The sequence below is a fragment of the Ambystoma mexicanum genome, chromosome 4p, assembly GCF_040938575.1.
Source record: "Ambystoma mexicanum isolate Mex_15411 chromosome 4p, UKY_AmexF1_1, whole genome shotgun sequence".
NCBI lineage: Eukaryota > Metazoa > Chordata > Amphibia > Caudata > Ambystomatidae > Ambystoma > Ambystoma mexicanum.
In genome coordinates, this window is record NC_090927.1 from 597,183,504 (window position 1) to 597,471,861 (window position 288,358).

The 288,358-nt window shown below is 46.3% G+C and overlaps 1 protein-coding gene across 1 annotated transcript; it reads left to right on the top strand.

Annotated features, from left to right (window-relative positions):
• The first annotated feature begins 21,506 nt into the window (after positions 1-21,506).
• On the top strand, positions 21,507-184,227 carry GFRAL (GDNF family receptor alpha like). The gene is made up of 6 exons (XM_069605194.1): positions 21,507-21,594; positions 78,354-78,619; positions 88,187-88,247; positions 116,785-116,845; positions 162,389-162,636; positions 184,103-184,227. Exons 1-6 carry the CDS (start codon positions 21,507-21,509, stop codon positions 184,225-184,227), a joined length of 849 nt encoding a protein of 282 aa, XP_069461295.1.
• The last annotated feature ends 104,131 nt before the right edge of the window (positions 184,228-288,358 follow it).

Here is a 288,358-nt window from a genome sequence, read left to right on the forward strand (position 1 = left end):
AAAAAGGAAGGGCAGAGTGCTGGCAGTGCTTTTGGAGGAAGAACAAATTAGGATTAGGAGGAGGGGGAAGAGGAGGTGACATAGCATTTGACAGAGAGATTGGGGTTGGAGATGAGGAAGGCATAGAGGAAGGAGGAGGATATAATAGTATTGAGTTGGCCATTGATGATGGCGGGAAGGACAAAAGGAAGGGGACATAGAAAAGGAAACAACTGAAAAGAGATAGAGAGGAAATCAGACAGAGACTGGGGAAGGCAATTGTGACTCTGTTGTGGCAGGGCATTACCTTTGCTCACAACTTTCCAGTAGTCCTAGTGCAGATCCTGGCTTCTGTAACAAAGCAGATCTAAGTGAAAGGGGCACATGGAAACAAATCAGGCGGTGATGAGGTACCTGAGCATAAAAGGAAGAAAGAAAGCACAGCAACCCTAGACCCAAGTTACCCTTATTGAATGTGTATCATCAAATCAGGGCAACACAACACTGACCACAATCTGATATCTATTCTAGTGAATTTGTACTTAATATCAGTCAGATGCTCACCTTGCTTGATTGTGTTTTCCCTGGAGCTATGCATTGCTATTCTGATATGTATCCCCCTTTTGCTGATACCACTACCTATTGATCTATTTCCCCACCTCTGTATTTTGTATTATAAACTGAAGTTAAACCCCACTTTGCAGTCTCAAGGTTTGTGAGAAATGCTTTTAGCAGTGGAAACACTGGAACCTGACCCTGGAGCTTCCAAAAAGGACCTTGTGCTAAAAGTGTTCCTAATGTCTGGCAGGGCAAACATTTTCTACATTGCCATTCTGGAGACAACTGGGTTTGACCTCTACATCATTGGAGACATGTTGGTACCAGAGAGAGAGCTAGAGTTTTTGTGTCCATTGGCCTGAAGGGATAGGTGCCCCAGGGAACTTATGGCAAGATCGCACCAAAATATGGATTATTGGAAAGTTATGGCATTACCTTTTTCGGTAGGGGTAGTGCACTGGATTTATCAAAATGGTTCTCTGCATTATGCATTCAACTTCTTCCTGCACTATTTTTTATTTTTTTGTATTTCTATTTGGTTAAAGGAACTTCAACCTTTACAAAACACATGCATCAAAACCTCAAATTCTTTAGATTCAATAAAATCACATATGTCATCGAATTCTTACTTTCCAATCACATCAAGAAAAGAGAAAGAGAGAGAAAGAAGAAAAAATAACAATTGTGGAAAGAATTCTAAAACATAGTTTACCAATGCTACTAAATAGGATAGAAATGCAGATCAAGGCTTTAAATATTTTGACAACATTTGTTAAAAACAGAACTAGTAGTGGCTGTAGCGAGTACGAGGTAAGCGTAACCTGGTTTGTACCTCATGAAGGCAATCTCCCGGGTATAGAATATCCTACAAGAGGTATTAAAACCGGTCTCTGCAATTGTGCCCAACATGATCTTTTACAGGCTCTGGACAATTAGTTGCTCGACAGTTCTTTAGAATTGCCCGATTTAAGTAATCATCCATGGAAAGTTTATCAACTATGTCTCGCAGGAATATGGTATCTAGATATGCTGTCAAGGCAAGGGTCATTTTGCTGTTTCCACCTCTATATATGTATTTCCACCAGTCTTTCACACTTCATGTTGGTCCGGCTAGTATTAAATCTCCCAGATGTTTTGACCTCTGATGTTTGAGCTCAGGATAGACCAATATCAAATGTTGAAGGGTTTCAATTGGCGCTCTGCAGAGTCTATATTTGCTGGTGCCATCTAGACTTTACCTCTCGCGTGCAGTATCTGGTTGGTTGGCAATAGGTTTAGCCTGAAGTGTAAGAACAGCTCTCAATGTTCCGAGCAAGGGAATTTGTTCAATTATATCGGTGTATTTACAGCTCTTATGTCTCGATTTAGCTCAGTGTGGAGCTTCTATTGGGATTTCTCCAGTTCAGTCTCTACCCAGTCCTAGTGTCATAATTTCCATTTTGCTGCAACCGGGTTTGTTTTCAGTGTTTCCAATTCCATATTTGCTCTAGCCAGAATTGCTTGACTGTCATGATGCCTACCCCCGGGGACCCAGATCAAGTCCAGCAGCCCCGGAAGCAGGCATCAAGTTATTCCAAGCAAGCCCAACAACCCCTGCTAGGGGCTATTTGGGTGCAGTCCTGGCGTCTATGGCGCCAGGCTCATATGGAGAGTCAGTCCTGGCGCAATAGGCGCGAGTCTCATAGATTTAAACTTACCTGATGCAGACCATGCTGCAAACTTACGAGATGCAGACCATGCTGCAAGAGCTCCAAGCCAAAAGAGGCTTGGAAGGGACTACTTTACGTAGGGACTATTTTTTACTCGGGAGGGGCTGGGGAGGAATACTTACCTGGGACTACTTTGGAGGCTATTTAAACCACGCCCGAAGAGCAGCACACGCTTCGCGTTATTCTGCATCCAGCAGCGTAACGCTCACCGTGCCTGCAAGTCTGCATCCAGTCTTCTGCCACGCCCGCCTCAAGTCTGGAGCTCCTAGAAAAAGGGAGAAAGAAAGAGAAAAGGTTAGAACAAGAGCAATACCTTTGATCCTTACCTGAATTCCCAATCCACCGCGCCTTCGAGCTGGAAGAAAGAAGTTATTTTATGCGCACCGCCTCGCCTGCTGCAGCGCCGCGCTGAACTCACCGGCCTTCGCAGCAGCTTCACATTCCACCGCATCCTTCTGCATGTTCCCGCCGCACTCCGGCACCTAAGGGGAAACAAAAGGACAGCAAGGTGAAACAAAAGGACAAACAAGGGGAAACCTCCTCTCCACAATAGACTTACCTGATTTTAGAGCCGGAGGCATTATTCCCCGAGACTTCATACATTCTCTCAGCGCCTGATTAAGGGAGAAAACAACAGGTTACATACTGACATTATTTTATTGAACTGTGTTGGATAATACAAATCCTTACCTGAATATTACCGGTTGCCACGAGGAACTCTTCGCTAAGGTCAAGCTGCAACCTGCAAGGAATCAGACAAGAGTGAAAGTCAGACATTTGAACTATTACGAACGACATACTTACGGCGTCTTGCTGGAAATCTCAGAGTCAATATTGTTCTGGAACTCACCAATTTCTTCGAGCCAGTGAAGCAACTGATTATCTACGCGCCCCTGCGCTCAACGCAGGATGGAGAGCTCATCTTTCCAAACCATCACGTAAGACTATACGAGGGGACATCAAAGGTGATCAGTGGGGAGAACAGCGGGAGTGGGGGGGGTTAACGCTCAACTCCATCGGCAGTTAATTCCCTTTCTCCATTTGCAGAAGAACATTCCTACGGGCCAAGCAAATGAAGCTGGATGGGCAAGCCCAGTCCGTCATCTCGTCACTATACATCACATTGGTGGAGACAGCAGCTGTCCAGTTCAGATCAACGCCCCTGTGGGAGCCAGGTGAGCATAATATTGACAGTGTTGGAGCCATTGTGTGTAGACCCCATCTCTTTGATTAGTCTCATTATGAGTAAATATGTAGAATTGAACAGGTGAGGCATTGGTAATGCATTTTTGGTAAAGCGACCGGGTCTTCCTAGCGACCTTGGTGAAGAGTGAGGATAGTCCCAGCTTGTATTTTATTAAGCTAATGGGCACACATACCAGTAAAGTTTGGATTTTCCACCAAAATATCCCTTGCAGGATTGCCCATTCTTTCCAGTGGAAGCTAAGAGCAGTTTTGGTACTTTACACAAGGATTGGAACAACCATCTGTCTATACATTTTTATAGTTGGTCTAAAATAACATTTTCCATTTCATCTATGTATTACCTTTCCTTGGGATGCTAGAATCCTCATACTTGATCTTAATTCTTCAGTGCGATGATTGTCTCATATTCTTTGTTTCATGTCTACTCCACGTTATTGCATGTTACATACTTGTGCAATTGGTGTTTTTCCCAGATACCAAGTCAATGTTTTTTATTCTTCTTTGTCCACCATATCTTTCTAAGATCATTATTCCCAATTTTGGGACATTCATTCTTAATCCTTTTCTTTCAGTGTATACATTGAGTATGTTCAGTTTTCTCTGCATGCCAATCGGTGTCTGGTCTATAATGACAAGATCGTCTGCATACAGTATCCAGCTCACAGTTTTACCATTTATTTTGGGTGGAATAGCATTGATTTCATTTAATGTCACTTCCATGTAGGATACAAACAATTTAAATAATTCAGCCGCTAATGGTCATCCTTGCTTCAAGTCATGAAAGGTAGGTTTTTGCTAAGTAAGCCTTTGCTGTTTAATCTTATTTTGATCAAGGTATTTGAGTACAGGGCTTTTATGGGCCCAGGATGTGATTTGGACATTCCCATCTGCACATTTTTTCCCATAGGAGGTCACGATCTATGCTGTCCAAAGCCTGAGCTAGCTCGATCTATGCAGTGTATATTTGTGAACTTGTTTTGAGGGATCTTATCTTGAGGAAGTTCAGTATGAACAGATTTAGGCTGCATCCAACGCCTTTGACAAACCTGCTTGTCTTTTGTCAAAATACCCTGAGCTAAGTGCCCAATCCTTAAGTCTCAGAAGGATGGTCGAAACAAATATGTTTCTCAGAATGTCCCGTAACGCAATTGGTTGATAATTCTTGGGGTCCGGTCTTAGGACTTTCTTGAAGATAGATATCACTACTGCTGTATACCACGGTTACAGTATTTTCCTTTTCCAGGCAATGTCATCTACTACCACCATGGAGAAGTATGCCCAGTCTTCAATAGCGTCATGCAGTATGGATTTTGATAGGCCCTCTTGCCCAGGAGCTCATGAATTACTTGCTTCAATGATTAGCATGATAATCTCTTGCCTGTCGAAAGCCAACTTCCTCTACCTTGTGGCGGTTGGGTTTCCTCCGAAACACCAATTGTTGATTGTCCGAATAATGTGCTGATGAATTGTACCAAAGCTTCTTCTTCAACAGCGCTGTGTAGAGTGCTCTTTGATTCCCGTCTAAATTATTTAGCACTGACGGCAGAGATCTGGCGTTTTTTGGTGCAATGTTTTTTAACAATATATTCTGCATCAGGCCTGGGTGTGACCTCTCCTGAAAAAGCCTTCATTAGATCCGGCCCAGCCTAACAACTACCGGCCCATAACTACCGTCCTGTTTCTTCTTAAAATACTGGACAACCGGCCCACAATCAGATCCAACTTCATTTGGAGAATAATCATATCCTAGGAAAAAGACAGTCAGATTTCCGCAAAGGGCACGGCACTGAAACTGCCCTACTAGATCTAAAAAAATCAAATTACTCAAATCCTAGACAAAGGAAAGACAGCTCTTCTCCTCAGACTTGTCGGCGGCATTTGACCTGGTCGACCATAAAACACTCACCACTCACCTCACCCAAGCAGCATACTTCTCCAGTCAGGCGACTTCTTGGATCTCCTCCTTCCTAGAAGGAAGAGCAATGAAACTTTTCTCAATTATAGCAAATGCAGCACCTCCCACCATTCACTGTGGTGTCCCACAGGGATCCTGTACTGCACCTATGCTTTACAATCTCTTTCCTAAGCCTCTTTTTGATAAGCTGAATGCACTTGAGATCGCATATACTAACTATGCGGATGACACACAAGTCCTCCTTCCACTAACAGGCTCATACGAGCAAGATGCGGCCACTCTTAGCCAAATCTACTCCACCATCCAGGCCTGGATGGCGGAAAACGGTCTATGCCTCAATGGAGATAAAACGGAGATCCTCATCCTGGGGCAAAAAAACACTCTAAACAAACTAGACAACCTCTACTCCAATTTTAACATTGAGAACTCCATCATCCCTGTCCTCACTGCTGTCAAAAGTCTTGGGGTTTACATTGATGCCATGCTCTCCATGAATAAGCAAATCAATGCTATAGCCCCCGTGTCTTCCCTGAGCACCAAACTCATCAATGCCATTAAACCATTCCTAACTAAGTCCAACTGCCTTTCAATAGCCAGAGCCACCATTGGTGCCAAGCTGGATTATTGCAAAGCCCTCTTAGCAGGCACCTCCACTAAAAACCTAAACAGACTCCAAATCACCCAAAACAACGCGCTTAGAGCAGCACTCAGCATCCCAAGAAGAGACCACATCTCGCAAGTCAGACAGTCTGTCCATTGGCTTCCAATCAAAGACTGAATTAATTTCAAAATCCTCACCACAGCACACAAATGCATCAACTATACGGCACCCTCCTATCTATCAGAAACCCTCAACAGAACCACCTCAGCCAGACCTACTACAACACGCTACACCAACCAACTCATCATCCCACACATCAGCAGGGCTAAAATAGGAAGGCTAGGCTTCCCGTACATAGCACCTAAGCTCTGGAACTCACTCCCTACCACTCTCCGAGCTGAAACTTCGCTCCCTGCCTTCCGGAGAAACCTGAAAACAGTACTCTTCAACTAAATCGCACCCATCATATCTACACATCAACATCACACCCTTCTCCACCCTCCTATTCGTTTATTGTATTTTGTAAAACATGGTGAATAATGTATGTATATAATCCAAAAAGAGACATTTTTTGATCATCATGTACATATTCTGCTACTGCAACTAAGCTATGCTCACCTAGGTAACAAGCGCCACAATGCCTAAGGGCTTATGTGCGCTATACAAATGTGAACAAATAAATACATCATTTTGAGTGATACTCCATTTGTGGTTCCGCAGCCAGTTTTTATATTTCTGTTTGTGTTTTCGGATGTGATGTTGCAGTTCATGTCCTTGTTGTGATTTTAGATTACTTAGACCTTTATTCAGTTCTCATTTCTTTCCTGTAATCTCATTGTTGTATCTATGTCTTGATTTGAATTGTGAGTTTAGCCCTGAGACAATTGTAGTTTGAAAATCCCTTAGGAATGGCAGGTAGTTGGGATGCAATATGCTGTCATTTGTGACTTTGTGATACATCCTGGGTAGCAGCCGGATGTTGTGTGGTTTCATTTTCAGAATGATCTACATGGTTTTACTTCGATCGGTTTATTTCAAATTGCATTTTTTTCCATGATTCACATATGCAAACTCTGTTTCAGCAAATCGTGATTTCCATCTGTGGCTCTGGTTATTTTTAGTGATTTTGTCAGTTGATGCACGTTACTAGACACAAAGAAGCAGTCCAGAGTTGACACTTGGGATCCTCTACTCCATATCGGGCGGCTAGAATATCTCCTGCAGTTTGACTATTTAAAATATTCAGGTTGCGTTCTGTAATTTCTTTCATCCATGTGTCTACTATTGATGGATTTCTGTCTTCAGCATGTGTTGACCTAATATCAGGTTGGTGCTTAAAACAGTTCATGTTTAAAATCACCACACAAGACCAATATGGCATAGCGGTGCTCAATTCTGCAGTTATCTACTAATAACATAATTTTTCTGACAAAGCATTCAGCTTCCATGCCACAGGGTTCCAGTAAAGATTTAGAATTGTAATCGCTGTGTTGAAATGGTCTTTCAGTGTTTCTTTCTCCAGTACCATCGGTTGCATAAAATGATTTGGATTTCGATTTTTAACAATTTTAAAGCTGTGCCCTGCTTTTATCATTGTTATTAGGCCAGAAGATGGTTTTACTTTGTAGGGTTTATCAAGAGGGAGTATTGTTCTACAAGTGGTGCAGAGGTCATTCATGTTTCTTGGAGACAAAGGATGTCAATTAATTTTAGGCTTGCACATTCTTTGTTAAAGAGATTTTTAAAGCACAGTGTATTCCAACTTCCGATTAAAAGTGAACTGTGGTGATTGGTTCCTAGTGCTATTGTTTAGGGCTGGAGTTTTTGCATTTGGATAGTCAGTCCCAATTCATCTCAGTGAACTTTGCATTTTCTTCTCTGAGAATATACTTATTTCCCTTTTACTTGCATTCGTATTATTGAAGGTTATCTTCATTAGAGACAGGGTAGACTCACAAGGAACTTTGAGCTCCGAATAAAGTGGACTGTCTTCTTCAATACTCTTGTGGAGGTGTCAATGTTTCCATGGTCATTTGTGTTGTCTGCTCGTTGGCTCTTTTGAACTTTGATGACTTGCAGTCTTGTTCTTTTATGTCATAGTCCAATGGCCAAAGCATTTCAGCTTCTTCAAGAAGCAAGGCTCTCATGATTCTTGATTCGATGCGAAGCGCAAACCAATTGGCCAGGAATTGGAAACTCCACTGCTGCAATGTTCGGAGACTCAAGACTGTGCAATTGTGGTATGAGCTTGAACAGTCTGAAGATGTTTGAGCGATTAAGCATCAGACCATCATTTAGCGGGCACAGCTGTTCCAGGTAGACACATGTTTTTTTGCTAGTGTATAAAGTTCCAGGATCACTTTTATTTTGGTCATTATTTCCTGTGTTTCTGAATTCTAGTACAGATTTATGATCTACATGATCTGGTTGTTTTTTTTTGTACAAGACTTCAAAATCATGTTTATTTAAAATACTTGGTACCTCATATATTACATGGATGAAATGCGTTTTACATTGTACAGAGTTCATATTTAACCAACCCGCTACTTTACTAGAATGATTGTGAAACTGCTCCAGATGACAATGTAGACTTCTTTATTCATATATCTACTAAGGTCCAGGTCATATAAACAAAGTTTATCATTTCCATAAATAATGAAAATCCCATAAAAAAGTGACTAGCTTTGGACACTTAGCCTGCAGTGTCCTGTAGACCAACTCGGTTGGTCAAGAGGAAATCACTGTATGGAGCATCAGTGCATTGAAAAATACTGTTCGAAAATAGTACTTATGATGAAGTGTTATTTCAAAGGCAGTACTGCTGGAGGATTCACAAGGGCAACACTTGTTTGATGATTGTAGGTTTTAGAATTGGTTGAGAGGCTGCAATATTTGTCAATGAAGGTAAGTCCCAATGAGTATTTGTTAGACGTGGATTCCTGTTAATAAGATCATCTGAAATTTGAGTTTTATCACTTTCTTGGTTACACATCTTTTTCTTACGCCTTTCTACTAAGGTCAAAAAGCGGATGTTCTCGATAAATTCAATAGATGTGTCTGTTTTCTTGTTTTCTGCTGATAATTGGTTACTTTGCAACGCCACAACAGGTGAGGTGATTATAGTTGCTGCGGGGAGCATTAGGCGTATCATTTCACCATTGTTAGGTCCTTCTTCATAGAACAAGATTTCTTCTACGTCGCTGGTGGGCTGGTCTGTTTTCTTAGAGAATTCTCTTTCGGTGTTTCCAGCCTTGTAAATGCTGTTCTCAATAGGTTTTTTGTGGTTGCTCTCCATGAATTTACTTTTTTCTTGGGGCTTACTTTTCAATAAGTTGATTTCTTTTTCTATAAGAGCAGTTTTTAAATTTTAAATGAAAACTCTGGCTCCACCTGTTTTGGTCACCTGCTTTGCTGTCATATTTTCTGTTTTTTTTTGTTTGGGGACGAGCACTGTTTGTTGCCATCTGTGACCTTTTTCTACGTGAGTAGAACATCTAGTAGTTAGCCTCATTGTTGTCACATTCTATTATTGACATTTCAGTGCTTAGTTCAGTGTTTGCCATTGGTGGGAATATAGTTACTGGGCTTATGTTGGTCGCAATGGTTGATGCGACTTGTGATTCATTTCTTGCCACAGCAAGCATTGACTCCAAAATGGTAGTGGATGTATCTTGATCTTTAGGCTGGTCTCTACACCCCATGTCAGACACAGAAGGTTTTAGTTCTGTGTTGATAACCAATGAGGTTGTTTTTATTCTCAGATGAATATGGGGTGAGTCGGGCGATCTGCTATAATCCGTTGTACTGCATATTTCTTGAATCTTACCTGAATGGAAATTTGGATTGGTTGTAGGCATGACTGTTTGAGGGTTAGAATTTGTTTCGATTGTGACTACGGGGTCGGGGTGAACTCTTTTTACTGTTTCTTTGCCCCATTTCAGTATCTCCTTGGCTACATCAAGCTGGATTTGTTTGTTCACCCTAATGTCTCTCATGTGGTAGCTTAACAATTTTTGCAGCAGGATTTCAGATTCTATTTCCCTGTCGTGTCTTTGTTTTAGAGTAGTTATGCATGCCTCTATGTGGATCATCTTGGTATGAGTCATAGCAAGTAATGTTGCCTGATCTTTAAAGCTTTCGTGGATTGATTCATATAGCTTCAGGAACTGAGCCATCTCAATTGTTAAAGCAGACATTAGATTGCATTGCGTTTCCAAGGGATTAGGTTTTTCCGACACTCCTACCCTCAAACTTTGGTGGCGATGTGTCTGATTACATCTTTTCTGTGACCACGTTAGGGTATTTTGCAAACTTTTACTGGGGCTTGTGGATTCAGGAGAGGAATCAGAAGAATCAGAGTCACTTGTGTATCCTGTATTTATTTTGGTAGTTGTTATGCGATGTTGGGTTTGGTCTACCCCACAATTTAGTGAACGTTCTGATGTTCTTGTGGCTAGGATCTTGTTTTTTGCCACTAGTGGGGTGAAACTAGGCATTTTAACTGGCAGGTTATATAGCACATTTAAACATCCAGAGAATGTGTGAGATGAGTTTGAGCAACACAATACGTCACGGGTATAAACAGCAAAAGGCATGCATCTTAATTGGGATGCAGATTTCCATAACGTTAATGCTGGTTCTGACATTTGGATATTAAGTGTTTTCTGGGTATGGTGCTCTTGCTCAAGGGGGATGTTTGAATCACCTTGTATAATGCACATAGAAATTGCCCCAAGTTAACTGAGGAGTTATCTCTGGAGTTATGGTCTTGCTTTGTGTCATTTTCGTCGTCATCTGACTTGGCTTGTGTTGATTCTGCGCGGGTGTGCCCTATAGCAGGCTTAATGGTCTGAATATTCTTGTCAATTGAGCGGTCTGCGCTGTCAGACGTGTTCTCCACCCATATTTCTGCTAGGGCTAGCTTTCTTTTACTTTCTTTCCTTTACACAGGTGTTATTGGTAGACTCTGTTTGCTTGTGGGCATTGCCGCCAAGTTCACCTCATCTGCGTCTCTCACATCGATGCTGATGGAAACAGAAACTGCACACACAACCAACTCTCCAGCGGTGGCCCTGCGGCTCCTCCCTCCAGCAGGCCAGGCGATAGACAGGACTCTGCCGATTGCTGCTCTGGGCCCCATGGCCCGTTTGAACTACTGGCCCTTAGACAACTCCATGCCCCGCTCAGCTCTGCAGGGGAAAAACAGGTATAGTGTCAGCACAGCCAAAGGGGGGCAATTGAGGGGCACTTAATGTGTCTTCCCTTGAGAGAAGTTGTGTGTTTGCGTCTTCAATGTCAGTAGTGTCAATAATGACTTATCTTACAGTATGGAGTGGCAACTGTGTCAATACTTCATTATAGGATGACAGACATGATCTTGTTGCTTGACTGACTGTGTCTGAGGTTTAGCGCTTGCCTGCGGGACCGCTAAGTGCAGGCCAGGTTGCTTGTCTCATGTGATTCGCTGTGTTTGGTGAGGTGCTAAGCACCACAAGCACCACGAACAGCAAAAACAGCCACTCTCTCACCACTCCGTGCTGCTCCATGGGGTGGAAGCTGTTTTAAGATTGCTGCCCCTCCTCCAAAAATGAGCAGTGTACAAAGACTGCACAGTACAGTATATCCAGCACAGACAGCCACTCTCTTGCCACTCCTTGACTATACAGAAGGGCGTATTATTCCCTAATGTAGCCGTGGACTTATTTATTTTCTGGAGCTCAAAGGCATGTTGGAATTGTCCATATCTGAACAAGGTGTTGATGGATAGATGTTGGTTAGACTCACCCTAAGGAAGGGTGATCATCATTTCAGTCTACATAGGGAGAATTAGAAGCTTCCCCCAATTTTGCCGCTGCCTAATGAAATGGACCTTCTTAACACAGTGACCTTTGGCAAGGGTTCCTTCTAAAATAATGAACAGATAAACAGGGCTGCTTCTTTTTGGAAAACCGAGTGTTGCTGTACTGAGAAGAGAATAATGTAAAGTGGGATGTAACCATGTGGAGCCAATTGAAAGAACCCACCCATTTCCAGCCCATTGTATTTAACATGGCACACTGCCATCTAAGAGCAGGACACTAGGGAAGTGTTAAAACCCAACAATATGTGTTGACTGGATTTTATTTGCCAGGGATATACGATCAGCTCTGTCATGAAATGAAACTTGCATTGTCTGCCAAGGGAATCCAGAATAGACATGGGCTGAGAACCCCTTCTACTTCACTCAATTATTGAAGATATGTCTGGATAGCATAAGGTCATTAGGCCTCTTTTCTATAGGGAACCATTATATCCTGATGACTATGAATGAAGCAACCCTCTCCCCAGTGGTCTAGTTGCTGATCAATAATACTGCACAACAGATTCTCAAAATGCTGGTACATGTGTCTATTCATTGGAAAAGGAGATGCTTAACTACCAGGGATCTACCTTTCTGTCTAAATACAATGGGGAGGTCATAACAATGCTTACATATTTAGACCCCAGTGGATTAGCTTACTACAATGATTCAAGCAGACATTAAATAAACATTTAAATGAAGTGCTTCCACAAGATAGGAAGAATTAGGATAACATATAACCATGGAGCTGTTTTTCCAGCCCGAAAGAGTCCTCAAGCCTCAGTTGGATTATCACCATTTGAGTTGCTCTATAACTGACTGTCCCATGTCATGCTGGAAATGCATATGGGAGACAGGATTACATAAGACAAACATGATGTTGAACACTGTTAAGTTTTTTCAACAAGCTTGAGAAGGGATGACTCCTGTCCATAGGTTGGTGCATCAATATATCAAGCAGGCTCTAGATAAATACATAGAAGAATACAGTACTGCAAGAATCCCAGTTTGCAGAAGTTATAGGTACCAGTGCTACTTATTTCTTCCAAGAACAAACTGTTCACCCAGTGGCATGGGTGAGACCATACAGGATATCTGATCTATTATGTTCGGCAGCTAGATTAGTAGATTGGTAAAAAACATTATATATTGCATAAAGCAATTCAACCAGGGGATTCTACTGTGAGCACCATGCACTTTATTTGTGAATTTGTACATGAATGGGCTTGCTGGACTCACATATACATTGATTCAGTCCATGACACAAGTGTATGCAACTCTCTGGCCTTATGTGATCTATCTAATGCCCAGTGCACTACATACCCTTTATCCATCACTAGGCACAGGCACTTTAACTGCAGATTTGAACACTTAGTGCTCCAGAATTTGGCATATTTATTTAGCTCTAGTGACTCCTTCTAGGATTGGGCCCGATTCAAAAATCAGAATACTGCACAATTTGAACAATGGTGGACCACGAGCATCAATTGGCATAAACTATATATAGCCAAACCGAATTTCCTACAATATGCACCTTAGTATCTAACTCGAACATCCTCACAAGGACAGTCTTATTTTATTACATTTTAATCAGTACTTCAATGCATGTCCCAACACTACATTGTTCTGTAATTCCAAAGCACTATGCACTTTAAATTGCTAAAATTGCACACTAAGTGAGAAATTGACACAACCAACCGAGTACCATCCAAGCACAATTGGTCTCCCTCTCTAACAGGCACGTAGCCAGCAATCCAGCAATCCCATGTCCCTTGCAGCATACACCAACAAAATGTTTACAAATGGCCGAATGCTGTCACAAAAACTTTAACTATTGCCTACTTGGCAAGCTTTCTTGACTGTGGAAACAGTAAAGGGACTTGTATTTCCTTTACTATAGAGAATGTCTGACTGTCTGTTTAAGAATACCACCAGAGTAACCGTGTGAATCTATATGTGAGCAAGTTGCCAGTGGGCTACGAAATGTGTAATATCTTTCTATCCTGTGGCCCGAAAAACCTGGAATTGGTCCATGAAAACTTTCTCTGGCTGATGGAGGTTCGATTCTTTGCCAAATTGTGGACTTCTACAAGTGCAATCCCCTAGTGCATAAATTCATGCTGCTGTCTCTTCCCGTATTTACACGCCAAGGTAACTGGCATTTGGACTGCACCGGCTTTTACCTTGATGCTCGCGGAGAAGCAAGTTTGTCTACAGCTTCCCGGATCAGCTCCCAGCGAGGAAACAACACTGACAGAAAGCCTGAGACGCATGGAAGATAGAGGAATGCCACACGCCGTAGACAAGGATTTCCCGGACTTTCATTGGAGGGTGAAATGGGCTTCCGACATACCAGTAAGTGGTGTTGCCCCTTTCCCATGTGTGTTTCAGCTTTGCTGCCCTCACAGTGAATTTAGCAAGCATATTGCAAATTGGCAAACATGCTATATGGAGTCCCACATGTCTACATTTTTTTCTTTTGAAACATAATGATACTGCCAGCCAGTGGCCACCAGTGCCATTCTTCTCAGATACAATGGCGATACAGTGTGAAAAAGAAAAGGCACGAGAAGAAAAAGTTCCAATAGGCAACAACAAGACTGTTTAAGTCAAGGAATTAGATGAACTACAAAAGAAAGAAATAGGAAAATGGTGGGAAGAACATTCCCTGCAGAATTATATAGATGTGGGCAGGGTTCCATTTGATTTATGGATCCTCATCCCTCCCTCTTTCGATGAACAAAATCCAGAAATGCTACGGGAGTCGGGCGATTCAAGTAACACATGCTCAGTGAATTTTCGGAAAATGTTAATAAAATATGCACCCATTGACAGACAAAAGATCAAAAAGGATCGAAGAAGTAACTGAATTGCTGTCCCACATCTCATCTAGCGAAGAGGGATGCAAATTTAAACTAAACATAGAAGAAAGTCTAAAAAGTTTCGAGGACGACATGAAACTCAGAAAACAACAAAAGTTCCTCAGATGCAAGGAAGACTACGAAAGAGGCAGAGTGCATACCTTCGCTAGCAGCTTCTACTCATTAAGAAAAACCACAATGTCTGAAAATGCCACCAGCCATAATATAACTGAATGTTCCAGCAAAGTTGCAATGACCTCAGACGCCAGCAACAGCGAAAATGAACCATTTCCCGGACAAATTATTTTTTTTAGAAGAAATAGGCCATTAGGGATGGATGGCAGAAACAGCAGCAAAAAGAACCCAGGCAGAGGAAGAGGCCAAGGCAGAATGTCAGGAAAAGGAAAACAAGAAGGTGAAATAAGTTTGTATACCGAAAACAAATGTATTGTAAATCTTTCCACTCACATACATACAGGAGACCAAAAGAACATTCTTGAATATGGCTTCAATTTCAGCCCAATGGCTTCTTTCAACTATGCAGCAACTAGAATCGATTTCGATCAAAACATTTTTAAAATCAGGCTAAAAATGTTTGAACCCTTTGGTCCTTTTAATTAAGGTAAGACATCATACGATGGATGGGATGGAGAACAGCTCTCACACCAAATAAGAAGAACGACTCAGAAAGTTGGCCAAATGTCTGATTTATTCTCAATTGTCTAAAACAGGGAGTACAACGGACTTCAACGGATGTCGCACAGCATGATCTCAATACATTTCATTAAAAAAATATTACTTTTATAGCATAAACTCGTCATACGTGATGTCACACTATGTGGCAAACTACAAAAACGTACGTGGGATTGTGATTGTGCTAAGGGGAGTATAGTCTCTATAGGGGATTGTATTGTGATTGAGTCTCTATAGTCAGGTGGGCAACTCATGCCCTCCCTTAGTGCAAATCATCTTCGACAGTAATTAGAAACACAGTATATCATTGGCCAGGGGTGTTGCTAGGTCTGGAAAAGACCCGGGGCTACGCTGATGTCGGAACTGTCGGGACTGGGGGCTAGCTAGCCTTTTGGTTGTAGCTCCTGAGCTTTTATCCGGGGCTACAACCAAAAGACCAGGGGCTATAGCCCCCTTAGCCCCCGCCCTAGCAACGCCTCTGTCATTGGCTCTCACACTATAAGGCCCTGGGTTATATGGCCCTCTCCAATTGGTTGGCACACTTCTACCCTTCTGGAGCATTCGATTCTCTAGCAGCACGTTTGCTGGTACATCAGGTGTTGGTGGGTGGACTTGACCGTACCGCCACACCCAATTAGCCCATCGTCTCTCATCACTCATGCCGTCTGCTTTTCAGATTGTCTTTGAACTTGGCCTTGTAGTAGCTTTTCTTCTCTGGGAACATAAGGGAGTGTGAGCACATTCTTATCAAGGTTCAGGCTTGCAAGGTTCAGGAGTCCACATCTGTTTCCATCTTGGACTCACGTGACAGGAGACCGTGACTCGGCCTATTTTATAGCAAAAAAACTTAAGAAGATACAGTGATGAGGCAGTGGGTGCGTCAGGGGGTGAATCAGGCAGTGGAGGAGTACTTGTTGGCCAGCCAGGACTTGGTTGAGGCTCTGAAGGTCAAAAAGGAAGGTTCAGGTCTAAGTTTCACAGGTAAGGGGTTCGATAGTTTGGCTGCTAGAACCGGGAAACTGGAGCCGCCTGCTTTTTTTAGTGAGAATTTGGGGATGGATATGCAATGAGAGTATAACGTTCTCGTTGGTTCGGCTGAAACATGTTTGCAAAATGTATCTGCCAGGTATTTAGGGGCTCATTAGAGAGGCACTTGTGGACGATGACCAGAGATCTGAGTGTGATTCGGTCACGTACTGGGAGCCAGTGGGCATCTCGTCTAAAGCTAGAGATGTGAGAGTGTCGCAAGATGCTCAGGGCCGCTCTGAGGGCATAATTTTGAAGCACCTGCAATTTGTTCAGGTTGCGTTCTGAGGTGCCAAGGAAGAGAGTATTGCAGTAGTCGATTTTTGAGAGTACTTGTGTCTAGCTAGGTTTATGCAACTAGAAAGGGAGAGGAAGGCCTTGCGGGAATTAATGAGCTTATTTGTGTAGGCCGTGGAGGAGGCTGCAGTGTTTACTTGTTTTTTAAGTGAGAGTGTGGAGTCAAGGTAGACTCCTAGGGTTTTGATTTCTTTGGCTACTGTAATTAGGTTACCATCTATGTTGATAGATGTGTAACGGGGTCTGTTACTGGTATTACACATGTCGCAATTTCCGGTTTCCAACATGTAGGTTGAATAGGCTGACCACTCCTTTGCCAATCTCCACATCTTGGTATTCTTTCTTGAAAAAGTGCCTCTTTGGAGTCCAGTCCTTTATTACTCCCTTCAAGGATCCTGCTGATTTTAGATGTTCATCAACGCTCCAGGTCATACGGCTGCATTGTCCATTTGGATTACAGTAGATCCATCATCCCACGTACTTCCTGTGATTTCTTGGATGCAGGAACTTTGTTCCCTCTGGTGCTAAAATGCTGGCCTCCATATATTTTCTGCTTTCTTCATCTCTCAACTCCTTCTTACACTGTATGATTATTATCCTGATCACACAGAATCCAAACATCGCCATCACCAGTATTGCTCCCAGGAAGACATTCGCCATCCATTGTGGAACCCATGAGAAGCAAACAAGCCGACATCTGCAATATCTTCCATCTTGTCTTCCATCTTATTGTGCAGCTTCATTAGCAATGTTAGGGCCGCTGTCTAGTTCCCATTCTCTTCATTGTGAGAAGGTATGAACGTGCAACATGATGGCCTGATTTTGGTGCAAACACCTCCATCCATTGATGTGATCATATCAAGGACATATCTGTTCAGGTGGGCATGAGCCTTATGGCCCTCACTTCCTCCTTGATCACATTTGATCCTTTTATGGTAGTGTTGATTGTCTGCAGGAGCTCCCATCTGGTAATCTGTAACCATTTTGCAATGGCCATCGTCTGAATCCCTGGCATGAAGATAGTTGTGAAGATCGAGGCAGTCTTGCTGTACAGCCTATGCTCATACGGAATAGCATTGAAGGCTTCCATTGAGTTAGCAGAGAAATCATTCTCCCACCTTGTTCGGTTAAGGAATTCAAGTGATCTTGTCCTCCTCAAATGATATGATATCATATGACATGATATGATATGGCATTTATAACACACCTATACACAAGTGTTTCAAGGCGTGACAATGGGCATCTGTTTTTGGAAATTCCCCCATGTTCAGGTCACTCTTTGGAATCACTAAGTGCATGGGCAAGCACTAAGGAACATGTTCCTCCCCAATCCTTGGGTAACGTCATGTAGGCTCTGGACTCACAGGCCCAATATAGATCCATCAGGATGGCTGTCTCCGCTCCCATACTGGAGACATCAACTATAGCCTTGCAACCTATGTTATCTCCACATGTCTTTTTCCTTTTAGTTCGAAGCACAATGTCACATTCATCAGTGGAATTGCAAACATTGGGCCTGATTCATCTTCTACCCAGTGAACATCTGGGGGTGTTCGGCCCATGACTTCAAACACTCATCATTCACCTTTTGTACTTCTCACACGTATTCTCTTTTTAATAGATGAGCTGCACAGTACATCAATCCTTCTTCCCATCCTTTCTGGTCTTTACTTGTCCATAGACTAGCATCTGAGGTCCCTCCCAGCATCCAGGCATCCACGCTATCCATGCTTTATTAGGACAGTCCATTCTCTTCATCTCTGGTATGACTACTTCATCCTGTCCTGCCCTAGGGAACGTGATCATGTTGCTCTTCCATGCTCTTCCATGCAGGCTCCTTTTCCACCTCTGTAGTCTTGATATAATCATCCTGGAATGGGAACAACCATTTTGATCTCCATCGTACAGTGGCCCAATGTATTTGGAACTGTCCTCGTGTCATACATACTGCAAGGTGGACAAGACATCTGGCATCGTACTCTGGTCTTCTCTGGAAATGAAAGTTTGGGTAGCACTCCTGGCATATGGTTCAAGAGAGCAGACGCAACAACTCTCCTTAGATGTACACTCTCCCACCTTTTTCATGTGTGATACCACATCTTATTACCCAGGTGTGCTGTACTGTCTAAATATGTGCCAATCCCATTATCATCTTACTCTGCATTTCTCCTGTGCCTTCCCCTTAAAATGTTAGTAGATCATGGGAACAACTGTAAAGTAGCTCTGCTCTGGGCAGAAACACTCGAGACCTTGACTGCTTGTCAATGGGCAAATCAACAGTAGTTTCTAGAGTGGGGAGAATCAAGGGAACGCCTGCCTTGCTTGGACCAATAACATAACTGCAGTCAATTGCTTTGCCTAGTACCAGCTCCTCCACTGCCCTCCCCATCTCTCCCTTTCCCCATTCTGATGCCCACCTAAAATGTGCCCTCATCAACTCTCGATCCCTACCAGCACATGCACTAGGTGTACATGAACTGGTCACCAGGAACACGCTTGACCTCCTTTTCATGGTTAACAGATTCATCTGGACCAGCCCTTACCCTAGCCATACCCACTGGGTACATTATTTACAGACAGGACCGCTCCTCTCACAGAGGTGGTGGGATAGCCGTCATCGCTAAAGAATCCCTATCAATTAGGACTATTCAGAGGGACCTTGATCAGAGCTCTGATTACCTTTTACTCAACCTTAAGCTCTCGGAAAATTGCACCTTTACCTTCCGCCTCATCTACCGACCACCTGGCCCTTCCAGTGACTTCCAATATGCTCTCACCCACTCCCTCTCAGACAACTTAAAAAATGCATCCAAAATCCTGCTCCTGGTAGACCTTAATCTAGGCCTCAATGACCCTAAAGACCCACAAGCTAAAACTCTCAATAAAGCACTCTGCACCTTAGGGTTCTTGCAAGCCATCTCCAGCCCTACTCACCAAAGGCCGCACCCTAGACTGGGTTGCCCACCATAACTGCTCACTCAGCCACCCTGTGATCACCCCACTGCCCTGGTCTGATCACAATTGTATTATGTTCAGCATCATCACCTCCAGAGGTCCTCAACCACCCACTATCCCTCTTCCAGCAGCCCTCTCCGGCAGCTCAAAACTGCTCACACACGACAACCTGTCCCAGCAATTTAGGGTACCCGCTCTCCTACCTACTTTCTCTGATGACCCTTATATTCTTGCCAACGACTTCAAGAAGGTCATCACCCAGGCCATTGACTTGGTGGCACCTCTCACCCTTAAAAAAGCCCAAAGATCTAAGCATTCCAATGCTTGGTTCACCCAGGATCTCTTACAATTGCGTGGCAAAAAAAGGGCTGCTCTCACTACCTGGATTAACAACTCCACGGAGGACACCAGAATTGCCTTCAAATCTATCTCTAAACAATATAAAATCACCATCACCAATGCCAAGGCCACCTCTTACAATACTAGGATAGTCAATGCCAAACCTGGAAATAGAGAAATATTTGCCATACTCAGAGAACTTGAGACCCCCACATCCCCTCCTTCACCGATTGTGAAGGATGAAGCATGGTGCAACTCCATTCAGTCCACCATGTTAAACAAATTGGAAACCCTACAAGCCAAAATCCTTGCCCACCAACAAGAGCTCACCAATTGATCCCCAGCAGTCAAGGCAACCATTCACCCATAGCTAATCCCAACCACTCCCCTGACTTCAAGGAAATGTGTGAAACAGAGGTCATCGCACTTCTCCAATCCATAAAACCCTCCAATTGCAAAGGACTGTGCCCCCTCCCTAGCCCCTATCATCACGGCATTCATTAATGCCTCATTTCACTCTGGCTATGTCCCAGTGGGACTAAAGGAAGCGTGGGTTTGTCCGCTCCTTAAAAAGCCCTCCCTTGACCCTTCCATCCTAGGTAATTACAGGCCCATCACCACCGTCCCCTTCCTACAAACAATTCTGGATAACGCAGCTTACCTGCAAATACAGAAATTCCTAGAGGACAATCACCTCGTAAGACATAGGCAATCATCATTCAGACCACTTCATGGGACCGAAACAGCCCTCCTTTATCTCAAAAACCAAACTGACGATCTCAGAGACGTAGGCAAACCTGCGCTCATTCTGCTTTTAAACCTGTCAGCTGCCTTTGATCTGGTCGAGCACAAAACCTTATGCCAGCACCTCTTGTCAGTAGCCAGCTTCTCTGACAGGGCGTGTAAATGGATTGACTCATTTATAAAGGACAGAGCAATGAAGGTCTTCTCTGACTCATCTAGCGCTGACCCCAGCACCATCAAATGCGGGGTACCACAAGGCTCTTGCACTTCCCCCACCCTCTACAACCTCGTCACAAAGCCATTGTTCAAAATCCTGGACTCCTTGGGCATCTCATATACGAACTATGCAGATGACACCCAGATAATCATCCCCCTCTCGGGTGACTACCTGTCCAACCAGAACACTCTGAACTCCATATACACAACAATCCAATCCTGGATGGCAGAAAACTGGTTATGTCTCAACTGTGAGAAAACCAAGCTCCCGCTGGTTGGTTGCCCCTCCACCCTAGCAAACTGGACAGCCATTATTCTTCCTTTACCATTGTCAACATCCCTATCACTGTGTCACCCTCCATCAAAACATTAGGTATCTACCTGGAACCTGACCTGATCATGAAAAGGCAAGTTAAACCCATAGCCTCCACATCCGCTTACCACTCTAAACTCTTCAACTCAGCCAGACCTATCCTGTCCCAGCAAAATTGCCTCACTATCGGCAGGGCCATAATTGGATTCAGGCTTGATTACTGTAACGCGTTGTTCATTGGCACTTCTGCCAAGAATGTCTCCAAACTTCAAATTGTTCAAAACAACGCGCTCAGAGCCACCACTGGTCTTGCGCCTAGAGAACACATCTCAGAACTCAGAAGGTAGGTCCAGTGGCTTCCAGTTAAGAAAAGGATCACATTTAAAGCTTCAAAGCTCTGGCCCTGACTCATAAGTGCCTCCATGACCTGCCCCCCCATACTTGGCATGCAGGATCACCAAACCCACCAAACCCACCACCCTCAGCCTTCCAGACCTTCCAGAACTCCCTACTCCAACCTCCTATCTGTTCCCAGAACATGTAAAGCCCAGGCTGGTGGCTCCAGCTTCCCAACGGTTGCCCCCACACTCTGGAACTCCCTACCACCTCACATCAGGCTCATTGAATCCCACTCAGCCTTTCGCAAAGCCATCAAAACAAACCTTTGTCAAGTGGCACAGCGAGTAGAGCGCCCGCTTTGACACCCGTGCAGAGCCTGTTAACGCAGGTTCGAATCCCGGCGGGGCCAAACTCAGCCTTTCATCCTTCCGAGGTCGATAAATGAGCACCACACACCGTGGGTAATAATAAGCAGCGCTCAGATACCTGAGGGTTTGTAGCGCTATATAAAAGCCTAATTATTATTATTATTATTATTATTATTAACCTCTTTGTCTGACCGTATAGACATGTATTCTGTGATACTATGTAAACATTGGGCCTCATTACGAGTTTGGTGGTAGCCATGCCGCTTTGTCTACCCCCAAACCGGGTACCGGGTCCGGGTTCCAGAAATAGGGAATTACCGGGCCATGCCGACGTTGGCGGGCCCGGTAATTCCCATTCTCAGGACCAGGACCCGGTACATCCCCATTCCCATTTGAGCCCCCATAGGGCTCAATGGGAATGGGGAGGATGCCAACAATGGACCAGTTAATGACGGGCCCATTGTTAGCATCCTGGTCTGCTAGCGGGTCCCGCTAAGGACGCCTGGTCTGACCAGTCATCCTTAGCGGGACCCGCTAGCAGACCTTGTAATGAGGCGGTAGAGTGATAACAGCGCCAGCAGCTCTACCGGCGCCGTTATCACTCTACCGCCTGGGTCGTAATGAGGCCCATTGACTCTGAAATGTAAACAAGTCTTTCTTTGGGCGGCTTTTTTGTAACCCTTAATCAAGCCTTCATAAGCTTTGATACAGCACCTCGATGCTTGTGGGCTGTAGTGCACTCTACAAATCCAAAATAAATAAAAATAAATAAATAAAGAGTGTGAACCAGAAGAAACAGGAAGGCAAAGATAGACACTGCACATGCATATATTATAAATCAGAATATTAACCTACACTATTTATGGCATTCTGGAATCTCCCGGGCTTGCTCATTCTCTGAAGTCGTACCATTTTCAAGATTCCTCAATTATGATACACCCTTTTAAGGAGGAAAAGACACTATTAGGCAATTGTAGTATATGTGGTAACTGCAGTAACTCTTCTATGATTGCTATAAGCAGTCTCCTTATTATAGGACCGTTTTTAGGATCTTATAAAAATGTCTGGATATCTGCATTTCTTCTAACAAGTGCAGGATAAGCTTGAAGAATAAATACAAAAATAGCAAGCACAATACGATGCACATTACTCCTGGGATAACCAAAAACTCAGTCAAAAAATGATTCAGTAAGAAGAATCAGGATATTGCTCTGGCTTTCAATTATCGAAACCACATTCGAAATCCAGTTCAGGCATAGTTATGATGTATCAAAAACTTTCTAAAGTTCATTTTCAAAGTATTCTGTGGCTCAAGAAACTAATTTGCATGCCTGCTAAAATATCTATAAAGAGTGTCCAGTGAGAAACACAGTCCAAATGCAAATTTGCATTTATTAGTTAATCTGTTGGTTTATCATCCTTCTTCCTTGTCATCAATCGAGTCTGCACACGCTGAAATTCTCCTCCTTGTCTTGATTCTGGATCGATCGTTGAGGCTGCCACAGTCTCACTGGTGTAGGTGAATCCAAGCTCGTCTGTCTTGAACTTTCACTGCTGAGGGAGTAATGTCCTCCTTAACATAGGGTCCAATAAATCGTGGCTCATGCCACTTCTAGTAAAGTTACGGATCAGCACTGTATCTCCAGAAAATAGTTTTGGTGCTGATAACAATTCAGAAATTCCGGTTGCTGAATGGTTTTCATCTGTGTTCTGAGACCGATCCCTCTGACGCTTGAGTTGTTCTGAAATGACAGAGAAACTAGCGGTCATACATGTCAAATATTCATTTAATTCATTTCCTAACATTTTCTCGGTGCTCTGGGCAACACTTCTACTCCTCGATGGAGGAGTTAAAGGTATTCTTATTTGTCTTCCTGTCACTAGCTCGTGGGGTGTGAGGTGATGGTGAGACCTGGGCTTATTACTTAGGGCATATAAAGCATGAGGTAGGCAATATAGCCATCCCTTTTTCAATGTCAATTTAAGCTTGGTGACTCTTTCCTTTAGAAGGCTGTTGATTCTCTCAAATATCCTGTTCGCTTGCGGGTGATAAGCAGAAGAAAACCAGTGCATAATGTTCAACAATAATCCTATTTGTTTAACAAAATATGCCCCATTGTCGGATCTAAGCACCTCACATACTCCCCATTTTGGAAAGACTTCACATACTAAAAACGTCACTGCAAAAGTGGCATCAGGCTGTGTACAAGGACCTGCTTCGATGCACCTGGAGAAGGGACACACCACCACTATCAGATACCTGTATCCATTACATACTTGCAGCATGTCAACATTATCGATATGTAAATGCTGAAAAGGACCATTCGGTCAAGGAATTCCTACTCTAATTGTTCACAGTGTGTGCCCAGCGGTAAATTTTTGACATACAATGCAGTTTACTACACAAAATGCAACATATTCTAACAAATTTGGCACAAACCATTCTTCTGCATTTGTTGCAGTGAGGCTTTCCCTAGTTACTTGTGCAGGGTAGTGCAGCTGTTCAAGCGCTACGTTTAACAATGCTGCCGGCATCAATGGCTTTCCAGTACTGTCTTGTCGCCATAATGCTTCTGTGGGAGATAGAGAACACCCCCTTTGCTTCCATAATTCCTGCTCTTCCTGTGGGGAACTGCTTTGAACCTCCATCAACTGGGCTCTTGGCAAATGATTAAATCCTTCATTCACTACCATCATTGTAACTACCTTCTGCTTAACATCTGGAGTATCTAAACTTGAAATATCTGGTGAACATGCAACGCTTGTGGCCTCTGCGTCTCCGGCTTTGTTCCAGCAAGAAATAAAGTCAGTTTGCTTAGTATGCGCTGCGCATTTAACTATCACTATGGCTACTGGGAGCTGTAGTGGCTTAATAAATCTGTACAATAATGATGCGTGCTGCACTGGAGTGCTGTCTGCCGGGAGGTAGCCCCTCCTTTTCCAGCATGCTAGCCTTGCATGTACGGTTGACATTGCATAGACGGAGTCACTGTACACTGTCACTTCTTGCCCTTCATGTTTTTGAGCATGAAAATAACAGCTACCAATTCTGCCGCTTGCTCTGAAAAGTGAGTTACAACCTCAAATTCACTGTTTGCTCTCTGCCTCACTACAGCTGTGTCAGAATGCCTTTCTCCACTTGTTTGATCCATTTTTGAAGAACCATCAATAAAAAGACCCGTCCCTCCTGACAGTGCATTTTCTTTTATGTGCTTTATATCGTCATAAAACTGTCCATAGTTTGCGCAGTCATGCACATGCTCACCCTCTGCCACTGGCTCGGTTACAAAGGTGGCAGGATTCACTATTTTACATCTGACAATATTAATCACTGGATTTGATATGATTACTTCATATACAGAAGCTCTCTGAGATGTCTATGTACCCTTAGATTTCTCCAAAATGGCTAACAAAGCATGCTCCACAAAAAGCGTCATGGAACAACCCATCACAATACTTGTAGATTTGTCAATTGAGAATGAACCGGCTGCCAAAATGCCCTTTCATAACCGGGTCTAAAAACCCACTGTAATATGCCAGAGTTGTGTACCTTTATGTAGTCCTCTGTGTAAGAACTGCTGTCATAACTGTCCCATTTGTATGTCAAAATAAGGAAAACCCCTCAGCATAATTGGGGATTCCTAAAACAGGAGCTGTACAAATCGCTTTCTTCAATTCTTCAAATCCTCCCTTCATTTCATAGTCCACTCTATTTTCTCTTTATTCACCTGTAATTTCATTAAAGCCTGCAAAGGAGGTCTTGCCTATGAACTATAGTCAAACACCCATGCTCTTAAAAAATGGCATAATCCCCAAAATTGTTGCATCTGCTTCGCCTTGTGCAGTTTTGCAGATTTCATGATCGCTTCAGGTCTTTCAGGGGTTACCTTCTTTCCCTCATGTGAGATCCACTGGCCTATGTAAAATACTTTGTCTTGACAATGCTGTAGCTTCTCTTTGTCTACCTTGTATCCGTTGTCTGCTAGAATACTCATTCATTGAATCGAGTCTAGTCTACACTCATCTTCTTTTGTGCTACAAATCAAAATGTCATCTACGTACTGTATGACAGTGCTTTTCATATAAATATTTCCTAGATCCAGCTGCAGAACTCTATTAAAGATTGATGGGTACTCACAGTACCCTTAAGGCAGCCACATGTGTTTCAGGCAGATATGACGGAATGAAAACGAAGTCAAGTCTTGTGAGTCTTTGTGCAATGGGATTGAAACAAATACATTCTTCCAATCAATTACTGTGAATCATCGCTGGATTAAGAACTAAAGGAAACTCTGCCTCTACAATCTGGTTAATCCGTCTCATCTCTTGTATGAATCTCCACAACCCTCCCTTCAATTTCTTCACAGGGTACACCGCAGTATTGCACTATGGCTCTGATGGTACCACAATACCTTGCTCCATCAATCTCAAAAATGCCCTCATCTGCCACTCGAGACATTGGGTATTGTCTTACTCGAGGTAGAATTGCTCCTGGTTTCACCTTTATTTTAACCTCCCCTACTCTAATAGGCCTACATCATAAGGGCCTGCAGTCCATAAAACGCTTGCCATGTTCTCCAAATCTTTGTAAATAAATGAGGTAGAATTGCTCATGGTTTTACCTTTATTTTAACCTCCCCTACTCCTTTTAATAGGCCTCCATCATAAGGGCCTGTAGTCTATAAAACGCTTGACACTTTCTCCAAATCTTCTTAAATAAAATGCTGGACACTGCTGCATTATCGCCATGCGCTGTGGGATCTCCCTTTTCTCTATTCTGATCCAATATGTAATGCTCATAAAGAACACCACTTCATCATCTGATGGATCATCTCTAAACATGTCGTTGTCAGTGATGTCAGTCAATCTACACCCTTCACCAATGGAAATCACTGTTCTCCATGGCCTACCCTCATCATCTGTTCCTTCGAGCATTGCCATTTCCCCTCGTACTTTGGCTGCATCTAATTCTAGGGGGATAGTCTGTCCCCCCTCTTCGTCCATAGGTACCTGTGGTCGAAACAAAAATTCACCAGGTATCCTCATAGTCCTCCCCACCAGATTAGGTAGCCATGTTAAGAGAATGCTCAACCAATAAAGGAAAACCTCTGGCTCTATCGGCACACCTTGCAGAGCCATTTGCCCTGTAAATGCCAATATAAACTCACCCATATTCATATAGTGTATCCCCGGAGTGGAGCACACTATACCTTTGTCTGTAAAAGAAATTGGGCCTTATTACGTGGTTGGAGGTAGCCTTGCCGGTAAAACCGGCAGGGCTACCTCCAAACTCGTGAAAAAATCTGTCACCCGGCAATGAGGAATTACCGGGGTATTCCGACTTTGCCGGACCCAGTAATTCCTCCATTACAACGGTGCTGGTGCATCCGACTTGCTGTGCTCATGAATGCTGCTCTGCCTGCCAGGTCAGACCTGGCGGGCTGACAGGCACCCGTGAGCAGAGGTCGTATTATGGCGGTACAGTATCAACAGTGCCGGTAGCGCTACCGGCGCCGTTGTCAACATACTGCCATACTTATAATGAGGTCCATTGTCATGTTAAGTTGTGTCATTAAGTCTCTTCTCAAAATATTAACTGGTGTCTGCCATGAATACACCAATGGAACACACATTTCACACTCTCCTATAGATACTGGTAATTCATCAGTAAAAGGAACTTGAAGTGTAGCTCCAGAGAATCCTTGAGCTTTATGGCATTTCCAGACATTGAATATTTTCCCTCTCATATACATGAATGAGTTGCACCACTGTTTACTAAAAATTGAAAAATATGTGCCTGCTATCATCACATCAACCCTTGGTTCCTCTTGGGGGTCTGGTGTCACAGATAGTACTAAACATATCAAGTCACCCAGTGAGCTGTCCTGTTGTGGATACATGCATACCCCTGTACCTGTGATAGGATTCTGTCCCACCACAGTGACAATCCCTAGCATAGGTGTCAGTATTCGTCCTGTGTTTATGTTGTGCTGTTCTTACGCTCACCTGGTATCCACAGGGGTGCCACACGATACTGGATGGAGGTCAAAGCGCTATCCCGAACCCCTCTCTGCTTGGTTATGTGTCAGACGTTGGGTAGTGCCTATAACAGGAGAATTGACGGTTAAGATACTGATTCAGTGATGAGTGGACTCCCACCTCCCTCTGGTCCAAATCCCCTCCCTTGGGGTTATTGCTCACCTTAGTTTTTTGTGCGTTGAACTCTCCGTCCTGTTTCTCTGTGCAGGGGCGCGTGGTTGGTGCGGGCGTTCCGTAGACCTAGTTGCTTCACTGGTCTGTGTGCCCTTATATCGGGTCCAGACCGGCTGTGACTCCGACTCTGCTTGCTGTCTTCCAGGTGAGTTATAATGTCTTTTCAGTTTTTATTCTCTTTCTTTTCCGCCGTTTCGTCTGTCTTCTCGGCGTCTTGCTCCACTACGCTGTTCCCTAACAATGTCCCTTTTTGTTTTCACATGGATGGTTGCGATTTGGGAGTTGCCGCACCAATGGCGAAGACCACAGTGAGTTATTGATTCACGGAGCACTGCACTGTTTATTGGTGTTAATTGCTAACCTGTGTTCTCCTCTCTTCTTTGTACAGGTTGCGGTGATGTTCCGGAGCGATGAGCGATCGAAGCGCTGCTTGCCCAGGTAAGTGCTTTGTTAATGCTGCCCTTGTTCCTTCTCCCTTGCAGGTTGTGGTGAAACCTGGAGATGGGCGAGGTAAGAGCAGCGCAGGGTGCTGCCAGGACTCGCTGCTTGCCCAGATAAGTATTGTTATTAATGCTGTCCTTGTTTCTTTACCTTTGCAGGTTGCGGCGAACTCCGGAGATGGGCGAGGTAAGCGAAGCACAGGATGGATTCAAGGCTGGTTATTTCACAGGTAAGTGTTCTTGCTTGCTAATGCTGTTCTTGTTCTTTACCTTTGCAGGTTATTAATGGAATCTGGATTTAGGGCTTCAGGATCGGGCCGCCGGAGAAGCAGATGAGCAGGAGCTGGACACGGTGAGCGTTACGCTGCAGGAGTGCAGAATAACTCGAAGCATTTTCTGCTGTTTGGGTGTGGTTTAAATAGCCCAGGTAAAGTAATTCCAGGCCAAGTAGTTCCAGGCCCAGCCACACCCAAAACACTAGACCGCATGGCTTGGTTCTAAAGAACTGAGCTGTGTAAAAGGCCTCCATGTTGGGTTAAGGTCCAAAACTGATATTGCTTTATTCCTGATAATGAGCCTGGCACCAAAGACACCAGGACTGACTCCATGTATGTTTCTGATGGAGTTTTAAGGCCCTTGGGGCCAGTGTGAAGGGCTTTAGCCCCATTGCTGCCAGGGAGCTGTTATATCTGAGGTGGTCAGGGGCATTGATCATGACAGCTGTTTCTGCATGGGGCGTGCTGCGACTTCTCTTGTGGTGGACTTAATAGTGCTTGCTGTGATTGCTGAGGTTGCTGAGCCTGTTGCACTTGTGGCGCTTGTGCCTGATACACTGTCTGATCTTGGGTGAATCCTTCCCTAGCTTGTGGGCTATATGCTTCAGGATAAGCTGTCCCCCATCTTGAGAATTGGCTATTTTGCACATATCCTTGACTTCCGCATGCGCACGCATTGTACCCTGTCATCCCACATATCCAACATTTAGGTGGACACCAGCTGACTAGACCCCCTTGATGGAACCCTCCTTGCGCATTCTGAATCTCATTCGGAGCATTCTAAAACCCATTGTGTTCTGAAATCCACCCCTCCACTGAGTGAGATTGTAAAAGATAAAGATGGTGTGAGGAAATAGTTTGATTAGATTTCCCATGTCTTGTTTCATCATTAAAGTAAGGGACACTCCTTGTACATTCCCCAAATCATTGCCTCCACATTGAATTAGTATAACAAATGGGTGTTAACTGGGGCTAGAGGCAGCAACAGGGAATTTCGAGTACTGAAACTGCATAAAATAAATTATAATAGATATTGGGCCTCAGTACGAGGCTGGCGGTAGTCGTGCCTGTAGTACAGGCACAGCTGCAGCCAGTATTCATTTTTTCCGGTGCCTAGAAAAGAGCAATTACCGGGTCATTACAATCTTGCCGGACCAGTAATTGCCCTTTTCTGGGCGCCAGAAAAAATTCTTCCCCATTCCCATTGAGCCACATAGGCTCAATGGGAATGGGGAAGGTGGTAGCACCGGTACCATTAATAATGGTACCGGTGCTTACATCATGTTCTGCTCACGGGTGCCGGTACCGTCACCAGGTCAGACCTGGTGGCTGCAAAGACACCTGCAAGCAGAACTCATAGTTTGCCAGTATGGTAACAATGGTACCGGCAAGCTAACTGGTACCATTGTTACTTTACCGGCAAACTCGTAATGAGGCCCATTGTGATATATTTTTGCAGTCTGTGTTCAATTTTATCTATTTTTGTAGTGTAAAAGGTGGCCCTTAATAGGGGCGTTTTGGGGGATGGAAAGAGGGGTGGAATAGAAGAGGAAAATACATAATGATGAAACATATAACAAAGGGATTTAAAATAAAATCCAACATGTATTTGTTTCAATATTTTCTTTCTAAAAAGGGGGGGTGGAATTGGCAGTTAAAAAAAATACTAAACATGGCAGGTAATCTGATGTTCAGCGATTAACTTCAGCCATTGCTCAATTGTGGCATCTCCCTTGACTTCCCATTCGCAGCATCCTTTACACATGATTTGCATCCTGGAAAGGTCAGGTGTCGGTAACAGAGGAGTCAGTATAGTGGATATCTCTGCTGATGAAGAGGCTTCATTTCCAGTTGGCGTTGATGATGCAGTGGTGGATGGAGGTTCTGCAGGTGGTGCTTCATCTATGCAAGGAGTGGGCCCCAAGCATTTTTCTTTTGTGATGTACATGGGCTTTACAATATTCAACATCAACATCGTCCCAGTGGACTTGCACCAGATTTTTTCAAAGCTGTTACTTACCCTATCTATATATATCACATGATGTGTCTGGACCCTAAGGAAAATAGTGTGAGTACAACATATACAAATTTGAGCATATACAGGGAAAGTACAGTAATAAAAAAACATCAAAACTATCAGAAAGTGCTGATAACTCTACTGATTATTTGAATGCACAAAAAGGATTGCTGTCTTGCAAGGTTGTGTCTTCCCCTATGTATATGTTTCATATGATATGACTGGACCATAAGGGAATTATTGTAAGAACACACTTGAAGGATAAGTCTACACATATAGTACATTTACAATTTTTAGTTCCTGGACTGTTACTGAAGAAAATCATGTGGCCTAGATATGTCAGGAAAGGAAAAAAGGGGGTGTCAGACATGTGATGTCATCAGTGATGTCATCAATGACATTTGTGATGTCATCTTTGATGTCCTGGGTGTTAGACTTAACAGTGCACGGTGGTGGCGCGAGTTATGGTTGCTTAGCTTACCATAACTGGCGAATTTCAAGGGTTTTTCGGTTTTACTTGGAACCATAATGTCCCTTTAACAAAGTTTTTTCACTGAATTTCATTGGTTTCTATTAGTGCAACTTTACCATAACGTCCCTTTAACAAAGTTTTTTCATTGATTTTCATAGGTTTTTATAAGTGCAACTTAACCATAACGTCCCTTTAACAAAGTTTTTTCATTGAATTTCATAGTTTTTTATTAGTGCAACGTAACCATAACGTCCTTTTCAATGGATGAAGACCACTAGCATCCTAGGTTCTCAAAGTGGGAACCCGGGGTGGTAAAAAAAAGATTTTTCTTCCCAAACCGGAACGCCTGCGGCATCCCGGTGTAGGAAGGAAAATCTTTTACCAAGATGGACACCATGGAAAGGGAAGGCGGGGTGTATAAAGAGAACACAACAGGGCATGGGTAGGGGGGACCAGGAAGGAGACACGGGACATGAGAGGGGGGGCAACAGCAGGGAGACACAGGGCATGAGCAGGGGGTGGGGGACACGAGGGGGGGTAGGGGGTAACAGAAAAGAGACATGGGGCATGAGCGGGAGATGGGGGCAACAGGAGGGAGACACGGGCATGACCGGGGGGTGGGGAGCAACAGGAGAGAGACACGGGGCATGACCGGGGGGTGGGGGGCAACAGCAGGGAGACACGGGGCATGAACGGGGGGTGGGGGCAACACGAGGGAGACACAGCGCATGAGAGGGGGGTGGGGGGTAACAGGAGAGAGACACGGGGCATGAGCGGGGGGTGGGGGCAACACGAGGGAGACACAGCGCATGAGAGGGGGGTGAGGGGTAACAGGAGAGAGACACGGGGCATGAGCGGGGGTGGGGGCAACAGCAGGGAGACACAGGGCATGAGTGGGGAGTGGGGGTAACAGGAGAGAGACACGGGGCTTGAACGGGGGTGGGGGGAACAGGAGGGAGACACGGGGCATGAGCAGGGAGTGGGGGGCAACAGCAGGGAGACACGGGGCATGAGCGGGGGTGTGGGGCAACAGCAGGGAGACACGGGGCATGAGCGGGGGGTGGGAGGAACACGAGGGAGACACGGGGCATGAGCGGGGGGTGGGGGAAACAGCAGGGAGACACGGGGCATGAGCGGGGGGTGGGGGGAACACGAGGGAGACACGGGCCATGAGAGAGGGGTGGGGGGTAACAGGAGAGAGACACAGGGCATGAGCGGGCGGTGGGGGGCAACAGCAGGGAGACACGGGCATGACCGGGGGGTGGGGGGTCAACAGGAGAGAGACACGGGGCATGAGAGGGGGTTGGGGGAACACAAGGGAGACACAGGGCATGAGTGGTGGGTGGGAGGCAACAGCAGGGAGACACAGGGCATGAGCAGAGGGTGGGGGGCAACAGCAGGGAGACACAGGGAATGACAGGGGGGTTGGGGTTAACAGAAAAGAGACACTGGGCATGAGCGGGGGGTGGGGGCAACAGGAGAGAGACACGGGGCATGAGCAGGGTGTGGGGGGTAACAGGAGAGAGACACGGGGCATGAGCAGGGGGTGGGGGGCAACAGGAGATAGACATGGGGCATGAGCCGGGGGTGGGGGGTAACAGGAGAGAGACATGGGGCATGAGCGGGGGGTGGGGGGCAACAGCAGGGAGACACGGGGCATGACGGGGGGTGGGGGCAACAGGAGAGAGACACGGGGTATGACCGGGGGTGGGGGGCAACAGGAGAGAGACACGGGGCATAAGAGGGGGTGGGGGGTAACAGGAGAGATACACGGGTCATGAGCAGGGGGCAACAGCAGGGAGACACGGGACATGAGCGTGGGTTGGGGGGTAACAGGAGAGAGACACGGGGCATGAGCGGGGGTTGGGGCAACAGCAGGGAGACACTGGGCATGACTGGGGGTGGGGGGCAACAGGAGAGAGACACGGGGCATGAGAGGGTGGTGGGGGTAACAGGAGAGAGACACGGGGCATGAGAGGGGGCTGGGGGTAACAGGAGAGAGACACAGTGCATGAGCGGGGGGTGGGGGCAACAGCAGGGAGACACAGGGAATGAGCGGGTGGTGGGGGGCAACAGCATGGAGACACGGTGCATGACCGGGGGGTGGGGGGCAACAGCAGGGAGACACGGGGCTTGAGCGGGGGGTAACAGTAGAGAGACACGGGACATGAGCGGGGGTGGGGGCAACAGCAGGGAGACACGTGCATGACCAGGGGGTGGGGGAAACAGCAGGGAGACACGGGGCATGAGCAGGGGGTGGAGGGCAACAGCAGGGAGACACGGGGCATGACCGGGGGGTGGGGGGCAATATGAGAGAGACACGGGGAATGAGCAGGGGGTGGGGGGCAACAGGAGAGAGACACGGGGCATGAGCAGGGGGTGGGGTGCAACAGCAGGGAGACACGGGGCATGAGCGGGGGGTGGGGGCAACACGAGGGAGAAACAGCGCATGAGAGGGGGGTGGGGGGTAACAGGAGAGAGACACGGGGCATGAGCGGGGGGTGGGGGCAACACGAGGGAGACACAGCGCATGAGAGGGGGATGGGGGGTAACAGGAGAGAGACACGGGGCATGAGCGGGGGTGGGGGGCAACAGCAGGGAGACACAGGGCATGAGTGGGGAGTGGGGGTAACAGGAGAGAGACACGGGGCTTGAACGGGGGTGGGGGGAACAGGAGGGAGACACGGGGCATGAGCGGGGAGTGGGGGGCAACAGCAGGGAGACACGGGGCAAAAGCGGTGGGTGTGGGGGAACAGGGGAGACACGGGCATGAGCGGGGGTGGGGGGTAACAGGAGAGAGACACGGGGCATGAGCGGGGGGTGAGGGGCAACAGGAGGGAGACATGGGGCATGAGCGTGGGTTAAGGGGCAACAGCAGGGAGACACGGGGCATAAGCGGGGTCGGGGGGAACATGAGGGAGACATGGGGCATGAGCAGGGGGTGGGGGTAACAGAGAGAGACACAGGGCATGAGCGGGGGCAACAGCAGGGAGACACAGAGCATGAGCGGGGGTGGGGGGCAACAGCAGGGAGACACAGGGCATGAGCGGGGGTGTGGGGCAACAGCAGGGAGACACGGGGCATGAGCGGGGGGTGGGAGGAACACGAGGGAGACACGGGGCATGAGCGGGGGGTGGGGGGCAACAGCAGGGAGACACGGGGCATGACCAGGGGGTGGGGGGAAACAGCAGGGAGACACGGGGCATGAGCGGGGGGTGGGGGGAACACGAGGGAGACACGGGCCATGAGAGAGGGGTGGGGGGTAACAGGAGAGAGACACAGGGCATGAGCGGGCGGTGGGGGGCAACAGCAGAGAGACACGGGGCATGACCGGGGGGTGGGGGGGCAACAGGAGAGAGACACGGTGCATGAGAGGGGGTTGGGGGAACACAAGGGAGAAACGGGGCATGAGTGGTGGGTGGGAGGCAACAGCAGGGAGACACAGGGCATGAGCAGAGGGTGGGGGGCAAAAGCAGGGAAACACAGGGAATGACAGGGGGGTTGGGGTTAACAGAAAAGAGACACTGGGCATGAGCGGGGGGTGGGGGCAACAGGAGAGAGACACCGGGCATGAGCAGGGGGTGGGGGGTAACAGTAGAGAGACACGGGGCATGAGCGGGGGGTGGGGGGCAACAGGAGATAGACATGGGGCATGAGCCGGGGGTGGGGGGTAACAGGAGAGAGACATGGGGCATGAGGGGGGGTGGGGGGCAACAGCAGGGAGACACGGGGCATGACGGGGGGTGGGGGCAACAGGAGAGAGACACGGGGCATAAGAGGGGGTGGGGGGTAACAGGAGAGATACACGGGTCATGAGCAGGGGGCAACAGCAGGGAGACACGGGACATGAGCGTAGGTTGGGGGTAACAGGAGAGAGACACGGGGCATGAGCGGGGGTTGGGGGCAACAGCAGGGATACACTGGACATGACCTGAGGTGGGGGGCAACAGGAGAGAGACACGGGGCATGAGAGGGTGGTGGGGGTAACAGGAGAGGGACACGGGGCATGAGAGGGGGCTGGGGGTAACAGGAGAGAGACACAGTGCATGAGCGGGGGGTGGGGGCAACAGCAGGGAGACACGGGGAATGAGCGGGTGGTGGGGGGCAACAGCAGGGAGACACGGTGCATGACCGGGGGGTGGGGGGCAACAGCAGGGAGACACGGGGCTTGAGCGGGGGGTAACAGTAGAGAGACACGGGGCATGATCGGGGGTGGGGGCAACAGCAGGGAGACACGGGCATGACCAGGGGTTGGGGGAAACAGCAGGGAGACACAGGGCATGAGCAGGGGGTGGAGGGCAACAGCAGGGAGACACGGGGCATGACCGGGGGGTGGGGGGCAATATGAGAGAGACACAGGGCATGAACAGGGGGTGGGGGGCAACAGCAGGGAGACACGGGGCATGACCGGGGGGTGGGGGGTAACAAGAGAGATACACAGGGGATGAGCGGGGTTGGGGGGCAACAGCAGGGAGACACGGGGCATGACTGGGGGTGGGGGGTAACAGGAGACAAGGGGCATGAGCGGGGGTTGGGGGGCAACAGCAGGGGGACACGGGCATGACCAGGGGGTTGGGGCAACAGCAGAGAGACAAAGGGCATGAGAGGGGGGTGGGGGGCAACAGCAGGGAGACACGGGGCATGAGCGGGGGGTGGGGGGAACACGAGGAAGACACGGGGCATGAGCGGAGGGTGGGTTTAAAAGGAGGGAGACACGGGGCATGAGCGGGGCGTGGGGGCAACAGCAGGGGGACACGGGGCATGAGAGGGGGGTAACAGGAGAGAGACACGGGGCATGCGCGGGGGTGGGGGGCAACAGCCGGGAGACACGGGGCATGAGAGGGGGGGTGGGGGGCAACAAGAGGGAGACACGGGGCATGAGAGGGGGTGGGGGTAACAGGAGAGAGACATGGGGCATGAGCGGAGGGTGGGGGGAACAGGAGGGAGACACGGGGCATGAGCGGGGGGTGGGGGAACAGGGGAGACACAGGGCATGAGCGGGGGTGGGGGGCAACAGCAGGGAGACACAGGGCATGAGAGGGGGTGGGGGTAACAGGAGAGAGACATGGGGCTTGAACGGGGGTGGGGGGAACAGGAGGGAGACATGGGGCATGAGCGGGGAGTGGGGGGCAACAGCAGGGAGACACGGGGCAAGAGCGGTGGGTGGGGGGGAACAGGGGAGACACGGGCATGAGCGGGGGTGGGGGGTAACAGGAGAGAGACACGGGGCATGAGCGGGGGGTGGGGGGCAACAGGAGGGAGACTTGGGGCATGAGCGTGGGTTAAGGGGCAACAGCAGGGAGACACGGGGCATGAGCGGGGGTGGGGGGAACATGAGGGAGACATGGGGCATGAGCAGGGGGTGGGGGTAACAGAGAGAGACACAGGGCATGAGCGGGGGGCAACAGCAGGGAGACACAGGGCATGAGCGGGGGTGGGGGGCAACAGCAGGGAGACACAGGGCATGAGCGGGGGTGTGGGGCAACAGCAGGGAGACACGGGGCATGAGCGGGGGGTGGGAGGAACACGAGGGAGACACGGGCCATGAGATAGGGGTGGGGGCAACAGCAGGGAGACACGGGGCATGACCGGGGGGTGGGGGGGCAACAGGAGAGAGACACGGGGCATGAGAGGGGGTTGGGGGAACACAAGGGAGAAACGGGGCATGAGTGGTGGGTGGGAGGCAACAGCAGGGAGACACAGGGAATGAGCAGAGGGTGGGGGGCAACAGCAGGGAGACACGGGGAATGACAGGGGGGGTGGGGTTAACAGAAAAGAGACACTGGGCATGAGCGGGGGGTGGGGGCAACAGGAGAGAGACACGGGGCATGAGCAGGGGGTGGGGGGTAACAGTAGAGAGACACGGGGCAAGAGCGGGGGTTGGGGGGCAACAGGAGATAGACATGGGGCATGAGCCGGGGGTGGGGGGTAACAGGAGAGAGACATGGGGCATGAGGGGGTGGGTGGGGGGCAACAGCAGGGAGACACGGGGCATGACGGGGGGGTGGGGGCAACAGGAGAGAGACACGGGGCATGACCGGGGGTGCGGGGCAACAGGAGAGAGACACGGGGCATAAGAGGGGGTGGGGGGTAACAGGAGAGATACACGGGTCATGAGCAGGGGGCAACAGCAGGGAGACACGGGACATGAGCGTGGGTTGGGGGGTAACAGGAGAGAGACACGGGGCATGAGCGGGGGTTGGGGGCAACAGCAGGGAGACACTGGGCATGACCGGGGGTGGGGGGCAACAGGAGAGAGACACGGGGCATGAGAGGGTGGTGGGGGTAACAGGAGAGAGACACGGGGCATGAGAGGGGGCTGGGGGTAACAGGAGAGAAACACAGTGCATGAGCGGGGGGTGGGGGCAACAGCAGGGAGACACGGGGAATGAGCGGGTGGTGGGGGGCAACAGCAGGGAGACACGGGGCTTGAGCGGGGGGTAACAGTAGAGAGACACGGGGCATGAGCGGGGGTGGGGGCAACAGCAGGGAGACACGGGCATGACCAGGGGGTGGGGGAAACAGCAGGGAGACACAGGGCATGAGCAGGGGGTGGAGGGCAACAGCAGGGAGACACGGGCATGACCAGGGGTGGGGGGCAATATGAGAGAGACACGGGGCATGAGCAGGGGGTGGGGGGCAACAGCAGGGAGACACGGGGCATGACCGGGGGGTGGGGGGTAACCAGAGAGAGACAAAGGGGATGAGCGGGGTTGGGGGGCAACAGCAGGGAGACACGGGGCATGACTGGGGGTGGGGGGTAAAAGGAGACACGGGACATGAGCGGGGGTTGGGGGGCAACAGCAGGGGGACACGGGCATGACCGGGGGGTTGGGGCAACAGCAGAGAGACACAGGGCATGAGAGGGGGTGGGGGGCAACAGCAGGGAGACACGGGGCATGAGCGGGGGGTGGGGGGAACACGAGGAAGACACGGGGCATGAGCGGAGGGTGGGTTTAAAAGGAGGGAGACACGGGGCATGAGCGGGGCGTGGGGGCAACAGCAGGGGGACACGGGGCATGAGAGGGGGGTAACAGGAGAGAGACACGTGGCATGCGCGGGGGTTGGGGGCAACAGCAGGGGGACACGGGCATGACCGGGGGGTTGGGGCAACAGCAGAGAGACACAGGGCATGAGAGGGGGGTGGGGGGCAACAGCAGGGAGACACGGGGCATGAGCGGGGGGTGGGGGGATCACGAGGAAGACACGGGGCATGAGCGGAGGGTGGGTTTAAAAGGAGGGAGACACGGGGCATGAGCGGGGCGTGGGGGCAACAGCAGGGGGACACGGGGCATGAGAGGGGGGTAACAGGAGAGAGACACGGGGCATGCGCGGGGGTGGGGGGCAACAGCAGGGAGAAACGGGGCATGAGAGGGGGGTGGGGGGCAACAAGAGGGAGACATGGGGCATGAGAGGGGGTGGGGGTAACAGGAGAGAGACATGGGGCATGAGCGGAGGGTGGGGGAACAGGAGGGAGACACGGGGCATGAGTGGGGGGTGGGGGAACAGGGGAGACACGGGGCATGAGCGGGGATGGGGGGCAACAGCAGGGAGACACAGGGCATGAGAGGGGGTGGGGGTAACAGGAGAGAGACATGGGGCTTGAACGGGGGTGGGGGGAACAGGAGGGAGACATGAGGCATGAGCGGGGAGTGGGGGGCAACAGCAGGGAGACACGGGGCAAGAGCGGTGGGTGGGGGGGAACAGGGGAGACACGGGCATGAGCGGGGGTGGGGGGTAACAGGAGAGAGACACGGGGCATGAGCGGGGGGTGGGGGGCAACAGGAGGGAGACTTGGGTCATGAGCGTGGGTTAAGGGGCAACAGCAGGGAGACACGGGGCATGAGCGGGGGTGGGGGGAACATGAGGGAGACATGGGGCATGAGCAGGGGGTGGGGGTAACAGAGAGAGACACAGGGCATGAGCGGGGGGCAACAGCAGGGAGACACAGGGCATGAGCGGGGGTGGGGGGCAACAGCAGGGAGACACAGGGCATGAGCGGGGGTGTGGGGCAACAGCAGGGAGACACGGGGCATGAGCGGGGGGTGGGAGGAACACGAGGGAGACACGGGCCATGAGATAGGGGTGGGGGGTAACAGGAGAGAGACACAGGGCATGAGCGGGCGGTGGGGGGCAACAGCAGGGAGACACGGGGCATGACCGGGGGGTGGGGGGGCAACAGGAGAGAGACACGGGGCATGAGAGGGGGTTGGGGGAACACAAGGGAGAAACATGGCATGAGTGGTGGGTGGGAGGCAACAGCAGGGAGACACAGGGCATGAGCAGAGGGTGGGGGGCAACAGCAGGGAGACACGGGGAATGACAGGGGGGTTGGGGTTAACAGAAAAGAGACACTGGGCATGAGCGGGGGGTGGGGGCAACAGGAGAGAGACACGGGGCATGAGCAGGGGGTGGGGGGTAACAGTAGAGAGACACGGGGCATGAGCGGGGGGTGGGGGGCAACAGGAGATAGACATGGGGCATGAGCCGGGGGTGGGGGGTAACAGGAGAGAGACATGGGGCATGAGGGGGTGTGGGGGGCAACAGCAGGGAGACACGGGGCATGACGGGGGGGTGGGGGCAACAGGAGAGAGACACGGGGCATGACCGGGGGTGGGGGGCAACAGGAGAGAGACACGGGGCATAAGAGGGTGTGGGGGGTAACAGGAGAGATACACGGGTCATGAGCAGGGGGCAACAGCAGGGAGACACGGGACATGAGCGTGGGTTGGGGGGTAACAGGAGAGAGACACGGGGCATGAGCGGGGGTTGGGGGCAACAGCAGGGAGACACTGGGCATGACCGGGGGTGGGGGGCAACAGGAGAGAGACACGGGGCATGAGAGGGTGGTGGGGGTAACAGGAGAGAGACACGGGGCATGAGAGGGGGCTGGGGGTAACAGGAGAGAGACACAGTGCATGAGCGGGGGGTGGGGGCAACAGCAGGGAGACACGGGGAATGAGCGGGTGGTGGGGGGCAACAGCAGGGAGACACGGTGCATGACCGGGGGGTGGGGGCAACAGCAGGGAGACACGGGGCTTGAGCGGGGGGTAACAGTAGAGAGACACGGGGCATGAGCGGGGTGGGGGCAACAGCAGGGAGACACGGGCATGACCAGGGGGTGGGGGAAACAGCAGGGAGACACAGGGCATGAGCAGGGGGTGGAGGGCAACAGCAGGGAGACACGGGGCATGACCAGGGGTGGGGGGCAATATGAGAGAGACACGGGGCATGAGCAGGGGGTGGGGGGCAACAGCAGGGAGACACGGGGCATGACCGGGGGGTGGGGGGTAACAAGAGAGAGACACAGGGGATGAGCGGGGTTGGGGGGCAACAGCAGGGAGACACGGGGCATGACTGGGGGTGGGGGGTAAAAGGAGACACGGGGCATGAGCGGGGGTTGGGGGGCAACAGCAGGGGGACACGGGCATGACCGGGGGGTTGGGGCAACAGCAGAGAGACACAGGGCATGAGAGGGGGGTGGGAGGCAACAGCAGGGAGACACGGGGCATGAGCGTGGGGTGGGGGGAACATGAGGAAGACAGGGGGCATGAGCGGAGGGTGGGTTTAAAAGGAGGGAGACACGGGGCATGAGCGTGGCGTGGGGGCAACAGCAGGGGGACACGGGTCATGAGAGGGGGGTAACAGGAGAGAGACACGGGGCATGCGCGGGGGTGGGGGGCAACAGCTGGGAGGCACAGGGCATGAGCGGGGGGTGGGGGAACAGGGGAGACACGGGGCTTGAGCGGGGGTGGGGGGCAACAGCAGGGAGACACAGGGCATGAGTGGGGGGTGGGGGTAACAGGAGAGAGACATGGGGCTTGAACGGGGGTGGGGGGAACAGGAGGGAGACATGGGGCATGAGCGGGGAGTGGGGGGCAACAGCAGGGAGACACGGGGCAAGAGCGGTGGGTGGGGGGGAACAGGGGAGACACAGGCATGAGTGGGGGTGGGGGGTAACAGGAGAGAGACACGGGGCATGAGCGGGGGGTGGGGGGCAACAGGAGGGAGACTTGGGGCATGAGCGTGGGTTAAGGGGCAACAGCAGGGAGACACGGGGCATGAGCGGGGGTGGGGGGAACATGAGGGAGACATGGGGCATGAGCAGGGGGTGGGGGTAACAGAGAGAGACACAGGGCATGAGCGGGGGGCAACAGCAGGGAGACACAGGGCATGAGCGGGGGTGGGGGGCAACAGCAGGGAGACACAGGGCATTTGCGGGGGTGTGGGGCAACAGCAGGGAGACACGGGGCATGAGCGGGGGGTGGGAGGAACACGAGAGAGACACAGGGCATGAGCGGGCGTTGGGGGGCAACAGCAGGGAGACACGGGGCATGACCAGGGGGTGGGGGGAAACAGCAGGGAGACACGGGGCATGAGCGGGGGGTGGGGGGAACACGAGGGAGACACGGGCCATGAGAGAGGGGTGGGGGGTAACAGGAGAGAGACACAGGGCATGAGCGGGCGGTGGGGGGCAACAGCAGGGAGACACGGGGCATGACCGGGGGGTGGGGGGGCAACAGGAGAGAGACACGGGGCATGAGAGGGGGTTGGGGGAACTCGAGGGAGACACGGGGCATGAGTGGTGGGTGGGAGGCAACAACAGGGAGACACAGGGCATGAGCAGAGGGTGGGGGGCAACAGGAGAGAGACATGGGGCATGAGCGGGGGGTGGGGGCAACAACAGGGAGACACGGGGCATGACGGGGGGTGGGGGCAACAGGAGAGAGACACGGGGCATGACCGGGGGTGGGGGGCAACAGGAGAGAGACACGGGGCATAAGAGGGGGTGGGGGTAACAGGAGAGATACACGTGTCATGAGCAGGGGGCAACAGCAGGGAGACACGGGACTAGAGCGGGGGTTGGGGGGTAACAGGAGAGAGACACGGGCATGAGCAGGGGTTGGGGCAACAGCAGGGAGACACGGGGCATGACCGGGGGTGGGGGGCAACAGGAGAGAGAGACGGGGCATGAGAGGGTGGTGGGGGTAACAGTAGAGAGACACGGGGCATGAGAGGGGGCTGGGGGTAACAGGAGAGAGACACAGTGCATGAGCGGGGGGTGCGGCAACAGCAGGGAGACACGGGGAATGAGCGGGTGGTGGGGGGCAACAGCAGGGAGACATGGTGCAGGACCGGGGGGTGGGGGGCAACAGCAGGGAGACACGGGGCTTGAGCGGGGGGTAACAGTAGAGAGACACGGGGCATGAGCGGGGGTGGGGGCAACAGCAGGGAGACACGGGCATGACCAGGGGGTGGGGGAAACAGCAGGGAGACACGGGGCATGAGCAGGGGGTGGAGGGCAACAGCAGGGAGACACAGGGCATGACCGGGGGGTGGGGGGCAATATGAGAGAGACACGGGGCATGAGCAGGGGGTGGGGGGCAACAGCAGGGAGACACGGGGCATGACAGGGGGTGGGGGGTAACAGGAGAGAGACACAGGGGATGAGCGGGGGTTGGGGGCAACAGCAGGGAGACACGGGCATGACCGGGTGGTTGGGGCAACAGGAGAGAGACACAGGGCATGAGAGGGGGGTGGGGGGTAACAGTAGAGAGACACGGGGCATGAGCGGGGGGTGGGGGGCAACAGGAGATAGACATGGGGCATGAGCCGGGGGTGGGGGGTAACAGGAGAGAGACATGGGGCATGAGGGGGGGTGGGGGGCAACAGCAGGGAGACACGGGGCATGACGGGGGGGTGGGGGCAACAGGAGAGAGACACGGGGCATGACCGGGGGTGGGGGGCAACAGGAGAGAGACACGGGGCATAAGAGGGGGTGGGGGGTAACAGGAGAGATACACGGGTCATGAGCAGGGGGCAACAGCAGGGAGACACGGGACATGAGCGTGGGTTGGGGGGTAACAGGAGAGAGACACGGGGCATGAGCGGGGGTTGGGGGCAACAGCAGGGAGACACTGGGCATGACCGGGGGTGGGGGGCAACAGGAGAGAGACACGGGGCATGAGAGGGTGGTGGGGGTAACAGGAGAGAGACACGGGGCATGAGAGGGGGCTGGGGGTAACAGGAGAGAGACACAGTGCATGAGCGGGGGGTGGGGGCAACAGCAGGGAGACACGGGGAATGAGCGGGTGGTGGGGGGCAACAGCAGGGAGACACGGTGCATGACCGGGGGGTGGGGGGCAACAGCAGGGAGACACGGGGCTTGAGCGGGGGGTAACAGTAGAGAGACACGGGGCATGAGCGGGGTGGGGGCAACAGCAGGGAGACACGGGCATGACCAGGGGGTGGGGGAAACAGCAGGGAGACACAGGGCATGAGCAGGGGGTGGAGGGCAACAGCAGGGAGACACGGGGCATGACCAGGGGTGGGGGGCAATATGAGAGAGACACGGGGCATGAGCAGGGGGTGGGGGGCAACAGCAGGGAGACACGGGGCATGACCGGGGGGTGGGGGGTAACAAGAGAGAGACACAGGGGATGAGCGGGGTTGGGGGGCAACAGCAGGGAGACACGGGGCATGACTGGGGGTGGGGGGTAAAAGGAGACACGGGGCATGAGCGGGGGTTGGGGGGCAACAGCAGGGGGACACGGGCATGACCGGGGGGTTGGGGCAACAGCAGAGAGACACAGGGCATGAGAGGGGGGTGGGAGGCAACAGCAGGGAGACACGGGGCATGAGCGTGGGGTGGGGGGAACATGAGGAAGACAGGGGGCATGAGCGGAGGGTGGGTTTAAAAGGAGGGAGACACGGGGCATGAGCGTGGCGTGGGGGCAACAGCAGGGGGACACGGGTCATGAGAGGGGGGTAACAGGAGAGAGACACGGGGCATGCGCTGGGGTGGGGGGCAACAGCTGGGAGACACGGGGCATGAGCGGGGGGTGGGGGAACAGGGGAGACACGGGGCTTGAGCGGGGGTGGGGGGAACAGGAGGGAGACATGGGGCATGAGCAGGGAGTGGGGGGCAACAGCAGGGAGACACGGGGCAAGAGCGGTGGGTGGGGGGGAACAGGGGAGACACAGGCATGAGTGGGGGTGGGGGGTAACAGGAGAGAGACACGGGGAATGAGCGGGGGGTGGGGGGCAACAGGAGGGAGACTTGGGGCATGAGCGTGGGTTAAGGGGCAACAGCAGGGAGACACGGGGCATGAGCGGGGGTGGGGGGAACATGAGGGAGACATGGGGCATGAGCAGGGGGTGGGGGTAACAGAGAGAGACACAGGGCATGAGCGGGGGGCAACAGCAGGGAGACACAGGGCATGAGCGGGGGTGGGGGGCAACAGCAGGGAGACACAGGGCATTTGCGGGGGTGTGGGGCAACAGCAGGGAGACACGGGGCATGAGCGGGGGGTGGGAGGAACACGAGAGAGACACAGGGCATGAGCGGGCGTTGGGGGGCAACAGCAGGGAGACACGGGGCATGACCAGGGGGTGGGGGGAAACAGCAGGGAGACACGGGGCATGAGCGGGGGGTGGGGGGAACACGAGGGAGACACGGGCCATGAGAGAGGGGTGGGGGGTAACAGGAGAGAGACACAGGGCATGAGCGGGCGGTGGAGGGCAACAGCAGGGAGACACGGGGCATGACCGGGGGGTGGGGGGGCAGCAGGAGAGAGACACGGGGCATGAGAGGGGGTTGGGGGAACTCGAGGGAGACACGGGGCATGAGTGGTGGGTGGGAGGCAACAGCAGGGAGACACAGGGCATGAGCAGAGGGTGGGGGGCAACAGGAGAGAGACATGGGGCATGAGCGGGGGGTGGGGGGCAACAACAGGGAGACACGGGGCATGACGGGGGGGTGGGGGCAACAGGAGAGAGACACGGGGCATGACCGGGGGTGGGGGGCAACAGGAGAGAGACACGGGGCATAAGAGGGGGTGGGGGGTAACAGGAGAGATACACGTGTCATGAGCAGGGGGCAACAGCAGGGAGACACGGGACTAGAGCGGGGGTTGGGGGGTAACAGGAGAGAGACACGGGGCATGAGCAGGGGTTGGGGCAACAGCAGGGAGACACGGGGCATGACCGGGGGTGGGGGGCAACAGGAGAGAGAGACGGGGCATGAGAGGGTGGTGGGGGTAACAGTAGAGAGACACGGGGCATGAGAGGGGGCTGGGGGGTAACAGGAGAGAGACACAGTGCATGAGCGGGGGGTGCGGCAACAGCAGGGAGACACGGGGAATGAGCGGGTGGTGGGGGGCAACAGCAGGGAGACATGGTGCAGGACCGGGGGGTGGGGGGCAACAGCAGGGAGACACGGGGCTTGAGCGGGGGGTAACAGTAGAGAGACACAGGGCATGAGCGGGGGTGGGGGCAACAGCAGGGAGACACGGGCATGACCAGGGGGTGGGGGAAACAGCAGGGAGACACGGGGCATGAGCAGGGGGTGGAGGGCAACAGCAGGGAGACACAGGGCATGACCGGGGGGTGGGGGGCAATATGAGAGAGACACGGGGCATGAGCAGGGGGTGGGGGGCAACAGCAGGGAGACACGGGGCATGACAGGGGGTGGGGGGTAACAGGAGAGAGACACAGGGGATGAGCGGGGGTTGGGGGCAACAGCAGGGAGACACGGGCATGACCGGGTGGTTGGGGCAACAGGAGAGAGACACAGGGCATGAGAGGGGGGTGGGGGGCAACAGCAGGGAGACACGGGGCATGAGCGGGGGGTGGGGGGAACACGAGGAAGACACGAGGCATGAGCGGAGGGTGGGGTTAAAAGGAGGGAGACACGGGGCATGAGCGGGGGGTGGGGGCAACAGCAGGGGGACACGGGGCATGAGAGGGGGATAACAGGAGAGAGACACGGGGCATGCACGGGGGGTGGGGGGTAACATGAGGGAAACACGGGGCATGAAAGGGGGGTGGGGGCAACAAGAGGGAGACACGGGGCATGAGAGGGGGGTGGGGGTAACAGGAGAGAGACATGGGGCATGAGCGGGGGGTGGGGGGGAACAGGGGAGACACGGGCATGAGCGGGGCTGGGGGGGTAACAGGAGAGAGACACGGGGCATGAGCGGGGGGTGGGGGGCAACAGGAGGGAGACATGGGGCATGAGAGGGGGTTGGGGGGCAACAGCAGGGAGACACGGGGCATGAGCGGGGGTGGGGGGGACATGAGGGAGACATGGGGCATGAGCAGGGGGTGGGGGTAACAGAGAGAGACACAGGGCATGAGCGGGGGGTGGGGGGCAACAGCAGGGAGACACGGGGCATGAGCGGGGGGTGGGGGGAACACGAGGAAGACACGGGCCATGAGAGGGGGGTGGGGGGTAACAGCAGAGGGACACAGGGCATGACCGGGGGTTGGGGGGCAACAGCAGGGAGACACGGGGCATGACCGGGGAGTGGGGGGAAACAGGAGAGAGACACGGGGCATGTGAGGGGGTTGGGGGAACACGAGGGAGACACGGGGCATGAGTGGTGAGTGGGGGGCAACAGCAGGGAGACACGGGGCAGGAGCGGGTGGTGGAGGGAACACGAAGGAGACATGGGGCATGAGCAGAGGGTGGGGGTAACAGGAGAGAGACACGGGGCATGAGCGGGGGGTGGGGGGCAACAGCAGGGAGACACGGGGCATGAGCGGGGGTTGGGGGGCAATAGCAGGGAGACACGGGGCATGACCGGGGAGTAGGGGGCAACATCAGGGAGTCATGGGGCATGAGCGGGGGGTGGGGACAACAGCAGGGAGCCACGGGGCATGAACGGGGGGTGGGTGACAACAGGAGAGAGACAAGGGGCATGAAATTGGGGTGGGGGTAACAGGAGAGAGACACGGGGCATGAGAGGGGGTGGGAGATAACAGGAGAGAGACACGGGGCATGAGAGGCGGGTGGGGGGTAACAGGTGAGAGACACGAGGCATGAGCTGGGGGTGGGGGGCAACAGCAGGGAGACACGGGGCATGAGCGGAGGGTGGGGGGCAACAGCAGGGAGACACGGGGAATGACAGGGGGGTGAGGGGTAACAGAAGAGAGACATGGGGCATGAGCGGGGGGTGGGGGCAACAGGAGAGAGACACGGGGCAAGAGCGGGGGGTGGGGGTAACAGGAGAGAGACACGGGGCATGAGCGAGGGGTGGGGGCAACAGGAGATGGACATGGGGCATGAGCGGGGGGTGGGGGTAACAGGAGAGAGACACGGGGCATGAGCAGGGGGTGGGGGGCAACAGCAGGGAGACACGGGGCATGACGGGGGTGGGGGCAACAGGAGAGAGACACGGGGCATGAGCGGGGGTGGGGGGCAACAGCAGGGAGACACAGGGCATGACGGGGGTTGGGGGCAACAGCAGGGAGACACGGGGCATGAGCGGGTGGTGAGGGGCAACAGCAGGGAGAAACGGGGCATGACCGGGGGTGGGGGGAACAGGAGAGAGACATGGGGCATGAGCGGGGGCTGGGGGGCAACAGCAGGGAGACACGGGGCATGACGGGGGGGTGGGGGCAACAGGAGAGAGACACGGGGCATGACCGGGGGATGGGGGCAACAGGAGAGAGACACGGTGGATGAGAGGGGGTGGGGGGTAACAGGAGAGATACACGGAGCATGAGCGGGGGGTGGCGGGCAGCAGCAGGGAGACACGGGGCATGAGCGGTAGGTGGGGTTAACAGGAGTGAGACATGGGGCATGAGCGGGTGTTGGGGGGCAAGAGCAAGGAAACACGGCGCTTGACCGGGAGGTGGGGGCAACAGGAGAGAGACGCGGGGCATGAGAGGGGGGTGGGGGGTAACAGGAGAGAGACACAGTGCATGAGCGGGGGGTAGGGGCAACAGCAGGGAGACACGGGGCTAGAGCGGGTGGTGGGGGGCAAAAGCAGGGAGATACGGGGCATGACCGGGGGGTGGGGGGCAACAGCAGGGAGACACGGGGCATGAGCGGGTGGTGGGGGGTAACAGGAGAGAGACACGGGGCATGAGCGGGGGTGGGGGTAACAGCAGGGAGACACGGGGCATGAGCAGGGGGTGGGGGGAAACAACAGGGAGACACGGGGCATGAACAGGGGGTGGGGGACAACAGCAGGGGGACACGGGGCATGACCGGGGGGGCAATATGAGAGAGACACAGGGCATGAGCGGGGGGTGGGGGGCAACAGCAGGGAGACACGGGGCTTGACCGGGGGGTGGGGGGCAACAGGAGAGAGACACAGAGCATGAGAGGGGAGTGGGGGTTAACAGGAGAGAGACACAGGGCAGGAGCGGGGGTGGGGGGCAACAGCAGGGAGACACAGGGCATGACCGGGGGTGGGGGGTAACAGGAGACACGGGGCATGAGCGGGGGTTGGGGGGCAACGAGGGGGAGACACGGGGCATGAGAGGGGTGTGGGGGTAACAGGAGAGAGACACGGGGCATGAACAGGGGGTGGGGGGAACAGGAGGGAGACACGGGGCATGAGCGGGGGGTGGGGGAACAGGGGAGACACGGGGCATGAGCGGGGGGTGGGTTTCAACAGCAGGGAGACACAGGGCATGAGTGTGGGTTGGGGGGTAACAGGGGAGAGACACGAAGCTTGAACGGGGGGTGGGGGGAACAGGAGGGAGACACTGGGCATGAGGGGGGAGTGGAGGGCAACAGCAGGGAGACACGGGGCATGAGCGGGGGGTGGGGGGGAACAGGGGAGACACAGGCATGAGCGGGGGTAGGGGGTAACAGGAGAGAGACACGGGGCATGAGCGGGGGGTGGGGGGCAACAGGAGGGAGACATGGGGCATGAGCGGGGGTTGAGGGGCAACAGCAGGGAGACACTGGGCATGAGCGGGGGTGGGGGGAACATGAGGGAGACATGGGGCATGAGCAGGGGTGGGGGTAACAGAGAGAGACACAGGGCATGAGCGGGGGGTGGGGGGCAACAGCAGGGAGACACCGGGCATGAGCGGGGGTGGGGGGCAACAGCAGGGAGACACAGGGCATGAGCGGGGGTGGGGGGCAACAGCAGGGAGACACGGGGCATGAGCGGGGGGTGGGTGGGGCAACAGCAGGGAGACACGGGGCATGAGCGGGGGGTCGGGGGAAACAGCAGGGAGACACGGGGCATGAGCAGGGGGGTGGGGGAACACGAGGGCGACACGGGCCATGAGAGGGGGGTGGGGGTAACAGGAGAGAGACACAGGGCATGAGAGGGGGTGGGGGGCAACAGCAGGGAGACACGGGGCATGACCGGGGGGCAACAGGAGAGAGACACGGGGCATGAGAGGGGTTTGGAGGGAACACGAGGGGAACACGGGGCTTGAGTGGTGGGTGGGGGGCAACAGAAGGGAGACACGGGGCAGGAGCGGGGGTTGGGAGAACATGAAGGAGACACGGGGCATGAGCGGAGGGTGGGGGTAACAGGAGAGAGACACGGGGCATGAGCGGGGCGTGGGGGCAACAGCAGTGAGACACGGGGCATGAGCGGGGGTTGGGGGGCAACAGCAGGGAGACACGGGGCATGACCGGGGAGTAGGGGGCAACAGCAGGGAGACATGGGGCATGAGCGTGGGGTGGGGGTAACAGGGGAGATACACGGGGCATGAGCGGGGGGGTGGAGGACAACAGGAGAGAGACAAGGTGCATGAAAGGGGGTGGGGGTAACAGGAGAGAGACACGGGGCATGAGAGGGGGTGGGGGGTAACAGGAGAGAGACACAGGGCATGAGAGGTGGGTGGGGGGGTTACAGGAGAGAGACAAGAGGCATGAGGGGAGGGTGGGGGGCAACAGCAGGGAGACACAGGGAATGACAGGGGGGTGGGGGTAACATAAGAGAGACACAGGGCATGAGCGGGGGGTGGGGGCAACAGGAGAGAGACACGGGGCATGAGCGGGGGGTGGGGGATAACAGGAGAGAGACACGGGGCATGAGCGGGGGTGGGGGGCAACAGGAGATGGACATGGGGCATGAGCGGGGGGTGGGGGGTAACAGGAGAGAGACATGGGGCATGAGCGGGGGGTGGGGGCAACAGCAGTGAGACACGGGGCATGACGGGGGGTGGGGGCAAGAGGAGAGAGACACAGGGCATGAGCGGGGGTGGAGGCAACAGCAGGGAGACACAGGGTATGACGGGGGGTGGGGGCAACAGCAAGGAGACACGGGGCATGAGCGGGGGGTGAGGGGCAAGAGCAGGGAGACACGGGGCATGACCGGGGGTAGGGGGAACAGGAGAGAGACATGGGGCATGAGCGGGGGTGGGGGGCAACAGCAGGGAGACACGGGGCATGACGGGGGTGGGGGCAACAGGAGAGCGACACGGGGCATGACCGGGGGGTGGGGGGACACAGGAGAGAGACACGGGGCATGAGAGGGGGTGGGGGGTAACAGGAGAGATACACGGGGCATGAGCGGGGGTGTGGGGCAACAGCAGGGAGACACGGGGCATGAGCGGGGGGTGGGGAGGTAACAGGAGAGAGACACGGGGCATGAGCATGTGTTGGGGGGCAACAGCAGGGAGACAGAGGGCATGAGAGGGTGGTGGGGGTAACAGGAGAGAGACACGTGGCATGAGAGGGGGGTGGGGGGTAACAGGAGAGAGACACGGTGCATGAGCGGGGGGTGGGGGCAACAGCAGGGAGACACGGGGCATGAGCGGGTGGTGGGGGGCAAAAGCAGGGAGATACAGGGCATGACCGGGGGGTGGGTGGCAACAGCAGGGAGACACGGGGCATGAGCGGGTGGTGGGGGGTAACAGGAGAGAGACACGGGGCATGAGCGGGGGTGGGGGCAACAGCAGGGAGACACAGTGCATGACCAGGGGGTGGGGGGAAACAGCAGGGAGACGCGGGGCATGAGCAGGGGGTGGGGGCAATATCAGAGAGACACGGGGCATGAGCGGGGGGTGGGGGGCAACAGCAGGGAGACACGGGGCTTGACCGGGGGGTAGGGGGCAATAGGAGAGAGACACGGAGCATGAGAGGGGAGTGGGGGTTAACAGGAGAGAGACACAGGGCATGAGCGGGGGTGGGGGGCAACAGCAGGGAGACACAGGCATGACCGGGGGTGGGTGTAACAGGACCCACGGGGCATGAGCAGGGGTTGGGGGGCAACAGCAGGGAGACACGGGGCATGACCGGGGGGTGGGGGGCAACAGGAGAGAGACACGGGGCATGAGAGGGGGTGAGGGCAACAGCAGGGAGACACAGGGCATGAGCGGGGGGTGGGGGGAACACGAGGAAGACACAGGGCATGAGCGGGGGGTGGGGATAACAGGAGGGAGACACGGGGCATGAGCGGGGGTGGAGGGCAACAGCAGGGGGACACGGGGCATGAGAGGGGGGGTAACAGGAGAGAGACACAGGGCATGAGTGGTTGTGGGGGGCAACAGCAGGGAGACACGGGGCATGAGCGGGGGGTGGGAGTAAAACAAGGGAAACATGGGGCATGAGAGGGGGGTGGGGGGTAACAAGAGGGAGACACGGGGCATGAGAGGGGGGTGGGGGGTAACAGGAGAGAGACATTGAGCATGAGCGGGGGGTGGGTAGAACAGGACGGAGACACGGGACATGAGCGGGGGGTGGGGGGAACACTGGGAGACACGGGGAATGAGCAGGGGTGGGGGGCAACAGCAGGGAGACACGGGGCATGACCGGGGGGTGGGGGGCAATATGAGAGAGACACAGGGCATGAGCGGGGGGTGGGGGCAACAGCAGGGAGACACGGGGAATGACCGGGGGTGGGGGGCAACAGGAGAGAGACACGGAGCATGAGAGGGGGGTGGGGGGTAACAGGAGAGAGACACAGGGCATGAGCAGGGGGTGGGGGGCAACAGCAGGGAGACACGGGGCATGACCGGGGGTGGGGGGTAACAGGAGACACGGGGCATGAGCGGGGGTTGGGGGGCAACAGCAGGGAGACACGGGGCATGACCGGGGGGTGGGGGGCAACAGGAGAGAGACACGGGGCATGAGCGGGGGGTGGGGGGAACACGAGGAAGACACGGGGCATGAGCGGGGGGTGGGGGTAACAGGAGGGAGACAGGGGGCATGAGCGGAGGGTGGGGGGCAACAGCATGGGGACACGAGGCATGAGAGGGGGTAACACGAGAGAGACACGGGGCATGAGCGGGGGTGGGGGCAACAGCAGGGAGACACGGGGCATAAGTGGGGGGTGGGGGGTAACACGAGTTAAACACGGGGCATGAGAGGGGGGTGGGGACAACAAGAGGGAGACATGGGGCATGAGAGGGGGGTGGGAAGTAACAGGAGAGAGACACGGGCATGATCGGGGGGTGGGGGAACAGGAGGGAGACACGGGGCATGAGCGGGGGGTGGGGGGGAACACGAGGGAGACACGGGGCATGAGCGGGCGGTGGTGGGAACAGGGGAGACACGGGCATGAGCGGGGGTGGGGGGCAACAGCAGGGAGACACGGGGCATGACGGAGGGTGGGGCAACAGGAGAGAGACATGGGGCATGAGCGGGGGTGGGGGGCAACAGCAGGGAGACACAGGGCATGCCGGGGGGTGGGGGCAACAGCAGGGAGACACAGGGCATGAGCGGGGGGTGGGGGGCAACAGCAGGGAGACACGGGGCATGACCGGGGGGGGTGGGGGGCAACAGGAGAGAGACACGGGGCATGAGAGGGTGGTGGGGGTAACAGGAGAGAGACGCGGGGCATGAGAGGGGGTGGGGGTAACAGGAGAGAGACACGGTGCATGAGCGGGGGTTGGGGGCAACAGCACGGAGACACGGGGCATGAAGGGTGGTGGGGGACAACAGCAGGGAGACACGGGGCATGACCGGGGAGTGGGGGGCAACAGCAGGGAGACACAGGGCATGAGCAGGGGGTGGGGGGAAAAGGCAGGGAGATAAAGGGCATGACCGGGGGGTGGGGGGCAACAGCAGGGAGACACAGGGCATGAGCGGGTGGTGGGGGGTAACAGGAGAGAGACACGGGGCATGAGCGGGGGTGGGGGCAACAGCAGGGAGACACGGGGCATGACCAGGGGGTGGGGGGAAACAGCAGGGAGACGCGGGGCATGAGCAGGGGGTGGGGGGCAACAGCAGGGAGACACGGGGCATGACCGGGGTTGGGGGCAATATGAGAGAGACAAGGGGCATGAGCAGGGGGTGGGGGGCAACAGCAGGGAGACACGGGGCTTGACCGGGGGGTAGGGGGCAACAGGAGAGAGACACGGAGCATGAGAGGGGAGTGGGGGTTAACTGGAGAGAGACACAGGGCATGAGCGGGGCTGGGGGGCAACAGCAGGGAGACACAGGGCATGACCGGGGGTGGGGGGTAACAGGAGACACGGGGCATGAGCGGGGGTTTGGGGGCAACAGCAGGGAGACACGGGGCATGACCGGGGGGTGGGGGGCAACAGGAGAGAGACACGGGGCATGAGAGGGGGGTAGGGGGCAACAGCAGGGATACACGGGGCATAAGCGGGGGGTGGGGGGAACACGAGGAAGACACGGGGCATGAGCGGGGGTGGGGGTAACAGGCGGGAGACACGGGGCATGAGTGGGGGTGAAGGGAACAGCAGGGGGACATGGGGCATGAGAGGGGGGGTAACAGGAGAGAGACACGGGGCATGAGCGGGGTTGGGGGGCAACAGCAGGGAGACACGGGGCATGAGCGTGGGGTGGGGGTAACACAAGGGAAACACGGGGCATGAGAGGGTGGTGGGGTAACAAGAGGGAGACACGGGGCATGAGAGGGGTTGGGGGTAACAGGAGTGAGACATGGGGCATGAGCGGGGGGTCGGGGGAACAGGAGGGAGACACGGGGCATGAGCGGGGGGTGGGGGGAAACACGAGGGAGGCACAGGGCATGAGCGGGGGGTGGGGGGAACAGGGGAGACACGGGGCATGAGCGGGGGGTGGGGGAACAGGGGAGACACGGGGCATGAGCAGGGGGTGGGGGGGCAACAGCAGGGAGACACGGGGCATGAGCAGGGGTGGGGGTAACAGGAGAGAGACATGGGGCATGAACGGGTGGTCGGGGGAACAGGAGGGAGACACGGGGCATGAGCGGGGAGTGGGGGGGAACACGAGGGAGACACGGGGCATGAGCGGGGGGTGGGGCGAACAGGGGAGACACGGGCATGAGCGGGGGTGAGGAGAACAGGGGAGACACGGGGCATGAGAGGGGGGTGGGGGGCAGCAGCAGGGAGACACGGGGCATGACGGGGGGTGGGGGCAACAGTAGAGAGACACGGGGCATGAGCGGGGGGTGGGGGGCAACAGCAGGGAGACACAGGGCATGACGGGGTGGGGTAACAGCAGGGAGACACGGGGCATGAGCAGGGGTGAGGGGCAACAGCAGGGAGACACGGTGCATGACTGGGAGTGGGGGGAACAGGAGAGAGACATGGGGCATGAGCGGGGGGTGGGGGGCAACAGCAGGGAGACATGGGGCATGACCGGGGGGGTGGGGGGCAACAGGAGAGAGACATGGGGCATGAGAGGGTGGTGGGCGTAACAGGAGAGAGACGCGGGGCATGAGAGGGGGTGGGGGTAACACGAGAGAGACACGGTGCATGAGTGGGGGTTGGGGGCAACAGCAGGGAGACACGGGGCATGAGCGGGTGGTGGGGGGCAACAGCAGGGAGACACGGGGCATGACCGGAGGGTGAGGGGCAACAGCAGGGAGACACAGGGCATGAGCCGGGGTGGGGGGTAACAGGAGAGAGACACGGGGCATGAGCGGGGGTGGGGGCAACAGTAGGGAGACACGGGGCATGACCAGTGACCAGGGGGTGGGGGGAAACAGCAGGGAGACACGGGGAATGAGCAGGGGGTGGGGGGCAACAGCAGGGAGACACGGGGCATGACCGGGGGGTGGGGGTCAATATGAGAGAGACACGGGGCATGAGCGGGGGTGGGGGCAACAGCAGGGAGACACAGGGAATGACCGGGGGTGGGGGGCAACAGGAGAGAGACACGGAGCATGAGAGGGTGGTGGGGGGTAACAGGAGAGAGACACAGGGCATGAGCGGGGGGTGGGGGGCAACAGCAGGGAGACACGGGGCATGACCGGGGGTGGGGGGTAACAGGAGACACAGGGCATGAGCGGGGGTTGGGCGACAACAGCAGGGAGACACGGGGCATTACCGGGGGTGGGGGGCAACAGGAGAGAGACACGGGGCATGATCGGGGGGTGGGGGGAACACGAGGAAGACACAGGACATGAGCGGGGGGTGGGGGTAACAGGAGGGAGACACGGGGCATGAGCAGGGGTTGGGGGCAACAGCAGGGGGACACGGGACATGAGAGGGGGGCAACAGGAGAGAGACACGGGGCATGAGCGGGGGTGGGGGGCAACAGCAGGGAGACACGGGGCATGAGCGGGGGGTGGGGGGTAACACGAGGGAAACACGGGGCATGAGAGGGGGTGGGGGCAACAAGAGGGAGACATGGGGCATGAGAGGGGGGTGGGGGGAACAGGAGGGAGACACGGGGCATGAGAAGGGGGTGGGGGGAACACGAGGGAGACACAGGGCATGAGCGGGGGGTGGGGGGAACAGGGGAGATACGGGGCATGAGCGGGGTGTGGGGGAACAGGGGAGACACGGGGCATGACCAGGGGGGTGGGGGGCAACAGGAGAGAGACACGGGGCATGAGAGGGTGGTTGGGGTAACAGGAGAGAGACGCGGGGCATGAGAGGGGGTGGGGGTAACAGGAGAGAGACACGGTGCATGAGCGGGGGGTGGGGGGAACACTAGGGAGACACGGGGCATGAGCGGGAGGTGGGGGGAACAGGGGAGACATGGGCATGAGCGGGGGTGGGGGGAACAAGAGAGAGACACAGGCATGAGCGTGGTGGGGGTACAGGAGGGAGACACGGGTAATGAGCGGGGTGTGGGGGAAACAAGAGAGAGACACGGGCATGAGCGGGGGTGGGGGGGTACAGAAGGGAGACACGGGTAATGAGCGGGGGTGGGGGGAAACAAGAGAGAGACATGGGCATGAGTGGGGGTGGGGGGAAACAAGAGAGAGACACGGCATGAGCGGGGTGGGGGTACAGGAGTGAGACACGGGTAATGAGCGGGGGGTGGGGGGAAAGGGCTATCCGCTCCTCGGTCCTCCGCAGGCCACCGCGTACCGATGGCGTGTCTCCTGCAGGTCTGCAGCAGCCTGGGATGTTCAGGAAGTGTAATCCACATGAACCTCACACAGCCTCATTGGAGGCCCCACTGTCCTCTGATCTTATCAGCATTGGAATTTTCGCTTGTTACATTGTGATAATCACTTGTCAAGTCTGAAGTCACCGCAGAGGTTGCCACAGATGCCAATATACGAACAATAAACTAAGATGGTGGGCGTCTCTGAAAATACAACGCACTGCACGCTTTACTGCAGCCAATGGGAGAGCATGTCAGATGTCTGCGGACATCACGCAAGTCGCTTGACCAATCCCCGTCCTGTCCGCGGAGCGAACAGAGAAGTGTGTCCGCAAAGCGGACACAGATATCACTACATTTTTTCACTTACATTTTTGTCTTTTTTTTAAAAAAACTACTGGACGGATTTACACCAAATAAAAAACCACGCTTTCGGGACCAAGCTGCCGCTCCTGCTGCAAATCTGGTGTAAATCCGTCCAGCGGTTTGGGCTGTAGGCGTGAGCAAAGTTTTTTCCCATTATGTCTATGGGAAAAAAAAAAGTTTTGGGACCCCCCCTATAACTTTGCCCCCCCTGGACCAAACCTCACCAAACTTTGCAAAATTCAGATTGGGCCATATACTTTTTTTGCAAAGTTTGGTGAGGATTCGTCCAGGGGGAGAGAAGTTATAAGCCGCCCAAAAAGTGCTCTTCCTATGGAAACAGCAACTTAACCATAACTACATGGCCACTAGAGTGGCCATGTAATATATATACATATATATATACCATTTCAACTCATTGACAAAATGTGGAACAATGCTGATAAAATGTTGCATGCAGCCAACCCCAAAAACAGAAGAAGAGATAGTCTCTGGTACAATCCCATAGTGATTATAGTGATTAGAGGCATTCCAGAAGTAAGATTTTCAAGATTTTATGGATCACTTCTCTTATGTAATCATGGACACACCAGGAAGAATGAAAGGATACTTTCACCGCTTGGGAGTATGGTCTCTCTGTATCCATGTGGAAAGCCTGAAGCCCAACAGAAACAGATCCAAAATGAAGTACAGAAATTATTGATCTATGGCCTATTGAATTCTGCCTTAGCCTGTTATCTTCTCAAGTTGTGACAATCCTAATCCTACTTTGAACTTCTGTATTGGCTTCCAGAAGATTAGTGTGATCTCAGAATGTTATGTCTACTCAATGCCCAAGATAGATTAGTTGAAATAGGAGATTAGTTCATTCTGTTATATCTCCATATATATAGTCATTAATGACTATTGGTAAGGACCCCTTGCAACAGTGGGCATGGATAAGATATCTTCCTATATACCTGAGAGTATCTTCTCTACCATTTACCATGCCACCCTTGGTTTTCAAGGAGCCCAAATGCATTCCAGTGTCTCATGGACTCCCTCCTGTTGGAGTTTGTGGGGCCTGTATTGATGACATAATCATCCACAGCATGATAGGATAGGATATTTTTTTATATTGTGCCTATACACAAGTGTTTCAAGGCATGACAAGGTAAGGGAGGGCAACAAGAGTGAACAAGACAACAATCTTACTACGCCCAGTGACATTGAGATTGTGCAGGTGCAGGGCAGAGGGAAGGGGAGAAGTGCTACGGTACAGGGGGGAATAATGGTAAGACATAGGATCAAACATTGAAAAGCAGGAAGTGTGGCCAGCAGATGGCAGTGCAAGGGTTAAGGGTAGAAAAGCAGGTGATAGATAAGTGCTAGTATGGGGGGGTTGAAAGGTTTCAGATACAGCCCCAAGTGCAGGATTGCCAGAGGGCAGTTCAGGTGTTCAACTGGGAAGGCCGGAGTCTGCGCTCATGGTACAGAGGATAGCCAGGTAACCAGTGCAGTACCAAACAGGAGATCAGCCGGTTAGCGTAAGATGGATGGCAGAAGCAAAGAGCAAAGTCTTGTGCTGCTTCCTGAACCGGAGATGGTTTTGCTCAAGTTTCAGAGAGGCAGGGATGCTGTCCCAGAGTGAGGCACCAGCCGAAGAGACAGTTCTGCCCCAACACGTTGCTTGGATAAGCAACTGACCCTCAAGGAGTTGGAGGTGGAGGAGCAAAGTGCTCGAGTAGGAAGATACTTCAGAAGAGAAAGTTGAAGATTTTTTGGTCCCAGGCCCCAGTAGGCCTTGTGGACAATGCAAAGGTTCTTGAACTTGATCCTTACAGCCACTGGGAGCCAATGGAGAGATTTCAGTGCTGGAGAGATACGATCCCTGGGCCTAACGCCAAAGACTCTGGATGAGTTGCAGAGGATGGAGAGTAGAGGCAGGCAGATTTAAAAAGAGGCTGTTACAGTAGTCAAGCTTGGAGAGAACCAGAAATCTAGATACAGAGAACTTCTGGGGGAAGGAGAGGAAAAGAAGAATACCTCTGGGAAGGTGCAGTTGGTATTTCGAATTCTTAGAGATGTCAGAAATGTGAGGAAAGAATGAGAGAGAGCATTTAAAGATAAAGCTGAGGTTCTTAGCCTCAGAGGTGGGAGCAGGAGCAGGGCCAAGGGAGGACAGCCAGATAGTGGCAGGAAAGAGAGGTGCAGGTGTGCTAATGAGGACATCTCTGTCTTGCTTGCATTCATGCAGAGATCATTGGTGGGACACGACTCCTGGATTGCAGTCAGACAATCCGGGATGAGAGAGGGAGAAGAAGTGGCAGAGGGGAGCCTGAAGGTGAGCTGGGTGTCATCCGCATAGCATTGGAAATTGGAGCAGAGAGCAGCAATGCAGTGTACGATAGGTGCCAGGTATGATTGAACAACCAGGGAGAAAGGTTAGACCCCTGGGGAACACCACAGGTGGAGAGAGAGGGGAAGAAGGACCCAAGTTGGACCTGGGAGGGTCGGCCCGAGAGTAAAGAAGTAAGCCAGGACAGAGCCTGATCAGTGATGCCCAGATTATCATGGAGCCGGTTGATCAGGATGGCATGGTTGACAGTAGAAAAGAGATCAAGTAGGATGAGGACAGAGGGAAGATTTAGAATCAAGGTTAGCGAGCAGGTCTTCACGGATGTTCAAGAGGGCAGTTTCTGTGCTTCTGGCTGCTCTGAAGCCAGACTGATGGTCATGGAGACAACCAACAAATTCGGTCTGAAGATTAAGCTGGGAGATCGTCAGCTTTTCCAGGAGTTTGCCCAGGAGGGGAGTGATAGAGATTGGATGGTAAAGGTTAGCGAGCAGGTCTTTACAGATGTTCAAGAGGGCAGTTTCTGTGCTTCTGGCTGCTCTGAAGCCAGACTGATGGTCATGGAGACAACCAACAGATTCAGTCTGAAGATTAAGCTGGGAGATCGTCAGCTTTTCCAGGAGTTTGCCCAGTAAGGGAGCGATAGAGATTGGACGGTAGTTAGCCAGAAGGGTGGGGTCAGCTGATGGTTTCTTGAGAAGAGGACGCACAAGAGAGTGCTTCAGGGCTGAGAGGAAGGTCCCGGAAGTGAAAGAATAGTTGCAGAAGTCAGCCCGGGCTGTGGAGAGAGTGTCAATGTGGTCGGTGATGGTTTTGGAAGAGCAGGGAAGAACCTGTTTTGAAGTGGTTTTCATAGATTGGACTTGTCTTGAAACCGTGGTCATGGAAGATTATGTAAAATATCTAGGTGGATTAGCAAAGATTCTAAGGAAAGCAGGTATACTGGCAATGCAGGAAATATTCTTCTAGATTAACCCATGATCAAGTACCTAGGATTTTGCGTTGGTAATGGGCTTGACCAACATAAGCAGGAATGGTGGATGATCTCCAGAAGACCCCTTTGCCAGAAACCAAGACAGAATCATTAGTATTAGTATTTATGTATTAGTATGTTAGCACTTAATGCATTTATACAATACACAACTGTAAATCCCAGACTTCACAAAACATGCATATTAACATTGTGATTGTCTCTGTTGTTGATAAATAAGTGCATGGAAACATTGATGTGCTGAGGAGACACAATAACAAGTGAAGTGATTCTTATCACCCCTACCTCCAGAGCCCTCCCTCCACACCCAGGAGAGTGTCCAGTACCACCTGAGTAGGGGCTTTGTTAGTAATAGAGGTAGGGAAACACATCACTGCGCATCAGCAAAGAGAGTAAGCAACATCCCCCTTCAGTGGGTGACTACTCTCATTCATCAGTTCAGGAGAGGCTTACTAATGTCACTTTATTCTGTATTAATACCTTCCAGTAACCCTTTGTGTCTGTATTGAAGATATCAAACAAATATTTCATTTCAATATACAATACGTTTAAATAGATGCCCCACAAATCATGCTCATATTCAAAATGCTTTTGACAAATGTATCAGTAATGAACACTCAATGAATGCTTCTTACACTCTCATTTATAATGTTTGTTTCTAATTATGAAAAATAATTATTAAGGAAACATTTCTACCATTATGATCACTACACACAACACACTTAAAATTCAAAAAGTAATTAATGAATAAGCAACAATCATTGGCCCTCATTACGACCCTGGCGGAAAGGGGTTTACGCCGGCGTAACCCATGGCGTACCTCTCCGCCCGACTACGAGATCCCGTAGCGCCATGTTGATTTTTACGCCTGCTTTTTGCAAGCGGAAAAATCCATGGCGCTATGGGACTTGTCGTTAATTACGCCACCGTAAATTACAGTGGCGTAATTAACGCCTTCCCCACTCCCATTATACCCTATGGGGCAAAAATGGGAATGGGGAAGGGTAAATGGGGATTGGGGACTTACCGCCCCGCCATGGTCGGAATGGGGCGGTAAGTCCGCCAACCCCCATGGCGGAGTTGGCAGCTCTGCGCCATGGACCATGGTGCAAATTGCACCATGGTTCTCCGCCAGGGTCGTAATGAGGCCCATTGTCATTGTCTCTATGTCTACTCCAGACCAAGACTAGTCAACCTTCTCCGAGATATCATAACCACCTTGAAAACCACTACCTGACTCAACAGATCTCGCTATGCGCACTCATCAAATATTTCTAGCAATCTTTATAGAAGCACCTTCCGTTTCAATACCTCAATACCTTTATCAATTCCATATCAATGATGGGTAAAACCTCTCATACTTACGATCTGTAGGAAGTAGGGAGATCAGGGCTGGAAAAGACTGGATGCCTGGAGCGGTCTGCACAATCCAAGGAAAATGTCCCAAAATATCAAAAACCATCTATCTAATCACCATGGTCTCTTTATCAAAGAGCAGGAAAAATTTGAAAACATGCTTCAGAAAGAGTCAATGTCAATTGGGATCAAACATGGTGCCAGCATCAGCCAATCTAGAATAGTATCTCTTCATATGTGTTGAGATGTTTGCCTTGGATGGGAATGTAAGAATATTTCCCATAAAGCACAGTCAATAATAATAGTTCTGTTCATAATCCAATAGCCAGAGTCCTTTTGGGCTCAAATGCCTCATAAAAGCCAGAAATCTAATTTAGTGGCTTTAAAAAGTAAGTAAGAGAAATTGAGGGACTTGGCCTCCTCCCTTCTGCATAGAAGATAATGGCCCTAGTGATTCTCCCTCTGAGTTGTCCTTCCAGCTTTCTCTCTGCCTCCTGTCTTCATCTGCCAACTCCCATCTGGTCAATGCACAACTAATCTCTTGCCCTGTCTTCCGAAGTTAGCCCTTTACAGTTCTACGAGCATAAGATGTCAACTCCTCTTATTAGCATAATAGCTAAAAGAAGCAAACCGCTGTTTCGACCATCGGCTCAAAAAGCTGTCCAGCTCACTAACCCAGTATCAGTGTTCAGCATGTTTTTAGAGAAGTAAAAAGCTTGTTTAGGTTGAGAGCAAGCCCAATTCAGACGGCTGAAACCTTTCACCGCCATATCGCCCAGCAGCTACAAGCTTTGCAGGAAGTTCTGAAGTTTTTGCAGTTCTTTCAGCTATTGCTATTTCCATTTTATTCACTATAACCAAGGCACTTGGAACAGAGAAAGTCAGGAATAGTCAGTGACTTGCTTCACGCGATGTACCCGCAAGTAACATAAAAAATATAAGATGATAAGGTCTGGCATGAAGCCCGGGAATCCAAACCCAATGTTATTTTCTGCATTTAATCATGAATCCTACGTATTGCTTTCATATTTCAAATGCATTACATTAGGTGCCCATGTTAATGACTAAATGGTTGGGAATTACTCTCAGACAGTACACCCTAAGCATGGTTAAACCTAGAAATACATATTAAAAAAGGTAGAACGGGTCAACAAATTATGAGCAGTTACATTTAAATACAAAGTCAATTTAAAGGAAATATGAAACAATGCTTATTTTTTGCCACAACATAGTCAAATAGTATATAAAGGGGAGGTCCTTGCCCTTTAGAAACCTCTGCAATACATTGACACTAAAATTAAGACTGGTGTAGTTAATACCACTGGAAAGCATCACCAAATTTCATTGGTTCTGTAAGCTTTCACATGACAGCATTAAATGTTTGACGTTCTCCAGGACCAAGTTCCCACAAACTCTACAGTACCAGTTGTGCTGTTGGGTACCTTCCCTGTCTCCCCTGATTTCCATTGCATTAACCCTATTGAATGTTATCCTCAGGTGTTCTTTGACAACATAATTCACTGTGAATTCTTAATTGTAAAGTGGTGTAACATAAGGATAGCTGTAATATTCAGAACTCAAATAATAGCAGTCCAGATTGGGTCTGATTTGGTCCCGTCCTGAATCATAGATTCTATACATGAGGGCAGTTTTGAATCACTAATAGGAGGTGTTACACACATTTGCCTCAAGGTGGGTATTCACAAAATAATGTTCTTTGTTGAGAAGCCCGACAGTAGTGTTGCTCGGATGCCCAAGGAGCTATTTGCCTTAGAGGGCTACACAATGCAATAGTAGGCGGGAGTAGCATGAGTGAGTTGCCACGAAAGGATGATACATGGTAATTTCAGCAGTATAAGAATGCTAATGAGCGCAGGTTCTGCATAAAGGGGCCCAACAGGAAGATTAGGGCAACAACCTGTGAACCTTCTTAGATAGAATCCTTCAGGTTTCTAAATACTTGCAAGATGTTTGTGTCTCCATACTTCTGCTCCAAGTAAGATGGCTAAGAGAATTTTGACTTTATACACGTCAACAACAGATCCGAGAGAATAGCCACCATTTTCTTTCCAAAAGCCAAGATGTTGGGGGCCTTTAATCTTAGCTTTCTCAATTGGGCTTTCCAAGTAAGCTTGTTGTCAAAGGTGATGCCTGAGTAAGCATATTGTGTACTATGTCCGAATGCTGAGTGCCTTAGTGTCATCAATATTACTTAATCACTTTTTTGCACCCTAGTAAGAACTTGCTCATATTTTTTGTTGTAGCGGTAATGATGAGGCTGTTATTATGCAGGCTATCTGGCTGTAATTTTAGGCCAGCTGCCAAGTCGGGGGGATACTTTGATATATGCTAATGGGGCAGAAGGATCTGAGAGGTACAAATTGAAAAGTGCAAGGGCAAATATACAGCCCTGTTTCATTCCAATGTGAGTATCTAATTGATCAGTAAGGTCTCCCTTATGTGACAACCTAATGCTAACACTGTTCTCAGTCCTCACTATACAGCAGTTATCAGAGCAGTTTGTGGAGGACCATCTCAAAGGCTGAGCTATAGTCCACAAACACTATGTACAAAGGATGATTTCATACGTGCCAAGAAAATTCAATCATGGAGACTAGAGCTAACATGTTTACATATGTGTCATGCCCCTTACGGAAGCCTTTCAGTTTCATAGAAATGATGCTAAACTCCATGGACCATTTGGTCCATACCCGTAGAAGGACTATAGAAATATTTTGCCCAGGAAATGAAGCATGGCGAGAATCCTGTAGTTTTTCTGGTTGGTGCTCAACTCCTTCTTGTAAACAGGTAGGATAATACTCTCCTGCCAGGATTTGGGCAACCGTACTACAGTAACTTACTACAGAAAACAACGCATGTAAGAGATGTCCCCACCAATTTAGATTCAGCTTCATCAACTCATTGCATATCCCATTTGGCACTGACACAAAAGCATTTTTTATGGTAGTAGTTCTTCTGGCTTTAATGTATAGATCCATCAGTTGGACAGCAAGGTGAAATTGCCTAAGACGATCAGCAGTCCACCTATCAGTTCTCCAACATGCTTAACGCAGTCTTCTCTAGAGACACAGTTGACCGCCATGAGGCAGAATTCAGGTGGGTTCACAAGTCTCCAAAAAGCCTGCATGTTATTGGTTCTAGTTAATATAATTAGCTCTCACCACTGAGACAGAGTATTCTTTTTACAATGCAATGTCAGCCAGTGAGTATAATGGACCCGTCAAATTTTTATTGCCGAAAGTGTTCGGCACTGGTCACAGTCGACTGGCCAATCAACCTAAGGTCATAACGTAATTTCCTTTTATCATCCCTTATCTCTTGGTAACAATATTCGTTGTGTTTAGTATTGCTCCAACATTTAGAGGAATGTTCATTATTGTGACCCACACAGAGTGTAGAGTTAATAACAGCAGTTATTTCAGTATACTTTACCAGGAATGTTAGGAGGTGGTCCTTTAGTGTGTTATCTACAGCTCTGTCAAGCGACAGCCCCCTTTGAAGCCAACCATGTATGTGAGTCAACTGTAAAGTATCAAGATTGAATTTCCATGAGCTACCTGCTCGCTCATTGCAAATTATGAGCTATCCATTTTAGCCTATTGCTACCTTGATTGATTCCCAGTAAACCAGATTTATCAGACAGAGGAATATTAATTCTAATATCGAAATAGGCAGCAATCTGGTAATAGTCACTCTCTTCTCTAATAATAATTGTTATTGTGAATGTACCTGGATTGTTGCTTCGGAAGCAGCCATTTAACATACACAAGCCAGAGGAACACAGTAGCTTCAACCACACAATCCCACGACTAGCATGCATGGTTTGTTTTAAGATTGGATTTCCATAGGATTATGTTTAGTCAAGACATTTGGAATTTTTGCATTCAAGTCTCCACCCAAAACAATCAAGTGTGAGTCTGCACATGGAGCCGGAAGGTTAGTGACGCTGGATAATAGATCTTTATTAACTTTGCATCCAGGAAGATCTTACATATGAATTAATTCCATTTGCACTGTCGTGGTGTTAACCCTCGAATCTTCATATTGTGGTGGCTTACACTTTATAATTCCTGCAAGCAGGTTCTTTCCCCCTATAATGGCCAATTTCTGGACAGTATTCCTACCTATTCCTACCATCAATCATGATTTTTCAGTGACTCAAGTTTCCTGTAATGAGAGCAAATTAAATTCATGGGAACAAGTAATGAGACCTTGGTCAAAGAAATATGAGAACTCACGAGTATTCCAGGAAAGCATTTTAAAGTGATGGCTCGGGACGATTTGTATTGTTAACTGGAAAGAAAGAGGATAGCCATAGCCAGTTGCTGATGCTCTTCCTCACCGAAGACCCCGTTCTCGTAAATAGCCTGGTTGAAAAACAGGACTCTTCTAGCACCAGTCGAATTTTACATAATGATAAAGTTAGCTGTAGGGTCTTCGAGGGAGGCAACATCTTCAAATACTGGCCTCTCATTATAAGGCCTCTTTTGAGTATGGAAGTCTGGGCAATATTATTGCTTGGAACACCAGTGTGCCTATTGTTTGCTGTTGGGTTCGAAAAAAACAATCATAGCCCAGACGCCCAAACTCTGCGTCATACCTCAGACGCTCAAACTCTGCGTCATACCTCAGACGCCCAAACTCCAAACTCTGCGTCATACCTCATAATAAAGTCAATAATATCTTCAGCATAAAAATGAATGTGTGAGCTTGTAAATCTCCTATTTTCCAATAACTCGACGAGATCAATGTCAGAAGAAGTTAAGGCGCAAAGGGGCATGATTCAGTGAAATACACTCATAATGGTGGAGCGATTTAGAAAGCAGTCATCACTGTGGGGGGAGATTCTTTGAATAAGGTATTTTTGCTCTCCTCTCCCCTTTTGTTGTTCTACGCTTTCTTTAGATTATTATTAATTGGGATCCCTCTAAGGCATGTGCATGTGTGCCTGCCTAGTTTAGCAAAGCACACATATATTTTCCTCCTCCTCAAGAATTCATAAGGCACAAGCCAAAGCAGTTATCTGACATTTGCCTTCTCATTTATTTACTCAAAATTATACTAAGGAGTCTTTGTATTCTGGTGCAGCCTATTTACATTACCCTACTATGCAGATGTGACCTTGACATCCTCAAAATTGAATATGAAAATCTGCTTCCATCTAAAAAAGATAAGCTATGCCTGCACACATTAACCAAATAACCTTCCTGCTCCACCCATGACTCTTATACTTGACTCGACAATGCTTATACCTTTCTAACTCCCCGCAAGAAACACATTTAGCTATTACATGGCAACCTTGAATCTCCCTACCATGGCTCACTGAAAGGTTATATGGCTTGTTTCTACATCCACTTGTTTAATGTTTTTCGTAATATGACTAACGCGCAAGCACCAGACGTTCTGTAACTCATGGTGTCTTAGAAAAGTGGCATCCACATTGTAACCCACATGTCAGCTCAAATATTGGTTACTGACTGTAAGTAAGCAGGCTATTTCATTTGCCCCTAAGGATTTTGAGCAGGCAAAGGCCATACTCAGCCTCTCCTACTTTAGCATTGGTAATATTACTCTAAGAGGGAAAACAACATGCAATAATGTTTACCTGGCCTGCAAGGAACAATGGGTATGGAATATGCCTGGGACCACTTGCATCTAGCATTATGGCAACCGATAGACAGCTACAATTTATTGTCACATAACATGCATTTAGGTATTTGGGAGTTTCATTGGGCATAAACATTAGCAAATGCTGTGTTAAATCTCTGCTATGCTCCCCCCTACACATGCCCAATGGTTAAAAGCGGTTACTTGGGCCTCTGATTCCGAGGAAATGTGGTCCCGCATGCAACCTACCCATTCCAGGCCCAGGGACATCTGGCTTAGATTTCGCTCCTACTTGTCCGACCTTGACATGACTCCGGTCACTTCTCCTCCACCTGCTTCACCTCACTAGTCTGCGAGCACTTCCCATATTACTTTGGTCGGCCTCCCCTCCCCACATGTCGTTTGTAAACTCTGCTTTTCAAATCATTTAATGTGTAATCTCCGCATGACTGTATCGTGATATGTAATGTCAAGTTGTACCTGCTGGGCGCTGTTTCGCCTGTTGTTCTGCTGCCACGCTGCCTAATAAAAAGAGTTTAAAAAAAAAAAAATCTCTGCTATGCAAAAATGATTTCCCTGAGCACTTGTATAATCCCGCCTAACAATATTAGGGCTGGGGATGTTGCAAACAATCTTGTTTTCACTGCAAAATACCTGTGTGTGTATAGATTCATGACATTTTAATAAACTGACCAAAATATCATGCTGAGGCTTTACATTGTCTTGCTTGACAAGTATTGTGGGTGTGCAACTACCCCCTTGAGTTTTTTACTGCTTTAATTCCTCACTTTTTATGCAGCCCTGTCTACTAGGGTTGTTGATGATATGATAGAATGAGAAATGCCAACTGAAGAAAAAAAAAAGTTATTTGAACGAAAATGACTTTTGTTTTTTCCTCCTGTGGACATTGCCGGCAAACTGCTCCCTACACCCCCTTACTTAACTTTTGGCGGCACATCTTGCAGGGTCTCTTTTTTTTCTTTCTTTAAAAACAGTATTCTCTCGGGAGCGGGTGCCATCCCTGCAAACCCCATAGCCATTATAGTGAACAAGGATGACACTCTCACAAACCCTGCAACCCCTGCTCTCCTTCTTCACTATAATTACACTGAATGGGAGGTTTGTTCGGAGTTTTCGTACAGCCAAAATTCGATCAAATCTCCCATTCAGTTTTTTTAAATTGAACATTTGTAAAGATTCCGCCTACTAGTATTGGAGGCTAACAAAAGAACATGGGGAATGGCTATAGAGGGTTGTCGAGAAAGGCACAGGGGAACACTCCTTGGGGTGAAGGAAGAGAAAATCAGCAACTTTTACAACCTAAGTCAGACGTTTTGGCCTAACTGTGAAGGAAATGTGCTTGCTATTTGCTCTCCTTAAATGATATGAAACTCTAGTAACAATATAGGAAACTGCACATTCTTCTTCTTCTATGCTTAGCTGCTGACGGCGTTTCTATATAAGCATATGTCCAGTGTTTAGTGCCTTTAGCATCCCTAATTATCTTGTACAACTGATGACAGTAAATTCAATTGCAGAAGAGGGGTACCTAGTTACAGGGCAAGGTACTCCATTTGTTTTACTTCTGGGTATTGCTGCTATTCACCTAACAGGCCTATGATAGTATTCTACTGCCTACTTAGAATCACATGATTTTCCAGGGAGTAAAGAAGTAATTAGCTTTGTCAATAGAGATTCTTAATGCTTATTAAAATATGTTCTTTGCCCTTGAATACCTTGAATAGTTTCTTCCTAGGTCCCTGCTGGCAACTGATTTGAAAATATCAGTGGAATTTTGTGAGCAGTAGCAGCAGGTTTGCTCTTATGTGTTTCTTGTTTCCCATTTGTTGTTAAGCTTATTTTACTCAATATTTTTGGGCACATTTTCTTGTTTTAGGGAATAGAAATATGTGGTATGTATGCCTCTATAGCTTAACACATTGTTTTGAGCAAACATCGTCACTGCTCTGTTTACGGGACAATGTGATGTTGATGATAAGCAGTGCCACCGGAATTCCTATTATACTTTGTAGTGCAGTTCATCTGATGCAATTATCCTCCTGACACAACCTATGAACGGCATGTTCTCCTGGCACCTAAATTACTTAATGAAAGTGGCACAGGAGCTATAATTTGTATGTTTTCTGGCGCACTCCTTTTAGTTGCCCTTATTATACCTGCCAAAATAATGCACCATGTCTGAATGATTGCCAGTCACATGAGTTATGATAAGCAATATTTGTTTTTTGTATTACACATGAGTGTATTTTTTCCAATGGCATTACACACATTCTGCATTTTCTCTGAGCATTGTTAACAAATGAATAGCCACAACTTAACCAACTGCTTATACTGAGAATACAATCATGTTTTCTGTGCACAGGTATTTTCTTTTTTCTTTACATAGGCATCATCTTCTAAGGACTGTGGCAGATCTTCAAGTATTGAACTGGTTGATGAGTTCTCTTTATAATCACATATCAAGTATGTTAGTAGTTGAATGGTTGGGGAATGTTAAACTATGAATGTTCACAACGTGGTTTACCTTGTTAGTGCGCACATAAGCCAACCATTTTCACACTTAGAGAAAAATAATTAGAGGGGACATTGATTGCAACCTTTTTAAACAATACATCAAGCACTGTGTGCACCGAGGTGCTTCCACTGATGTTGGACACATTACTTCAAATTCAGATGGGCCAATAGTTAGTGGTTGTGTCAGTTTGGACTCTGTGTCAGGCAATGACTGTTAAACACTCTGACTTGAAGTTATTATCGTAGTACCTTCCTCTTCTGTAAAGAGCAACTCTATGCCTTCATAATAGAGAGATTTTACAAACAGCTCCGGTGATAGAGTGGAGGAGGCTTCCACTACTTACACCTGCCTGGTTTTGTCGATATCCTTAGTTGGTAAGTAAAGTCACTTATGGGGGATACATGTGTCCTATTTCCTATGATGCAAGAGGCCTACAGTTAGAATTAAAAGGAATATTAGTTGTGTTCATGATCATTGGCTCCATTGTTGCCTGGGTCAAGACCTCTTACTGTTCATTGTAAAAACTTTCCTATTATAATTCTTAGGTTCAGAATTGTGATCACTGCGAGCCGTGCTAGGCAAATCAACCATAGATGAGGAAGGTACTAATGTATTGGACCCTTTTGATTTTGTATGAGTGCGGCTGTTCTTTTGTTTGAAGTGCTTCTTGCGTCCTTTATTGATTTTTGTTTTTAGTATTACGAGTATTGTCACATTGTCCCGTACAATATTCATATACAGAAGTTACCCCTTTCTCCTTACCGGCAAGTGATTTGTTCACTTAATTTCCATTTCCAGAAGCGACAAGATTGCTAGTGTGAATAATTGCCAAATTGAAATCACTAGTAGCTCGCGTTGAGCTACTGACTTCTCAGACATTTGGCATCAAATCTGTCAAGTCCTCAAAATCTGTGATAGATTCAGATAGCGTTGTTGAAACATTAGTAATAGGACGTATAGGAGGAAGCCGTCAAAGATAGTGTTTAATAATAGGGTATGACCCGTAGTGGTCCTATATAATTCCTCGCAAAGGCGTACCAAGGAAGTAAGAAGATAATCAAGGGAATGCAATTGTGCATTAGGAACAATACCACTTTTAGTAAGAGTCGAGCTGTGAGTGTTGGCTTCCATAGCTTCAGTGCCTAGGAAAGAAAAAGTGGAGTTCTGAACAGGAGAAGTGGAGTGGCCAATATGCTCATCCACGAGCAATTCATGTCCACAAACTGAATAGCCTCCAGGGTAAGTTATTGTTTTGTGCCGTTGATTGCTAATGCAACAGTGTGGTCTGGAGACATGTCTGCAGCAGGTTTACTTGTGATGCATGCCCCAGTAGAAGCAGATAGTACAGCCAAGGTAGGTAGGTTGTCATCGATAATGATCACATTTTATATTGCACTGACCATGTGAGACAGGTTGATGGTTGCAGTGACTTGAGTTGTTAAAGATTTTAAGCAAGAGTCCTCCTGCATCGGCACACTCAGGCTAGACAAACAATTTGCAGGGTAGGGAGAAATGACTTAGGCAGCAGTAACCAAGTCAATGATCATGCTGCTTGAACAAGCCAATGAGGTGGGCCAGGTGGCAATAAGATTAAAACAGGCAAAATTGGTTGTGGTGGGAAAGAAATTAGTTATTTTTTCTCCCATCAAGCCTAATGAAACATTACAATTTCTAGTGTTTTTTTAGTTTGGATAACCTCAAAGTTCTGGGTTCAACGCTTGAGACTTCTTCCACAGTATTGGAAGGAGATATTTAAAAACTTACTGGGCCTCATTACGACCCTGGCGGAACGGGTTAAACGGCGCCGTAAAAGCTGCCGGCGCCATTCAACCCGTTCCGCCACATTACAAGGTCCCCTCGCGGGACACAGTAAGCACGCCTGGGAAAACCAGGCGTGCTTACCGGGTCCCGCGAGGGGAAGAGGGAGCAAACAACGGGCCATCTCGTAATGGCCCGTTGTTTGCTCCCTCTCCCATTCCCATTCAGTCCTATGGGGGCTGAAATGGGAATGGGGAAGGACCGTGTCCGGGTCCTTGGAGGGAGGAATTACCGGGCCATCCGAACTCGGAATGGCCCGGTAAATCCTCATTCCGAGGACCCGGACACGGATGCGATTTCGGCGGCAGCCATGCCGCCAATAGCGGCATGGCTACTGCCGAACTCGTAATGAGGGCCACTGTGTTTAGACCGGGTAAAAGAGGATGCTTCGGAAGCCAGTTTGAGCTTCCAGGATTGTCAAATCTAGTGTTGAGATTAGACTTCAAAGAAACCGTGTGGTCTGCCATCCTGCCATTTTATGGTGTGAGGGTGACATGCTTTTCACGCTTCATGCTAATGAGTGCATCACTGTTGCGCCGCTGATGTGCAACTTTAGCACTGTCTACATGTTTTTATATGCAATGGGTGGCTACAAAGGCTCCTTTCCCACAGTCACTACCTATAGGGTTGTGGATATGGGAGTATGCAGCTCTCAGAACAGCGAGAACCCAACAATGGAGGGCAAGTGCCACTTCAGCAGTGCAGGAGTGTTTTTATCTGCAGTGGGCAATTCCAAGGGCTTCTGCCCCACAGTCACGACCAGGAGGGTTGTTTACATGGTTTGTTTGTTTGTTTGTTGGTTTATTTATTTCTAATGTGCACCACGCCCAAAGGTAACAGGGCACAGCAGTAAGAATATGCAAAGCTTATAGAGTAACAAACATTTCACAGTACAATGCGGTATATTTACAGGTAGATTTATAAAGGCAAAATAGTGATACAAATGTACAATATGCAATTTATAAGCGAGTTAGGTTATGCATTTCACTGGGTTACAATATAGGATAAGGCAGCCCAAATGAGGCAGATGGCGCTCGTAAGGCTAGTGTTCAGTAGTACAGAGCAGGTTGATATACTTTTTTCTGAAGTGTGGGTAGGGTGGGTCTTCTCTGAACTCAGGAGGCAAGGAGTTCCAAAGTTTGGCCGCTTTCACAGGAAAGCTGTGTCCGCCAATCTTGGTGAGTCTAAATCTTGGAACCACAAGGCAGTTGGCATTATTAGCTCTCGTTGGTCTAGTGGAGGTTGTTCTAATCAGTCTGACTGTTAGGTAGCTAGGGGCCGTGTTATTTAGGGCTTTGTGGGTCAAGGAGACCATTTTTAGCTGTATTTTATTGTGGGTAGAAAGCCATTTCTGTTGACGTCTGATGGGGGAAATGTGTACTCTTTTATTTATGCCTAGTGCAGCTCTTAAGGTGTTATTTTGAAGAGTTTGTAACCTCTGGATAAGGGCTTTATTATCACTGCTGTAAGAGCATTGCAGTAATCCAACCTAGAGAGTATGAGTGCTCTAGCCAGAATCATGCAGCTGTTATTTGAGAGGTATGGCTTACCGGCTCTAATGAGCTTGCAAGTGTAAGCCGTGGTGGAGGCCAAAGATTTTTCTTGTTTGTCAAAGGACATAGTTGAATCGAGGTAAACTCCAAGGGTTTTTACCTCCTTAGATACCCTAATGATGTTTTCATCGATGGTGAATGAGGAGTATTCATGACCTAGTTTAAAGAGGTTGGTGTGTGTACCCAAGATTATCAGCTCTGTCTTATCATCGTTCAGGCATAGGACATGGTTGGCCATCCATGCCTGAATGATGAGATGTACCCTATTCATCAATGCCGAGTCCTTGCCATGATCCCCGGAAAGAGGGAAGAGAATCTGTGTATCATCTGCATAATTAGTATAGGTGATGCCCAGAAGGTCCAGATCATCGAACAAGGGTTTGGTGAATATGTTATAAAGTGTGGGGGAGACACAGGAACCCTGTGATACACCACACTGGATGGGGGTAGGATCCGCTGCTGCCGATTGGGAGAACGCCCGCATGGTCCTTTCGCTCAGGAATTATTCTATCCATCTGATAGCATCTGTGGAGAAGTGAGCTGCTGAATCTAGGTGTCTGCATATGACCTTGTGATCCACTAGGTCAAATGCAGCTGAGAGATCTAGAAGTAGGATAAGGATAGTCTTCCCTTTATCTCTCAGCTCATCAATCTGTGTTTTTAAGTCAATCGGGCCGTTTCCGTCCCATGTAGTGGGCGAAAACCAGATTGTCTAGCTCCCAGGAGTTTGTGCAGTTCCAAGTATTTTTGTATCTGGGTGTAGGCTACTTTATCAAGTATTTTAAGTAGAAATGGTACCATTGTAATGGGACGGTAGTTAGTGGGAATGATCAGGTCAAGAGTTTGCTTTTTTGAAAGTGGAAGTGCCCAGGATTGTTTAAGGTTGGCGGGAATGGTGCCAGCAGCAAAGGAGGCATTCATCAATTCGGAAATGAATGGTGACAGATCTCTAACGGCATCTTTTATAATTTGAGCAGGACAAATGTCACCTTTGCAATTGGATGGTTTACGAGATAGAATAGTTTTCTCTACTTCTAGGATCGTGGTTTTGGTAAAACTGAATCTAGAGGTCTGTGCGGTGGGTGTATCGCTAGACGGAAGGGTGTTTGCAGACAATTGTGAATTTACAGTGTCTTTTTTTAGTTCTATTTTATTTTGGAAAGTATTTATTTTATTAGCTAGTGCATGTTGAATGTCTGAACACCAGGTCTTGTTTTTGATACATATGTCAGGTATGGGAATTGGTGACTCTAGTTCTTTTAGTATAGTGAACAATTCCTTCATATTTGAGTTTGATTTGGCAACGCGTTCATTATAGGAATTCCGTTTTGCCAGACAAACTTCTTTTTTGTGATGCAAAGAAATGGTAGTTAGCTTGCCTTTGTTCTCAATGGAGGGGCATAGTCTCCAAGCAGTTTTGCATTTCCTTTTCATATTGCGTAGGTCCTTTAATTGTGGGGTAAACCACTTGTTTAAGTGAGCTTTTGGTTTACTTGCTCTATGTTTGAGTGGGGCAATTTTATCCAGTGTGGTGAGCATGATTTTATTGTATTCATCGACCATGGCACTAGGGTCTGAATTATTGGACAGTGCGTTTAAAGTCGGGAGAATAGCTGGGATCACATTGTTTACTGTGATATTCTTTTTATTTCTGGTTAGGCATGGTGGCACTAATTGCGGGGCTATGGGTAATGGTCTAGTGGTAGATAATGTGAAGGACACGAGTGAGTGGTCTGTCCACAGTTGTGGCGTGATAGAAGTAATGGTGGCTGTACAGTTATGATAAGCTACCCAATCCAAGGTTCTTCCTTTAGTGTGGGTAGGTTTACTAACTTTTTGAGACAGTCCTAATGTAGTGAGGATATTGGCTATTTCTAAGGCATGCTTATCCGCTGGATCATTAAAGCCAAGATTAAAGTCACCAAGTAGTAGCAATTGAGTGGTGGTTTTGAGGTTGTTTGCTAGTATACTGTAAATATCCTTTTCAAAGGTTCCCAGAGGGCCAGGAGGTCTGTACAGTAGATGGATGGTAAGTGACAAGGAGTTGTTTAGGGGAGTTTAACAGTAAGGATTTCACATGATTGCAGTTTGTGGGGGGGCTATTCTCAGTGATAGGCTCGCTCTGGATATAATGGTGATTCCCCCACCTCGGGTTCCGTCTCTGTCTTGCCTAGAAATCGTGTAACCTTCTGGGATGGCTAGCATGAGCGAAGGTCCTGCGGCATTGTGTAGCCAGGACTCCGTTATGGCCAGGAAGTCTAAATTTTCATTGGTTATTAAGTCGGCAATATCCATAGCATGGGCAACAAGGGATCTCGCATTTAGGAGTGCTCCTTTAAGGGGTTGTGCTTCCGTTTTGGCAGTATCCAAGTGCTATGATGGTGAGTTGGGGGATATTTAGTTTGGTCTTGTGATTTGTATCCTGATTGCTGTTGGAGCAAGGGGCAAGTGCAGAGGTATACTGGTTGGTATTAGTATACTTCATGATAATGGGATAGTTAGTTTTCTTGTTTTGTAGGTGGTAGTAATATAGTGAGTGGTTCATGTAGTTTGGTGAGTCTAGCACAGAGTTTGGAATTTCAGTTGTTAATGGTGCAAGGGAGGGTAGCATAGGCTCCAAGGCCTGGGGTATAGAGAGATTTAGGTTGGTCAAAGCTAAGGATATTTACTGCCATGTTTGTCTGGCTGGGTGAGAGTAGCTCAAGCTCAGTTGGAAGGACTCCATTGCAATATTCTCTAGTGATGGTGAGGAGTGTGGTGGCCATCATTATACAATAAAGAAACATGTTTTGCAAGAGGTAGGGTATATACCTGTAGGTATTGAATGGTAAAAGGTGAAGCGCACAATTTGATCACAATCAGGAGTCCCAGGCAATACGAGGGAGGCAATTGTCAGCTAGGGCCCATGTGTCAGTTCAAGTGGGTCGCAAGGCATAATTGAATGGGGCACATAACTCGGAGCGCCAGGGATCGAGGCGCAGCGGAGGCCGGCAAGATCAGTACAGTGTGAGAAAATTAAAAGTACATGTAAATTGTGAATAAGAGCATTATGCTAGGCACTGATGAACACGGTGCATCCGGTCAGCACACAAGTACATATAGTATAAGGATGCATAAAGTCATTTACTTGATGCTAATGTTTCAGGAAATATAATAAAATATTCAGAGCGTAGTGCAAGGGTGTAATATGCTCACCATTCAACTGTCAAGGAGAAATGCATCACAGTGTGTCAGAGAGCACAACGTTAAAGTTAAGTTGAACTATAGGACATACTCAGTTATATAAGCAGACCAGGTACAGTATATACATTTCCACATACACCATGCGTGTGAACAGACTAGTGGGCACGGAGGCGAGTCTAACTCAGGATATTCCACTTACAAGCCGAGGTAGATGCACAGGCACAAGTATATGGCGGCAGAATGTATACAGGCCCTGCGTGTAGGTCAGATATACATTATGGAATTGTTGCTATGCATACACTCGTGTTATAGGGAGACGGTATGGCAATTCGGATAGGCTGTCTAGTATGATCATACGGTGGTTGGTATAATACATTGGGCTCACATTTACTGAATGAATTAATAGGCTTGAACAAATATGTACGAGCAATACAGCACAATCAAAGCAATCCGGTGGTGGCAATGTTAGTTCAATTGGAATATATTTTACGAGCGAGTATAACAGTGCGTTAATAGTGATGCCCAGGCGCCATATGCACATGGTAGTTTGCAGATCTCAGAACTGCGAGAATCCAACAAGTGAGGAGGAGTTGGAATCATTATTGTTTCTGGGGCTTGTTGAATACTATCAAAGATCATTCTGAATTGGCAAACTATTGCTGGACCTCTGACTGCCCAGTTAAAGGCCAGACAACCTAATCAGCTGACATTAAGGCATTACAGAAACTGAAGATCCCCTAGGCCATCCTATCTTTCGGATGACATATATTCTGCATCCATTCATCCAGCGCCTCAACGCCCGCGGGCAGTGTGAGCGCTTTAAAAATGCAAATTAATAAATAAATACATAAGACTAAAGCCTTCCAAATAGTGCTAGGGCTATAGGGGACCTGCGGCGTAATGCCTCCATAATGACAAAGGAAGTATGGGCGGGATACACCAGAGTCTATGCCCATCACCTGCCTGCTTGGATTAACGAATCCGGTAACCCCACAAAAACCCTCACCACAAAATCCATGAGTGATAAGAGGGGTTGGAATTCCCAAACAGCAAGCTAAGTGGAAGTTGATGCAGGGAACAAGCTCCAGAGAGCATGATCTGGGGGAAGGAACAGCATACATACTTGGCACGCAGAGAGGGGTAAGAGATGTTTGGCAATCGAAGTAGCAGAGAAACCAGGAGTCCCCCAGCAAATCCCTGTGGATCTGTGTTGGTGTCCAGAGACAAGCAAGACTGGGACACGTGTCTCCAATGTGCAGCCCATTCATTACTGCTCAAATCAGCAGTGCCGCGGGACTGCAGCATACACTTACTGCAACACATTGTCCAACTGAGCAGAGGAGGTACAAGAACCATATGCTCCGGTTGCTATTTTTGCCTCAGATTTTCCTCGTGAAGCCCTGAGTGCTCCAAACTTTCCGGTGGGCTCGTTATAAAGATGGAAGTTTCAAGACCCAGGTGTGGGAGACAGAAAGCCTCCACATACCAAAATTCGATATGCCATCCTCGAAATGTGCAGAAACAGATATAACAGATGCAACATCACAGAAACAGGTGTGATTCGTGGTCGTAGGTCCAGCAAAAGGTTTGGCCATCCTCAAAATGCACGTCCACTCTCCTCTCTTCCCCATACCACCCACTCTCCTTTCGTTCTTCTATCCCATGTATTGCTTGATCGATCTTTCTTTCTTTCTTTCTTTCTTTCTTTCTTTCTTTCTTTCTTTCTTTCTTTCTTTCTTTCTTTCTTTCTTTCTTTCTTCCTTTCTTTCTCCCTTCCTTCTTTCCTTCCTTAGAAACATGGTAAGATATGGAATGCAGGCAGACAAGGTACACAATATTCACAAACAATATTGTTTAATGGTTTCAAACAAAAAGGACGACTTTGTATGTAACATCTCGGGGTTCTTATATTATTCGATTCCGTCCAAAGATACAAAGGCAAGTATTATTGGAACGAGTAATGATGTGGGAAAGAGTAATGTCCTTCTGATCCAGAGCGAAGCCAGGATTTCCAGGAGCATTTGAACGATGGAGCAAGGTTTGTTGTTCAATGTCATTATAACATATACCTATAATTGACATCAGAGGAGATAGGAATGTTCTGCCCTTGTCCGTGCATTGTTGTGTATTCCAGGACCGTAGAAGCCCTTTTATAACACAGCATCTAATTTCTCGTTGCAGAATTACTTTTCACATGTATATTTTTTCTAACTTTTTTTTTTAGCGGACACAAGTGTCAGATCCTGTTTTGAAGTAGCCAAAATGTGCCTTTCGGATTCTGTCTGCAACAGAAAGTTGGCTCCTCAACTCGCCGACTGTTCAACCAGAGTAAAACACGCCTGCAATCGCCCACAATGCCAGGCATCTATACGCTCTTTCTATGAACAGATGCCTTTCAATGTGGCACAACTATTCGCTTTCTGTGAATGCCACCATTCCGACAGTCCATGCCAAGACGCCAAGAAGGCCATTCACAGCGAACCGTGTGCAGTACACAGGAATCCAAACCAATCCTGCCTTTTAAATATTCAAAGATGTGATGCGGACCACACATGCAGGTTTGTTCACACACGTTTGCCTTATGTTTTAACGTTACGTTCTGTATGTTCAATTATCACTTACTTGTCAATGGATTGCATGAGTTTTGTGCAGTATTTCAAAGTCGTGTTTCATTCGTTTTATTTATGTCTGAAAAGGTGTGTCTCTTTCTCCTTTAACAGAGAGAGTTTCTGTTGAGGTAGGCATGATTACACAGAACGGTCTACCTCATAGAGATGAGGCAAATCATGCAAACGTGTGAACCACATGCATGTCTATGCCTACCCACTCTCCTTAGAAAAAAGCGAACATGAGTATGTACTCAGTAACAGGTCTTCTTGCATCGCCACCCCTCGGTGGTTACTGCTGAAAACTATCATTATGAAAAAAGGGTAAATGACCGGTGCGGTGCAGGAGTGCAAGGCTAAGTAGTGGCTAAACTGCCTAATCAGCCCCCAAACATAAACAAACCAAAAGGGAACCCAATTATAAAGGAAAAACAGGCACGGCTAAGAGATATGCCACCTTTCACCGTGTGTGGAAACATTGGAGGCGGGAAGGCTAACTCTCAGAAGGGGTGTGAATGTGAGAAAGTAACTACACAAAATAAAATAATGTCCAATCATGGTTCTATAAAAATATATAATTTAATTAAACAAATCATTCATGCAAATAATATTAAAAGCACTATAAAAAAGAGAGAAGATGCAGAACAGACATAATTAATAATCTGAGGAGGCCAGAGCCATCCTGACCCCGTTACCTTTGGTGCTGGGGTGAAAGAAGTGACCGGAGGCGTGATGTTGTGGTTGGCAATACGATGCTGTGGTTTTTATTGCAAACAGTGATATCTTAAAACAATTGGGTATGTTTATTTATACAAACAAACACAATGGGCCTCATTACAACTCAGGCGGTAAGGGGTTTACGGCGCCGTAAACGGCGCCGACCCTTACCGCTTGAGTACGAGGTCCCTTAGCGCCATGGAGATCTTAACGGCTGCTTTTTGCAGCCGTTAAGATCCATGGCGCTAAGGGACCATGGAGTTAATTACGCCACCGTAATTTACGGTGGCGTAATTAACGCCTTCCCCACTCCCATTATGCCCTATGGGGCAAACATGGGAATGGGGAAGGGTAAATGGGGATTGGGGACTTACCGCCCCGCCAAACTCGGAATGGGGCGGTAAGTCCGCCAACCACCATGGCGTAAACATAGTTTACGCCATGGTGGTAAAGGTACGACCCAGGCGGTAACTTACCGCCTGGGTCGTAATGAGGCCCAATGATAAACAACTGTTATCCCTTGGGCACCAGGCCAGTGGCCTCTACCTGGCCCGGTTCCGTCAACTTCTTCCCACGACTTCGTGGGCCCCGTTCGTTGCCCTGTTTTCCCTCTCTTCTTCTTTCTGTTAGGGTGGGTGGGTTTTGGGAAAAGAAGATAAGAGAAGAGAAATGTTCAGCATACTTCCCAACATGCTAGAAACCTGAAATTTGCCATGTGGCTAGGTTACATGATGTAGACAATGGAAAAAGTATAAAATCTAAATATTTGTACTTTTCTTTTTTAAGTGTTTTTTTTTTACAAAGTCTGCAAATATTGGATATCTGTGTGTGTCTGTTAAAAATGTTCAGCATACTTCCCAATATGCTACAAACCTGAAATCTGAGATGTGGGTAGGTTCCATGGTGTGCACAATCTAAAAAGTATAAAATATACATTTTTTGGGGGGGCTCTGTTGTACTTGCAGAAGATGGGCGCTTGAGTGAGAGCTCCAGACTGAGGAAACTCCTGAACTCTGAAATCTGCGGTGGTGCGACAAATTCCCTGGGGAAGAGAATATTTTTTGACTGCTGGTGCCCTTCCACAGCAACTGCCGTGATATTGTGCAAAGAGGGCTTGCCGCAGCGTAGATGTTGCTGCTTTCAAAAAGACTGGGAGTCCCCCTCGCGCTGATCCGCTCCTCGCCTGCAAAAGGGGCGAGCCCCTGTGGGCGTGTGTGCCATGGAGGTGGAGGCCTGCCGGTGGGAGGGGTGTCTCACTTGGCTGGCCGGCTTGCCTTGCTGCTGTGGTGTGGTAAGAGAGTGGCGTCTGCAGCTCGGCGTGGTACCCGGCTGGCTGACGGACACATGCATACATAGCCTGGTGCCACATCTGATACAGCCCGTGGGTTGAGAGTGGACACTGGAGCACGTGGAGCTGCCTGTGCAACCCAGTATGTGCCTCACAACGGCTCTCCTGTCACCGCCATAAGTGGCGAGTCCTCTTGACTTGTGGGTCCGAGGTGGCCCGAGATGAGGAACTGTGGCCTAATCCCCAGCATCCCCGTGGTGGAGAGCGGTGGCCTGAACTTGTGAGGTCTGGCGGGCACTGGCGCTGACCGTGCCCCATCGCAGTGAGTACATAATGCACCAGAACTCCCTCTCAACTGTATGAACTTTGCTTGGCCCCACCTGGGTGAGGGGGCGCCGTGGGTCCCTGTTCGCCGTGACTGCTGAAGCACTGCTTCCTGCCTTCTCCCGCCCGACTGTAGCAGGGCACGACTGGTCGGGTTGCGGTGCGGGGTGCTCCTGGTCCGTGCTACAGACCAGATACACGAGCCGCCAGACCCACACATGTGCGCAGCTCTCCCTTGCATCTGTCGCCTACCAAGAGGCCCACTGCAGATTGTACCGGCACCCAGTTCCTTGATATGCTTCGTCACTTAGTGCATCCCCTGAGGGCCATCATATGTGGGGGAACACAACCCATTCAGCTAACGGAGGAATTAGCCCGAGTGGAAGCCAATGTTGGTACTGCTCCGATCAGTAGCCCACCTTCCTCCACCAGAACTTGATATTGCTGAAGCTTCCTCCCAGGACTCACTCCACGCCCTATGACATCTAGTCCATATCTAACTGCCCTTCTCCATTACCACGTGGGCCCTTCTCCCAAAGACTACTTGGTCCTTGGAACAGGTTTGAGTACTGGACTATATATGGAGTGTACAAGCACACCTTTCAGCTTTAATCAGGGGCTTAATATTCCTGGGTCAGTTCAACCTTGTGTACATACCTGCTAAATATGCCCTCAATAAGCGATTGTTGCTATTACCACACAGCCAGCAGACATTGAACTCCTGGAGTCTACCCTACTAACCCCTTACTGTACTGTCACCTGGGATCTAGCCCACGCATTGCTTGTTCATCAAACAAGGGACCCCACTGCCAATCCCGTCCCGATATCTGCCAGCAACTGGAAGTGGATAGCCGCACCCCTGATGGATACTTGCTGTCGGTGAACCACCTGACCCAGTGAAGCCGCAACCGCACCGGGTGCACCGCACAGCTTGCCTCGAGTGGCGGCTGCTGCGACCATGACACAAGGAGCTCACAAAAAGCAGAGCTCCATCAATATATTTGCGAAAGCACCACCAAAGCCGTCAGAGCTCGCGCATGAGGCTGATCCTGCCACGTCAATGCCTCCGGAGTCCACTGAATCTCAGAAAATGCTGAAGGGATTTAAAGCCCTATACTGTAAACTAGATGTCATGAATGGGACCATATCATCAATTAAAGCCACATTGAAAAAAACGATAACCGAGTTGCGGAGGTGGAAACCAGATTTGGAGTAGCTGAGGATTACATTGCCGCCCTTTGAGTGGAGCTGACCACGCTCTCTAGACTGGTTCTGGATGTCAGCAAGAAAAATGAAGACCTTGAATCGCGCTCTAGACAAACAACCTCTGCATTATCGGGGTCCCGGAGTATAAGATAGATGGCCCTATGGAACACTATATCGAACACACTCTGCTCATGCTACTGGATTCTCCGAAACTCTTCCCACAATACGCAATAGAGAGAGCCCACCGAGCCCTGATGGCAAAACCTAAGCATGGTGCGCCTCCTCGTCCCATCATTACAAGAGTTTTGAAATACTGCGATAGAGACTCGCTCTTTCGGGCGGCGAGAGCCAAGGAGGAACTCTTTCTTGGCTCCTCCAGGATCCACTTATATCCTGACTTCTCTGTGTCTGTCCGGCAGGAGCGCAAGACTTTCCTGCCTGCCAAGAAGAGGCTGTGAGACCTGGGGGTCAAATGCTGGATGCTCTATCCGTCCAAACTAAGGATTGAACACTCGAATCAAGTCTACTTTTTCACCATTCCTGAAGAAGCCTCCAAATGTATCGACAAACATTTCCCATGATGACCACACACACCATGGCAGCCAAGCTCATGATGCTTCGTCAATATCCCTGTATCAATTCCTGTTGTATACCGGAGCATGTTAGTAGGAGCCCTCATGATTCACGGTCTACTCCGGTCCAACTGGTCCTTGTTCAATGTCACAAATTTGTCATCTTCACTCATCATATATCTTCTTCACACTGGTCTTGCCTGCACCTTTCTCAGTTTTGGGGGTAGGTTTGCTTGACATTGTCTGACATTCTGGATTGCATGATCGCTCGAGTCCTCTGGTGTGTCTTTTTCACGAATTCCCTGAACTGGGTCGCAACACCAAGAAAATAGCAGGACTATGTATGTTGTTGGCTGTTCGTTGTATTCTGTTTTGCTGGCTCAGTCCGGGAGTCCCCACATATACTCAGTGGCTTTGAGCTGTGACTTGGGCTTCGGATATGGAGGCGGCTTGGTCGACCCAGCAACAACTGGTATCACGGCCCAGGAATATCTGGGCTGCATTCCATTACTATGTTTCCTCTATGTCAGCAGAAACCGATACTGATTCCGATGATCCCACCTCTCTAATCCAAATAACTGCTTAAAGGATGTGTCACGATTGTTGCTACATCATGTGAACTTTGCATACTGCGTTTCCTGCTGGTCTCCTAATACTCTGTTTATGTTACACTTACACTGTGTATGATGAATGTATTTCAGTTTACTATTTGCAACCCACTCGCTCTCTTGTTGTAATGTCAAGCATAATAAACTAAGTTTAAAAACAATTTGTATATATATATATATATATGTATATATATACATTTTTCAATTAATTATTTTAAGCAGTCTGCAATGCTTGAATATGTGGGTGTGTGTGTGTGTCTGTTCAAAATGTTAAGCCTACTTCCCAACATACTACAAACCTGTAATTTGACACGTGGGTAGATTCAATGGTGTAGACCATGTAAAACATATAAAATATAAATGTTTCTGTTTTTTAAGTGATCTGCAATGTTTATGCCTAACATATGGCTCTTTGTGCCATAGTGCTGCCGTAGTTCTATATTGAGTGTTCCTAAAGTTCAGCAGTTCATGATAACTTCAGCAGTTCATTGTTCCTAAACTTTCCACAATATCAGCATTCTAGCTGACGTTCGCAGCACTCACTTTTGAAGTCATGCAGGTGACACAATACAGTGCTTCTGTAGTGATGCGGGTGACAGCAAATGGTGTATGTCTCTTCAATAGTGTCTGCAATGGCGTTGTTCGTCACATCGTGACAAATCTCTCATGATAATTACAGAAACTTAATTTCCCACAGAAATTGATGAATGTATGCCATGTCAACAGTATGAAGCTTACATGCTTTATTCGTACACGTACAGGTACGGCACTTCAAGTACATGGTTCAGCCCTGCACATAAAGCACTTGTGTTAAGGTTACTACTGCCTTGGCTGTCAATTGGGACACCAATATTATTGCTGCGCAATCTAAACGCTCCAACTCAAAGTAGCTGGAACCAATTGACAAGATTTATGCTTTTCTCATGGTCAGCTTAATGTGGCTTGATCCAGAGTCAGAAATAAAGACACATTTGTTCACACTAGCTCCTACAGGAAATACTAGCAATATTCTCTACAAAGGCACTTGATAAACATAAACAATAAACTTTAAACTACGACTGAAGTAGGAATTACCGTGCGAGGCACGGATACATCTGCTACTACTTCCATAATTGTAAATACATTATTATAAATGTATTGTTTCTCTCTGTTGCTAATTTACATTTCTGTCCACAATCTCAAACCTAAAGTAATATTATTAATAATACACATTGTTGAATAAGTAGTACATGAAACACCAGCACTTTTCATCAATATAGTCAATTCAATGTATACAACTTAAATGTGTTTATGTAGACCTATATTTTTTAAGCATTTGTATATATTTATATACATTGAAAAATATGCTTATGCACACATTTTTTTTAAAACATCAAATTAAATTATGTAAACAGAATATTCCACTGCTGACTGAAAGTTTTACACATGAGTGGAATGGATTATAGTATTTAAGTAAAACATTACAAATCACAGTTCCTCTCTTTCCACATGTCACTACCCAAATAAAAACAAAGCTAAACATTCTAAAATACCAGTATAAACTGCATAATTCCAGCCACCTCTTAACGTTGGGATGTCTGGGGTCTACACTCGTCTGGCAATCCTGAGGGTCTACGTGGCTAGGTGCCGCTGACTGCTGCTACCTGATGCCCTTTTAATAAGTCCACAAGCAAAAGACAATGTGGCATGGACCCGTTTACATATTCAGTTGATGTCACTCCTGGCGGCCTAATGTTCACAAATGCACGATGAGCCCGTATAGAGTGACCACATAGTCTGCGATCAGTACTGTCTGTTCGTGAACACATAAAGGTTATTTTTCTCAATTCCTATCAACTTTAATGTGCAATTGTTCCCCTGTAGGTGATACACTCATGTCTAACTGTTCTTTCCACTTTGTTCAACTTGTCCTGCTTTTTTCTCACCAATCGACGTCCTTGGATAGGTAATGGCTCCAAAGACAGTGAACACCCAGGGGACATCCCCATATCTTCTACCCATCTTCAGGGAGATTCTTCGCCAGAATGGTACCATACCTCTCTAGGACCTTCAGGAGATATGGGAACTGTGATGGGAGCAGTACCCCCATGGGCCACCACCACCCACAATAAAACACAAAGGAGGGGATAACTATGGTGCAGTAGACAATGAGCCATAGGATAAAGAGGAGGCTGATGATGAGGCATAAGAAGTTCCTAAAAAGTCCTGCAGCCGTAAGGAATCATAGGTGTGGTGTTTTTATTCTTACTTTTGAAAATGTGCCAAATGTTCATGTTGCCTGAGTGTGCTGCACTGAGTGTGGATTCACACTTAGTCACAGAAAACAAGGGCAGTAATTATTGTATGGCTTCCATGACCTGTCACACCTGCACATTTCATGTGGATGCCTAAGGCTTTTCCATTAAAGGGACATCTAGCAACTTCTTCTACCTCATCATCTTCTACCTCTGTCCACAGTAGGAACAGCTCAGTTGGTCAGATGATTTCTCCTGTAACAGGAGACATTTCATCCATACTGCCACAAAGGACAACTGTCATATGTATATACTCTGAACTGCTAATTTCCTGTTTGGAGCAATACCAGAGTGTATATTAGGCCCCGGTGAAGTCACATAAGAAGGACTGCCCCGCCCAAAGGTTTTTGTGCCCCAGTTCCCCTCCTCCATCTTATTGTCAAATGGTATAAAAATTCAATCTATCTCACTATATACCCATCTTAAACATGTCCCCAAACTGGGTGATCAAACGGCAAGAAATTGTTTTATTGACAATATGAATTCAAAACATTGTATACACTTTAAGAATGGTGTCTTAAAAGTACCACATGGAAAATTCTTAGTATCTTTCCTCTCAAAAACAGATGTGTGGCACTCTGAATACTACCAAAAATAACTATTTATGTGATCTGTAAAATGTATTTTCCTTTAGAAAAACGTTCACTGCATTATTTTCAATGTTGCCATTTCCAAAAGATGCAAAACCAACATCCCAAACAAATGCACAGATAACTTTATTAACATTACGCTTGGCTTTCTCAAATCATGGATTGTAGATATTTTCCACAATTGTCTATGATTAATTTGGGAAAAGATACATTTAGTTTGTGGGAAAAGAGCCATCAAAGCTCTGAATGTATCTTTCATAGCAAAGACATTTCAGCAAAATGCCTTAAACTATTATCTCCACTCCACAATTAATAATAATCATCTCTGTGTGTTTTCATGTCACCATGCACAGCAACAACTTGATTCCACTTTATTTCCTGAACTCCATATCAAGTCACTTTGCAAACAACCTGTACACCCATGAATCACCACTGGCCAAGCAGTCTTCTTGTGGAGCTGCAGATTTACAGCAATGCTCAAAATGAAAAGTAGCACTTACTGTCTTTTCCTATCAAGTTCAACTCCCTCTCGACAAACGGAAAACCTGATCGGCTGTGTCTCCCATTGTCCGTAGACACGTGTGTCTGTCAGTGAGCACTGAAGTCCTTTTTTCAAAGCATGATGTGAAAAATGCATAGCAAAGTGCCCGGAAGGGAAGTGTGATCTATCTGTGAGTATCCACATGTGTCTGTGGACATCAAGCAAGGGCATATTCCTTCATCTCTGTTCACTCATATCTCTGCAAAACAATTCAAGAAATCACAGTGCCATCCATCAAACACATCCGGTAACCCTCCATTTCAGCTTCTCATATTAGCTGAATGTCTCAGATGTATTATTCAAATCTGTGAGTTAATTTGTGCTGTGAATAAGAGCTTCCTCTATCACTAGCTACCTTTTACATTGTTTACAGTTAAACACTTTCAGAACCTACAGCCATCAACATCCAAGAAGACATCCTGAAGGTATGTTTTATTAAACAGTTTTCAAAGCTTATCAGCTATGTTGAAACATGACAATAGATACATGTAAATATGTACAATGTACTAACATTGATCAGTTTTACTGTGAGCAACCTTAATCTCCTCCAATTTAAAAACTTTACATTTCAATACAACAATGTCTTAATTCTAAAAATAATAGCCCATTAGCAAATAAATAATATTTTCTAGTGCATTTAAAACGGATTTTCTTCTAATTGCATACTGCCTTTATTTGCAAATACTTGCACTAATACACCACAGTTCAGACTGCATGTTTTGTCATGTGCTACCACATATGGCAGTTGCACTTGTTGCATCATTTGAAAACAGCTCAATTAACAACATACAATGCTACCATTACACCTATTTTTCATATTTGCACTGACAGATAATCAACAATGGCCCTCAAACTATACCATCTTAATTTTCATTTTCAAACAATAATCCACTGTACATTCTAAAAACTGTTCTTGATTCACATACATTGACATTATTCATAATGTAAACTACCAATATGAATATACAAATAAGTATATTTAAGACATTAATCCTGCCTTTGAAAACAACAATAGAATACTAACAGTAGCATGTCAAACCTGCGACTGCTACAGGTAACAGAATATGGAAACAGTCAAAGTTATACTTTGCACATCCCACTACATCTATTCCCACCATGAGCAGAAAACCCATGTGATTTCTATACATGACAAATAACATTTCATTTGAACATCAGCCGGTGCATTGTTATGTGCAGGAATGTCTCCTCAGAGGAAACAGCAAATTTAAAATAGGAATATATAACATGCTTTTACAATAAAGGTGTCATTTTCACAAATGTAATAACATCTTCTCTTTTTCATTTCTACAGCATCTAGACTTACAAACAAAGCTTGATTTTGAAAAAGAATATGTGCTGCATTTCACAGAAAGTAAGTATATTCATGTGGTGTGTATTACAATGCAATCTCTATAGAATACATCCACTTTCACTTATGAAGCCACCATTCAACTAACAACTCCACTTCATCTCTCACTGCTGATTAAACACACACATTCCCTCAAAAGGCATCTCACGGACTAGCTACACAATGTATCTTCTATCTATATTCCTTCACTTATGTTTCAGTCTACATTTTGCTTACACCGTCTTTGTGATATCATACCTAACCAATTTATTACACTCTTTACCACCCTTACTGGAAACACTAGCCAGTCAGCCAATCAGCTTACTGCAAACCTCACCTAAACCTACCGATCACCCATCCAGCTGCTTGGTCCTAGCATTCTAGCAATCCATGTCTATCCCCACACAAAACCACCACCTGCCATTTCTCTATCCACCTCCAACCATCCACACCACAATCACCCTTGCCAATTTCCCTATTGGGAAGATAAAGGTACCCTAAATGGTACTATTCACCAATGCCACCATGAAATACAAGTTATAGCTCTGAGCAAAGTGAAAGACTTAACGCTAGGCCCCAGGACCACTACCCAGGACCACCAAAAGTTGGTGAAGTCCACAAGCCACGTGATTATTCCTAATATCACCCCATATTTATGTTCCATGCTCTGGACAGCTGTTTATTTGAATAAAGATCAGGTCAAACACTCAATGTGACTTGTTCTGTCAAACAAATACATTACAAGAGCACCATTGAAATGGAACTTGTCACTCTATTTCCATTGCGGCCCAAGTCAGAGGGGGGGTGTTAAAAATGCACGGATAGAAGAGAATAGATTTTGAAAAGAAGAGGGAAAAAAATTGAAGATACTACGTGGCTGAGAGCAGCTGTCAGTTTGCTGATAATAAAAGTTAGATTCAGTCCATAATCTGAACAAGCTAATTGTTTGCTGCTCCCACTACAGGTGCAAATAACAGACATGACAGTGTTTGGCCATGTATAATAACCATTAAATGAAACACAACCATATGTAAAACAGGAATTGCAAGATGCCAACTACTATTGCGACTTTCTAAAAGAAAACTCAGCCTTTACACTCAATCTTTTCTTTTCTCGGAAACTTTGTGTTAAGGGGTGTTTTATCCAATATATAATTGTACAAATATTACTTAATATCCTGTAAATGTCATGTAGCCCCAAATATAATAAATGCCTATCCCTCACAGTATTTTATTCCTATTTAATCACAAGGCCCCACAATGAAGCGTTACCACTCAGATAATGGGCCAGCAGACAACTTGCACACTCAGGTAAATCAACAGCATTAGCAGAGGGCACAGACAAATTACCTCATCAGTAATGCCGCCCCACCAGCAAACTTATACCTATTACCATCTGTGATGAATTGAGGGATTTCATACATGTTTCTGAAGGGGGAGCTCACCCCAGAGTCTAGAGAGGTGAGCCCACTCAGCAACACCTTCCCTAGAGGTCGAGGCAAGTGGGAACTCACAAGGAGAGATTCCCTTTTATGGGACAAGGGATCCCATTCCCATGAGGAATCCCTGATGCCATCAAGGTGATAGCCAACATGGATTTGTCTAACATTACGGAACATTAACACGTCCATAAAGATGAAGCAAACTCATGTTATCCACAGCAGAGAACTAAGACAATCCCTTTAAATTAGTCCCTCCAATTGACTGTGTTGAGGATGCTGAAAAGGGATGATATGACAAGAAACAGAAGAGAGAGATGACAAGAAATGTTAAGAAGCCGGACAACTGAGAGAACCTGGAAAAGTCCCCTGTGCGTAGCAGAGCGGAAGGAGGCATAGCTCTTGCAGAACGCAGAGCCAGCATAAACCAGTCAAGCTCTGATGCAGAGCCAAATATGCTGGGAGAAAGGTGCATGAGAATGGGAGAAATCACAGGATTGACTAGAGAGATCAGTGGTGGCATGACCACAAACCAACAGTCTGCTTGCAGAACAACGATGATACCACTGATGGGAGAGAAACACTCCCAAACCAAAATACAGGAGAAGTTCAATTTGAAAGATGAAAACAAAATGCATGTGAACCAGAAGGCATGACTAATGAGCCATCCAAGAGGATGCAGAAAGAGAGTCCACAAACTTACCAGTACCAGTGACATTAACCCCCGGAAGAGAAGCTAATGAGAAATGTATTGGAAATAAGTTGAGAAATGAGAACCATGTTCATGAAAGGCAGAGCTATATGTAATAATCAAGTGGGAGAGGAGTAGAGCTGAAAACATGTTACCTTGAGCAAGGGATAAGTCAACCCAAGTCCCAAAGACGAAAAGGAAAGAGAATATCATAAATAAAGACATTTGAAAAAAACACCCCAGGAGACCAAGTAGTCAAGAATCATATATCAAACATCACTCAGGGACGACAGGCTAGAACCTGACAAGAAAGAGAGAAGGAACGTATACAAAAGTAATATTGGTAAATATAATAATAAGGGGAGAGGAAGGTTGTTACTTCCCTAGAAGAGTTACAGAATTTAATCCAGAAGATAACAAGAGACTATTTGTGTATGGTCTATTGAGTGGAACAAAAGAACATAGAAAACCCTGTGAAACAACACAGCAACCAGGAGAATGGAGCCTTTCTCCTGTCCTTAGTAAGTTACATTAGTGGTAGGGTCAGATAAGTCAGATTTGCACAGTGGACATTTACACTGACTCACACTACAAAGAAAAAAAATGGGCACTAGAAAACATAAATATGTTGACTACTAGTAGTCCCATATCTATTTTAGGGGAAACGTAAAAGAGATGGGGCTAGGTAGAACATTATGAGAGAAACACACACACGCATTCAAGCACAAAAGAATGGGAGACTGCCCAATAAACGAATGCACTTAATTACTGTAGGAATACCTTGGTTTCGATTAGTGGAGCTGTGAACTCACATAACAATAGCAACATACAGAACAAAATATAACACAGATGAATAAATAATAATGTGTCATATAAACCAAAAATAGCAAAGGGTAAATGCTTATAATTTATCCTAGAACAAATGTATGAAATCGAGAACATGCTTTATTTTCACAACTTGTTAATGCCAAATGCCAGGGTAAAGACATCCCTCAAACCAAAATGCAAAAGAGGTGGTGTATGTTATTTTTCTTTCTATTTTAGTTTTGCTACAGCTGTTCGAACAAATTAATCTTATGTTTAACAAACTTAATTTTATTAAGTGAGCTTTTAAAGCTCACATTATCTACAACTCCTCCCCAGTTTAGTTTAGTGATTACAGACTAGTACAGGGACAAGGGTTGGGTGCCTATAGGCCCTGATCCATCATGGTAAGGTTAGGTCTTCCCACACCTTACCTGTCACGGATTTCCCAGGTCATCTGTGAGTGTTTGTAAAACATCTGCTCAGTTCTGCCAGCAAGCAGTGCTAAGTAGTTAAAGGTCCACTTCTACCCACTATTCAAGGTGCAGAAAAGGCAACCAATACCAAATAGTATAGTCCTTGTTCCAAAGTTCGGAATTAAAAGCATTAGCATAACATCTTTCCAAGTATTATTAAAGACAAAAAACCCTCATGCTTTAATGCACTTCAATAAAATATTCTTTCTTTTTGCCAGCAGATACAAAAAATGTCAAACAAACCCCAAGTATGAAGAAAACAAAGAAAACATCAACATGCAAATTCAACATGAGAGTGTCATACAATCACCCTCTATTAAATCAAGTAACCACCAAAATAGGTGTCATTCCTCCACCTCCATCAAAATGGAATGCAACAAACATCTAAAACACTTTCAACAGACAATCAGCCCCAACTCACACAACAGACATGGAAAACATATCTTCCAATATCAATGTGGTCCAGATGTCACCAATGTCTTAAAAGAATCTGACAGGCCATATTCTTCACTTGTCAATTATCAAAGAAAACTTGTTTTAGAAGCAATAAGTGAATGCACATTCAAATTAAAAAGGGAACTATTTGCACAAGTCTTCAACAAAATGAAAACATTAACAAACATTCTTAGAAAACTAGAATCAGATCTAACAAACATGCACACTTACAATGTAGATAACCTCTGCAACGATTAGGGGGGTGACAGGTATCATAGTACTAGCATAGAACCATACTACAATCAAGAAGCCGACAAGCAAGAACAAAACAATTGCAATAGAGACATGCGGGACACACTATCCGATAGTCAAAGGAATTCATTAATTCAAAATCCTTCCTAGAGAAATATTGTCCAGACACTACATACATTCTAAAAATTGTCCTGCAGCACAATCTGCAATGTGCAGACACAGTTGTCAAAATCTGTACAATTTCTAATTCTAAAATAAATAATTCAATTCTAAAATAAATAACACATAAAAGGAATAGACAAATGCAGAAAGAAAACTTTTCAGAACAATGACTCCTGTCCAGTTTGTATCCATAATGGATTACATGGACATTCTTTAGTTTGCATTTCAGGAACATCCTGAGAAAGCCGCTTCCATCATATAAAAAAATTAGCAGCACACCACTCTATGATGTGCACGCTTGTAAAATGTGAGTAAATGACTTCTGCTGGAGTACAATTATGAGTAGTGGCTAAACCACCTACACAGCCCTGACACTTCCACAAAACACGAGTAATCCCAATCAGAAAGGGGAAGCAGGCACATGTAAGATAAATACCTCTTTCACCTTTTGTGCTAATGAGGGCAGGCTATACTCTTAAGAGAGGTATGGAAGTGAAAACGTTATTATCCAAACAGCAAAGTACAACAGTCAAAAATAAAGGAATGTCCAATCAGGGTTCTATACATACATATACTTCAATTAAACATGCTGTGTGCAAAAATAACTAAATAGAAAAAAACACGACATAAAAGCATGCCCTGTGGAAAGAACACAGCAGCCGTAGGTCCAAGGACCAATCCAGACTTGTACAGCCTAGGTTTAGGCTCGTGAAGTTTGGTGGATCCTGTTTTGATGTGCAAGGGCCGATGGCCTGGAATGTTCTCCCTATTGCTCTCAGAAACGTTGAAATTTAAATGAGTTCAAGAAGAGGATGGAAGACCCACCTATTCAACCTCCCTCTTGACTGAGCTCCCACCATGGACTCCTCCGGATAACCTGTCCTCTTTATGCATTCCTCCTTGTCTGTTCCAGGTGCGCCTTGAGGCCCATGGGCATGCATCGCATTATACAAGTTTCAATAAATAAACAAATAAAGCATGTGCAAAAGTTTGAAAGATGCAGCCCTCTGCATAATGAAACGGAATGAAAGGCAATCAATAACCAACATGTTTGTAAAGTGATATGTCTTGTAAGAAAAAATGGATTAAAAGTGACCTGACCATTCTGTAGGGCCCAAAGATGGGCCAGTGGGGCAATTAGGAGTCATAATATCTTCTCATTGTTCTTAGCGGTTCATCAGTGTCGAACCAGGCATCTTGGCACAGTGCAAGGGTTTCAAACCGGGCTCAAATGCTGCATTAATGGTAGTCCAGACTGGCAGCAAGTGTCAAGTTGGGGTCAAGCTAAAGTTCCATGTGATTAAAAGCAACGTTTGAAGAATGCCTATCATGCAGGCAACATGATGGTGACTGGATGCACAGGTTGGGATGAGGCGATTCAATGCAGTGTTCAGGGATTGCTGTTCAATGAGAACACCAGGGGCATTTTGAGTTCTTACTTGATCAGAGACGAAGATGCTGACAGTTCAAAAAGGCAGCTCAAAAAAAGGTCAGGTGCAGCGATGAGCTTTTTTCCTTATTCAAGCTGAGGCAATGACATGCTCAGCAGGTTGACATATGCAACCCCCTGGTGTGAGGCTGCTCCTTTTGTGTATGGTGTGCCTTGTTATTGCTGTTTCTCAGAATAGCTCCCGCTGCGGGGCTGTCTTGCTGGAGAGAGATGTTACCTGACCTTGCAAAGGATCAAAGGATAGACACAGTCATTCAGTTGCTGGTACTGATGGCTGGCAGGGACAGGCTTTCTGACAGAATGCCTTCCCAGCTCTCCAGGGTTCAGACGCAGACAAATGTATGCTATGAATCAGATTTGTCTCTTAATAATGATGTGAACCCTTCACGACCATATAAAACAGGGTCTTGTGGATATCTTCAGATTATACTGCGCCCAAGTGAGGGGTCCATCATAATCACATGAAATCTGGAACAGAGATGAACACTACATGCAACTTCTGCACTGCAGTGACTTGGCTTTCACAGCAGCTGTCAGCAGATGTCACACAGGGCACCTGTGACCTCTGAACCCGATCTCTGCCAATGGAGAGCAGAACCTACAGATCAGGAGATTGAAGCAGCAGGGCACAGGTGTTTGTTATGTCAGTGAGCTTATGATAGGTGTCTGCTTAACAAGCTACCCTTTCTGAGATGTAATTACCAGAATTATTGTATTCATTCTTAATAATAAAAATGCCAATGCTTTGTCAGCCTTTGCAGATGGCAATTCGTCACGTGCATAGACTGCACAATGCTCAAAGTTGAGCTGTAGAATTACACATAAGTGAAACAGTGCTAACTGGCAGCACAGCAAACATGTAACATACAAAACATTTATTATATTAATGAAGTTGAACAAGAAAACACATCTAACTCATAAAATAGTAACCAACAGTTTCTAACCCAGAAACATTTTTTTCTACACCTATAGGAAAGAAATATAAACATTTCAAAATACCTCTGTTGGAATACCAGACAAAGTATATTTCTGTTGCCAAAGACATTTTTTTCAAAGTACAAAAACAGACAGTGAACAATCAGAATGGTTTAATTTGCCCTTGTATCTAACAACATAAACTTAATATGCTATGACAAATCCCTTATTATTGTGCACATCAAATCTAAAAATGTAATTAAAGGTCAGATTAATGTTTGCCTCTGTATGTTTGTCCGATGTCGACTGTTATCAATGATAGAGGGAGCGGTTGCCTTCGGATAAATAGTGGTCCTACTATAAACTCTGGCCTCTTCAGCATGACAGAGAAACACCACAGAGAGTATTTCACCATAATCATCTACACTATAACCCAGAATGCTGAAAGCACAATAAAAAGGCCCCTGCATTAGCATGTGTAGGTCTCAGGAAGGGCAGCCCAGATGCTCGGGGTGCTTCTTCTGGAGCAACCAGTATATATCGCAGAGCTCTCTGCAGCTGCGAGGCACAGAGTTCGGGAGGAGGCTCTGGGTATGGTTCCACCATCAGAAATAAATTAAACTCAACAGGCTCTTGCTGTTTTGCAAGCATTCAGGTGCTCCTTCAGGCCGAACCTGGAGACAACACACATACCGCCAGAGAACACACAAAGCTGGTTGGACTCCAATGCATGCACCATGGAGGGGCTGGCTGTCAGTCTGAGAATCAGTGCTTGGGAGTGTGTGCGGCAGTACTGAAGCTGCAGCCAAACCATAAACCATGCTGCAAAAGCACACTGGTCATTGCCTGCTCCACTCATGACTCCAACTCTTACACTGGCTTGATAGGTGATTAAAGGCCCACAGAGAGCGTGTTTAACACCAATTAACCTGCTATGTGCCTCATGTCATCATAGACTAACCCTTGTGATTATTATGTTGAAGTAACAGTCAAGGTCTCCGGTCAACCTCCAGAGGCTGGACGTTGAAAGTCCCTGCAAACCTGGACTTGGGCTTGTGTACATAGGTCCTCATTACGAGGTGGGCGATAAGGCATTACCGGCACCAGTAAGGGGACCGGTGCCAATAATCCCTTACCGCCCTACTACGAGTTCCCTTTGCAGGTCCTTCCTTAACGCCTGTTTTTTTCAGGCGTTAAGGACGGGACCCTCAAAGGGACTCTAGAGCCAATAACGGTACCACAATTTGCGGTACCATTATTAGCGCCTTCCCCATTCCCATTGAGCCCTATGGGGGCTCAAATGGGAATAGGGAATGGCCCTGGTGAATGGGGAATTACCGGTCCCGCCAACCTTGGAATGGACCGGTAATTGCTCCATTCACCAGGGCAGAGTCGGAACGAGTTTGGAGGCAGCCATGGCTCTAATAGCGCCATGGCTACGTCCAACCTCGTAATGAGGTCCATAGTCTCTTAAACTAGTATTGCAATAATATGGTTGATACTAAACAAATGTTATCTCAAGCAGTCAAATTAGAAATATTTCCACTTCCAAATGCTCTACATCAGCTCAAGCAATTACATAACAAAGTTGCCAAATTGTCTGCATCAGAATTACTTGGAGGCATTTGTGGCAACATTGTATATTTACCAATAGACTGCAAAGAAAACATTGAAACTCTTAGAGTAGGACATCCAGTGAATTCATCTTTAATTGTATTGATAAATGCTGTACCAATAAAAGCCACAGCACATTGGCAAAACATATTTGACTTAAAGTAAAAAAAACTTCTATTGTATCTCAAAGAGCACAATGAAAATTACAAAAACATAAGCATAGACACAATATAAATTACACAACAAAAATATATGAAGACACACAACAAACTGGTCATATGAATGTGTTGATCCTAACTAAATAAAAATAACCTATCATGTCATGTCATGTCTATCTGTTGTTGGGGTGATCTCCCGGGGGCCGGCAGAGCCGTCCGCGGACATCCGGGCTGGGGAGGCCCCAACTCCTCCCGCGTTATGAAAGGAGTATGACACACACACACAAGGAGCAAGGCTATTACTGCTGTTTATTAGAGTAACGGCAGGGATACGCTCAGACCGTATACATCCAGTGAGGCTCTCGTCGTTAGTGGGGCTCGCAGGCCCTTTTTGCAGCAGTATGACGCGCTACTTGCCTCACCTAGGAAAAATCATCACAAAACCTATCGCCACTTTGTGTTGGTTCCCCGAGTGGTAGGGTTAGTATACATCCCCTATAGGAAGAGATATTAGTGGACGAGAACGGGTCAGGTGGTACACTTGGGCTGTTCCTAACAGTTGCTACATTGAAATTTTTACAAGGGGACCCTTGGTGATTGGCTAGGAGTAATGGCATCAGTGATGAGCCCCTTGTATTCTGATTGGTACTCCCGTGAGCCCCCAAGCCTGGGACCACTGCTGTTCCCAGCTCGCGGTGCACCTGACATTAACAACAATGTGTAACTATGTGGTTGTGCGGACAATGGACAGGTCTGCTTAGGGGCTGGCGAGCAGGTCTTTCCCATCGCTGTAGGTGTCCAACTTGTTGCTTCGTTGTTGCAGATTATGTCCCAGACGTGGGACCCTAGCGGTTCTCTGTCTCGTAGGTTTGGCACCTTGTCAGTTCGGCTTGGTCACGTGGGGGGAGACCGTAGCTGGAGTAGAATTATGAGCATTAGTTTTTGTATTCTGTCTCTGAGGGCTTGGCACCTGCAGATATAACCTTGGCCCTGGGCGCACAGCATGCGGTTTGCAACATCGTGGCCTTGGCTGCGGGGCTCTCGTTGGGGGCTTGTTCTGCATGGTCAGCTCTTGTGTTTCGTTCGGGGAGGATTTTCATTTATGAGGCTCCTGCCTGAGGATTTTTGCTCTGTGGCCTAGTTGGGCCTAGTTCATGGGTGGCGGTACAGAATCCATATTACGGGGGTCGCGGGGTGACGAAGCATCATACGCAACATTAGGTATACATGGTAGCGTCCTCATAAAGACAGGTAGCGAGAAAGCATCAGCAAGCATATACACAAGCTCTTCAGGCGTCTTGCGTTTCTGCGGTGCTGTAGAAGCCCTATGTGAAAAATAACAACGATGCATGTCCGTGGATATGTCAGTCCGCTACGTCATAGCACTGAGTATGTTCTTCGTGTGGGTTGGTGTGTGAGTGACCAGTGTGCATGGTGGCACATGTGTTCTTGTCTGTTGGCTATGTCGTCATGGCATCTCTAACGATGTGGATACTTGTGGCTGTTGTTTTAGTCGAGCTAATCCATGTTGCAGGCGTCAGCTTGAGCATGGCGTGCTGGTGGGCATACCCCTTCTATGTGTATGTTTTTGAACCAGGGTATTTTGTCATCTGGCAAGCACACAAACTCCTCTCGAGGGGGGTGTCTGGGCCACGATCCCCTAGGCCATGGTCTGGATGAAATTGGAGGGAGGGTGTTATCCCATTCTCCCACTTCACTGTATACCATGCTTGACCACTACAAAATCCATGCCCTACATTCAAAGGGCACCCTAGAAGATGCTTTTGAAACATACCAAATGCATCATGCAAAAGGCTCTCCAATGAAGGTATGAGAAAAAGTTTGGAAGCATGTTGTTTTCCAGTACTGTAACCTATGAGAAGTGGAGGAAGACATGATGGCAGACCTTTGAAAATCAGTGCATCAGATTATCATTCTCTCAGAAAGTACTCTGAAGATCCAAGAAACTGACAACACATTCACTATATTTTCCATCTTCAATATGAATGTGATTTTGCTCACACTAAAAACTGGAACCCACTTTATTAATATCTCAGCTAGTGTACTGCTTCACAAGATAAAGTACAGAGATGAAATGTTGGAGCCAAGTACTACTAATATGTTGGAAACATGTTGGGCACAAAAGAATACTGGTTGTGACATTATGCTGATGTTTTCTGTATGCTAATAAACCTAGGTCGCTCGACATGGTTTGTAACACTCAGTTGTGCAGAATATGCATGGGATGATTTAAATGCCTTCCTACGGACTGCAAATTGTAATACAGAAGGAACAGACTTAAAAATCACAGGAGAACTGTGTTCACTAGATCCAGAAAATGTTTCAAGTCTCTTCCACCATTGCTTAAGTGCCATCCTACAAATTCATCTGTAGCAACAATTGTCTTACACTGGACAGATAACACACTAGTTTTGGAGCAAAAATACCTGTCTCAAGGAGTATCACATATGCACATTCTTTTGTGGAAATGTGCCCATGACTGTGAATGTATTGAAAAATGTATTAACTGCAACATCCCTACAGAATGAATTAGCATTCACCATAGCATTCACCACAGTAGTCATAATATAGGATATGGGTTTCACAACAAAGTCCACTTTGGCTACTCAAAAACCATGATTACCTGCAAATCTACAGAACATCTACTTAACAGACCTTCAATCAAAATGCACCCATTGCATTATACCTCAAATGTACATTAAGTGTAATGCTACAGTTAGAATAGGCAAGGGGGTAACTAACTACTTCAAAAATAAATTACTCTACAAAATCAGCAGAGCAGCACATTATTCAATAAAGTGAAAACGCATTAACTTGGATTATAGAAGTTATTCCAAAATAAATGACATTTAGAATAACTACTTTAACTACACCACACATTTAGAATAACTACTTTAACTACACCACAAAAGACATAACTACCATTACAATCCACCTTGATTTTATCCATGACCCAATGATTAGAAATATGTTAATACAAAAGCAATGTCCTACACAGAAATGCTGTACACCACAAGGTAGATAAGATGTACTGTCTGTGGGGGTATGACAACAAGATCATGTTTGCAATATTTCCAAATGTTCTACAACCAAGCATCTTTATTCTTTTTACATGCTTGCTGAAACATTGTATTTTACCATGCTCTCATTATCAGTGCAAGACAACACTGAGACTGCAACTTGGAGATTAACACAGACACCAATCACTACTTCATTAGTGACATAACAAAGTGAGCCTTAAACCCAAGAACTTCATGTGTGTGCTCTTAGTCAGTACCATTTAACACTAGACATAGCAATTGAAAATCTACAAAAATACCAAACAATGCATTACCATTGTCAAAGAAAAGTAGACCATGCCCCAGACCTACTTTTCAAATGTCTTACAGCCTTCAGCAACTTTACCCTAGCCCTCCTTACAAGACAAACTGTGCAATAACTGAGCCAGGGAAAGGCAGATCCTAGGACTGACCTGCAACCACTCCTGAGCCCACTTTTCACTAGTGATGATTATAACAAAGCCCATAGCATTAACAAAGCCACAACAAATAGGCCCACTGTACTTCACAGCTTCCACATGAGTATCTACACGTCCATATCCCGCTCTCTGCTTCCTGAAGATAATCTGTACATATTAACCAAAACCAGGGAATGGCTAATAGTATCTATATATTACCTACACAGCCACCACCCTAGTACGAGTCACAAAGACACATTTTCTTTCGAAGTAGGCGTTTGAAGTAGACTGGCAGTAGCAGACAGACAGCTTCTCTGTACCACACTCACATTAATGCACCTTCTAATATAGTGCCAAATGATGAGTTATCAGCAGCCAGACGCCATCTCAGCTTTCTGGACCACCTAAAGATCACATGTTTTTGTGCCTGAGACAAATGTAATATTGTGTTCTGAAGCCCTCAAACCTTCTGTGCACATAAATAAAATAAGCACAGGAAATGTGTTGTATAACTACTGTTGTCTGTAGCTGTCCACAGATATAACAGACAGTGCTGAAACAGCATCGGGAAATGCATTTTTTTGCCCTTCACTACTGGTATGCCACCAGATCCTCACAATTCCTCACTTCCCAGAGTTTTGGTTTCATATATAAAACAACTACAAGGTAGTATTTGGAAAGTCTCCAAGCACACCGTAGCCTGTTAACAACTCAGCGAGCCCACAAACACTGCAGAACAAATAACTGTTTGTTTGCCCTTACTAACATGTATTCCTTGCCTTCCTACGCACCTCTCAACCCACCTCTCACCTCTCCAGGAATTCGTTCATGTGTAACACATGTGAATGTTTCTATTTTAAACGTTTTCCTGCCATAGTGTGGCCAGCTCTGGTCACGAATCCAACATGTGCCCATTTACAAAATGTTTTACGTTCCTCGCGTTTCTCAATTGACTAATCAGTGCCTTTTCACGGTATCCTAAAATGTTTTGCAGCTCCCTGATTATTCCAGACACTTCCCGTTTCGGTGTTCGTTGACCAGATTGAGATAGCACTATTTTGTTACCTATTTTGTGCCCGTTTTTAAAAAGTCTGCCGAATGGATTAACACCAAATGTGCCAAAGTATGCTTTCAGTACCAGCTGTTGCTCTTCACACAATTTTGGTGCAAATCCATAAAGCAGTTTGGCCTGTAGGTGTTGCAGACATTTTCTTTTCATTCAAGTGAATTCAGACCCACTCTATGACTTTGTCCCCTCAACGAAACTGCAACAAACTTTCAAAATGTACTGAATGATTTTTTTGGGGAACGTTTCGTTCGGATTCGTTAAATGGCTCCTAAGTTATAATGCAACCAAAACGGGCTCTTCTTATGGGAAAGCCTACTTAACCATAACTGCAGGGTTGGTATCACCAACTCTGTAATAAAAAAAACACATGTGAATGATAACTTTACAACAATTGAAGGCACCATTCGTGGATTTGTGATTTCAGAATACCTATTCTCCTTAGGTTCTCTCTACTATTGTAGACATACCACCAATATTCCCTTATATTTTCCTTCTTGCCTCTTTCAAACCTTTTCTCTTCTAATATTTCCTTCACCATATGTTCTCTACTGTCAGCCTTCTTTCTAAGTCACCTTATCCAGGTGTCCTACACTTTCTAATGTTTTGCTTATCACTTTCATCCCTTCAACTCATTTTACTTTTTCTCCAAACCTACTCTCTTAAAAAATAGCTATTAATAAGTTTGAAGGTAACATTTGAAACTGTTCAAAGTTTCCACATCGTCTTCCCCTCTCCTCTGCCATTCTAACATCTTCCCTCACTTCCCTCTCTACTTGCATCTTGCCTTATACAGTGATGATGAGAGGAACTCTCGCCTCTATATATGCCTCTTACGTTGACCATGCAGTTTCTGACTTTTTGTGCACTTTTACATCCTTTGAACAACATTATCTGGCACACACATTTGCACCATCCCACACCTCTGCTTAGCCCTGGATCACCTCCAAAGCCCCTCAATACAGATACACATCTTGACCTACAACAGTGGAGCAAATCACAGACTCCCTCGATACTCGTAACCTAATCTTGAGTACTACTCACCAGCCGCAAGCATACATTTTGGGCATAGACAAACATTGACATCTATATTCATTCTCTTGAAAGCCAAGGAAAGACAGCAACCTGCACCTGATTGGAATTTACCAATCTAACTTGACCCATCCTCCAGGTCCATCACATTTATAGGTCACAAGTCAACTCCAAGATTCAAACTTAAGAACATTTGGAATCTCACTGCTAGGACTTCCGGCAAACATATCTCATCTCACACCAATCACCCCACCATAGTCCAAGAACTCTCTCAAAGCTCCCACCATTCCTGTACTTCAAGAACCGGCTATCAGTAACTCTGACACTGAAGAACATTATTCAACACTAGCTGAACTTCAGCAGACTAAGAGACATATTTCTTGTATGCATTTCTTCCAGTAACTCTGCAACTAAACATGTTTCCTAAACTCAAAGATAATGTATTTCTTTTTGGCATGATAATGACCTGATTAAACTCTGTTAGAGATTGTTTGATAAAGATGTATGTCAAAGGCTGTTAGTGTGTGAGTAGATAGATTCATCACTAGTAGTTCATTTGTTGGGGCTGACCCCTCCCTCTGCTCCTGGTTATCCTCTGGGGGTTCTGGCCTTGACCTCCTTATCGTCGGTTCCCTCTGCTGCGTTGGTATAAAAAAGGTTTTCTACCTTGGTCATGTCCTCTCGGATTGGTCCAGTCTTAGAATTGCACATGTCTATCTCTGGACTGGTTTCTGTTCCGTGATTGGCTCCGATCATTACCTCCCGAAGTACTGGGTCTAACGTTATCTTCATCACTCCTACTCGAGAAGCTCCATGCAGATGGTGTGTTCCTTTTTGTGTTCCTTCTGGGAATGAGCCACCTTTTTGGCTGGCTAGGGCCTGTGTTGTTTTTTACATCCTCATAATAACTGTCCAATATATATGGATAGGTCTTGCGTGAACACTGTAATATATTTTTGCAATTTTGCAATTTTCCTGTTAAATTTTTATAATTTTGTCCAAATCTTCAAGCTTTTTCTTATAGATGTCCAAAATGGATTTGGATTTCAAATTGTCAATTTTTTGTTCTATTTCAGTCATGAGTTTCATGTATTCAGTCTTGGCTGTGTTGATTATGAGGATAAACCAATCCTGTGTACATTTATTAGCTACGTAGTTCCAATGTTTTCTAAATTGTAACTGATCTAGAAAGATGAGGGGTTCGATCCGTATGATGAGCCCATCTGGTGCTGTTTGTGCCCGTAAGTATTCAGTCATCAGTATCACATGCATTTATTTCTGTGTATATTCGTTTTTCCTCAGTCCTTCTATCCCATTCCATTCATCCCCACCTGTGGGTACTGCAGACATGGGGGTTATCCCAATTAAAGATTGTACTGGCAGGATTTGAATTGTTACCATAAACAGACTGACCTAGTGTGTATTTTAATACTGCTTATTATGTCACACACTGTGTTCACCATGCAGTGTGTTTGACGTTCTTTTAGGCGGGAGGCTGTCCCAGAATTTGAATCTTGCCATTAGATGAAGATGAGGATTGTGTTTTTTTCCATTCCTTATCTGCTATTAGATAAGGGTCACATCAGCACAACCGAGAATTAGAGGGCACTTAGGTAGTTGTAGTTAGAGCGTCATCCTATCCTTCTGTCTTCTGTTAATGCAACATGCAAGCTGGGGCACCTCCTGTTGTGTTACATAATGGTTCTTTCATTAGGATCAAATTTGGAATAGTGTGATAGTTGTTGCAATTGTTAATGAAGTCCTGGTGTATTTTTCCCCTTTTGTGATAAAGTACTATCTGTCGGGACAAACCCTGCTTACTTAGCCTATATGCATCCTTTTGTGATTTTTGATAAAGATGTAAACCATCCAGAAATTAAGTGTTTATCAAATAGTCTGTTAACCAACCAATGTCCATCTATTATGTTTAGCTTATCACACAATAGCTTAATTGTGGACATTACCATTAACACAACATATGTGTGCCAATCTGATATGAATCTTCCTACAACTTTAGACATGTGAGGCTAGAGGTGGATAAAAACCTTTCCCAGCCCCATCCAGAATTTTGACTGGTGACAAACAAGGACATTCTAATTCATTCTCTTGCAATGGAAGGAAAAACAGCAACATACACCTAAGTGGAACTTACCACTCTAACTTAACCCATCCTGCATGCCTCTCACTTTGTAGGTCAAAAATTAACTGACAGAATCAAACATTTGAAATCTCACTGCTAGGCCTTCTGGCAAAATTATCCCACCTCACACCATTCATCCCACCATAGTCATTTGTTAATATCAATTTCATTGATGAATTCCTGTCTGCCGATAACAGTCGAGGAGTACTGGACCTCCCCCCATATCAACCTATGTTTTCTTATGTTCACCCTCATTGTCCATTCTAGTTCACGATTATTATATCCACAATGCAAGCGCCTCCTAATGAACCCTGTTGGACAGCTTTTTTCCCAAATTGGTTCATACAGAGCATGCTCAGCTAAGTATTTGTAATTCCATATGGGATATACAAAAATATCTAAAATGTAATATAAAAGAAAAACCTTAAGGGAAATGGGCATGCCCAACTTGTTTTAGTTCAAGGGTAATGTCGACGTACAATTTAATGTGCTTTGTTATTCATCTGTTTATTTGTTTATTTACCATCATTTTCCCAGTCACCCTTCCCATGAAAACATGTTCTGTTGTATACTAAATAATTTAAAATATCAGTAACAGGGCTCAAAATTGAGGGGAGCTGGGAGCTATTTAGCTCCTGCTTGTAGCCTAAAGGAGCCTTGTTAACTTGACACCAACATCACCAGGAGCTACTTTTGGCTCCACAGACCAAATGATGCAGAACAAACAACACCTATGTGAACTTAACTTTGTCTAAATCACACAATCAGAATTAGGACACATCTATATGAAATTTAAAGCTTAAGGGGTCATAAATATTGGACATAGTGTTATGTTTGCATCGTATGCAAAAGCTACATTTGTAGAATGCTATGTACTACCATCTCATCCGGCTGAGTTAGTTCCTGGTCACAGTTAAATGCTGGATATCGGACCCAATGTTGCCACATGTTTGGTTGATGACATTTATTAACATAAAACAGGTTGGGAAAATGTATTTCTGACCCTGCTCTAAGAGGAATTTTCCGACCTAAAATAAAAAAACAGAGCATCTGTCTGTGTCAGGATGTCAAAATCAAAACTGTCAGTGTATCCAAACGTTCTATCCTGATCCTCACACTACAAACCAAATTATAAGGTGAAAAGGGTTTTTAACCTGGTGATTACAACAAATGTTCATAAAGGAACAATAGAACAGCTCCAACATAAAAGTTCTCCAAGATAAAAAGAACCTTGGTTCCAGAGGGTGGTTCCCTTCCTCTGGATTCTTCAACACTATGCCAACGATTCTCTTGCTTGGCCCACAAAAATCCTGTTAGTGACAAAGCTACTCAGCCTTGTAGTACCTTCTTTCAGAAAGTTCCTTATTTTTTTTTAACAAACACAATCCTTTCTTGGGATTTCCTGTAGATTTGCAACTGACTGCTATACTCCCGTGCCATAACTTCTCCTGCACTTGTAGCTACCTGGTTTATTGGCCAGCCAGGACTTCTTATATTCATAGGTAAGATATGGCCAGGCTGCTGATGCATTTTCACATTTTAGTAGTATTTCTTTTGATTTCCTTTCAGCATGCTTATGTGCATGGAGGGTGACTGGACATCACATTGCTGAAAGTTTCGGTTTTAATTTTGTTCTGTTTGTTTTGCGATCTCCTTGTAACATCGTTTGGCGGCTGCACTGTACCTGGCTTCCTTGTTCAGACATGCTCTTGCGGTCTGTTTTCCCTCCCTACTCAATGAAGTGGGATGTCTTTGGCATTGTTTGCTCTTTAGCAGACTGGTTCTCCCTCACCTAGAATACCATAAGGTATGGCCGGGTTGGCTGCTGCATTTTCACATTTTAGATGTATTTCTTTTGATTTCCTTTCAGCACGCTTATGTGCACAGTGGGTGACTGGACACTTCATTGTTGAAAGTTTCTATGTTAATTTTGTTCTGTTTGTTTTATGATCTCCTTGTAACACTGCTTGCCAGCTGAAAGTTGCCTGGCTTCCTTGTTCAGACATGCTCTTGCAGTCTGTTTTCCCTTCCTATTCACTGGAGTGGTAGGGCTTTGGCTACTGAGATAAAGGATGTGCATACAAAACGGAGACGTTTACCAGAGGGGTACAACAGATGAGGGCCTTGTGCACCAAAGTTGTGCCTAAGTCAAGACCATCTATGCACGTCTGTGCACAGTCCGGGTTATGTAGGGGATCTATGGCTTCCATTACTACTCCGAATTTGGCTGGATCTATTTCCTGGGCTGAACTTTAAGGTTTAGCTCCAGTGGACACTATTCTCCCACCTGATTTTAACAATCGAATATCCCCTCAGGAAAAAAGGAACAGTTGTTTGAACTGCTTTGTCTTGAATGCATGCTCATTGGTAGCTCCTGCTCAATACTGCCAAGAGCTTATTGAGGATCACCAACCTGATCTTGTATGATGAGATGTTATGCCTGGATCATGCTTCCCTCCATCATGGAGAGTGAATTGCTGTAATGTTTATGAATACTTTTAAAGTCACTGCCATTCAAACTAACTATTCCTTGAAAATGGAAGGTCTTTTAATTTGTATTCCAGTCTCTACCATGACTACTGTATTTTTTCTCTTAGTTTACCACCCTCCAGGTTATGGCCATGTGTTTCTTAATGAGTTTCCTGCATTTGTAGCTGATCTTTGGCTGAAATATTATAATCTCATCATTGTTGGTGACTTTAATCTTCCGATGAATAAGCCCAATGGACACCTAGTATCCCACCTTCTGTCAACGATGTTGGATCTTGGGCTTTCTCATCGGGTCACGTATCCAACACATCAATTAGGTAATACACTTGACTTTATTTATGCCCCGAAAGCCCTTATTTCCACACTTCCTGTTATTTGCTCTGAACATATGGTAGTGTTTTTTTCAGTACTTTTGGAGGTTTCTTTTCCATCCATTCAAAGACAGTTAATTTGGAAATGTTGCTGGCACTCTATCTCCCACCAGGGTCTTAGCTCTCAGATTACCAGTCATTGACCAGCGACCAATGATTGCACCTTGACTACTCTGTCCCTTGCATTTAACTCTCTGGCTGATACTCTTGTTCCTTCTAAGCAGTGCCTACTGAGAAAATGCTGGTCTGAACCCTGGTGCACGGATGAACTTAAAGTCCTTAAGCTTTTGCATAGACAGGCAGAGGGGAAATGGAGGACTGGCTATCAACTAGCCGATAAAGTACTCTTCCGCCTTGCCAGTGTTAATTTCCCAAAAAAGCTGTACTGTCCACAACATTTATTTCTTCAGTAAAAAAGTTGAGCGCAATATTAATCAACCCAAAGCTCTATTTCAGGTGGTCCAATCTCTGGCCTCACAATCCAAGTCTCCATCCAGCTTTACTCCTTCACAGGAGCTCTGAGACTCTTTGTCCAAATTCTTTGAAGAAAAGATCATTGCTATTCAGAACAACATTGGTATGACCTGCTCTCCTTCCATGCCGTCAGACTCTTCTCTTACTGAGATGAGACCCAGTGCCGAAGATATACTGTGTGCTATTAATGGGTTAAAATTTGTGTCACTGCTTGACCCAATCCTGCTCTCTATTTTGAAAGATGTGTCGGGTGAGATTGTCCCGTGGCTGGCTAGCGCAGTGAATGACTCGGCCTCTTCTGGCATCATTCCTAATGATAAACACACTCTTGTAATTCCCCTTCCAAAAAAAACTCCTTTGACCCTGTGGATCATGGTTCTTTCTAATTTCTGTCCCATTTAATTGCTCCAGTTTCTTATGACATTATTAGAATCCTTGATTTCTCCTCTTCTGAGTTCATTCCTTGAATCCTCTTTCTTTTTCGACTCCTTTCAGTCGTGCTTCCACACAGGCCGAGGCACTGAATCTGTCCTGGTATCAGTAGTTGATGATTTAATGCACTTAGTAGGCTAGGGCAGGGCGTGAGCCCTGATTTTATTAGACCTATTGGTTGCATTTGATACCTTGGACCATCTCACCTTGGTCTCTCGGCACTCATCTGCTGGCTTATCTGGTTAGGTACTTGGCTGGTTTACTTCCTTTTTGGCGGGACATTCACAGTCCATCTCCTTACCACCTTTCCATTCTAAACCAGTGCCTCTGTTACGCGGGGTCCCAGAGAGCTCTGCGTTGTGCCCTAAACTGTTCAACATTTATATCCAGCCTCATCATGGCATCATCCACTCACATGGCTCTCAATGGTACTCCTATGCCGACAACACACAGGTTATTCTGCGGCTTGATCTGTCACAGCCTGATGTGGCTGTTCTGCCTAGGGATTGACTGGAGGCGGTGGGTGGATGGATGGAATTGGAATTGGCTGAAGTTGAGCAGAGAGAAAACCGAGGTACTGGTTGTTGGCTCTGCTCATCGTTCCTTCTTCTGGACTTCAGATTTCTGGCCTGATAGCTTGGGCCCCATTCCTCTGCCAGCCTCCTCGTCAAGGACTTAGACAGTAAAATCTGGCCTCATTATCTATGTCTGAATAGACGGCATATACTTGTCAAAAGGGACATTTCAAGCTTAGGACCCTTCGTAAGGCCCTTCCCTACATTCCTACTAAATTCCACACTCTTGTGGTCTTTTCTTTGGTGATAAGTGGAATCGACTATTGCACCACGCTCTACCTTGCTCTACCTTGCTCTACAGATTTATTTACTCCATCGGCTCCAGTTGTTTCAGAACATGGCAGCTAGAGCAGTGCTGCATCTCTCCTTTGGTTCCCACATGACCCCTATCCTTCGCCAGCGTCACTTGCTTCCAGTCGAGAAGCGTGTGCTGTTAAGTCTTTGTGCATTGAGAAAAAAAACTTTTACAAACAAGGGGTAGAATATGTTAAGATGAAATTCTGTTTTTATGTTCCCCCTAGAACACTGCCCTCTCAATCTACCTTGACTATCCAAATTCCAATGATAAAGTTCTCCCGTCTCCGTAGTTGAGCTTTTTCAGTGGCTGCGGCACAGGCATGGCATTCTCTCCCATTGTGCCTCTGTGCCACAGAGGCCCATTTGTCTGTTTGCCGTGCCTTGAAATCCTTTCTTTTTTAGTCCCCTGGCTCTGTCAGTCTGACTGCGTACTTCTTAGGGTATAGCACCAAGATGATTTCGGGCAACCATTGTTAACATAACATAACATAACATAACATAACATAACATAACATAACATAACATAGGTAACAGTTCATTTCTTTACATCCACAATTGCATATGCCTTTTTTGGCTTTGCATTTCTGGTTTTTCAACCTTTGCTCTGGGTTTACCCCATATCTGCATTCCATACACTCATATATGGCTTGGGTTTGTGTTTGCAATATTCCTTCTTGCAAACAATCTCCTTAATGTCTCTGTTTCTGTGGTTTTAAAGTTTACAAACTGTGGTTGGCTCTTTGTGGAGTCTTCGGTCCCATTTGCGCTTATGCAACACAGTTTAGCCACCTGCTTTCCACTCTGGACTGCTTCCACGTTGTTTCGGTTCTGCTTGTGGTTTCACTTCAGCACACCTGCCTTCCTTCAGGTCCCTGTAGGTGAAACATTGCTTTCTCCAGTTGGCAAATGCCCAGGAATCTTCCCTCGGTTCCTGGAGTGTCTTTGCTGGCAAGCCCCTTGGCTCTGCCACACCAGTCTTTGCTGTTAGTGTCCACATGCCTCGCAGAAAGGTACGACCATTTCTCCCAAACAGTAGCCTCTTAGAGGTTGTTTTTTCCATCTTTAAATGTCTCACGCACATGTGCATACTGAAAACAACTAGAACGCTCATTGAGCTTTAAGCTCCATCGGCATATCATAATCATAATCATTCCCCTCTTCCTCCTCATCCCAGTACTTGGGTTTTTGTGGGAAATGGAGTCCACTGACGTTAACTGATGCAGATTACTTGGGGAAATCCCTTTCAATGGTTCCATTTGATAAGCCAGTTCTATATGGAGGGGAATTAGAACTGGAAAATGTATTCTTGGAGCGTTCACATTTTAGACCAGGGATGGACGTTTGGCTTAAAGGGTTTTTGGAAAAGGTTTCTCTATTTTCCCTAAAGGGGAGTATAGATTGATGGCAGTAGGCCATTAGAGTATTGCGTATCAAGGTTTTTTTTCATGGGCAAATGGGGGATGCCGTGCTGCATCCAATGAAGCCATGACATATCACCAGAGGCTCCCTTCTCCAATATGATCCTCCCTCATATAGCCAACCCCAGGGTCAGGATTAGGTAGCAGTTGTCATCCTCGCACCACATGGGAGGACTGGGGAAACCGTGATGACTTCATTGGATTCATAGCAATATCCAGGAGCAGCTCTTATCTTTTACTTATCCCATCTTAATTACGACCCAAGCAGTAATGTGATTTATTTTACTCTTTACTCGGCACACATGAAGAAGTCATTCCAATATGAAATTGACTTTGTAACAAAAAAACAAAGAATGCAAAAGATAGTGAAACAAGGCATATTTAATACAAAATAACAGAATTGCAGCAACACCCACCATAACAAATCTGAAAATAATAAAAGGGGACATTGACCATCTCAAGAGAAAAAATGACAACACAATTATATGAAGACAAAAACAGATATGTGTATAAAAATAAACACAGATGTGTACCAAGCAAAAAGACTACCATCATTGAATGTATGGAAATGATTAACCTTGCTTGCAATATTTGCTGTTTTTTCTTTCAATCAATAAAATATAAAAAATAACATGATTTACTATGTTTTTGCTTGGTATACAGCTGTCTTCAAACTTTATGTTATATACTATAAATATAAGTGTTCTAAGACACTGTAATTAAATCCCAAGGCAAACGAATATCAAGCAGGAATAATGAATTTCAGACTTAAACTGGACTGTGACTCCAGTGCCCATTTTACCAAAGCGCCCTTCCACCATAATTAATCTTTATAGACAGAGAAAACGTATTGTCCAAGACATTTCTTGTAAGTTGGGCAAGGGTCTTTATCCCATGAGAAAATTACCCCACCAAGGTCTGAAAGGCTATTTGAACGTATTACTTGGTGCTCTTTTAGAACCCCCAAGATGCTCCTAAAATTCCTTTACTTCAAGAACTGGCTATCTGTAACTCTGACACATCATTCAACACTAGCTGACCTTCAACAAACTAAGAACATGCATTTCTTCCAGTAGCACTGCTGGTAAAAATGTTTGCTAAACTCCAAGAAAACGCATGGCTTTTTGGCATGGCAAGGCCCTCATTTAACTCTGTTAGAGGTTGTTTGATAAAGAAGTAAACTATCCAGAAAGCAAAGTGTTTATCAAATAGTCTTTGACTCAACCAATGTCCATCTATTATTTGCATCTTATCACACAGCGCCTTAATTGTGTCCATTTCCATAAACACAACACATTTGTGCAAACCTGATATGAATCTCCTTAGAGCAATTTGAGGCTAGGGGCATATACAAACTTGTGCTGGCCAAACCCTTTCATTACTATTTGGTAGGCAAATGCACTTCCCCTTTTATAGGTCAAGCAACACACATTCTCTTTCACATCTAAACAGCTATTTTTTGCTTTCTATCCATTCTTGCTCGAAAATTAACTCCTTTTCATTTGCATGAAAGAAGTGACCTGCAATTACACCCACCTTTGTAGATAAGGAACATTGGTATACCATACCATCTAAAAGAGGGCACATATCCTCCCCTTCACACAATTACCATATATTGCCTTATAGTATTTTATTTATTTGTTAACTACTATGGAGGTTCTGAAAAGAACAATTGGTTCATGGAGTTAACACCGTTTAACAACTTTTTTATTTTTGTTATTTTTATTTTCCAGTGAAAATGTCTTGAAAAGCGATCAAATATCAACTTGCAAAAAAAGAAAAAAAAGGAAAACTAAGTGAAATGTTGACCATGCTCTGTCGATTTCTGCTCCATTGCCTCAAAGCTACTTGTGTTAATTGCAACAGGCTGAAAGCAAGTACAGAACATTGATCGAGACTCCAATGGAGACTGGCAGAGGTGCACAGAAGCCACTGCAGGGACTGCAGAAGAGGATATCCCATCATCAGTGGACTGTGATGACTTGCAGGACTCGGGTTACCACTTACATAGCGGCAGAAGATGTGGAAGCATTAGGGGATGCATTGCCCCGGATTCCATGTCCAAATGTTTATCAGAATGACTGCTCCACCTGCCCCAGTGACACCAAATTTGATGGTTCACAAAAGGCATGGTCTCAAGAATCTGGATCCATTGCAAACTCCAAGCACATCACCTTCCTGCAAAAGGAACACTTCACCATGTCAACTTGAGAGTGGGGAACAATCTTAGGAACCTTGTAGTAGTAGCATCAGAAAGATGGTGTGCACTACTTCCTGAGGTGCAGGCCGGGCCATCCACTCCACCCCCTCAGCTTCCTCTTTATCACCTTCAGATTCCCTAGATATAATATCCACATGCCCCCACCCCCCTTATCTTCAGTCTCAGTCTGCACCTCAGGCTCGCTATGCTCCACATCCAGAAAAACTTAAGTATGAAATACATAAGAAAAATCAACTTTAAAAAAAAATGACAGCTACAGTCCCAAAACAATTATTGAAAAAAGTCACAAAATAAAATAATTCAAAATATGTAGCTTGGGAGGAAGTCTTGCAACACTCCTCAATCTCTCAAAAGCAATAGCTCATCACCAACTTCACAGTTCCGTAATTTTTAGAGATCAAGATTTACAGCAAGAAATGTAACCATAATTGTGAAAGCACAGCACTACTCCAGCAGTGGGTTTGACAAGTACTTTATTAGTGTTGTACAAGTCATAAACCAGAGACCCCCAACCCTCTCCACAACATCAATCAACTGACAGTCCTCAAAGAATAACATTCCATATGACATGGAATAACATTCCATATGAATCTTACAATGATGTCATGGCATTCTCCTCACTCAGCATTCTACTAACATTATATACGGTCTCAGTGTAAGCTGAGACATTATCATAACACACCCCCTCCCTTATCAAAAATAAAACTATATACATGGATACTTAAAATGTGTAAGCAAACAATTTGCAAAAAGAACTGGAGCATAGTAATGACATAACAGTGAACTAACAGTGAACCTACGTTATTTTCTCACCTCGCGATAAATTCCACACTTGTCCACTCTCCAATTTCACAGCACCATCAAAAACCTGAGCCACCTTAACTGGACCTGAATACAGTGGATCCCCCTTTCTTGCTATGACAGCTTTTCTTATCTTGATCATGTCTCCTACTTCAACATTCGTTTTCCTCCTGGGAAATTTCTTGTTGGTTTTCTGAACTCACTTAGTTTTCCGCTCGTCCACCCTTTTTTTTACTTCTTCCACAACCTTGTCTGTCTCTCTCGCCCGGCCCAACCAAGCTGGTGACAGTACTGTGTTGCCCTTCCGCCCTCTCATCAACTCAAACGGACTGACTCCCGTTTCAGTGTTGGGAGCCATTCTCAAAGCATACATGTGTTCTTTTACAGTCACTTTCCTGTCCAGACCCATAGCACTGCCTCTCCTGATACCCTCCATAATGTAACGGTTGACCCTCTCAATCATGCCGTTGGCCTGAGGATAATACAACACAGTTTTTTTGTGTTTAATACCACACCTGTACATGTATTCTTGAAAAATGCTTCCCGTGAATTGTGGGCCATTATCCGTCAACATACTTCTAGGTAAATCTTCCCTCTCAAACACTTCTTCCAGGAATGCCACTATGGACAGTCCTGTGACATCCCTCATTATCTTAAACTCCGTCCACCTCGAAAACATGTCCACCAGTGCAACAATAAAGTTATCTCTGCCCCTGCCCATATCTACGGGTCCTAAAATATCCTTTGCCAAATCCTGCCAAACACCTTTGGGACTCTCAATACCCTTCATTGGCTGTGCAACTGCAGATATGTTCTTCCCTGACTTGGTACAATCAATACAACCACCAATTACCCTCTCAACCTAACGGTCTAGTCCCGGGACCAGTAATCAGCCTTGATCACCTCCTTAGTCTTATACGTACCAATATGTCCTTGGTGTGCCATGTCAATGAGCTTTCTCCTCAGACAACTCGGCACAACTAACTTGTCCCACCGATATACCAAACCACCCTTCACGGATAGTTCAAACCTCACCTCCCAGAAGGCCCTTTCATCACTAGATAACAACCTCTTTTCAGGCCAATTGCCTCTAATGAATGACATTATGCGTTTCCACATATCGTTCACAGCAAACGCATTGATCCATTCCTCTTTGTGAATTACACCTTCACAAGTGGTAAATACCATAGCCTCAATTTCATCATGTCCCTCGATACCATGTTCATCTTCGACTCTTAAACTTGAAGCATGATCAGCTTGTATGTTGTCCTTCCCGGGAACAACTTCTATGCTAAACTTGTGACATTGCAGTCTCGTCACCCAACATGCAACCCTTCTTGACACTTTGTCCAGTCCCTTACTTTCAAATATGGCCTTCAATGGCTTGTGATCTGTTCTCAATACAAAATCTTGGCCCCACACAAAGTTTTTTAACTTTTCAATTCCCCAATGACACGCTAATGCCTCTTTTTCCAAAACAGAGTAATTGAGTTCAGCTGTCCTCAACATTCGCGAGGCATGTAACACCACCATCTCCAATCCATCCCTTCCAACCTGAGACATCACCACCCCAATTCCACTTTCATTCGCATCTACCGCTAGAATCGTCCTTTTTTTAGTGTCGTACATAGCCAAAGGTTTAGCCATGTCAATGTTGGCCTTATTTTCTTGAAATTCTCTTTCACATTCCAGACTCCAATCAAACTCTACACCTTTTCTCAAAAGTGCCCTCAGTGCAGTAACTTTGTCGGCATAATTCTCTATGAAGCGATGATAGAATTCTATTGTCCCCAAGAATGAGCGTAGTTCTGCCTTATTCCTGGGGGATTGCATTTTCTTTATACCGTCAACTAGCTCTCTTTTTGGTTGGTCCTCAGATATTTGATGGCCTACATATTCCACTACCCGAGTGGAATTCTCACCTCTCAAAGTAATGCCACGGGCCCTACATATCTCCAACACAGTTTCCACTTTTTTCTTTAGATCTTCTTCTGTATTACCACAGATCAATACATCATCCTGGAAACACCACACATTGGTAATAGCTTTGAATAACCCATCCATCACCTTTTGGAAAACAGAAGATGCTGAGATTAAACCAAATGGCATGCGTCTAAACTGGTAAATACCATCATACGTAATGAACGCTGTCAGTTTGCGTGACTCCACATCTAGATTAATCTGGTGATAGGCACTCGCCATATCTAATTTAGCAAAATATTTAGCATTTCTGATCCTGCTTAACAGCTCCCCCATGTTGGGTAGAGGGTGTCGGTCTGCTACCACACAACGATTTAATTCTCTCAGGTCAATGCATACCCTCAACTCTCCACTTGGCTTCTAACCACAACTACCGGGGAGATCCATTCTACAGCCTTAGCTGGCTCGATGATACCTGCTTTCATCAATTTCTCCAACTCTACAGTCACTGCATTGCGCATGGATAGCGGTAATGGTCTAAGTTTAGCCGCTACCGGTTTGCTACCATCCTTTAAAGTTATTTTATGAACCATACCTTTGAGGCAACCCACACCGTTATTGAAAACATCGGGATATTCAGCAATCAAACTGTTGGGAATCACATCCAGATCATCACGCACCGATTCCTTGCCCACATTTAAAACGTGTTCTTCAATATTAGGGTCTAATTTGATGCATAGACCCCTTTGTTCCTTCCATCCCAATAACGTCTCACCATTCTTTGTGACATACAATTTGCCACATGTAACTCTGTCTTTAAACTTAAACCTTGCCATACAACATCCCAACACCTCAATTCTGCTACCATTATATCCACCTGGTGTCTTGTCTGACGGACTCAATTCATTCATCCTTCAACCAACCACATTTTCATATACCGCTTTCGACATAAAGGTAATTTTAGAGCATGAATCAGCAAGCATTTTAACCTGACACCCATTCACCTCAACCCATGCCGAGGGGTGCTCGCACTCATCCATCTCTTTACATTGAACCATATTCACTGTCACAATTTCACTATCAGAGACTTCACATTCCTCTGATGATGGTCCATCAACTTCTTCAATTAACATCGTACTTCTCCCTGCACCAATATTATAATTAGAACAGCAAATCTCAAAATGCCCCCATCTTTTACAAATGGTACATTTAGTCTTCCTTCCTGGACATATCGGTGATGAAGATAGATGGCGGGAACTCCCGCACCGAAAGCATAGACGTTCATCCTTCTTTTTCCCAAATTTCTGTACAACCTCCATTTGGGACAATCTATTGGATATCTGGGATGCATTGCCATTTTTCCCTTGGACCACATCCCCAGATTTTGGGTTTTTCCCTTTCTGCCTTCTCTGTGTTCTGGTCACATCCCTTTTTCTGTCATTCACTTTCAGAACTTCAACTTGTTGCTCGACTTTGGTACCTTTCGTCCCCAATTTTGCAACACACTGTAAGGTATGTTCAATTCTTTTCGCTATGGCAACAACCTCATCCAGACAGGGATCATCCTTTAGCCAAACTTCCTCCCTAATCTTGTCATTAGAGCAATGCAACATGAACTGATCTCTAATGTGTTCATCCAGGCTCTCCCCAAATTTACAGTTCAGAGATAAATGCCGTAAGGCAGTGACATAGTCTTCTACTGATTCACCATCATGTTGTGATCTCATCCCAAAATGATATTGTTCCAAAACAGTACTTATCTTCAATTCGAAATGTTTATCCAGTTTAGCTAGTGCGAGATCAAAATCATTCATGCCTTCCTCAGCATCCAATTCACTAACATTAGGTAACGTTTCAAAAATCCTCTGCCCTTCGTATCCCAACAAGTGCATGAGCATAGACACCTTTCTTTCTACGGACATGCCGTTCCCACATGTGGCTTTCACATAGTGAAGAAAGCCCTTCTTCCAGGGTCCCCATTTGATCCTTGGTGGACCAGGCGATGGCAAGAACATCTGTGGGCCCGGAATCCTAGACAAGGCCATAAGTGCGCAATATAGTCCCTTAAGGTACCCACAACTTTAGTAGCACCCAACCAAAATTTAGTAGTACTCCTCAGGCAAGCAGCCTCCCAACGTCAATGGTGCTGCAAGCCGGCTGAGAGACATCCCCAAGGTCAATGTATTGCATGTGATGACGCCTAACCTTTGTTGGCCACTGTTTCACTCCAATGCAATGATGGTCTCTCACCTTTGTTGCTCGCTCCGGTAGGTCGCTCAATCTGCAGTGTCCCCCTGCTTGTAGAAGCAACCCACGCTTCGCTCGCTCTGCGTGCTACAGCAGACAAGCTTTCGCGCTTGGGCACAGCAGCGGGTGGGCACCGCAGCGGGTAGCCTGCGCAATGCAGCAAGCGGATTCTCCGTCCTCAGTGCTGCCAGGACGTGCGTGTCTTCCACACACGTGACGTGACGGCGTTGGGTCCTTTCCTCCAGATACGCCGCGCGAGCCCTCCCAAATGAGCGTACCCTGGGCTCGCGTCGGCTCCACTGGCTGCCTCGTACCAAGGAAGTGCCGCCAGAGGGTCCAGCAGCACGGGGGGGTGCGGAGTGCTGGCCCCGCCGATTTCCCTCAGAGCAGGCGGCCCCTGGCAGCTTCCTCCACAGGTGGAGAGATACTCCTGATCGCCGCTCCCGTTCACCTGCAGCAGCTTAGCAGAGGCAGGCCAAAGGTGCGTTTCTCCGGATACAGGGCTTTGTAGGGAGGGACGGGACAGCTCCTCCTCACAGCGGCGCCTGGTTGGGGGTCTTGGATCCTCAACGCTGCTTTCAATGTCGGGTCGATCAGCAGGCATCCATGTGCTGATATCCCACCCTCGTCGCCATATGTGAAAGCACAGCACTACTCCAGCAGTGGGTTTGACAAGTACTTTATTAGTGTTGTACAAGTCATAAGCCAGAGACCCTCAACCCTCTCCACATTATCAATCAACTGACAGTCCTCAAAGAATAACATTCCATATGACATGGAATAACATTCCATATGAATCTTACAATGATGTCATGGCATTCTCCTCACTCAGCATTCTACTAACATTATATACAGTCTCAGTGTAAACTGAGAGATCATCATAACAATCATATTTCGTTTCGATAAAAGCATGTGTGCATGAACCAATCCCTATTACTCAAACCTACGCTTATAGGCCAATATATTACAGACATGTGTGCAGATTGTTCTTTGTAACTACTCGACTGTAACAAAGAAAGAATGTAATTAATATCTCCCTTTCATTCTCCTTACACATTGCCTTCACCATAAAAACAGTACTTTCATGTTTTCTGTTATATCTGGATTATATGTGTTGAGATTGAGCTCTTCAAGAAAAACGTGCTGCAAAGATTGAGATCATGTTAAACGAGTCTCCAATGGAAAAGAAGAGTACAAAAACCCTTGGAACAGTTCTCAACTCTGTGACACACTTTACTTTGACTCCCAATAACACAATTGTAAACAGTTCAGCACTCGCTAGTATGTGCTGTAACATTTGCTGTAACATAAAGCTGTAACATTTTATTCTGAATAAATTGCATTGTAAACGGTTACTGTATGTGGAATACAGAATAATACTGATGATGAGGGCCTGGAGCAGGTTCCCTGGAGCAGCCCTGGGAGATCACTGTCCGTGCCCGCTGTGTCTCTCATGACAGTTGGCAAGCACTTCCCGGAGCATCGCTGCAGGGGATTTTGGGAGCCTGTCTGGCTCCAGTGAGTCTGGTTGTGTTTGTACCGACCCTCCTTGGGGCTTGTGGCATGCCTGGAATGTGCACACAGCCCTGTCCAGCTCGGCTGATGGCACAGGTGTAGATGAGAGAATCTTCGAGCAAAGGACCTTGGAACATTCATAATGTGGTGACCATCTTGCCACACATGCTGTTTTAATACAGTGTTGATCAAGGCAGACATCTTGGAATGGTGTTGAGCCCCTTGGTGTGGACCAACTTGCACTGGTATAGTTCCATGTGTCATTGTAAACTGTGTTGGCTTGTTGGTACACATTAAGCTGACTTGGCAATTAAGAAAGGGACAGGGCAGTGAGTGGAGGAAGGGCAAACCTACCACGTCCTATGTTGTTTTAACAGTTACCAGGTGAGTCTCCTATAAAGTGGGTAATTTGGAAAGATCGCTTTCCTCTCTACATACATGCTGTGTATGGAGCAACAATAAGCAGATAACAGGAAGGATTCAATACTTTATCACTATCTGGATCTAAAGGGTCAAACAGTGTAAAAAACTTTTCTGGAATTGCCTGAGGCAGACAGAGGGGACTTGAATGCCTCTGTGGTGAATCTAAAGAAGTTGGATAACACTACATAGTAAAGGAGAATAAGATTCTAGCGCAGTATCATTCACTAACAGTGACCAAAAGGTGAATGAGTGCATAAAAGAATGTGATACTGTTCTCAGGGGGCTGGAAACAAAACGTCAGTTTCAAGACTGCAAAGAGGACCATCTGCGAGATCAGTTGATGATCAAATGCAATAATCAAAAGATTTGAGAGGCTTTGTGGGGCAGGGTGACAAAACTCTGGCTAAAACGAGCAATTGAGGTTGCAAGGATTGTGGAGCACTTGGAGATATGCACAAAGAGGTTGGTTGTGGATCGACATCCAGCATTGCATTTTAATGTGAATGTCTTGGATTGTACGGAAAAGTCTAAGGGAATGAAGGAGGTGCCCAGATCACTGGTGAAGAAGAAAAGTGATCAGAAGGCAAGGTTGGAAGGTAGACAGGACTTCAAAAAAGAAATATTATCGCTGCCGGAGTGCTGACCATCTTGCAAGTGATAAGGAGTGGTTTGCCTTTCACGTTGTGTGTCGAGATTATGACTGGAAGTGGCATCTTGCTAGATGCTGTAAGAATTGGTCAAGTGGAGCTGGCACAGTTCACAAAGTAATATCATCACTGAGTGAACCAGGAGCAAGATCGAGAGATGAGGAGGAAGAAAAAGTGAATGTGGCCAATGCTGTTGACTTGTGTCCAAGACGGATGAAGCAACATTCCATGATCAGTATGAATGGGGTTGGGGTTAAGATGTTAATTGACAGTGGGACTGACTACAGGTTGTTGAGTGCAGACATATGGAAGGATAAGTTGGACTGCTGTGTATTGCAGCAGAGCGATGCTGTTTTGCATGCATATGGAGAAGTGCAAATAGACATATTGGGAGAATTTGAGGTTATGTTGGGATTTAAGAATAAAACAGCAATTTGCTTTCATGGGAGTCACAGGCATCTCTGGGGATACAATTGGATCCTGATGATGCAGATAGATCAAGTTTTCACTGTGGAGTGTGTGCCAAATGAAGGAGTGGTAGAACAGGATATTCGATTATGGTATGCTGAGGATATTAGATTATGTTATCGTGAGATATTTTCAGAAAATACAGGATGTCTCAAAGGGTGTGTGCACAGAATCAAGTTCAGGAGCGATGCAGTGCCGGGTAGAGCAAAGGATAAAATGGTACCAGTGGCACTGAGGATGAAATAAAGGAGGAGGTGAGACGATTGGAGAGTGAAGCGATAATAGAAGAGGCAGAGGCTGCACATTTTGGGTGTATCCCATTGTGGTGTGAGGAAAAGAAGTGGAGTGGTATGGTTGTGTGTGAATTTGAGGGCATTGAACGAGAATGCGGTTCCAGATAGGTTCCCATTGCATAGGATCAATGATTTGATATCTGTAGCATCGTGGGCGGCATTGTTCTTGCTACTGGACTTAAAATCGGCATAAATTGAAATGCCATGCCAGCTAGGTAACTTTGATAAACCCTGTTTGGGTTATACATGTATAAGAGGATGCCCTTTGGTCTTATTTCAGCTTCAAGCATTTCCCAAAGGGTGATGGACATGTTTTTGTGAGGATTGGTTGGAATACACTGCTACCAAGAGGACATTTCGGTGTTGGGGAAAAATATTGAGGAACATGAGAGGAGACAGAAAGCGGTACTGGGGATTGCTTGCGGAACAGGTATGACTATGTCGATTGAGAAGTACAAGTTGCAGAAGAAAAAGGGGGAAGGGTTAGGCCCAAATTTGATGAGGCAGTAAAAAAAATTAAAGTATAAAGCTGATCGAAAGCTGTTGGTGGCTATATTCAGCAATTGGGGGCTTGCTGGTGTGTCTAGAAGGATCATGAGATGGATAACAACCATGGGGGATCATTTTAAGAGTGAGCACATTGATGGTGTTGTGGCATAATGTGATCATATGCCTGCATTAGGCCGATTCTGTATGCCCAGGTATAATCGTCTTACCTGTTGCATGCATCACATGCTGCAGCCCAGGTCTGGCAGTGTTTCAGCTATTGCACAGCCACCTGCCGTCACACTTCTGTTTTCCCGCCTACTTCTCTTTTCTATATCATTACCTTATTTGGTATAACAGTTGGTGTTATGTTCTTTTCCATAGAAGTGGCATGCTAGCTGACCTTATGTTACACAAGGGTAGCAGGCTTACTGATGTCCGGACTCCAGCTGGTGCAAGCATCCGCTGCTATTATGCAAACCTGTCTAGGTAGTACCCAAGGGCGCCACCAAGGGGTGTCCAGGGGGGCCATGGCCACCCTAGAAAAATGCAGTTCCCCCATCGGCCACACTGCAAAAAAGCAAGCAAAAAAAAAAAACAATAACATGCCCAGTTCAGTGTGAAAAAAAAGTACTTTTTGTTGCGTTATTGCTGCAGGCCCCGGTCCACCGCCCGCCATGGTCTGGTGATGTTGGGCTATAAGAAGCAAGACATGCCAATTGAGGTAATTCCACTGGTTCTTGCATTCCTCGTTGGTACTGAGGTGGTTGAAGATGGTACTGCAATGACTTTGCCCCAATAGGCTTCTCAGTTGTAGGTGCAGCGTCAATGAGGTTCAGGCTCAGAAGGTAGCCAAACATCTCTGATCCTTCTTTGCCATCTCGTCCACAAGTGCCTCAACTTTCGTTTATAAATGCTTACTAAGTGCCAATCTTGTGTGTTATCACCCCGAATGGATTTACGTGCGGACTGGTTACTGCACTAGTCCAATTTTGAATGCATTGTGTTTTTCAAAGGGGCTGTTGCACCACTTCCGGTTTCTCGTACACACAGTTATGGTATTTTCTCATGCAGTAAACATGTTTGTTCATTACTGCATGAGGTTTGCTGATGTCTGCATGCAGAAAAGTACATACTGTATTTTACGATGCAGCATATAGAAATGTCAATTTCTGCATGTTGACCAGTAAGGGAATAATCACGCAGAGACCATCAGAGCTACACACAGTAAATTACACAGACTTCATACATGTACTCATGCAGTATTTATAATATGCAGTAATCCCAAAATACCACAGGCCTCCTTGATCAGGCGTTCAGTACAAACAGGTCCCAAAGACTGCTTGTTTGCACCTTTAACACATGAGTAAATGGTGTGCACAGTTATTTTTAAAATAATTTTTATACAATCACAAGACTGAGACAATATATGCTTAAATAGTCACAACCTGCTGAAGGGTCCAGCCATCACTTCGAAATAACATTTATGGATGAGATTTCCCTAGTCACAGTGTAATCCGAATGCATGTCAGGAACAGGTACATTATGTGGCTTCCAGTGGCAAATCATTTAGAGGGAAGAACTGATATTATCAAATGTCATTTCAATGACATTGGGTCGACAGTGCATGTTGCACTGCTCTAGCAAAACAATGAATTTCCTTTCCATCGTCCGGATTAAATATTAAAAGGGACTGATATCCTCTGTATTTATCAGTAACGAGTACATGAGGAAATATAAAATACACAATGGAAGTGAACGGCCGTCCGTTAAAGTTTTGTCTTATGATTTTTGTATGCCATGGCATATTTATGCCTTGCTTGTCTTTGTCACATACATCTTCTGCAGGTTAGAAAATATGTGTGTCCAGAAAGTCACACATGACTCTCCAGCGCTCATTATCAGTTTGGGAGATTAATGGGTGAAATATGAACATGCTGCAATGCCACGGCCTTAACGTTGGGCCCCAGAGCCATTACTGCCCGGGAAGCTCTTGGGCCTGGTGATTATTGCTATTAGTACCCAAGGCCTAAAAAGCAGGAGGGTTGGCTGATAGCAATGTAACAAATACTCACCCAACATGGCCACTACGGAAATGGAAGAGGGCCTCTGAGTGGCACCATGAAACTGGCAGGTATGTGGGAGGGGTGAGCAATAGCAGATGGGTGGTGTGTAGGGGAAAATGTTTGGGGGGGCTTGTAAGCGGGTGCGAAGATGGCGGGACAGTTGTCAGAAGTTCACACCTTGCCCCAAACCCTGACTAAGATCATTATATGCTGCCTGGTTTTGGAGCAACCTGATGGGCTGCAACACCCACCTAGTGGAAAGTGCTTAGCAAGGGGTACAACAATACAAAAGGTAGTGCAGCCAGCAGGTGGCAAGTGCAGGTTTTGAGCGTAGACAAGGAGTGTCTGGTAAGTGCAGGTAAGGGGACTGTAGGGTAACAAATACTGACCCAAGTGCAGGTGTTGCCAGGGGCAGTGCGGGTGAGTGGCTGGGTGGGCATGGACCTGGGCCCAAAAACAATGGGAAAACCAGGTGCATTGTGCCAAAGCAGACAGATCAGCAGAGGCAAGGGGAGTGAAGGTAGAAGCAAAGAGGAAGGTCTTGAGGTGTTTCTGGAACTGGAGATGGTTCTCCTCAAGTTTCAGAGTGGCAGGGAGGCTGTTCCAGATGGAGGCCCCTGCTAAGGAAAGAGATCTGCCATCAACTCGTTGCTTGGAGAAGCGACAAACCCTGAAGGAGTTGGAGGTGGAGGAGCGAGGAGCTTGAGTGGGAAGGTATTTACGGAGGGGAAGTTGAAGGTATTTTGGACCCAGGCCGCAGAAATTTAGTTATGTGTTTGTTTTGGTGTGCCACCCCAAGATTTCATGTGGCCTCATCAGGCCACCCCTATAAAAGATTTCTGAGGGTGCCACTGGTAGTACCCACATAGAGTCGGGCCAATTTTGCTTTCATATTAGTGATGTCTCCATATCAGCTGCTCCTTTTGTATGATGAGTAGAGATACTTCTGACAATTCTGTGCGACTTGTTCTGAATGCTCTCTCCAAATCTGAGTTGCCATTTGTGAACATGTTTATCTTCTGCATCATAAGAATTTGTTTATCTATCAGCCCAGGCTTGTCATGTATTATTCCTTGTGTGTCCTAAAAGCAATTCTTTTATTCGTCATGACCACATCAATGGTAAAAAGAATGTGGTGGCTGATAACCTGTCTGGGAGCATGGATGGGACATGGGATTGTGAAGCAAAGGAGGAAAAGCGTATGAGTGATGATGAACATGGCAAGGTTTTTTTTAAATACAATGATGGTTCATGAGGGAAAAAGGGCAGAGCGTTGTGAACAGGATGACATGTATAAGAAGGTTGTCAAGTTCATAAGTGGGGGTTGGCTTAGGGATGAGATGAGTGGTGACTTCAAAGAATTTCATACAGTGAACAATGAGTTGGGCATGGAAGAGGATATAGAGAAGATGTTAAAGACTCTGAGGATTGTGGCACATGTGCTTAGGTGTTGTGCACTAGGACTCCCCCTATGCATGTTCCGCATGCATCTGGAGTGGTTTGGGATTTTGTACCAGCGGATATTATGGGACTGCTGGCAGTGAGGGAAGCTCAAGGGAATTATGTGTTGGTGTTGGTGGATGTCTTGTCAAAGTGGCCAATGGTGTGTGTGATGAGAGAGAACAGTACAGGGAAGATAATTCAATTTCTGGAGGTGGTTTTCTGGAGAGAAGGATTTCCCAAAAAGATCATTACTGATAATGGACAGTAGTTTCTGAGTTTTCAATTTGAGGCATTTTTGTCTTCCTCCTCCCAAAGGTAATGAGGTGGTAGAAAGGTTCAATAGAACTGTAATGGATGTTTTGAGAATTTTAACTGTCACAGGAGGAGATTTGGTGCATGCACTGATGGAGAGGGTGTTACAATAAAGGTTGGCACTCCATTACATAACCAGGGTGTCCCTGTTTGAGAGTCTGAGAAGAAGGAAACCTAATGCCAGGTTGTGCCCTGGGTAGTTGAATAGAGCAAGGTTGGGGAGAGTGGATAATGAGAATGAGAGTGAAAAAAGGGGTAGTGGCAAAGGAAAGGTATAGTAAGTTGAATTGTGTGAAGGATGTTCCCATGGTAGCAGAGACAGTAATTAAGGTGAAGTTGAGACAGAGTGTGGTGTAAGATATGTTGAGATTTACCAGTGCTATGGTAGTGGAGGAAGATTTGGGGACTGCAGTGAGGTAGGAGAATAGAGAGGTGTGGAGTAAAAGTGCCACTGTGATAAGGTTGGAGACTATGAGTCAAGACTATGGAGTATCAAAAGAGAATGCCGTGAGCAGAGAAGGATTCCAACCTGGAGCACAGGTTGGTTGAACACAGAATGTTAGTATTTGAAAGAGGAGGGTTGGATGAGGTGGGGAGATGGGAGATAGAGAGCTTAGGCTGCTGTAATGATTTATTCTAAATAAAAGTGCATTGAGAACTATCACCATGTGTGGAGTACATCATAATAATATTTACAAGTATTTACTATTTTCCTTCACTGCTCAATCGGGATTGAACTCTTACATCTCAATCTTAGGGAAAACGTTATGTGGAAATTTAAATGTACACTATTCCCAGACCTTAAACCTTCACAAATACCATATGCATTCCCTGCAAACATGCTCCTCAGCTTCAAACCAATCTTTCTTTGCTCCCTTTTATCATTTTTAGGCCAATTTCAAAAAGCAATCTCAAGTTTTGATCTTGCTAATTGATATCCTCAATTTTGCATGTTTTCTGAAATGAAAGGCTTTGGCTCCAACAATGCATCATAGCAGATATATGAGTATGTATTTTAAAAACTACAGGACGGATTTACATTAAACCAAAAAAAGGAATATCTGTGACACATTGTGCCCAACTTGTTTCTTGTTTGGCGCAAATACAACCAGAGGTTTCGTGTGACACACATTCAAAGGAAGCACCTTTTACTCTATGGGTAGATCAATAAGAGAAGTCTAAAAACGAGTTTCTCTTTGCTTGTTAACTTTTGAACCTTTTGATGAATTTTTCAAAATAGTTTCCAGTTTGAAGGGGCCCAAATCAGACATTGTTTTTGGAAAGCTTAAGCCAGATACATCCAGCGAATCTTGTGACTTACAAAGGCAACATTCAATTAGGGGAGCAAGGCAAGTCCTTCAAACTAAAGAGTACTGTACTCTATAAATATACAAAATTACATTAACAGATGGAACTGGTGGGAGTGGTGTGGGTCAGTACGAAGGATAGGGCATGGGGCTGACGAAGCACCTTCTTTAGAAAATAAACAAAGTATTTAAACTTTATTTAACCATGTTTTAGCTCACTGCACCCTTCACAGAAAAGAAATATCCATTTGCATATCAGTCTGGTCCCATCCAAAAGGGCAGTCCAGCACTAAAATGCTTGGCAATTCTCCTTTGATCAAGTGTATCATCAGTAACCAGAGACATGTGTTTCGGCCTTGTTGAGCCTCCTCAGTGAGGTAAAGCTGAGCCTCTCTATATAACAATGAGCAAGGGGTCCACGTCTGGATTACTCTGGGTTCTTACAAATTAAACAAGTGTGTGGGAGCCCCTCTACTGAGAATAAACATGGCTCAATTACCCTATTCTATAGAATTCCTTCCACTCAGGAGGGTCTACAACCACGTGTTAACTCACTGCAGCCTTCACAGAGAAGAAATGCCCATTTGCATATCAGTCTTATCCCACCCAAAAGGGCAGCCTTGCAATGAAATGCTAGCCAATTCTCCTCTGATCAAGAGTACTATCTGCAGCCCCAGACATGTGTGTCGGCCTTGTTGGGCCTCCTCAGTGAGGTGAAACCGAGTCTCTCCAAAGCCCAGGGTAATCCAGGTGTGGACCCCTTGTTCACTGTGCTCAGAGTGGCACAGCTTCACCTAACTGATGAGGCCCAACTATGCTGAATCACATGTCTGGGGTTGCTGTTGGTACTATTGTTCAGAGGAGAATTGCCTGGCATTTCGGTGCTGGACTGGCCAATTCGGTCAAATCAGACTCATATGCAAATAGATGTTTCTCCTCTGTGAAAGGACACTGAGCCAAAACATGACTGTAGGCCCTCGTGAGTGGGCACCTACCCATACAACAGGTTATTTGGCCATGTTCATTCTCGGTAGAGGGACTCCCAAACCTTTTTGTGTATTTTAGGAGTTTCATCCTAAATTACCCATGGTAATCCAGACATCGACCCCTTGCCTACTGTGCTTAGAAAGGCACAGTTTCCCCTCACTGATAAGCCCAGACTGGGCTGAAACATGTGTGTCTGGGGTTGTCGTTGCTTTTCTTGTTCAGAAGAGAATTACCTAGCATTTCACTGCTGGACTGACGAAGTGGATGGGACCAGACGGATATGCAAATGGATATTTCTCGGCAGTGAAAAGTGCAGTGAGATTAAACATGGTTGTAGATCCTCCTGAGTGTGCACCTTCCCATAGAACATGTTATTTGGCCATGTTCCTTCTCAGTAGTGGCACTCCCAGATCTATTTGTGTACAATATTCTTTGATCAATCAAAATCGGACTATCTAGTAAAAGGTGCTTCTCTGGATCAGCACTTACCATTCAAAATCTACAACACCATGCTTCTTTATCCAGCTTTCCCTGAATACCCTGTATTTATTTGGTCAGCAATATATTCAGAAGCAATCTAAGAAATGTATTTCTGTATATTGCACTTGGAAATGTACCCAGATATTTTGGAAGGCAGTTCAAAGGTTATATTTCATCTTAAAAATATGCAAAAGCTTTATATTTCCTACATTGCGTCTGAGTGGGCAGCCAGAAAATAATACAAAGCATGTTCTTAGCCTTGCCAGGATTGCCAATAAATATTTCCAGGCGTATACTTGCCTATCCCATAATTTTGAAAGCAATCCTTTCCACACAAAGACAAAGCACACTTGAAGTCAGCACACACAATCTCTTTCAACCACAGAAACAAAGAATTGGATTGAGCCAATACACATGTTCTCAAAAGAGCCAGTGCTTTCCAATTACCCAAAGATTTCAGTGAAAGCAACCTCAATTCAAAGTGCCCCAATTGGATTCGAGTGTTTGTAGAAGATGGAGCACTCATTTCCAAAAGATGCCCTCAATAAGACTCCAGGTCAAGTAAAATAGATTTAGCTTGGCCTCTGCTGCATAAACCATGGGGGGAACCACTTTTTGTTTGTAAAATATCAAAACCGGGCATATGGAGTAGTTACCAAACTTCTGATTCAGGGCCCACCTTAGGGCTGCTAAGGCCTCTGCTTTCTGTTAGGGGTGCACTACATTAGGTTTGTCTTTAGGGCTGTTATTCACACAAATAGCCAAGTATCTATATTCATCCACTGAGGCCACTGAGGAACTACATAAACACCAGATAAAATCAATCTTTTTGTACATTCTACCCAGTCTCAGGCTCAATATGTTGGATTTTGCAACATTTTATCTTTATTCTGTTAGTACTAACATATATTTCTAAGGCTGCGAGTTGTCTTCTTAAACGTACCTGTGTCTGGTCCAACAGGACCAGATCATCAGCATAGTGCAACATTTAACCAATGCAGGAATGCATGTGCTTGTTCCAGAGTCTGTCTCAAATCCGAAAAAAAGAGGTTAAATAAAGCAGGGGCAAAAATACACCCTGGCTTTAAACCTCGATAGGTTGGGATGGATCTTGTTAGTTTCTTGTTAGTTTCCCAGACTGATTTAATCGAACATGAACAGCAATGTGGGCATAAAATTCCCGTATAATCTTGCGGAGATGCCCTGGGCAGCCCCATGATATTAGCTTTTTCCATAGAAGCTGTCTATCGATACAATCAAAGGCCAACTTGAAGCTTATAAAAGCCAAATAAATCAGTATGATTGTGTAGAAACTTTTTTTCAAGAGGCCAAGAATGAAAGCATTTAAAGATGTGTCCAGCCGCTTAACAAAACCTGAGTGGTTTGGGTCACAGCAGATACTAGCCTTCACCCACTGATTCAACTCTGCCAGTAATAACATTACAGAACATTTTCCAGGCGGATCCAGAAGTGCAATCAGACAGTAGTTCTTAGGCAATGTCTGATCACCCTTGTTGAAGATCAGGATGATAATTCACCACTTCCACAAGGCCAGAATCTTCCTATTTCTTAGTGCCTGGTAGTATAGTGTGACCAGCACATTAGCTCAACTCTCGGGGTGAGTCTTATACACAAAATTTGAAAGCCTGTCCGCTGCAGGGTTTAGGATTTACTACTTTTTTCAATCCAATTATGTCCCATTTGTCGAATGACAACCTCCAACCCTTGTCGAAGACATCCTGCACAGCAGTTTTAAATGGCCGAGTATCTTCAAATAATTTTGAAGAATAGTCATCCCAGGATTCCTCTGATACTGAGTTTGCCTACAAGACTATCTGCAAGATGCGATCACATTTGATACGTTCCCAGATCTGGGAGGCAGTCTTAGGAGCCACAGCTGCCAGCACACATTCATCGTTTCTTGGCATCATTATACTTCGAATAACATGCAGACTGTTTTTATATTTAAGCTTTAGCTTCTTAGAAATTAGACTACACACTAAGGGGTCTAAGCAAGAAAGCTTCCTGAGTTCTGCCCTCAGATTTCTTTTTTGTTTCTGGATAATCATATGAAAGGTGTGCTTATGCATAAAGTGTGTGTTTTTAAATGCCATTTGCTTTAGTGGAAATACATTCAGCCCTTTCACATATACTCCTGCTGGAAATATCACACTGTTTCTTAGTCTCCCAAAAGCATCTAGTATACAGGAATTCAAATTGCTCTATAATGCTTTATATTGTAGGATTATGTGTGCCCACAACCCTTCTTCTTTATCTGGGCTAGTTTTAGTCTTTCTGTGGTCCTGTATCCGAAGACTCACATTGGGCTCACAATAGTCTTGATGACACCAGATCATACCGCGTCCTACTGTCTGGTCCTGCCTAGCACCAACCAGGCCCACCAGAACCTCTCTATCATACTAGGTATCTGTTGGTCTTCTGTCCTCTTTATCCCTGTCTGTGCCTGATGTTGCTGTGTCAGGTTTATTTTATCCACCTGATGTTATTTTCTCAGTCTCCTCTGTACCACATGTGTTGCATTGTAACCTCCTCCTTACAGGGTTCTCTCATTACCATCTTGATTTTCTGTCTTGCCCCTGATGGTACTTGCTCCGTACCACTACTGGTCCATGGTTTAGCCACATACGCCTTCTCCAGGGATCTTACCACCTCCTCATGCACTACAGCTATCTTCTCCTCCTTACATCGTCCTTATGTTTTTCTTCTAATCCCTTCATTTTCACCTCCTCCTCCCCTGTTATTTTTGCTGTCAGTTGTTACCAATCTCCCTTCTCTTTATCACCTCCTTCTGTCCAATGTCACTCTTTGAGGTCAATGCTTCCTACTTGGTCTTCTTTAACCCACCACCTCTTTCATATTACCACTTAGCCTAGATCCCCAAAGCTCTTAACAACTCTTCCTGCTTTCAACTGCTGCCTCTTCTTCATTCTCATCTGTCTCTCCCATCTCTGTGTTGCCCACTGTTCTCAAATCTGCAGACGTCTCCAAACATAATCTGAATGCCTGTACAAACCACACTGGCTGACTGGATCCGGGACTTTCTGTAGTGGGTTCCTGGCACTAGGATGGTACTTCTATTGAGGGTCTGAACCTGTGACTGCTAAATTCATGAGGGCTGTGTTTGGCTATCCTGCCTGAGTGCACCTTAGGCTGCTTTGTGTTTTAATGAGCTTGTCCAAGTCTATGATTGGTATGTCTGACATTTTGGGTTTTAATCTTTCTCCCTATACTCTCCTTTATGTGCATTGTGCTGTGCAGAGCTCTGCAGTTTTTCTAGTGTGTGATTTTGAGACTTGAAACCTTAAGATGTGGGACTACTTTGTCCCAATGAACATTCAGCAAATTAGCAATATTGTATAGACAATGACAGAATCTCTTGCTTGGAAACAATGCCACTGAAGCTCTTCACCCACACTGAGCGTTCAGTAAGTCAGGAACTCACAGAATTACATCCGCAGTTCAATGTCATGAACTCCTAGAGAAGAGCATTTGATCATGGTACAAAAGCTGTAACAATGTCTGAATATGGTCTATCATCAACGAGTACAGATAAACATTTTTCCATAAAGGACGATTCCTTTTACATTGTTATAAGTTTGTGTCTACCGAAAGCGATTAAGGGTAGAGCACTGGAATAGCTAGATCACTGTTCTGATCATGGTACTTTTGAGGATTGATCCTGCTGATGGCTGTTGGGTTCTTAGGAGACAGTCCTCTTCTGTCTCAAATATTAATAGGAAATGGGTTTGTAAGAACCACATGCCTTCAGGTACTGGATATTAGATATTTTGACCAATTGAGTTGCGTAAATACAGCCAAAAGAATGAGAAGTCTTGCCACTTCGGTTGGGTTCAAGTGATAGTTTATTAACATACAAAGTGCTGACACGAGTTTCGACCCAACAAGAGTCTTTATCAAGGCTGTAATGGTTGAAACATGGTGCAGTGTATATTGTTTCATTGTGCATAGGAAAACATGAGAAGTTATGGTGAATGATGACCAATGTTCCATTGTGGTGGAAACATTGGTGTTCCATAGGGCATGTAAGTGAAGGTGATGTGTGGTAGGCATAGTGGTTAATACAGTCACAATGATTATATAGTTTGCACTTAGTCATTGCATAATATACAGTTGCTATATCAAGCACAGTGAGACAGAAAATGCACCAAAGGGAGAAGAAGAAGGAAAAACAAACAAAAGAACTGCAGAGGGCGAAGAGTTAGTAGTATCATGCAACAATACATGATAGGGTATAGGGTTGCTTGAGGCCCTTCTAGAAAGGGGCTTTGTATTGTATCCTACCGGGTTGTATGATGTTCTAAGCATGTAAAGTTGGGTACGGAGCTCCAGATTGGAGGTGCTGCTGTTAGCAAGCAGTTGGAGAAGAAGACTGAAGTATATATTTGTCAGAGGGTCCTTTTTGGCCCAATTTAGGGTTTCTTTAAAATTATATTAAACTTGCATAAATGGTGTGGAAAGAGTGGTTAAAGGCACAGTCTAAATGAGGTTCAAGGTGGGGCCTCTGACAAATATATACTTCAGTCTTCTTCTCCCACAGCTTGCTAATCAGCAGAACCACCAATCTGGAGCTCCTCATACAACTCAAATGCTTAGAACCTCATATAATCAGGTAAGATTTTTAGATAAAATGATGTGCCATTGGCATATGAATGATAAAGGTATCCAAATAAAGAAAATAAAGTCATCAAGGGTGGAATAAAATATTAAATAGGAGCGGGAGCAGCTGTGACCCTTGAGGAAAATTGCAGTGCATATAGATGTTATTGGACAGGAGCGAGCAAAAGAAATGTAGGGCTGTCCCCGGCAGGCCATCCAAAGTATTTAATCTTGACAAAAGGTTCTCATGATTGACTGTTTCAAACACCAGCAAGATGGCTAACATCACTGAAAGTGACATGTACCGTGGGCTTGTCCAGCAGCAGAGCGATGCGGATGTGAGCCTTTGGAGCTACTGAGACCGCTGCATTAATCCCGGGAAAAAAGCCTGTCATCCATGCCAGAGCTGGACATAAAATAGACCTATGGCAAGATGAACGCCTGCAGCTCAAAGTGGTGAGATATCATCATTAACAGTGGAAAGCTGCGACCAAACACAGACACAGAACTGTCCCTACGAGTAGCGGGAGAGAGGAAATCAAAATGGCAGCATGCTACGCGCAACGGTCGTAAGCCCATTGGCAGAGAGTAAGCCTACGTGATGCGACTGGGAATACAGGTCCAGATCGGAAAGCCGGCACCATACGAGGGGTGAGCACCGTATACATATAAGCTGCGAAGCGTGTGTGGAGGTGAGACAGCATCTGATGGGATGCTTCATCCTGTTTCGGCATGACACTAATGAAGATGAAGGAGGCCGTATCTGCTCCCGCAAAGGTGGTGCGACTCAAGGAAGGTCTGGGTGCTGCCGCGGGAGGTGAACGGCAGACCTGACCCACAGTAAACTTTGAGTAAATCCACTCCTGAGGAACCGCATCACTGAAACACCTGTGGCGCAGTGCCTGGGTCGAGCTGCGTAGAGGTTTGACTGAGACCTCTCACAGGAAACCTAGGCGCATATATTAATTCTGCCGAGCGGTGCTGGCATACGAAGTGGAACAGTCTTGAAAATTCCTGTTCCTGGGTAGAACTATACTGAGGAGCGGAACAAGAGCAATTTATGTATACTCCCGGCCCGACACCCAGCTGTGCCTCAAGCAACTCGTCTATTATAGTGCATGCAACGAGGTGTCGGCAAAGCTAACAACAATGAGGGATTCACTGGCCAGTGCGCGGAGATGTAAGTGTGCAGTAAGTGTGCTGCATGACCTCCTGAGGGACAAGTGATCCTACGGCCCTCGGACTAGAGAAGAGTGACACAGAAGGAACTATCTCCTGTGTTGGGAGGATGTCATTGTTTCTCGCTCCCCTGTCGGTCACGGCGGGGAGACTGCTGTGCCTGCAGCTGACCTGCGGTGTGGAACGAGGTGGCGTGGCAATAGAGGACAGATCCCAATTGCACTCAGAAAGGAATACTCCTGTTGGCAGTGATGAAAGGGAGATCTGTTGTTGATCCCAGCAATGGGCACTGAACTAAACAAAGTCTGCCACCCCTGAGACACCGCTTCAGTGCAGCGGAGGCGTGCACATACACACTGACCCTACTGAAGCATGCCCGAACCACGCGATTCTCCCAATGGAACATTAAAGCCGGGCTGGCGACACAAGGTAAGAGTACATGAAACGTCTGTCCTGGAACAGGCATGTGATAGCAAAAGCCCAGTAGGGAGACCTGTCTTGACAAAATGTCGTGAGGCAGATGCAGGGACATACCTGGAGGTGCCACAAAACTGTAGCTCAGCACGGTGGTAACCACACAGATCTATCCACCGTGACCTCCTTGCTACCGCTGACCTGGCCACCCTAACACTGCATATGTATACAAACAAATCCTGAAAGGAACAAAGCAGCTTGCTCACAATCCCCAAACCAATTACTGTAGGACGGAGCACACAAGAAGCTACCACATATCGCAACACAGGTACACGCCACGGCCGAAAATCTGTCACTAACTTCACTATAGTCGGTGGTCCATGGCCACAGGAGTCGCGCACTAACACTGATCTGCCTGAGCTTTGTGAGAAGACGGATTAACAACTGAACCTAACTCTTCCAACTTGGATAGGTCATAGTGATATTTAAAAGTGCAGCATACGTCGATCTCCAGTATCCCTAGAGGGAATGGCAGCAATGACCCCCTGAGTTCATCGAGAACTGCTGACCCCTAACACTGGTGGGTTTATTCGTCCTGTTGCTGCTGACTGGGTGAAACACAAGTCGAAATCATCGAAGCAGACCCCCGCAGACAAAAGGATAACAAACAATCAAACATCCCCCAATAACGCCCAACCACAGAATAAGCAGCAAAGTGTTGGCCAGTGTCACCCAGAACTAGCATGGGCAAAGATAGAGCTAAGAAATCAGGTACCCAGAGGAAAATTGACCAATTTACCAAACCCTCGCCAAGCACACTGTTAGAACAAAACCAACCCGAAACAATGGCAGAGTTGGAGAGTACATTATCTCTGAAAGACGTTACGGCTGCAATAGCAGATTCACATGCCTCTATGGGGCAAAAAATGGATTAGTATGGACATCTTGCTCCTGCACTACGACCTGCAGAAACTAACGTCCCGTACCGGGGAGGCGGAACAACGCATCTCTGGCACAGAAGATGGGCTGAGACACATGGAACAACAGCTAAATAGGGTCACAACATGCCTGAAAGTGATGGAGGGGGGAGTTGACGAAGGAGAGGGCAGGTCGAGACGAAACGATGTCCGGATCTTCGGGCTGCCAGAACAAACAGAGGAACCAAACATGGAACTTTTCCTGGAATAATGGCTCGCAGATATGTTCGAATCAAAGGGATTCTCTAAGTTCTTCTCAATAGAAAGAGCTCATCCTGTGCCTACTGGACGCCCGGTACCTGGTGCCCCATCACGCACTGTGATAACAACATTTCTGAATTACAGGGACCGAGATGCATTACTTCAAATGGCACGCACAAAAGGCATGATAACCTTCAATGGTTCTAAAATCTCATTCTTTCCAGACTACACCAGGGAGGTGCAAAAAGCAAGGCAGTCGTTCCATCAACTTAAAAAACAGCTACACTCCCTGAATGTAAAATATGGCCTGGTGTTTCCAGCACAATGGAAGATCTACCACAAGGATATGACAGTCCACTTTACGAATCCAAAGGAAACTTGGCAGTGGGCAGAACAGCACATTGAAGGGGACTGGAGGACAACACAGAACAATGGACACGAAAACCCTAGAGCACGGCCGGATCGTGGCCCCCCTGTTGGACTGCCACTGGGACAAGAGTGGGCTCTACCACCACAAGTGGTGGGAGACTGATGTACGACATGTTGCCGAACAGTGCGATCTAACCGCCTGTGACTCAATGGAGTAAATAGTGTTTCACATGAAAGAGCATGTAAAGAAGCAAATGGCATGGATGAATACAAAAAGGACGGCCGGCTTGAACGGAAGTTACCCCCGGCCCCACTGGGATTTGTTGTGGGTGTTGTAAGTGTTTTTTGGTTTCAGCCAGGAGTAGGTTTTGGTTATCTCTAGGCTGATGTTCGGGCGACAGATACTTCAAAATGGGGCGAAGTATGAGCTGGTGAGAGGTGGGGTATAAAAAAGTTGGTTTAATTTTTTTTTAAAGATGTTAATACTAAGTTGGAACAGAGTGTGGGATATGACTGGTCAGACAGGGATCCATGTACTTCCTCACAGAGGTCCTCCTAAATTTGCAACATGTCAAAATTGCACAACCACAATGTCATTTACACAACATGACAGAGCACACCCCCGAACCTAGTATGCACAGACTGAGCTTGCCTGCTAATAAAGACCGTACGATCAAATTCCTGACCTGGAATGTTAATGGGCTAGACAATAGTCTCAAAAGAAGGTTAGTCACACAATTCTTGAACAAACATACACTAGATATAGTATTTCTTACCGAAACCCATTTAGCAGGTACAACCTGTAATATATTTAAGTGTACCAATTACTGCACTGCACTACATGCTGTTTCACTATGGGCTCGCAAGGTGTTCTCATATTAATTCATAAAGTGCTACCTTTCACCCTTTCCAAGGTGACTCAAGACACAGAAGGCAGATTTGTATATGCCATAGTAGCACTATGGAACCAGACAAGTGCTTTACTAGCAATCTATCCCCCCCCCACGTTGCTGGCAGCATTAGTAGATGATATCACGCCATTGATTGCTAATGACACATCGGATATGTTAGTCCTAGGGGGCGACTTTAATGAAGTAATGAACGTAGAGTTAGATTGTGCACACTTACGAGGGAGAAACCCTAGAATTCATACTAAACTCACTACCTTCACTGCTGCAATGGGACTGAGAGATGTATGGCGAGACCTGCAGCCGGATGTTAAAGAATACTCATACCACTCTGGGGTTCACGCCTTGTTATCTAGGCTGGACTACTTCTTTCTCCCGGCGACGATCATCCATAAGGCAATAGTAGTGAAACTCCTACTAAGAGGTATATCGGACCACTCCCCCCTATTAATGGAGATGGAGACATTGAGACCACTCCCTCCCATGTCATGGTGCCTTAATAGCTACTATCTGGGGTTCCTGGAGGTTATAGAACACATACAAACTGCTACCAAGTCATATTTTGAGTTGAACAAGGGGGTCACTGAATAGCCCTGGATGTTCTGGGAGGCGTATAAGCCAGTGCTCCATGGGGAATTTTCTCCTGGACCACGGCTACAAAAAAGGAAAATGCAGAGAAATTGGTTGCAGCTGAATTAAAAGTTAAACAGATGGAAGAGGCCCATCTAAACCAAGATCGACCCAAAACACATAGATCGCTTGTCATGGCACAAAAACACCTGCAGAATATAGCACTGGATAATGCCAAACAAGCTCACAGAGCAATGAGAGCCAGAATTTATGAAACCGGGGATAATGCAAGCAAAATGCTGGCTTAGCTAGAACGCAGGGATGTGGGACAGAGCCAGGTGTGGATGAATAAACCAGCAAATGCGAACCCGCTCTGAACAGATAAAGATATTGCTGAAGGCTTTGCAACCTACTGTACTGAGCTATATGGCTTCCCAACGGCCCTGTAGAAACCTCCATACTGGATAGGATAACCCTACCATCCTTGAGTGCTGAACAAAAATCCCTTTTGGAAAAAGACATTATGGAAGCCAAACTGATTATAGCAATGTCACAACTCCAATCGGGTAAAACCCCAGGCCCAAACCGCTTCCCGATCGAAACTTGGAAGAACATAGGCCCAAGTGAACTGGCCCTACACTTGCCTAAATATGTATAGACACTCGAAGAAACAAGGCCAACTACCGGCTGATGTAAGAAAGGCCATCATAATAGTAATTCACAAATCAGATAAACACCTGGAGCAGTCTAGCTCGTATAGACCGATCTCCCTTATAAATAGCGAAATAAAGCTCTTAGCCAAGATATTAGCCATTAGACTGCAAGGGGTCATAGCATCATTAGTGCATCCAGACCAATGTGGGTTTGTGCCAAATAGATCAACACACATGAATATACATAGACTGCATCTAGCACTTGAAAGAACGCAGGAATCCCGGGACTCCCTAGCACTATTGGCAATAGATTTTGAAAAAGCCTTTGATTCAGTGTACTGGGAGGCACTCTGGGAAATAATGCGCCGGATGGGATTTGGCGTGGAGTTCATGGGCTGGGTGCAACTGCTTTACAGCTCCCGGAAGCGGAAACCAGGGTCAATGGTTGGCCATCCAAACCTTTCAATCTGGGCAAGGGAACAATGCAGGGCTGCCCCCTGTCGGCGTTGCTCTTTGCACTAGCGATAAATCCCTTAGCGAGATTATTGAGAGAATCACAGACCTGGAAGGGTTTCCAGGGGTTGGCAGAATGGGAGGACAAGGTCTCCCTGTATGCAGATGATTTAGTGGTCTACCTACAGGACCCAATCAACCCCTGTCCCATAGTAACAGATCTCCTACAACAATATGGATCCTTTAGTGGTCTAAAGGTGAACTGGACCAAATATGTACTATTTCCAGTTAAAAGGATGGGAAATGTAATTCCAGAGAACTGCCCGTATAAAATTGAGGGAACCCATTTTCGATACCTAGGCATACTGATCACCAAGAATCTGAATGAATATGTAGCTAGGCACCTGCACCCGATCATGGAAAGATTTAAGGGGGATGTCCACCACTGGACTTCCTTGCCGTTGACCCTTTTGGGAAGAGCAGCATTATTCAAAATGGTGGCACTGCCCTGATTCTATATGTTCTACAGAACACCCCACTTCATGTCCCATCGGATGTGTTCCGCAAAATCGACTGTATACTTCGAAAGCTTTTATGGGGAGGTGGACAGCTGAGAATAGCGCTCAGTACGCTCCAGAGATCGATCTGGGAAGGGGGTATTGGGCTGCCTCGCCCACAAACTTATTATTGTGCGAGTCAGATGGCAGTAGTGAACAATATGCTACACGGGGACCAATCACTCCCACGTGTAAGGGCCGAGATAGACATGAGACAAAAGCCACCCCCATTAGAAGGGCTCTACCAAAAAACAGGCGTTGTATCCCCTCATAAAATAGCAGCGCAAACTACACTGATTTGGGCGGAAGTACACAGGTTCATAGGTTGGGACAAGGAAGTAACTGCAGTGCAACCATTATGGAAGAATGGGAACTTATCTGAGGTGGGCAAGTTACCGAGATGGCCGAGCTGGGTAGCCAAAGGAATAACAAAAGTGGGTGATGTGATTGAAGAAGGGAAAGTAGTACCTTATGAGAACCTGCGGGAGAAATTCGGCCTTCCTGAAACTGAAAGGTATTGTCACACACAGTTAATACATGCTCTACAAAAACATCTTCCAGTCATATCTAACATGCCAGAATGCACCCTGATGGAGAGAAACATTGTATTAGAAGGAATTAACACAGAATCACCTCTACTATGTATAGTGTAATGACCTCCTTTGCTACGCCAGAGTTGTTGGGTCTGAAGTCCAAATAGGAGAGGGATGTGAGGAATATCTTGCCAGAGGATTGGGTCACGGCCCTGATGTCTCCATGTGAAAGGGCCATCTCATCCAGGCTCCGACTTATCCAGTTTAAGATACTACACAGAGTGTACTATCCGAGAGTGGCGCTCTATCACTGGGGCAAAAGTACAGATCCCAATTGTTTACGATGTCGAAATGGGGAGGGAACCTTTTTCCACATTTTATGGGAATGTCCACTTATCCAACAGTGCTGGCAACAGTGCTGCAATTTGCTTACTAGAGTCATGGGATGTGAAGTACCTAGAGAACCTAAATTGTTGTTACTGGGAATGGAAGGTGAAAGTGAGATGACACGGTATGAAAAAGCGTTCTTTTCAACCACAACCGTCCCGATCAAGAGGAACATAGCAAAATTATGGGGTTCTGATGTGGTACTGCAAGTTAAACAATGGATTGCAGATGTAAACATTTGTATAGTTGTGGAACAGAGGGTGTATAGGGCCAGAGGCTGTCCCGGGAAAGCCAGGAAGATCTACCAAAAAATGGGAAGATGCCAGTAATTTGCGATACTGCCGAATCTGATTAATGTAAAAACCAGAGTGTAGTGATGTTGCGGATGAGAACGTATGTATAGTAGGTACTGAGCAGACGGCATGGATCCAATGACTTCTTGTAGAATTGTTGTTTTCATTGTTTGACTCCTTCAGAGTCTTTTGTTGTAATGTATATCATAAAGCCAATAAAATGTGTTACAAAAAAAAAAGAAAGTGACATGTACCCCTTTTCAGCATTGGCCAAGAGTTCAGCCCAAACTATATTTAGCAGGCTTCAGTCAATTTATGGGGCGTACCCCTGACTGGAAAATATCCATGGCCTTGGACATTTTTCAAAATATTTTGCAAATGTATAGTAACTACTTTCTCCAGACATTTGACCATCCAAGACATTCAAGCGATAAGCAATAGTTTATTTATTTACTAGTGTGAAAGCCCATGTAGATAGGCCAAAGTGCATAAAGAATGACATTTCCAGAGTGCTGATATATATGATGTTGTATATTTTAATGAAATGTATGTCAGTAGAAAATAAAAATTATTTATGTTTTCAAAATGAAGATTTGAAAATATAAAGAGTAAAGTGGACATGAAATCATAATAAAAAGTAAATGAAAGTAAAATAAAGATTAAAAAGTACATGAAGAATTTTATTGATATAATACATGGCAAAAAATATTACAATAAATAATTGCATACTATATAAGCAAATTAACTGACAACACCTATATATTTATTTAAAGTATATTTCTTTGAAAAGTATGTTTTTGTAAAAATGCTTGGAGCCGTATCTTAATTTTGAAATCAGATGTACGAATTCGAGACATTGTAACATAAACATGTCTCTCAGGAGTGCCTTTGTTGTGCATTCCTGTGTCCCTTTTTATTAGTGTTTATTCAGTATGTTGTGATCTTCCCCCATATAAAAGAAAGAAAATACTTCTTTGTGTCTCCCATTTTGCCTTTAAATAATAAAATAGCCAAAACACATTTCTGCCCCTGGTTCTATCGTAAATATACAAGAAAAAAATGGATTTCCCTTTTCCAGCTCCACAGCATGTTTGTTGTTATGGTGGTTGCTTCTCCCCTCTTGATGTTTTGCCTGTATTGTTGTGTTATGCAGTGTTGTTTGTTTAGCAGTGAGTTGGCTTGTTTTCAGGGCGATTTCATACTTTTAAGCTCGTGTAGTAGTTTCGGTTTCTCTCTGTTCTTCTGGAGTGTTTGCTGATTCGCCCTTGATGTTACTGTGACACTGAGCGTGTAAGAAGGTAAGATGAATGGATGAGTGGGAGGAGGAAAAGGGGTAGGAAGAGAGGGGGAGGATTTGCATTTCGCCCTCCATTGGGACAAGGATTCCCCTATGCTGGTTAATGAGGGGAGGAATCTCGTGCTGTTTAATGGTGCCATTAAACAGCACTCAATTAGTTCACTCAATTAGCTATGCAGCATCACTGATCATCCAAAGAAAAGGCCAGGACCACTGGAGGAGGCCCTGAACACAGAGAATAGGGAGTCATGACTTCCTATTGAAGCTCCCCTGGAGGCAGGTGAGGCAGTGGAGGCAGTACCTCTTGTGGATGTCTTGCCCCCTTTGGAGGCAAGTTTGATGGATGACGAGAAGGGGATGTTTCTCCTGTAGGAGGAAGAAGCAGCGGCCTCAAACACGCAGTTGGAGGAGAAAGTGAAAGCTGTTTGGGACAGGACATTGAGGAGGAAATGGTCTCAATTGATCAGGATGTGGGTATCTTGAAGAAGTGATGGGCCCATCAGCAGGTGCCTCACTGGGAGGACCAGATTAATAAGCAGCTAATGATTTACTCACCTGACACTGAGAAGGAGAGAGAGAGGAGTGGGATGAGGAGGTGTTATAGAAGGAGCCATGCCCTACGCCTTCTCAAGTGGAGGAGTCAAAGAAGTCCACAGAGGTGTCCTATTGAACGATAGTCTCTGCCCTCCCCCACACAGCCCATGTGGTTCGGGGTGTTGGAGAATCTGCACTGCAATTGGGGAAAATATCATTGGTGCAGAAGAGGAAGGCCTCCTTTATTGTGGAATGCTGATGGGAAAGTGGAAGCAGTGACAGAAATGCAAGGGCAAAGGCTGCACCCTGTCCTAGAGATTAGAAAACACAGTTCTCAAAGGTATGGGAACTTACGTGCCCTGCACACTATCTAAGGCCTATATAAGCCAAGCAATTCTTTAAAAAGTATACATATATGTTTCCATAGAGATAAGTATGAAGTACATGCTTATTTGACAATTGTCCATGGAAGAAATTCTTCTTTGCATCACATTGTGTTGTTATGAAACAGACAAGCTTCAATATAAAAAAAAAACAACGTGTTTCAAGTAATAATGCTCTTCTTCAGGGGTATATTTTTTAATAAGTTCTGAAAATAATCAGAGAAAACTGATATCAGTAACTAATTGTAAAAATGATTGAGATATCACAGTGATTGTGTATAACATATACAATATCACACAGGCTGATTTACCATAGACTTCATAAGTCACCTCATATTTGTGTAGTTCCAATTGGAATCCTGTATGTGGGTGTAAAATCAATTTCCAATTCTTCGATATTTCATCAGGAAACGTCGATGAGGGTCTATAAAGAAAAGAGCATCCCATCTGTGGTTACTCTCCAAAAGAACACAATGCCTGTAGGTATGCTGCTACATGAAAGCAAGTGTGGTTCTCACCAATGTATGAGTCTTCTAGTCTCAGTCTTCTAGTCTGGTCTAGAGATGACATCCATGAGAACCATGTTCACTGGTGTTATAAAGAGATTCCCCTAGAAAGTGGTGGCTCCACTGAGTCCACTAATAACCCACTTCCACCACACTACGTACCCGGTATGTTTGAAAAGTAAGTCCGACTATGTCCACAGGTTAGTATACAGCACAGTCTTATTGTGCATGCCATGCCAAACCCACCACTTCCACTTAGTCTCTCCAATCAGAGTCAAGGGCACTGGAAAATGCAAGGCCCATATTGAAGGTACCACCTGAATTAGACGATATGAGTCGTAACCACTGCCAGCAACCACGTTTTTTAGAGATCCCTTGCGCTTGTAATGAAGCATTCTGGCATGTATTGACACTATTTCACGGAGAGGGTTATGCAGATGTACCATACTTACCACCTGTAGGTCTCTGTGCAAGGGCTAAGAAATTAGCCACTTATAGAGGTGGAACTGCCCACACAGAGCACATTCCCACAAATGAGGGAGGCATAGGTGCGTGGTTGAGCTTCAGAACGTTATTGGTTGGTGATACCTGTGCGTGAGCTCGAGGACTTTAGTGGTAGATAGTATGGTAGTGGGTGGCATAGCAGAGTTCTGAGCCAAATCCAACAGAATTTAGTTAATGGCTGCACTTTGGGAGCATGTTAACTTTAAGGAGTGGCTGCCCCCTATGATGGAGCCTGGAGAAATTCAGAAAGTGGTGCTTGCGATCATCACCATAGCAGGATTCACAAAACATCACTAGCACAATAGGCAAATTAGGCAAATGCATATGTAAGTCAGAGACTGGCCAGGGCCACTCAGTGTCTAATACATGTATCTCCTTCAGAGACAGACATTCCATGAAACAACCTGGTACCACTTTTTGATTTCTTACATGTGCAGGGTAAGACATCATTGTCAACATCTGAGGTTCTGTCTTGACTATGGCTGTATGTTTTTTCCATATTCTTCCTCAAAGAAGTTACTATTATGTTTTTACAAATGCCAATTCTTCAACATGCAGCAATGTGGGGCTTCTCCTGTGGTTAAATACAATAGCCCTTGCTGCACTACAACCTCTCTCAGACTTCACAATTGTTGTAGTTCACCATTATGCCTTCTCCTGGGGGTGGTGTCTAACAAATAGACTTCAACCATCTATGTGGCTGAAGGTCTGCTGTGCGTTACTGTTGATCATCCACAAGTGTTCAAGATAGCCGGTTGACTGAGAACAGTGCCCCAACACACTTCTTCCCTTTTGGCAGTTCCTGTGCTGCTCTCAAAGCTTACATTAGGTGTCATTGACATCCTGCTCATTGGTATTGTGAATCTTAAGCTTGATGTTTGTGGCTGTAGATCAAAAATATTTTGTGCTGTTTTTGTTCTTACCACTGCATGTCTTCCTTGTCCTATTGCTATTGATGGCGCTGCGGCAAAGTATGTTTGCTCAGGTGCAGAGTGCATCCTCTTTGTTATGTTTGCTGAGAGTCATCCTCCCAACACATGCAGATGAAGAGGAGCCAATTTTACTTTGAGATGTGGATCTATAAAGGAAAGCAGCAGATACTCAGTGATGCCTTTAAATACAACTCTGTGTGAACTGCGATGCACAACTGAATGCAGACCTATAACCAAAGACACTATATCAGCTTCCCCTTCCAAGGCATTAGCCATTGTCATGTTGGTTGGTGGCCCTCACAAAGGTCAACCAAAGGTAGAACTTAACAATGGATGCTTGGTGATAGCTAACATACCTAATGGCCTTCTTAAAAGGTCATAGGGCGAACAAGACATTTGACAACAGCTACTGCTGACACATTGTCACAAAACCCCATCTGGTTGTGTTGAAAGTTGCAGTAATCTGTGTATGCATTTTACTGCTCACATATCCTGTTCAACAGAGTTCAAATGTGTGGCCACTAAGGGCTTCATGTTTGGCAGTCAAACATGCAGTTGTGGCAGAAGAATGTTAGTATGGTAAGCTCAGCCGAAATATGGCCTGATCTTCTTGGCCAGAGTGATAATTTCTTTCACAAGCTGATAACTGCTCATAAAGCTTTTGACTGCACGGTGAAGTCCGAAACAGTGTACCTGCATTGTCTTGCCACTTTATGTGTCAGCCATTGATATATGTCAGCTGCAACAAAGCCCACATAACACTTACAAGGATACAGCTACTGTGCACACTCCACCTTCACTTTCTAACAGAAGTCAAGTTCCCTGTAGCGTCTGTCCTGAAACCCATGCATTCAGAATGTTTAATGAGGTTGATTTGCATACACCTTGTTCCACCTAGCATTGCTCCATGATTCCTCTTCACTGGTTGAGGAATGAAATTCCACCCAGTGTGTCTGACAGCCATTTAATCAGTGTACTGTCCACTCATTCACATGTTCATGGTGATGGGGTTTTTTTGTTCCATGGGCTGCTGTAGTAATTACCCCAATGCAGACAAAACCACATCATGACATTCCTATACCAAACATGCCCCAGAAGTGATTGACTTTACTATGTGCTGCATGATGCAAAGAGTTTCCACAACAAGGTTGAGCAAGAATTATATTGCCAGCATTATAGTCAGGTTAGAATTAAACAAACCCTGCCTATCCCCTAATTCTTTTGGATTTTTGGGGGTAGAGAGTGGAGTGCTACACTCTAGGAATAGCACAGCAGCAGTATTTTAAGTTGTGTAAGTGGATGTATGCTGCATGTTTGATGGTATGGGGGATGCAGCTCATAAGGTTGTACTTCTTCCCATGCCTGTGCATGGTGCCACACCATAAGTGGCCACAGCATATGAGGCACATAGATGGGGAACACATGTTTTCCCTGTCTTCCTTTTGGCACATGGTTTTCCTGGCAGTCTGAAAAAGAGGACATATTCTGTAATTGTGCATTCTGTCTTAGGTACTGCCTCACAATTGGTTTTCATTGTGGGATAAGAACCCACAGACACACAGGGCCTCATTCCGAGTATGGAGGTAATCATGGCGCTATTTGCGCCATAACTACCTCCCATACCGGTACCGAGTCCGCCCTGGTTCAATGGAGACTTACCGGTCCATTCCGACCTTGGAGGGACCGGTAAGGCCCCATTGAAAAAGGCAATCCCCATTCGTATTTGAGCCCCAATGGGGAGGGAGCTAATAACGGTACCGCAATTTGCGGTACTGTTATTTGCTCCCTGGTCCCTATGTAGCTCCCGCTAAGGGCGCCTGGTAAAACCAGGCGCCCATAGCGGACCCGCTAAGGGACTTCGGAATAGGGATTACTGGCACTTATGTCCTTAACGGTGCCCGGTATCCCTTTGCGTCCACCTCGTAATGAGGCCCACAGTCTCATGGACTGGGCTCATCTGGCCTTAATGGTGCTGGTGGTGGTGGAGATATGGGTGCCACATAATGATGCAATGTTCTTTCTGATCTGTTAGAATAATGCCGTTTCTCAAACAGACTTTACACAGGTGGGGGTATAACTTCCATTACTTCTATAGCATAAACAACTTTGGTGTCTTTACTCTCCTTTTCATCAGTATCAATGCGTTCAAGTAGAAATGTATGCCTCCATCTTGACTCTCATACATCATAACCATTGTCTTCATCATTATTCATGTGGTTGTCACCATCATTATTATTGCCTGACATCAGTGTTCGGGATGGAGGAGATAGAGACCTGATATTTTCAATTTTCTATCACTGTTCAAGTATACACTGGACCTCATTACGAGGTTGGAGGAAGCCTTCCCGGTTTTACCAGCAAGGCTACCTCTAAACTCGCATCCATGTCCGACACCCGCAAATGGGCAATTACCGGGCTATTCTGGCCCAGTTGGACCTGGTAATTGCCCTTTCATGGGTGCCGGGCCCGGTACATTCCCATACCCATTTGAGCCCCATAGGGCTCAATGGGAATGGGGTGGGTGGTAGCACCGGTATCGTTAATAATGATACCGGTGCTACCATCATGTTCATGTTCTGCTCGCAGGTGCTGGTCCGGCCACCAGGTCAGACCTGGTGGCTGCAAGGGCACCCGCGAGCAGAACTCCTAGTATGGCGGTACGGTAGCAATGGTACCAGTAGCAATACCGGCGGGGTAGTTGCCTTACTGCCGTACTTGTAATGAGGCCCAGTGTAATGTATTTGACTGATCTTCAGTAGATACGATTTGAACCCCTACCCCTTCAGCCCTTTGAATGTGGAAGAAATTGAATGTGCAACCTTCCCTGTTGGTCTCAATGGATGTTCATCATCATAGAGTTATACCAGTGCATGTCATGTTATTGGTGCATGCACTTCAGTGTGACCTGTGATGGGATCAGATCTGGAACCTGAGATGGATGATACCTTAAATTGACCACATGCAATTATGGTATTACCAGTGCAAACTGCAAGGGTTGATATAGATGTGGAAAAAATGCACGCAGCATGTATTCTTCTGATTCTGGCTCATTTGTGGGCTCTGTGTATGCTGTTCCAATGTATTGTTGACTCACTGACTGGTTTATCACTCACTTCCCAAAATCTGGATGCTTCCTCCCACCAAAATCATGCAAAAGCAACACCCCCAAAAGGTTCCAAATGTGAAGCATGTGGGATGTTTTTACCCATGCATCCGAGCCCTACCACAAAAACTGTGCAGTACTGGCATTGAAAACATCATGATGGCCAGAGCTTCCCAGAAAATGCCCAGGGAAATGCATGAAGAATAGGCTGCCACCCATTTTTTGCCGATGTTATGGGCACAGAAGTGCACTGCCTAAAACCACCATTGGACTACCCACACAGTAGCCTGAAACCAGCGGGAATGGCAATGCTGATTGCCAAAAGCAACCTAGAACTGTGGGGAATTCATTTCTTAAATCCCAAAAATGGTTGCATTACCAGTACTCACCACTATCAGAGATGAGTGGTGAGTACTGGTTTTAAAACAACACCAGACATTTGTGTAAAACTGATTAAATGAACCCAAAGCAGGCCAAAGAAAGACTTACTAAGAGGTGGATACAATGTAAAGTTATATTCTGAAGTGACTTGAAGGTTTATAACAAGACTGGCTGAGCTCTGCAGGTCTGCAGCGGCTTAAACTGAAACTGGATTTAAAATTACCAAAAATCAAATTGTGTAAATAAACTGAGGGACAGACTTGTGACTGCCACATAGTTTGTCACTGTTAAAATGTCATAGTTTTGAACTTAGAATCAGCATTCTAGCTGCATATGTAAAAATTGTCTTGACTTAAACTGGGGAACAAAAAGTGACATTTTATCTGAAACCTGGCTTAATGAAACTGAATTTTGCCCACCAGCTACCCCCGACAGGAGTTGAGACTTGAACAACAGCTGTGTTCCCAGGCCTAGCTGCCTTTTGCTGCTCCCACCAAAAGGGATATGACACTTATCTGATTGAATTACCTGGGCTCTGTAGGAAATTGAACAAAGCCCTGTCCTGACTCAGGCAAATGTTTTATTGGGGGGGTCGTAAAAGTGGCTTCCTCCTGGAAGGAAAGGGGAGGAGCACTGCCTGTGAGAGCAAGCTGGCTTGGCAGAACTGGAAAAACCAGAAATTCAACCTTGTGCTGGGGGGAAACCACACCCCTTTGGGGCCAGAACATTAATCTAAAAAGATGGATCATTCATAGAGCGGACTTGTGAAAATTTTATAAGTGATATCATTATTCTTGTGATTTTTCTGTGCACATTTGAAGACGTGGTAGGACCCGGTGGTATGATCAGGGGGGTTTTAGCGGAAAAGAGGATATTACTCTAAATGTATGTATGTTAAAAATCTGACACTCCACCACCTAATGCCCACACACCATGGGCACATCTGTGTAAATGCGGGGAAAAATCCAATATTGGTAACCCGACCAAAAAGTGAAATATGTTGCCATTTTTTAACCCGAGCTCCTAGAAATGACAGAATTGGAACAGGGGCTACCATCAGTAAATGCATGATGTGTGTATGCAATGCCAAACAACTGTCTATCGGGGAAGTATGTATTTTGATCAAATATAAATTTGTGGGCAAACTGACCAGGGGAGGATCCTCTGACCCATAAAACCTACAGCATCACTCTGACTCACAGTTCCTTCCCCAATCATGGGAGAGGGGAGAATTGGGCCAATGACAAGTTGAAAGAGGGGCTGGCTAGTGATGCTGCACACACACCCACTTTCAAAACACATAAAAGCAGACAGTCAGGACAGATAGAGACATTCTATTCCATCTGCTACGGGACGCTCTGCCGGGAAAATCCATACTTTACCTCCATCAACCTCCAGAGAGCCAACATAGAGACTTCAATCTATCCACCTTCAGAGACCAAGACTTTACTTCAGAATTTGTAGCAGAGAGGTCAACTACAAGCTAAATCCCTCTTTAGCAGGCCTCAAATCATTGCAACTATTCACAGCCAGGCGAGCTGTTTGAATTCTTTGCAAGAACTCTTACCATTTGCCAGAAAGCAGTGTCGTATCCAGAGAGAGACCAGCTGAACCGGAGACCGCTGTATCCGGACCCACAGACCTGATCAGATCCAGAGTGACCCAGACCGCTGTTAGCAGAACCAGAGAGCTGACCCAGATCACTGTGAAGTGCCGAGACCAGACCGGAGTCCAGTCCAAAACCTGACCAGATCCGTGGCGAGGCCTATTTCTAAATATATTGTGAGTACCTAGCAGAACTGTGCAGAACCAATCTCTTAGTTAAAATAATATAATTCAATCTATTTTAATCTAACCAGAACTGCCTCCTAGAAGTTGTCACCTGTCATTTGCAAAGCTGTCACCTGTCATTTTCTATCTGGAAGCTGTAACCTGTCGCTTTGAACTTTTAAAATTTCAAATCCAAAAAACTACCTGTATTTAATCGTCCGTATCTCTGGAACCGTTTAGGCTAGGAACTTGGTTTAACTTTCCTCTGAACGCTTAGAATCTCAACTTTTCAACAAGCCTAGAACCGACTTCCTACTCCTCATACTTTTGTAATCACGATTCTCGCACTCGCAAATTTTACCGCAATTAGCGATTTGGTTAAAAATCCAGCCACGTGTGAAAACAGCAGCTTTCTTGCTTTCCTTGCTAAAAATTCGTTTGCCTCTTAAGAACCATCCCTGAATCATTGCTAGAGTGAGCCTGGACTAATATTAACTAGATACCACTCACCTGAACCTCTAGAGGGAATTAAAAGCATTTTAGCATATTTTTCACTTCATTGCCAGTACATATAAAAGCATTTTGGGCCTGTGTTTCAAACTTCTGTAGTCTAAGCTTGCTGGGGTGAACTGAATTACATTTGATTGCATTTCTGAGAACTGTGTGCTTCCATTTCCTTGCATTGCATAAAGGGGGGAGTGGATTGCCAGAGAAAAGTGATTACATTGTTTTGTTGAAATCATATTGAGTATTTCTGTACTGCAATTTCATTCCACCTTGCATCCATTTGAAACCATAAAAGTATTGTTGCTATCTTATCCAACCTATAACCACTCATCATTGATTATAAAGAAGTGTGCTAGTGCCGGACTATCCATTATTGATTACTGCTCAGATTAAGTGTGATATTCAATTATTAATTTATTATAAAGTGTGATATATATATATATTGTTTAAATTATCAAATAAACCTTTTAAACTTGCAAAACAGAACTACTTCTTGGCTCAGTGGGGTCAGGGGGATTCCAAGAGAGGGGTGTTATATAGGGGTAGTCATCCAGAACGCATGAACTGGACGTAAAGATATATCAATAAGGGTTTCCATTCAGTATCCCAGACTAGGCATTGACTTAGCTGTAGTGTTGAATTGAATCCTCTTACAAGCAAAGGTGACAATGGTAGTCACAATAACCACTTTTACTTCTAATCAAGGAGAAATCAGAGTGACCCACTTCATGTTAGTCTTGACTGCCTGTCTGTCCATCCATGTTTGATGGAAGCTAGAAGACCCCACATTCTTTCCCCTTTGCCACCAATCTAGAGAAGCAAATGCTATACAGAAGTGGTCACATACCTTGCACTACAATTAATCACCACAGACAGTTCACACATTAACCACTCTATTCAAATTCCACACTTGACCTTTCTCTGTGCAGATTTTGAATGTTCACTCATTTTCAATACCTGCACAGGATTGTAATACAAATGAAGACCGGCAGGCACAATTCTAGACTTCCCCGCTTTAATATAGTCCTCAACTTTCAGTTAAATTGTTTATCCATACACTTTCTTTTCTTTGCCTGAAACACATGTTCCTTTGTGCGCACAGTACCCAGAAAGGTAGCTGTTTGTCATCATATCCGCAAACCCATATCTTCCCAAGCCATAATTATCATACCTTGGTATTTGATCTCTTCTGCCTCAACACTTCAATGGGAGGGATTACAATACCCTAATGGGGTGAAAATTGCATCATTACTATTCTGCACTTTTTTCAGTTTCCTTATCCTCTCCTCCTGCAATGCTCACAGTCTCCATGATAATCCTAATCACTCACTCGACCACACTATTTGACTCAGGATGATATAAGGATAATTCCATATGCAAGGTTCCATTTCCCTTTAAGAACCCATCAAAAATGTTGCTTATATATTGTGGCCCATTGTCAGTAAGAATGCACCCGGGGGGCCATTCCTGCCCAAATCGATCCCTCAACCATTTCACTGTTTTGTTCACCTACTTTTTTTTAGCACAATCCATTTTCAATAATGGTCCACCAAATATGCTATGAGACACACACCCTTGTGCCTGATACTAATGTGAACTAAAATGTCCATAGACAATTTTTCCCATTCCTCCGAAACAAATGAGATCAGTGTTATAGTTAAGTGTTATAGTATAGTTTAGTGTTTTATATGACTTCATTGACTCTTGGCACCCCAGACAGGTCCTGCATTGTCACACTCTGATGCACTCTATTCCTGGCCACCAATAATCAGTCTGCAGGACTTTATTCTTGGGGATTTGTTCAATATGTCCCTCATGTGCCAGATTCATTTGGCAGATCCTACCACCCTTGGGGGCAACTGCTCTTCCTCCTCAATATATGAGTCCTTCCTCTACACTTAATTGGCCACGGGCGTGCCAGTACTGCCAAAGCAAATCAATGTTTTCTCGTATCTAACTGCCCAAGTGTTCTGCTCAGTGCATCTTTTCTTTTATTTCCCAAATGATTCTTCATACCATGAGTCCTAGACATGTTCTACTCTTCTACAGAGCAATTTACTCCAATCTGCTACTTTGACAGTAAAGTGTGGTATTAATTTCTGGTAAAGTTTAACCATTACAGGAGGGCCCTGTTACCTCCTTGTTTTTTGGTGTCTGATGACAGTAACTAGATCCTCTTTTACTCAGACCCCATACACATGGATGCAATACCAGAGGTAATCCATTGCTGGGGCCCGAAACACACATTTCCCCTTTTGCACCATTAACCTCCACTCCTGGAGGATATCTAGCACTTTTTTCAACACTTCATTATGCTCCACTTTTGATCGCCCACATATTAATATATCTTCATATACACATTGCACTGCGCTGCAGTGCCCAAACAAGCACTGCCTCATTTTCTAAAACACTGCAGAAGCTAATGGCAGTCCAAATGGGATATACTGAAAGCATGTAAATCACACTTTGTAAAAGGCCAATGCTAGATCCAACCTAGTGATATTGATACTTCGGAGTGTCGACATAAGATTTGTAATATTAGCCAATGGATGCATTCCACCATGATGCATTTGTTTAGCTCACATAAGCCTACATTTGGCGTTACCACCCTGTAAACTCTAAGCACTTTTACTTGTAATCAAGGTGCCTTTAGAGCACCCTATTCCATCACAAGCCTGTCTGTCAATCTGTCTCTCTTGAAGACCATATTCTACCACATTATTTCCCCTTGCCCAACATTCTAGAGCAGCCCATTCTATACACAAGTCACCTCACTGCCCTCAAGGAGTCTCTGCTCATCCTGTTCCTCCTCCCAGGGGTCAGCTAAAGAAGCCGGTCTCATCCACTCAGTCCAAGAGACAGACAATGGCTGGTCTATCAACACACACATCCAAAATCTCTGCTGTTACCGCTCCCCAGAATCACACAAACTTGACTATCCAACAATCTGTCCTTATGGATTCCTGGCCATTCCTGTTCCTCCATCTAGGTGTCACTAAGTGGCAGTTGTTTGGTCCCCAGAGCTGTCACACAAAATTAATACATATGTGCGCTTGTCTTTTGAAGTCCCCAAGCTGCTCTTCCTCACTTGGCTTCCACACCTGTTCATTAAAATCCATGCCAAAGCCATAGCTTACCACTGTGTCCTGCTGTCTCGGCAGCATGAGATGCAAGCACTGAACAGATTCAGAGGTCACATGTGCCCTTTTTGACAGCTGTTTGACATCCAAGTCACTACATAGCAGAGGCTGCATTTAAGTCTACACCCCTGTTCCTAAAAAATCTTAATTATGATAAACAACACAGCTGGTAGCAGAAAAATCTGAAATCCATTCCTATTTCAGTATGGGGGTTGATTGTTTACATAGCATTCCAGGGTCATCCCTGTGAGCTCAGACAGCTATGGGAGGCTATGTGGATTTTTGGCACCTGCTTGTCTGCATTCCAGTGAAAACGGTAACAGGTCAGGATGCATGCATCTATTGGCTCTCTGTAAGGAGAGTTAATGGCTTCCTTGCCAGGCATATGATCTCTCATCTGTAAAAATTCCGTGAGCATGGCTTCAAAGAGTCAAGTTCTTATGAAAGGCCTGTCTTGCGCTATCAGAAAAGTTACCTGGGAGCCTTTAAACCTGTTGGCTGGGAAGAGGTTTGAGTTTGGACAGCGAGGGAGGACAGTGGGCTTCAGAACACATCCTTCTGTCTTACTTTTCTTTGGAATTTTTACTCCTTCCTGTCCACATCAATTCCTGCAGAACAAGGCTCTCTGGTTATGTCATCAGAAGGCAGGGACACTTGTCAAAAGGACATGTAGTGGACCCTTTAAATCAGGCTTGCTTTCCTCCAATCCCACATGACATCTTACCTATAAAACAGAAGAGCTCCGACTCCTTTTTTTGACCCATCCAGGACATAAGGAAGAATTAATTGGTTTGAAAGCAAGTTGCCCTATTCTAAGCACTTCTCACAGGTATCAGAAGCAGCACACGCGTAGAGGGGATCGGAGCCCCATTTTTAAAATTACAATCAATGACCAATGGAACACAAACGTTAATTAGGAATTATTCTAGAAGGCAATTGCATCAAAGGAACAACAAAGTCACTAATTTACTAACTCACTGGAATTTCTAAGTCACAATTTTACCTTTGACTCATTGTACGTGTGGGAATAACCTGAATAAGAAAATACTGTTGAATAAAACTTATTTACCAAAAAAAAAACTTGTACTGATTCATCTTTTGATACCTGTGAGAAGCGCTTATAAAAGGGGAACTTGCTTTCAAACTATCTGCTCCTTCACACCTTTGCACCTATCTGATCTGGATGTTCCATGGCCGAGGAGATGGGATTACCCTCCTCACTCACCTGCGCTCAAAGAATAGAATGTGCTTGTCCCCAGTGCCAGAATAAATATGTAACTATATGCCTGCCAATACTATGTGAAGCCACCTTGCCACATACGCCTACCTCTATCACTCTAACCCATGCCTATTTACAAACACACCCACCCAACTGGATGCCTGCCCTCCAACCAGCCTATCTGCCCGCCCCCAACCTCACACCTGTTGCCCTACCAAGCAACACAACCTACCCCAAACTTGCACAAACTACCTACCACTCGTCTGTCAATCCATACACCCACCTCACTTAAAGAATTCGCCCTGTGAATGCCCATGACCTTAAACGACCCTGTGCCTGTGACAACCCCACCTCATGCATGCACTCCCATCCATACTACTCCATGCCTGCCTCTTACACCACACCTTTCTAACACTCCACACCTGCCTAACCACCTATCCTTCCCAATTCCTGCCTACTCATTCACCCATGCCTGTCTACATCCAGCTTTCCCACACATATGTGTGCCTACTCTTCCATATGACTGCCCACTTACACTACCCCTACTGCCAAACCACCACCCAACCTGAATGATGCCTGCCTACCTATATACCCACCTTATATCATGCCAGCTGATCCACCCATCCCACAACATACATGCAGGTCTAGATGCCACAATTCACGACCTAGCCAATTCAATTCCTCAGGCCCACCCATACACCCACCCTACTGCGAACCAACCTGCCAACCCATTCACTTCTTCATCCCCATGCCTCACTGTTCAACTACACTTATTCACCCCTCAGTAACCACCCACTATATCACACATTTGTCTAATCGCATACCCTACCCCACATCTGACTTCTAACTTCAGACCTATCCTATAACATACATGCCTAAAACCACCCACCCTACTTCACGCCTGTCCATCCCTATACCTGTACTTTTTTTTAAACATTTCTATTGCTTGTATTTTGTGTCTGCAAACACGATCTAGCAGACATGTTTGGAATTACTGGATTTGTAGGGCCTACGTTTTTACTGCATGTAAAATTCAATAAACAACTACAAACTCCAAAACTATTGGCTTTGTTTTTCTATGTCCTCTTTCTTCACCTTTTGCGAATAAACTCAATGGAATGCGGGAAGCATTATTGGATAGAGGTGTTTATTTTTTTTATTTAAAATGTAGTTATGGATAAACGTTGACACATTTAAGAGGTGTCTGGTCGCAGTTTTTAACTTGGTTATGGGATGTATAGAAATGGAGAAGATTGTTTGCACATATACTTCTGGAGGTTAACATTCTATTAGATTGAGGGTACTGCGTCGGTCTGATTCTTCTATAATTTTCTCAAATATTTTAAAGGATTTTGGTATTTATGGATTTGTTTGCATAAAGCTTTATGTGCTTTTGTCCTCATATTCATGGATGTCATTTAGGTGTTGCCAGGGTTCGCAACTGTGACCCCCTGAGGTCTCCCTTGTTACCCCTGTGGTCTACCTTGCTACCCCTTTTATTTTTTTGTTTTTTACATTGAGGCTCATGGGCTCTGGCCAGAAGCACGTGGCTGTTTGTTTCTGGAGTGGCTGGTTTTCGGATATCTATAGCCGGCAAAATAGCTCAGTGGGTTGAGCGCTGGCTGCTGCAATGTGTGTGTGACCTGCAGGTTGCAGGTTCGACTCTCAGCAAGGTCAACTCAGCCTTTCATCCTGCCGAGGTTGATAAATGAGTACCAACACAGGTTGGGTGATATTGTATGTACATTTGTTCTATCTGAAGCGCTTAAGCGCAAGTGCTATATAATAATAAAACATTATCGTTTGGCCATGGACGTCTGCTTGCAGTGACAGTGATTTGGTAATTTTGGGCCTATACAAACTGATATTACCCAGACATATGGTGATCCATTCTTGTAGGAAATGCATATCACTTTACAGTGTTATCGTAACCATATTTTTTGTAGTGTACTCAGAAACAATATGATATGATATGATCTGATATAATGATATGATATGATATGATATCGCATTCATAACGCACCTATACACACAAGTGTTTCAAGGCGTGACAAGGCAAGGGAGGGGGAACAGAGCGAAGACAGACACCGATCCTACTAGGCCAGGTTTCATTCAGATCGCGCAAGTGCATGAGAAGGGGAAGGAAGAGAAGTGCGGGGGGACAGGGGGAGAGGACAGTGCAGTGCATGGGATAAGAAAATAAATAACATTAAGTAAAAGTATGGCCAGCAGGTGGCAAGTGCAAGGGTAAGTGCAAACATCAGGTGTCAAGTTCTTGTGGTGGGACAGTAGGGATACAGAAGACAGTCCCCAGGTGCGGGGGTTTCCAGGGAGGCAGAACAGGAGTGTGACTGGTGGGGGAGGGAACCTGGGCCCGAGATTAGAGGGTGGCCAAGTAACCAGTGCAGTTTCAGTGTCAGCCAGGAAGTCAGCAAGGGAGAGAAGGAGAAAAAGCAGAAGCAAAGAGAAAGGTTTTGAGGTGCTTCTGTAACCGAATATGATTTTCCTCAAGTTTCAGGGAGGATGTTCCAAAGGGAGACCCCAGCCGAAGAAAGAGATCTACTACCAACTCGTTGTTTGGAGAAGCGACTGACCCTGAGGTAGTTTGAGGCAGATGAGCGAAGAGCTTAAGAAGGAAGGTATTTAGGAAGAGAGAGTTGAAGGTGTTGAGGCCCCAGGCCCCAGAAGGCCTTGTGGATGATGCAGAGGGTTTTGAACTTAATCCTTGCAGCCACTGGGAGCCAGTGCAGAGATTTCAGTGCTTGAGGGATACAATCCCTGGGCTTCGCAGACCTGTTCTGGATAAGTTGCAGAGGGCGGAGAGTAGAAGCAGGCAGATTTAGAAAGAGGCTGTTGCAATAGTCCAGCCTAGAGAGAACCAAAGCTATGGAGACAGTGAGCTTCTGGGGGAAGTAGAGGAAAGGAAGAAAACCCCTGAGGAGGTGCAGCTGGTAGTGTGACTTCTTAGTGATGCCACTTGCTACTTTGTCGTGGGGTTAAAGGTTGTGTTCCATCGCTTCCTGTGATGTCACTTTGGGGTAGCGGTAAATTACACAACTTCCTGTAATGTCACCAGAGATCAAGGGTCATGTGATGTCACTTCGCTACGCCTGGCATTTTGGTGAAATGACACCCCTGCTAATATCTAAGCTTTTCTAACAAAGAAATACTAGTGTTAAGCAGAATTACATGCAGTGCCGTTTGGGAATATTACACACAATTAAGATTACAGGTGTAAGCACAATCTCACCTTTAGTATAAATCTGTACTGCACAGTTTTGTGGTATGATATGGCATTTATAACGTGCCTATACACAAGTGTTTCAAGGTGCGACACAGCAAGGGAGGGGAACAAAGGGAGGACAGACAACTGAGGTACTTGGCTGAACCAAGTTTGTCCACCAGTTCATCTGTCCTGGGTAAAGGATGGGCATCAGTCTTTGTGACTGCATTAAGAGCTCTATAGTCCACACAGAATCTCAACTCTTTGGATCCTGTCTTTGGCACTAGTACCACTGGACTGCACCATGGACTGGTAGATGGCTCTATTACCCCGAGATCAAGCATCTTGTTGACCTCTTCTTTATGTGGGTTCTTACATGATCTGACATCCTGTAACCCCTGCTTTTAACAGGTAAACAATCACCAGTGACAATATCATGCTGGCACCAAGGGGTCAAGCCTGCTGATAGTGAAAACAGGGAGGCAAACTGATTCAACAGAAACGTGCACTGCTCCTGTTGTTCCAGTGTAAGATTAGAAGATAGATTGACTCCTTCTATCTTCTCATCTAAAGGCTGTCCTCTGAGTAGGTCAGGTAGAGGTTCACTCTCCTCCTCCTCTCGAGCAGAAGCTAGAAGCAACGCTCCTACTTCTGGTATTGAGACATAAGCTTTTAGATGGTTGGTGTGAAAGACTCTGGGAGCCTCCTCAGGATTGCCTAAGTCCACCAGATAGTTGACCTCTCCATGTTTTCCCACAACCTTGAAAGGTCCTATCCATTTGTGATGTAAGGCCCTCTGCGTTGTAGGTACCATAACTAAAACTCAAGCTAGTCTTGAATAAACTCAACCATGTTGGCATTCTGGTCATGCCAATGCTTCAGCAGAGCCTGTCCAGCTTTTAAGTTATCCAGTGCCTCTGCCATCATGTGTGACATTCTCCTCCGGAGACCTATCACATAGTCAGTGACTCTCACTGGCTTGGGGGAAGGAGCACTCTCCAAACCCTCCTTAATTAGGGCCAAGTGACCTCTAACTATGTGGCCATAGAGAAACTCAAAGAGACGAAATCCAACTTCCTCCTGAGGGACTTCTCTATAAGCAAATAGAAGACATGGCAGTAGCCGGTCCCACTTTCTTCTAAGGAGTTCCTCTAAAGCACCTATCATGCTCTTCATTGTATGGTTAAACCTCTCTACCAACTCATCTGTCTGGGGATGGTAGGCAGTTGAGAACTTGTAAATCACTCCACAGTTGTTCCACATGGCCTGCATGTAGTGGACATAAAATTGGATCCCCTGTCAGAGATGACTTCCTTAGGAAAATCTACCCTGGTAAAAACACCATGTAGGGCCTTAGCAACAGCCTGAGCTGTAACAGTCCTCATAGGTATAGCTTCAGGGTACCTAGTACCATGGTCTACTACAACAAGGATAAACCATGTTGCCTGAAGTGGTTGGAGGGTCTAAGGGACCACCAATGTTGATTCCTACCCTCTCAAAAGGGACTCCCACCTTTGGGAGAGGCACCAAGGGTGCCACATTCTTGGCTCCACTCTTGCGAGATGTCTGACAAGTGTGACAGCTCCTACAGAATTTATGTACATCAGAACCCAACTTAGGCCAGTAGAAAGAAAGAGAAAGCCTTTTGTTAGTCTTCTTGAACTCAAGTGTCCAGCCAAAGGAATATCGTGGGTTAACTGTAGAAACAGGTGTCTAGTCTCTAGTGGCACTACAAGTCTCCTGTAGTCCCCTGGGATAGACTCAGTTGGTTCACTGTAGAAGAGGCCACCCCCCCAGTAGAACCTATGCTTCCCTGGCTCTTGCCCTTCCAGTTGGGAAGCTGCCTGTTGGTGAAAGTCTTCAAGAGTAGGACACTCTGTTTGACCTATGTGGAAGTCTGCCCTATAGGGGCCACTTTCTGCCAGTAAAGACTGCAGCCCAGGATGGTCTGTAGGATCCAGATCTCCAACAGGGGTAAGGTCTTCTTTCAGCTCTGAATCTTCAGCAGCTGATTCAACCAGTCCTGGTTGTTGCTCACACTCAGCTCCAGCTGGTGGAGGAGACACAGGTGTGACTTTGGACAGTCCTCACAGGGATGTCCTGGTAGGTAGCACAGGAGTGCTTGCTTACTTTTTCTTGGAGTTTTTAGGTTTCCCTTTTTCTCGTTTTCCTTTGAAATAGCAGTCAGTAATTACTGTGGACTTGGGGTTATAGTTTCCTCTATAATGTCCACTAGAGATCCTTTTAAGGTACTCTCTCTGGCCTTCCTTGTCTTCTCCTGTTTCCATTTGCTGGGAGGCTTGATACAACTCCAAGAGTTTTTACGTCATTCCCCAACAGGACTCTCCCAGGTACTTCACTCTGCACACTAACAGGTATCTTGATAGTCATGTCATTGTACTGGATGAGAGCTGGTAACTGTGGAAGCATTTGGACAGAGCCCCCAGCAATCTTAGTGAGGTATTTGGGTGCCTTAGCAATATCCTCTACCTTGAAAAAAGATTAATCCACTACAGTAATGGTGGCCCCAATGTCTCTGATGGCAGGGGTCTCCTGACCATTCAAAAGTACACTGCCTTTGTAATATTCTTTGGTATTGTATGGGATGGGATTATAGACATCTAAGTTCTGTTGTTCCCACAGATCCAGGGACACTAAAGAAACACTGGCTGAGACTTTCATGGGTTCCTCAGTCAGCAGGTGGAAGGTTCCACTTGCCATTTGTACTTCTTCCTCTGGGGAGAAGGCTAAGGAGACATTGTGGTTCCCTGAAGGTTTACCCTTACATCTGGGTTCCCATTTCACATGGTCATTTGACCCACAAGCAAAACATTTCCCAAATGTTTTAATAAATGGGGGTTTGGTCTGACCTCCCTCTGGTATAGTACCAGAGGTTTCACTAGCCTGATTCGGTTTCCCAGGTGGTTTACCCTTCTTATGTTTTTGGCCCTCATTTGCTAACTTCTTGTGATCAATTTCCTTGGAAGCAGCAAAGTGATGCCTGGGTTCCGGAGAGCAGGCATCATAGATATACTCTAACATGAACAGATTTCTCATACCTTCATAAGTGTTAACTCGTTAACCCTTAACCCAACCATCTAGGTTTTTCAAACATTCACATACCCTGGTAGCCCAAGGGGTACCATCATGCTTTTTGAGGGTTCTAAACCTCTTAAGATACTGGGAAGGAGTTTTCCCAAACCTAGATATCAAAGCTAGTTTCACATTTCCATACTCCATCCTGTCAATTTCCCCCACCTCCATTACAGCATCAGCTGCAACCTGAGGTAGCCTAGACAAAAGCCAAAGAATCAGCTGATTCCCTGCAATTTCCTGAATCCCATAGTTATATTCAAAAGCAGCCATCCAATCCAAAATATCAAGCTTAACCTCATAGATACTTACTGTATCTTTGGACATGCAACGCCTCTCAGGACTGGAAGACCTAGAAGACTCTGGGAGAGAACCATTCACAAGAGACAATCTCTTCATTTCAAGAGCATGTTGAAATTCCATTTCCCTTAGTTTAAATTCATGTTTACTTTCAGTTTGTGTTTGGATCCTTTTGAACTCTAACTCAAGTCTCATCTTCTCAAGAGAGACAAACTCTGAACTCAGTACTGGACCTAGTAGGGTCCCTGTGGCTAAAGGCTGAGTCCTAAGAGCAGGTAGAGATGCAGTAGGGCCTACATCTTGAGACTCCTCTGCCTCTTCTAACTCATCAATAACATTTGAGTTGGACTCTGAAACATTGTTATCCTCATCATCATTTTCCACATTTTCTACAGAAGTAGGTGTAGCAGACCTATTTCTTAGACTTTGAAATTCCAACAATCTTTCTATCAATTAATTATTTTTGCCTCTAACAACTAGGAATTAAAAAAGGGAGATTACATTCATTTTAAAAAGTTTTTCACTGAATTAATTCCTTTCGTCGTCTCTCCGACCTTGAGGCAGACTGTGGAAAGTAACCGAAAAGGCATCCGTGAATAGTTGGAACTCTTTTTAATACTCTTTTTTTTGCCAACTGTCACAATTATTCTGTTCAAAGAGGTCTTTGGCGTATAACCCAACCATAGCTTGATAATGGTCGGTCTATATAATGACCATTCTAACCTGTTATCGCCAGCGGTATTGAAAAAATGGGCACTTACAACATACTTGCATAATTATGGTGTTTCAGTGTGTGGCCCATTTTTTACTGCAGTATGATCCATGTGGACATTTTGTTAAAACGTGACCTCTGGGCCAAACATGTGACCTCAATGGCCTCGATAAGTATAGCGTTTCCTTCTTTCAAAACAGAGGATCAACATTAATTTAAATCAATGTCATGGAAGTTACTGGTCACACTGCTATTTCAGTTGTATATATGTTTAATACGTGTTTACTCTAACGGGACTGTGCTTTGTGATAGTTACTCTGTTTTCTTGCGATACAAATTGCATTAGCAAAATGTTGCTGTTGTTGTTTCACATCATTTCACTGCTGTCAGATTCACCAAGTATGTGCACATGAGAAAGTTGGGCACACAGATTGCGTGACGTTTTTCCACCTACTTCACTCAAAATATGTAATATTGCTTTGAAGTGTTGCGCAAGTAGAAAATGTAGACTCACCCACATCGCAGTCCCTTTTTTTCCTATTAGTCTTAATTATTCAGAATCATGTTGAAGCTCTGGAAGTTATGATAACAGTAAAACACGAATGCTAGTATTGATTATTACGTTACTATTATTCTTTATTCCAGGGAAAGGTATGAAACTTTTAAGTCAAAATGCTGGGGACGTGTATCCATTTGCCACGGTGATGAAAACTGTTTCTTTGAAGTCGATAAAGGCCACCACTCTTGCACTGCGGATGATGAGTGCAGAGCTGCTTACATTAAGACACTTGGAACAATTCTTCAAGAACAATGCACTTGCTCTGATGTAACAGCAAGTAAAGAGGCTAGGTGCCAATATTTCCATCACATACTGCAGCGCAAGTCCTGCTTCGGTAAGACTTTTCTCCTATAATGGAGCAATGCACTCCTGAACACTATCAGCGCATATGTACTTTATATGTTGTTTTCTATGAGTTTACTAAGAAATAGCAATCCCTAACCAGAAATGAATGTTGCATTTACATTTATATTCAGGTCTTGTAGAGTATGATCGTCTTTAGGTTTGGCTATTGGGTGGTGCTGTGACAGCTGCCTATAAACCAAAACTGTTGGCAAGGGAAGTGTAGGAATACGAGGAGGGGAACACAGCATTTGGCTGCTGTTAGGCTATTTTACCCACCCATTGATTGCACATGTCATGCTAGTCTGTATGGTTAGTTCCACTCTCTAATTGCGCTTCCCCGCCAAAAATCCATACCCCATACATTTATTTGAGCTCACTCTGTGCGTTTAAGGGGATACCAACGGTTTTCTAAGCACTCTTCATAAAGTTAGTAGCTTAATTGTAGATGACCATACTGTAATAAAACTGTCTTAGGAAAGTGTGCCTGCAGTCACTTGACTGATAAAAAAAACTATGTATTTCTTTGCATATGTTTCATGTCCTAAATTCCTGTTAGTTTTAGCACTTGTAAAGACATTAGATAAGCATTTCCCGGGCACTGCCATAAAATGCACAGATAGCACCAACATGTCTCTGCCTCGAAAACACCTATCCAATGCCCACACAAAAGCTCAAACTGTTGGTGTGGCCAATGTCTGTTTATTACAGTGCTTGGCAATGTATTCCATCTCATAAAGAATTCATATTTTCTTTTATGTGGGATAAGGAGGCATTTTAGTTTGCTTCAAAAGAATTTGTGCATGCTAAACTTTCTTGGTGATTGCTCTGGCAGTGCAAAATGACTCTAATGTTGGAGACACTGATTCGGACGTACTGTGAAGATAATGCATTTTGAGGGAATGCAGGTTCATCAAAGGGAGTGTTTTCAGACAAGGGGATGTGTGGGCATTTGTGTTTTGTATCAGCTATAGACCCAAAGACAGTGGTCAAAGTGGGCGGGAGCGGTGGGGAGCGGTGCTCCTTTACCTCTTTTAATTAAGTTTTACAGTTCCAATACTTTGATTTTAAAAAGAAACCTTTCCGGAATGGTTTCGTTTTAAAATAAAAGTGTAGGAAGAAGTTGAAACTTTCACTTTCAGTGCATTGCAATGAGCGTTCCCCTAAACAGCAGGAGCATGTGTTTTGGGGTTTGTATTGTGCGTGGGAGGGTGTGTGGCAATGGGCTTTGTGGGGAGCGGTGCAGGCCAGTAGGGAACATAGCTCCACTACTTCTTTTCGTATACTTCAACCACTGGCCAAAGATCAATTCCCTAAAGTGAACTGAGAACTTGCAGAGTGCTTTGATAAAGAACAAGATAGGCACCATTTACAACCTTATGGGCCTCAATATGAGTTTGCCGGTCCGGAAACAATGGTGCCGGTGAGCTCACCGGCACCCGTGTTTCCGGATCACCAAACTCAGAGTTTGCCTACCGTGGCCACTGTGCCTGACAGGTCTGACCCTGCCGGGCGCAGTGGCCATGGTAGGCAGACCCATCACGGAAGCACCGGCACCGTTAGCAATGGTGCCGGTGCTTCTGTGTCCCCATTCCCATAGAGTCCTTTGGGACCCTATGGGAAGGGGACTTACAATTTACCAGTGCCTGACTTCGCAGGCCGCGAGCTGGTGGCACAAGGAAGTCAGGCACTGGTAAATTATTATGAGTCCGGCAGCAAACCGCCGGTGCACCGGCAGGGTTAATGCCAGACTCGTAATGAAGCCCTATGTCTCCTGTTGGATTGTGCAATTGCTTGTTGTCATGATGAAAAGAGTGCCCTGTGAAATGTAAGGTGCAAGTAACTGTTTGTACATTTAAGAACATTTTTGGAACCTTTCTAAAGGGGTAATTCATAGATTTCAGCTCAGAGGCACTGCACGCGAGCAGCGCAGAGAGGGAGCGTGCGCCAGCCGTGTGCGCTAAACAGCATTCTGGCGCACTGCATATTCATGGAATTTCCAAGTCATTTTGTGCGCTGGCACAGAGAACATCCCGCTGCACCAGTTACGCCCCCAAGAACGCCCCTTGAGCAAGGAAAAGGCATTGAAATCCCCAATGCAGAGCAAAGGGCCGCGCTAACCCTGCACCAGCTTATAGGGCCGGTACATTGTAATCGCGTGAAAATACTTTGCGTATCCCGCTCACGGCAGCCAAAAGCGTGAAAATGTACTGGCGCACCCCTCGAAATACGCGTACCCAGCTCGCGCCAGGTAAATTGCATAGAAAAAGCACCCCCCTGTGGCGTGGACTGCCTGTGGGGCATGCCCAGGGTGGATTGCCTCCCTGTGGGACATGGGGATGGGGAGTCGGCTGCCTGTGGGGCATGCCCATGGAGGATGGGTGCCTGCGTGTAATTCGGTGGTGCGTGGGAAGTTTCACACGCTATAGGCCTTGGCCGAGTGGGGAACGTGTATTTCGGGGGTGCGCAGGAAGTTTCACACGTGATTCTCCAGGTGACAGCGGGGTACGTATATTTCGGGGGTGCGCGTGAAGTGTAACACGCGATAGGCCTCGGCCGAGTGGGGTATGTGTATTTCTGGGGTGCGCAGGAAGTTGTACACGCGATAGGCCTTGGGCGAGCGGGGTACATGTATTTCGGGGGTGTGCGGGAAGTTTCACATGCAATACTCCAGGCGAGAGTGTGGTACGTGTATTCTGAGGGGTGCGCGTGGAGTTTTACATGCGATTTCGCTGGTGCGAGCGGGGTATGTGTATTCTGAGGGGTGCGCAGGGAGTTTTACATGCGATTTCTCTAGCGCGAGAGTGGTACGTGTATTCTGAGGGGTGTGCAGGGAGTTTTACATGCGATTTCGCTGGCGCACAGGGTACGTGTATTCTGAGAGGTGTGCGGGCAGTTTTACACACGATTTCGCTAGCGCGAGAGGGGTATGTGTATTTTGAGGGGTGCGTGGGGAGTTTTACACGCGATTTTGCTGGCGCGAGCAGGTTACGTGTATTCTGAGGGGTGCGCGGGAGTTTTACATGCGATTTTTCTAGCGCAAGAGCGGTACGTGTATTCTGAGGGGTGTGCGGGGAATTTTACATGCGATTTCGCTGGTGCGAGCGGGGTACGTGTATTATGAGGGGTGCACAGGGAGTTTTACAGGCGATTTGGCAGTGTGGGTCCTCCCGGGTGTGCCTCCCTCCCCAGGCCCTACAGGCAGCCCACACCACAGGGCACTACCCTACACCTCTGCCATGCCCTGCAGTAAGCCCACACCACAGGGCACTACCCAACACCCCTGGCCATGCTCTGCAGGCAGCCCATTCACCCGGGCATGCCCCGCAGGCAATCCATCCACCCCGGGTATGCCCTGCAGGCAGCCCATCCACACTGGGCATGCCCCGCAGGCAGCCCTTCCACCCTGAGCATGCCCCGCAGGCAGCCCATCCGCCCTGGGCATGCCCCGCAGGCAGCCCATCCACCCCAGGCATGCCCCGCAGGCAGCCCATCCACCCTAAGCACGCCTTGCAGTCAGCCCAAATGCACCATGCACTTGTGATTCCCAACACATGTCCCACCCACCATTGATGGCGACCAGCCAGCAGGCCCAACACATGTCCCCCTGCACCCCCACCCACCCAGCAGTGATGGCCACCTGACAGCAGGCCCCGACTCATGTCCCCCTGCAACCCCACCCACCCAGCAGTGATGGCCACCTGCCAGCAGTACCCGACTCATGTCCCCCTGCACCCCTACCCACTAAGCAATGACAGCACCTGCCAGCAGGCCCCGACTCATGTCCCCCTGGTCCCCCACCCACCCAGCAGTGACAGGCACCTGCCAGCAGGCCCCGACTCATGTCCCAACAAACAACATGTCCTAAAAAAACAGACCTATGTCCCTAAAGCCAACCCTAATCCCCCTTGCACACCAGTCTTGCACACCAGTCTAAGCATGCAACCATCCACAGAACCCACTCCCAAATTACCCATGCTATGATAGTCTAAATGAACCACCATGCCCATGCAGGAATGCAGAATGGAGCCACACAGTGGCAACACATGACTGAGGAAATGTGAAATGAGACATGCACAAAACCAATGACCGAACACAACACCAGTTTAGAAGTTAGAAAAAATGTATTACAAACATAATGAACTGACTTGGAGGAATTCAATGTACAATGACAGATTTAGAAAAACAAAATTGTAAATGCAATGAAGTAAAAAAAAGCTAAATCATGTACAACAAAAAAGTGGTCCATTGCCAATGTCCATAATAAAAACATTATCCAAATAAAAAAAAACATTGATCCATGGAAATATAGAAAAAGAAAGTATGTACAAGTCTGCAACTATATACAATGGAAGTCCTATGAAGAAAAAACTATATACACGAAGTGGAGCAAAGTCCATTAACTCCAAAATAAAAATAAATTCAAAGGAAACCTAAGACTAATGAACTATATACAATGGCGGCGGGCAAGTCCTACGGCTCACTCTGTGATGTTCCGGGCCAGGGCATCATCAAACTCCACGTCGATCTCCCGGAGGTGGGCCTCTTCCCTGTCCTCGAGGTCTCGCAGGGATGCAGTCATGGCCTGTTCCAAATCCCTGCAAGTTGCCTCGAGGCACTCAGCCTGCCTCAATGCCCTGCGCATGGAGTTCTCCGCCCTGACCATAGTGAGCGTGCCTCCTCCGCCCGCCGCCACTCCGCATCTATCCGCTGGCCCAACCGCTGCCACACGGAAGACACTCCCATTCCAGGGTCCTCCTGCCCTCCGTCCGATGCCTGCCCCTCTGATGTTGATGGCCCCGAGCCATGATGCCTCCCACACTTAGCATGCCGCTACCTCCGGCCCAACTGCCTCTGCCAGCACAACGGTATCCGGGCTGATGGAATCCACCGGCGCCGTTGTGCACGTGCCCTGCCCGATCATGCCGGTACATCCTCCATCTGCTGGGGTCCAGTTGCTGGGGTGTCCACCCCTGCTGGACCTCCGACTCCCGACTGTGGCAGGGATGGGATCTCCACCAAGCTGGCTGTGTTGGTCTGGGCAGGTCCACAGGGGTCCCTGGTGGCATCTGGGCCAGAAGACGGCATGGAGAATGACTGGCGCATAGTCTGCACAGAGGAGGAGAGGGCTGCCGGAGTGCCCGACACATGTAGGAAACCCCTGACCAGGGCCCCTCCCAACTGGTCCACGTTGGCACGCAGCTCTTCATGAAGATGTGCATTGTCCCCCCAGGAAGCACGCACGTCATTATGAATGTCACGTGTGCACAACGCAACACCAATCAGGACGGACTCCATACCGTCACAGGTCTGGGGCATCCCTGCTGGTGCATGGTGGTGCAGTCACAGTGTCAGGGACAGTGACATGCACAGGCCCCTCCATGGCGACCTATGCTACCTCCTGCCCCTGGACTGCACCACTTGCACCAATGGTACCACCCCCACCAGGCCCTATGTGCGGCTCAGTAGCGGCCTCCTCCTCCTCTGTGCACACCACCAACCTGGTCGCAAGCCCCTGTGGGGGCTCACCCGCCCCTTCCGCTGCAGCCGTAGTGGCAGACACGGCACCAGTCCCCTCACTCCCGGATGATGGTAATTCCTGGAGGGTGACTGGGCCTTGCGTTGCTGGCCGGTGGAGGCATCCCCACCGATTTGCTCCACAGAGCCGTCTCCGCCCTCTTCTTCACTCGCCGCTGTGTAGAGGGAGACATATAACACAAGCATCAGGGTACTGTACAATAGTCCCCTAGACAGGAAGCAATAGCACATGAGTGGCACTGTCAAATGTCACTTCCATCATGTCCCTCCAAAACACATGGGTCAGTGCAGGCAACACACATGCAGGAACCGGCATGGCACATGCAACAATAATTTGCATCCATGTCCACTGCACCGTAGAAACATCCAATGGTGGCTGAACCTCACATGCATCATGGGACATGCTGATCACATGCACACACATCACCAGAGGGTCATGCATCTGGCCCTGTATGCCCAGAGACACAGTGGATACAAGGATGAGTAGGCTGTATCAGTGATTCAACACATCGTCATGGACATGTGTCATGCATCCATGGCACACACACTACTCTGGCACACGGACATGTACATCGTGCATGTCCATGACAGCAGCACACATCTCTGACACCCCAAACATGTCAAAGTACAGGCACAGGCATGCATACATGTGTGCATTCCGCATGCTGCTCAGCATGATGCATTGTAACACATACACCATCCATGTGGGTCACGCCTGACTAGACTCACATGCAGCACCATCATTTCCCTGCACATACACATCCATACATGACCCATGTCACACATGCAGCCTAGTAGCTAACTACCACCATGCTTCAACATGCACTGTTTCATGGGCACTTACCCTCGACTCCAGACGGGTCTGCATCCTGAGGATCTGGTGGTGAGGCACTGCGCTAATGCGCTCCAGGACCCTCATCTTCTGGGTGGTAAGCGGGACCCGGCACCCCACTGTATCCGCTGCCTCCAAGTAGCGCTAGGCCTTCTTGAGGGTCCTGGACTTGTCCTCCCAGTGCTTCAGGACGTGTTTGATGTCACTGGGTGCCATCCCCGCCGCATTGATGGCACCACTATGTCCTTCCAGATCCTCTCCCGTCCTTCCTTGTCGGCGCGTGATGGTGTGAAGAGGGCATCATAATGCCCCAGAACTTGCTCCACCAGGATACCAACTTCCTTTTCACTGAAGCTGGTAGCCCTCTGCCTCTGTGGTGCTGGGTTGCCACTGGTGCCGGAAGGTGTTGTGTCAGACATGGCAACCCCGAGGCAGGTGTGGGTGGGCACTGGGTCCTGGGGCTGGGCTGTGGAGTGATGGAACACCAGTCGGGAGTCTTCTGTTCCAGCAGGGGTTGTCACAGCAACTGGACCCCGGCAGATGGCAGATGTGCAGGCACCAAATGGCAGGGCACAGTGGCAGCAGGCAGGCAGGCAGCAGCAGGTGGCTCGTAGGAGGCTGCTCAGGGCTCTGGGGGGCAGTACTTCGGCTTTCTGGGCAGTAGCGTGGTCTTCTGTGTGTTGTCGTGTGGCCAGCTTGATACGGAGTGATTTGGCACATGAAAAAACTGCACGTCAGCGTGTAATTCAAGGAAAGGCCCTTAGCGCGTAAGCGCGTATGTGACGTTACACGCACAGCGTTTCCCTGGCACGGGTTAAGGGTCCCACGTGAGTTTCCATCGCTCTGTATGTGCTTTTTGTGGAAAGCGGTGCGTGTGTTTTCCAGGCGTTGGGGTTCACACGCGATTACTTCACAGTGGGTGGGTAATGGCTACACATACTTCTTCTACACGCAAGGCAGACGGTGAGTTGCAAATGCTATTTTTCCCACTGCGGGTGTCTCTGCTTTTTGCGTACCCCTTTTTTTTCCATACTAGCCTGCGTGTTGATCACATACGTATTTTTTGGGTTCCTGGCTGCCACAGCGTACTGTGTGCGTTTTTTTACACGCACGTGGGCTACTGGGGTTGCTTATCTCTTTTTTTTGCTTTTATGGGATGCCTGTGCATTGCGTGACACGTCATTTCTCCTAGGGGCCCACAGAAGGGGACATTTATCGTAGCTGTATATACGTGTTTGTTGTTTTTGCACACTTTTGTAATGCACAGGGATGCTACCGCCTGCCTTTGTGTGGTGGATGTGTTTGGGCCTGTGCGTGTCGTTGCCCGTGCGCAGGTTTCCCCTATTCAATTCCATGAATATGTGTTGTTAGTGCGCGTGTGGGCATTGCGAATATTTACCTCCCGTACTTCACCCGGAACGCCCACATGTTCACGCATTGTTCCCCATTCCGCGTGTTACACCCCGTGTTACGCCCACTTTTCTTGTGTTCGATACAAGTTGTGCGCTTTCCCTGTGCACGTCGCACATAGCGTTTGGTGACGTGTGCGCCCGCGTGCGCCACCCACGGATTTGGCGCACATCCCAGATTTACACGTGTAGTGTATTCCATGAATGAACGAACGGCTGTGTGCGCGCCTTTAACACGCGTGCGCTGCGATTTTCACACTTGCGCTCCCCTGTTCGGCGCACATTTATTCCATGAATTACTCTGCATATGTAAAAGTTCAAAGGGTTTGATATAAAAACACACATGCAATGTGTGTATATATTCAACTATTGCCTGATCAGTATGTATGAACATGTAGAATGGTTCACATGTGAAGGGTGTGTTTTTCCTTCCAAAAGAATTTAGCAGGCTTCAAAACAATGGATTCAGAGTTATGAAAATACAAGAAAAATTTCAGGATTTCACCACAGTGCTATAGTTCTAATATTGTTGGAAGAAGATGTACTTGTGTATCATAAAAATAAAAATTGAAGTTCCATTACATTTTTCCATGCAGTCCCCTTCACTCTAAATAACACTGTATTTTTATCTGACTTGAAATGAGACATAGAAATAATTGAATTGGTACCTACTCCTGCATGTAGCTGGAGTTGACCTAGAATCCAGCTCACTCGAGCAGCCCCAACCACATGAGGTCTGGATTCATAGTGTTCAAACTACTTCCAAACCCAAGCCACTTAAAACACTCACAGATGTTTGCCAAAGGACAAAAGGTAACGTGAAATGTCTGTGGGATTTTCTGACCCACTAGGCTCTGCCCTGCAACATCACTGTGTGCTGCTTTCATCAGAAACAATAGAATGGCCGCCAAAATGCCCTATGGACTAAAAATCTCTGAGAAGTGCACAGGGAAACCAGAAAAATAGGCTGCCAATCCATTTTGCCTATGTCAGTGGTAAAACAGGAGACCACACTGCCAAAACCTGTCATTGGGCTGCCCATAGAGTGAAATGGAATTACCTGAAAAGGCAGTGCCCAGGAAAACCCAGAAGTGCTTTAAAATCTGTTTTTACTTGGCTGTTGAAATTGCAAAATCATGTTCCCCAAACAGTAGAGAAGATCAAACATTCTTGTGGGTGTTCACCATCACCTTAATTAAGGAATCCCCATAAGCAGAATGTCAGGAGAAGCACCTTTCATCACAAAAATATCCCCGTTCAAAAGGTGCTTGCCTGGAAAAACCTGTCAGAATATGGGCGGAGTACCTGTGCCTGTGTCAGAGCTTTCATTTACTGATACTGTAGTTTAAACTTGTACATTAAGATCAAATTGTGAAAAAGAAGAGACTTGCCATCAAAAGCAATATAGGTTGCTACAAATCAATCTCTATTTTTGAACAAGACTGGAATTAAGAGATCGGTGTGGATATTTGTTGAAAATGTAAGATTTAGTTTAGCAAAAGACAATTTTAAACCAAATGTTTTCAAGTGAACTGAGGCCACACAGGTCTTCAAAGGCACATTCCACAGTTTGCTCCAACAAAGGGTGCCTTCCTTTTGCTCTCTGCCCAGGAACTATCATTTAGATGCTAATGAAAGAAGGAGGGGATTTTGCTCTGCTTCTCTGAGGAGAGACAATAGGCTTCCTGTACTGAAAGGGAATGCAAATTCAGGTGTCAACAGAAACCAACTGCCAGCAGGAAGAGAGCCCGGGACTGCTCTGGGCCCAGCAAACCATGGAGGCGGGACCAGACAGATTTGTGTATCTGAAACTGTAGAACATATCTTTTTGAAAAAGACTCATAGAGAACTTTGCAAACCTTGTAAAAATCTGTAATTTATAGGTTGTTAATATGAAAATGCTGCTCACAGTTTGAGACTACTCTGAACTCTGTGCGATGTTCAGAGACAGGACTACTGAAGTGTTGATGTTGTAGCAATTGTGATAATGCTAGGAATATAAAATTTCACAGGATTATTTCCAGATGCCATGCGCATGTATGGAGAAACATGTGGACAGATCTGACACTGGGTACCCAACCAAAAGCGCGAAAAACTGTCAGAACCCAGATCCAAGACTCCAGAACTCTGAAAGTAGAAGGCCCAATTCCAAAGCTGAACCCTTCTCAGCTTGACCCTTAAAATCTTGAAACCTGATTTTAACCCCAGACTTTCAAGGGGAACACCACCAAACGAACAGCCTGGCCGTGCTGTTTCTGCTTTCTTGCCAAGAAGTCTTGCTAGAACCCAGAGATCCAAACCAGTAGAGCAGAGCTGTATCCTGATAGCTGCAACCCAGAACCAACCCGTCAGATCCAGTCCAGAGGCCGTTACGAGTAAAGAGTGCTGTGCTGAGTGCAGAATCTGGGTGCCTGAATCCTGTCCGGTGGGCTAGCAGAATTCCAGTCCAGACCCCTTTGACCAGATCCTGACGGGCCTATTCCAAAACCATAGTTGTGAGCATCTATTGCATAGAATTGTCCATAGCCAATCTCTTATCCTTAAGTAAAGCAATCCAAAACCATTCTATCATATCCAGAACTGCATTGTAGAACCTTTATTGTTTTTCTGAATCTTTCCCTCATCCATATAGTCCTTTGTTAATTGTAGTGGTAAATTCATTTTTGCATTAATATATTTGCTGAAGAAAGGCAAGCCTCTCGGCAGGAAGAAACCATCCAGGGGTGTCAGTGGATCGGTGGCTGTGCTCCCGTGTAGCTTCTGGCTTCATAAATTCCCTAGTGTAAAGAAATTCCTGTTTGTAATTTCAAAAGTGCATCTTTCATTTGAAAATCTTGACTCTTTCTGAGAAAAATCGACCTCTACTAAAACCTATGTAACTTCCATACCGTACATGGTAGAAGCGAAATTTAAGTGTCAAATTGAAGCTAACATCCAGAGCGAACCCAAAACTGCATTCCAATTTCTTGTACTTTTTCTGTAATCGCGTTTCTCGCACACTGAAAAGTTTGCCTTGAATTTGCATTTGGCTCAATTTCATCACATGTAAAACAGCTATTATTTGCATCTGACCTCAGAATTCAGTTTTTAATCTGCTAGTTATCCAATCATCATTGCTAGTGCTCACCTGAAACTATCCAAAGCGGCTCCTACTAGTTTTGAATCCCATTTAGAGAATTAAATCAATTTTTCAGTGTTTTTCCCATTCATTACAGGCCACATTTGAAGGCATTTGACCTGTTTTGAAATCATCCCTGTTTCTCTCTATGCTTGCTGGGGGAACTGGGAGTGAAACTTTATTGGTTGAGATTGTATATTCCTGAAACCTGTGTTCTCTCGTTCCATCTCTATATTGCATATTAGGGGGGATTGAGTAGTATCAGGGGGAAAGAGTGACATTGCATTTGATTGAAACCATATCAAGTATTATTTTATGCTGCATTGTTTTCCCATCCATATCAAGTATTATTCCATGCTGCATTATTTTTCTTATCCATACTCATTCTGATTAAACAGATTGTTGTGATATCACCCATTGTGATCATTGTATAAATATTAATAGTGTGATATATATATTGTTCAAATTCATAAAAGTGTGATATATATTGTGCATATTCATAAAATAAACCTTTTAACTTTGAAAAACAGCCTGCTTCCTGGTTCAGTGAGACCGGGGGGTTCAAAGAGGGGGGCATGATATAAGGGTATATCATTCAGAAATAAAAGAACTTATAGACAAAAACACATAATTAAGGGTTCCAACTGTGCATCACACGCTAGGCATTGACTTAGGTGGTGTGCCGGGTTGAAATCACTTACATGTCACATACAGCAAATCCAGGCCCCTCGCAAAATCTATGTATTAAAATTTGTGGGATCTCTTGAACATGGAAAAATGAACTAGCATAGATTTGTAGTAGCACCAAGAAGGAGAACGTGCCCAGGAGATTTCAACAGTTTCCTCTGTTGGCCGGAGTCATAATTCCTTCACTTGCAATCTAACTCAATAGTAAAGTAACATGTGTTACATTTTAACCCCAACATTTAATAATTTGAAAATGTGTTGTCCCATCATGGGAAGTTCTACCAACTTGAAACAAATGTTATTGGTAAAAATAATAATTGTAACTTAGATAAAAATCACCTGGTGCATAGCGAGAAGAAAGTAGGGAAAATAATGTAAACATCATATATTGACATTCAGAATCACTAATTATGATATTTATTTCATTAAACTCACACATTCACATTCAACAACGTTACACCAAGTTTAGGAGTGACAAAACTTCCCTCTTGTCCAGTCATGGTATTTGGAGGGAAGAATCACTCCATTCAAGTCACAAGATGAAGGGAGGAGCTGAAGATTATAAAATAGCTTTCTCACAGGTAGATCTCTTTTTATATTTGACGATCAATATTGAAGAATGTTCTTGGACACAACTGGAAGGAGATGGCTGGTGGGTGGCAACCATCTGGATGACTAGTTTCCAGGAAGTCTGGGGAAAGGAACTTAAGCCCTTTGAGAGAGAGATGATATGCCCTTATCAGACATTCGTTTCCAGACAGCCCGCTGAAAAGTGTCTTTTGGCTATGCAGCAAATCCAGATTGTTTGTCCAAGCTGATTCTACAAAGAATTATAAGTCATATTTAAAATATAAGTATAGAAAAACCAATATAACTCCAAATTGCCCATAGTGGTGTCCATGGTAAAATACCAGGAATAAAAGTGGTTGGGAGGAAACTGAATGCTAATCAAACAGGGAAACAGGTGCAGTATTAACGAAAATAACATGTATCAGGCCGGGAGGATAGCTCAGGGGCAACAAGTTTGCCTTGGAAGCAAGGCAACACAGAGCAACACAAGTTTACATCCTGGTCCCTCCCTTAGAGAAAGGTTTCCGACATTAAGTGTGTTATAACTGATTAATTGATTTAATTCATTAATGTGTCTTCTATAAGAAATATGAGTATAAGGTGAGATGCAATTTTTTATTTATTTATTTTTTTACCCCTGCTGTTAAGGTGAGATGTTATTGACTTTAGACCCCATGACTTTTTGTATTGAGTGGCACAATTTAAAAAGGATATGGAACTTGATGTATTATTTTTTACAGAAACCTGGTTCACGGACAGATTGCAGACAGTTTTCCACCATTTAGTCTCCGAGAATTATTTTCTACAGGCCATTAATTGCATGTGTTAGCTAGGGGGTGGGATTGCAATTATTTGTAGATCCTCTCTTTATGTCTCCCTTTGGAGGCCTTAGACTGGCCCGATGACTCTGAGTTGGGGCACTTAACTATCATGCTCTCCCCTTCACAATCAGTGAAAGTTATACTGGGCTACAGAGAGAAGCTAGATATATATTTATCAAAAATCTAGGGGGCTTATGTGGTTGATCCGATAGGCGACATGTATTGCAATAAGTTGCCAGAGAGGAACACAGTGAGTATGCAACACACGAGTGGGGTAGACAAAAGAAGAGCTGCTCATTTTGGACCACCATGATGCGCAACCATATAGAACAGAAGCATGGCCTCAGTAGTACTGAAAACAGGCAATTTTCCATTGACACTCACCACACCATCCAGCAGTAGGGAAGGCAGTGAGAATACACCTGTTTTGCCAGATTAGCATCAGGCAGATACATTGAACACTACAGCAGGATTGGACACCATGGAGGTGTTTGTGGTATGTCACCACCATACCCTCTTGTAGGTGATTGAATGAACATTGGGTGAGTAGGTGGAAAACAAAAAAACAAATTAAGTGTCTAAGAGAGACCTAAAAGAAAACCCGGACAGAATCAAACAGAAAATCGAAGATTTTGACTGGATCAGCATGATAGAGAAAGCAGTAGAAAACAAACTTCTATTCCACCTTCCTCCATCGAATTACGCCGACAAATTCCCAGATAAAAGGAAAAGAATCCTGTTTATGAAAGCAAGACTAAACGTACTCCTAACTCGAGAAAGTCTAAGAATCCGAGGCGTTGTACGCAATCAGGGCTGTCGGCTATGCAAAAAAACGGAGGTGTTGGAAACTCTAAAACATCTGATTATATACTGCCCCAGTACGAAACAAAACAGATCTACCTACCTTCTACCTCTGATCTCGAATCCATGGATGCTCCAAGAAGATGATCTATGGAATAGACTGATATCCAGAGAAACCACCAGATGGACGGTGGCAATGGCAAACCTAATCGAACTGGCTTTCCGACAGATCAATGAAGCATCATCCACTCCCTTACCATCTAGAGGCCTCCACGGATCCGGCATTCCTGTGAAAACCAGGCGAACGCGGATCAGTGCAGATGAGTAGGCAGATCTGTAGGAAGCCTTTTCTATGTTACCTGATAGCAGGACGTTTGAACTGAAACAAAAACTTTGATAAAATTCAGGTATTCCCTGAATATATGAGAGTAAATAAAAAAAATAAAAAAATTAAGTGACTGTCCTCAAATCTTTTAGGATGATCCCCAAATATTTGGGAGTTGCTTGCCAGGTGTGCAAAATATCTGTTACTGGCTCTCCAGATGCTACTTAGTTGTACCACTGTCCGTATAGTTGAAATAGGAGTGTAAACTAGGAGCCGGAATGCAAAGGGATTTGATTCACCAATTTCACTGACGACACACAGTGCGTCAGCCCCTTGTCAGTCTCTCACACTGAAGATGAAGAAAACCTGAACAAAGCCTATTCTAGCATTGAAAATTGGATGGTCTTGAACGGACTGGCACTTAACAGGTCCAAGACCGAACTGCTGATTGTTGGCACACAGTCCTCTTTATCCAAATTGGGCTCAGCCTATGAGGGTTTTGAATTGAGGGATGTGACGATTATCCCATTAAAGAAAGTTTTAGGAGTCATTTTTTGATTAGCATCTCTCCATGAAGGTCCAGGTAGGGAGACTGGTTTTGGCTGCTTCCTATTACCTCAAATTATTTGCTCACCTGTGTCCTCTCATTTCACAGGCTAATGCGCAGATTTCAGCTAGAGCTATCATGGGTTCCAAATAAGATTACTGTGCCAGTCTTTTGATAGGTCTTAGTAAAGTGGAAACCAATAGACTGCAAGTCATACAAAATGGGGACGTGCGGGCCATTATGGCCCTATCCAGATGTGACAACGTCACGGAGGCCAGAAGAGCCCTGCCTTGGCTGCCAGGGAGGCGAAAAATTCATTTCCGCCTCCTCATGATCACATTTAAGCAGAGGCGTTGCTGTGGGGGGGGGGTTTAGGGGGCTATAGCCCCGAGTCTTTTGGTTGATGACCCGGATAGAAGCTCAGGTGCTACAACCAAAAGACTAGCTAGCCCTGAGTCCCACCAGTCTCGACATTAGCTTAGCCCCTGATCTTTTCCAGACCTAGCAACACCCCTGCATTTAAGTGTACCCTGGGCACCATGCCATGCTACTTGAATTATCTCATTGTAAAGAAGACTGCAAACAGAGATCTTAGATCCAATAACCTTAATTTTCAATTGATCCCCAGATGCAGATCTAAGAAGATTGAAAAGGGAGCCTTCTCAGTGGCTGCCGCGAGGGCTTGGAATGAACTCCCACCCAATCTGAGGTTACAGACTAAGCTCAAGCCTTTTAAGAAAAATTGAAAACTTGGCTGTTTGCATAAGTCTCTCATCTAGCATTTCCTAGCATCCCATCTCCAACATATCGGCTCTGTTGCTGGGGCTTTCCCGCTTTGTTGTTTGTCAGCACCCTCATGCCTCCTGGTCCATTGTTGCGCTATACAAATAATTAAAGAAAAGTAAAATGATAAGAAAGGAGTCAAGGGGCCTCATTACAACTTTGGAGGTAGCCATGGCTTCTTCCAAAATCGTGTCCGGGTCCGGGTTGCCTGAATGGCGAATTACCGGGCCATTCTGAGTATGGAGGACCCTGTAATTCCTCCTTCAGGGAACCCGGGGCCAGTCCTTCCCCATTCCCATTTGAGCCCATTGAGCCCTTATAGGGCTCAATGGGAATGGGGAGGGAGCTAACAACGGGCCCACTCATAATGGGCCTGTTGTTAGCTCCCTGGTTCCCTCGCGGGACCCGCTGTGGACGTCTGGATAAACCAGACGTCCACAGCGGGTCCCGCGAGGGAACCTCGTAAATGTGCGGAGTGGGTTTAACTGCGCCGGCATCATTACCGGCGCCGTTAAACCCATGCTGCCCATCTTATAATGAGGCCCCAGGAGTTAGTTTCTAGTGAAATAAGCAAGTTAGGAATATAATTAAGTTAATGGAACAAATGTTTACACACATAGGGCCTCATTACACGGAAGGCGGTAATGGTTAACGGCCACCGTTAATGGTAACGGTGACCGTTAACCATTACCGCCTTACTACGAGGTCCCTTAGCGGGTTGGTGCTTTAACGCCTGCTTTTTGTAGGCGTTAAAAACCAACCCGCTAAGGGACCTCGGAGCAAATTGCGTTGCCGTAATTAGCGCCTTCCCCATTCCCATAGAGCCCTATGGGGCAGAAATGGGAATGAGGAAGGGCAATGGCGGAAGGGGGATTTACCGCCCCTCCAACCTTGGAATGGGGCGGTAAATCCCCTTTCCGCCAAGGCGGTGCCGGTATTTTACCGGCATGAGCCATGGCGCTAATAGCGCCATGGCTCACCGCCTTCCGTGTAATGAGGCCCATAGTTGTGATCTGCACACTTCAGATGCTGGGGTATGGTCATAAAACCATTAGATGGCTTACATTGAATGAATAATGCTTCATGTACATCACTGCTGTATCTGCAACATGCAAAGAAACTGCTTGCAAGGAATGCTTTGCTTGCCTTCTTTTGTCTTCTGTCATGGAGAGAAGAAATCCAAATGGGTATTTGACACGGTGGACATGTATGAAAAACACATCAATCCACCATTGAAGTCAATGCCAATATTTCTTACGCAGAATTAAGTAGAAACCAATAATGGAATACACTGAAAAGGATGTCAGTTAATGCTATACAACAGACTAGTTAGACCATGTAGGTTTTAAATGTCCTACTGTGTTAGTCATTACATTTGTCACCTTGTTGTTATTAATGTCCTGGGGATGGTGGTGTGTTTTCTAAAGCAACTGAATTGATAATTGCAGTTCAGAAAGACAAATGAAAGCAATTAATGCCGTTTTCAGAATATTTAACTGCACCACAGCAAATTGTTATCTTTAAAACTCACGTCCTTTTGTTTCAAGTTGTTGTGAAGGACTGAAGGACATAGCAGTATTGGCATAAATGCTCTAAAGCTTTTGCATAACAGCAGCAGCAATTTCAGGGGCGGCAGTACAGACTAGTTGTGAATTGTTCACAGGCCACAACCAGAGGTGAGAGTGCTGCATACAATGATTTTTTTCATCTGTAACCTCGTATGTTTCTGTCTCACAATTTCTTTGTGACCAGCTCCAACTCTTCTTTTTTGAATAGATCATAATATGTGCATTCCTTAATCACCCTTCATTCCTCTGTGACTGTTTTCCACACTCTCCCTCCTTACAATGTGGTTTGGTTAATTTCTTCACATTGTTCCTAGTGCAAGTTTGGATTTTATGCACCAATTCTGGTTCGCCTACAGACACATGTCCCAGTAACAATCGTAAACTCTGCTCTTCGGCAGCGTGTTCTCAATATCCTTAGGCATGTAATCTATGCCTTTCTACATGTAGAGCTCATGTGGGTTTAAATATACCAATGACCCCTTAAGTGCTAAGGGTGAGTATGCTCTTCCTGAATTCCCATAAAAAAATCAATGCATACCCTGATGCCTCCTGCAGTGAAGTGGTTAAAGAAATCTGCCCTGGACCATTCTGCCCAGGCTCACCTCTGCTCTATCCCTCTACTGCCTGCACCAGCGGAGAGGTTTACATCTTATTTGACCAGTAAACTTCAGATATTTGTGGAAGAACACGCTCTGTGGCATCATTTGAATGCTAGATAGAACCTGATTTGAACACCTGAATCAGTTGTGATAACTGCTTAGGCTAAAGTTAAACTTCTTTTGGTATGATGGTTGGTATTTGTTGCTCTTGCTTCAACCTTTCAACCTTTAGGCCATTCTATCCTTATCACTCATCTCCACTCCTTCATAGTTGTTGGTAATGTTCAGAGCTGACTTTGAACGTTTCTTTTTGAAATAAAAAAGGGTTTTATCTTTCTTTGTTCGGCTCCGACTTTCTCTCAATCTCATGCGGTGCACCTCAATGTTCTTTCCTAGCTCTTACTTAATCAATATTTTAGTTCTTTGCCCAACTGCATGTAGTTTTTTGGGCTTGGTCTTCAACACATGTACTGCTAAAACTCTTTTCTACCCCACGTGGATGAAGGGCTGGGTGAAGTCATGTCTAATTTTCAACGTGTATGTCAGCACATCGGATGAGTGTAAACAGTCAAAATCTTACATCCATTGTATAGAAAACGTCCACACGTGGGTCTTCCTGCTGAGGAAAGAAACCCAGCCCTTCTACAGTCTTCTGGCAATTGAGGTGTTGTTGCTTTGGCTGCCACACACCACTGATAGTGTGCATTTTCAGATCTGGGAGGCCTGCACAAACATGGAGAAGTGGATATGCCCTTCCTGTCTATCCCGGCAATGGTGTAATTATCCTGCTCGGTCTCTTTCTCTCGATCACTGGTTGTGGGAGTCTCAACTTACACCAGTCTCCACCTTTATCTTGGTCATCGTCATCATCATTATCTTAAGACTCAACAGTGGATGTCGGTGAAGACGAATGAAAAGGGATACACTGCACAACCTGCACTGTCAGCTAATACGATCGGTACCTCTGTTCCGCCTTCTGCTCCATCAGCAGTGGGCTGAACCTCCCTGCATGCCTTCCTCTCCAACTTGCACTCTTTACAAATTGTGGACATGTTGGCACTCAAATTGCCATTATCTGGAGCAAAAATGAGATGTCAAGTTGCGGAATTAATTACAGCCACTGGTTTGTTTCCTGCAAATCCTACTAGTACTTGCTCTGGTTGTTAAATGTCACTGGCATCCACTGAATGTCTTCTCATCAGGCCTAACAATAGTTAATAGAGATGTTCTGTGCAACTAGTACATGGCATGGCCAGACAAAGAATGTAATGTTGTCCTGCATAGCAAGAAATATGAGATATTTTCTCTGCTACTTTCATTTTTTAATATGGCAATTAAATGACATGACAAACAGTATGAAGAGTGAATACACTACGTTGCCTCAGAAATATGATACACCAATGTTTGCAGCTTACAAGCTTACAATTTTCTGATTTGTTCTGGCCAATAAAAGACAGTGCTGTCACTTGCAGCAAACATGAAACTGTCTACCAGGAGTTATAAAACATGTTCCCTGCAGAAAGCATTTGGTATGGCAACCACAAAAGACAAAAAATGATTTTACCAAAACTGAAATATCCCCCATGCCTATTGTGGAATGGTTCGAAAATAAAGCACACTCAGTTTTAGAATTTGAATAGGATGTCTTCCTACCAAGAATTATAAAACATTGTTCTCTGCAACAAGTTCTTGCATTAACTACAAATGGAAGGAACAGACAAATACAGCCACTGGAAATAATCCTCTGCTGCTTTCAAAGACTTACCAGGATTTTGATATGATATTTATTATTTTTTCTTTATATGATATGATATTGTATTTATATTGTGCCTATACACAGGTGTTTCCATGCGCGACGAGGCAGGGGACGATCTTACTAGGACCCGTGGCATTGAGATCGCGCAAGTGCAGAGGAGAGGAGTGCATGTAAGGGAGTGCATGTAAGGGAACTGTAGGATCACAGGTACAGCCCCATGTGCAGGGTTGCCGGGGAGGCAGTGAGGTTGTGCAACTGGTAGGGCAGGGGCCTGGGCCTGTGCTACAGAAGGGTACCCAGGTAACCAGTGCAGTATCAGACAAGAGATCAGCAGGGAGAGGAAGAGAGAAGGGCAGAGAAAAGAGGAAAGTCTTGAGCTGCTTCCGGAACCGGAGATGGTTCTGCTCAAGTTTCAGAGAGGCAGGGAGGCTGTTCCAGAGGGAGGCACCAGCGAAGAGAGAGATCTGCCCCCAGCTTGTTGCTTGGAAAATCGACTGACCCTCAAGAAGTTGAAGGAGGAGGAGCAAGGAGCTTGAGTAGGAAGATACTAAAGTTGAGAAAGCTGGAGATATTTTGGTCCCTGGCCCCAGAAGGCCTTGTGGACAATGCAAAGGGTCTTGAACTTGATTCTTGCAGCCAATGGGAGCCAATCTAGAGATTTCAGTGCTGGAGAGATACGATCTCTGGGCTTGAGGCCAAGGACAAGACTCACAGTCCTGTTCTGGATGAGTTGCAGAGGACGCAGATTAGAGGGGGGAAGATTAAGAAAAAGACTGTTACAGTAGTCAAGCCTAGAGAGAACCAGAGCTTTAGAGACAGTGAGCTTCTGGGGGAAGGAGAGGAAATGGAGACTACCTCTGAGGAGGTGCAGTTGGTAGTTTTACTTTTTAGAGATGTCAGAGAGTGAGGAGAGAAGGAGAGTGTGGAGTCAAATATCACACCGAGGTTCTTAGTCTCACATGTGGGAGCAGGAAAAGGGCCAAGGGAGGCTAACCAGAGAGTGGAGGGAAAGAGGGGTGCAGGTGTGCAGATGAGGAGGATCTCCGTCTTGCTGGCATTCATGAATATATCATTGCCGTCGCACGACTCTTGAATAGCACACGGACAATCCGGAATGAGAGAAGGAGAAGAGGCGGCAGAGGGGAGATTGAAGGTGAGCTGGGTGTCATCAGCATAGCACTGGAAGTGTGAGCAGAGCGCCGCAATGCAAAGCGTGAGAGGACCAGGTATTGGTTGAACAACCATGGAGATAGGTTAGACCCCTGGTGAACTCGGTTGGAGAGAACGATAAAGGAGAGGAAGGACCCAAGTATGATCTTTGTGGGTCAATCAGAGAGGAAAGATGTCAGCCAGGCCAGAGCCTGATCAGTGATACCCAGGTTATTGCAGAGCTGGTTGAGCAGGATGGCATGGTTGACTGTGTTAAAGACAGAGAAGAAATCAAGTAGGATGAGGACAGAAGGGAGATTAGGATCAAGGTTAGAGAGAAGGCCTTCACGGATGTTCAGGAGAGCAGTTTCTGTACTCCTGTACAGTCTCTAGCTGCTCTGAAGCCAGACTGATGGTCATGGAGACAGCCAATAGATTCAGTGTGAAGATTAAACTTAGATTAAGTACCAATTAAGTACCGAAAGTACCACTTAGCCCCAAATCTCTGCTGCAACCTACAGATTTTGGATTTCTATCCGTGCGAGGACTCTTAATCTGGATTCACTCACCCATAAGGCTGCAGGAACTGGCCTACATTGTTTGGCACGTTGTGGGAAGGAGTGCCTACATAAACGTGCTCGTGCGCGCACCGTGCGCGCGTACCCAAGCAAAGTACCGAAAGTACCGCTTAGCCGATTTGCCATGCTTTGGGGCTGATAGTGGTATGAGCGGTGCATCTCAGATTAGTATTCATTAATATTTAAATATCTGATTTCTTGAGTATGACGAACACGCTACCATCAGGCATGCCTGCAATGAGCTTTTTGGCAAAACTGTTTGATTCTGCAGGCAGCTTGGTGACTCCGGCTCCTGCACTGGATAACAGATCAGGTAAAACTTGTGCGCAACAACCGCGCTTGCTGGGAAGCATGTTGACATACTTTCCTTCTGCCAGGAAATATCTCTGACTTCAACACCAGTCACGGCAGTATGGACGCCAACGTCGTTGACTTCTTTGTGTACGGCACAAAAAACATCTACGGGACAAAATTGCACGGAGTCAACTGTGCCGGGTCCTAATGGCCTCCCTAGATGTGTGTTACAACCCTTGATTAGGTTATCTTCATCTCGCGTAAGTGAGACTTTAGCTGTTGTGCCAGAATCTGTATGTGAACCAAATGTATCCTTGTCTGATACCATTTTACTATGCACCGCCTAATTTAAATGTGACAGAGTCGCCTGGTAAGAGCTTGGCCGACCCTGCTGTTATTAATATTGATTTAAATGATTCTGTATTTTCTTCGCAAACTTTGCATGTTAATCTGTCTGCGTCACCTAATTTACATTTAAGTACTACAACCTCCTCTGTGGAACTGTCTTTTGTGGTTCCTACCCCACGTAAACTTCCACAAACAATAATTACTGAAGAGACTACGCATGGAGAACCTGCTAATGGCTTATTAGAGATAGCCTTAAACACAGTGAATTTGGCCATTCATTCTTTGATGAAAGATTTCGAGTCATTGGATTTGAAACTCTCTCATAAGAATGATAAAATTGCACAGATTCTAAATTGGCAACAAAATGTTGGCAAAAATAATTGGAACTTTGGATCAGATTTGCAGTCTAGGGAAAGTGTGGCTATACCAACTAATAATGTAGCCTCGCAAGTCTCATTTCAAGAATGGGAAAGTCATACAAAGGAAAAGTCCAGTACTTCCTTATTTTGCGGAAACCATAACGATTATAACGGATGATGTCCCAAAAGAGGTGGCGCAAAAGAAAAATGTAATTTCCCCTGTGTGTTCGAATCTGCCCCTAGTTAAACCTTTGTATTCACTTTTTACAGGTGAAACACCACAGATCGATTCAGTTAAAACATGTAAAAAAGTAACATTTGTATTAGATAAAAAATCCAAAAACGTAAAAACCACGAAAAGTACTGCCACTTCACAAACTAAACAATTTATTAAAGCCATACAATTACCTTGTCTGGGAGCCTTGACAAAAGCGCAAGCAATTATGAGGAAATACCAACATCAGGCGGCCCAAAGAAAAATTAGCAGTCTACCAACAAAGGTGGTTCCCAAACCATCACATGACCCAATTGATGATTTGATATTCAGCAACTAATAACAACTATACTGCAGGTTCTGAAGAATAATCCAGTCCCAGTATCTCAACTGACCACTGAGCTGCTACCATCAGCTAAATTAAACAGGGAAAACATTGTAAAAGAGAAACAACCAGCAATGCATTGTTTAATAATTCAGTGTTGGACCGGCCACTCAATATACCCTAAACCGGAAATCAATTTTGGAAATCTTTTAAGAAATTCCAGCGTTAGATGACATTAACTCTCATTATATTGAACAAGTGGAGTTTTTGGAAAATGGTGTTAGAACATCTGTTAGACTGTGGATAAATTCGAGAGTAATTGTGAATATGATTTGGGCTGTGAAGGCACAATTACTTGACTTGGGCTTTCTTTTGATGGGAAACACATTAAACTCCCCAGATGCAGGGATCTCTGCAGTAAACTCACAGAATAATTCCACAAAGTGCCCTCCAAACAAAGGCCCATCTTAAATAACATCTGCTTGTGCATCCACAAAGCGGGCCAAAAATAGCTAACTGAAAAAAGATCTGAGGTGCTCTCACTAATTAGCTGGAAATCACGGGGTTTTAGACATTTGTTAAACAATCCATCCGAGTTAATTATGCATGATATAGTCATGTTACAAGAATCATGGCTCACAGTACTACCGTTATGGAATAATTTTGATCTTTATTTAGTTCCAGCAATTAAGGCGATTCGAGGCAGGCCAATGTCAGGTTTACTCTTAGCAGTAAAGCAAAGTTTGCATATGCAAACTGAATTCGGGGTCGCCCCGAATCCCTTTATGCAGATGATGAGGAAAAAATGGCTATTATAAATATTTATTGGAAGCCGGATGGTATCTCTGAGGATCATTTTCTTACCGATCTGACAGAATTACTAGACCTCGTTTCAAAAGAGCAAGAAAGCCACCATATTATAATAGCAGCAGATTTTAATTTACATTGTTTTGAGGGAAAACAGTTTCACCATCAAAGTCACGTGCTAAAGTGTCTGAGATTAGTCAAAGCCAGAAATCTGTTTGTAGTGAATGGCTCACTCCCCTCTGATATACCACCAAGATCGACCTGGCAGAGGAGGGGGAAGTGTTAGGATGATAGATTATATTTATGTTGACAGCTGGTTTATGTCACAAATTACCTATTTTATGGTAATTTTGACAGTGCTGAGTGATCATAGTATGCTGTCAATGAAGTGGTGTTCCCAAAGCTATGTGAAAATAATTAGTCCTGATTCTCTTCCTTCAATGATTGGTTCAAATTCAGCTCGTAAGAGGTTGTATTGGACAAACAATTCTCTGAAAGATTTTACGGACTTTTTTGTTTTACAAACGACTAGTGCAAATGCTCATGGGGATTTAATATCAACAACTTTTGTGGATACAATGCAGTTATTTCAACCTAACTCTAGATGGCAGAAAACAAAGCAGAAGCCATCATTCCATATTTTCAGTAGCGAAGTTAACCTAAAGAAAACACAAGTGCGGCAAGAAAAGTGGCAAGCTTTAAAATTACCCTTTGATCAGAGAATTATGGCTTTAAGAAATATTAAGACCAAGTATAAAAACTGGTTGAGAGCTAGAAAATCGAAGATCTATCATAATGATGGTGATAGTATGCTGCGTAGCTTAGCTCAAAAGAATATGTCACAGACCTGGTCAATTATTAATCACTCTGTTGCAGGGAATCAGGTGGCCATTCAGTCAAATTGTATTAAGGAGCAAACTTGGGTTGAGTATTTTACAAAAATATACACGAAACCTGAAGTTGGTGAGTCTGATCCTAATGTGATGGAGAAATTTTACTTAAATTTCGATCGAGATGACATTTTATATTTTATAAATAAATGCAGTAACTCTCGTGCACCGGGCCCGGATGGGCTTACAAATTTAGCACTAAAGAAACATCCTGAACTGTGGACTGACATATTATTTGCCATGTTTGAAAAAATAAATCAGATGCAAGCTATACCAGAAACTTGGAAATGTTCAATTACCATTCCAATTTACAAAAAGGGGGATCGTACAAATCCAGTAAACTATTGACCGATTTCCTTACTAGATGCCCCAAGCAAGATTTTTGCTGGTATTATTCTTCGTGAATGTAATAATTGGTCAGCAAGGCTCTGCAGACGAGATCCATTTCAGTCAGGTTTCGTAGTCGGACTTGGGACAACCCCAAATATGCTGACCATAAATGTATTAAAGTCACAAAGTATCACAAATAATCATCCCTTGTATATGGCAAATGTGGATTTTAAAATGGCCTTTGATTCTATAGATCGACAAATTCTGTATGTGAAACTTGTTCAGTATGGCTGCCCTTCCTCATTAGTTGCACTAATACAACATCTGCATTTAGATACTCATATGCAAGTACGTCTAAATACAGAAGGCCTGTTATCTGCCTCTATTAAAACGAATAGGGGCTTGAAACAAGGGTGTATTTTGGCCTCCACTTTATTCATCTTTTTTATACTAGACATGGGCCAAGCATTTCTGACTGTGTCAGCTGATGCTCCAAAAATTGGCAACCAACGAATTTCTTGGCTATTATATGCGGATGATTTGCTCCTTCTCTCACGCACGCCGGTAGGGCTACAAAATCTAATTACTGCTTTGGCTGAATACACTGATTTGAACAATCTAACAGTGAATCAAGAAAAGACACAGATCATGATATGTAAACCAAAAACTAAAAGATGTTTTACTAAGTATAAGTGGCATTTGCAGCACTTTCAGTTACAAATTGTCTCAGAATATAGGTATTTGGGGATGTGGGTACAAAATACTTTGAATTACTCAAATCATCTGAGTTATCTCGACTGTAAACTGTCTGCATTAATTTCGCAAGCAAACATTTTGAATGATAAATATGGTAAATTTTCTTATTAACATATAATGATCTTTTATGAACAGAACGTTATTCCTGTCCTGGTATATGGTATGGAAATTATGTCTGGTAGACATGGCATACTTTAGAAGCTTGCTTCTGGAAAAAGGTATTGTATCTACCAATCTATGCCCATTTTACGTTTTGAGTTGGGGCTGATCCCTCTGTCAACAACTGTGATGTGGAAAAAATGTGGTTTCTTTCGAAAATGTTTTCTGGGACTGCAAATGAACAATATTTTAGCTGTAGTAGCCCAATACATGATTAATTCATCTCATCCATTTCCTTTGAAGTGGAGACAAGAGGTTTTAAACGCCTTGTCTGATGCTGGAGTCTCTTTACAGGTATTATTAGAGAATCCAACACGAGCCGAATTAAAGCTATATCAATATAGCTGGATTGTGAATAGCGAGAATTGTTTATTGTATAAAGATTTCTCATCAGCTCTGTTTGGGTTTAAGAGATTTCGATATATGACAGATTATTTAGCAAAATGGCCCTCAGCTTACATCAGAAGGAAATATCTGATATTTAGATTAAATCTGTGGCCTACAAATGACATCTTGGCGAGGAGATTTAAGATATCCAAAGAACTAAATGTTTGTCGTTTTTGTAAAGATGGTGCTCAAAGAGAGACCCTAGAACATATCAGAGTTTCTTGTCCTAAATTAGCTGTCCAAAGGACCGTTTTTTTTGCTAAGCAGCTATGTATTTTTAAGCCATCTGGTTTGGAGGAAATTTGGCAGCTAATTTTTTCTAATACAAAGTTTGCAGTGAGGAAAGTGCATTTTTTAGATTATGTTCTTCCAGATAACCTTGTTTTGAATAAGTAATGAATGAGATCTCTGAAACTTTGGATAATGGGGTAGTAAATAGGAATGAAATTTGATTATTCTGTTGTGTAAATTATTTTTAATGTTTTTAATGTTTTAATGTATGTGAATATATTTTATGTCAAGTTTATTTGTTTTAAACAACTATGTAAATGATTTGAATTTGAAAGGTTGATAAAATTAACCAAACAAATAAATAATAAAACAAAAAAAATATTAAGCTGGGAGATGGCCAGCTTTTCCAGAAGTTTACCCAGGAAAGGAGTGATAGGGAAGGGGTGTTAATTAGACAGAAGGGAGGGGTTGGCTGAGGGTTTCTTGAGAAGAGGGTGCCCAAGAGAGTGCTTCAGAGAGGAGGGGAAGGTTCAAGAGGTGAAAGAATGGTTGCAGAAGTCAGCCTAGGCTGGAGCAAGGTTGTCATTGTTGCCCTTGATGGCTTTTGAAGAACAGGGAGGTTTCCTGTTTTGATGAGGTTTTCAGAGATCAGACTTGTCTAGAAACATCGTTAGGGGAGAAGAGAGGAAAGACAGAGAAGGGAGGGGGTGGCCGCAGGTTGTCCGGTGGAAGAGGCGAGACTGGAGAGGGAAGTGGGAGAAACTGAGAGGTGGGACAGGATGTCCAGGGTTTTAGAGATGATGTGAAAAGTCAGGGCCGTTCAGAGGGCATGGGAGGGGACCGGAGTTGTTAAGCTGAATTGTTTAGCTGAATTGTTAGATGCCGAAGAAACATGGGTTTGCATGTGAACTCTCTTCTTGGTGAGGACAGAGAGTCAGTATTTCCTTTGGAACAGATGGGAGGACAGTTTGTCAGAGGATGTACAAGATGCAAGATGCCACCCATTTCTTCTCAGCCACCCTACACTTGCGTTTTAAGGGTGACGAGATGGGAGTCATACCAGGAATTGCACTTGGCTTTAGGCTACATGCGGATCCGCATGACAGGGGCAAGTACATCAAGAGTATTGGAGATATCCAAGTGGAGAATGGAAAGGGATGTGTCATGGTGTGAGTCAACCAGAGGTGCAGGAGGAGGAGAGAAAGAGGCAGCAAAAGCCTCAACTGACACACGCTTCATGTGTTGAATGACTGAGAAGGTGGGAGGCAGTCTGGTGGTAGCTTAGCCTGATGGGTAGAGAGAGGAAGATGAGAGGAGAGGAGAAAGTGGTCACTCCAGGAAAGAGGAGTGGTGGGAAGGTTAGAGAGAGGGAGGTCTGAGGAGATCAGAGCATCACAAGCATGCCCTGCAGAGTGAGTCATGCCAGAGGGAAGGACAGAGAGAGAGAGAGAGAGAGAGAGAGAGAGAGAGAGAGAGAGAGAAAGAGAGAGTCGTAAATGTTGCAAAAGATTCCTGTGGCGGGCAGGAAGCATCCCAATGGATGTTGAAATCTATAAGGAGGAGGAGTTCAGCAGTTTATGCCAGGAGAGAGGGGGAAGGGGGAGATCTATCCAGGTGGCCGGTAGACAGTAGCCATTGTGAGAGAGTGTCCAGGGAGTGAGAAAGCCTACAGAAAGCCTACAGACCACGTATTCAAAGGGGCAGTAGGCCTGCATGGGTATGATTGTGGCAGAAATCCACTCCGGGAAGATCAAGGCTACACCCGCATTGGAAAATTTGGATCTGGGTGCAGCGAGGATATTGTGGCCTTTAGGATGAAAGGCACAGCGAGCAAGGGGTCTGTGTCTGGATTACCCTGGGTAACGTAGGGTGAAACCACAAATCCCTAAATATATATGCACAAGGTATAGGAGCCCTTCTATCAAGACCAAGCATGGCCAAATAACAGTTTGTCCTAAGTTAACCAGGGTAATCCAGACATGAACCCCTTGCTCACTGTGCTTGGAGAAGGCCGATACACGTGTCTCAGGTTGCTCTTAGTACTCTTGTTTAGAGGAGAATTGCATAGCATTTCGGTGGTGGACTGCCCAATTGGGTGGGACCAGACTGATATGAAAATGGATATTTTCTCCGTGTTTGTTCTCGGTAGAGTGGCTCCCAGACCTTGTGCATATATCTTATTTCAATGCCCTACATTTCCCTCAACGAAATGCTGTTTTAATTTTCTGTCTAATTTAATTTAATTCAATTTGGTACCAATCCACCAAATTATACTTGATTATTCCAAAAATGTAGCCTTTACCCTCAATGGCTTTGTCAACTTCTGCCCTTGTCCTCTGCCTAACAAGACTAATCCTAAAGTCAAACCATGTGAGTTGTATTTATTTATACTATTTTAGTGTGAACCTCCCAAATCACTTTACAGGAACAGTTAATAAAGCATGGAACAATGTCAAAAATGCACCATGCTTCACTTATGTCCAACATTTTTTATCGAGGCTTACTTGTAGCACAATAATACAGATGTGCATATTCGCTCATGCTGTAATTTCTAACATCACATTTTCATTGTTTTCTCTGCCGTATTTGTCAACCAAAACAATGACGTCTGCCACTATTCATCTGCTTCCCACTCATTGGCTCAGATACAAATGATTCAAAAGCAGAGCTTTACAGGACCCGGTATAAACTCGAAAATACTGTACCTCCCCATTTAGACTTCCATTTGAGAATGAGGAGATTTATCCATCTGTGAAGATGAACATTCTTGATGCATCTTACTCTTTTGACTCATCTTAAGCCGTAGGATAACTCCCCATCTCCCTCATCCCGGTTACATCAGGTTTTCCAAACTACAACGGTCAATCAGCCATTGAGATCTACTACCAGTAAATAGTGTGCAACTAACTGGTGGGGTTCAACTTCAAAGTTTTGTGTAGGATAATTCCCAGCAAATATTGAGAACTAATTGAAGGAACATTTCTCCTGTGCTGGGTGCTGCCTTCCAGCTCCACACTGAATGTAGGCCTGCAAGGCTTTCAAACATTGCTTCTCCACCTTTGCCTGCACTTTCATGAATTATGGTTTTTGATTTTGTGCACATTTGTTTATTTTCATTCCGGGGCGCGACATGGCCCATTTAACTGCAGAATTATTTTCGTTGCTTTCACTGGTCACCGCTGTGTTTATCCTGCATCTGCACCGTGAATTGGAAGATTTCTTTGTTGCACAGTGCCTTGGATGATTTCTGTTCCATTGTTTACCTGAAACTTGCCTACTTCCTAGATGCCTTCTCCTTCTGTGAGCCCTGCAGCCTGGCCCCTTGTTATTGGGCACTGACTTCCTATTTAACCCAATCAGGGTCACTGGGAGGTTTGGAACCGGAACCAGCAGCTAAGGCCCACAACAAAGGCCCCTGCCTGCTCCTGCCCGCTACCAGAACGCTGCATGGAGATATTATTGCACCCCTGCACTTGAAGTTCCATGATGCTGCTAAGCCATTTTTCCAAGAAATCTGGACTACCATAACATTCAGACCTCCTTAACTATGGGTTAGTTCCCTCCTTCTGGACATACTCCTACCCTCTTTTGACTCCCACCTTCCTCCTCCGCTTGTCTCCCATGCTTACATCCTTGATTACATGTCATTTTGCACACATTGGTAGCATCTGATCAGGTGTTTTTTCCCTATATAGATGTGTTTTGCATTTAGCTTGTGTTTCTGCATTTAGCTTAATTTCAAATCAAGCTGTTTTTTGCATTTAACTTGTCTTTCTGCATTTAGCTTAATTTCAAATCTAGCTGTGTTTTGCAAACTTGCTGTGCCATTGGCTGGTATTAGGTGCTTTTTTCTGTCTACTGGCCCAGTGACAGGACCGTACTACTTGTTCTACTCTTACCCGCTGTCTGTCCCACCACTCCCTCCCGCTTTCTCTCCACCGCTCCCTTGGTGCTTTCTGTTTCTCCAATCTTCTCCAACTGTTTCTCCATTGACTATCCTTCCCTTCTCAATAAATCAGGTAGGAAGAATTTCAAAAACGATATCTTGGCCTCCAACCCTGGTATCCCTATCGCTGACACCTATTCCAGCACTTCCTCTGGACAGACCCTCACTGACATCCTCTTTGTCGTTCTTTTGCCAGATCTATGGACTCTTCATATGATAAATGTGCTATGTCCTCTCTCCTCCTCTCCCACTAATAGTGGCACCCACTGGGAAGCACTCATGGCCCCCTTCAACTCCTCTAAGGCCATCATTAATGTCGACTTAAATGGCACCGTCATGGTCCAAGGCCCTCAGGCCAATCTCCTATTCTTTGATAGGTGTGTCTTTCGCCTCATTAATTTCCTTTCATTTCCTGCTTTCCCCTCTCTCCCTTCTCCTGCTTCCCTGTCTCCCCCCTACACCCTCCTAGCTACCTTGCCCTCTCTTCCCTCCTCTTCACCCCCCTCAGGCTCTTTTACCTCCGCAGGGCATACCTCTGATTTTTAACCCTCCTCGGAAGGCCTTTAAGGCTGGCAACCTTCTTCATCTGGCCACTCTCAATTCTCGCTCCGCTGTCAAACACTCCCCTGACATATGCCGCCTCCTTGCAGAACTCAACCTATATGTCCTTAGTCTCACTGAGAATTGGTTCATGGCCAGCTCTGTCACGAGATTTGACATTCTCCTCCCTGATGGCTATAAAATCCTCTCTGCACCCAGATCCCGCCGTCCAGATGGGGTGTAGCCCTGATCTTCTCTAAGTGGATTCCTGCATCTATAATTCTCACACAGACCTACTCCTCTTGTGAATGCCTTGTCTGCAGGCTTTCTCTCTCTCCCGGCCTCTCTCTTACAGTGGCCTTGTGGTCAGATCACCTCTTTCCTCTCTGAATGGGCGGACCTCTCCTCTTCCATCTGGGCCTCAACCACTCAACTCCTCCTTCTGGGTGACCTTCACATTAATATAGATTCTCCCTCTTCCTTTTCTGTACTCTTTCTTGACCACTGCGATTCACGCTCCCTTTCTATCCTCCCTGCTTGCCCGACTCACTCTGCAGGGCACACGCTTGAGGCCTTGATCTCCTCTGACCTCTCCCTCTCCATCCCTCTCACCACCCCTCTCTCCTGGAGTGATCACTCCCTCCTCTCCTCCCATCTCGCACTCACTACCTCCCCCATTCCAAGACTACCACAACACTGCCACCTACCTTCTCGGACATCCAGCCGATGAAACATGTTTCAGTTGAGACTTTTGCTGCCACCTTCTCTCCCCCCCTTCCTCCTCCGGCAGACTCACATCCTGACACAGCCCTTTCCAAGCTCTACTCTTCTATTTCCGATCCTCTTGATGCTCCTGCCCCTGTCATGAGGATCCGTTTGAAGCCCAAAGCCAAGTGTAATTCTTGGTATGACTCTGACCTAGCTACCCTTAAATGAAAGTGCAGGGGGGCTCAAAGGAAATGGAGGGATTCTTGTTCGTCCTCTGACAAACTGGCCTGCCGCCTGCTCCAAAGCCAATACCGACTCTCTGTCCTTACTAAGAAGAGAGTCCACATCCAAGCCTGTGTCTCTGCGGCATCTAACAACTCGGCCAAACTCTTCAAAATCTGCAAAGAGCTGGCCAACCCTGCTGCAGTCTCTACCTCTCCTGTCACCTCTAAACCCCTTTGCACAGCCCTTGCCTCTTACTTCATCTCTAAATCCCAGGACATCCTGTCCACCTTCTCATCCCCTCCCCCTCTTCATCCTTCACCTTCTGCAAACTCTGGCCATCCTCCAGCCGCCCCCACCCTCTTTCTCTTCATTTTCTCTTTTCTCGCTTGACGAGGTTTCAAGACAAGTCTGATCTATGAAAGTCTTGTCAAAACAGGTTCTTCCCTGTTCCTCCAAAATCATCAAGGACCACATTGACACCCTTGCTCCTGCCCTTGCCGATTTCTGCAACCTCTCCTTCACCTCGGGAGTCTTCTCCTCTCCTCTGAAACACTCTCTTGTGCACCCCCTTCTCAAGAAACCCACTGCCGACTCTTCTTGTCCCGCAAACTATCGCCCGATCTCCATCACACCTTTTCTTGCCAAACGTGGCCATCTCGCAGCTTATCCTCCACTCCGATTCTGTAGGTTGTCTCCATGATCATCAATCTGGCTTTAGAGCTGCCAGAAGCATGGAAACTGCTCTCCTGAACATTTGTGAAGACCTACTCTACAACCTTGACTCTATCATCCCTTTTGTCCTCATCCTACTTGATCTCTCTTCTGCCTTTGATGCGGTCAACCATGCCATCCTGCTCAACCGACTTCATGACAACCTGGGTACCACTGATCAGGCTCTGGCCTAGCTGACTTCTTTCCTCTCTGATCAACCCTCGCAGGCCCAATGTGGGCCCTTCCTTTCCTCTATCTCCGCTCTACCTGCAGTGTTACCCAGGGGTCTAACCTCTCTCCCTGGCTTTTCAACCAATACCTGGAAACTCTTGCCGATTGCCTTGCCTCTTTCTGCTCCAATTTTCAGTGCTATGCGGATGACACTCAACTCATTTTCAGGTTTACCTCAGCCAATTCTTCTCCTTTTCTCATCCCTGATTGCCTGTCTGCCATTCAGGAGTGGTTTACCACCAACAATCTCTGCCTTAATGCCAGTAAGACAGATATCTTCCTCATCAGTACACCTTCACCCCCCATTCTGTCACTCTCAGGCTGGCCTCCCTTGGCTCTCTTCCTACGCCCAATTGCGAGGCTAAGAACATCGGGGTCATCTTTGACTCCACGCTTTCCTTTTTTGCCTACATCTCTGATATCTCTAAAATGCCAAACTTCCTACTGCACATCCTCAGAGGTATTCTGCCTTTCCTCTTCTTCCCCCAGAAGCTCACTGTATCTCCAGCCCTGGTTCTCTCCAGGCCGGATTACTGCAACAGCCTCCTTCTAAATCTACCAGGCCCAACGTGGGCCCTTCCTTTCCTCTATCTCCGCTCTACATGCAGTGTTACCCAGGGGTCTAACCTCTCTCCCTGGCTTTTCAACCAATACCTGGAAACTCTTGCCGATTGCCTTGCCTCTTTCTGCTCCAATTTTCAGTGCTATGCGGATGACACTCAACTCATTTTCAGGTTTACCTCGGCCAATTCTTCTCCTTTTCTCATCTCTGATTGCCTGTCTGCCATTCAGGAGTGGTTTACCACCAACAAACTCTGCCTTAATGCCATTAAGACAGATATCTTCCTCATCAGTACACCTTCACCCCCCTTTCTGTCACTCTCAGGCTGGCCTCCCTTGGCCCTCTTCCTACACCCAATTGCGAGGCTAAGAACATCGGGTCATCTTTGACTCCACTCTTTCCTTTTTTGCCTACATCTCTGATATCTCTAAAATGCCAAACATCCTACTACACATCCTCAGAGGTATTCTGCCTTTCCTCTTCTTCCCCCAGAAGCTCACTGTATCTCGAGCCCTGGTTCTCTCCAGGCCGGATTACTGCAACAGCCTCTTTCTAAATCTACCTGCTTCTACTCTCCGCCCTTTGCAACTTATCCAGAACAGGACTGCAAGACTTGTGCTGGGCCTCAAGCCCTGGGATCGTATCTCTCCAGCCTTGAAATCTCTTCATTCTCCCTGTGGCTGCAAGGATTACATTCAAGAACCTTTGCTTTGTCCACACCCATGCCTCCTGGCAACCCTTGCACTTCGGAGTCTGTATCTCCCCCTCCTTTTCTCTGCACTTATCAAAACCCTTGGTATGTACCTTTTATCCTAGCACTTGCCACTTGTTGGCTGTACTAGCATTTGTTGTTTGTTGTTGTTTTTCATTCTTATGCTCAGTACTTTCCACTTTCCTCCTTCTCCCCTGCACTTTCCCTCTACCCTCTCCCCCGCAGTTGCATGTTCTCAATGCACTGGGCCTAGAAAGATCACTGTTTTTGTTCTCACTTGATCCCGGCCCTTTGCCTTGTTGCGCTCTGAAACAGTTGTGTATGGGCGCAATAAAAATAAAATATCAATATCAATATCAATAACACATATGTTACTCTTTGGGCCTGCCTCTGCACCCCGAATCACCTAGTTTTCTATGGACCAACATTTTCCAGCTAATTCAAAGACAGTGGACTCCTTAATGTACCTTGCCAACATGTTTTGTATCAGCGTAACTGTGGCCATCAATCACTCTACACAAGCCTACATCAAAACTATAGAGAGACACGAGGAAAATAAAGGTGGAGAGTGTCGTCCTGGAATAAACAAACTAGACTAATAAAAAGACCCAAACTACACTGCACTGTTTGTGTGGCTTAGATCTACAACAGAACATTTGAGGGAATTAATATATATATATATCCTTATACATGTGTAATAAAAATGTATAATGACCCTCAAGAGAGAACAAAGGTTCATAGAAATATTTTATTAACAAACAATATTAAAAACACGTATAAAACTATATATGCATTCTTCATCGAAATAGAACAATATTCATTAATATCGCAAAGTGACTTTTGCAACCTGTTATGTCTAGTACTGGACCCTTTATGCATGTCCTAGGTGAGTGGTGATGTCAGTATGGAATGTCAGCATGGAACACTGTGTGCCTGAGAAGAATGTTGTGTGGTTGGAGTTCTGACCCAGGCAGTTGATGAAGATGTAGCCTGGATGTTGGGAGCCAGTGGGCTTTCCATAAGATCTTCCTAGCTCCTTTGATGTAACCTGATGTAACCTGATTTGATGATGCAGTTCTGATGAGCAATAAACTACATGAACCTACCTACAGAGCAAGCATATCCTTATAACTTACTTTACAATATTGGCGACCAGTAGGTCTCAGATATGGACCCATGGATGATACATGAAGAGGAACAGGTACCTGTAAATACATCTGAAAGTGAGATATGATAGTAACTACTGTGGGGGTGCAGTAATGGAGCTTGATGACTGCAAAGAGGAAGAGGGAGAACCATTGCCGCCTAGAGATGAGTCCCACCACCAAGGGCGATGTGATGTTGATGGAGTGAGAGGATAGAGGATTTACCAAGGAGAGTGGTCCTGCAGAATGGTCCTGCAAGTTACTGTGAGAGTGATCCTGCAGAATGGTCCTGCAAGTAACTCGGACTGTTAGCTCCCCAGCTCGTTCCTTGGAAAAAATCCTACATATGGAAATGGAGTTGCAAGACTGCCCCAGGGACTGGACTGTTTTTGTCCTGCTATGCATTGGTTGTGAGCACCTACATTGGAGAGAGCACTGGAGGCTCTGTTGTTGAGTGAAGCTCTTGGACTCTGGTGTGACATGCAAGACAGGATTGGGTGCCCGCTAACTGTTGCGGCATTTGGGATCGTACAGTTGCATCCCCTCCAGTGCCTCCAGTCACAATGGTGATGTCATAGGGCCAGTGTGGGGGTTGATGGAGATGGAACCAGACCTCAGCAGCATTCCATGGTCTTTGGTCGCATACATTGTTGTGGATTAAACGGGATCATCAGAGTAATGAACCTTACTGCATAGAGGAAGAGTAACAAACCATCCATCATAGGTCCAATGTGCGAAGATGAGCTCATGCCGATGGATGTTTAGTCCGGAGAGGGATTTGAATAACAGCAAGCATATACATGAGTGCAGCATGCAGGAGAATGTTCCCGCAACATATTGACAGATAGCACTTCTCTGTGAGGACATCGCATCAGATGTCAGGTGTTAACTCTGAGCCATCGGCCCTAGGCAGACTGATTGTCCGAGAGGACTCCTATGGACATTGGTATTATAAGAATACCCGAAGAGGGAGTTGGCTTCGAAAACTGCATTGATGGTGCGCCATGTTCCAGTGCCAACTCAAACTGGTCCAAGCTATTTGAACAGCTCTCTGATGGGTAGATGGTAACTCTGCATTTACAAGGTTCCACCCCAATGGCTTTGTTGTGCTGATGCTAAAGGGCACTGGTGATGTAATTTGCTGGGCTTTTATCAATTGCACAACGTTATGCTCTGGAAGTTCTATGAAGAGAGCACATTAATATTGATATGTTTAGAGAAGTGTTTGTGTCCCTGTTCACGAAGGTATTAGATATTTGATGATCAGTGCACTTTTCATGGGCTGTAGGCCCAAGCTGCAGGATGGGGATGTAAATCTAAGTGCAGCATTTTAATTACATGATGCTCTGCAAGGTTTCCAGAGTGGTGAATTCTGGAAAGTGAGGTTCCCAAAATGAGTGAGGTAATGGGGATGTAAATATGGTATGTGAATACCCAGCTGATACAACAGTTGTTGACTATAGATGCATATTCCTATCTGTGCATGTGGATGGATGTATGTTTTAGAATCAACTTTTGAGGATTTTGAGGAACCTTCCGGTTAGCGGCTGCAAGGAGGCAGCATTTGGACATTTAATTAGATGTAGTGGTACAGTTCCGTTTGTAATTCAGATGTATGTTACTGTGCTAGCAGTGTGTTATATGTGAGGGTAGAGTTAAGCTTTGAGGAATTGCAGGAGAAATTACATCAGAGACTTTCATTTATTGACAGGAAACTGTGTATACATCACAATCCATCAATTTGATGCACGTGCTGAGAACAGCGGTGAGTGGGTGTTTGGTGGTATGCACTTGGTGGTGTACACTACCAATTCTCATTGAGTGAGAGCGGTTTAGAGAAGTGCAGTGGGGAAGTTTTGAACTATGCAATCCTGAGTTGATAGCATTATTGCAGCCATGTGTGGTGTGCTGTTGAATGTTTGGAGTTGCACACTGATGAGTGAAGATATCATGTTTATATTAGGCACTTCAAAGTTAACAGCAAAGTTGTTGTTATGTGTGGTGTGTTGTTGGAGTGTGGTTCGCCAAGTGGGATTGTGTTGCATTTTTAAGTGTGTGAAGTGGCTGGGTATTTGCACTTGAAGGAGATGTGCACAAGTTGGCGAAGATGTTTTACCTGGTTAACGTATGGCGTTATGGTTAAGATACCAGTTGTACACTGATGTCAAAGGAAAACTCAGTGGTTATAGTGACAATTGGGTAGGTAAATAATGCTTTCTACATGCTAGCTTGAGATTTGTCTTGCTTTCGTTGGGGACGCCCACTGGCCAACCTGCATGGTATGGATTTTAAGGTGCTTTATGACTTTTGGAGGTTTGAAGTTTCAAGTCATGAGTTTGTTTTTTCAAAGTTCTTTCTTTGGACATTATGGTCAACCACGTCACTCCCATTATTTGGGTACTGTGTGGGCGGTTCGATCACCTGTGACTCTTCTTACATTCTACCGATGGGAGTTTTGGTTGGTAGTTGATTCTTTCTTTTTGATGGGTCTTATGTTGCCTGACCAGCATATTAAGACTGGTTGTAGAAGAGTGTGCGCGGTGTGGCAGTAGTTCCAACATGGCTGCTCTCATCTGGCTAAATCCATGTGTGTGTGAGCAATTGTGTGAGCCGCGAGTTTTGTGTCTGGTGAGTGAGTTGGAGATAGTCATCGCCTCTGTAAGTTAGGTCAATATTTCGATGGCACAGAAGGGCCAGTGTGCCAGCCCATTGAGGGGAAAGGTAGTGCTCCAGAATGGCAACCTGGAGGTCCATTGGTGGCAGAGATGGAAAGAAGGTGCTTTGTTTGTTACTGGTGGTGCAGGAAGCTGTTTGGTAGCACATGGAGGGGCAGGTTAGTGTTCAAGGGTGGCAGCCTAGGTTTTCCTTTGTGGCAAAAATGGACAGGAGGAGTCATGATATTTATAGACAGTTTGGTGTGTATAGGTGTGGTGTTGCCTTCTGTAGCAAGTTAGTTACACCTGGTTGGGTGCCTGTATTTCTGGGTAAGAAAATATTCAGTCTTAAAGGTGGTGTGAGATTTGGTTGAATGGTGCTTATTTTTCTGCATTTCATATGGTAAATGGAAGGAGGTGTATTATGTCTGGTCCTGGTCCCTGTATGCATGTCCTAGGTGAGAGGCAATGTCAGTATGGAATATCACTGTGGAAGCCTGTGTGCCAGAGAAGAATGTTGTGTGGTTGGAGTTCAGACCCAGGCAGTTGATTAAAATATAGCATGGTTGGTGAGAGCCAGTGGGCTTTCCATAAGATCTTCCTAGCTCCTTTGATGTAACCTGATTTAACCTGATTTGATGTTGTAGTTCTGGTGAGCAATAAACTACAGGAACTGTAGGGTATTTTGTGTAGATTTGGTGCCTGGTGGTATTTTCTTACTGCCAAAAATAATGGTAATTTGGCAATGACTACTCCTTGCATTTAGATTGGGTTTGATTTTATATTGGTATACATTTTGTTGGTGGTATTTTGGTGAGCATAATTTCTTTGTTTTATTTGGGGCCCCAACATACAAAACCCCCTTCTTTTGTTTAGACTGTTCGTGTGATCTCTAGAGGCCTCGGACTTACATTATTCAGAAACACCACATTTTCATATAGAGTGCCACCTATGGCTGTTATCACTGATTTATCTACACCAGTGAACTATGTTTCCATAAAGTATTCACAATAACATGTGGTATCATCACTAATTTATTTACATTAGTGAGATTATGTTTTCATAGGCTCTTTTTGCTGATTCATGTACGCTCAGCAAGAACTATTGTATTATATTCCACTCAGAAATCACACACACATACATGAGTGGAATCACGCACACAGCTGTTTATAAATGCTAAGTCTTACTTTTAGACAAATTATTCTTTTTGTTGTTTCATCTGTATGGGAAAAATGACAAATGCACTACCTCAAAATCTTCCCCATATCACAAGTGCTATTCCAGATGCACTAAGAAAAGAGAAAGACAAAAACACATTACACGTCTGCCTTCACGTATTTTTGTGTTTTATAAACAGTTGCATTCCAGAACACCATCTTACCCTTGTTTTCTTTTACAGAAATAAACAGAAAAATGTACAGCAGCAGAACGAGATTCACTTTGCATCATCTGTAGCAAAGAGAAAAAGGAAAACATGCAGCAAAAGAACAATATTCATTTTGCAATATTATAAAGTGTCAATTAAACACAGGGGATTCCTTTTTTTCTACTCTGCCTGCCTGATATATATTAGGTCATTCGTAGAACAGTCACAATAATCTCCATTCACTTTGATAATTACCAGTTATCTGTAGTTCTCTCACACGCGATATCTCCCTTGGCTCGTGGCCTCTGATGAATGGGCCCGGGGTTTTCTTTTTAAAGCGCACAGAGAGAACATGCAGTTCCATCTGCAATCTGCAGTTCTCAAGCCGGTGCCAAGTGACCAGGAACCCCCAGTCTCTGAAGGTCAACAGTACAGCTGGAATGACTCCTCCACAAAAGTGAACTAACTATAATTCTGTCAGAGCTCGTCCAGCAAAGCTCTGTTGCTTATGCAGCCTGTCTTCAGAAATACTTCCCTCCAATCATATTAACAGAAAGTGGATTAGGTTGCCACCCCTGTTTCACAAACAATGGGATCTTCATACTGTAATAACTGTTTATGTTTCTGTTTCCTGCTGCCTTTCCGTCCTTCACATTTCAGTGCAGCCCGAGAAAATCAGAGAAAAATGCACGTTTATAAATGACTCTCAGAGCACATCTCTTCTGCCTCTCTTTCCACATGGAGAACACATTATAATGTTAATGTGTTAGAACTATTGTTAGTATTGGTTAATTAAGTCAGTCAATTATATAGCTAATGTGTTCTCCTATGAATGAGGCATTTCAAGTGAGAGAAGAGAAAAAAACAATTCTATTATGCTTTTAAATCTGTAACCTGTCTTCATTTGCATATCCATTTGTTACGCTGGCAACATCGGGCTGGCTATATGTGTGCCACATTATAGCAATAATGTGATCCCATGCAGTGGCGCTGCACTCCAAAATACAATAATTTATACTAGAACCTACCTACAGAGCAAGTGTATCCTTATAAATTACTTTACAATACAACCCAGGAAAGTGACATGTGCAATATAATTTCACAAGTTTGGACAATATTATATATCTAATAAACAAAAGAAAAAGAGCCTCAGCTCAAAAGTGTCTGATATCTAACACACAATAACCAAATTAATTATAGACAAGTCTCGGTTAAAAAAAATAACGTCGAAGTGTAGAGGTTTTAATATACCAGGAAACTACTGTAATGTAGTTCACTCTAACATTCAATGTATAATTAATATGTCTATCCTATAGTTAAAGTACAACACTGCCCAGCATTCATAAAAAGGACTCTCAAGGATCGGCAGGTTCTTAGTAACATGCGGTAGAGATGAAGTCTTTACTTCTGATGTTAGTGTTCACCTACAAACAGTGCAGAAACAGCAACTTTCAGTGCTGTTATATATATGAAAACATTAAATAACAAGGGACAACTCAAAACATGAAATAATATGAGGAGTGCTTATCACTTGAAGCTTGACTTTTCCATAGTGGTAGGTGAAGCGTCTAATCATTAGACGAATATCTGCAATTATTTACATTAATGTCACTAGTGTATTAACATATTCCTGCACATTCAAAAACACCTGAACTTTCTAGCCAAACATATTCAATTTAAGTATTTCATATGTCACTTGCTGGAGCTCACAGGAAGTGGCATTAGCTCATAAATGTTATGTCAAGACATAAATATTAGGGGTTAATTTTCAAGAATCCTTGCTCAGGAATATACTTCTGCAAAAGAACTAAATAAACAATGGTAGAAGGTTGAGGGCAAGACAAAACAGTGACATATTGGTCAAGATTAGAGTAGATATATTGGTAGCCACCAGATACAGGATCAAAATCTGTCACTGGTGCTGGTACAACCAGTGTTCTAAATGTAATGTACATACTAGCAAAGTTTGCTCTGTGTTCACGTGCAAAGTGTAGGCGAAGAAGTGTTATTAGTGACTCCATCAAGTAGTTCGGTATACACAATGCCTCTGTGAGCTAGTGAAAAAACATAGGGGAGCTTTAAAGTGTCATGTTAGGTGTTGCATTAAGATAACTAAATGTTGTAGCGTGATGTTAGAGCTGCTCATCAATTGTAAGTTAAATAATAGGCGCTTGCATTCATGGGAGCAGTTTTTGCATTCGAACACTGAGGAAAAGTACAATTAGGATGCAGCAGTAAGAACTAAAGTAAATATGAACAAGCTGCGGATCACGTGATGGCTATATAAACCTGGTCAGTGGTATTGACAACTCAGCGGACATCTTGAAGCAATTGCCCAAGGACTGATACCTATTTATAAAACTCACTGACATATTTTAAATATCATGGTGTTGAGGCTTATGACATAGCGTGGTTAGATTATAGTAAGAATCACACCTTTGTTAAAGTAAAGTAACGTAGAGGCTTATAAGTAAATGTGACCCTACTATTCTGCATTAATATGATAGCTGTGCAAATGACCGTATAATGCGCTGGTCGTGTGCCAGTGCAATAAATCTAAGAAATATATGTCATAGAAAACATTTATGTACATAACGAGAATTCTTACACTCTCAATAATAGACATGTGCCCATAGTCATGCAACTGAATTAAGTTCTTATGGATGCTGAACTTATGTCAATAGGGAGTAAATGGTGAATCCCACAGAAGTCTGAAAAACCTTGGGTTCAGCAGGATGATCACATTACAAAAAGTACGACACAGATGTTAATACTCTAAGAGGCTCAACATTGCACAATGTCATTAGATTAGTGTGCACTAATAAGCTCTCTAGGTAGTCATCATGTGTGAAGCTAAGCTACATGGTGGATACCTTTGAAGACTGGCATATAGTTGGTCGGCGGAATAACCACAAGTAATGAAATTACTATGCCTCAGTATGTTCTATGCTGTACAATCGTATTATTAGGTTAAATACCTAGAAATACTTGAGGCATTAGTACAATACAGTATTGCTTACACCTTATTTGGGTGCAACACAAGTAGACCAAGATCAAACTCTTAACCAGTCGATGTTCTGGTTAAGTCCAATCTTGATCCTATTTGTCAAAAATATATCATGCTGTTCCCTCTTGTACAATTTCTTTTTGTCATGGGCAGGGCAGCCACTCAAAGGGATCTTTCATAAAATAGTCCACTTAAGTGATTAACTGGTATGATCAATTGCTAAGGAGCTACGTGGAGCATCAACTACAGCTTTTCTGATGCAGCTCCTATGGTCAAAAATGTGTATTTTGATTTTACTTTCCATCTTGACTACAATTAACTTACCACATGGACAACAGATGGCATATACAACCATACTACAGTTAGTGAGCAATTCTGAATCAACATTTTCTCAAGGCCTATGTGTAGATCTTTAGTTCTACTGATCTGAGCATAGCAGCTACATTGGCCGCAATGCGGCCTGTAGGTTTTGTTACTCCCCAGGTCTCAGTGATACTTGGTTGTGTCTCACTAGGTATATATATCCTTTTTAGTTACTAGATCTTTCAAATGTGTACCTCTCTTGAAAGCATGTAGAGGACGACTCAATGGCATTTTACTGCCTACTAAAATATGGCAGTTATTCTTAATGATATAGTTAATCTTGTTAGACATATTATTGAAGGTGCTGACAAATACAATATTGTCATTTTTGTCCATTTTCTTTTTATATTCCAGAATAGCTTCTCGATGATTATTGGTTGCTGGCCTACAAGATCGTTTAAAAATAGTTTTAGGGTAACTTCTTGTTCTAAATGTAGTACTCAGATCATTGTCTTCTGAGTCAAAAGCTGATTTAGTTGAGTTGTTACGTTTAAGTTTTAGACATTGACCTAAAGAAAAATTCTCCCTGGTGTGATGTGGGTGGCAACTGGAAAACTTTAATAATGAGTTCCTGTCAGTAGGTTTGTGAAAATGCTTAATGTTTAAGGACTTATTAAGATGATCAACCCAAATAAGGACATTGAGAAAATTAATTTCTGATGCACTGTGGGTGGCGGTAAAATCCAAGAACCTATCTTGCTCATTCAGCCGGCCCAAAAAATATGCTTCAAAGGAGGTTACATCACTGTTCCATGTAACCAAAATGTTGTTGACGTAACGCTTCTACAATTGGATATAACAGACATGTGTATTATTAACAGAGAGAATTTTTTTGCACTTTTTAAGACACAAAATGTAGGTCAGTGACCGTAGGTGCTACAGCTGAACTCATGGCAGTGCCATGAGTTTGTCGAAACAGCTTGTTGTTAAATGACAAATAATCTTCAGACAATGCCATTTCTGAACACCAGAGAATAAAACTGTTACGAGTGGTTCCATTAATGCTTCTGGTTAATAACAGTTATTCAATCACTTCTAAAGTAGCTAACTGTGGGATGCGAAGTGAAACAATATCTATTCCCACTAGTAACTGGCTGTTCATATCAAACGGATACTCTTAAATTAACTTGATGACCTCTGTAGTGTCCTGCAAGAAAGAGGTCATCTCTTTCACATAAGGTTTTAAATTAAAGTCTTCACATTTCGATAGTGGTTCTAGTACTGAACGGATACTGGAGACAAAAGGGCACCCTACTGCATTTGATATGGATTTATCTATTTCAGTTAATACATACAATTTGGGAATACTCAGACTTTTGGCTTTCCAAAACTCACTCTCTTGTCTAGAGACCCATCCGCGTTTGTAAGCCTTATCTACTTTAGTCTCAATAAACGTATGTAAATCGGAAGTAGGATCCTCGTGTATCTCTTCAGAAAATGCAGCATTGTAAAGTTGACGTGCACATTCATCAACAGGTCGTAATGGCTTTACGTTCATTTCTTGACACATTTTGAAACATTTTCTGAAACACTTTCTGTTGATGTTGAGATTGATCTTTAAATTCAAGTAGTTTGAGATTGTGCATGATTCTGTCTTCAAAGACAACACTCTGGAGTGTGACCTGCCATAGTGGGCATCATGTGGAGAGGTTGTGTAAACTACTCTGATTCTCTTGTGTTTCATTAGGATTGTCAGCAAAGTATTGCTTTAGATATATTTTTCTAAACAATTGATGAATCTCTGCTCACATCTTAAACGTGTCAGTAGTAGGTGTAAACTCTAAGCCCTTGCTAAGGATGGAGATTTCATCACACCTGTGTGTATAGGCTGGAAAATTCACCAGTAAGTCTGATGGCTCTTTGTGTGTCGAGGCTCGTAGTCCCAATTGTCTCTCATGGAGCCTTGGGCCAAACCAGGTTGTTGGTGTTGTTGAGTAACACCTCTACGTCCTTGATTATTACGATTCGGAATTCTCAGGTTACAAAAATGACCTCTACCCCTTGAAAGGTAACGCCCTTGGTTCCTGATGTCATTCTGGATTGCTACATCACTTGTACTTTCTTCATCTGAACCCGCACAGCTATATGATGTATTACCAAAACTATTTTCTTATTTAGCTGTTTTTGAGGCAAATTTTGGTTTTCAAAGGCTTTCTCATGTGAGAAATTTGAAAGGTCTTTTTTCATACGCTGATTTCATTTGCGCTTTGCAAAATCTTTGAATTCGTCTATCTCCTTAATTATCTCTTAAAGTCTTTTTTTAAACATGTGCAAGGGAACTTGTTTTTCAATGTCTTCTTCTGTAGATGCTAAATCTGTGTTGATTTTATCAGACATTTCCTTTGCTGTGTCGATGATCAAGATCACCCAGTCAAACCACATTTGTTAGCAATGTAGCGCCATTGGATTACCAGATTTGCGTAGGCACATTGAGAACTATGAGTCCTTGGGGGAGAGTGCTATTCCGGAGATACTCCATTATGATGGAACCATGTAATTCCGTTCCTAGTAATCATTTTCATAATTGTAATACCAGTTACACAAAAGTGAAAGGAGTGAAGTAACACCAAGGGCCATTGCGCAAACACAAATAAACAAGGCCTTTAGGACATAAGCATTCTAATTGTAGGTGATCATCTATTGGAAGCAGCATATCCACTTCCATGGGCATGGTTACGTAACATGCTGCGCAGTCTTTCCACATGGAGTGAAGTAACCATGCCCATTTTGTACATATAACTCAAAAAGACATTTCAGGATTATAAATGTGCTGGAAAGACTGGCCATCCAAATGTGATTCTGCCTGTTTTGTGGCACAGGGACCTTGCCCATGACTCAAAGCAAATATGCAAAGTGTGTTGTATCCTCCAGAGAAGAGAAATATATACGACATAAGATATCACAGGAGTGTTCTACAGAACACAAAACACATTCATTTGGAAGACAGTGCCTACACATATTTAATTTTGCATTTTGATCTCTGTGTTGTTTTTTATTCTGCACACCTGGATTGCTATGCAACCTCCTACCCCTAGTCCTGACTGTACCATCTGGCTCCAGCCTCCATAAATGCCCTGTGCCTTTCCCCCTTCCAATAGTGCATCCTGCCGTGACACCATCAGAAAACCAAAATACCTTCTCTCCCTGCTCTCCCTGCTACTTTGGCAAAAATATCTGGACTTCTCTTTGAAAAATCAGCGTACCTTTATTATTGCACTACATCATTGTGCATCCACCATATCGATGTACTAGAAGACATGTGAAGACACTAGTCCTAGCACACTGAAGGGAAATACTGCCTGCTGGTGGTGGCTCCCCACTATCACCTTTGGAGCTGAAAGCCTCATAATCACCAACAGGGCAAGCAATGAGGTAACTTTAGGAACCAAGGCTGGAAGTGAAGGATGATAGCTAAGACACATACATAACAATCACTATGGATGCCAATTGTTTCATGTGCCAGTGGAAACACCAATAGTCTGGGCATTTTATCCCATTATATATTGGGATAATATAGACGCAGATAAGGTTAGACCATTTTTTGATGACGTAAATCAGGTAGTCGCCTCGTCAGAACCGAATGTGTTATTGATGTTTTGTGATAAACTCTCCAAGAAGGTTGAGCAGGGGGGCTCTTTGAAGAAAAGGAAAAGCAGAGCAAAGCAGAAGGAAAGGTTCTCCAGTACATTCACCAATGAAAAACAGAAAGTAAGGGAGGTCGAGAGAATCTGGCCAAAAAAAATAGAATATAAACAGGCCCTCTTCTCATATAAAATAAAATGATCAGGAAAGTAAAGAAGAGTTATTACTCCAATCAGATGTTTTCAAGTCCTAATATAACCCAGGACATTTTTAAAGTGCAGAATTAAATAGATGGGCAGGGGACCATCAAGAAGCTCTAGATGCCCTCTCAACATTTCTGTGAAGAACTGTGAGTTCTTCTTGATAAAATATATAAGATCCGAGAGGAATTGCAGGAATTAGATTTTGAGTCGCAGCTTCAGGATAAGTTGGAGGGATCATGGGCTTTCCTATGGTTCACGGTTTATTTACAGCTTTTTCTCATATTAACCAAGCACACCTTTTTCGAGGTGATGACAAAATGCAGACCCTTAGGTTCTATCTATGATCCCTGTCCAACAAGGATTTCAAAAGCAGTGAGTGAGTGATTGCGCAGGAACTGTGTCAAGTCATCACTAGCTTCTTTGAGTCCAGCACAGTTCGAGCTGCTATGACTCCTTGTTGAAAAAAATATCTTTAAACCTCTCCTGCTCTGCACACTATAGACCCATTCCACTAATGTCTTATTTTAGCAAGATAATGGAAAGTCTTGCTGCAGAATAACTACAATCACACACAGAGTTACTGGGATGGCTAAATATGGCTCAGGCAGGTTTTAGACCTGGCTATAGTACAAAATTGGTAGTTCTGGCATTAATAGGTGACTTCAGATAGGCAGTTGATCAGGGTGCTCTGGGGTACTCATTCTAGTGTACTTATCGGCAGCTTTTGACACAGTGGATCATGATATCCTTCTGTCAGATGAAGTCGTTTTGGGATGAGAGATAGTGTCCTCCGGTGGCTTGCCTCTATTTTATCTGACAGATCTGACAGATCACAGGTGGTGGTCATTCCACCTTAGGAATCTAGTGTACAATCTGTACTTGGGACCGCTGGTGCATATAATTAAGAGTCATTTTTTACATTTATGTCTATAATACTCAGCACATTTTTTCAGCTTAACCAGGACATGGAGCTTGCTGGTAATAAGTTGAAATCATGTGTGGAGCAGGTCAGTATTTGGATGCATCAAAACAGGCTCAACTTTAATGTTCAGACGATTGAGTTGCTGGCATGTTCAGCATATGCACAAGGCTGATTAAGTTAAAGTCTCAGAGGAAGGGGCAAAAAAGGAGGGTGCAGGAATTCCTTCTGCACCCCCCCCATATGGGTGCTATCCTTTATCACCACCCCCAGAAGGGTATACAGATCATGAGTTTGAACCTCCATTTTTTGCAGTAGTCACTCGAGTGGTTGCGAGAGAGACACAACTAATGCCTCCAACAGCTACGATTCTTAGAAAATGGGATATTTATTTATTTATTGTTGCTTATAGTTCAAAAGAACTCCTACAACAGTACAAATATAATTAAATTAAACAATCATCATCAATAATACATTAAACATTAAACATCAACAATAACAATCCATTTAAATATTAAATCGAGAAAGTACTTCACATTCTATATTACAAGTTACTCATTCAAACATGAGTCAATTTGGCATCAACAATTCTCATAAATTCAAGTGACCGCTATCATTCATGTATTTGCAATGAATACAATCAGTAGATACCAATGTAATGACCCGGCCAATTCCCATTCATGTGGAAACCGAATAAAGGGCAACTATTATGGATACTCTTATAAATCAGTAGCAGTTTTAATTACATGCATAGCCATACACCATAAACAATAAAAATCAATGATATGTATAGGTGATTCCTGCAAGATGAACATAATTATGAAGACTACTCATATATTCAAAATGATCTCCCCAATCTTTCTGTCGTGATTTATATTTATAAGCCCTTTTAATGGATTTATATCTGCCACATGTTGAACGATCTAATGACCAATTGAGAGCAGCATAAGAATTCATACATAGTACGTCATACTTTTCCCGATCATTGCTTCTTTTTGAAATCAAAGAAATTGGGCTTCATTACGATACTGGTGGTAGCCATGCCGGTAAAAATGGCATAGCTGCCGCTGGTATAATTTTTTTCCGCCACCCGCGAATGAGCAATTACCGGGCCATTATGGCCTTGCCTGACCCGGTAATGGCCATTTGCGGGCATGGGAAAAAATGCGCCCGATTCCCATTGAGCCCTGTAGGCTCAATGGGAATGGGGAGGTCAGATGCACCGGCACCATTCTGAATGGTGCGGGTGCATCTGACATGCTCTGCTCGCGGGTGTCGTTACGGCCGCCAGGCCAGACCTGGCGGGTGGGAAGGCACCTGCGAGCTGAATTCGTAGTTTGCCGGTCCAGTAACAACGGTACCGGTAGATTACTGGTTCCATTGTTACCGGACTGGAAAACTTATAATGAGGCCCAATCTTCCCCATAACACTAAGCATTTGGCTAACTGGATGACACAGTGCTTTTAGGAGGTGCAAGTCTCTCTGGTATTGAACAATTGCCCTTATCAACGCAAGACCGAGTTCCATTTGAATATATTTCATGGGACACGAGGGCGGGAGGCAACATATTGTTCTCCAAAAAAATCCTTAAACTTTATCAAGCCAGGTCAAGTTTTCAAGAGAAAGGGATTCAAGGCCGTAAACCAGCACTGCTATAAACCATTGGGTGTATAGTAGCATAATACCTTTCAAAGTTTACCCAGCATATTGGGAAGCATAATTACATACTAGCATAGTGATATGTCTAGCATGTTGGACTTTTCTCTCAATTTATGGTAAATAGCCAGGTTTAATGACCATCTCTACTCCAAGATATTTATAAGAGCTTGTATAGTCTATTATTCCCCAGCTTATACACTTAATAGGCCTGTGCACTTTCTTCGAAGTGACCAGTATGGTCTTGGTCTTTTTTAAATTGATTGTCATACAATGTTCACTAGAAAACCGGCCCAGTTCTTCCAATATAGCTTTCATACCCTTGATCGTATGATCAATTATCACAAGGTCATCAGCATACAATAACGCTGAGACCTTGGTACTTATGAATCTAACAGGGGAATGGGGGTGTTTTTAATGGCGCCTAATCAATTCGGCAGTATACAAATTAAAGAGTAGTGTCTTCAGTAGACAGCCTTGCTTGACTCCCTTATTGATTTTTATTGGGCTGGTTAATCTTCCATCATTATCAAGTCGGACTCATACGGTATTCTTTTGATGAAGTTTAATTAGTCTTTCCAGTAACCATGTGGGACACCCATATGTAGATAAAATCTCCCATTGTTTAGTACGGTTGACTCTGTCAAAAGCAGAGCTAAAGTCAACATATGTGACATAAACAGATGGCTTACAATGCTGTTTAGCCCTGGTCATGATTGCATCAAGGAGTCTGATATTGAATAAAGTACTGGACCCAGTTTGAAATCCAGCCTAAAAAGGATAGAGTAACTTGTTATCATCAGTCCAGCTTTGCAGATGACTCAAGACTATGGCTTTAAATATCTTACTCATAGAATCACGTAATGAAATAGTCCTATAGTTAACAGGCATAGATCTTGAGCCATCTTTGTATACAGGGATCACAATTGAGGATGTCCATGACTTAGGTATCCTTTTTTCAAGACACATCTTTTTTATAAAGTATCATCAGCACCAAAGACCAGTTTATGGGATTGTATTTAATAACAACCGAGGCCAGGCCATTTGGGCCAGGAGCCCTCCAGTTGGAAAGCTTAACTCTGATGTTGATTATATCGCTTCTACTGAATTTTAATGGCCCGGCTTCTGAAGTATGAACCATTGTTTCTTCGATTTGTTTATCATACATGGTTTCTGAAAGATAATTAGCCCATATCTGTTCCCTAATTGCATTCAAGGGTTGGGCCAAACCATTGCCTCTTACTTTATTTAGTATGTTCCATATGGATTTACTATCACCTTTTTGAATGGTTCCAATTTATTTTTTCCACTTCCCATTTATCTTTTCAAAAGGATTCCTCGTATACCAGCCCAAAAACGTATTATTCAGAACTTTTCTTTGGGTGACATATTCGGACCACACAATGGATAACTGTTTTAATTGCCAGAGTTCACTGTGGTGTAAACACCTTCTGATCACAATCTCTCTGTCATAAGAAGACTCATGAATTTTGCCTGGTACAATAATGGGGGTACCACTATCAGAGGCCACTTGGCTAGTCCATTTACTAATCAAAGTCTCGATTTCGAGATTCTGGAGTGCAAGCAACAGAGGCAGCAGCATAATCCTGAAGCTCCTGGCCCTTTCTTTTTGTGGATTATGAAAGATAATGAACTCAACAAAAAAGAAGATTTACATTGCTCAAAACCCCATCCCTAAGAAGCCTAAATCACCACTGAGATGGCAGAAGTACCTAGTCCACAGGACTCCATCCTTTTGAAGGTGGCACAAGATCCAGGTAAAGTAGCACAAGATGTAGGAGATGTCTCTATGAAAGTTTACCAGATTGATGGTCGAGTTTCTGCTCTAGAAAATGGGAATACTTCTATGTCTTCCGAAATATCAGGCAGATACAGGGCATACAAAAGCCTAAGGGATGACTTCCACAAAGGGACTGTGAAGACTATGGAGATTGATTTTAAGATTAGAAGTAAGAATTTGCTAATTGTGGGTGTTGAAGAGTCAACAGAGGAGGATTTGGTTCAAACTGTGACTGAAGTGTTAAAGACTACCTACAAATGTGATCATGTTACCTCTGTAGACATAGACGTTTACAGAGTGGGTAGGACATTGGGACCCAAAGCAAGACAGATCCTGGTCTCCTTCATGAATACTAGAAGCGAAGAGAACATACTGAGGGCTGCTAGGAGTAAGGAAGCTGCATGTTTCAAAGGCAACAGAGTCTCTATCTACCCAGACTACCCCAAGGGGGTATTGGAGGTCAGGAAGTCCTTTAAGGGGTCCAAGGACTTGGCAAGGTCTCTAGGCGTGAAGGCTTTTTTAAACAGGATGAACCTGCTAACAATGGTGTTTCCTGATGGTGAAAAGACAACATCAGATCCTACTGAAGCTGTGAAATGGCTGAACACACTGAAGAATTCCTCTAATTCAATGGATTGATTACCTATTCAATACCAACGTCATCCCTGATGGTAAGGTTTGTTACTTTATATTTATGCCCCTTCAAGATATTAAATCTACATGTTTTCATACATTAAAATGGCGCCTGATCAACATAACAGTTGAACAAATTCATGATTCGAAAAATGCTCACCGTCATTATTTTCGTCTGTGCTTCATTCCGAGCGAGGACTTAATAGATAGAGGAAAGGGACAAGCACTTTGGGCATGCATGTGTGAGAGACATCAGCTGATTTTGCCCGAGTTTGCGTTTCCTCTCACCGTTATTTGATCTGATGTGCTTGGTGTTGCCTGGTGTTGCGTGGCCCGGGTGGGGGCCCTGGTGCCCTCCCAACGATGATTTCCCACCTGGGGGAAGCTCTGGGTTGAGATCGATGTCGGCTTGCTTCCGGGTCACATGATGCCGAGGGTCCACTGGAGCAGGCTGTTCCTCGCAAGGGACTGGAGGTAATGAAACATAACTTAAATCTTCAACACTGAGTTATATTCGGAGCTCATGGTAAGGGAAATGGGGATAGACTCTTCTGATGGGGCCAAGGTGCAGGTCTGAAGTGACTGCAACGGTACTGAAATGCATTGGAGACAGCTGTGTGTCAGAGTCTGTAATGACATTGTGTATGTACTGCTGCTTACTGTTTTTCTGGAAATCAAAGCAGACTGCAGATTAGCTGCTCCATAAGAGAATGGCCCATACCCACTAAATTGAACGGCTGGATCAACATAGTCATGGCCAAGTGGCCTGGCAAAGAGGGCATGGAGAAGGACGCCATATGCAAGCTTGTTTGACAGGCTTTTGCTCTCTGTCATTGCCAGGCAATCTTACATGATCTCGCCCATGATTCTTATCTCTCCACTGAGCTGATAATGTGTTTCACCAGCCCCTCTTGGCTGGTTCTGTGATAATCGTCCTTTACTCCCCCTTTGTGGTACTTCAAGGTTCCTCGGAAGACTGAGACATTCATATATATGCTGGGTCCCATGTTGTGAAGAGGGAATGGAGAGGCAATTAATGCTGTATTATTGAGATGTTTATAAAGTGCCCCCCCTCACAAAGGGCATGTTGATCTCAGATATGGTAATCATGACATTTAATTCTGTGAGAAATTGGGCGTGACTCTAATAGCAGTAACTCTACGGTGAGAAAGGTTTTTCCTTGAGATGTCACCTGTTTTATATTTTGTGTTGATTTTTTTTTTTATGAGGTTGCTTTTGAGTGGGGTGATGGCTGAGAGTTGGTGTGTGGATCGCTTTACTATTCCCCAGGGTGCACATAATCCCTGGATCACATGCACTTCATACATATTTGTTATGGTCAGTTACAGACCTCTGTGGCAATATGGACAATATAGACACATACATGGCTGCACAATGGGTTCTTTCCAATGGATGTGCAGTGTACTTGCACTGATGCCTGCTGAGAGATATTGAAAGTGGTGTTGTTACCAGCCCCTCTAACCATATGTGTATCTGTTACAGTCCTCTAAAAGATTGTGTGGTGCCATCTGTCCCTACACAGTTGGCTCTATCCGTGAGTACACTGTCTGCCTACTTGTCGAGTTAATGGAGTGGGTTGAATTGCTGTCAACAACTTGTAGGAATAAGATTACACAGACGCTCAGTCATGGGTGATTCGTTGCTACATCGCGAAAGTATTATTATTGATATTATTTGATCTGTGTATGGTGGTATCTGGTGTATTGTGGTATCTGATAGTTTATGACTGGAAGTCCAGGTCACAGTGGACTAAGTTGGGATCTAGGTGTGCAATGTGAATAGATAGTAGTGAATGCACCTGTTTGTCTATCTTGGAAGCTTGATAGGAATATATGGTCAATGATTAAGAACCCACAAATAGACTTTAGATAATTTAAATTAATATTGCCGGATGAGAGTGTCTAAATAGTTACCCTTTATTTCATTTGTTGATTGAGATACAATTGGATGATTCTTAGATATGAGCAAATACTGTCTGCAGTGCCCCAAATAGGTTGATAGTAATAGATGGTATTTGTATTTGTATTTATTTTATTTGTAACACGCGACAGGCCCGGGGGCATCCAGGCACGAAAATTTAGTAGGCATGTTTACATAAATTCCACAATTTATACAATAACAATAATAGAGCATAGATTTACAGTATAGTACATAAGTGATCGGAATGGGTGGTTATCATATGAACACAATAGGCGAGGAAAAAATTATAGGAGGCAGATAGCTCATGTGATTGCAGCAAGCGGAGGCTTCCTCAGATTTGAGCTAAAAGCAAAGATTTGGTTTTCAATTTGAAAGAATTGAATGGAGGCTTGGTCCTGATATTGGATATGAGAGTGTTCCATAACTTAGTGGCCAGAACAGGGAAGCTTACACCCCCAGCTTTTTGGAGTTTGAATCTTGGCAGGGATAGGCAATGTATCTGGGCAGTTCTTTGGGGTCCAGAGGAAGTGTGCAGGGAAAGGCGGTTGGAAAGGTAGAGGAAGGCCAGGTTTGTCAAGCATTTATGGGTGAGGGCAAGTGTTTTTAGTGCAATTCTTTGTTTCACAGGGAGCCAACGAAGGTATTCCTGATATCAGATATGTGTTGGTTTCTTGGATGATATGTGGTATGTGGTGATTTTTCAGGATATAGTCCATTTGAAATACTAAATAGTCTGTCGGTTTGTTTGAGGTCCGTTATGGTATTCCTAATGAACATAGTTTCTATGACTATTACAATGGCTTATGTGGAACTGTAATATGGCATAATAATTATATTGTGTACTTTATATAATGTGATGTCATATAGTATCTATAGTTTCTTATTTGGGTATGTTGATTTAATGACTGAAGATTTGGTTGAGTCAGTTTGGGAGATAGTATGTGTTCAGAGATCTATGAACACTATAATTTCTGGAATCTCGAACAGCGAAGCTCTACGGTGGATCCAGTCTTGCCAATATTTGACCAACACATTTTTTGTGCCTACCTTTAATGGAATGGAATTGTGCTGACTTTTTTGAGCATTTCTATTTGTGGCTGAGGGGTTATCGATGAATGGGTCAGCACAGGGGTTTCTGAATATATGTAGATATTTTGTTTTAGATAAGTGAGGTGGGGTGACATTGGTTCTTAATGAATGGTTTTTACTATAGGTTAGGGATTGTTTACTTACTGAATGTTTCTCAATGAATTAGAGTTCACTTAATTTTAGGGGAGGTGTCCAGGGTGCCGGACATCTTGGTATGAGGTATACAAGTTCATATTTTATGCTGTTCCTTGTGTTTTGCATCTACATTGGGGTTGGAGGGGTGGGGTTCACATCTAACTACTCTATAGAGGATCCAAGGTCAAGTTTTGCGAGGTTACAAAGTTGGGAACTAGTGCTGAGTCTGACGTGCAGAATGAATAGACATTTATGAGTGGTCACTTGGAATGTGAATGGCATGAACAATGTGTAAAAAAGAAAGAAAGTCATGTCTTATTTAAATGATCTCAAGGGCAATGTGTGTCTTCTTCAGGAGGCACATCTCATTAAGGAGGAGCTTGATGGTCTGAAAGAAGGATGGGTTGGAAGAGTGTATGGGTCCATGTTTAGCTCAAGATCTAGTGGTGTGGCGATCTTGATTAGGAAAAATGCCCCTATTAAAGATATAGAAGAAATTAATGAAAGTGAAGGTAGATTTGTTGCCATTCTCACAAATATTCAAGGCACGGAAGTAATTTTCTGTAATGTATATGCGCCTACAGTAGATGATGGGTCTTTTTTCAGGAAGGTTGCTCAAATTGTTCAAGATCTAGGATCACGGAACATTGTATTGGGTGGAGATTTTAATACGGTCTGGACCAGGGTATAGATAGGTCTGGTTCTAGATGTGGCAGACGTACTGACATGCACTTCAGAGCTCTGAAAGGTCTTTTGGAGGAATGCAATTTGCAGGATGGATGGAGGATGGAAAATCCAGGGGCCAGAGAATATACCTTCTATACAGGGGCGCATATGACATATTCGAGGTTAGACATGTTACTAACGTCAGGAAGAATTTCCGAAAACTACTTAACAAACAAAATTGGAAATATAATATTGACGGATCATGCCCATGTTATCATGGATATGAAACTGGACTTTTCTTTGAACAAAAATTATACTAAAATAGACTATTTTGTAAAAGAAAATTGCACATGGGAAGTCAGACCTGGCATTGTTTGGGAAGCATTCAAGTGTACGGTACGTGGTATGCTCATCAGTTTGGCAAATGTTTTGAAGAAAAGATCTGGCAGAAGATTTCTGGAATTGGAGTCAAATATTAAATATATCACAGGGGATTTGATGTTTAGTCCAGCAAACTCAGTTTTGATTAAAAAAACTTAAACATTTGAGACTGGAATTGAAAAATTTAATTTAATATAGAGCAGATAGGATGTTCTTTCAGCAGAGATGTGCATACTTTTGAGAAGGGGGAACAATGTGATCGATGGCCCGCTTTTAGACTGAGGAAAAGAGAGTCAGAAAGAACAATGACTTCCATCCGAGGGCAGGATAACCTAATCACTTTCATACCAAAGAAATTAATAAGGTTTTTCAGACTTTTTACACAGATCTATACAAAAATAAAACATATATTTCTATGGATGATGGTGGTTTCCTGGAAGGATTGCCACTTCCTAAGATCACGGAGATGGAATCAGATACTTTAGATGAAGAGAGCAATTGGAAAACTAAATACGGGAAGATCTCCTGGACCAAATAGACTACCAGTTGAATTTTACAAATGGTTCCCCAATCCTGCACTGACTCTCTTGTTGAACATGTTTAGATCTTCCCATTCAGAGGGTTTACTCCCCCTACAACACAGGACGCTATGTTATCAGTGTTCTTGAAAAAAGGAAAAGATGAGACTTTAGCTTCAAGTTACAGACCAATTTGTCTACTCAATGCTGATAACAAAATATTGGCCAACATACTTGCTTTAAGACTATAAAATCTGTTGCCAAAATTGGTTCACCCTGATCAATCAGGTTTTGTAAAGGAGAGAAGTACCTCCAGTAACATCAGAAAACTGTCACGTACCATTTCTGTGGCAACTGAGTCAAAAGAGGACTCTGCGGTCCTTTCTTTAGATGCCGAAAATGCCTTTGACAGGGTAAATTGGCAATTCCTGTTCAGGGTTCTGGAGAAAATGGGAATTGGTTCTAATAACATTTCTAGGCTAAAACTGCTCTATTCCAAACCAACGCTGATGTGAATACCAATGGTGTAAGATCTAAAATGTTTGAATTAGAGAGAGGTACGAGACATGGATGTCCCTTATCCCCGTTGCTTTTTGTCATTAGCATAGAACCACTAGCGGTATCATTAAGGTTGGAAAGGGGTCTGGAGGGTGTGAGTTGTTGGGGCATGCAACCAAAGGTGTGGCTGTATGCCGATGATTTGTTGTTAGTTCTTAAGAATCTTAGGCGTTCGATACTCTCTCTTATGGATATTTTGTCAACGTTTAATCGATTCTCAGGCTATAAGGTAAATTGGGCCAAGTCAGAGGTTCTACACTTGGTACCGTTCTGTGATAAGAAATTCGTAACACAATGGGGAATTAAATGGTGTACAAGAAAGTTGCTGTATTTGGCCGTGTGGATTTTGCCGAATATTAGTGATTTTGTAAAAGAAAACATGAATATGGTTTGTACTACGTACACATTGGATTTTGAGAGATTGAGCGTACTGCATTTGTCCTTATTGGGGAAAGTTGGTCTCCACGCCTAGAATTAATTACGTGCTTAGCATTATTCCAATGGATATTGGAAAGAATTATTGGCTGGAATTGAATAGACTTAGTCAAAGTTTTTTATGGGATCAGAAGCCACCAAGGCTAAAGATATGTATACAACAGTTAGCCCTGGAAAAAGGTGGTTTGGGTTTACCTAATCGTAGGGCATAACATTTGGCTTTTAGGTCACAAACCTTAATGGAATTTATTAAGCCAAATGCTAATGAATGGGTGTGTGCAGAGAGTAGTCATTTTGGTCCTTTGCTACCTAGGGCTTTATTAACGACTGTACAGAAACAACGGGGTGTTAATGACTCCTTGACTAAATGTCTATTTAATTCCTGGACGAGTCTGAATAACTGTTTGGGATATAATGCCTTGCGGAACCCTAACGCCTCTATCTGGTTGAATCTGAGTATTAAATGTGAAGGGAAGACCTTGTTTTGGTCAGAGTGGTTTCTGGCAGCCGTACAATGGTTAAACAACCTTTTTGAGAATGAACGTTGGATGAGTGCAAGAGGATTGCAATCTAAATTTAATATTTCAAATTTCAGTGTGAGAGATTATTGAAAAATTCAGAAAGCTATAGGCGAGATTGACTTGGAGAGAAGCCTAGATGTTAATATACATTGGCAAAAACGAAAAGTGGGTGGATGTGGCCTGGTAAATCGTGTTTATGGATTGATTATAGGAGAATTTAAAAGCAATGTTTTGTTGAGGGAAGAGTGGGGTAGAAGGATAGGGAGTACTATTGATAAAGATCACTGGTCATGTATACAAAAAAAAAATATGTCTCAATTTCCTCACAATCAAGAGAAATGTCATGCATTTGGCTGCACATCAGCTGTTGTATTCTTTTAGTCATCTTCTTAATTTTTATTTGAGTCCATTTTATTTTGGACCCACTATTATTAACCTTAATATTAGTGGGACACAGATCAACTAGACCAACAAAAGACAACTTGAGTTTAGCTTCAACCATGGAGTGATCGCTAAATGGTAACGAAATAATTTCAAAAACTACTCATATAACAAAGAGCAGACATATTCCCACATATGTAATCAAGTGTAGCCCAGTGCTCTCCATTATACCAGATACATTTGCCTGGCTTATCACTAGCTGTTCTTCCATTAAGAGGCCATACTTCCCAGTCTTGCAGGAAATTGGACCACATTCTACCTCTAACATTTCTCTGATCTTTAACCATTACATTTGTATGTAAAATGTTTTCAAAAGTCACCTTCATAGTTGATACCCCACAGTTAGCATTAAAAACGCCACCAAGGACAACCACTTTATTACCCCAACCATACACCATTTAGTCAGCACCATATCTAACACATCATGTATGTCTATAGTGCATTCTCTGGTTGCCGGATCAAGATATTGAGACTATACATGGTATGTTTGACTCTAATTTGGAAAGCTAACACATAATTATTATCTGGTATAATAGCAACTTCACTGGCCAGAACATCATGGCAAATGCCTATAGGCAGTCTACCAAATGGGCGCCCTTCTCGGTGTGCAGTCATAATGTCGAATTCAATATAGTCGAAAACAAAAATGTGGAAAATATTTAGTCGAAAAAATAAATGTCGAAAATAAAAATGTTGAATTTTTCTACATTTTTTCGAAAATAAGCAATGCATTATGCATGGTAAGTAATACAAATATATAAATAATGCACTAATGCAATTGTTACATTTAAAATATGCTTTTTTATTTTAGAATTATTAAATTTTATTTAATAACAACACAATTTATAATATTATTTTTATTTAATATATGAAGTAATAGTTTATTTTAATTTAACTGTAAACTAAATATATTAATAAATATATAACATCAATAACATGTAAGCTTTTAAGTTCAATGTGCATTATACTTTTTGTCCTGTAGGTGGTGTTAGAGGATTAGAAACATTCATATAACTATATATATAATGTTTGTTTTTGTTTTCCTACGCACGTTACGTTTGCTTACGTTAACGTAAGCGCCATTTTTAAAGCCCATTTGTAAACCTTTTTCCTAGCGTTCGCGTCTCTGTTACTTCGTGCTTGGATTTTATGGATTTTCTTTTTTTTCATGGATTTTTTTGGACCAAGCATGTTTTTTTTCCATTGGTTTAAGTGGTTTTTTCATCCTTTTTCTTCCGGGTCATTGTGGATTGTGGATCTTTTTTACTTATGGGTTCGTTTTGCAGTTGCACATATTTTTCCTTGCTGGATTGTTTTTTCTTGTTTTTTTTTGTGGATATTTACATGGATCGTTGTTGCAGACTTGGATTTATTGAGCTTCAGGTCGGTGTTTTTGGATGTACTTCTCCCGTGCCACACTGGATCGCAGATGTCCATGAAACGTACATTTTATTTTTTCTTAAGTTAAATGCCACTTGCCACTGTATGTTTATTTAACATTTCAAGTTATATGCAACCGAATTCAAGAAAGTTTCTTTATTGTGTTCGTCAAAATCTCGTATCAGTTGTTCTAGTTTATTTTCGTAATACCTGTATTTTTTTAGTTTTGGTTCTTGGTTTGCTAATGACATTTTTTAGGATATTCTAAATTCCTGGTGTTGTTCTTCCATTTGCAAGTCCCTCAAAAAATGCCATAAATTAGGATTCTTGGAATTGAAGTTTTTGTTTAGTCTACTATGGCATCCCTCTAATGTATTATTGGTGCTTGGTTTACTTTCTAATGTAGCCTGGTAGCAGTTCCACAAAGGTACAGGGTATTTTTGCCTGCGCCGCGTTCCACTACGAGTTAATTGTCCGATCCATGTGGTTTCAACATAGTCTAATAAATCTGTATTTTTTTCTTCATGATTTTTGTAGTATTCACTCTCAATTAAATGTTCGTTAAATTCAACAACATGATTCTCCTGTACAAAAGCTAATGCAAACAGTTTTTTAATGTTGTATTTGTAACAACTGTCCTCTGTATATTTACTGCTTAATCCTAATTTCTGTAATTTTCACCATATACTTTGTGTAAAATGAAAAAACACCCCTGAACCCTTGTTCCTTTGTACACTGATTGAAAACCCTTAATATGCGCCATTTCGTAGTCCATGATTATTGTAGTCGGATTAGAATCAGGTATAGTCTCTTTGATTTTGTCGAACACGATTTTATATGTTTCCTCACTTTTTCTTGGCATGAAAATATATACAAGCGGAATGATTTTGTCATTTATTGTCCCATGTACGGTGGGAAACTGGTGAAAAGGTTGCAGGCACACTTTAAACGTTGCATCACTTTGCCAATGTCGACTCCTATTTAGAGGTTGAAAATTAGCATCAGTAGAAAATATCAATATTTTTTCATTGTTTACCTCCAGTTTGGCATGGTGGAAACTATCTCCTTTGGTGGTTATTTTAAAAACATCCGGGATTGTCATATCATTAAATAGCATTGGCGCTGGTGGTAGATTTTCCTTCTGCTGTTTTGTACAGTTTATTGTTCTTTGCATTAATTTTTCAGCTGGTAACTGAGCTGATATATGAGAGGGTAATTTATCACACACACCTGAAAGTACTGATCCACTAGCTTCACCCTGACTTTCCAAGGCTTTTCGTTTTAGTTTGGATATTGTTTTTTTAATAATAATATTGGTCTGATCAGGTAGATGATTGTGTTCATTTTTGCTCTTTACATCCGAAGCCTCAGTAATAAATTGTGCGCTGCATTTACTTTTGGCGTACCCTACGCACTTCCAGTAAGTGCGATCCTTTTTTTTCGGACTCTTTATAGAAAATGTATCCATTTAAAACAAACTGTTTTCTGCCTTTTTGTGTGGTGATGTACTCCACTTTCTTCTCCATTGTTTACTCTAAAATAAATGTGAAAATAAACTGTTTTACCTTTTCTGTTACACATAAACGTGAAACTAATGTATTTTACCTTTCCTGTCACATACTTTTATATTGTAAGATACCTTAATATCTAGTTATGACAACATTACTTGTTTGAGTCAGGATCAACTTCAATCGATTTCCTGCAGTATGTTCTCAAGTGAGGTTCTGTCAGGTAATGATGGTTTTCCACAACCGTTATTGGGTTTGTGGTACCTATGCAAGGTTCTTTACTCGTGGTTGTCACCTACGAGTTTAACCCTTTTTTACCCTTTTGTGTTGTGTATGAGGGGTCAGGGGTGAGAGGGTGGTCGGGGGCACGGGTGGTCAGGGGGGTCCTGGTGGGTGGCTGCGTGGTGTAGAGTGAGGGGGGCTGAGGGGTAACACCCCCTATTAAATGGTACTATTGTTGACGCTTTACATTTGGTTATAGATATTGTTTTTGATTTGTTTTTCAACATTTATTTTTCAAAAAATTGACTGTTTCAGTCAGGGAAGACCTTTAAGAGGCAGTAGAGAGGGAGTACTTGAAAGGCGAGGTGAAGGTCTATTTATATGACGAAAAGCATCATGTACTTGAGTATCAGATTTATCAGTTATGCCGTCAGCCATGACAACCTCTGCTTCCCTGGTTACAAAGGCGATAGCACATTTCCAATAAGGAATTGTCATAAATCACATTGTATATAGTGGGAAGGGAAGCTATGTCACCAACACCCACTTTCGACTGATGAATCTCCGCTGTGTTAACAGGACGGACAGGTTAAAATGCATTGGGCTGAACTTCAATTCCTGGTTTTAAAAAATCAGTGATCTGAGTAGAATCACCATTACATTTATTTTCATGGGATTGTGTATCAGTGTTCTTCAATATTGTAGGAGAGGTATTCACTTTAGCACGATTCTCAATGTTAATGGGCTCCCTCTTTTCCCTTTGATAACCGGAACACTTTCCATAAGGTTTACTTTTCGTAAATTATAATGTTTGCTCTTTGTGACTGCTTTGCCAGGCGTAACGGAAAAGTAGATTTTATGCGCTTACCTCAAAGAAGCAGGCAAGTTGCACCAATAGTACTCAAAATAATCCAAAGTTATAGTGACCCATACCAGCCACTGACGCACGCCGAACACCGCCAAACACACTGTTCTCCCACACTCCGCTATCACGCTCCACGTAGCGGCTATGGGGAAATAGGGGCGGTGTCTCCAGCAGCAATAGGCAGGGATAAAAGACTGTTCAATGCAACAGTGAGAATCGATGTACCGCCAAACACTTGCTTCTCCCACATGAGATATTGAGGAAAGTGTAAGGATAACTCCTTCAACGGTTATGGCTGCAAAAAGGTTGTGAATGGAGAGCGGAAAGGGGATAACTCCTCAGACTGCTAGGTTAGCAGAGAGATTAAGGGTGGAGGAACAGGAGAGAGTGAGGCCAGCAGCTAGAAGAGTAGACCACACTGCAACTTTAGAGACAATGGCCATTGCACCCAGCAGGCCTGACCTGCCACGTGTACCAGCACCCGCCCACTGAGTTTTCATAGAAGCACCGGCACCATTAGCAATGGTGCTGTTGCCTCCATCAAATGGGGAATAACATTTAATGTCCTGGTCGGCAACACCAGACTCATAATGAGGCCCTATGCCTTTTACTGCTACAAAAGAGGAAGGCTGTGAATTGATTTTTTTTGTTGTTGTGGACATTTGTGTGGTGCCTATACACAAATCTTTCCAGGTGCCACAAAACAAGATGGGTGAGGGGACATGGGAATCACAAAAGTAGAACAAAAATGTTATATTGGACTTGTGAAAATCCTACCGTGCAAGTGCATGAACAAGGTGGTAAGTGCAGGGATGGAAGGGGCAGAGGGAGAAGTGCTGGGTATGCCAAGGCACAATTACCAGGGAGAAAATGAGGGAAGGGAGGATGGGTGCGGTGGACAGGGAGGACCAGGTTGGGCTAGTCTGTAAAGGGATCCCGAGGCCTAGTGCTGGCAAGGGATGCTGGTGGGATTGGTAGGGGTTGGTCTGGCCCCTGTATGACTCTGAAGGGACCAGACTCCAATGGCAGCAGCAGAGGGAGAGCTAGTATGAGAGGGGGAGAGAGAAGAGAGGGGTGGGGGGCAACAGATTACAGAGAGGACAGGATGCCCCGATTTTTGGAGGAAAAGTGGTGGGCGGCCAAAGGGAGGATGAGAATGCGCTGGTATTGGCAAGTACTTTGCTGATTTTAAAGAGTTCAGCTTTGTTATTGGTGGCTCCAGAGATGTGGGTTTTGACATGAGCCGACTTCTTTGAGCAGATGGCGAGACAATATTGCCTATGGAGTAGTGAATAAACAGTAAAGGATTTATTTTTCATGTTTAGTGTTCGTTTATAATGCACTTTATACCAGCAAGTGGTTTCTAAGCGCAGGATCGAAATTTGAACCTGTGTTGCACCACTTTGTCTTGCTTCCAGGACAAACACATTGGGCCTCATTACGAGTTTGCCGGTAAAAGAAGAACAATTACTACATGTCAGTCTATGGTAGATTCCGGGTCAGCGTGCACGCGCATTCCAGCATGTCGGAAACGGTAGCACCAGCATGCCTGTAACAGCCCCAAAACCTCTGATACCGGCATTGTCGATGCCGCAGACATTGACTTCGGCACCAAGGAGCCCGTAATTACTGGTATTACTGGCAGAGGAAATAACGTCATTGTACTGAAACAGGAAAAGCCCTGGCGCTCATTTTTTAAAACACAATCCCCCATCAAACTGTAGGCGTGGGAGGAGACGTGCAGCAGCGTCCTGCACATGGAGGTCATAGAGGGCGTCGGAGATGGGGAGGCAGGAGCTGCGACATCCGATGATGCCGGTGAGTGAAAGTAACCCTAAAGTCACATGACACACCTTGTAGCCCCAATGCCATTGGTCACGTTAGAATGTCAAGTATGTGGCACCAGATCCCTGCTGCCAGACCACCCACGGACAACCCCCTTTCACACAAGTACAATGTACTTGGCTGCAAGACCAAAATAAAACCTCACTGACACACCCACCATGTCCCTTCCTGCAGAGTCAACATCAATGCAGCAACGTCCACAAGTGAATGTTGAGGGAAGAGTGGGGTAGAAGGATAGGGAGTACTATTGATAAAGATCACTGGTCATGTATACAAAAAAAAAATATGTCTCAATTTCCTCACAATCAAGAGAAATGTCATGCATTTGGCTGCACATCAGCTGTTGTATTCTTTTAGTCATCTTCTTAATTTTTATTTGAGTCCATTTTATTTTGGACCCACTATTATTAACCTTAATATTAGTGGGACACAGATCAACTAGACCAACAAAAGACAACTTGAGTTTAGCTTCAACCATGGAGTGATCGCTAAATGGTAACGAAATAATTTCAAAAACTACTCATATAACAAAGAGCAGACATATTCCCACATATGTAATCAAGTGTAGCCCAGTGCTCTCCATTATACCAGATACATTTGCCTGGCTTATCACTAGCTGTTCTTCCATTAAGAGGCCATACTTCCCAGTCTTGCAGGAAATTGGACCACATTCTACCTCTAACATTTCTCTGATCTTTAACCATTACATTTGTATGTAAAATGTTTTCAAAAGTCACCTTCATAGTTGATACCCCACAGTTAGCATTAAAAACGCCACCAAGGACAACCACTTTATTACCCCAACCATACACCATTTAGTCAGCACCATATCTAACACATCATGTATGTCTATAGTGCATTCTCTGGTTGCCGGATCAAGATATTGAGACTATACATGGTATGTTTGACTCTAATTTGGAAAGCTAACACATAATTATTATCTGGTATAATAGCAACTTCACTGGCCAGAACATCATGGCAAATGCCTATAGGCAGTCTACCAAATGGGCGCCCTTCTCGGTGTGCAGTCATAATGTCGAATTCAATATAGTCGAAAACAAAAATGTGGAAAATATTTAGTCGAAAAAATAAATGTCGAAAATAAAAATGTTGAATTTTTCTACATTTTTTCGAAAATAAGCAATGCATTATGCATGGTAAGTAATACAAATATATAAATAATGCACTAATGCAATTGTTACATTTAAAATATGCTTTTTTATTTTAGAATTATTAAATTTTATTTAATAACAACACAATTTATAATATTATTTTTATTTAATATATGAAGTAATAGTTTATTTTAATTTAACTGTAAACTAAATATATTAATAAATATATAACATCAATAACATGTAAGCTTTTAAGTTCAATGTGCATTATACTTTTTGTCCTGTAGGTGGTGTTAGAGGATTAGAAACATTCATATAACTATATATATAATGTTTGTTTTTGTTTTCCTACGCACGTTACGTTTGCTTACGTTAACGTAAGCGCCATTTTTAAAGCCCATTTGTAAACCGTTTTCCTAGCGTTCGCGTCTCTGTTACTTCGTGCTTGGATTTTATGGATTTTCTTTTTTTTCATGGATTTTTTTGGACCAAGCATGTTTTTTTTCCATTGGTTTAAGTGGTTTTTTCATCCTTTTTCTTCCGGGTCATTGTGGATTGTGGATCTTTTTTACTTATGGGTTCGTTTTGCAGTTGCACATATTTTTCCTTGCTGGATTGTTTTTTCTTGTTTTTTTTTGTGGATATTTACATGGATCGTTGTTGCAGACTTGGATTTATTGAGCTTCAGGTCGGTGTTTTTGGATGTACTTCTCCCGTGCCACACTGGATCGCAGATGTCCATGAAACGTACATTTTATTTTTTCTTAAGTTAAATGCCACTTGCCACTGTATGTTTATTTAACATTTCAAGTTATATGCAACCGAATTCAAGAAAGTTTCTTTATTGTGTTCGTCAAAATCTCGTATCAGTTGTTCTAGTTTATTTTCGTAATACCTGTATTTTTTTAGTTTTGGTTCTTGGTTTGCTAATGACATTTTTTAGGATATTCTAAATTCCTGGTGTTGTTCTTCCATTTGCAAGTCCCTCAAAAAATGCCATAAATTAGGATTCTTGGAATTGAAGTTTTTGTTTAGTCTACTATGGCATCCCTCTAATGTATTATTGGTGCTTGGTTTACTTTCTAATGTAGCCTGGTAGCAGTTCCACAAAGGTACAGGGTATTTTTGCCTGCGCCGCGTTCCACTACGAGTTAATTGTCCGATCCATGTGGTTTCAACATAGTCTAATAAATCTGTATTTTTTTCTTCATGATTTTTGTAGTATTCACTCTCAATTAAATGTTCGTTAAATTCAACAACATGATTCTCCTGTACAAAAGCTAATGCAAACAGTTTTTTAATGTTGTATTTGTAACAACTGTCCTCTGTATATTTACTGCTTAATCCTAATTTCTGTAATTTTCACCATATACTTTGTGTAAAATGAAAAAACACCCCTGAACCCTTGTTCCTTTGTACACTGATTGAAAACCCTTAATATGCGCCATTTCGTAGTCCATGATTATTGTAGTCGGATTAGAATCAGGTATAGTCTCTTTGATTTTGTCGAACACGATTTTATATGTTTCCTCACTTTTTCTTGGCATGAAAATATATACAAGCGGAATGATTTTGTCATTTATTGTCCCATGTACGGTGGGAAACTGGTGAAAAGGTTGCAGGCACACTTTAAACGTTGCATCACTTTGCCAATGTCGACTCCTATTTAGAGGTTGAAAATTAGCATCAGTAGAAAATATCAATATTTTTTCATTGTTTACCTCCAGTTTGGCATGGTGGAAACTATCTCCTTTGGTGGTTATTTTAAAAACATCCGGGATTGTCATATCATTAAATAGCATTGGCGCTGGTGGTAGATTTTCCTTCTGCTGTTTTGTACAGTTTATTGTTCTTTGCATTAATTTTTCAGCTGGTAACTGAGCTGATATATGAGAGGGTAATTTATCACACACACCTGAAAGTACTGATCCACTAGCTTCACCCTGACTTTCCAAGGCTTTTCGTTTTAGTTTGGATATTGTTTTTTTAATAATAATATTGGTCTGATCAGGTAGATGATTGTGTTCATTTTTGCTCTTTACATCCGAAGCCTCAGTAATAAATTGTGCGCTGCATTTACTTTTGGCGTACCCTACGCACTTCCAGTAAGTGCGATCCTTTTTTTTCGGACTCTTTATAGAAAATGTATCCATTTAAAACAAACTGTTTTCTGCCTTTTTGTGTGGTGATGTACTCCACTTTCTTCTCCATTGTTTACTCTAAAATAAATGTGAAAATAAACTGTTTTACCTTTTCTGTTACACATAAACGTGAAACTAATGTATTTTACCTTTCCTGTCACATACTTTTATATTGTAAGATACCTTAATATCTAGTTATGACAACATTACTTGTTTGAGTCAGGATCAACTTCAATCGATTTCCTGCAGTATGTTCTCAAGTGAGGTTCTGTCAGGTAATGATGGTTTTCCACAACCGTTATTGGGTTTGTGGTACCTATGCAAGGTTCTTTACTCGTGGTTGTCACCTACGAGTTTAACCCTTTTTTACCCTTTTGTGTTGTGTATGAGGGGTCAGGGGTGAGAGGGTGGTCGGGGGCACGGGTGGTCAGGGGGGTCCTGGTGGGTGGCTGCGTGGTGTAGAGTGAGGGGGGCTGAGGGGTAACACCCCCTATTAAATGGTACTATTGTTGACGCTTTACATTTGGTTATAGATATTGTTTTTGATTTGTTTTTCAACATTTATTTTTCAAAAAATTGACTGTTTCAGTTATATGTATATATTTTCGATATTTTGGTTTTCGACATTTATTTTTCAACATTTTTGTTGTTCGATGTTATTTTTTCGACATTATCACTATAAACTGCCCTCTCCCCCTTTTTTGCATGACGTTGGTAGACGCAATGGGTATCAATATGAAAGGCTTTCAATAGCCAAGTTTCCTGTAACTGGAAAATTTGATATTTAATAACATCGGCAAGTGAGCCACCTAACCACCTAGGCTAAGTGGCCTGTAAGTGGCCTTGTGTGTTCCAAGATGCTATTTTTATCCCTCATAGTTGGGAAACTTCTGATTGCCCACCGGCTTTTTAAGCCACTTCCACCGTGCTTGATTTTCAGCAGAGCTTTCAGTTTGTACCGGGGAGACGGATGCAATTTTAGATTTAGAAGTGCTGCAGTGATCACAAGGGTGGTGAACAATAGGGTCAGAATTGCAATGTCCAAATCATACCCAAGGAACCTCAATGATTCCTAATGAACACAAATAAGGCTAGCTGTAGTAGGAAGTACACAATGAACAAGAGTAATGGCCCCAAACTGTCATTTTAACGGTTGTACAAACTCAAAGTCGCAAGATTTTAGAAGACGCAGAGTAGGAATCTTCACATATAGTTCCAGCAGTAAATATCTATTGATTGGTTTCTTAGTGAACATGTCCCTTCTTTCGCTGATGGTAACAACCCTATCATTAAGGGAAGATGTATTGTCCTTCAGTGCTTCTTCTTCAACACAGGAATTTTCATGTGTATTTCTACATGATGGTCTCCCTCATATTTTCTGCATGCTATTACAGCCAGATTCAACAGATGAATGAATCTTCCACTATACTACAAGCCGTGGGAACAGTAGATTCTTTCTCTTTTGCCTTTTCATTGGATGCCAACCAACTTGTTAGAGTCCCCAGTTTTGCAGATGCCCTTTTTTTCCTGTTGACGCGCTTCCGTAGGTGCTTTGCTTTTGCTTTAATAGCTACTAAGGAAGCCACAGTGGAATTCAAAGTTTGACTAAGTTCATCAATTTCGTCCGCAACACGGATGGAAAAAACTGTGCGAGGCCATCATTGCTTCTGTTGTTTTGCCAGTTTCCTTCTTTGTTTATGTGTCGGGTATGTTAATGGAGATTCCGTAATATTATATGAATTGCCCACTTCATTCAGAACCACAGGCTGGCTTATTGGTACTTGTTTGTTTATTACTACCTTGTGGCTATCATTAGTGCCCCTCTCATGGCTCAGTACATGTAAAGTATCTTTTGATAGCATCAGCAATTCGAGCATCTGACTGTTTTTTTGGGTTTCATAATAAGTCTGAGCAGTTAACTAAATTAAAATCTTTAAGGCAAAATGTAGAAGTACGATTGAAGGGAATGGAGTTGATTCAGTAGTGCATTTTTCTTTCTCCCTAGCAATAGATTGAGAATCGCCAGGTTCAGTCCTGTCTGTGATATTAATAGCTTCATTCTGTCCAGGCAGTTCCGTCGTTGGATAACAGGGAAGACCTTTAAGAGGCAGTAGAGAGGGAGTACTTGAAAGGCGAGGTGAAGGTCTATTTATATGACGAAAAGCATCATGTACTTGAGTATCAGATTTATCAGTTATGCCGTCAGCCATGACAACCTCTGCTTCCCTGGTTACAAAGGCGATAGCACATTTCCAATAAGGAATTGTCATAAATCACATTGTATATAGTGGGAAGGGAAGCTATGTCACCAACACCCACTTTCGACTGATGAATCTCCGCTGTGTTAACAGGACGGACAGGTTAAAATGCATTGGGCTGAACTTCAATTCCTGGTTTTAAAAAATCAGTGATCTGAGTAGAATCACCATTACATTTATTTTCATGGGATTGTGTATCAGTGTTCTTCAATATTGTAGGAGAGGTATTCACTTTAGCACGATTCTCAATGTTAATGGGCTCCCTCTTTTCCCTTTGATAACCGGAACACTTTCCATAAGGTTTACTTTTCGTAAATTATAATGTTTGCTCTTTGTGACTGCTTTGCCAGGCGTAACGGAAAAGTAGATTTTATGCGCTTACCTCAAAGAAGCAGGCAAGTTGCACCAATAGTACTCAAAATAATCCAAAGTTATAGTGACCCATACCAGCCACTGACGCACGCCGAACACCGCCAAACACACTGTTCTCCCACACTCCGCTATCACGCTCCACGTAGCGGCTATGGGGAAATAGGGGCGGTGTCTCCAGCAGCAATAGGCAGGGATAAAAGACTGTTCAATGCAACAGTGAGAATCGATGTACCGCCAAACACTTGCTTCTCCCACATGAGATATTGAGGAAAGTGTAAGGATAACTCCTTCAACGGTTATGGCTGCAAAAAGGTTGTGAATGGAGAGCGGAAAGGGGATAACTCCTCAGACTGCTAGGTTAGCAGAGAGATTAAGGGTGGAGGAACAGGAGAGAGTGAGGCCAGCAGCTAGAAGAGTAGACCACACTGCAACTTTAGAGACAATGGCCATTGCACCCAGCAGGCCTGACCTGCCACGTGTACCAGCACCCGCCCACTGAGTTTTCATAGAAGCACCGGCACCATTAGCAATGGTGCTGTTGCCTCCATCAAATGGGGAATAACATTTAATGTCCTGGTCGGCAACACCAGACTCATAATGAGGCCCTATGCCTTTTACTGCTACAAAAGAGGAAGGCTGTGAATTGATTTTTTTTGTTGTTGTGGACATTTGTGTGGTGCCTATACACAAATCTTTCCAGGTGCCACAAAACAAGATGGGTGAGGGGACATGGGAATCACAAAAGTAGAACAAAAATGTTATATTGGACTTGTGAAAATCCTACCGTGCAAGTGCATGAACAAGGTGGTAAGTGCAGGGATGGAAGGGGCAGAGGGAGAAGTGCTGGGTATGCCAAGGCACAATTACCAGGGAGAAAATGAGGGAAGGGAGGATGGGTGCGGTGGACAGGGAGGACCAGGTTGGGCTAGTCTGTAAAGGGATCCCGAGGCCTAGTGCTGGCAAGGGATGCTGGTGGGATTGGTAGGGGTTGGTCTGGCCCCTGTATGACTCTGAAGGGACCAGACTCCAATGGCAGCAGCAGAGGGAGAGCTAGTATGAGAGGGGGAGAGAGAAGAGAGGGGTGGGGGGCAACAGATTACAGAGAGGACAGGATGCCCCGATTTTTGGAGGAAAAGTGGTGGGCGGCCAAAGGGAGGATGAGAATGCGCTGGTATTGGCAAGTACTTTGCTGATTTTAAAGAGTTCAGCTTTGTTATTGGTGGCTCCAGAGATGTGGGTTTTGACATGAGCCGACTTCTTTGAGCAGATGGCGAGACAATATTGCCTATGGAGTAGTGAATAAACAGTAAAGGATTTATTTTTCATGTTTAGTGTTCGTTTATAATGCACTTTATACCAGCAAGTGGTTTCTAAGCGCAGGATCGAAATTTGAACCTGTGTTGCACCACTTTGTCTTGCTTCCAGGACAAACACATTGGGCCTCATTACGAGTTTGCCGGTAAAAGAAGAACAATTACTACATGTCAGTCTATGGTAGATTCCGGGTCAGCGTGCACGCGCATTCCAGCATGTCGGAAACGGTAGCACCAGCATGCCTGTAACAGCCCCAAAACCTCTGATACCGGCATTGTCGATGCCGCAGACATTGACTTCGGCACCAAGGAGCCCGTAATTACTGGTATTACTGGCAGAGGAAATAACGTCATTGTACTGAAACAGGAAAAGCCCTGGCGCTCATTTTTTAAAACACAATCCCCCATCAAACTGTAGGCGTGGGAGGAGACGTGCAGCAGCGTCCTGCACATGGAGGTCATAGAGGGCGTCGGAGATGGGGAGGCAGGAGCTGCGACATCCGATGATGCCGGTGAGTGAAAGTAACCCTAAAGTCACATGACACACCTTGTAGCCCCAATGCCATTGGTCACGTTAGAATGTCAAGTATGTGGCACCAGATCCCTGCTGCCAGACCACCCACGGACAACCCCCTTTCACACAAGTACAATGTACTTGGCTGCAAGACCAAAATAAAACCTCACTGACACACCCACCATGTCCCTTCCTGCAGAGTCAACATCAATGCAGCAACGTCCACAAGTGAAATACATCTGTTCCACAATCAAACTCTACATGTCACACAGCTCCTCTGTCATGCCCACAACACCCAAACCACTAAACAACAGTACCCCTGGCAACAGACAGTGAGCACTCCATGGCCACACTACAAACAGGCTCCCACACTGTATCCCCCACACATTCATGTGTGCACCATGCCATGCCCTCCACCATGTCCATGACAATGCACATGACTCTGAATGTACTAGCAATGATGTCTCACAGTGAAGGGGAATATGCTACCAGACCCAGGTCCACTGGGGTAATCGCCACCAAAGAAAATCCACCACATCAAGCCAGGAGCCAAGCACATCCACCACAAGACCAGAGTCGGCCACAACAAAATTGGGCCAGCCCCACCCGCCAGCAGGAAACACCTGCTGCCCAGCATCCACCGACACCTTCATCCAAGCAGCCCCGGCAGCCACCAACACCTGCATCCAAGCAGCCCCGGCAGCCACCAGAGCTGCATCCAAGCAGCCCCGGCAGTCACCAACACCTGCATCCAAGCAGCCCTGGCAACCACCAACACCTGCTGCCAAGCTGGCCCGTCAGCAGGAAGAGCCTGTTTCCCCAGATCCCAGACAGCAGGAAGAGCCTATGTCCCCTGACCCCAGCCAGCAGGAAGAGCCAGTATCCCCTGACCCCAGCCAGCAGGAAGAGCATGTTTCCCCAGATCCCAGACAGCAGGAAGAGCCTATGTCCCCTGACCCCAACCAGCAGGAAGAGCTTGTATCCCCTGACCCCAGCCAGCAGGTGGAGCCTGTTTCCTGGCCACCCAGCCAGCCGGATGAACCTGCAACACCAAAACAAGGGTCAGGAACACACAGCACTGTCGAGGACAGTGTGCATGACACACTGACCGACACTAGCAGTGAGGATGTTATGTTATGTTATGTTAAACCAATTGTAACGCGCACCTGATAACTGTAGGCTGATGGATGCAGACTCACAAACAGGGACAGGACAAAAAACAATCACAGATAAGATGAAATAGCAAATGAACCCAAGATTTTAAGCAAAAAGCAATGTCTTCAACAGTTTCTTGAAGTGTTCTGTTGATGCCATTGTTCGGAGGGTTGGCGACAAGGCATTCCATACAATGGGAGCCGCTACTTGAAACAAGCCCATTCTTGCTTTGTTAGAATTACTCCGAGGGACTCTAAGAGTATTAGTGTGATCAGATCTTAAAGTCCTCACATTGGGCCTCATTATGAGTCTGGCGGTAACCGTGCCTGGAATTCCATCAGGTTACCGCCGGACTTGTATTACCATTCCACCTCCGTGATTCCTGGAATTACCGAAGCATTACGACCCCGGTGACACGTGAATTCCGGAGGCGGAATTCGGTAAATCCCCATTCCCATTGAGTCGCATAGGACTCAATGGGAATGGAGAAGTGGAAACACCGGCATCATCTCGTGATGGTGCCGGTGTTTCCACTCCTGCCTGCAGGCGGGTGGTGTTAAACCCGCCAGGTCAGACCTGGCGGGAATGACACCCCCTGCCTGCAGTACTCGAGATCACCCGGTCCGGAAACAACGGTGGCGACAGGTTTACCGCCACTGTTATTTCCAGACCGGGTGACTCATAATGAGGCCCATTGTCTTTTAGAACAATTACCTCCTTCAGATACAAAGGCATTTGACCCATAATGCATTTGTGTGTGATAAGAAGGAGCCTAAACAGGACTCTTGCTGCAATCGACAGCCAATGAAGGCTCATACGAGCCTCAGAGACATGGTCCCTTTTACCTAAGCCCTTTACCACTCTTACCACTCCATTCTGAATCACTTGGAGACATTGAATCTCTACTTTCGGAATACCTACTAGGAGACTGCAGCCATAATCCAATTTTGACCCAATAATGGCTCTAGCCAGAGTTTCTGCATTTTTCTCCAAGATCAACGGTCGAAGGTGGTGAAAGAGTTTGATAAAATAGGATGAAGATGATACGAAATTGTTCACTTGGGCCTTTATATTCATGTGTTTATCCAGATAAACGCCCAAGGTCTTAACCCTGGGTAGAACCTGGATAACAGAGTTATCCAATGCGAAGCACTTAAAATTGGCATCCAATTTTTCTAATTTACCAGGGGAGCCTACCAGCACAAGCTCCGTTTTAGCGCTATTCAGTGCAAGCTCATTGTATACCATCCAATCCTGAATTTTCAGGTGTATATTGTTGATAAGGGCTTCATCTTCTTGATATGATCCCGAAATAGGTACGGCGCATTGTGTGTCATCTGTGTAATTCGCAAATATGATCCCCTCTTCTTCCAGCATCTGGAAAAAGAGGATCATGAAGATGTTATAAAAACATGGTGACACACAAGCTCCTTGGGGAACTCCATACAGTAGGAGCATGGGATCAGCTTCTGCTGATTCACTAGCCACTCTGATCTGTCTGCCCTTCAAAAAAGATTAAATCCATTGGATGGCCGCTTCAGAAAATGAAGCATTTACTTTTAACCTGGTGGACAAGATGGAATGGTCCACCATGTCAAAAGCCACGGAAAGATCTAAAATCCTCAAAAGGGAGATCTTGCCCTTCTCCATCTCTTGAGTAAAATGGGATGTAAGGGCAAGAAGGGCAGTCTCGGTGCCATGGTTAGCCCGGAAACCGGATTGGTATTTATGCAGGATTTCATTTTGTTCCAAGAATACCACGATTTGATTGTTAGAAACACTATCCAAAATCTTCAAGAGGAACGCAATATTCGTGATTGGTCTGTAATTGGAGGATGTTAAAGAGCACAGATTCAGCTTTTTCAAGAGAGGCGTAATTCACGCCTTTTTTAGATTGTCAGGCACCAAATTGGTCTGAAAAGAGGTATTCACAAATTTAGTGAGTGCCGGGATAGGCGTAGGTAGACATTCCTTAATTATAATTGCGGAACAAAGGTCGCCTTTGCAACTTGTGCTTTTAAGTTTTACTGATGGTCTTTGCCAGCTCTTCCTCAGAAATAGGACTAAAAATCTTTTACCGCCACACCATGAGTTTTTTCTGTCTGACCTAATAGATTCAAAGCCAATTTTTTAGTCCCAATGGATTCTTTAATTTTTTCTAATTTAAGGGACATAGCTGATTGAATTTCAGTGCACCATTCTTTCTTTTTCTCAATCAGGGCTTGAGTAGGACCTGACATATGTGATTGTTGCTTGTTCTTTCAACACGTTAAATAGATCTTTACAGTTAGATTTTGCATTTGTAATTCTTACATTAAGTGCCTCTTTTTTTGCTATTATCACCGCTTTTTTGAAAGCGGCAGCAGAGGTTTTATAAGCTTCTAGGTGGGTGGGTGATTTATCCAATCGCCATAGATGGTAAAGTTTATTTTTCCTGGATTTCATGTCTGCCAATTCATTAGAAAACCAGTCATTTTTGTGTTCAATATTTTTCAATTTAGTTTAAGATGGGGCCAACCTTTCTGTAACACTCTGCATAGACTTTATCATTCTGCCACACATGTGTGTAGCATTAGTGAGAGATCCTATCTCTAATGCAAGTTCATGCGCCCAAGGACTTAAAGCATCTTCATTCAGGTGTTTACAATTTCTACTGCTTACGTATTGTTTAGGGTGAAATGTTTTTTTTATTGAAGGTTCCTAATTGAGAGTGAAAACAAATACTAACATGATCTGACCATGGGCACGGCTGCACATCTGTCTCACTCAGCTGAACATTAAAGGAGGCAACCCAATCTAGCGTATGTCCCTTAGAATGAGTAGCTGTTCTCACATGGTGGTAAAAACCTAGGGCATCAAGCGTATTTTTCATTATCTTTGCAGTAGGGTCAAGCTCATTGCCTAACCAAAGTTTAAAATCTCCCAACAAAGTCAATTTGGTATTGGGTTTCAACAATGAAAGAATCGAACGGTTAAGAAGAGTGGGGAAAGAAGTGTCCTTCGAGGGTGCCCTATAAAGCAGGAGGATATTCAAGGTCACTTCAGCAGTAATGGCTATTTTCATAGCAATAATCTCTGATCCAGGAATTGTATCCGTTTTTAATTCCCAGGTTTTCAGGCTAGATCACATAATGAATATTACCCCTCCACCCTTACTCTGAACTCTATCCTGCCTGATCATATGATAACCAACAGGAATAGCCAAAGACAGTGTGGGATCTTCCGCTTCATAGCTCCATGTCTCCGTGAGCACGCAGATATCGAGATCAAGATCTTCAATGATGGAGGCCACTTCAGTGGCATGTTTCAGCAAAGATCTCGTATTGAGCAATACAAATTTAAGTTTACTTTGGACAGAAATGGAGACAACATTATTCTCATAGGTGGGTTCTCCCCCCCCCCCCCGTGATTTCCATTAGGAACTAGATTCCCCCCTGAAGCATCACATTTGTCAGGTAAGGAACATGTCATTTTCGGGGTGTTTTGATCCATCAGAAATTGGGGAAGATCCTCATAACAGGCCTGCTCAGATGACATTGCCTGTATAAGCGGTCCATTTTCACACTCTTGCACTACTAAGGAAATGGCATCAGGCGTAAATGCTTATTTTCTTGTCGAGAGACAGAATTCTCTACAGTGGTCTGACTTAAAAAAATATTCATCAGGGAAGGATGAGAAGAAGAGCAAGTGTCAATGGTCTCCATTTGTGTGGCCCGGGATTCCTTGTGAGATAAAGTAATATCTACATTGGCGAGGCTGTGCCTATCTATCTTTTCCCTGCTGGACTTAGAGCATGCAATACCTCATTAATCCCCATTACTTAGACTTACTGTGCCCCAGAAAAACAAAGAGCACAACTGCCGTGGTAAAGACTACAAGGAGGGAGGGACTTTAGAGGTCTAGGGGATTAAATGCTGTATGGAAACATTTCTCATAACACAATACAAGTAAACAAGAAGTGAAAGAGGGATAGCAGAGCAGAGCACTCACCGGAGCGAAACCAGAGTAAACCGGCCCCTATGCGCCAGCGCTTATGCACCTGACGTGTAAATTAGTACTAACGCGAAACTACCAGAATTCTAGGTAATGTAGTTCGCGAGCAGAAAACACATGCGGACGACTAGAAAAGCAAAACACTTCTAACAGACTTCAGATACAACGCATTATAACACACAGCGTGCGTTATAAAAGTATTACTAATGGTCTAAAGGACCTAATATAAGTATTTCAGAGAATGCTAAAAAGCAATACTAAACTTGCTAAAAATCCAATTAAAATCTAATGTTAAAAATATATGGTAGCAGCGTTCTATTCTCTACACGAACACAAAATAATCAAGATGAAAGGCAGCCGAGCACCTCTTAAATACCGGAGTAAACCGGCCCCTATGCACCAGCACTTACGCGCCTGACGTGTAAATTAGTACTAACGTGAAACTAACAGGCCAAACATCTGCTCAATGGTGCAGCGAGTGCATACATGTGCACGGTTGTAGGCCTGTTTGTGCCTGTTGTGTGGTTGTCTGATAGGGCTCTAGAGCCATGCCTTCAGGGGATCACTGGCATCACCTGCATGGGAGCAAACGAAAGGATACTTGTGATTTATTTGGTCATTCCATGTTGGCACAGACTGTACACCGTACATTTGAAAAGTCAATTTAGCACAGGGATTCATGCTTGTACATGGCATGTGTCATTGGCTATGAACCCGGTAGGTGAACTTAGGGCTGATCCATGGGTGGGGGATGGGTGCAGTTGCTGTCACATAGCCCATCAACTGTGAACGTGCACTCTCACAAATTAAGTACATCTAACAACAATAGACTCAGTTCTCATTAATGTGTTACCAATGGAAATGAACTGTGCCTATACAGTGGCAAAGTACTTGGTTGAGGCCGGCACTTCTCAATCATGTATTGGTGGGAGTCACGATTTGTGGCATTTTGGAATTTCAAACTTCACCCATTCAACTTGAAGGTGTCCCTTAAGGTGACATGACATTTGTACTGACCTGCGGTGTGCATGTGGACTGTGAGTGCAGTCACTATTACTTTCAGTGTGACAGACGATTCTCTCTCTGGCTTAGCAAATTGACTTGTGCATTCCTTTACTGTGTTCATGTATTTCATGCAGTGTCTCTACAGAGTGGTGCATTGTGGTACATGTGGTTTCTGTTTTGTGATGATCATAATACATGTGCTGATGTGAGCACTGTGTCTGTTAAATGTGTGGAGACACGGCTCTGAAGGCTTTGCACTTCGGCATGCATTCTCTGTGTTGCACATCCTGGTACATCTACATGAGTCATAGTTCAAGGTACCCAGTACGCTGTGTCTGGTCTTGTCCCATTCAATGTGTGAGGTTTGGTGTTGTGCAGGTTGGGAATTATGGGGGTGCTAGGTGTTCCTTATCTACCTTAGGCTTCTTTTGGCCTATACAGTCTATGTGCATGTCAATGGATACTTGGTAATGGTTAGGGGAATTTGCAGGTGTGATGATGGATTCATGCATGCAGTGTGCACATCTGCTCTTCATGCATGCCATGCTATGCTATGTCTGGAAACCCCTCATGCCCTGTGGTATGACTCACCAAGCAGACAGATTGCCTATGCTGTTAACTGCACCCCCCCCCCCCAAAAATGCAACACCCCTCATGGCCCTGTGATAGACTCACCCAGCAGACAGGTTGCCTATGCTGTTAACTGCCCCCCCAAATTCAACACCCCTCATGGTCCTGTGGTTAGACACACCCAGCAGACAGGTTGCATATGCTGTTAACTGCCCCCCAATTCAACACCACTCATGGTCCTGTGGCTAGACTCACCTAGCAGACAGGTTGCATATGCTGTTAACTGCCCCCCAATTCAATACCCCTCTTGCCTGTGGTTAGACGCACCCAACAGCCAGGTATGTTGTCCAGTGTGTCATGCCACGTAGCAGGACAGCGTGGTGTTGCGCAGCACCATGGAGTCATGTGTGGAGCCTGGGAATCTTGCACAACAATGTGTGATTATTTTGCAGGCATCACACATCATCTGTACATTGAGGGGATGGTACAGCTTCCTATTGCGGTATACTACCTTCACACCATGCCGGACCACTATCTCCACATGTGTACACTCGAGCACACCGATTACGCATGGGATGCTATTTTGGGTGCATTCACCTCCTCCACAGTCCCTAGTAAGTTGATGTGGTTGTGTACGTGGGACAGGAGTGCATCTAGAACCATGGTGAGCACAAGGCAGAAACAAGGTTGGGAGATTCCATACACTGACCCAATGTGTGCGGATAAGTGCCTGTGGCAAGGAAGTATAGCACTCACACTACCTTCAACAAGGGGCGTGTCTGTCTGGATATTGATTAGGCTCACTAGGTCTTCAGGTATGAGGTCAACTATAGTGGTGATGGTGTTCCTGTCCAGCCAGTACAGGGTGTGGATCTGCGTGGGGGTGTGATTGAATGGGGTGGCCCTAAGGTGAGGGATTGATGGCTGCCTGCGGGGTACAACCGCCTGCACATTGGGTAACTGCTGGCCCATAATGCCCCCCCTTCTCCTCCTGCACCTCCACTGCATCCTCTGGCTCACTGCCTCCTCAATGAGTAGCTGTGCAGGCATGTCCTCTAGCTCCTGTACTGCTAGTGCTAATGGTAGCATAGTGGATTTGGAAGGGGTGTGGTGTGGGGGAGTGGTCCTTTTGTGCTGGGCCACAATCTATTTTCTCCACCTGTGCTGATTGTGTGCACCTGTGACAGATTTCTACTCACCAGAATCCTATTAACGCTTGGTCCACGATGCCAGTGTTTCTGGCATCATTGTATCCGTTATTACCAGCATGTCCATGCCGGTGGTTGCATGTGCGTTCACCTCTTGATGTGGACTTACTTGCGGCATGCTGGTGTTACTGGCAAAGCTGCCACGTGTGAGCGCTTATACTGGCAATGGTGTGGCTGGCCACTGTGGGTCCCTGATGATGCCGCTGACACTGACATCGCGACTCAGGACTACTCCGGTCCGGTAAAGGATGCCGGTACGGTAATACCGGCATCCATTCTTCTGGACTGGCGTACTTGGATTGAGGCCCATTGTTCTTGAGCTATCCTTCTTCCCCTAGAAGGATGTAGAGCAATGGAGGTAGAAGCATGGACAAGTTCTTATTATGTTGGATATGTCAATTATCAAAGAGGTCAATGTGGATCTGGAGAACAGAAGTATTGCTGTGGACACAGGGTTCAAGCAGGGAGAATGGGAGCCAGCACCCTATTGCAGTGCTGAGTATTCTTCTGTGCCAGTAGAATTGTCAGGGGAAGAGATAACAGGAGTAGGAGACAAAGGGGAATGAAAATCATATGTTGAGCAGGGAGAGCAGATTATAGCAGCCCCACTTCCTGCTCCAATAGCACCAACAGAGAGTATGCAATGGAATCATAGGACACGCCATGTACTTCCATGGCCATAGTAAGTAACAGGGGGGAGATGGGGAATCCCCAGTAAAAGCAGGTGCAACTCAGTTTCCGTTGCTCCAGAATGGTCTGGTTAAGGTGTATTATGTCCCGTGGTCACACATGTACCGGAATAATTTGATGAAGACACTTTCTACACTCACTGCAGTGGCATGGAAGTGGATTTATCCATTAGAGAAACACGCTACCAGTGTCATGTTCGCCATAGGGGATGTGAAAATCTTATTCACAGTCCTAATGGGGGAACAGTCAGACAAGCTTTGGAGGAGAGCAGAGTATCCAGGAGTTCAGTTGGAGAAGCTTTTAATAATTGCAGGGAACAGGTATGGGAGACCCTGCAGATTACGTATTATGATACACCGGATATACATTCGGTGTATATAGAATGTTTATACGGATATGCATTCTATTTGAGCAAAAACGATGAAGTTGGATGAGAATCCTGCTGCACACATCCAGTTAATTCAGGAGATGTGGAGGGCAGAGATGGGAGAAGTGTGGAATAAGAATGTGCCGATAAATAACCACATGCTCAGATGATCTATAGCATGATCTATATAAAGGGGTAAGGATGGAGGCCAAGAGTTCGCCAGAAATTCAAGCACGCATTGGTCATTTTTGTAAAAGAAAGGAAGAGAAGAAAAAGGAGAGTAAAGAACAAGCACAGCAGGCAGATTCCACACGTGTTCAGAAAATGTTAGCAAATATCTGGAAGGGGCAGTGATAACCAGCTCCATCAAGGGACATCAGAGATAATTGGGACAAGAGGCACATGGTGAATCGGATATGACACAAGGTTGAATGGACGGGTATGCTCCTGGTCCAAGGCAAATGAGAGGGTATCGGAGGGGTAGGGGAGGATTTTCACAAGGAAGTGGGTCATTTGGAAGGTTCAGAGGAATGGGGCCTAGTTTAACAGGCCAAAGGAAATACCAATGGAGGACTGTATGGGATTCAGTGTTGGCCGTGTGGAAGGATGGGACTTTTGTCATGAGATTGTTGGAGCAGACCACAGTGTTTTGACGTAGGAGCTCAGCTAATGCAAATCCTGACCATGCCACTTATAGCAGGTTCTGTGCAATCACTGGAGGTGTGGGTTAAACAGAACCCAGCGACTGGGACTGCACAGACCTTTGTGATTCAACCAACCATGTCAGCACAGGCACTGGTACAGTTAAGGGAGAAATATGCTTTACCCCAAGGAACGGTAACTCATTACACTGTAGCAAGTGTTTTTGGAGGGAATCCCTTGTTCACTCCATGGTGCTAATATGTACCAAGAGTAGTACAGCACACAGGGATCTCTGATGTATGTAGCCCTGTCCATTACCACTGATCTGGAAGAAGAACCCTGGATAGGTGTGCAGGTAGGTGACAAACATTTTCATTCATGATCAATACAGGGGCTACAAAATCTTGCATCAAGAAAGGTGAGTTCTCCTTGTCAGGTAAAAAGATGGCCACGCAGGGATTCTCTGGGGCTATCCTCTTGGTTCCTCATAGTGAAGATCTTCATATTAAGGTAGGTACACTAAATGTATCCGCTCCTTTGTTTTATTGCAGATACCCCAGTGAATATCATGGGCAGAGATCTCCTAAGCAACCTCCATGTGTTCATTGCTTTCACAGAGGAAGGTATAGTATGCTCTACACCGGGTTTGTATCCGGTAAGAGAAGCAGTAAGTTTGCATGCATACTGTAGTGACAGCGTTATAAGGGAAGTACCAGCACATTCAAATGTGTTTCTTTATAGGGTAATATTTTTTTTAGTTGGGTCCCAGGAATTAGCCATCAGACATGGTGGTACTGAATTAGTTAATATTTTGGCCTGTTGTGCCGCAGGCGGTAACACCAGGCACCATTGTTATGATTCTTCTAGAGGCAGTAGTTATCAAGAAGAACATGGTCGTTCTCGCAGTCACAGATGAAGAAGGCAGAGAGTGGCACACAGTTCTGCACATCGATCCGACCTTATCACTAAGGGACGTGTCCAACAAGCAATTGTTTGAAGACTCAGAAGACACAGGAGAGAAGGTTTTTCAGATTGGAGTTCCTTGCCACATAGCGATAGAGAAAGGGAAGTACCACATACCGTGTTCATCATTAGAAATGCATTGCCACATTGGAAGGAGGATTTAGGAAAAGTGTCGGACCATTAATGGACCAGCAATCCTCATGATGTGGGGCTGCTAAAGAGTGTGGGAGCAGTGTGAATAAAATTGAATCCTGGTGCGATATTATCATGGTTTAAGCAGTACCCCCATGTCTAGAGTGGCAGACGAGGGCATTTGTGAGATCATTATGGCATTGTTGAAGCAAGGAATAATACAACCTTCTGTGTCCCCATGTAACACGGGCATCTACCCTGTGAATAAGGCAAAGGGATTAATTTGCAGGAAGGTGCATGATTTGCACCTCTTCAATAATATTTTTGAGGTGGTATTTCTGGTGGTACCAAATGCATCTACCATTCTAATTAATATCCCTACTAGTTCCACCCACTTCACAGTAATTGATTTAAATAATACATTTTCCTCATTCCCCTTACACCCTGATTCTCAGTACCTCGCAACATTTACATAGTGTGGTCAGAGATTCGAGCACACAAGTTTGCCCCAGCGGTACTGTGAATCTGTGAGTGTATTCAACAGGGTGGTTCAAAGGGATTTGGGGAATTTATGTGTGCCCCATACAGTATTTCAGTATGTGGACGATTTGCTAGTCTGTAGCACTTCTGAAGAGCAATGTCAAGGTGATTCAATACCTCTCCTCCCCATGCTTGCGAAGAGGGGGTATAAAGTGGACAAAGAAAAATGTCAGTAGTACCAGACAGAGGTAATTTATTTGGGGCAAGTGATATCACCCGGAGTGAGGAAGGTAATGCCAGTGAGAGCCACTGCAGTTCAGAAGACACCTCAGCCAGTCACAATGAAACAAATGCAGCAGTTTTTGGGACTTTGTAACTATTGCAGATCTTGTATATTTGACTACTCTAGTTACGTGTGGTCCTTACTGCAGGGACTTAAGGAAGTGCAGAAGGTGAAGGGTCTGATAGAATGGTCTGAGGAAATGGTGACTTTCTTGTGGGAACACAAGGATGTGATCAGCAATGCTCTGGTCTTCGTGATCCCAAATTATAAGAAACCACTTTATTGGTTTTCTCACTCAAACGGCCATGTGATGACAGCAGTTCTGATCCAGCAACCATCGCTAGGCCATAATCCTTTAGCATACTATAGCAGACTCCTAGACCCAGTGATGCAGGGACAGTTTCCTTGTGAGCAAGATTTAGTGGCAGTGACTTTTGCAATTCAAACGTCTTCAACTATTACCATGGGTTGCCCCGTGACATTGTACATGGAGCATGTGGTCTTTGCGATCTTGGAAATGTCCAAGTCGACTTTGGTGACTCAAAGAGTTTTGGGGTATGAGGTTATTGTATCAAATGCATCAATCCATCCCATACATTGTCACCTATTCAATCCTGTGACATGTGTAGCCGAGCCAGTGAAACCTGATGACATTGTCCACGATTGTGCAACAATTGGGGGAGAAGAGGAAGAGAGTGTGAGTGTTAAGGAGGATGCTTTGTTTGGAGGTGAAGTACATTTTGTTGATGGGTCGTCGACAATCAATCAGGACACTGGTGAAAGGCATGCAGGTGCAGCCATTGTGGGCCTTGTGTATGGGGAATACAGGTTATACTGAAGAAATGGTTGCCTTCACATTACTCAGCACAAGTGGCAGAACTTGTGGCACTTACAAAGGTGCTAGAAATAAGTAAGGGGAAGGGGGGCACTATTTATTCTGAGTCTGTGTATGCAACGTCCATTGTGCATTCAGGGTTATCAAGGTGGCTGAGAAGAGGGTTTAGGAGATTTTACAAGAACCCTATCCAGCATGCTGCGTTGCTATCCAGACTAATCAAAGCGTTAACACTGTCCACAGAGGTAGGCATCATATAATGCACTGCACACACCAATCTTACTAGCTTAATAGCACTTGGAAATGATGCCACAGACAGCAAGGTAAACAAAGCCACATATTTGCCATTTTCTAGATTCTCAGAAAATGGAAACTGTTTCCCAGCAGGTACAGTTGCAGGCACCATATACTGCAGGCACATTCCTTCAAATCATAGAAATGCAATGAAAACCACCTGAAGAGGAACAGGAGCTTTGGGCAAAAAGAGGATAAGTTCTTTGGCCAATGGACTTGCTATGGAGACAGGTGCTGACAGGGAAGGTAGTAACACCGATAGAACAGCTTTTTGTGGCTCTATTGATGACAAACTGCATCAGAGCCCCAGGAGGAATGGTTTATTGTAAACCTCCAGAAATAGGTAAGTAGATGTGTAGGAACATTCATAGTTTTTAGGGAATTCAATCCTGGAAGCACCATGAGGTCAGTAAGGGGAGTTTTGCCTGGGTCATTTCAGGAACTCAATGTAGACTTAGTTGATATGCTTTTGAGATGTAATAACAACTGGTACGTTATAATCATAGTTTGTCCATTCTCCTGGTGGCTTCAGGTTGGTCCCTGCGTACTCTCTGATGCTAAGTCTGCAGCCACATTTCTGGTGAGGGAGTTATTTCCATGGTGGGGAATCTGTGAGGTCATGAAATCTGACAATGGAACCCACTTATGTAATGCCTTGTTCTCAGAAATCACTTTGCTTTTGGGAATGAAGCACATGTTGTTTTCAGTGTACCACCCACAAGCCACTGGTATAGTGAAATCATTAAACAGGGTTTTTAAGGTCTGATTTGCCAAGGTGTGTAGTGATTTAAGTAAACCATGGTTGCACTGTCTGCCTTTGGTGTTATTTTATTTGAGGAATCTGCCAGGGAAAGAGCACCAGATGAGATTGTGATGGGGTGTAGATTACACACACTGCTCTCACCTGCACGCACTGCATCATATGCACATAAGACCGCAAAGGTCCTGGGTGAAGAGTTTAGGGAATACCTTAGGGCTTTAACCAAATGTGTCAGAATTATATCTTCAAAGGATTTGTCTTCTCAACAACACCATACAGGAGCTAGCAGTAAATAATCTGACATTCTGCACAAGCATCTACTACTCCCCATGGACTGGATTCATATCCAAACCCTTGTGCAATGCTGGAATGAATTGCATTTCCAAGGGCCACAACGTGTGATTTTCACAACTCTGACGGCTATGAAGGTGTAGGGCAACAAGTGCTGGGCACAGTGTCTAGTCATTCATTCAAAAACAAAAGGATCGAATGCAAAACATTTGAGTCAAAAGGACCGGAAAAAAAGACTGAATGCCTTTTTTTATGTATTTGGGGGGTGGAGGGTTTGTATAGGTAAAATTAATGGTTTTGGGCCTAAAAACAAGGGTTTGGGGAACACACCCCAAAAAAAAAACATGATGTGTTCTTTTTTTCCGGTCCTTTTGACTCAAATGTTTTGCATTTTGATCCTTTGTATTTGATCCTTTCACCCATAACCGCTGGGCACATATCAGCAACATAGTAAGAGATACCGGTAGACCTCCCCCGGAACAGCGGTAGGAGCAGGCTCAAACTTAAGTATGCCCTAAGGATTTGCAGTTCCTTGCATTGGATATGGGCGGTACGGATAAAAAACATTTTTCAAAAAGAAGAAAAAAACTTTGGATTTAAAATGTATATTAGAATAATTTCTTATAAGTCTTTTCTTTGTTTCTTATGTCCTTATGGTCAAAGATGAGAAACAGTATGGATGTGAATGGTGTAAATGTATCTAGTCTCGTCAAATTTAAGGACACATTATTACGATCAAAAGGAAATGTTGATGCTGATCTTATGAACAATGAGAATGATGAAAATGTAGAACCAACAGTAGATACACATAGTTTTGCAACAGATAATGTATGGTATAACCACATAAGAAGAGTTGGGAGAGAGAGCTCTATAGGATTTTGCTACTTCTCTCTCATCCCCCATGCATCTGGAGTCCCTAGGATGTTTATCCCGGATGAGATAAAGTTAGCAGATGCACTGTGTATAGTGCATCTGGCTTTGTGCAGTGTCTGCGGACAGTTCCAAGGGCAATCAGTCACAGCATTCATTTTACCTGTTGATGAAGAATGTTCAGCTATAGATCGTAAAGAGCGGAAGAAGGTTTGGTGTGTGTAAAGAGTCTAATTGAGGCTATTATCATCTATAACCGATGGAAGAAAGAGGTGAAGAGTTGCAGAGCTGGAAGGATGAGGGGATTCTCAGAAGAAGGGGTGGCATGTGTAAACCAAGAATGTAGAAATGTGTGGCCAACATATTTTCTTCTCTGTGAAAAGAACAGTGAGCTAAAGACTTGGTTGAGACTCTCCCAGGGGCCATCCATCCAAGAACACGTCAATCAGCTTTGTTCGTGCTGGTACAAAGTTTACTAGACCCCCCTATGTTTTGCATACTAAGTAACTTTGGGTCTCACCCTAAGTTACCAGGGAAATCCAGACATGGACCCCTTGATCACTGCTCTTAGAGAGGCACAGCTTCACATCACTGATGATGCCCAACTAGGCTGAAACACCTGTATGGGGTTGCTGTGGTACTCTTGTTCAGAGGAGTCTTGCCTAGCATTTCAGCGCTGGACTGCCCCTGAGCAGGACAAAGACTGATATGCGGGGAAATGTCTTCTCTGTGAACAGAACAGTGAGCTAAAGACTTGGTTGAGACTCTCCCAGGGGTCATCCACCCAAGAACAAGTCAATTGGCTGTGTTTGTGCTGGTAGAGTTTCTCAGAGCCCTCCTCTGTTTTTCCTACTAAGTAACTTTGGGTCTCACCTTAAGTTACCAGGGGAATCCAGATGTGGACCTCTTGCTCACTGCTCTTAGAGAGGCACAGCTTCACCTCACTGATGATGCCCAACTAGGCTGAAACATGTGTATGGGGTTAATGTGGTACTCTTGTTCAGAGGAGAATTGCCTAGCATTTCGGGTGCTGGACTGCCCCTGGGCAGGACAAAGACTGAAATGCGGGGACATTTCTTCTCTGTGAAAAGAGCAGTGAGCTAAAGACTTGGTTGAGACTCTCTCAGGGGCCATCCACTGAAGAACAAGTTAATCGGCTTTGTTCGTGCTGGTAGAGAGTTTCCCAGACCCCCCTATGTTTTGCATTCTGAGTAACTTTGGTTCTCACCCTAAGTTACCAGGGGAATCCAGATGTGGACTCCTTGCTCACTGCTCTTAGAGAGGCACAGCTTCACCTCACTGATGATTCCCAACTAGGCTGACACACGTGTATGGGGTTGCTGTGGTAATCTTGTTCAGTGGAGAATTGCCTAGCTTTTCGGTGCTGGACTGCCCCTGGGCAGGACAAAGACTGATATGCGGGGAAATATCTTCTCTGTGAAAAGAGCAGTGAGCTAAAGACTTGGTTAAGACTCTCTGAGGGGCCATCCACCCGAGAACAAGTCAATCGGCTGTGTTCGTGCTGGTAGAGAGTTTCCCAGACCTCCCTCTGTTTTGCATACTAAGTAACTTTGGGTCTCACCATAAGTTACATGGGAAATCCATATGTGGACCTCTTTCTCACTGCTCTTAGAGAGGCGCAGTTTCACCTCACTGATGATGCCCAACTAGGCTGAAACACGTGTATGGGGTTTATGTGGTACTCTTGTTCAGAGGAGAATTGCCTAGCATTTCGGGGGCTGGACAGCCCCTGGGCAGGACAAAGACTGATATGCGGGGAAATGTCTTCTTTGTGAAAAGAGCAGTGAGCTAAAGACTTGGTTGAGACTCTCAGAGGGGCCATCCGCCCAAGAACAAGTCAATCGGCTGTGCTCGTGCTGGTAGAGAGTTTCCCAGACCCCCCTCTGTTTAACATATTTACAACATCTGACATGGATTAAGCTACCAACACTTACCCATTTTACTTTGTTTTTTAAGGGTGATGGTACAGTGCCTTTTGGCACAAAGGGAACTGCTGATGCACGCTTTGCATCGCCAACCTGGCTGGAGGTGCACCTGCACTTTTGGACATGTTTTGAACTTTCAGACCATATGCCTACAAGCAGTTTTTTTTATTTTTATTTATTTATTTTGCATTTTTAAAGCTCTCAAACAGCCTGCAGGCATCGAGTCGCTGTTACAGAAATTGTTTTTTTTTAGTTTCTTAATTGTTTTTTTGTCTTAGTTGCGTATTTATAACGTGCTTAAATACCCAGAGATCTCTAAGCGTGGACCCATCTTGCCAGTTGCCTACAGTCTGGCAAGATGTGTGCAGTTTCACCATGTTACATGTGCCTGTTCTTGTCATTCCAGAGGAACAACTAATCCTTGCCTGCCCAATACTCAATGCCGCATCTGTGCCCCCTTTTTCCCCAATACCCCTTGCATCCCCTTTATAATCACACATGGTCATCTCAATGACTATGTCTGATCACGGAAAGTAGGGACTATTACGACAGACCAAACGGTCCAACTACCTCTCGTGGCATCTTCAAAAGCTTTAATGGACATCACTGAATAGTATCAGCTGTTTATGCACACTGAGAATTTCTTTCACCCCTCCTAGGACCTGGCTTCCAATCCACAACCTAGTAAATAATGAGGGTTACAACCTTACAAAATAGGGATATCCTCGACCTCCCAACAGCTATGCAGGGAGGGGTGTGCCAGAAGATAGCGAGAATGTGCTGCATGTTTGTGGCCCCCAATGATTTGGAGAATGGTTCCATGACTCATACTGTTGCTGCCTTGCACAAGCTCACATTAATTTTGTAGAAACAAGGCAGGTATCATAAATGACCCTTGTTTGAACACTCTTTTTTCTTGGGTGCTGTCTTTGATGAGCCTAGCCATGAGAATTCTGGTGCCTATTTTTGTCTTTTTCTTAATATCTTTTGCTCTTGTACAATGCTCTTACAATGTTGTTCTGTCAAGGTACCAAAAGTGGTACTGCCCAAATTGATTGAACACCAAATTGACCTACTCAGAATTGACCAAAAGCTTTGGTTCGAATTCCTAAGGTATTTTAGTTATTTTTTATTAAATATAGATGTGGAGTGAGGTAAGGAAATAGGTCAAGTAAGGGGAAGTGTGCGGTATCCCCCACATTATTTGAAAAAGAAAATTGTCCAATATAATCCAAAGCTAGAAGCACTACTGTTTCCTATCACACGGGCACTCAGACTGAAGCTGCCTTGTGTCCTCCACCAAGTTGGGATGGTTATGTGGAGCAGGTGGTAGATTGTGGCAATGGTGGGGGACAAGTTATGTTTGTTCAACAGAGGAGTATGCCCATTTTGGGAAAAATGAAAGATGATTGTAAGGTTTTTCCCAGAGAAAATGGTTTTAAAGAACATGAATATGATTTATTAGTTAAAGTATTAACTAAAGGGGGAATGTGTGGTTGGTCAGGAAAGGTCATAGTGATGAAGAGGGGTTAACATTGTGTGTACCATATTTGTGGCTGAGTGTGTGTCAACATAGGTGAAATGTTGCAATTTTATATGCATCTAGTGTAGTTAAATGTGAATGGGATGTGTTACTTTAAGTGTTACTTTGTTTTCAAGTTGACACATATTAGATTTGCACGCACGTAACAAGATAATTGCCAAAATCGCAAAATGAAATATAAACATGATCCAGATATGGTGTGCTACAAAGTGCCTAGAAGCTGGGCGACAAGGAGTTTCAAATGAGTAGCGATGAAAAGGACATGATATGAAAAACCCACCGTAAAGAAGAGATGGTAGTTATTTAACTACGTACACACTGACATACATACACAGGGCATTTATAAATCTACATAGATAGGATTTTATATGAATGGATTAAAACTGGTTTTACAGGGTTTCAGAGGCAAGAGGAGAGGTAATGAGCAAGTACAGCCTTAGCAGATGATCAGTTAACATGTGTTTCACAGAATGCAGATGCAATCTTATATTAAGTGCATGGGAGCTTGCAGAGGGATCCAGTTTGCTTTGGACCAACAATAAACATGGGCTGAAGTGACACCCGAGGCCAGAGTGTCTGATACTCATGGGTTTTGATTGTTTTCTTAGGATGAGCCATGCATGCTGAAATGGTAGTTGTATAGATTAGAATATTCCAGATACGCCAGTAAGTTGGGGTTGGTGAGATGATTATCGTCAGTTCAAGGGGAACCTGTTTATTCTCCTTCTCATCATGTCGTTTGAAGAATTTGTGCAAACCATGTGCAATTACATTTTGGGTTAAAAGGTCTCAGGTCAGCTGGGACTTGTATGTGAATGTGTAACTGTGTGATGATGTCATGACCTACCACAGACACATCCTATAAAGGGTGTGTTGTGCACATGAGCTAAATAAGGTAGTTAAGATAACTGCAACATATGAGAATGGGAGTATTGGAGAAAGATTGGATTTCTTTTGTATAGCTCTTTTCAAATCACGTGTGGGGGTGGATTGTAATAAAATATATGGGAGTGTTTTAACTGTTGCAAAAATGTTTATAATATGACAACTTCTGTGGCTAGGAGAAACAAAGTTCTCCTAGTTCTCCCACTGTTTGACTCTACAGTGTCATCTAGTCTCTCGCCGTACGATTTTACAATAAACTTGCTTTATGTACACATATGCACTCACCTTTTAAGTGGTGGGTCTGGCTCGGGTTAAGGTGATTAGGGGCACATCCCCACATTTGCCAGCCATGAAGGGACCACAGGCTCTCCAAGATGTTGTGGGTCTCCTGTGCGCATAACTCGGCTGCAGTGCCTCTCTCTGGGGACTGTGCAGGATCAAAATGAGAGGTTTACGGGTATAACAAATAAGATCATCAAATAATTCGATGTGAAGGCATGTTGAAAAATCTTAAAGAATGAAAACAACGCATGACATAATTATGTAATTTTCTAGCATAAATAGAAATGATATCTTAAAAATATGCACTGTGCAGAATCTTCTTCAAAACATATCAATATAATTTGCTGTTTATAACCATCCATTATCATTTTCGTTATAATTTCACATTTTTTGAGTATTTAACATTCGCAAGAAAGTTTTAAAAATAAGAAACATTTAAATACTGTCTCTGATACTTATGTAACTTATATTTCTGATAACTGAGTCACACATTCTTTTATAAACGTTTTAAGAATGTCCACCGTAACAAATATGGATAACATTTTTATTTCAGCACATGCACCAGTACCAATAATCAAAATTGTCCCTTCTCAGAAAGGAGCGTCGGGGACAGAAATCACCTTCACAGGTTTCCATTCGCTACTGAATGGTGAGTAGACAACACGAAATCACAAACTGCAGTTCTGACTTACAAGGGTGATTTGGCAAAAAAAGTGTAGCTTGCATGCAGGGGACCACCAACAGCAGATCGTTGCGATTGGGTCCGCTTCATGAATGTATCCACATTTTAAAGCCATAGAATAAAATAAACATGTCAAAATTCCATTAACAAAGTGTAAAAACAAGGCACAATGCTGTATATTCCTGGCTTTACTGCTTCAGGAGATTTTGGTTACGTTTTGCAGGTGGAAAGGAGGGGGAATCTTCCCACTTGCCTGCAAAACATCTCAAAACAATTTTAAAGCAGGCAGACGCCAAAGGAATCCATAAATGAATGCTGTCTGTAAAGTATATTTGCAGGCGACATTTACTGTTTTATAAGAGGGACAGTAAAAGCGAAGAGTAAAGGTAGTTTTACTCTTCACCTCTGCACTTTGCCTTATAAATGTTGGCCATTGTACACTGGGGTGCCAACAACACGGGCCTGCTTACGTAGTTGGCCCTCTGCATCCTATCTGCATTTTATTTTGTAAACGACCACGACTGTTTTATGCAACAAGTGTAAATGTTGCCTTCCATGTATGCATGGCACACTGGATTAATACTATATTGCTATTGAAACCACCGGATGTGATGACACACAAAATGCAGGCAGATGCTATAGGAATCCATTGGTGTTATGTCAGCATGGAGGTGTCATGCAGATTGAAAAGGTAGGTGAAATGGTGTTCCTGTTCTGAGCATCCACTCCACTTGCAACATGTTTGGAAATCCTATAACCCTGCCACACCTCTTAGGCATTGGCTGTTTGTCTTGCTTTTGCTCTTTGGGAACTTAGAAAATGACCTCCACAGTGTTTATTGTTTTGTTTACAAAACACAGTACACTTTTCAACTTTAGCAAATATATTAAATTGCTTCGATCTAGAATTTATATAAACAACGCATGAGCATAATAAATAATGAGATACTTAGCTCATCTTTAACAGTGTTTTTTTTAATCAAATCTTTAAGGGAGAAGGCAGATAGAAAGTAAAGCAGCAATATTCTTGACAGATCATTGAAGTCCATCAATTGTACACTAATTCACACATTATGGCTAAAGTATATGTATTCAACAGCCAGGGGTTCTTTTTATACGCCCGTATTGCGAAGGTAAGGCGGAAAAGCAAAGTGTAACCCCTTACATTTTCACTGTAGGGCAATTTGATGGCATTTGAAGATTGAGCAGGGGCAGACAACAGATGTGTCATTTCCACCATGCATTCCTCCTTGACCTTCAAAGGCCTTCCGGTTTTACACATGAAATGTCCATGCTTGTATGAAATCAATATAAACTGCCGGGCTGAAGAACCTGCTATGAGCAGCCAAATTCCATGGGAATTCCTTGTATAATGCCAGGCCAGAGTTAAATATTTTCAAAACGGAGTGGAAGTGCAAGGTATAAATGCCTACTTCTCCTGCTCTTACTCCTTATGTTGTCACTCTGTTTTTCAAATGTGAAAATTGTTATTTATTTATTTTATTTTATTGTGCATTTCTAAGGCGCTTATTCAAAAAGTACATTGTGTTTCAAAGCGCGCGTGTGCACATGGAGTTTACAGTGGATCCCTATGGAATCTGGCAGCTACGGATACCGAGCATGCACACCGGCATGAAAATGCATGGGGGTTCAAATGATGTAGTTATTTGTATGGCAGAGAGGAAGGGAGCTGCGGAAATGCAAGTTATCTCTGCCAAACAAATGAATGAAAATGTTGTGTGGCATGAATTAAAGGTGTAAAAGCCTTATGTTAGTCTTGTACACCTTCCATTCATGTTAAGCTGGGAGCAAAATTAGCTCCATAATGTGTCCTGCTGCTGAAGGGTCCGGGTTGAGGGGTGTAATCCTGGGCACAGAGTGATGTATGTTGATGTATGTACATTTAAATAAGCAATATCACAAAGACGTGTCTTGTTTATTTTTTGATGATTACACATTCTGTTCATTTTAAGCTGGTCTGCCTTTAGATTGCACTGATAAACCTGGTCTTTGTTATGTTTCTGAGTTTTCACTGTTAAGGTATGTTTTCCTGGTCATGTGAATTGTTAATGTTGTTGGTCCAGTTGAAATAAGGTTATGGTTGTGCTCAATCTCATCTGTCCTGCACTCAGAGGAGAAGACAGTATAGGCAATATTTTCCCTCTTGAGGCTAAGTGAATAGCCACATTTGAAACAGTTTCCAGAAGGTCAGCTAGTCCTCCCGTGTATAAAGTCACCCAAGCATTGACAGATCAGTGGCTTTAAAAGCAAAGTAAGGCCGTCTTGGCGTTGCCTAGAATGTTATCTAGCCATCACTAACGCTGTTTTTCTTAATCGTAGAATCTTTTTCAGGATATGTGATATGCACTTCTTCAAGGTTATTTCTGGACCTCTGTCGGGGCATGATTGTTGGGCATTTCACCTTGGTTTGAATTGAGGGTTTATAGTGATAATATCGAAAAAATAAAGCCGAAAAGCAAAAATGTCGAAAAAAAATGTTGAATGTAAATATGTCGAAATTACATACATACAATAGGCAAAGTCATTTATTCGAGAAAAAAAAACGTCGGAAAAAAATTGCAAACGCAATGCTAAAATATCAATGTAAAATGTCCAAACAGTAACGTTGTTATGGGAGGGGGATCCCCCCAAGCTCCCCAACCCCCCAAGCATTTCACTTGAAAACACACATTTGAAAATAAGGAAATACAGAGACAATGAGCAAAGAATTCAACAAATAGTTAAACAGTTTGAACAAGAAGAAAGACACAACTACTTAGACTCAATTGCATATAATTTAAAATGTTAAAATACTCACAGATTGAAGAATCCACATTCCTCCATGGCAAATCTGACATAACCAACAATGCCAATCCCACGTGCCCAACGATTCCAAACAGTCCAAAGTAAAAAACATCCAAAATAAAAAACAAAATCCATATCCCAATCCACAAACGAAAGGTGAAATCCAGCGGAAAAAAAGCCAGAATCCATGCTCGAAAAGTTAAATCCAGCGAAGAAAAAAACCAAAATCCATATCCCAACCCACAGACGAAAAACCTGATCCAGCAACAAAAAGGGTCAAAATCCATATTCCAATCCACAATCCAAAGGAAAAATCCATATGAAAAAAAAATCCACCAGGTCCAGGAATTCCACGAAAAAAACTTCCAAAAACAAAAAATCCAAGAACCTGCAGCGAGGAGACCCGACCGGAACGAAAGCGCGTAAGAAATGGACTTTAAAAATGGCGCTTACGTCAACGTAACGCTGACGTACAGTTACGTCAAAAACGTAAGAAATAACAATAATAAAAACATTGCAATTTGTTATACAATGGGACCATCTGGTGGTGAAAATAGATATAAATTAATCCAAGTTAAAACTCACAAATACAAATATTATTATTTAATAAAATATTTATAAATTATATTATTTAATACAAATGTTAATTAATAAAATATGTATATAACCAAAGTCACAATTTAATAAAGTATATAATGGACAACTGTTACTTTATAATATGCTATATACTAGTTTTACTGTTTAAGCAAATATATACTATACTACAAAACTTACCTTGTATGTAGAATTATTTCGAAAAAATGCAAATTGTTTATTCAACATTATTATTTACGAAATAATATTTTCGACATTTTGACTTTCAAAATTATTACATTCGAAAATATAACTGGATACCGAATTGGATATGGTGCACGACCAGAAGGAAGAAAAGAATCTAAAGTGCCACTATGATGTTTAGCTGCTGTATTTGTTTGGTCACAAGAAGCTGCTCACCACCCTTAGAAGCATGTATAGGTGTGGATTGCACACTACAATCGTGAGAGTACAAATGCAATGGCCGTGATTGTTCTGCATGCCATGTTGTATCCGATCATTCATAAATGGAGGCAAAAGTGCCTTATCAATCATTTGACTTGTGTGTCCAGGGATCAGAGGTCTTTATAGGATTCCCAAAGATGTTGACCATTTTGTAGGTCTGAGAGTAGTATTCCATATCTTCGGGTCAAGGAATGTTGTTGAGTGGGTTGTTTTAGTTAGGCAACTCTTGATTTTACAATGTTAGTTTGAGCTTTACAGGGTAATTCATAGAAATTCGCACAAAAATTGCGCACGCGGCTGGCGCACAGTGTCCCCGTGCGATACACTGCGCCAGCCGCGTGCAAAAAAATCCTTTTCATCGCACAGCGTATTCATGGATTTTCGCCTCCGAAACCAGCCGTGGCGCAGAGTGGCGCAGCGACCCTGCAGCAGCGCCAGTTACGCCCCCAAGAACGCCCTCGCGCAAGGAAAAGCCTTCAAAATCCCCAAATCATCGCAAAGGGCTGCGCTAACCCTGGACCAGTTTACAGGGCTGGCAAACAGCAAACGCCAAGCGGGGAACGTGTATTTCAGTGGTTCGAAGGGAAGTCCCACACGCGATTGTCCTGGGTACGTGTACATCAGGGGTGCGTGGGAAGTAACACACGCGATTCCATCAGGGACGTGTATTCCAGGGGTGTGCGTGAAGTATCACACGCAAAAACAGCAGGGTACGTGTATTCCAGGGGTGCGCGGGAAGTATCACACGCAAAAGCAGCAGGGTACGTGTGTTTCAGGGGTGCGTGGGAAGTATCACACGCAAAAGCAGCAGGGTACGTGTATTTCAGGGGTGCGCGGGAAGTATCACACGCGATTCCATCAGGGTACGTGTATTCCAGGGGTGTGCGGGGAGCACCACACGTGAATTGCACGTGTGGGTCCTCCCAGGTGTTCCCTCTACACCCTCCACGGCCCCTGCAGGTGGCCCCCAGCCACCAGGGGCAGCCTCCACCAGGCCCCCACTCATGTCTACCATCACCCCCAGCCCCCAGCAGTGCAGGGGCAGCCTCCACCAGGCCCCCACTCATGTCTCCCATCACCCCCACCCCCCAGCAGTGCAGGGGTAGCCTCCACCAGGCCCCCACTCATGTCCCCTATCACCCCCACCCCCCAGCAGTGCAGGGGCAGCCTCCACCAGGCCCCCACTCATGTCTACCATCACCCCCACCCCCCAGCAGTACAGGGGCAGCCTCCACCAGGCCCCCACACATGTCCCCTATCACCCCCACCCCCCAGCCACCAGGGACAGCCTCCACCAGGCCCCCACTCATGTCTCCCATCACCCCCACCCCCCAGCAGTGCAGGGGCAGCCTCCACCAGGCCCCCACTCATGTCTCCCACCAGCCCCACCCGCCAGCCACCAGGGGCACCCTCCACCAGGCCCCCACTCATGTCTACCATCACCCCCATCTCCCAGCAGTGGAGGGGCAGCCTCCGCCAGGCCCCCACTCATGTCTCCCACCACCCCCACCCCCCAGCCACTAAGGGCACCCTCCACCAGGCCCCCACTCATGTCTACCACCACCCCCACCCCCCAGCAGTACAGGGGCAGCCTCCACCAGGCCCCCACTCATGTCCCCTATCACCCCCACCCCCCAGCAGTGCAGGGGCAGCCTCCACCAGGCCCCCACTCATGTCCCCTATCACCCCCACCCCCCAGCAGTGCAGGGGCAGCCTCCACCAGGCCCCCACTCCTGTCTCCCATCACCCCTACCCCCCAGCCACCAGGGGCAGCTTCCACCAGGCCCCCACTCATGTCTCCCATCACCCCCACCCCCCAGCAGTGCAGGGGCAGCCTCCACCAGGCCCCCACTCATGTCTCCCACCACCCCCACCCACCAGCCACCAGGGGCACTCTCCACCAGGCCCCCACTCATGTCTACCATCACCCCCACCCCCCAGCAGTGCAGGGGCAGCCTCCACCAGGCCCCCACTCATGTCTCCCACCACCCCCATCCCCCAGCCACCAGGGGCACCCTCCACCAGGCCCCCACTCATGTCTACCATCACCCCCACCCCCCAGCAGTGCAGGGGCAGCCTCCACCAGGCCCCCACTCATGTCCCCTATCACCCCCACCCCCCAGCAGTGCAGGGGCAGCCTCCACCAGGCCCCCACTCATGTTTCCCACCACCCCCACCCCCAGCAGTGCAGGGGCAGCCTCCACCAGGCCCCCACTCATGTCCCCTATCACCCCCACCCCCCAGCAGTGCAGGGGCAGCCTCCACCAGGCCCCCACTCATGTCCCCTATCACCCCCACCCCCCAGCAGTGCAGGGGCAGCCTCCACCAGGCCCCCACTCATGTCTCCCTGCACCCCCACCCCCCAGCCACCAGGGGCACCCTCCACCAGGCCCCCACTCATGTCTACCATCACCCCCACCCCCCAGCCACCAGGGGCACCCTCCACCAGGCCCCCACTCATGTCTACCATCACCCCCACCCCCCAGCCACCAGGGGCACACTCCACCAGGCCCCCACTCATGTCTCCCACCACCCCCACCCCCCAGCCACCAGGGGCACCCTCCACCAGGCCCCCACTCCTGTCTCCCATCACCCCTACCCCCCAGCCACAAGGGGCAGCCTCCACCAGGCCCCCACTCATGTCTCCCACCACCCCCACCCCCAGACACCAGGGGCACCCTCCACCAGGCCCCCACTCATGTCTACCATCACCCCCACACCCAGCAGTGCAGGGGCAGCCTCCACCAGGCCCCCACTCATGTCTCCCACCACCCCCATCCCCCAGCCACCAGGGGCACGCTCCACCAGGCCCCCACTCATGTCTACCATCACCCCCACCCCCCAGCAGTGCAGGGGCAGCCTCCACCAGGCCCCCACTCATGTCTCCCACACCCCCACACAGTGCAGGGGCAGCCTCCACCAGGCCCCCACTCATGTCTCCTATCACCCACACCCCCCAGCAGTGCAGGGGCAGCCTCCACCAGGCCCCCACTCATGTCCCCTATTACCCCCACCCCCCAGCAGTGCAAGGGCAGCCTCCACCAGGCCCCCACTCATGTCTCCCATCACCCCCACCCCCCAGCATCCAGGGGCAGCCTCCACCAGGCCCCCACTCATGTCTCCCTGCACCCCCACCCCCCAGCCACCAGGGGCAGCCTCCACCAGGCCCCCACTCATGTTTACCATCACCCAGACCCCCCAGCAGTGCAGGGGCAGCCTCCAAAAGGCCCCCACTCATGTCTACCATCACCCCCACCCCCCAGCAGTGCAGGGGCAGCCTCCACCAGGCCCCCACTCATGTCTCCCATCACCCCCACCCCCCAGCCACCAGGGGCACCCTCCACCAGGCCCCCACTCATGTATACCATCACCCCCACCCCCCAGCCACCAGGGGAACCCTCCACCAGGCCCCCACTCATGTCTACCATCACCCCCACCCCCCAGCATTGCAGGGGCAGCCTCCACCAGGCCCCCACTCATGTCTCCCACCACCCCCACCCCCCAGCCACCAGGGGCACCGTCCACCAGGTCCCCACTCATGTCTACCACCACCCCCACCCCCCAGCCACCAGGCGCACACTCCACCAGGCCCCCACTCATGTCTATCATCACCCCCAACCCCCAGCCACCAGGGGCACCCTCCACCAGGCCCCCACTCATGTCTACCACCACCCCCACCCCCCAGCCACCAGGCGCACCCTCCACCAGGCCCCCACTCATGTCTACCATCACCCCCACCCCCCAGCCACCAGGGGCACCCTCCACCAGGCCCCCACTCATGTCTACCACCACCCCACCCCCCAGCAGTGCAGGGGCACACTCCACCAGGCCCCCACTCATGTCTACCACCACCCCCACCCCCCAGCCACCAGGGGCACCCTCCACCAGGCCCCCACTCATGTCTACCATCACCCCCACGCCCCAGCCACCAGGGGCACCCTCCACCAGGCCCCCACTCATGTCTACCACCACCCCCACCCCCCAGCAGTGCAGGGGCACCTTCCACCAGGACCCCACTCATGTCTACCATCACCCCCACCCCCCAGCCACCAGGGGCACCCTCCACCAGGCCCCCACTCATGTCTACCACCACCCCCACCCCGCAGCAGTGCAGGGGCACCCTCCACCAGGACCCCACTCATGTCTACCACCACCTCCACCCCCCAGCATCCAGGGGCACCCTCCATCAGGCCCCCACTCATGTCTACCATCACCCCCACCCCCCAGCATTGCAGGGGCAGCCTCCACCAGGCCCCCACTCATTTCTCCCACCACCCCCACCCCCCAGCCACCAGGGGCACCGTCCACCAGGTCCCCACTCATGTCTACCACCACCCCCACCCCCCAGCCACCAGGCGCACACTCCACCAGGCCCCCACTCATGTCTATCATCACCCCCAACCCCCAGCCACCAGGGGCACCCTCCACCAGGCCCCCACTCATGTCTACCACCACCCCCACCCCCCAGCCACCAGGTGCACCCTCCACCAGGCCCCCACTCATGTCTACCATCACCCCCACCCCCCAGCCACCAGGGGCACCCTCCACCAGGCCCCCACTCATGTCTACCACCACCCCACCCCCCAGCAGTGCAGGGGCACACTCCACCAGGCCCCCACTCATGTCTACCACCACCCCCACCCCCCAGCCACCAGGGGCACCCTCCACCAGGCCCCCACTCATGTCTACCATCACCCCCACGCCCCAGCCACCAGGGGCACCCTCCACCAGGCCCCCACTCATGTCTACCACCACCCCCACCCCCCAGCAGTGCAGGGGCACCTTCCACCAGGACCCCACTCATGTCTACCATCACCCCCACCCCCCAGCCACCAGGGGCACCCTCCACCAGGCCCCCACTCATGTCTACCACCACCCCCACCCCCCAGCAGTGCAGGGGCACCCTCCACCAGGACCCCACTCATGTCTACCACCACCTCCACCCCCCAGCATCCAGGGGCACCCTCCATCAGGCCCCCACTCATGTCTACCATCACCCCCACCCCCCAGCCACCAGGGGCACCCTCCACCAGGCCCCCACTCATGTCTACCATCACCCCCACCCCCCAGCCACCAGGGGCACCCTACACCAGGCCCCCACTCATGTCTACCATCACCCCCACCCCCCAGCCACCAGGGGCACACTCCACCAGGCCCCCACTCATGTCTCCCACCACCCCCACCCCCCAGCCACCAGGGGCGCCCTCCACCAGGCCCCCACTCATGTCTACCATCACCTCCACCCCCCAGCAGTGCAGGGGCAGCCTCCACTAGGCCCCCACTCATGTCTCCCACCACCCCCACCCCCCAGCCACCAGGGGCAGCCTCCACCAGGCCCCCACTCATGTCCCCCAGCCAACATGTCACCACAATCTAGATCCCTGGCACTTATGGTCAGCCTCCAAATGCCAAACACCCACCTGAGTATTGCATCCACCCACTTAGAAATGGCAAAAACAGGATATAACCCCAATTGCAAGTTTTGAAATGAACACATGTCCCTCACATACCCCCAATGGGTGTCAGTGAATGTCAAACCCATATCATGATATGCATGAAACCAATGAGATGATACTACACATTGAAGTTTGAAGAAAAAATATGTATTAAACGCAACATAAATTGAATAAAAAATAAACAAACAAAAATGGAAATTAAAAAAAAAAAAAAACAGCAGGTACGTGAAATAATGCAAAACCACAAATCATAATGCAAACGAAAGGTGTCCAAAGTCACAGTCCACAAAAGTAAATCCAAGGGAAAATTAAAATCGAAAACCATTGCTCCATGGGGAAATCATTAAAAAAAATGAAAATCCAAAAGTCAACTATATACAGAGAAACAATCCAGGGTCCATGATCCCAACCGAAGAAATGAAACCTATCTAATAACACTACCTAAAAAAAAAAATATATACAAAATAGTGGCCCATTATCCAAAAGGTCCAAAAAAAAATGCTAAACCAAAGGAAACCTAACACTAACTACAGAACTATTTACAAGGGCAGCGTGCTAGTCCGACGGCTCACTTCGGGATGTTCCGGGCCAGGGCATCATCGAACTCCTGCTCAATGTCCCGGAAGTGCTCCTCCTCCGTGGCCCCGAGGTTCCGCAGGGCCGACCACATGTTCCCCCCAAACTCCCTGCGGATTGCCTCGAGGCACTCGGCTTGCCTCAGGGACCTCCGCATGGAGTTCTCTGCCCTGATCATCGTGAGCCGTGCCTCTTCCGCCCGCTGCCGCTCCGCATCTATGGCGTGGCCCAACCGCTGCCACACCGAAGACACTTCCCGTCCTGGGTCCTCCTGCCCTCCGGCCGATGCCTGCCCCTCCGATGTGAAAGGCCCCGAGCCATCATGGCTCCCATCACGTTGCTGCTGCGCCTCTGCCCGTGCACTGCCTCCTGCTGCCTGCACATCCTCCGCTGGCTGGGGTGCAGTCGTTGATGTGGCCACCCCTGCTGGACATCCGACTCCCGACAGTGGCAGGGATGTCTCCTCCACCAGCCTTGCCGCACCGTCAGAGGCAGCTCCACAGGGCACCCAGGTGACTGATGGGTGGGAAGATGGCACGGAGGACGACTGGCGCATAGGGGGTTCAGTTGAGGAGGGTGTCTGAGCAAGCCCCATCAAACGGAGGAATCCGGCCTGGGTGACCTGTCCCAGTAGGCCGACGCGGTCAACGAGCCATTCGAGATGACGTGGAGTCTCCTCATGAAATGACTGCAGGTCACCTCGTATGGCCCGTTGACGCAACACCACACCAGTCAGGACAGGCTCAACCCGGACCCGGATAGCCACGTCCGCAGGCAGAGGAAGGCCAGTTGTCGTGAGCTCATCCCCTGCCTGAAAACGGTCTGGACGTAGGCATCCCTGCTGGTGCAAGATGATGCAGTGACAGGAACAGGGACAGGATTGCACACAGGCACCTCCATGGAGACCTGTGCTGCCTCCTGTCCCTGGTCCTGCACTGCACCACTAGCACCAGTGGAATCCCCACCTCCAGACCCCGTCTCTTTTGCTTGCACGGCCTCCTCCTCCACCAAACCCCCCACCAACCTGGATGACTCTGTGCCATCTTCCCCCGTTGGGCCCTGTGGGGTCCCAGCTGCCCCTTCTGCTGCCGAGGAGTCCAACTCCGACCTCCGCCTCTTGGACCTCCCCCGGCAGCTGCGGCCTGGGACACGGCACCGGACTCCTCACTCCCTGACGAGATCACAACCTGGGAGGGGAGCCGGGCCTTGCGTCTCCGGCTGGCGGTGCGATCCCCGCCACTGTGCTCCACAGCACCTTCTCCGCCCTCTTCATCAGTTGACGCTGCAGACAGGGAGAAATAAAACACAGGCATCAGGGCACTGTACAATGGACACATACACACATGACAGTTGCACATGAGTGGCATTGGCAAACCTCAGACATGGCATCACAATTGGCAACACACATGTCATTTCTACATGCACACATGAGCCATACCACAGCCACATCGCAACTGCCAGCACCATCCATACACATACAACAGCATGAGCAGGCAAAGGTGAGCCAGACATCACATGCAACACAGGGAGTGCACTACACATGCACGCACACCACCACACTTGCATGCATGTGTACACCTCAGCCAACTGTCGCAGTGTTCCGATGGGCATCCATGTCACATCTGCCAATCAGGCTTCCACATCCCGCTGTCACATGCATCCATGTTGCATCACTGTTGCACCCTTGTCAAATACACACACATGCACATGTACACAGTGCTGATACATGCAGCTGGAAACAACATACATGCGTGACATCACGAACATGCCTACTTACATACACATTCATCCAAACATTTGTGCCCACACAACTGCATTTGGCATGCAAGCCTACACACACAAGCACCATCCATGTCTCACACATGACAGCCCTCGCATGTGTTAGCCTCACGGCCCTGTACACCCCCACCCATACTCGTCCCCATACAAACAGATGTGCAACCGGCACACTACTGGCATATCACCACACGCACAGCTTACAATCATGATGCATGTACACTTACCGCTCGACTCCAGACGGGTCTGCCTCTCAAGGACCTGAACGTGGAGCGCTAGGGTTATGCGTTCCAGGACCCTCATCTGATCTTCCGACAAGTGGCACCGGCGCCCCTTAGCATCCGCTGCCTTCAAGAGGCGCCGGGCCTTGCTGAGGGTCCTGGACCTGAAGTCCTCCCAGCGCTTCTTGACATGTTGGAAGTCGTGGACTGCCACCCCCTCCGCGTTGATGGCAGTCACGATGTCCGTCCAGATCCGAGTCCGTCCTTCCTTGTCGGCGCACACCCTTCCGTAGAGGGCATCATACTGCCCCAGGACTTGCTCCACCAGGACACCAACTTCCCTGGCACTGAAGCTGGTGCCCCTCTGCCTCTCTGGCCGGGGTTTGTCAGTGGTGCCAGATGTTGCAGTGCCTGACATGACAACCCCAGAGGCAGGAGTGGGTGGGCAACTGGGTCCTGGGGCTGGGCTGTGGAGCGATGGAATCCCAGTCGAGAGTCTTCGGTTCCAGCAGGGGTGGTCACAGCAACAGCACCCCTGGCTGATGTGCAGGCAGCAAATGGCAGGGCATGTGGGCAGCAGGCAGTCAGGCAGCAGCAGATGGCAGGTGGGAGCGTGCTTGGTTCTCTGGGGGGCAGTAAATTGGCTTTCTGGGCAGGAGCGTGGTCTTCCGTGTGCTTACGCGTGGCCAGTTTGATACGGAGTGATTTGGCACGTGAAAAGTCATGCACGTCTGCGTGTAATTCGAGGAAAGGCCCTTAGCGCGTAAGCACGTCTGCACGCATACGCAATTTCATTGGCCCAAAGGCCCCCATGCGCAGCTGTGACGTCACGTGCATGGCCGTAGAGAATGGCGCGTGTAAAAAAAAAAAGATACACGTCCCACTGTCAAAGCGTGTAATTGGTGGAAATGGCCTCATCGCGTATGCGCGTCTATGCCGTGTGTATACAAGGTACGTGTAGAACGCCATTTGCTTGTACGTGCTTTTCGTGGAGAGTGAGTGAAATCTGTACTTCTTGTCGGTTCACACGCGATTTACTTCATGGCGATTCCAGTTCGTACTCCCTGTTACCTCTGACAGCTTTTTCTCTTTTCCTCTTTTTCCTGGGCCTGTTTCCTCAAACAGCGTTCCCTTCTACTGTTGTCCTGTCTCCTCAGACAGCATACAATTCTTCTTTTGGCGGGGGTGTTGCCAACGCACACACGCGCATATTTTTCACGCTTTTGTTCCTGGCAGATGGTGAGTCGCGCGTGTATTTAACATCTGTGCTTGCCCCGTGTGTCGCGTACCCCTTCAGAGGTCATTCTAGGCTTCATGTGACACGCATACGTTCATTCTTGTGTTTCTGGGTGCCACAGTGTTGTGCAGGTTTATTTTTCCACGCACGTGGTCTAGGAGGGGTTACGTGCACCTTACTTCCCTTTTTTGGGGTGCCTGTGCGTTGCGTGACCCGTCATCTTTTCCCAGGGGTGACATACAGCCTTGCTAGAGCACTAGGGTACGATTACCATCTGGTACCCAACCCCTTTGACCCCCAATTGCCCAGGACAATATGTTAGGGAGAATTCTCTGTTTAGGCTGAATTTCCTAACCTAGTGAGTCCCCCAGCGGCTTTGCTGGATTTCGGGAGTTTGTTTTTTCCATCCTGCCAAGAGTGAGACTCTTTTTCTCCCACTCTTGGACATGTATGTGTGTAATTCCTTTGAATGTCAATGTGTTCTATGGGCTATGGGGTCTTTTACTCCATAGGGTCTCATATGTTTTTCTATGTGTGTTACACCGCACCCTACGTGCCGTAACACTGGGGCGCCCTAGCGGACCTTCACCATAGACTCCATACCCGGGGACTGACTACTGTCTCCACGGGCATGTAAAGTTACCATTGGCTTTACTAGACCTAAATTTACTAACAGAACTAGTACAAACCATCTTATTGTGGAAGTACTAGTAGAGGTAATTCGATTACTCCTGGATCTGTTATTCGAGGGGGCACTGTCCCGTCCCCCCTCGTCGAGTTTTGGCTGGTGGCAGTGGAAACTACTTGTTATGTTCGACCCCGAACATGACCCTATGGGATTCGTCCCATTGTTGGAGATTGATACTTTTTCTCGTTAATCTCTAACGTACCACCGGTCTACTTATCTTAAATAAGTTTATCGGATGGTATTTTCTGCCAGAACTCGGTTTGTAAAATGGTGTCTGTGTTCGTCTCTGTGACTCCTAAACCAAAGGTTGAGCCCTTTGTTCCACTTTTGGCGGGCTCTGTACAGAGACCCTCCAAAGTGGTGCCATTCTGTCTGGGTTACCACAGGGGTGTGGGAGGGGGTTTAGGCACCCTGGACCGAGTTGCCTTGCCAACTCCGGTCGCACTCTGGAGTGATTGGCCCAAGTGGTGAGCCTCCCCGCTCACCACTTAGCATGTGTTGATTGACAGCTAGGCTGAATGAATGGGGGTTTTCTGCATAAAAGCAGGGCTTTTGGGACTGGATCTTCAGAAGTCGCCACAGGACCTAAGAATCCGACGAGGGTAACGCTGAGCCGACCTGCACGACAACACCTCTGGTGGAGCCCTGCGGAACCGACTCACCACTTCCCGACGACAGAGGAGATCTCCCTGCCGGAGAGTCTCTTCCCCTGACTGGTGGAAACAACCAGTCCCCTTTGCTTTTTATTCGCCTCAGGACGCAGTGGTCGAATTGCCCCTGCAGAGCACCCCGGGAACCGGATAGCCACTACCCCTGTACCGCGACCAAAAGGTGGTGCCTTGGGACGGAGCACTCCGCGGCTGGTCTCTTCCCTGGTGGTGCACCGGACTTCACTTTTCTTCGACGACGAGAACATCTCTACTCTTGGCAAAGACCCGATGTGCATCCACCACCAGGAACAACTGCCCCCGCCGGAGCTGCCCTCCACAACAAGGTAGCGTGTCCGCCTGGCTTCCCTTTCGATAGGTTCGAGTGAGGTGTCTTAATCCTCTCCTTTCCGTTGGGTCACCTCCAAGCTTTCTCACGTATTGTTCTGAACTCGTTCAATCTGCCGATAACAATTTGCTACAAAGACTCGAACGCATTTCTACTAGAGACTTTTGGGACATCTCGCCTTGCCTCTCTCCGAGTGGGCCTGGCCTCTGAACTTTATGATCTATTAAGGTTCTTGCTTCTTGTCTTGCATTTTACCCGCGAAGTATTGAACTGTGTTGATTTCGTAACCTGCCTATTTTTCTCTCCCGTCCTAACTAATATTAGAATGCCATCTAGGTTGAGGCATACACCTCTGTCTGTATATAAGTGGTGCCGCTAAAACCTAGACTTGTCGAAATATTGCTAGGGGGATTGATCGTTTCTTCTTCGTAGAGTAATTGTATTTGATTTGTTTGCCGTGATAGTACCTTAGTGTTTTTGATAGATGCTTTGTTATAAATAAATACCTTAATATCTTTACACTGAGCCTCGTTGCGTGTCTGCTTGTCTTACTGTGAAGAATTGCCCTATTTTGTATACTCCACATACTGCTTAACTCTTCTTGAGAGAGGTCTGACTGCTCAGCCACAGCTACCAACAGTGAATCTGTGTGGTACAGACTGCTACCAAGTGGGTTTACTGCCAAACACCTGTAGTCCTAAATCTTTTGCAGTGGTCCCAGAGGGAACTGCACAGGTTTCCGCCTAACACAATAGTTCACATCGACTTCCATACGCACAATAACATCAGTGCCATGGCTGGGAGGCGAACAAGCCGTAAGGGTGGCAAAGGTGGCCGAGCCCCAAGTGGTGGCCGTGATGGATCCGGTAGGGGACGTGTCCGTGACTTGCAGGGTGCCCCTAGCCCCCCATGTGTGGAGGAGCAGTCAGGGACACCCATGCCCCCCCCTGGTTGAGGTTAACATGGCTGACACCATCCATGCTCAGCCCTTGTTGGACCAGCCCACTGTGGAACCAGACCTGGTACAGGGTGACTCCATGGCTGACTTCCAGGTCAGCAGGTCTAGGCCACGTGTGCCGGTGAACGTTGGTGTCATCAGGCCACGTGGATCAGGGGCAGCTAGGTCATCTGCTGCCCCGCGTAGGCAGGCTGGGGAGGCTGCAGGGGCAGCTGCGGCTCCATCCACCCCACCTCTCACACACCCAGCCAGGACAGTGTCGGTCCAAGTCCATCATGCTGACATTCCCCCTGACACCATCACACTTGAGCTAATGCCTGCACCGACTCCCATGTGCAATCCCACACTCCTAGTACAGAGTCCACCGGGGCTCCTGCCCCTAGTGTCCAGAGTGGCGTAGGACACTCAGGATCCCCACCACCTTTCAAGCGGAAGAGGAAGAGTGCTTGTCCAGTAGAGGCTGATGCCCCAGACACGGCTACACAGTCCGTTCCGTCAAGGAAGCCCAGCTTCAATGAGGTCGAACTGAATGCACTTGTACAGTATGTGTCCGCACATGACCGCGAAATGGTGATTGTTGCAGGATCCAAGACCACACCTGCACAATGTCAGGCACACTGGCAGACCATTGCGAACATCATAAGTGCCCTTGGAATCGTGAGGCGCACAGCTACTGAATGCTACAAGCGCTGGAATGACCTGAAGCGCAGGGCAAAGAATAAGCTGGCCTCAAGTCATGCCGCAACTCTAGTGACTGGAGGTGGGTCTCCAGCAGAGTACAAAGAACTCACTCCACATGAGCAGGTTGCTGGGACCTACGTCACGGAGGAACAGATCCAAGGCGTGGGAGAACTGGCAGATTACGAGGCATTGTCCGGTGAGTGCACATGCATGTGTGTGTCATCCATGTGCATGGTGTGTGTGGGAGGGCTTCTGTTTGGGTGCCAGGTGAGGGTGTGTGTGCCTGAGTGGTTTGGGTCACCCATGTGCCTCATCCTATACATTCTGCGCACCAGCATTTGGGTATAGCAGCATCCCTTCTGCCAACATTAGACATCCAGCCCAACACCACGCCAGTTGCCCTTGGAGTGTCATCTTGCCACAACATTGTTGCTTATTTACCTCTGTTTATTCAGGCAGATTGTTTGCATACCACCACTTTTATTTGGGATTTCTCAGTCTTATTGTCACATGTCTGACATGGCTATGGTACAGTGGACTGGCTTTGTTTCCTGGACATGATTTGTTTAGACATGTCCCTGTGCTATAGGACCATTTTTGACTGGCAGCTCCAGCTTAAACATTTGAACCATTTCAATGAAAAAATCAATTTCATGAGCAAACTGGACTGAATGAACAATTGGTGCCCTCCTCTCCCTCTTCACTTCATGGCTAGGGTGCATGCCATCTGTGTGATGGCATGTGTATTTGACCTGCCAATCACTGGCCAATGTGTGATGCCACTGCTAGGCAGCATGCAGCAAATGTGTTCATCTTCCATCTTGGTGTCATCAATGTGTGCCATCTGCCTACCCTTCACACGCAGTCACGGTGCATGGATGGGAGGGTTTTAGTCATGTGGGACATGTGTCAATCAAGTACTGTTTCTGTAGCCTCTCAGCCCTAATTGTGTGCCATAGTGCTAGTGCCTGTTTCCATTTGTTTTCTTTGATGTCTTTGCAGGGGATGACGCACTTGATACTGCTGGGGCTGTGGAGATGGTGCAGACCCAGGAGGGGTCTGAGGGCCGACCGACCACCAGTGAGGGAGTGGTGTGGTGGTGGGTGAGAACCCACAACTGCTGCAGGTCGTGCTCTCAAGGGGTGTCTCTGGCTGCACCTCCCCCGAGCTGTATTCAGGTGTCGATTCGGATGATGAGACCTATGTGCCGTCGCAGGTGAGTGTTCCTGGGAGGGATTCTGTTCTGTCCGACCCACCTGCCCCAGACAGGTGTGGTGCCCGCCGACGTGGTGGCCGTCAGCCACCTGGCAATACCGCATGGGAGCAATCCATATACGGTATGGCAACCCAACAGGCAGCATCATCAGAGATGATGGCTCAGGCCATGGATAGGGTGGCCACTTCCATTGTCCCCCCCGAAAGGCTGGTGGAGCGACTATAGCAGGCAACAGACTCCATCTGCCAGTCACACAGAGAGGACATGTTGGCGTCCGACAGGGACAGGCGGGCGGCACTGGCGACTCTGCAGGAAGCCATTTCCATAGAGTCCCAGGGCCACAGGGAAGCCCTGAGGGTGGAACTCCTTCACCTCAGGACGACTCTTGTTGAGCTTGATGCTTCAACAAACAGAAGGACAGAACATCAGCTGGAGCGTCTCACATGTACGCTCTCAGCTGAGATGCAGGCAACTAGGGCGGAGGACCGGGCATCCCGTGAGTTGTTGCATGGGGACCTCCGCATAATTATCCTCCAGAACGAGACCTACCACACCCGCATGCTTGCAGCCATGGAGGAACAGACTAGGGCTTTGCGTGGGCTGCCTCCCATAGTGCCACCACCTCCTGATGCAGCTGCAGAGGGTGAGGAGAGCAACAGCAGTGATTCTCCCACAAAAGGGTAGCCATGTAGGCCATGAGCCCATGGAGGTGTTTTTTTTCCGCAAGATCCACACAGGTGGGTTTTGGTGTGCACCCTGTCCTCAGACCTCCTGGGTGGCCTCCCCCACCCCCCCGGGCCCATTAATGAGCATTTTTTATTTATTTTTTTTTTTTTTTGGGACAGTGTGTTGCCTTGTGTGGCTCCCGTGGGCATACGCTGCATTGTGGCTGGGCACATGCAGGCTTGTCATGAATTTGGTTCAGATGCTTGGGTTTTTGTCACACACACCCCACCTGCTTCCCGTTTCCATGGGCTTGCAAAGGGTGTGCCCAAGTGACATTGACGTACATGGTGACATTGGACTCCCATTCGATGTGTGGGTAGTCTGTAGTCAATACTGTGTATACATTCATAGTGCATATTGTTGTTTTATTGTACACTGCATGGTATATTGATATGTGCCTCTGCATCCATCTCATCCTCCTAATTTGCAGGTCCATTTCTCATGTCTTCCACCTTGGAACTAGAGTCCATGTTGTAAGCAGTGCACCGACATTCTTGCGTGGCGCTAACACTGTATACTTGGAAGTGTTCGGAGTGCTGGCATCATCAGGTAGTGACGCTAGCAAATTTTTAAGTCTGTAATGTCATGTTTAAGGTAGGTTGGAGGTTGTGTAGGTGATTGGTATTCTTGGTAAGTATTTGGTAATGTGTGTTGTAGGTCCTGCATTACTGTGAGCATTTCATGTGTGGCCATGTTTCCATTAGGGACACTGTAGCTGGTGACACTTGGGGCATGTTGTGGGGATTCATTTGTTTGCTGTCACATTGCATGTCATGCCATGATGTGTTGTGTGGCCGTGCCAGGGAGGGGTTGGGTCACATGGCACTGTTTTCATGTAGTATTTTGCAAGTGGGTATTCATTTCTGCAGCATGGAAGTGTGTCTTTTGATGACACTGCATTGGTGGTGTTTGTGTAGGAAGGGATGCACACATTGTGACACTTCCACATGAACAATCTCAGGCTGCTATGGTTCTGACAGTTGACTGTCCCTTTGTTCGTCATAATTGTCAGGTCGAGTCATCATTGCTTATCAGATGGTATGTGCCAGGGTTGTGTGCACTCCACAGGGGTGTGATTTCTATGTGAAGTAATTAGCCACCAGCTGCGTACGGGCTGCCTCACCCCGTGCCCTCTCCCCTCCCATGCGCAGCAGGCGTGCATGTGGTTGGGTATGTGGGGGCACCACCATGTCCACAGCCAGGCCCCGGCGTGTTGCAACATTGTGCAGGACACATGCTGCCACTATGATCCTGCACACTACTGGGGGTGCATATAACAGCTGCCCGCCAGAACGGTCAAGGGAGCAAAAGCGTGACTTGAGCACTCCGAATGTGCGCTCCACTATGCCCCGGGTTGCAATATGGGCTGTGTTGTATCTTACCTCTGGAGGTGTGATGGGGTTCCGAATTGGCGTCATCATGTGGGTGCTCAGAGGGTAGGCACTGTCCCCTGGTGAGGGGGTGATGGGTATCATTAGTGGGGTAGTGACATAACTCTGCATCTGACATGCATGCATGTGCAGTGGCATTCATACTCACCAAGCAGCCATGTATCGCCATGCCGCCCAGCTTCTACGTCCCGGCTTAGGGTAGACATTCGGTAAATGAAGCTGTCGTGGGTGGACCCTGGATAGTTGGCATATACTGAGGTGATGATTCCCTTGGCATTACATACTACCTGCACGTTGATGGAATGCCAGTGCTTGCGGTTCCTATAGATGTGCTCAGATGCCCTGGGGGGACGTAGTGCCACATGGGTGCAGTCAATGGCACCTAGCACTTTTGGGAATTGTGCCACACCGTAGAAATCGAGGGTGGCAGCCTGCCTTTCTGCAGGTGTCCTGGGCAGGTATATGTGCCTACGGACTGATGGGCGTGCAGTGATGATGTTCAAGACCTGGTGTAGGCAGCGTGACTGCGTGGCCTGTGACACCCCACCCACTATGGCACTTGTCTGCTGAAATGATCCTGTGGCCAAGAAGTGCAGTACATTGAGGACTTCTCCAGGGGGCTGAGTGCTTGGGAGCTCAGGGTGGGTGATGTGAGGTCATCCTCCCACTCACTGACCAGGTCCAGTATTATGTGTGGTGGAAACCTGTACCTACCATACACCTGATCATCAGGCATCCCAAAAGGCTGGTTCTGGTAGTGAAAATTCGGGCCCTCACTATCCTCCTCCTCCTCCTTTGGTAATCCACGGCCACTGCTGCTAGGAACGGTATATTCATCCTGGCGTCTGAGCTTGTTTGCTGTTTGTGCGCACTTTTATGCTGCGCGGGTCGAGGTACACCTGCTTCATGCTGGCGTACGTGTTTCAGGATTGGACCATTTATTTTTCGGCGCGTCGTAGGCGAACGTGTGAATCTTCCCGCCCACCCCAGGAATACACGTAGCACGCTCTCTCAGGCCCAGTCGCGAGTAAATATTCCCGCCCACCCCTGGAATACATGTACCCCACTCTCACAGGCCCAGTTGCGTGTGGAAGTTCATGCACACCCCGAAATACACATACCCAGGGCAATCGCGTGTGGAACTTCCCGCGAACCCCGTAAAACACGTAGCCCGCTGGTATCGCATGTGGAAGTTCACGCGGACCCATAATACACGTACCCTGATGGTATCCCATGGGAAACTACCCTTGCACCCCAGGAATACACGTACCCAGGCAAATCGCACGGCTGGGGGGTGGGGGTGGTGGGAGACATGAGTGGGGGCCTGGTGGAGGGTGCCCCTGGTGGCTGGGGGGTGGGGGTGGTGGGAGACATGAGTGGGGGCCTGGTGGAGGGTGCCCCTGTACTGCTGGGGGGTGGGGGTGGTGGGAGACATGAGTGGGGTCCTGGTGGAGGGTGCCCCTGCACTGCTGGGGGGTGGGGGTGGTGGGAGACATGAGTTGGACATGAGTGGGGTCCTAGTGGAGGGTGCCCCTGCACTGCTGGGGTGTGGGGGTGGTGGGAGACATGAGTGGGGGCCTGGTGGAGGGTGCCCCTGGTGGCTGGGGCGTGAGGGTGGTGGGAGACATGCGTGGGGGCCTGGTGGAGGGTGCCCATGGTGGCTGGGGGGTGGTGGTAGACATGAGTGGGGTCCTGGTGGAGGGTGCCCCTGCACTGATGGGGGTGCGGGTGGTGGGAGACTTGAGTGGGGGCCTGGTGGAGGGTGCCCCTGGTGGCTGGGGGGTGGGGGTGGTGGTAGACATGAGTGGGGTCCTGGTGGAGGGTGCCCCTACACTGCTGGGGGGTGGGGGTGGTAGGAGACATGAGTGGGGGCCTGGTGGAGGGTGCCCCTGGTGGCTGGGGGGGGTGATGGGAGACATGAGTGGGGTCCTGGTGGAGGGTGCCCCTGCACTGCTGGGGGGTGGGGGTGGTGGGAGACATGAGTGGGGGCCTGGTGGAGGCTGCCCCTGGATGCTGGGGGGTGGGGGTGGTGGTAGACATGAGTGGGGGCCTGGTGGAGGCTGCCCCTGCACTGCTGGGGGTGGGGGTGATAGGGGACATGAGTGGGGGCCTGGTGGAGGCTGCCCCTGGATGCTGGGGGGTGGGGTGGTGGTAGACATGAGTGGGGGCCTGGTGGAGGCTGCCCCTGGATGCTGGGGTGTGGGGGTGGTGGGAGACATGAGTGGGGGCCTGGTGGAGGCTGCCCCTGGATGCTGGGGGTTGGGGGTGGTGGTAGACATGACTGGGGGCCTGGTGGAGGCTGCCCCTGCACTGCTGGGGGGTGGGGGTGATAAGGGACATGAGTGGGGGCCTGGTGGAGGCTGCCCCTGCACTGCTGGGGGGTGGGGGTGGTGGGAGACATGAGTGGAGGCCTGGTGGAGGGTGCCCCTGGTGGCTGGGGGGTGGGGGTGCTGGGAGACATGAGTTGGACATGAGTGGGGTCCTGGTGGAGGGTGCCCCTGCACTGCTGGGGAGTGGGGGTGGTGGGAGACATGAGTGGGGGCCTGGTGGAGGGTGCCCCTGGTGGCTGGGGGTTGGGGGTGGTGGGAGACATGAGTGGGGGCCTGGTGGAGGGTGCCCCTGGTGGCTGGGGGGTGGGGGTGGTAGTAGACATGAGTGGTGTCCTGGTGGAGGGTGCCGCTGCACTGCTGGGGGGTGGGGGTGGTGAGAGACATGAGTGGGGGCCTGGTGGAGGGTGTCCCTGGTGGCTGGGGGGTGGGGGTGCTGGGAGACATGAGTTGGACATGAGTGGGGTCCTGGTGGAGGCTGCCCCTGGATGCTGGGGGGTGGGGGTGGTGGTAGACTAGACGTGTGGGGGCCTGGTGGAGGCTGCCCCTGCACTGCTGGGGGGTGGGAGTTATAGGGGACATGAGTGGGGGCCTGGTGGAGGCTGCCCCTGCACTGCTGGGGGTGGGGGTGGTGGGAGACATGAGTGGGGGCCTGGTGGAGGGTGCCCCTGGTGGCTGGGGGGTGGGGGTGGTGGGAGACATGAGTGGGGCCTGGTGGAGGGTGCCCCTGGTGGCTGGGGGGTGGGGGTGCTGGTAGACATGAGTGGATTCCTGTTGGAGGGTGCCCCTGCACTGCTGGGGGGTGAGGGTGGTGGGAGACATGAGTGGGGGCCTGGTGGAGGGTGCCCCTGGTGGCTGGGGGTGTGGGGGTGCTGGGAGACATGAGTTGGACATGAGTGGGGTCCTGGTGGAGGGTGCTCCTGCACTGCTGGGGGGTGGGGGTGGTGGGAGACATGAGTGGGGGCCTGGTGGAGGGTGCCCCTGGTGGCTGGGGGGTGGGGGTGGTGGGAGACATGAGTGGGGGCCTGGTGGATGGTGCCCCTGGTGGCTGGGGGGTGGGGGTATTGGTAGACATGAGTGGGGGCCTGGTGGAGGCTGCCCCTGCACTGCTGGGGGGTGGGGTGATAGGGGACATGAGTGGGGGCCTGGTGGAGGCTGCCCCTGCACTGCTGGGGGGTGGGGGTGATAGGGGACATGAGTGGGGGCCTGGTGGAGGCTGCCCCTGGATGCTGGGGGGTGGGGGTGGTGGGAGACATGAGTGGGGGCCTGGTGGAGGGTGCCCCTGCACTGCTGGGGTTGGGGGTGGTGGGAGACATGAATGGGGGCCTGGTGGAGGGTGCCCCTGGTGGCTGGGGCGTGGGGGTGATGGGAGACATGAGTGGGGGCCTGGTGGAGGGTGCCCTTGGATGCTGGGGGGTGGGGGTGGTGGTAGACATGAGTGGGGTCCTGGTGGAGGGTGCCCCTGCACTGCTGGGGGGTGGGGGTGGTGGGAGACATGAGTGGGGGCCTGCTGGAGGCTGCCCCTGGTGGCTGCGGTGGGGGTGGTGGGAGACATGGTTGGAGGCCTAGTGGAGGGTGCCCCTGCACTGCTGGGGGGTGGGGGTGGTGGGAGACATGAGTGGGGGCCTGGTGGAGGCTGCCCCTGCACTGCTCGGGGGTGGGGGTGGTGGGAGACATGAGTGGGGGCCTTGTGGAGGGTGCCCCTGCACTGCTGGGGGGTGGGGGTGGTGGGAGACATGAGTGGGGGCCTGGTGGAGGGGGCCCCTGGTGGCTGGGGGGTGGGGGTGCTGGAAGACATGTGTTGGTGATCAGTAGTGCAAGGTGACATGTGGGTTGGCTGGTGGGCATGGCCATGGTGGATGGGTTGCCTGTGGGACATGAGCAGGGGTGCAGGGTAGTCCCCTGTGGTGTGGGCTGTCTGCAGGGGCCGTGGAGGGTGTAGAGGGAACACCTGGGAGGACCCACACGGCCAAATCACGTGTAGCATTCCCCGGCACCACCAAAATACACGTACCCTGCTGAAATTGTGTGTGAATCTTCCTGCGCACCTCGGAATACATGTACCCAGGCCAATCGCAACTTCCCGGCACCCGAAGTACACGTACCCAGGACAATCGCGTGTGGAACTTCACACGCATCCCCAATTACACATACCCAGGACAATAGCGTGTGGAACTTCCCGCGCACCCGAGGGTACACGAACCCATGACAATCGCGTGTGGAACTTCCCGTGCATCCCGAAGTACACGTACCCAGGCCAATCGCGTGTGGAACTTCCCGCGCACCCCGAAAAACACGTACCCAGGCTAATCGCGTGTGGAACTTCCCGCACACCCCGTAGTACACGTACCCAGGCTAATCGCGTGTGGAACTTACTGCGCACTCCGAAGTACACGTACCCAGGCCAATCGCATGTGGAACTTCCCGCGCACCCCGAAAAACACGTACCCAGGCTAATCGCGTTTGGAACTTCCCGCGCACCCCGAAGTACACGTACCCAGGCCAATCGCGTGTGGAACTTCCCGCGCACCCAGGAACACACGCACACGCTATTTTTCACACAGCGGGTGTCCGTGTTTGTCGGTACCCCTTTGCACCTCATTTGTCCTAGAGGGCCACTGTATGGACCATTCATCATGGCTGTATATGGGTTCTTTTTGTTAGCGCACATTTTGGTGCACATTTTTTACAGGCGCAGGGGCGCTACCGCCTGCTTTCTTGTGGCGTACTTGTTTGGCCCTGTGCGCGTCTTTGACCGTGCGCTGGTTTGCCCTATTCGATTCCATGAATATGGGTTGTAGGCGAGCGTGTGGGCGTTCCGCGCACTTGCCTCCTGTACTTCCCCCGTGACGCCCATATTTTCACGCGTTGTTCCCCATTCCGAGTGTTACGCCCCGTGTTCCGCCTACTTTTGTGATGTGTGCCGCGCTATGTGCGATTTCGCAGTGGCCGTGGCGCACGCTGTTGGATGACCTGTGCGCCGGCGTGCGCGGCACACATTTTTAGCGCACATACAATGTTTTTCTCTCGCACGGACTTCCATGAATCGATGTGCGCTGGTTTCCTTGTGATTTTCGCACTTGCACTGCGATTTTCGCACTTTTACTGCGAATCGCACGTTTTGGCACCTCTGCGTGGGAATTTTCGGCGCACATTAATTCCATGAATCGACCCCTTAATCTCTTGTTACTAATCCAAGGATTTGTTAGGGGTATATTACAAATCCAAGGATTTGTTAGAGATATGCTTCAGGGAAAGTCTGGTTGGGGGTTTGTTCACTATTGGCTTAGTTGTTAATGACATGGGTGTCATCTGCATAGTCGTGAAAGGTTAGCCTTTGTTTGCTAATGAGACACATGAATGGGACCAGTCACAGGTTGCAACCGAGAGGTATGCGTGTGGATCCTTGTGGCACCCCCAGCTCATCTTAAAGTGGTTGATTTGAATAGTGGCTAGCAAATAGTTGCATTCCTGTTTGGAGCAAATGCATCATTAAGCATAACACAGCTGTAGACTGGCTACACTCAGTCTTTTGATCAGAAATTCATGGCTTACTGCATCAAAGGACATTGAGTTGTCCAGAAGTACGTGGGCCATGCGTATATTGTCTTTCAAATAGTTTTTCAGATGGTCATATCTAGCAAAGGTTGTATGTATTACCTATTGGATGATGCTCTGAATCCTAATTGGATTTAGCGTGATATGTCATTAGAATGCCCACGGCCCAGTATCTGGTGACAAGTTTTGAGGAGCTTTGCTGGGTAGAGAATGTATGAAATTGAACGGTAGCAAGCTGGTCGGGTCAGTGTTCTACAGTGCTCGTGGATCAATGTCATTTTATGTGGTCCTTCCTTGTGTGCCCATGGAAAGAGGTTGTGTCGGCATGTTTTCCAGATCATTGTGTATCCGTGTCATAGACTTGTCACTAATAAAGTGAGATGAGATGAGGTAGCAGAGATGTGATGATGGGACTGATTTTGTTTCTGTAGGTCGGTGGTTTCCTAATCACCTTGAAAACATTGAACATTTTCTTTTGTGGGAATCTCACCTTTTCTATTCATTATACTCAGAGGCTGATTTTCCAATTACAGAGTGCAAAAGTACGGAGTAAAAGCAATGTGTAACCCATGTACGTCTTACTTTTACACTCTGAGGAATTTTACATCCATTTGCAGGCAGAGAGGGAGCGCAAGACGGAATTACCAATCTAGCTGTGCATTTTTCTCTGAATTTATAGGGCACGTATATTTAGCCCTCTGTGAGATTTCCACTCAGGCATAACAGAACATGACTCCGACGCAATCAGCCTATTTGCAGCACCTGCTAAAAGCAGGTTGATTCCATAAGAATCCATTGTAAATGGTGTCTGCCAAGAGTCATTTGCAAGCAGCATGTATATTTTCTTTCAAAACTGAGAATACAAACAAAGAGTAAAGGCTGTTTTGGCTATTTTTATTCTTTACTTTCGTGGGTTTGTGGTACCCTTAGTGCAATGTACACATTTTCTAAAATGCCCTCACAGTGGGCTTCCTTTGCTTTTAAGGCATATAGATGAGGATTTACCAGTTGTATGCATATTGTCAATCAACACATAATTTTGCTCGAGGTTTATTCTACCTTCTGGTGTTTTTTAATAGATTGTTGAGGTTGCTGGTGTGCCATGTGGCTTTTTCTGTCTTGCCTGTTTGTTTGAAGGGTTTATTCGGATCAATCTTGTCCAGGGTGAATGACATCCATTCTTGGAGGGTGTGAAGTTGTGTATCCTCATTTGGCAGGCAATACGCGGACATCTTTGACTGAGAGGCATCCAGAGTTGTGAGTAGACCATCCAGGTCTGTGCAATTCCATGTTCATCTATTTATTGACCTCTCAACCATCACACCTACCGCTAGAAAGCAGCTCTTACACGGATACCGCACGAGCTGTACACCTACCCGGTGCTCACACGCACCTTTTGACTCTCTCTACTCTCTCTACTGATATGAACTTCGGTTCCCAAGGGCGTTCAACCTACCAGCGCCTTCAGACCATACCAATGGTATATAAGGCGCTATATAAATGCAAAATAACAATAACAATAACAATAACAATTCATCTAGACAAGAGCAGACCTTAATAAGCATAAACAGCAATAAAATGGCAGCGAGGAACATGAACAGTATTTCCAGGTTATCTCCCCACTGAATAGGCCAAAGAAGTAGAAGGAGGGCCACAGTTGCAACCTCTTCCTTAAAGTACATTCTGTTCAGTGTGTGACTATGTGGATGGGCCCTCTTATTGGTTGCTTATGGTAGAGGGCATCTATCTTTGCAGAGATTGTTCTGACAGCAGTGATAGTTTTCACCTCCAAAAAATAAACTAAATTACTCAGAAACTTTGGGTAGTATTGGCCAACAGGATAGTTCACCACCTCTTGTGTGAATTTGTAAATGAATGATGGACTGTTAGTCAGCATCATGTTGAACAGCAAGAACATCAGCAACACAATTTGATTGATAATGCAGTGCACCTGCATGCATTCACAGACTGGTATAGATACCATTGGCAGTAACTTTGAATGCATTCCTTGAGTATTATTTCATTACCGTATCCATTCTTGCATTCCTCATTGAAGAAAACAATTGTGATGGATGGTGGGATCCCTAAGGCAAAGCAGGGGCATAATAATACAACCCGTAAATTATGGTGACAAAGAGGAGGATGCTGTTGCCCTCCATGGTTGACCTCCATGAGGAGCTCAGAGATTTTTGAGCATTGCTTAAATATCGATCAGGCCTTAACAAGGAAGCTGGTGGTTTGATTGTTCTTTATGCTCCTGTCGGTCTGTCTTCTTCGTGAAAGTAAGGTGATCTAAAAACATCTGTTTTGCTGCGCCCCGCACTGCTGTGCTTTTCAGACCAATGATGTAACTGATTCATGAATATATGCAGTTTATTTGGACACTGTAGGGGCCGATTCATGGAAATGTGTGCAGAAATCCTACAAGGGCCACACACTGAGAAGGAAACTGCGTGAGCCTGCATTCAGAATAAAATATGCGCGTCGTGTGTATTCATGTACTTTACTGTACAAAGTAACAATATTCGCAATTCGTGCCCACACGCAAAGCATAAACAGCCAAAACAACTACTATTTCGCAAATAAACGCACTCTTTAATAAGTGTGTGGGGTCCCAGGCAAGCAGGCCAGAACTCCAACAACATGCGTATGAGTAAAGGTAACTAAGTCTGAACTCAGAAAACCTGCGTGCGAATCCCCGTAAACCATTCCTACAGCCCTCTACACTACATACACGCACCCCTAAGTTAGATCAGAACCCCGATTTCATACACGCCCCCCTAAATCCGACATGCAAACCGACCTCCGTGCTGCAAATCCTAAGCACAAGTGTACTTACACCTGCCTTCGGGTAGCGTAGTAATCGAGGGACTTGCATGGCCATTCCTATGCCAAGAGGCTGCATGGGTATTTCCATGAATACATGTTGTTTGGCACAAATGTGGGCATGCGAGGGATTGCCTGCAGGCTGTCCCTTGTAATGCCCACTTGTTTGCATGTTCTTCCCCATTTTCAGAGTCCCCCCTTCCCAACTCTCTGCGCAAGGCACACCCACGCTCTGCGTGGTGTCTCGCACAAGGTGCTCGACGGCTCGCACAGACATTCCAGGCCTGAACGAACTCCATGCAAGAAAGTCCCATACAGTGAGCAAGGGACCCACCTCTGGGCATAACCTCTCTCACATAGGCAGACATATTAAACCAGAAAAGTGATGGTTGGAATGTTTTGAATTAAGCTGAACCACCGGAATTTCTCTGGGCAACCTTCCACACCACCATTTTTTAGCCCGTCTGTGCCACTGCAAAAGGGGTACAGTCATATGCAAATCAGTCAGGTACTCCCACCAATGTGAGCAGCCCTGCCAGAACTGCTAGGCCAGGTCCTCTCTGCATGGAAACACAAGCAACAACCCCAGACGTGTTTCGGCCTTGTTGGGCCTCTTCAGTGAGGTGAAGCTTGGTTCCCTATGGCACAGCGAGGAAGGGACCCACGTCTGGGCATACCCTCTCTCATATAGGAAGACAAGGTACACCACAAAGTGATGGGTGGAAGGTTTTGACTTAATCTGAACCACGGGCATTGGTCTGGACAACTTTCAACACCACCGTTTTTTAGCCCACCCAGGTCCCATAAATGAGATACAGAGACAGAAGTGCCATTCATGGAGTCCGCCACCATTCTGGTGTACGTGCCGGCTGAGGCTCCTTCTATTGACTGTCAGTCATGACACAGTCCTGACACACATTCTCAAAGGGGCAACCCCACAGTAACTGGTATTAATGTTGTGAAGGAGAAGATCTCCCAGGAGTAGAGAAACACGTTTTGGAGAAGCAAACAATAGACATTGGCCCTCATTACGACCCTGGCGGAAATCGAAAAACGATGGCGGAAATGCAATACCGCCATCGAATAGCGCTCGGTGCGACTATGACCCGTCACCGCAAAGTACGATGCCATTAGCGACACCGTAGTGAACGCCAACGCTAACTGCACCAAGTACGCGCGCGCGCGCCATGCCAAACCGTAAATACCACCATGGCGCAACGGTACGCGAATTCCGACCCTAGCGGACATGTACCTAACGCCATCAAGCACGGCGGAAAGTACCATTCCGCCATGGTGAGAAGTACGGCATCGCGAATCAACCGTAAACGGCCCCACTGAGTGCCTGTACACCGCTCCCTGGCCACATTGTACAACTCCCCGTAGGTGCAATGAAGTCACAATGCAACCAGTGAAATGTACAAGTCACCCATGCATGCCAACGAACAAAAGAATCTCAAGAGGGGCCAATGGGAGCTGCAGGGCACAGATGGCACGAATACAGAAGCCATTCCAATGGACATGACCTCAGTCTCCCACCAAGAAACGCACGCAAACACAGGCACCTGTGACCAGCAATATTCCGAAAATCACATCATTCCACCAGTCCACCTGGCTGACCGGCATCTGTTACACAAAACCTAATCCCCCGCCCCTGAGCATGACATCATTCAAACAGTCATATTGGCAGCCCTCATCCCTGACCTCACTGGGCTTCGTAGGCAAACGCGCCCAGCACAGTACCACGCAACTATACTCCGAAGCTGGAACCCAATGCAGATCTCCTCACAATACATCGCTCCCCAAATAGGAATATGCCACATCACTTGCAAAGAAGAACGCTACACGGCCCATATCAGAATAGAAATTTAATGCACAACAAATTCACCAAGCCCATACAGCCTTTAGGCCATGAACTCCAAAACACATTTCACCATTGTGGGCTGCATCCGCAAGAAATGACCAGCTACTTCTTGTGTGACGCCCTGTTCCTTCATGGTACACAGGGCCACAATCTCGTACGAAAAGGCAACATGGAAGCGCACAGAACCGCAGGGCCGTCCCAATGGGGAGGCACTAGTCCAGCTGAAAGGCCGAAATGTTGCTCCGAGCCACTAGTACTGCGTAAGGGCATGTGGCCCATTGGCGATCGTCCCATAAGATCGTAATGCTGCTCCACTGATTAACACGAAGCAGCAGGTGTCGGGAGTAAAAGCCATCTGCAGGAGTGGCATACAGATGGCAGTGGCAAAAGGGGAGGAGATACCTGTCAACCAAAAGAAAAGAAAAAGAATAGAATGGCCATCAGAACTACATTCGAACAACTCACTTCAATGATCACACTAAATCCACAGCCATATGCATGCTAGCCCACTCCAAAGGATCATCACCACCCAAAAACCACTTGCGACTCATAACTATCTATATCGAGGTGAAAACACCATCACAAACGAGTGTACCTGTGCATGCGTCTGTGAAAACAGAATCCATCAGATGGGATTGGTAACGTGCATGGACACAAGTGTCTGAAGGCGCGTCGAGACAGGGAGGGCTCAACAAGGCCAGATAGACGATGGTCCCACTATGGCAGCCCTGCATCACATAGCGCAGGGGAGGCGGACAGATTCCAAGAAGCCCTGTACATGGCAAACACTGTATCAAATCATCTGTCCATGCATCCATTCATCATTCCCTCATCCCGTAATGATAACGCCTGTTTCCATACTCACATAACATGTGAGAATTCCATTGAGTCTGTGCGTTATGCAGCCTGCAAAATCCACTGTGCCCCAGCCCGTAATTCCAGTGTTGTGAAGTAACATGTATTTGGGAACGTCCGGCCTCATCGTCCACTTCGCTATTGCGCATCCCAAACTATTCATATCAATAATTGCATCCTCGCCATGGCCCCTGTCCCAAGGACATTGAACAATAGAACGTTATATTTGCAGTCAGACCTGTGGGCATCTCCTCGCCGCTAGCTGATAACCGAAAGGGCCGCCCTTCGAATTCCTCATTTGCAATATCACGTCGAAAAGGCATCTGTGGCCGCTTGAAATCACAAATTAATCCATCTAGTGCGGCTGTGTGTGAAAATGGCAACTGCCTTCACTCACAAATGGGACGCCCCGCCCGTCGTTGCAACTCGGTACAGTGATGCATGAGGGTCCACCGTTACTCGAGTACTACGTTCCACTGACCCTTCACAAGTCTGTTCGCGACTGCTAAGATAGTATGTGAAACAATGGGACCATAGCTGAATGAACATATCAACCAATGTTACACGGCCATCGGGTACAAATACATGATTGTAATAGCAAGATGCCATTCCTCGAATTGCAGCGTTGTGTGCGGGACCTGCTCGGCCAAAGGGGAGAGCAGCTTGCACAGGTGGAATGAATCACCACAGGTGGAGGCCATACAGCCTGAAAACACATAAATAGCACACCCAGTCTCCTCCCACAACCACACCCACTCCGAAATGCTACCGGCAGGACTCGCGATGTTGGCCCTGGGGGACCTGATAGCACTGCAAGTACTCCAACTCCAAGAAGAAGACGAACACCAACTACAACCGGCCGCACGGATGAGACGCAGGAGGAGGAGGAGGGCAAGGCAGGGCCAGCAAGGGCCGCCAGCACAGCCACTACCACCACGCAGGCAGCCCGCAATCCCACGCCTCCGAGCACATCCGTTCAATCTCACTGATGAGCAGATCCACACCCTCTACCGTTTGGACCGGGACACCATAGCCGCCATTGTGGACATGACACAGGCTGACCTTGTCAGCATGATAGATAGCCCAACCGCCATCCCACCCCTACTGAAGGTGGTGTCTGTACTCCACTTCCTGGCCACAGGCACCTACCAGCACACAGTCGGACAGTTGCATGGCATTTCTCAGCCACTGTTCTCACGGACACTATTGCAAGTGCTCGATGCCCTCCTGCAGCACGCAGACGACTACATCTCTCTACCACGCTCGGAGCAGGAAATTACCAACACAAAAGTGGGATTGCATGCACTTGGCGGCATACCGGGTTGCCTTGGTGCCATCGACTGCACCCATGTGGAATTGGTCGTCCCACATGCCATGGAGGCCCAGTACCGCAACCGAAAACAATTTCATTCTCTGAATGTACAAATGGTGTGTGACTCCAACAGGATCATTACACATTGTTGTGCCCGATTCCCTGGATCAACCCATGATTCTATGGTCTTGAGGAACTCAACAATACCACGCTACATGGAGCGACACGCAGGGTACAGATCCTGGCTACTCGGTGAGTCTCATTTCATGCATGATGATGTGGGGTATGTGATGCGGCAATGACCTGGCAGGAAGGGGGGGGTGCGTACGTAGCAATGGCATTCCACATAATTCGTTTATCGTCCACATACAGGTGATGCCGGATATCCACTGAAGAGATGGCTCCTCACACCAGTCCGGAACCCACGGGACCAGCATGAGGAGGACTACAACCATGCCCACTCACGTACCCGTGTAGTCATTGAACAGGCATTCGGCCTACTGAAGACTCGTTTCCGGTGCCTCAGCAGGTCTGGCGGGGCACTCCTGTACCGCCATGAGAAGGTTGCAAAGATGGTGATGGCATGTGTCATGCTACACAACATGTGCGTACGTAGAAATGTGCCCATGCCCCCTGACGCAGAACTGCAAGCACCTGAAGATGGTCATGATGAGGGTGGGGATGTGGCAGCACCTCAAGGAGTCCGCGAGGCACAGGAGGGCCGTGACATTCGTCAGCATCTCATTGATGCATGCTTCTAGCACTCACGCCTGGTGGCTGATACATGGACACGGGACTCGTGGCACTGTGTGTGTCTGGTACATGCACAATATGGACTGTACGCCTATGATGGCCTAGTACACAAAGATCATTGTCCACACATCTCATTGGTTGATCGTGCATTGTTTATGGCATATGTGATATCATGTTGAACACCCTATCGACCCGCCACCCAAGTGAGCCCAACACACCCCCTCCACCCTCCTACCTCCCCCCCGAACACCAGTGTCCAAAGATGCTCATTGTCAGTGGGCAGTCGCTATTGCAAGCCCCCTCTGCGGGTATCAGGGGCACCACTGCCTGTGGAGCGCAGGTTCCTCCCAGATCTACGTTGGGGGCTGCCCTGGACGGAACTTGCAACGGATGATGTCTCTGCCTGCTCACGTCCATGCATGTCCCTAAGGGTTTGTGAGAGCTCAGTGAGCACACGGCGCACTGCGGCAAGTTCGGCACATACGTCTTTGGACGTCGCATGCAGTTCCCCCCTCAGGCTCTCGGTGCTTCTCTCCATTTGGACTCTCAGGCTCTCTGTGCTACTCTCCATTTGGACTCTCAGGCACTCGGTGCTACTCTCCATTTGTGCCCTTAGTGTCTCTGTACTTCTCTCCATTTCTGCCCTAAGTGTCTCAGTTGATGTTTCTATGTCTGCCTTAGTGCCCCCACATTCATCGGCATGGTCCTTGAGGAGCGTGGCCAGTTGCTGCTGTTGCACGATTAACTGGTCGAGGGACTGTTGCCTCTGCTGGGCCATGGCCATTTGCGGTGGTGTCACAGAGTGGCTGTTCGCCTCATGTTGCCCTGCCACAGGGCTTGTGGGGGATGGCCAGTCGTCGTCTTGTGGGTGCCCCTGCGTGGTATCCTCATGGTGTACGGGATGGAACAGACAGGGGGATTGGGACAGGTCATGGATGGATCTGACTTCGACATCCCCGTCTTCTGTGTCGGAGCATGCTGCCATTAATGGGGTGTCACCTATGGTGCTGCTGCCACCAGAGGCAGTGCCTTCTGTGGCATCCATTGGGGGGACCTGTGGTGCTGCTGTTGTGGGCATGCTGGCTGCTGGGGTGCCTGTTGATGTTCCCTCCTCTGTGCTGCCACTTGATTTGTGCTGCTGCCGTGTCTTGATGCATGCAGCTGAGGTGGAGGGTCTTTGGCCGTTGGTCTTGGCCCTCTTTGCAGGTGTGCTGGTAGGGG

What these genes read in the sequence shown, in the direction of transcription:
- GFRAL (XM_069605194.1), top strand. Translation starts at nt 21,507, where the DNA reads ATGTCTCCAAACTTCAAATTGTTCAAAACAACGCGCTCAGAGCCACCA. An exon ending in CACATCTCAGAACTCAGAAG is followed by an intron (nt 21,595 to 78,353) that starts GTAGGTCCAGTG and finishes TTTTTTTTTTAG; the next exon opens with CGGACACAAGTGTCAGATCC. An exon ending in TTCACAGCGAACCGTGTGCA is followed by an intron (nt 78,620 to 88,186) that starts GTACACAGGAAT and finishes TCATTTCTACAG; the next exon opens with CATCTAGACTTACAAACAAA.